The following is a 288,358-nucleotide window of genomic DNA, read 5'->3' as shown; positions in this document are numbered from 1 at the left end:
AGCAAAGTTTTCCAGAGTCTATGGATAGAGCATCAAATGTGAGGTAGTTTACACTTGGATCTTGGATAAAGTTTGAGAAGGGCTAGTAGCTAAGGCTTGGGAAATAAGGAGATTGCTTGGTGGGTTTGCAAGTACCCGTTGGATCTTCTTTAGATGTTTCTACTAGAGTGTGGATCTAGACTAGCTAGTTTTTGGGTTGGATCTTGAGGGATTTTGTATAACTATTATTACAATTTCTATTGTATTTGGTCATAATTGGGAAAACCTTACAGACTAGCACATTGCATGTAAATAGTTATTATATGAATAAAGAGTTGCATTTGGTATCAGATTATGTATCTTGTGCTTTGTTTTTGCTATGTGGTTATTTGTTGGTGGCTAGGACATCTCCTTTGGAGATTCTCCTACCTTGCATGACATCAAGTAGTATCACACTAAAAGCTATTCTTGAGGGTGTTTGACCAAGCATCGAAGTAGAGGCAGTTTACACAAGGACCTTGGGAGGACATGCAGATGGATCTATGGTTACAAAGATGGAAGGTTGATCTTGTTTTGAAAGATTGATTTGTGGGTGATTTTTTGCAGAGGGTTTGTGAAGATCTTGAAAGATGGCTCCAAGAGGATTAGACCCTAGGATGATTATGAATCTTTGTGATATAGTGCAGAGGAGGATTAATGAGACAATAGCTCAGGTGGATGTTGTTGTGGATGTTTCTTTTTCTAAAAGAGTTGAGAAATAGAAGAAGGAATTTCTATGCTATTGTAGTTGAAGTCTACCAATCCATAAGAGAGTTTTCTAGCTAGTTAGAAGACTTGTTCAAGAGAGAAGATGGCATAGCAAGGTCGAGGTGGAATAGGTTGGTTTTGTTGATCAATTTTTGGAGTCTGATACAGAACCTGCAAAGCAACTAGAGGTTGTTGCTAAGGATATTCCTAACCTTGTTGATGCTAGGATGGAGATTGGTTTTCATGATCAGTTGGTTGAGTTTGAGATTGTAGAGAACTCAATTGTGGATGATCCAATTTTTTTTGATGGTGACTTGTATGTTGTAGAGAATCTTTTTGTGAGCAATAAGATGGCTAGTGTTGTGAGTTTGGAATGTGTTGATGGAGATCTACATATTGCTACTGATATGGAGTTTGTTGGTGCTGGTGTGGATTCACTAGTTGTTGATGTGGATGAGGGTTTGTTGATGAAGCATTATGTTCAGTTTGTTCTTGGGAGTGAGCATGTTGATTGGATGGTTGAGATTCTAGTGTTTGACAGATGGATGCAGATGCAGATGATGTGTAGATTGGTTTTCTTGTCCCTAATGAAGTGGAAACCTTTGGTGAAGATGAAGATGGTTGTAGATCTTTCTTTTGGCATCAAAGTGTGGGGCACACTTTTCTATGTACTTGAGGAGTCTAATGCAGAAGCATCTTGTGTTAGAAATAATAATAAATAGAAAAAATAGGGAAAAAAAGGAGAAAAGAGGAATTTCTATTTTCAAGGTGCATAGGTGACGTAAATAGAAAAATAAATAAAAATGATTTTCATTCCATTTATCGAGGTGTGTAGGTAGAATTCTACAAGTTTGTGGAAATTTTCTTAAATTATACATTCAATATTTGTTGGGCCACATGGTGGTGCTTAGTTGTATTTGGGTCAGAATTAAATATTTGTTGAAGGTAGTTGCATTTACCTTTTATCCCACATTAGTTTTGTTTGTAACATCTTGGGTGGTAAGTGCCTATTTAAGCAAGGCATATGAGCATTTTTAATTAAGCTTCAAGGGTGTGATCTCTTCTTAGTAGAAGCTTGGAGATGGAGTAGCTAAGTGAGCAAAGTTTTCTAGAGTCTATGGATAGAGCACTAAATGTGAGACAGTTTACACTTAGAACTTGGATAAAGTTTGAGAAGGGCTAGTAGTTGAGGCTTGGGAAACAAGGAGATTTCTTGGTGGGCTTACGAGTACCAGTTAGATCTTCTTTGGAGGTTTCTACCAAAGTGTGGATCTAGACTAGCTGGTGTTTGGGTTGGATCTTAAGGGATCTTGCAGAACTAGTTATTTTATCAATAAAGAGTTTCCTTTGGTATCACATTGTGTATCTTGTGTTGTATTTTCATTGTGTGGTTATTTGTTGGGGGCTAGGACATCTCTTTTGGGGATTCTCTTGCCTTGCATGTCATCATACCTTTACCTCTGTAGTAAATTTTCCCATATCTAATTCAATTTTGTATAATAGATCAATCATGTCATGGATAGTAGTGACATCTATTTCATTATCACAATATGCAACAAATCTTGGATTCTTTTGATGTTTAGGATCAACTCTAAAGTTTTTAATATGAGCACACCCAAAGCAAGTAAACTACAAAGATAAAGTGTCTCTATCAAATAGTTATCCTTTCTCTTGATATTCTTTGACCTTTCTGCATCCTCAGTCGCTATGTCTAGATGGAAAGGCTTTGATCCTAGCTACAACCTCCCAGATAACAATATTAGTATCAATGTCTAGCCAGGTGGTATCTCGAATTGTATTCAGTTCATCTAAACAATTTTTCCATTTTTTTAATCTATTATTGTCTTTACTTCTAGAGTAACTTTTCCCATATCTGATTCAATTTTGTATAACAAGTTAATCATGTCATACGTATTTGTGACATATGTTTCATTATTGAAATATGCAACAAACCTTGGATGCTTTAGAATGTCATTAAAAGAAGAATAACACTCATACCATTCCCTTATATTTCCATTCTCATTAATGATACTTGGTACAAAATTGGGAGTCCCTATGGCAATTTTCTTCATTTTATTTTGGATTAATTGCAATTTCCTTGAGAAAAAAACCATTCAATTATTTTACTTTATTAATTAGATTTCTAACATGGATAATTACTCCCTCCCTTAGGTAATTCCTTATTTTGTGTTAGCAGTAGTACAAGACAATAAAATAATTGTGTATAAGGACCTGATGTTGCAAATAAAGTGGACAATAAAGATAATGCCTCTATGCATTGAAATTTAGCTCCTTGCAAAGCAATATAACTACTATGTACATTATGTGAGGAGTATTTCAGGGCACCTATTTTGTGCATCAACAGGTTGCTATTGTCTTGATTTCTACTTCCTTTGCACAATCCAACTCATCAATGTCCATTTGTTGGCTCTCTCTCACATATATGGCACCAAATTATATTTGGGCTTCCTAGTCCTTGACCTCTGTGATAGGCCTTGTCACATTTCTCAAATTTCCTACTTTGTCCTTGAGGCTAGCCACTCTCTTCTCTAGCACATAGGTCCTTTTGAGATATTCTTCATACTTTCTTCTAGCATCAATGGATATGATGTATGTTTGGTACAACTACTCTTCAAGCATATCCATTTTTCTCTTCCCCATCAATGATTTTGTGTTTATCAAATTGTGTATCTCATCGCTAGAGATAGTAGTGACATTCCAAAATATCGCATTTCCTTGGGGTGATTCCCTTATTTCCATAAGAGATAGTTTATTAAATTCAAGAGTTATGTTTCACACTACCATTATTTTGTTGTATATATTAAAACCTAACCCCGACAGATCACCAACAATATTTGTCTCCTCAAATGAGATTAATTTATCTTTCCTCATGATCTAGTTGAGCATGAATGATGAGATAAGCTTCCATCCTACAAAGAGTAGCATTCAACGTCTCAGCACTAGCTCTCTAGCCTCATCAATAGTGAGTGTTTTATTATTAGGGTCATATTCCTACAATCTCTACACTGATTCAATAGTTTCAGGTGAATAATCTAGTTGTAGTTGTAGTGTAAGTTAATTATGTTTGAGTTTAAATAGGAATGCCTTGAACTCCTTTGAATGTATGAAGTCATCATCCTTCATAAATTCCTAGGCTTGGATTATTCTTTCATCCAAAATTGTATTTTTAGTTCAGTTTTATTAGGGATTCATTCATGTTTTCTAGTTTGTTTGATCAAAAACTTGTGTTTCATGGTAACAAAACATTGTGCCCTCTAAGCAATATTTGCAATACCTTTTCTCTAGCCTTGTCAGGTATCTCTATCAATTTCTATGTTTTTATTCCTAGAGCCAATGAAGAGATTTTAGGTTGATCATCCTCAATCTCTATCTCAATCACATCCTTGTGTTGAGGGGATTGGGGCTCTACTCTATCCCTTATTTCTACAGGCACCTAGGACATTATTTCATCAAAATTATCTAGGCACTTATTGTACCTATCCAAATGTCTTTCTTTATGGTAGAAACCATTAAGAGATGGATCTACTACCTTCATAGCCTCTTCTACCCTCATTATTTCTCTCCATATAATTGTTTTATTTCTACAATCTTCTATCTCAAGATAGTTCATTATCACATCCTCCTCCTAGCAAGGTTTTCTACTAGGGAGAGTATACTTTATCATTTGCTCGAGGGCATGCCTTACCAAGTCATTTGGGTCATATTTTCTAGCAAGAGCTGATGGCAACATGAACTCACTTATACATGCATTTATCTTTTTTGTTGCATCTTTCCCTATTACAAAATCCTAAATTTTTACATTACTTGGGACAAAAGAGCCTTTCTTAATTGCAAGGCCTAGATACTCCTTGCTTGTCATGATCAATTTCCAAAAGAACTCTAATTGTCCCAATCTTTCTAGGATATACATATGAAATACATGAGGGTGTTAGGGGCATCCATAAACCCTTATTATTGAAAAATTATCAAAAGGAAAAAGACTAGCCCAATCATGGCTTAGTCTCTGATGAGGCATATTAATGTCTTAATTTTGATATAGTTTTCATAGTTTGGACTTACTCTTTGTGCTTTATCAAAAAAATTTACAAAACATTTGTGTAAATATCTTGTGAAATTATGCTAGAGACATCTAGAACTTACTAAACCTATGGGTAGTGTATATGACATACTTTGTTTAATATTATACATAGAATGTAGTATTTTATATAAATATCTTAAGCTGTGTTCTAATATCTAAATAAGAGTAGAAGTGTTATCTTGCATATATGTTCCAGATGTTTCTAACTTTCAAGAAAATGAAGAGCAATGCAAAGGGTGGTGATTATTGCATAAAAGGAAGAGGGTGATGGAGATCGATCATGGCAAGGGAAAGCATAGTTTAGTTCCTATGGATCAGCCGCACCTACAGAGGAGTTATTGTTCCAGGAAATCTAGGAGACACAACTTGCTATATATCCTATAAGTTGTTATTCTATTGCTCAGTAATGAATGTACTAAGTCATGGTTGATCTTCCACCTTCTTTTCTGGTGATGTTTGTTCAAGTCTTTTATGTCATGTTTTTAATAAGAATCTAATCCTCTATATAATGGATTTGGATCATCTTAATAAACTATTGAGAATATAGACAATGCTGATTTAAAATTTAGAAGTTACTCTTTTTCTATTATTCATGAATTATTCAATTGATATAATCAAAGAAGGATTTTAATGAAAGACTAATTTTGGAATACTTGTTGTGTTTATAGTTATTTGAAACCAACCAAGGGGGCCCACTTGGGAGGTGGAATATATTTAGATAGAGTAGATTCATTCCTTGCAATTTTCTATTTTCAATATAGATTTAATGTATTAGTCCTAAAACATTGTTACTGTGAAAGTTCCTGCAACACTTGCAAAAAATGATCATGGTGGATGTTTTGAGTTGTTAACTAGTTTAGGTTCATTTTCCAAAGCTTTCTATAGTTATCTATTGTTAGCCCAAGTGTGTTTGCTATTTTGTAACATTAGTATAGATTCTTTTCATGCATTTTACTTTCCTACTGCATAGATGTTAAGACTCTTAAAGGAACTTAGTGCACATATTGTGCTGGCCCATTTCAAGTCCTACATCCTTGGATTGACAATTCAACTATATTTCATGATGGAATAGGTAGTCTTTAGAATAGATATAGTATCCTTGAGGGAAAATGGTGTGATTATCTTCATCTATTATGAAACTGTACATTTTTGGCTTCATTTCTAGGGATGGTGTCAAAATAGGAACCTTCATGAGTCTTTTATTTTCATATTAGTTTGTTAGCTAAGAACTGCAAAGTTGTGGGCTTGATTAACAAGTCACCAATTTAATTGCATGCATCAAAGATGAAGACAAGGAGATGAATAAGGTAGATTTCTTCCATAGGGGTCTATTAATTTGAATGAATAAATTGAAGAAGAAGTTGAGTTTCCTTTTGAGGACGTAAGCCCTGATTTTCCTACAAGATCTTCCTCTAGAGCAGAAACCTTGGACACAAGTGGTCTTCAACCTTTTGCTAAAATTTTGACCAACTTTCTTGATGTTTCTGGTCCAAATCCACCTATTGTTAACAATCTTGTAGCCAATGCTCCTTTTCAAAAGAAATCACATAATCAAATACCTTCAATAATGGCACAAGCTACTTTTCCATTTCCTCTCTTGAGCCTCGTAACCAATGCTAATCTCAAAAATATACTTGCAACTACTCTTCCAAATTTGTATAGCCTTGTAACTAAGGATCCTAATACTTTCTTGTTTGAGTTTGGCATACTCTATTATAGCTTTGAATATAACACTAATGCCCATAAGCTCAAGTTGTTTCTAGAAACACCAAAAGAATCAGTCTTATGATGGTTCATGGGCTTAGGAACCAAAGCAACAAGTACTTGGGATGAACTGTAAAATCTCTTCCTAGAGAAATACAAAGAGTATTGCAAGGGGAATGATCCAAGAGGAGATGATATATTTAGAATATCACAAAAGGAGGATGAAACATTAGAAGACTATGTTTCACATTTCTTGTATACACTATAGAAAAACCCCCAACATGTACTGGTAGAGGATTCATAGAAACTAGTCTTCTTGAGAGGGGTAAATGATAATTATCTGGAGGCACTAGACCTAATGGCCAATTTTTATGTATATCAATCCTCTAGGGATGACCTTAAGAAAATTTGTCTTAACTACTCAATTTCAACTATGAAGAAAGGCAAAGGACACTAGTCTACAGTCGCCAAAGGGATCAGTTAGGGTATTTCAAAGCTCAAGATATCTAATCTACTTTTAGATTTCAAGCAAGACATTATAAATGATGTTGCTACACATCTTGACATAATGACTACAAAGAAGAGGCATGCAGAGGCTGAGGTATAGTTAGCTAAGTACTGTCCACACTGTCAGAAGTAGAAGAAAGATTGCCAATGCAAATTGGCTGCTAGTGTGGAGAACCAACATCTTCTTACTGAGTACCTCAAGATAGAAGGAGAGGATGAGCAATTATTCTTTGTTGCTCAATTCCAACCATGGACCCCACATCAAGGTATGCCTTTAAGACCCTTTACAAAATTCAAATCCATATGGTAATCAATGGAAAAGCTATAGTGTCCAAGGTCCTCCATAATATAGTCAACCTAATTAGAATAGTGCTTAGCAAAATAATCCAAAACAACCTTAATGGCCTCAGTATTCCCAACTTTTTTGGAAAAACTAGAAAAACAACCAGTGACCTAACTAGCAAAATAACCAATGGCAGAATCAATAGAACTAATGGCAACCACCCCAAGGGAATTGGTAGTCTACAAACCAATGGAGAGGACCTCAGCAATGGCCTAACCAAAATCTTGGTAACCCACAACTACTACCTCTAGCCCAACAACCTACACTAATGCCACCACTCACAAGTTTTGGACCTCAAAAGTAGACTCAATTTCCTACACAACCTTAGTCAAATCCAAATAACCAATAGAGACAAAAACCCATGTATTCTACCGATGCTTAGCAATATTCTGCTTATGCTCTAAATGTTGTAGATATACATTTGAGATCTGGTACAACCCTACCAATGCCTAAACTACCTCTCATAATTGAAATACTAGATACTTCTACAACATTAGTACTAGCAACTTATTTGCCACAAATGGTTGACCCAACCAATGTAACTAGCTTAGCTCAAACTCAAACAGAAATTGAACCTTCATTTCCACAAAAACTCATACAAAGTAAACTTGCACAAATAGAGGAACAATCCTTTGACATCATTAATCAACTAAAGAATATGTATGTCTAGATTCCTTTGTTCCAAGCTATTAAAGATGTTCCTATTCATGGAAAAGCTATTAGAGAAGCTTGTTTGAAAAAGGCTAGGAGAAAGAAAAAGGACCCAATCAAAATCCATGTTGTAGGACAATTGGCTAATATTATGTTAGGAAAATTGGTTATTCCTAAATATTCTAATCTAGTAAGTCTAATTGTGAATGTGATTATAAATGGTCAGTCTATTAAAAATGCCTTGATTGATCTTGGTGCTGCTATAAATATTATGACCAAGGATACTATGAAAATGATGTATATAGAAGGATTAATAGCCACCCCAAAAATTTTGCAACTTGTAGATAGTTCTACTATCACTCCTAATGGGATGATAGAAGACATAGTAGTAACTCTAGACTCTCTAGAGTACCCTGTAGATTTCATGATTCTATCCCCAAAAATTAACTTAGTTGGTTACCCTGTCATTTTAGGATGACCATGGTTAGCTGCAACTGATGCAAATATAAGTTATAGGTCAAGGAGGATGACCATATTAGATGGACAAGCAACAAAGAAATTTGTCTTGTATCCTCCAACACAACTCTAACTAGATTTAAGTACACCTATATTATCAAGTTTAGGGGATGGAGAGGAAGAGTTAAACTCTATAGCACAACTTATGATGTTACATAGATAGTCTTTTCTAAAGTTTCAGGAGGAGGATTCAATAATTTAGAGTATTCTTAATAATACTTGTGTGGTAGAAAAGGATGTATCTGATAGTTCTGTGTTGGAACTAACTACATATGAGGAATGCAACAAGAATTGTTTTCTGCCCAAGGAGCTAGACATTATCCATCAGCTTTTACCATGCAAACTAGATGCAATTTCAATCTCTAAAGCTACTATGGTGGAACTCATAACTACTATTGAGTTGTCAAAAGGTCATAATCTCCATGTCAATAACAAACTGCCTCCCAAAAAGATGAAATAGTTAATAGAGCTTCTTCAAAAACATGAAAAGGCTTTTGCATGGGACTATGGGGATATGAAAGGGTTAAGTCCTACATTCTGCACTTATAGAATATATATCAATGAAGGGTGCCTACCACTTCATCAACCCTAGAGGAGGATTAATCCAGCACTCAAAGAAATAGTTAAAACTAAACTACAAAAGTTGCTTGATGCTAGTTTTATATATCCTATATCTGATAGTAGATGGGTCTCACCTCTAGTTATAGTACCTAAAAAGGGAGGGAAATGGTAGATTTGTGTAGATTACAAAGAATTAAATAAGGAAACCAAGAAGGATCACTTTCCTTTACCCTTTATTGATCAAGTTCTGGACACTCTAGTTGGTAAGAAATATTTTTCTTTTCTTGATGGGTATAGTGGTTATAATCATATAAGTATAGCTCTAGAAGATTAGGATAAAACTACATTTATATGCCCATGGGGTATGTTTGCATATTTTGTCTTGCCATTTGGCCTATGTAATGCTCCAATGACATTTCAAAGAGCTATAATCAACATTTTTGTTGATATATCACATGACTGAATGGAAATATACATGGATGATTTCACAGCATTTGGAGCCACCTTTGAGGAAGCCTTGATGAATCTTGAAAAGGTTCTTGTATGATACAAAGAACATAATCTATCACTCAATAGTGAGAAATGTTTCATGCTCATGTAGGAAGGAGTGATGCTTGGTCATTTTATATCAGTTGCAAGGATACAAGTGGACCTAACTAAGATAAAGGTAATTCTAACATTGCCCATACCTACAAAACCAAAGGATGTAAGATCTTTTTAAGGTCATGGTAGCTATTATAGGGGTTTTATAAAATATTTCAATAAAATAGATAGTCCTTTGTATACATTGTTGACTAAAGAACTTGAATTCATTTGGACACCCATATGTAATGAAGTCTTCTTGCAGCTTAAAAAACTCCTCACCATAACACTAGTTCTGAAGGGATTCCATTTCATATCCATATTGATGCATCAGACTATGTTGTAGGTGTTGTATTAGGATAGAAGCTTGCTAACCTTGAAAATGCAATCTACTATATTAGTAAAAGCCTTGATGGTACTAAACTAAACTACATAGTAGCTAAGAAAGAAATTTTAGCGGTAGTTTATGCATTGCAAAAATTTAGACATTATGTAACTAGACATCCTATTTTTGTTCATACTGACCACTCAGTTATAAAGTACTTCATGAACAAACCTGCTGACACTGGTAGATTAGCAAGATGGCTCTTATTGTTGTAGGAGTTTCATATTACCATTGTTGATAAGCTAGGAAAGTCCAACATAGTTGTTGACTATTTGTCCAGACTACACATTGCTAATGAAGATCTAACTCCAATTAAAGATACCTTTCCAGATGAGCATTTGTTCCACATATATAGCAACTCATACACCATGGTATGAAAACATAGAAAACTATCTTGTTGCAAATAGAATGCCCCCACACTTCTCTCACAAAGATAGGAGGAAGCTAGTAGAGAATAATTTTCATTATTCATTAATAGATAACAATCTCTTCTATATTGGACTAGATCAGATCATGAGGACATGTGTCAGGGAGGATGCGATATATGACATACTACATGCTTGTCATGACAAACCATGTGGAGGCCATTTTGCAAGAAAAAGAACAACATTAAAGGTACTTACAACTGGATATTATTGGCCAACATTACATAAGGATGCAAAAAATTATGCAACCAAGTGTGACAAATGCTAGAGGATGGGCCGACCAACCAAGTTGGATGAGATGTCACTCAATCTACAGATTGTTGTAACACCCTTTGACAAGCAAGGTATGGATTTCATAGGTCCAATTGACCCACCATAAAATGGAAAATCCTACATCTTAGTATGCACAAATTATTTAAGAAAATTAGTGGAAGTCAAGGAAATGAAAAATGCAAGAGATGAGTAAGTAGCTAAATTCTTATATGAGGAAATATTCACATGTTGCGGAGTTCCCAGAGAACTTGTCATAGATCAAGGTGCCTAGTTTACATCAAACTTGATCACTAAACTTATGAAAGAATACAAAATAAGACACTAAAAATCCATTCCTTATCATCCTCAGGAAAATGGGCATGCAGAGATCACCAATAGAGAAATTGAGGCCATTTTAACCAAGATAGTGCAAATACATAGGAAGGATTGGAATTGAAGGTTAACTAAAGTTGTCTAGGCATACCAAAATACATGGAAGACAACAACTAGATTCACTCCATTTAAACTTGTGTATGGAAAAGTAGCAATTTTTCCTATTGAATTTGAACATAAAACACTGTATACTACTTTGAAATTGAACATCAATCTTCCTGCAGCACAAGAAGAGAGACTTCTCCACTTGAATTCACTGGATGAAATTAGAAAGCTTTGGAAAGAACAAAGATCATATAGTAGTAGTGAAAGAAGTGGCATGATGCACATATTAGTAATAAACAATTCCAAGTGGGAGATTGGACTCTCCTATATGATTCTTATTTCAAGGAGAATCTAGGAAAGTTGCAGACTTGGTGGCTAGGGCCTTATGAAATTCAGTATGTATTCAACAATGGAGCATTCCAACTAACAACCATTGATCCTGTCTAGTTCAAATTGCTTGCAAATGGCCATAGGTTGCACCTTTATCATAAACCACATACCAAAGATGAGTTCCTATAGCACTTCCAACTAAACAATTTACCAGCTCCTATGGACACAGTTCCTACAACAGAGGGTGTAAACCTTCTTCCTATAGTTGTACCATGAAAAACCTTCAACGAGAACTCATAATAAAACCTCATTTAATCTGAGGTCCATTCTTACATTCATTTTTCATTTTCTTCATATCAACTCATCTCATTTATTTATCCATCATCTACCACATGTCACCCACAAATTCTATTTTATTGCTTTCAATATTACCATCAGCACCTTTTTTGTGGTCACCAAACTTTGCCACCTCATCAATTTTCATGCAAAAGTACACTCTATAATTTTTAGGTACAAGACTTTTACTCTTTATTCATTTTTAGTGCATAGGTTTTGGTATTTATATATAATACTACATTAAATGTATTGTATAATGCAATGCCCCGCCCGGAGATCCTTGGAAACAAGGATTCAAATCAAGCCAAGATATTTTTTTTTACAAGTATGAATGCACATGACAACATCATACAGGGATCACAACGATCGCAATGGAAGACTTCAACACAATCCCGGCAACCAACAAATCTCTGAACGCCACTACCCAACTGACACACACAAACAAAAGCCAACAACCACCACAACAAGATGAGGGCACAAGAAAAGACCACTCATCAAAAAAACACCAAGCTAGGGTAAAATGCAGAATCTCAAAATTTGGCTAAGCCTGAAATCTTGAAGCCCTGAAAATTGGCTAAGTCTGGATTTCTGAAGCCCTAAAATTTCCTAGAATCCATAACTTATCTCTAAGAGGTCTGAAACCTATCTCAAATGATTTTAAACCCCTAGGAAATCTATTTTGAACCACGAAGGTGTAAAAACCAAAAGGGTGTCCAAAACCAACTTCCGAACTTTCATCCGACAAGCCTAGATAGCCCCTATTTCTCGCGTGAGAAAGAAAACTGGTCTCGAGTTTCGTGCGATATCTTTCACCGCTTCACGCGAGAAAGTGTGCACTTCGCACGAGGACTACTGAGCTTCATGCAAGGATTCCTATGCGCCGTGCGAAGATTTGCATTCTCACGCGGGAAGTGTATTCTTTCGCACGAGGAAGAAATAGTCTCGCGCAAGGAAGAAACAGTCTCACGCGAGGAAGAAACAGTCTCGCGTGAGGAAAATACAATCTCGCGCAAGGAAACAAATCAGCGCGACACAAAACACAATAAAAAAGCTAAACAAATAAGGAAACCTCCACACCGGGGAGTACCGGATCCACGTAAATCAAGGAATGAACACTCGAGAGCACTAACAGCAAGGAAAGAGGAACATCTAACCATCTAAAACATAAAAGAAAAGCACATACTGAAATAAACATCGCAATGAATAAAATACATTTCAGAACTAAACAACCAAATAAATGCGCGATTCCTCCCAACCATCAATAGCATCATAAGATCATCGTGGGTCCTAGCCATCCCCCACACGTAACATCCCAAGCCACCGACCAGATCATCAGTACTGTTGAAATAGGGATGTCACTACTAAAACATGCAACAATATAAGCATAAGGAAATCTAACATGCTATTAGTAAAGCATAAGATAATCCTACAGTAGATAACATCTCCTATTACATGCTAAACAACAATAAGCAATAGATGTACTACTAAATCAAATAACATCATCTAATCATATGCTAAACATCATGATAAGGGAATGCGTCAAGTAAAATAACATCATCTAAACATGATATCCAAGCATTCCAATGAAAGCATAAATCACAAGAAAGCATACTCCAGAACTCGAAGTACCAAGTGAAAACATTCAGCAACGGTCACACTAGGATAAGAGACCATCTCTGTATACCAGTCCCTAGCAGTGGTGAAGGTAGCTACGCCTCCCAACCACGTGGCACCCGTAGGTCCACACCCGCCGTGCTGATGGAGATAATGATCTAACCACAAGCACACAAAAGCACAACAACCAAGGCTAACACTCACGCTAGACAGTATGATGGCTGAACCAAGAACCTAAGACAATGCAAGGAGTACAGGTCCTAGTCAGACACTCAAAAGGCTACTAAGTAGGGGCTGACATCATGGAGAGTCGCTTGGCATCGAAAAGCCCAAGCTTGGATCATGCATTTCAACTCCTCAACGGAGGCCCCCACACACACATTTTATTATCTTAAGTTTTATTATCAGTCACACATTTTCTTTAATTATCACTTATTTAAAACTTCCTCTGCCAACCCTATGGGACTAAGGTCACCAGGCTGCAAGATAGAAGCCCCCTCCATATGCTACCCTACCCTACCCATGCTCATCCTACGACAAGTGCCCGTGGGCATGCATACTCCCATCCCAACCCCAATGATCATAACTTCCGGCAAATCCATGGAAGATCGGGCCTCGCAAGTCACCCAACAAATGTACGCGTACGTACTCGTGTGTGGCGCACCACCATCACGAAGATCATAACACAAGGACAGGAATGAGAACACAATGCAAAGAGAACACCCAACTGAAAGCAACACGAGAAGGATGGATTCTACACGAATCCCAAAGCCAATAAAACCATACATCATGAAATCACTCAACCGGCCTCAATTCGAGAGTATTTATTCTACACGAATCCCAATAATGTAACAAGACCAAACATCGTGAACTCACTCAACCGGCCTCAATTCGAGAGTATGAATTCTACATGAATCCTAGCATTCACGAAACAAAAGCAAAGGTCCAAAAGAAACCATAATAGGTAACAAATCACTCAACCGAACACAAAGTCGGGAGTATGGGTGCAACACGCATCCCAATGCAACATAAAAGTGCAATAGTGGTCTGACTGATATCCAAATGGATCATCCAGTTCCACGAACCACAATGTGCCAAGAAAACTCGAGAAAACAGGGTGGCACGCAAAATGAGGTGAAAACCCCAAAAAATTGGAAAATTAAAAAATTAAAACCCATTTGGCCTTTGGGTTCAAAAACCCCAAAAATCCAAAAATAAATGGAATCGAACACCATATGCAAAAATGGCCAGCATAACGGTGCAAAACTCCAAACCCTCTTCCCAAAAAATAGGGAAATGTTCATACCCGCCCAACCGGGTAGAACTAACATACAGAAATGGAGGGGAACACTAGTTCTCAGCCTCCAAACAAATGGCTACCAAAAATAGAAGCTGAAACAAAGCAAAAACAATAAAACGGGAAAGCCCTACCTCACAGCCAAAAGGGCAAAACAGGAATCTAAACCATAAAATAAATATCCTATAGAAGTAGCTAAAAATTGCGGCAATCCAAGGTTTCCCCGAGCTGGATCCAACGAGCCCAACCTCGCGACGATCCCACGCCCGTAGCTCCCACAAAGAACAAAATAGTAAATCCTCATGAAGAGGATTTTTGGTTTTACTCTCCAACTTTCCAATTTGAAAGTGAGAAGTGAGGAATTAAATTCCTTTTTGGATATTTATTCACTTTTCGAGTGAATAATCGATTAGGGAAAATAACCAGCCAACCTAGTTAAATCCCGAATCGACCTAAACAAAAATAGGCTATTTCTATAAATAGGAATTCATCTATGGAAAAGCTGCTAGAAATATAAAATAAATCAATTAAAAAGCCCAAAAACTCAAAAACACATAAATCTCCTGAACAACTTTCGCGACAAAGTGAAACTCTAAATGCACAGACACGCTTACTGGTCTAATCACATAATGCAAATGAGTTCGGATTTAATAATCACCGAAAGGTTTAAATTAAACATTTAATTAAGGATACGTTGACCATACAAAGGCGACATTGGTAAAATATGAACGGCTGAATCACTAACTCCAAGTGCCACTGCCAGGGATATAATCCTGCACACTAAACAACACGATCAAGTGCAATTGCATATAATACCATAGCTGAAGCAATAAATGCATTAAATCACCTAATTTAACCATTTATTTAATTATATTAAAATAATCTATTTACATCACTCACGTTCGCAAAAGGCATAGCAACGCAGGAATGAAGTAAATAACCATAGCATTAAATCCATCACATAACAAAATCAGAGGTATGTCCAAATACCAGATAACCAGATAACATTGTAAAACACACTGTCATCTCAAAATGGCATCATCGTGCAATATGATTAACTGAACAGCATAGTAGTCTAAAATCTATGATACTAGAATCAAAGAGTAACATTTGACCCTCAGGTCCTCTCAAATGTAAACATCACATGAGTAACAAATATCTCTCTAATCATAAATATAACAAGGTAAATGCCTGCAACAAATAACCAAATAATCCAACAAGAACAATCCATTCTAATTACTTAAGTATTTAATAATGATTGATTACTTTGCATTAAAAAGGCATTTAAAACACATAAGCAAACACAGTCATAAACATGACTAACCATTGCTACAGGAACCCAGTCCAGTGTAGCATGGTAATAGTACACAGTGCAATCTCTGCACACATCTCAGGGTAATCACGGAACAACCTCATGATACCACATCAATCCTGGTAACCACTGGCACAAATCTCAGGGAATTAAAAATCACATCATAATCTCAAAGATCAGTCAAAAGCATAATCAAAGCAACTGATACAGAAACATAAATCTGAACAACTCGATGGTGTAGACCACTCAGGGTCACAATCATGATCCATCACAACAAAAGATCATCAAGGTTGCATCCATTAGGATGACTTACAAAATTCAAATGGGAGAGGCACTACATATAATCCTTAAGCTAGTTTCTCATTCCTATGCCAAAAATTTTAAGTGTGGACACTTGTCAAAATTTAGTGGGGGGCCAAGAAAGTATATTAATTTTCAAATGTCATCTCCACATCACCTTAGTCATGTCCATGTTATAGGTTGTAGTTTGGTGGCAATCTGATTTTAATTTTAAAATCTTTTTTTATTTGCCATACCTTTTCATTGTGATTTTGGGAAAGATCTCTTGTGTTTGACATGATTGAAAAGGACTATGATTTATTATGAGAACACTTCTAGTTAAACCTTGATGTCCTTGATAATTAATTGCATCATTGAATTACATGCCAAACATAATAGAGTCTTGTTAAGAGAATGTGGTATCAACATTTCTCAAAAAGATCAATTTGAAATTTTGAGAAGAAGGTATTTGTTGAAGTGTTAAAGGGGTAAAACTTATCAAGGTGGTGAGAATAGAGAAATTTGAGGCTAGGAATTTTGAAGACGGGAGGATAGTTTCTAATACATGAGTTGGTTGTTCATAGTATTCTGCTTGCAGACGTGGAAGTAGCATGACAATTTAATACCTATGGATGGCTTGGCTACTTCCTACAGTTAACTTAGGTCAATGAAGAAGTAGAAATGGAGTTTACAAGGATATTCGATGAAGCAAAAGCCACTATAGGGCGTTTAATAGTAATTTCTATTGAGGAGTGGATAGAAGAAGTCACAAGACTACCAGCTAATGGGGAGCATTATCTAAATAAACATGATGCTAGGTCATTGCAAGAGTAGTTCTCTCGGTTGGGTGACCCTTTACTAGAAATTACAAAGCAAGGGTGTAAAAGACTATTTCTCCTAGTTCCATATTTAGAATTGGCAATCCATATCATTAGGTATGTTACCTATGAAGGTAGGTTTTCAAACTTGCATGCTCACCATTTTAAGTTACTCAGTTGTGTAAGACATAACATTCAAGTTAATGTCCCCAATTTCCTTTATAATATGTTGTACATTAGCACTAAAGAAACTCAAAAAGGAAATGCAAATTCTATTTTGTATCATGCCCTCATCAAAATTTTACTTGAAACATCTCGTAGGGATTCCTCCCTTGTATCATGGGTAGAATTTGTTGAATTTAAAACCTTGCAGCCTCAAGCCAACCCTATTCTGCAAAATTTAGGTAATGAGGAAGAAATTGTAGAGACTAGTCAGGATCCAGTTGAAATAGAAAAAGAACTAGCATTACCCTCTCCTAATAAACCTATTGAGCCTATTTTAGAGGGTGATATACCTAGCTCTTTTAAAGATAAAGGCAAGCATAAGGTTGGTAAAGAGAGACCTAATATTGAAAAGGAAGCCCAAAACCCTTCTATTAAAGTGAAAAAGAGAAAAAGGTTTGTTCTTGCAACAACCACTCCTACAACATCTACCCTAGTAGCACCTAAACCAAAGTAGACCCGAAAAATAGTAGAAGTCAAAGAGGTTCCTATGCATTGAAGCCTTTGTATGTGAGGTCAAGTATTCCCAGTTTCTACTAAAAACCTAAATGCTTCAATTTCAAAGTCTCATATAGAATTAGTGGTTGAGAATATTCCAGATGACTCCCCTATATGGTTGGAACCCCAAAATGTGGAAACAAATGAAAATGATCAACCTACTTTTCCACCAGTCCATGTATATTCTAATGTTTCTATCATGCCTTATAGATCCTCCTAGTATACCCATTACTTGTAGCAATTTGCTAAGGAACAAAAGAAGAAATCTATGGCTCAAGAATTCACTTCATCTACAATTTTATCTATATTATTTTGTCTGTACAATCACTTCATTTTTCAAAAGGCCTTGTGGATGCAAGAAAGAGACCAAATGCAGAAAGTAATATTTGACAAAGATGAGGAAATTGAGTCACTGAAAGAGCGACTTGAGAAATAGAAATAATGAATGAATAAGGCTTTAAATTTAGCTAACCAGGTAATGGCATGTAGGCCACCACCAAGGGTGTATTCTATTTTTTTGTAGGAGCAATTTATGCTATTTCAATTGATGATGACAATAAGGGATGTTGATTGTGAATTTAAAAATGCTCAAGATTTCTACAATGTGTATTAGAATTTGCCTTCATGGAAAAAGAATTTGTTGTGTGAAATTTATTTACATAATTTCACATGAGATGGAATGAAATCCTCTGCTTACATAGGGGATGTTCATCTCAGAGCTTTAATGTCCTAGATGCACAACAAGACAAATTATGATAAGAAATTAAATGCATATAGAGATCATGAGAAATCTTAACCATTGCCACTGTGGGCTAAATCATGCAAGCCTAATGAATATCTAAGAGATTGGTTCAGACTAACCTATGGGAGACCAAAACTAGAGATCGAGGAGAAAGTGTTTGCAGAAAGAGGAAAGGTTTATAGAGATTACCAGACACTTCCAAACTTTACATAGAAAAGAGCTATTGCAGGGCTTAGGAACCAATGAAACTAACTACCAGAAGCTTTCAAAAAGGTAGAACCACATAGCCTTGTCAATTATGAAGCAATTATTAATAGGGTGGCCAAGTATATACAACTATGAAGACAAATAAAAAAGGAACTATGGATGTCATTGACTTTTTAGCCTCCTACCCTTCTTTGGCCTCTTTATGGTAGTGATGCTACCAGACCAGATCCATTGGTTGAGAAACACATGGGTGAACATTGGAAGTGCACCAAAGGATTCTTCTACACTTTTAGAAGTGGGAAGGAAGGGAAAACTATAGTGGGAGAATTCAGAGCTATGGAAAGGAAGTATAATGCTTGAGAACAAGCATTTGAATAGTGGGGGTTAGATGATGAGACGTATTAATGTCTTAATTTTGATATAGTTTTCATAGTTTGGACTTACTCTTTTTGCTTTGTCAAAAAAATTTTCAAAACATTTGTGTAAATATCTTGTGAACTTATGCCAAAGATAGCTAGAACTTACTAAACCAAGGGGTAGTGTGTATGACATACTTTGCTTAATATGATACATAAAATGTAGTATTTCATATAAATATCTTAAGCTATGTTCTAATATCTAAATAAGAGTATGAGTGTTATCTTGCATATATGTTTTGGATGTTTCTAACTTTTTGGAAAATGAAGAGTGATGCAAAGGGTGGTGATTACTACATTAAAGGAAGAGGATGATGGAGACTGATCATGGCAAGGGAAAGTGCAGTTTAGTTCCTATGGATCAGCCATGCCTATAGAGGAATTATTGTTCTAGAAAATCTAGGAGACACAACTTGCTATATTTCCTGCAAGTTGTTACTCTATTGCTTGGTAATAAATGTACTATGTCATGGTTGATCTTTCGCCTTCTTTTCTGGCAATATTTGTTCAAGACTTTTATGTCATGTTTTTAATAAGTATCCAATCCTCTATATAATGGATTTTGATTGTCCTAGTAAGCTAATGAGAATATAGAAAATGTTGGTTTAAAATTTAGAACTTACTCTTTTTATATTCTTCATGAATTATTCAGTTGATGGAATCAAAGAAGGATTTTAATGAAAGAGTGATTTTGGAATACTTGTTGTGTTTGTAGTTATTCGAAACCAACCAAGGGGGCCCACTTGGGAGGTTGAATAGATTTAGGTAGAGTATATTCATTCCTTTCAATTTCCTATTTTCAAGATAGATTTACTATATTAGTCCTACAACATTGTTATTGTGAAAGTTCCTACAACACTTGCAAAAAATGATCATGGTGGATGTTTTGAGTTGTTAACTAGTTTAGGTTCATTTTCCAAAGCTTTCTAAAGTTATATATTGTTAGCCCAAGTGTGTTTACTATTTTGTAAAAATAGTATAGATTCTTTCCATGCATTTTACTTTCATGTATCATAGGTGTTAAGACTCTTAAAGGAACTTAGTGCACATACTATGCTGACCCATTTCAAGTCCTACATCCCTAGGTTGAAAATTCAAGTGTATTTCATGATGGAATTGGTAGTCTTCAGAATAGATACAATATCCTTGAGAGATAATGGTGTGATTATCTTCATCTATTATTAAATTGTATAGTCTCCTGTCCCCATATGGACAGGCAAAAGGTCTTATCAACATTTTTACCCCATAGGAACTCTCTTAGTTATGTCTACTAGCATATTTAAAATAGAAAAAAAAATCAATGTACAAGACAATGGAATTAGAGTAAGGGTAAAACCTCTGCTAGAATTGACTCCACAATGGCATAGGAAACTTCTCTCCATTCTCCTTAGTTGTTTCAATGAAGTCCAGAGTGTTGTGCCCTATGTTATTATATAGGATAATGTGCATCAATAGTGTATAATGGTAGAGCTTGAAGTTCCCCATATCTCCTTTCTAGGCACCCACAATTTCATTGTGCATCACATTAATTATGTGTTTCACAAAGTCATATCTAGCATTGTGGTGTGAATCTTAAATATCTAGAGTCATGATATAGATGTATCTGAGAGAATTCATGGTTCCATTTGATCCAATTACTTTGTCAACCCTAAATATAGTATACTGGAAGTATTTGTAGAAAAATTCTAGAGGCATAAAATCTCCTACCTTCTTTGGTAGCTCATCCTTTTCCTTCTTGGCAATAGGGATGTGTCTTTTCATGACTCTCCCACTAAAGAAACTCTTTTGATTTTTTAAGGTTTCATTCATCTTTTCTTGCTTAATAGGCCTTGTCATTAACCCTCCTAGATCAAAGACATCAATGAAGGTTTTCCTATCCAATTTTCAAAGGATAATCATATCCTTCCTATGGATTCCTTTGTGGTAGGATTATATGATTTTCTCAATGTTGTCACTAGGTCTACATCAACTATGACCTCTAGCATGATTCGTTTTGCCAAATTCCTTATCCAAGGGTTGCATATTGGTGGCTTCTCAAATATTTTATTGTAGAAATAAAAAAATAGCTCATTCCCATTTATGTCAGGTATAGTAGCATCCCTATAGAATTTTTATGTTTCTTTGAAAATATGAGAGTTCATGGTTTGGGCATGGGATGAACCTAGAATAAAGTACACCCATTCTTCAGCATACAAGTTGGCTAGCTTAGGTTTATATTTCTTAGCACTTTGTGAAGCTTCTTCTACATCAACTTGATCAATTATCTTTTATTCTTCTTGTTCCATTGCTCTAAAATCAGCTTCTCAAACAATCTTTGAAACTGTAAGCTCTGAAAACTTTGAAAAGTCTTTGCACTCAATCTCTTATGTCTAAATTTTGTGAATGTTGTAATTAGAAATCCATTACATCAACTCTTTAATAGAAATTTGAGAGATAGAACAACTTTTATGGTATCTTTATGTTAGCATGCATGAGAATTCTCAAAATCTCCAAATGTATCAAAATCTACTTCTACTACCAACCTTTCAAAATCTTTCCTTGCACCTTTTGACAATACATCTCGCTTTAGTCATCATGAGATTTTTGATAGTCACTTTTATATTAATAGCCCATGTTGTGACCCTACAACCACTACAAGCTTATTAGTTTATTTGTAGCTTTATAAGGCTCTTTTATCATTTGCAACCTTTTCTTGCAACTATGCAACTATAGTTGACCACCACTTTGCAGTCTATCTTTCTATTTAACCTTTCAAGCCTATGACCTAGAGACCACTATTTCTAAGCCCTTATCGCTCCTTCATGGACTAGTTGATGCTTGAAACACTTAAATGCATGACTGAGAACCTTCACAAACTTTAGATTCTTCTACATTGTGTCACATGGTCATGCTTTAATTTTAGCTTTAGCACTTCTTTCTTGCGACCATGAGACACTTCTTAAAAATGAGTAGCTGCAGTGTTGCCACCTTCATTCCTTTTAAAGATTTTATCTACATGACTGCACAATCATATAATTTCTTATGATCTTAGTTATTTCACTTAGTCACAACTCACATTCTTCATATTCTTTCTAATTGCACAACCATGCGAACAAATGTTTTCTTCACTTTTTATAACTGCATCGCTCGATCATAGCTATTATTTCTTGTTACTACTTAAGCTTTGCAACCACATGACTTAAACAATATTAAACAAGATCTTAACCTTCTCTCCCAATCATGACTTATTTATTTTTCATCTTTTCAATCTCATGACTATGCAAACAAAGGTTTTGACCATCTGCTCTAATAATTTTTCCCTTTCACAGTCACCTTTGAATTATTTTCTTTTTATGTTCTAAATCTACGATCACAGATGGTCACTGAGTCACTTTACTATAATAATCCATTGATTTTTAAGTAGTGATATAATGAATAGCATTCTCCTAATCCTGGTTGCACTATAAAATCACTATTATAATATGTGATCCTTTTCAAATGTATCCATGTGTCAAAATCTCTTAAGTGCCAAAAAGGGTTATGACCATGTTGTCATAGTTGTTTGTGTAGTCATTGCTTGAACTTGTAACATTTATTTTAACTGTATGACCACATGACTATTGCTTCCTTAACCAATTCACCCATTCATTGTATAAACTACCCTTATTGAAGTAACCATTGTGACCAAGTGATCAAAGGGATTTTAGTTGGTTTGCATAGTCATACCATAAAATGCTAAGAGCTGAAGACATGTTATGACCATGCAATTACCTTGCTCACATGGTTGTACCTTAAGAATTTTCAAAGGTTCTTTTTGAAAGTGTGAAAATAATTCAAAATAAGGGGAGGGGATTTTTATTTAAAACAAGGGTGTGGATTATGAACTACGGTTTTTCTAGGGAAACTTTGCTCATGAGAATCTAAAAACCCTAACTACTTAGGAAAATAACTAGATTTTTACAATAAATTTTCAAGATTTTAGGCTAGGTGAAAAATATAGGCCAATAGTAGGTACTCATCTAAGTAGGTTTTGAAATTCATTTATAAACATCATGTGTGCTGGTCTAATTTTGACTCACTATGCAAGAATGGCTTCCCCATGAGTTCGTACCATGAGTTCTTCATGGTTTAAAAAAAAATGGGAGAGGATCCACCATACATAATGTAAATAGCTTTTGGGGCCCTGGGAAGTTGGCTAAGTTGTTCAAAAGTGATGCCTTAGGAAAGTTTGTTATACTTGGTTAGGAATTCATAGTATTGGAAGAAAGCTTCTAGGGTTTGAATGTGTTGGATACTTCAAGCCAAGTGTTGAAGAATAAGGAGGGGTGAGTAGTGTCTACATCTGCCAAATAAAAATGCTTCATGACAAGTTTTGTAGAGGGAGAGATCATGCCCTAGTCAAAACTATCATCCTTATTATGAAACCCTCAAATATAGGCATAAAAGCTTATTTTGGTGTACAGACAACTTGGAGCCCTGAGACCCACAAAACCTTTGAGGTTTTCCAAAAGGGTACTCAAATATAAAGTTTTTTCCCACCTTATGCAAAAAAAATTAAGGGTACTCTAATGGAATTGATGTCTAGAAGTCTAAGGGAAGTATGACATCACTTGTAAGAACCCCTCACTCTACATGGTTGAGGAAAAATTTGGTCAAGAAACACTAAGAAAGAAGGTCAACAAGTGAGCTTAAAGAGGTACTTGGCTAAAGAAGGAACTATAACCATTGATGTAACTAGGTTGTGGGTAGTTAGAGGATAGGATAGAGATCCTCTAGGGATTAGGGCATTTAGGGAGCCCTTATAGGATTGGAGAAAGCTTGAGAAAGTCCTTGAGAAGGTAAGGACTAAAGGAGTAAAATAACCTAACATTACATCATAGCACAAAAAAATTCACTCTTCTAAAGTTAGCTCTACTAGGAGATAACCTTATTAAAGGTTACATATAAATTGTTAATGTGACCATGTTAGAGAATTTCCTCCTTATCACTCCTTATTCTTGACTAAAGAGTGGCCTAATTTAAAGGACTTACAAACACCACTAATTGATGTTGCCATATAACATTTCATAAAATTGTTAGGTCCATTTTTTTGCTACAATGGTTAAAATGTAATAGTAGAAATGATCAATTAAGAATAGAAACTAATTTTTCTTGTTTAGATATATGTTCCTCTCTCTTTCTCTATCAGATCTCTCTCTTGGATATCCTTTCACCCTATACTTTTGACTTTGATGATTAAAACCTTCTCTTTCTCCTTCAAGTGCTCAATTCTTTTGGCTCAATAGTATTCTTTCAATTTATTCAACCTCGCATTCACAACAACTTAACACTTTAGCAATATGATCTACTTTCAAATAAAAAACCAACAACATCAACCAACAGCCTAAAACTATCTTTATTTGTTCCTTAAATAGTCATCTTAAAGCTTCTAGATCCTTCCATCTTTTTTCACTTAATCATAGTCATCGATCTTAGGTTCATACTAAATTTCTAGATTTGAAACTTTACACAATGAATCTAAACACTTAGAAAATATAACTTTCATAGAAATTTGTGCACGTCCTTATCCTTCTACAGTATCCATCACCATGTTCTTCTTGAATTATCTCAATTGTTGATCTTGTAACAAACTTCAACTCATGCCTTATACCATCTCAAACTTTCCAAATTTTCATCAAAAGTCAGCCTCAAGTTCCAATTCTCCAAAAAAATTTATCCAAGTGTTACTTGGTAAACATAACATTTACTTAGGTAATAAAGAACTCATTTATTGCTAACTTTCTTGAGTAACACTATGCTTATTTTTCTTTGCTAATTGCTTCAGCAATAATATAGTTACTCAGTGAATAAATTATCCCTATCCAACTCATTTAAATACCCATTAAATATCATACCTACCAATTCTTTCTTCATCATACTTTCTTTAAATCCTCTTCATCAATCAAATGATATGGTACTCTATTGAGGTTTCATAATGCCTAGCCAAATATGACTTTGACATAAATAAAAATATAACAACTGATATGACTCTTTTCTATACATTCATAGAATTATCAGTTGGGACTGAAAATTTCCCACTATTAATTACATTATTAGTCGAGGCTAACACTTGGTTCCTAGACCTAAGGATAAGAATATTATTGGAGCCAAATGAGTATTCAAAAATAAGATGAATGATTGACGTAAATTTGCAAGGAAAAAACAAGATCAGTATGTAAAGGTTATTCCCAATAGGAAGGAATTGATTTTGAAGAAACATTTGCAATTGTTACTAGAATAGAAGTAGTGAGAATGTTTTTGGAAAATGCACCTAACAAAATTTTATAGTTTATCAAATGGATGTCAAAATAGCTTTTCTAAATGGTGAGCTAGAAGAAGAGGTATACATTGAGGAACTTGGTGGTTTTCATTTGATAGATAAAGAACATATGGTTTGTAGATTAAATAAAGTATTGCATTATTTGGAACAAGCACCTAGATCCTTGTATGTGAGATTGGATAAGTATTTGATAAGTTTGGGATTTGTTAAAGGTAATGTTTATAGTAACTTATATTTTAAAAATATTGACAATGGCTTACTTATTGTTGAGGTATTTGTGGATGATGTAATTTTTTGGAGAAACTGAAGAAGCAAGGCATTTGCAGGAGAAATGAAGAAAGAATGTGAGATGAGTATAATTGGTGAGATGAAGTATTCTTTTGGATTGGGGATTATTTAGAAAAAAAAATGGCATTTTCATATCATGAGATAAGCATCTTAAAGACTTGTTGAACAATTTTTGTTTGGAAAGTTGTAATCCTATTGGAACACCTATGGTAACTTGACATAAGTTATCTAGTAAATATGAAACCCCCACTATTGAGAAAAAAAAGTGTAGAACTATGATTGGTGGATTGTAACATTTGACACACACTAGTACTAATATAGCTAATGCAGTTGGAATTGTAGCAAGATATTTGAATCAGCTAATGCAATAGTGAAGAGAATTTTAACATATTTGAAGGGTACACATGATTATAGACTATGCTATGACAGATCAAATGACTCTAATTTATGTGCATACATTGATGTAGATTGGGTAGGAAATATAGATGAAAGAGAAAGTATTAGTAGTGGAGAATTTTTCTTGGGAGGAAGATTGGTTTCTTAGATAAGCAAGAAACAAGATTGTGATTCATAGAGTACAACATAAGATGAGTATATAACATTAAAAAAATAGTTGCAATTATATTATATGGATGAAATTTTTTTTAAAAGACATTTTGATTGACTTTACAAAGCATGTTATCTTATATTGTGATAACAAAAGTATAGTGAGTATGTCAAAGAATCCAATTTTTCATTCAAAGACAAATCAAATATCTATTAAGTATCACTTTTTGAGAGAGAAAGTAGTAGAGAAAGAGATCAAATTGGAGTATATTAGCACAAAGGAGAAGATAGTAGGAATATTTTAAAAACCTTTTTTGAAGGACACATTTGAGTACTTCTGAGTTATGCTTGGGGTTATCCCCCAACCTACTTTTGAGTAGTTGATATAGAGATTGGATTAGTCTAGTAGTAGCAGAGAACTATTTCTTTTATCTAGAATAGATGCTTGATGCTTTGTCTATGTAGGAGTATTTATGTTTGAGCTTAGTCATAAAGGACTCTTGGTAAATTGTATTTAATTGTGTTTTTGAACACTTGAACTTATTGTAGATCTTATTTTAGAGGATTGACATAATGATACCTTTATCATTGACATCAATGGGGGAGAGATAACACATGAAAAAGATCCTTTTATATGAATATTTTGAGATATCTTATGGGGGAGAGTAATACATGAAATATCTTTTGATATGAATTTTTGGAGAATAACACATGAAATATCCTTGTTTATTGATTGATGTCAATGGGAGAAGAAGATTTAGTGGAACTTATCCTTTGGGAGAGAGATATTCCTAAAAGAGATATTTGATTGATGAAAAGGCTTTGGAAAGATGATAATGTATGGGGTAGATTAAAACCTTTCTTGTGCATGAGTGTTACAATATAGTTGAGATTTGTGATCATCATAAATGGGGGAGCAGTTGCAATGGAGACATTTGGTATTCAAGGAGCTTATATTTTTTTCATCTATGTTTCCATAAATTCAAAAGAGGGAGATTATTAGCATGAATATTCATGGTAGTCCTATGGGGGAGTATCCTAGTAGTGTTGGAGACATGATTCAAAGGTTGTGTGTTGCATCCATGACAGAGTTTTTCATTGATGTCAACATACTAGTTATTTTGTAAAGATTGGTAGAGGAACACATAGAGTTTGGCTTTGCATGGTTCACAGATTGAAGATTAGCTTATGAAAACTTGGGAGAATATTATATAAAATATCTACATGCTAAATTCAAGACTACATATGGAAATATGAAGACTAGAAAGAGTTATGATGGTTTTGGTGCTGGCATCTTTTAGACAAAATTTGTGGAAAGTGAATATTGTTGTTTGGGTTGTATCTCCTAATAGAGATAGAATATGGTCAAGATAAATTGGACATATATGGAAGAAATGTTGAAGATTATGTGTTTAATCATGCACATTTAGATTATCAATGAGTGAAGAGTTATGAAGACTGTGACTCGATAGATTGCTTGTAATAATAAAATGATGTAATATTGTAATGTAACATTTAATTGTATATCTTAAGTTTCTCCTCTATTATTATTATAAATTGGGAAAGAAAGGATGACTTGATAAATTATTCTAGGACTTGGTATAAAGGAAAGGTGTTTTCCTTGGATGTGAAGTGTGGTATGTGATCATTTTGATGAGGAAAAAACCCAAGGAAAAATGAACACAACAAGAAAAGGAGAATTTTATTATCAAATATGATAAGCTATTACATTCAATACAATGGAAATAGACTCAACTACATGACCTATAGGCTTACAATGCTATCAAATTCTGTAGAAAAACCCTTCTCATGGTACATTCTCCCAAACTTTGCAAAAACTACCTTTACAATGCAAGAAATGACCCTTAGTAACCTAAATTAGGTTTAGGGTTAGGAATACATTTTAGAATATTCCATTTGTATCCACCACCAAAGAATAAGGTTCTAGAAGACATGTTAGAATTAGATGCAAAATTAGAAGAATCTAAAAATGGTAGTCCAACTTCCAGGAGGCATAACTTTTGATTTGAGACTTTGATTGACGAATTGTTTACATTTTCAAAAAGCTCTCCAAGCACTCTATAGACCTATAGACTAGCTTTTCTCATCCCCCATTTATTGGGCTTGTACAATGATTTTTAGTGCCTCAAATATGACTTTGAAGTGATCTTAGGGGGTCTCCAAGCAACTTAAACCTACAATAACTTTCAAACTATAAAGCCTTCCAATCTGATTCTTTTTTAGGAATGCTTTAAATTAAAAGTAAAATAATTCCTCCAACTTACACCCTATAAATCATCATAATTATGGTTCAATTAAAAAATAACCTATTTTCTACACTCGCACATATCCTGAGGTGCTCAAAAACACTAACCCAAAAAACTAATAGTGGAACTATGATCATTGGAATCTTTATTTGGCCCAAATGGGTATCCAAAAATACAAACACATTAAACAAAAACTAAAACTAAGCATATTTTTGGGTTATATAGGATTTCCCTTACACCACTAGATGCTCTTGCATCACATTTCTATTTGATATATTGTGTGAACTTACATGTGAATATCTTTTGGGTCAAAGAAGTGGTTGGTGCAGTTGAGGTATATAGAGATTACAATGAACTATATTTTGCAAATAAGTTGGATAGTATTTATGGATAATTGTATTATTTAGTGAGGATAGTACTAAAGATATTTGGACAGTGGGTCCTTCTATCTTCCTATCAACTCCTAACAAGGTTTGCATAAATCATAATAGGGTTAGAATCTCTTAATAGGAATTTAAACTCTCCTAATAGGGACTAATGTATACTGAATGTACTTCATTGAATCCTAATAGGGTCCATCCTTTCATAAGGAGCTTTTATATTAGTACATAATTTTGCAAGTGTCATTCCCACCAAGGTTTTCCTTCTGATCAAAGGTCTCCCTAGTTAAAAGATATGATATTATTTTTTATGATTTATCTTTATATGGTTATTTTATTCATTATTTACCTATTTTAGAATTAATAATGATATTGAGAGTTGCTTCAATTACATAATTAATTCACACCCCCTCTCAATTATCTTGGTAGACTTTACCTTCTAACAAGATTAAGAGTAGACCTGAGAAAAAGGAAAGCTATAGGTATCAAAAGGAACTGAAAGAAACCTTAGAGGATGCTAATGAGATTACAAAAGATCTATAAGATAGACTAAAGACCTCATTTTCTTAAAGGAAGGAATTTTTAGAACAACTAAAGATAAGTCTAGATAATATTGAAAAACTATTTGAAAGAAGAATCAACTTTATAGAAGTTGATGTTGATAATGCAAATATTTTAAGCAAGATCAATGCACTACTAAAAGAAATAACCAAGATGAAGAGAGAACAAGAAATCCAATATCTAAGCATAACAAAAGTGCATGAGAAGATGAGAACTACTAAAAGTGCTAAAGAAACCCTTGATTTTGGAAGGAAGAATACCAAAGAAACAATCATGAACAAAGACTTGATCCTACAAAGAAAACAATAGGAGATTCATGCACATATTGAATAGCTAAGAGGGATAGGTGACACAAGCCTATAGTTGGGAGTAGAAAATGAAATATTAAAGAAATAAAATAAACAATTGAAGAACAAAAGTGGAGAAGGAACTCAATGAGAGACTTACAACATTTGAGAAAATTAGATAGAATATTGATAGAAAATTAAAAGGTAAAAGGAAACCTAGTGACATAGTTCGACCAAGATATACTAGTAATAACAAAATTGAAAATGCAAAATCATCAAAATATGGAATCAAGGAATAGACATATATTCTTAAATAATCTAACATCATGCAAGGTAAGAAGCCATACGATCCTACCTATTATAATTATGGAAAATTTGGTCATACTAAAAAATGTTTGTAGAAGATGACACATGAATATTCCAAGAGGTGTATATTTTAATGGTGATTATTACAATTGTATTAAGTATGGTCATAAAGCCTATGCATGTAGATCAAGGCTAATCAATAGGTAATAAAAGAAGATTTTTGGTGGTTAGTGTTACAAGTGTAATTATTTGTTAGAAATATAAGTGGAGTAACTGAGAGGGAAGGGGTGAATTAGTTACTACAAAAACAAATCCAAGATCCCTTAAGATGTTAATACAATTAAGAAACCAAACTTTGCTAAGACTGAAATACTGTTGTAAATCGATTAGCACAAGAACACTCGGTTAACACTAAGAATTATTGTCACTCAGAAAACATTGAAATAATCTCTTCTTAAGATGTTTAATTTTGTCATGCCCAAAATATAGGGCAAAAACACACTAATTTTTTTTTTAAATTTAAAGAGATAAAAGGATTAAATGTAATACATAAGTATTCAAACAGAATTACTTAACTTCCTCACGCTCATGTATAATTACGAAAACTTAAGCACAACTCAAATGCAAATTTTTCTTAACATATTTGAACTTGAAATTTTCATAATTGAAAACTGCCATTTTATCTACTTTTCAATACACATATGCAAGGTCTGAATAACATAAGATACAATGCAAGAAAGTTTCTCAATCTTTTCTCTTTTATTAATCAACTTGGTTCAAGGCTCTATCGGGAAAGGACCAGTAAGAAAACCTAACATCCTTGCCACTTCAACAAGAGTTTAAATACATTTTTACATCGTATTGCAATACCAATTTGAATTCTCTTCTCAGTCCTTAATAAGGTATCATTTTCAATATATTCAATACATCATGGTGATCATGGAGAAAAAATCAAGCATGCATTCCCATCCTGATTTGCACAATTGGTTCAACATTGAACCAGACTAGGGAGAAGGTGGATTTTCCCAATAGGAGATATTGACCAAAATACCATAACATAGCCCTTTCAAGGCTAAAATCTTAAGAAATTTTGTTCTTCCACAAATGCCTTTTTGAGGCCAAGAATACAAGGATTTTCATTCCTTCACTTCTTCAAATTTCACAATTTCAAAACATGGTATGTGATGACAAGTAGGGGCCCATAACACTCTACCCTCTTTCCCTCTTATCATCATGAGAAGAGACTCTACACGATCAGGGTCCAACTAAAGCCCTTCCCCCATACATGGCCACTTCTTCCCTATCCAAGGGTGAGTAATGCCAAAACAACCCACAAAATCTCTTTAAAAATCAAACAAAAACATGAAGGAAAACCATTCAAGAATTCATGATTCAAACCCTCCCAACATACATACAAGCATACCAATGAACAACACAATAATGTAAGCATGAACCAAGCATGAACGACATGAGCAACATGAACACAGTGAACAAAGGAGATGAAGAACTCCTACCTTCACAAAAAAAGTTATGGTAAAATGAACAAGTTGAGAAGATATTTTCCTTCCTTTTCCTTCAATCTTCCAACTTTTCTCTAAAACTAGAGATTGGGTAACCACCCAAAAACCTCTCAACAATGCCCCTAAAATAAGATCCAAACTCAACCACTTGCAACATGCAATAACTCCCCCACTTGAATTAGGTTTCTAGAAACTTCTAACTCAACCTCACCACTAAAGAAAACTTTAGGGTAGAGTTTATCTTGTCAAACTCATGATGGAATTTCAATTTTCGCAATAAAGAAAAAATCAGATATTTGGGGAACCATAAAAGTCAACAAAAGGGGCTAAGGGGGTGGAAAATGTCCCCAATCCATACCCATACCCCTTAGGTACTTAGATTTCATTTTTTTAGGCTTTTAGGATTAATTAGAGACCTATCAAAAGCTAGGAATATTTAGGACTTACTAACAACCCTCAAAATGCAGATTCACTAATCAAGATTAGGGTAACTAACCTTGATTACTCACTGATTAGTAAAAAAGCCACTAACCTAGTCTGACTTAGGTCCATAGGTTACATAGTTAACCCTAACTAACATGCTAGAATGCATAAACAATTTACGAGTGTCAAGTGACACTATAAGAACACGGTTACAAAACATTAACATTTACTAACTATAGAATGATACATTCATTCAAACCACAACACAAATAAAATATGAACAATGGGGTTATCATATTTCATTAGATTGAACCCTAGCTTCCATAATTGGTACATAGGGTTCAATTTCATTTCTCCATTAGATTCTTCGACTAATCAATATCCTACACACTCATTGCACACATCAGTAGCTCAAGAAAATCACATACATATATATATATTCATAATTTATCTGCATGGTTACATAAATCAAAACATGAATTTTTCATATAATTTACCATTTAATTCATTTCTACTCACATCTAGTCATTAGTAAACACATAATCAATATAAATTATTCCTTAATTTAGATTAAGCACTAGCACAATCATCATTAGGCATGCATATACCTCATAACATCACCAATAGGGCATACGGTACCATCTGAATTGCATATAACTTAATCATCATGGTATCAAAATCTACATCCTCATTATCAGGTGAAAACACTTTGTACCATCATTAGTAAAAATTAAATTTTTAAACAATCGAGGTGATATAGTAGTTCTTGAATCACTAAGCATCTAAAACATGAATGAATCAACTAATCTTAGTTTCTTTTAGGACATTCACAACATAACACTTTACTTCATTTCGGATACAATCTCCTATAACAGTTTTAATAGAGGATTCATATTTGATAAGTACATACGAGGAGGGTCCTTACATCCTTGAAAAACCTTAATTAACTTGGTTGTAGAATCATAAATAAAATAACATGAACACGAGAGACACTAGGATTTAATGTGGAAACCCAATTTGGGAAAAACTGCCAATTGCAACTAGTTACTATTTTTCACTCTTTTGAAGTGAGCCCTATTAGGTGTTGAGAATAGATTGAGGGAGATTGTTGAGAACAAATTGATATTAAGTATGATCAATATATATGTTTCAATCATTATTTTTTCACTGATGTCAAACCTGCTATTTGTTGGTAAGACAACTGCTTATATGATTTAAGTACTATCACTTATTTGATTAATGAAAAGGATTTGTTCAAAAGATGTAACAATAGAACCTAGAGGAAAGGTTGAGTTATGATATGTAAATGAGTATAAGAATCAATTAAGATAGTGATAAAATTATGTATCAATAATCTACTTAAGGTTACAAAGGCTGGTTACACTAAGCAAGTATAGAAGAACAAGTTAAATAAAGTTTGTCTATGAAGCTTGACTGAGTGGATAATAGGTGTCGAGCAAAGTCAGCGCATGCTAAGAAAAAAATTAGTTGGAGCCAAGTAAATGTTTATTCTAGTGTATGCCAAGAAAAATAGTGGATGTCAAGTAAAGTTTAGTTGATGTCGAACACCAATAAACTTTAGTTCGTGCTGAGTGATTCTACAGAGGATGTTGAGTAATGCAGCGTGTGTCAAACATCAGATACAAATTAATGCCAAATGAATACATTATTTGAAAGATAAGAATGATAAGAATGATGAGCTAGTGGCACAGGAATTCAAGCTAAACCTTTTTTAGGCTAATTCAAAGAGAATTCAAGGAGAATTTTCTATAAGAGATATGGAATGAGGGGTAGATTCACTGTATCCTACCTAATTGGTTTGAACCCTAAATTGGATGATGGAGAATGAATGGAAAAAGATCTTAATTTCCTATTTATAGGAATGGATATTTATAAGAAAAGGTTGTTAATGGTGAGAATCTAAGGCAGACAAGAAGTCAAGAGCATTGCTTCATCAAGTGATGACCTATGAGAAGAGTCTGCATTGGCATGTTAAGCAAGAAGGCTTATGGGTATGAATTCTTGAAGGGTGAACAAGCTATCAGAGCTGAAATGTATGAAGGCCAAGAAAAATGGAGTACTAAAACAAAGATATGTAATTTGTAAATAAAGTTGTAAGTTGTTATCATATCAAGCCTTACTGTTACTCTCTAATAATTGTATCAATTTAGGGTAAATCCTTTGGATTAAGGTTGACCTAATAGTCATTTGTAAATCCTTTAATCGGGTGACATTCCAAGTGAATGGTCTAAAGTCCTCTAATAAGGCTCACTCCTAACAGGGTGATTGAAATCCTTTAACAGGGTCACATTTAACAGTGTATATTGTAACCTTTAATAGGGTTGGCCTTTCGCAGGGCATCACTTCAAAAGAGTGAAAAGGGTAGCATGTTACTGATGATTTTTCCCAAATTTGATTTCCACATAAATCATTATGTCAAATGTGTTTCTAAATCTATTATGTTTCATGTTTACATTTGTGCAAATTGATTTGACAGTAACCTACAAGTTTTAAGTGATTGCATAATTTTGTGGATGCATGCATGATGATAAATGTTTTATGGGTTCACTAAGCTATGAAATTTTTTATTTATACATCTAGACCTTGGATAATTGATTCCCCCCCCTACCAACCCTCTCAGTTATTCTAAAGTATTCCAACATTAGGAGCCAACCCTATTAAAGGTTACACAACACACTATTAGGTGTGACTCTGTTAAAGGATTTAGTTCACCCCATTAGGAGTGGCCTTGTTAGAGGTCTTTAGATAGTTCAATGTAGAAATGTCACTTTGTTAGTTGATTTGAAAAATAAATTTTAAGCTAACTATGTTAAGATATTTGATTCACTGCTACAATTATTAGAGAGTAACAATGAAATGACTTGATTGTTGATGCAACTGTATTTTCTGATTTTAGATCTCTATTCTAGCTTGAATACTTGATCCTTATTGATTAGAATGTTATTTGCAGCTCAAAAAATTCCTAATTCACTTCCTTTATTTATATTTTCAAGTCCATACTTCTTCTTCTCTTCCATAATTCAATCCTCAACTTGACCTTATACTTATATGTTTTACCTTGTTAAGTCAACTTGAATACAATTTCAAATAAATGAAATTCATCTCATGAATTAGCTAGAACTAACCAAAAAAAATGATACAGAAAAATCCTTCATTAGTCAACCCAACTTGGTCAACATTAAGTCATAAACAATTTTCCTTTAGAGTTCCTTTGGCAACTAAGTGAGCTTGGTTAACACTGGTTCCATGTCAACTTTTCTTTGGATATCGAGTGAACTCAATAGACACTTTCTTCTTGCAAACTCCCTTTGGTAGTCAAGTGAGCTTTGTTAACACTCACTTTGAACTTGGTTAACATTGAGATGCTCATCATATATTGCAACATCCTTTAACTCCCAAGTGAGCTCAACATACACTAATTTCTTGATATATACTTGACATTTGTGTAACATCAAAGATAACATACAATTAGATGATTGTATCCAACAATCTCCTTCTTTGGCATTGATGGAAACACAACATGTCATGATACATAGAGATTTCAAAGAAAAATAGAAGTAAGGATAATATCCTTAGTTTCATTCCAAGTCTCATCCATGAGAACTCCCTCTATCTGTGTGAACTCCCTCTGTCATCAATCTTTGATTGTAATTATTGCAATATCAAAATCTCCCTCTTTGACATTTCTGACATATATAAAAATTTCTCTGATATATGACAAAAAACTCTCCCTATCAAACATTTTGTCTGAATAAAATTTCTTTGATGTATGAAAATAAACTTCTCCGTCTTTGGCATCTTATTCCAAAGACAACAATCAATGTAGTTTCCATGTACCTTGATGTATAGATTTATATGCAGTCTTCTTTGACAATACTGCATCAACTTGTTTGATCTTCAACATGCTTGGTTGATGCATCACTAAAATCTAATTAGTGAGATTTATATAGGGGAATAACCCATAACTTACCTCTTAGATACAAAAATGCATCCTTAGGCAATGTCTTGGTGAATATTTCTACAAGTTGTTCTTTTGTATTCACATATTCCAACCTTACCTCTTTTTCTTGCACCAATTCTCTCAAGAAATGATATTTTATTGCAATGTGATTGGTCTTGGTATGCATCACTGGATTCTTTGATATATTGATTGCACTGGTGTTATCATAGAAGATAAAAACTAGGTCCTTGATTACCTCCTTCATACTTGACAATAGTTTCTTGAACCACATAATGTTGGAATAATTGACTACTTTAGCAACATATTTTGCTTCTATTTTAGACTAAGAGATATAGTTTTCCTTCTTTCTTTTCCAAGATACTAGCCTTTTTCCAAGAAAAGGTGCTCCACCACTAGTGCTCTTTCTTTCATCAATACTTCCTACCTAATCTGCATCAGTGAATGCCTTCAAATTAAAGTTTCCTCATTTCTTATACCACAAACCATATTCTTCAATATCTTTTAGATACCTCATGATTCTTTTGATTTCCATCATATGATTTTCTTTAGGATTGGTAGAGAATCTAGCCACCACACCAATTTCTAGTGTTATATAAAGTATTGTGTGTACCACATACTAAATTTTTCCAATCATTTATCTATATGTATTCTTATCTACCTCCTTGAAATCATCATCTTTAGAAATCTTATGTCCAACAGACATAGGTATTCAACTGGTCTAGAATCCTTCATTCCAAATTTCTTCAGTATCTCCTTGATGTATTTTGATTGAGAAATATAGATACCATCCTTTATATGTTGAACTTGTAAGACAACAAATAATTTTATCTCTCCACATGTTTACATTTCAAATTCCTTACTCATTTCCATAGAAAAATATTTGCACAAATCATTTCTAGTAAACAATGTATCATCCACAAATATTTATGCCAATGCAATCTTCTTATCTAGTCCTTCTTTGATGAATAAACTATTGTTAGCATTAGTTCTTTGAAAACCAATCTTTATGAGATAATTATGTAACCTTTCATACTAGGCTCTAGGGGCTTAGTTGAGAGCATACAAATCTTTGTGTAGTCTGTGAACCATGTCCCTTTTGCTAGGATCAATAAAATCTTCTGGTTGCTCTATGTAGACTTCATCTTCTAAGATTCCATTCAAGAATTTTGATTTCACATCCATTTGATATACTTTGAATCCTTTGTGTTGCATATGCAAGGAGTGTTCTAACACATTTAAGTCTAATAATAGGAGAAAAAGTTTCTCCATAGTCAATACCTTCCTCTTGAGCATAACCCTTGCAAACTAATATTGCCTTATTTCTTGAAACTTCTCCATTCTCATTCAACTTATTTCTAAATACCCATTTTGTGCCAATTACATTATTGTCCTTGGGTCTAGGAACACGAGTCCAAGTTTTATTCCTTTCTATCTCATCAATCTCTTCATTCATTGCCTATATCCAACTTTCATTTTCTAATGCATCTTTGAAAGTTCTAGGTTCAAATTCAATAAGAAAACATGTACCTTTTAATTTTTTCCTTTTCATTGTACCATCTAACTAATCTCCAATGATTTTATTGAGTGCATGATTCCTTCTAACATATCTAGCAAGTCCAGGCTCCTTCTTTCTGAATTCACTAGGTTCACCATGATCTTCTAATTTATGCTTGGGTCCCACTATTTGTGACTTGGACATAAAGTTGAAGAAGGCAGAACCAAAATTCCCTCAACAAGGAAACCTTACAAATAGGTGAACTATGTGAGGAAAGGAGTTATCAAACCTCTTACACATTTCAAATGTGGAAAATGAGGACATGTATCATTGAAATGTAACTTTGAGAAACATTGGAGGAAATCCTAAACCTTGGAAAATATTAGGATTTCCATGTTATATCTTTTGGAAGTATGGACATGTGACATAGAATTACACATATCGGTTCTCTACCAATAAGGAAAATTAAGGAAAAGGAATTGCAAATCATGAACAAAGTAGAGAAGAGATGAAGAAAATTTGGATAAAGAAGGATAAAGTTGTAACTTCAATGAACAACCCTTTATCATCAGGCATGGGGGATTTATCTACCAACTTAGGGACTTAAAATTTTATTGAATTATGAATCAATTTCTTAGATTTTTTGATCCACAAATATCTATTAACATAATCAAATGCATTGGTGACAAAAGTCAAGGAAAATATAAATTGAGATAAATTTAGTTACTTTGGAAGTTATAGATTGAAAGAACTGTGTATTTATACTATCAAAAAGAAGGATATTATTAGTAACTAAATATTTATTGAAAATGGAAACTACTATCTATAAAAGGCATTAAATGCAAAATAGTTATTGAACAATTTTTGGCTATTATATAGGGATATACATTTCATTATTGCTACATTACTTCAAAGGTTATTGTGTGAACAAAGACTGAGTGAAAACCACTGTCTAGTGAGAAAATCATTATACAAAGAAGATTTAGAAGAACACTAGATTGATTAGGTTACAAAGCCCTAGTTGTATGAAGAAAGGGAAGTTTTGGAAAATTGAAGAAGTGTGGAAAGTTTGTGAACAAAAGTCAAGGAATTATCATTTTTTCGTGTATGAATGTACTATTGTTAATTGAGAAGTCATATAAACTCAAACATGGATGCCAATAGGACTCATTGAAAGTAGTAGAAATAGAAAAAGATGGATCCTTCTATTCAATCCCATCAAGAGACATGTTGGTAGAAGATGTGAGAACTTTTATTCACTACAAATTGATTGAGCTTGGAAATGAAAATTATAATGAAGTTTACCAAAATGTGTGATGAGAATGAGAAATTGAAAAAAAAAAAATTGATATTTGGAGACAAAAGGATTTATGCACATTGTGAAACTGCCAAAGATATTTGATGAAGAATGGATCAGAATTGTGCAAGTTATTAGAAATTATATAATAGACTAATAAGACTAAATTCTATATTAGAAATTGAGGATCTGACAAAATCCAAACAAGTTCATCAAGCAATGACTATACATAGTAATCTAGATCAAGAGGTAAACTTTTCTTTAATGATTATTGGGTATTTATCAATCAAGTAATCCAAATAGCATAGAAGGAGGAGCATTATAGGTTGGATATGAAATTTTTGCTCTAGGAAAGATATATATTTTAGAAAATATGGTAAAGAATCAACTCTAGGTGAATCTAAGGAGAATAAAGTCTAGCAAAAAGCAAGAGATGAAGTTCATATCACTATTGGTATGTATCTTTTTCTATGTACAAAATTAATTTCTTGGTATTGTTGAAGTAATATATAAATTAGATAGACAAATGATATATTAGATTAATGAGTACATAAGTCGATTAGAAGGAAATTTTAATTTAGTTATGTTGAAATATTTCAAAGAATTTCAAGAGGCGATGCATATGAGATATAAAATTCCAACCCATATTGTGGAAAAACACTAGGATGATATATGTTTCTTAGTTGATACAAGTTCATGCACAGTCAAATGTGTAGATTCAAGGACATTGAGGATACCACCTTTAGGATATGAGAAAAATGAAGATGAGTTAATTACTATTATTGAACGATTGCTAAGTCTACCAAATTATATAGAAGCAAAAAAAATTGGAGCCTATGAATAATTTAAAAAAGGATAAAAAAAGAATTAAAGAAAATAAAAAATGAGAAGAGTAAAAGTAATTCAATTGAAAACATAGCTACATGAGGGGTGAAAGCACAAACTTTTGTCACCATTTGTGATATTTGGTGGGGTTAAGGCCGAAATAGTTTTGGCCATAATAGTTACGACTGGACATGTTATGACTGTACATACATGGCAAGTTTCACCGTCGACGTGGCATGCAGGGTTATGGCCAAAACACTTCTGGCCAAAGGGTTCTGGCCGTAACCCCCATGTATCAAATGACTCAAAATATAATAAAAAAATAGCCAAAAAGTGGTTGACAACAATTTTATAAGCTTGGGGGTTTCAACCGTAACCCTTTTAGCCGAAACAGTTATGGTCGAAATAGTTTTGGCTGAAACTACATATGTGGCATCCTAGGTGGTAGCCACACAAGCAAAAATAAGAACTTTTTCAAACTTCTCACTTTGAAGGCCAATTTGACTTACTAAATTGAAGTTTTTTTAAAAACTAAACACATAGTTTTGTAGGTCTCAGAGTCAAGATTATGATCATATATATATATATATATATATATATATATATATATATATATATATATATATATATATATATATATATATATATATATATATATATATATATATATATATATAGATTATAAATAATATGTTATAATTTGAAAATATTACAAGTAGGTATTTTAAGATTCAGGAAGATGTCTATTCAAAAATAAGAAAAAAATCGTAAATTATGTTCAAAAATTATTATTTTTTAATGTTGCACTAGAGGAGAGAGTCTTCTTCAAGAATATGTATTTTTTTTTTAAAAATATGTAGATTTGATGGAAAAAGTTTGACGGGAGAAAAAAATTTGTCAATTTCTGATAACTTTGACTTTGACTAGTTATAACTTGAAAAATATTAGCCAAATTTCAATTTTTCTTTTTTGGTGCACTAGATATACATGTTTACTCTAACATATTCCAAAATTAGACCAAAATATGAACATTTACATATATTTGTTTGATGGGGAAAAAACTCTATATTTTCATCATTTTAAAAAAATTAAAAAATAGACTTTAAAAATTTAAAAAAAGATAAAAATATCACTCAATTTTTTTAAACAAAATTACAAACATAAACTTCATCTAAGTTTACACATTTCATTAGTTTACATCATCTTCAAATTCTAAGCACAAATTCCACTTTTATGTCATTAAAGTTGAAGACTTTAAATTTTGATATCACTTTCCTTTATAAAAGGTGACATAGGTTTGGGCTTTTACCTTAATAGGCTAGTAGAAAACCAAGGAGACAAAAGTCAACTATAATCCCTGAGACATATGCTAAGATAAAAGACAAGAAGGCTAAAATACATGCTACTGATAAGGAAGTTGAAGAGGAAACACTTGCAAAAAGAACATGATCTAAAATTGCTTATCTAAACCTAGAAGAGAAACCAAAATCCAAATAATAGAATCAACCATTACATTAAATATGAAGAATAAAATTGAATTTTTAATAGAACAAGTAATTGTTAGAATTCCCAAGATAGCTACCGACACAACACAAGCACTAAGGTAATATGGAAGTATCAGAGACATATATGAAATCAAGTATAGAAGATGGTTAGATGAAGAAAATAATAATTGAAGATTCAATAGTATTTCATTTTCACAAATTTGGAAGATTCCCTAGTTAAGTCAAACATAATACTCATAAGGAATTATTTCATAGAACCATGGTAAGATAGGAAGTAGTTGTTGTATAAGAGAAAGAAAATAGAGAAAGAACATTAGTTATTAATAGGTCAGAATTGAGCATTGAAGAGATTGATGCAATAATGGAGATATATAATAACAAATTTTCCATGAAAATTATAACCAGAAAAATGTTAGTGCAACTAAACCAATAAGTTGAAGATGAAGCTATACAAACTTGGAAATGGATTCTCAATATTTGAATGCCACTAGAACTAGAGAGTGATGAATCGTTACAAGTGGGAGATATATATGAAATGAGTAATATGATTACAGACATGTCAAGACACAATGTAAGAGATCAGATACACATTGATCTTACATTGGAAGAAGATGGAGATTCTAGAGAATCATATATGCCGATTAAGAAAGATACCATCCAAGTTGAATAATAACAACAAGAAATTAATCCTATTGAGATGCAAGATGGTGATGTTGATCTAATGAAGTAATCAAATGATGAGGAAACTAAACAAGAAAACCAGAAAATCATAGAACAATGAACATGTACAAGAATAGGAACATAAGGCACAAGTTCTTGGTACAATACCTAAAGTTGATATTACAAATATGGAAAGAAACTATACATAGAAAAATAAGGAACTAGTGGATGAAACAAAAGAAGTAGAAATTCCTAGAACTTTACAAGTTATGACTGTGATGTGGAGCCTAATCAGACTTAGAGGTTTATTCGGTGTGGTTTCCCCCCAAATTATTTCTACAAGGATTTGGGGATAGCACCCCTTGTGGGGTCCTAGGGTAGTGCCCTTGAAGCTAAAAATGACTCTACTATTGTAAAAGGCATCAACTATTATTTTTCTATTGGACGAATTATTCTAGCCCTAATTTTGTAAGAAGAAAAAACTTGTATAAAATGACTTAGGGTTAGGGATTTCATAATGTATGATGATATTGTAGCTTCTTGCAGTGGTGTTGAGTTGTAAGGGATTCTGGATTTTAATCATTGGATAATAATAATATTGGACTTGTTGTTGGTAGATGTAGTCCAGGGAATGGGTAAACCACATTAAATTCTTGTGTCTTGTAATTATGTCCCCATTTAGATATTTCCTTAAAAATTTCCCTAAATCTTTGACATAGGGTTTAGTTTGTATTGGGTATCCTTGTTTTTATAAAAATATTGGATAGGAAGAATATAGATTTTTGAATATGATTGATCAGATGCCTAAAAGAGAGCATAATTCCACTTATATATATGTCCTTATGAAAAAATAAGATAAGAAACGACTCTCCAAAATAATATTAAATACTAACATATTGAATTATATATTATATTAATGATATAATGTATCATCCAATTATATTAGTATTATTATATAATATGAATAATGGATCTTATATTATATATTTATTTAAATATTATTTTTAATTTGTACTCTATCATTATTACCATTATGAAATAGTATCAGATTATTATAATCTTATATATTAAGATATAATACTAAGTATTATTTTAGTTCATTGATATGTAATATTATATCAATTTAATATGTTATGTTAATAATATAATTAATTTAATTATATTATAAATTACTAATTAACTTATCATAATTTATTGTTTCGATATAGGGACATCATCCCCCCCTCTCAAATTTTGTTTGTTTTCAAGAAAAGACAATTTATAAAGCTATCTACATGTAATGTTAATATCCATAAAAATATGATGTAAGAAAACATAAGCATATATTGAGTATACATATTGATGCATAAATACATGAAGTAGACACATGAATGCATGAAGACATGAAGCATACACAATGTAGACAAATGAAGACATGATGTAAATACATAATACACACATTATCCAATTCCTTGATTAAGCCTTGTAATTTTGCAACTTTTAGGGCTAGAGCAAGGAATTACAAAATTTACTTCCTTATTGTACTTGATTGTGAACTTGTAACCACAAAATCATTAGTACACATTCATTTATAAAATTCAAAGAAAGGTGTATCATGATAAGCACAAACAAATTTGGAAATTGATGTAAATTTCCAATTTCCAAAATTTTTATGTCTGCGTGAACATATCTATAATGTTCACATGAACATCCCCCGAATATAGGTTTGCACGAACATACCTTAATAGAAATGGGTATGTTTGCATGAACATAAGCATTAAAAAGGTTTGTGTGAACGTTTTAAATTTAGATTTTTTATTTTAATTCACTGTTTTCTGTTTTCACTTTCATTTTTATGGCGTGGTAAGAATGTTTTGGACACTGGAGCGAATGTGTTGGAGTGCTAAGCGAGCTATGTCTTTTTCTTCTAGCTTTTTGTCATTGTGCTATTTCAGGTATGTTTATATGTGATTATTTGAATTTTTTTTTATATTTTTAAGTTTTCAAAGAATATTTTAATGTTAATTTGATCATTTTCATGCTTATTAATGTTACTTAATTATATTAATTTTTTGTTTATAATTTTTTTATTGGTTAATTATATATTAGTGTTATTAGAAAAATATTAGAAAATATTAAAAAAATGTTAATATAGAATATTAGAAAAATATTAGTATAACATTACGAAACAGATTTAGAAAAATATTACTATTATTAGAAAAATATTAGAAAAAACATTAGAAAATGTAAGAAAACAATTACAAAATATTAGAAAATATTTTTAAAATATTTTTTTTTTAGGCAAAAAGTGGCAAGCCACTATAATATTTTATTAAAACTGATTCAAAAAGGTCAACTAGGAAAGAATCAGTGAAGAAAACCTAGCTTCATCTCTTATATATATAGATTTTACATAATTTCATGGAACTATTGACAAAGTATAATTACAAAAGGGTGAAACAACTACCACCTGATGATATACTTATTAGTGAATAAAGACTGATGGTCATCATTTTTCAACAAAAAAACCCAATAACAACTGATCCCCCAAAAAGACAAAACCAGGCCTGGAGTCATTCTTCCATATCATCATTGCCATGGAGGGGTTTGTTGTCACATACATAAGAATCATGAACACTATCTAGGTTGGTGACAGAGAAATTCCATTCCTCACCATATTCACATGCACGCAGGTCCCCAACCAGAACATACCCCCACCGAAAAGATAGGTGGCCAGCCCAAACCAGCATGAGACATTGAGAGTGAAGGGATAGTAGGTGCAAAAATAGATTTCCATTCATTCCAATCTTTAGTTTGAGGATTCACATTACCAATGCAAGGTCCCTAAGGATGAATCAAGTTCAAAACCTATTGTAGGTCAACAAGAGCATATCCAACTTTCTTGACACATTCTTCAAACTAAAACCCCAAAGACCAAGAGGTAGCATGCTGAGTATTTTTCATGTGGATAGAGCTGTGGTTAGGAATCTTGTGACATAGCCTGCACCCTAACACAAATAAACCAATTAGTGGACTACTTAGTTGTGGAAGCTTTTGATGCATAAACCTAGTACAAGGTATTGAAGCCATTATATCTTCAAGGAGAAGAGAAGATATGAAATATGAAATAATAGAGTGGGTGTTGTTTACTAAGGTCACCCTGAGTTTCCCCCTAGTCCACCAAAATAGAAATTTTTACCCCAATCACTATTATAGGTACTACGAATGTTATAACAGTTAGTGTGTTCTGCTAAAGTTGACATGGCATCAACAAATCTCAAGCTATTATCAGCATCCACAAGCTCTATATTCTGAAAGTAACTTGCTCTACCAAATCCTTCATCTGCAAAATGAACACTTCCCATTTGAGTGGAGGTATGCTTTCCTCTTGGCTCTAAATTGACCACCTCACCCTCTCATTCCACCATGTTTGCATGGTCTGCAAGATGACTGAAAAGTTCAAAAGGCCAATACCCCACCAATGTGTTGTCCACAAACTCCATCCACCAATTCCCTTGTTTAGGATCCTTCGAGATGAGCATGGTGATATCATATTGAATGCCAGAGAATTTCAAAACAGGTGATACAGTGGCACCAATTGTAATCTTGTTGTTGGTTTTCACAAAGCCAGAATATTGCGGCCAGTTTCCTTGTATGAGTTAGTCATCCAATAAGTGAATAATCTAGGCCTATTGTCACCATATAGTTTGGGATTGACCTACCAACCTGCTTCAATGCTGTTGAGATCCCAAACATCAAATGATCTAGAGAGAACCCAAATCTAAGATAAGCTAAACTTGCCCATAGTTTCAATCTTTGGCAACCGCATATTTATAGTGGCCTTTGCACCATAGTATTCTTCTCCTTGCACATAGGCTATTGCATGCTCATGCCCATTTCCATTGATAATATCTGGCTTTTGAGAAAATCTCTTAGACATGTGTGATTTTCTTCCATATTTCTAAGGTGATTCACCTCTCATCAAATCTTCCTTAGTTGTTCTTCTCACTAGAATTATTCCTTCTAGACAATATCCACTGAGTTGCCATGTCTGGGCAGTGTGTATACTACTAAAACTTGTTCCATTGACCCTTCCAAGAAACCTAGAAGGCCTCTTTGGCAGATCCTTGATCTTATGGTCCTTAAGTAGTGGGTGGTCAAATGTGGGTTGTTTGTGAAGGTGAATGCAGTCTATGGTATCTCCATCTAGACTTTGTATGTTTTTTATGGCAGGTTTGTTTATTTTTCTCAAATGCTTCTGAATCACATAAAGTTTCCTGCTTCTCCTTGACCATGGATGAGTAAATTTATATCTCCCCATCCCAGATGAATTAATATTGAGCTCAGTGGATACTTCCTTTCCATCAACAACAAACAATGCAACAAATACCAAAATGAGAAGACAGACCTTCCAAGCACATGATCTCTCTGTGGGCAGTCTTATCAAGCTTGATTAAACTTTTAAGAGTATCATACTTTTCAATTATGGGTATCAGATGAAATGATGAGTAGAACAATCCATCACAACCCATGTTTGAAAGGGAGTCAGCAACTTGATTTCCCTCCCTTAATGTATGTGATATGAAAACATCTTGAAAAATGTCCAAGAGCCTCCAGATTTGGATGAGGATGTATTTTAACTTCCAAGAATAAATTTTCCTATGAATACAAGCATTTATAATTATAGAAGAGTCACCTTCAATATACAGAGCCTAGGCTTCTGTAATATTATTTGTATTGATAGGAAAAGGGGAAGTTGTAAGTGCCACAACTTCATCATTAGAGTCTCTAATGCATGCACCCAGACTTGAATTTCTAGGATTGCCTCTTGATGCCCCATCAAAATTCAATTTCCAATATCCCACATCCAGGAGTCTCCAAATTACATTTCTTCGAGTTAGGGAGAAGAAGTTGTGTTATTGATTTTCCAACCATTTGGAATAAATAACAATTTCTATTTCTAAATCACTTGAGAGTCCCAAGAGGAAACAACAGGGTTAAATTTTGAGTTTCTCAAACTTGTGTTTGTCACCTCTAATATAGATCTTTCAATTCTTTCTAGAACTCTTTCTAAGGAATGAGATTCTTTTATGAAAATATGCTTAATATTCTATTCCCACCATATAGCCTAGACAACCAATGCTGGAATACATTTCCATGGATTTGGAAATAAAGAGTTTGAGTAAAGAACTAGCCAAGCTTGAACGAGATCCCAAAGATTATTTTGAAGTGGAGTAGTATAATTTAATTTTTTCAAAATGAAGCTCCAAAAAAGATAAGAAAATGGGCATGAGACAAAGAGATGATCCAACAATTCTTCACACTCATTACATAAAACATAGTTAAAAGATGGGGCAATATGCAATCTATTCAATCTATCACTAGTCAAGATCCTATGTTTTAATGCAAGCCAAGAAAAGTAGCTCGCCTCTAGAAGCACAATATGGTTCCAACAAAATGTATATACTCTACTAACAACTTTATTTGATACATTTTGCTGCAAGATCTTATAACCTTCCTTTATTGAATAATGGCCATCCTTAGTTGGAGCCCAAATGATCCTATCATTAGATCTAGAGATGAATACTTTTCTAGAAGATAATATGCCTTTGAATCAGTTAATCTCCTGAGATATCAAAGGCAGTAGATTCGGGTTCTTCCAAAACACTTACCCAAAAAATTCACAAACATTATCAATAAACTAATCTAGTTGAGTACCCCAATGAAGTTCAGAAACCTCAATAATGTTAGTAGATATCAAAAAATATACAATACCTATTCCAAAAGTCTAATTACTTTTTTGGGCAGTGAGCTTTTCTTGTAATTGGAAATGCATGTTTGGACAGTGAACTCATCTTGCATCTACTATACCACAACTCCTAACAAGGTTGGAATCTCCTAACAGGGATTCAAAGTCTCCTAATATGAACTCCTTATGCTAAATTTGATCATTGAATCCTGATTGGGTCCATCCTCTAACAAGGAACTTATATATCAGTATATTATCTAGTGGGTATCATCCCCACTATGGGTTCCCTAGTTAACAAAATATGGTGTTATAAATTATCTTTGTGCATTGTTACTATTAATTTTCAACATTAATTTATTGATTTGTTATGCATAGTTTAAAGTAAGTAATAATATCTAGTTGGTGACTAAATTTTGTAGATTACTAGTTCACCCCCCTAGTAATCCCTATTTCTAACAATTAGTATTAGAGCACAATTACTTTGAAGAAGCTTAACAAATTATGTAAGATCCCTATGGATATGGAATAGTTGACGAAGAACCTTGAAGAATCTCTTGAAAAAATTGATCTCCTTAATGAAGAAAGAGATAAGCTAAAGGACAGATATGAAGACTCCAAAGTATGCATTGGCCAATTGAAAGAAAAGATTGAACATCTCAAATCTAAGTCTGAATCTACTAAATCTAGAACTAGTGATGACGATTATTCAAAGTTGAAAATAGAGTACAAGATCTTGAAGCATGAATTTATGATGAAAAATCTAAAATTGAATTTGAGAAATGATCCTAGAAAAATTTAATCTGACTTGAAGACTAAAAATGAAAATCTAGAAGCAAGTTTGGCGAAGAAAACATCTGAGTTTAAAACATTGAAAGAAGATCATGAAGAACTCCATAAGTATTATTGGTGTAAATAAGTATTTATTTATTAAACTTTACTTAAGTTTACTTAGGTCAATGCATTATTTTATTATTTATTAGGTGAGACACTTAGGAGTTTGTGTACTTTTATGAGTTTTCATGTTGACAACATAGAAATAAGGAACTCTAATTTAGCACATGGTGTCTACAACATAAATTTGTGTGCTACACCTTTGTAGGTTTATCATCTTATCATTACACTTACTCCTATGCTTGATGGAGGGTAATCCATTCTTGGTGGACATGTGCTTGGTTATAAGACATTAGTGTACTAACTCTTAAGAATTCTAGAATCATTCTAGAGGCCTTTATATTCAGGCACTCCATGTGTGTATGACATAACAACACAGAACAAAAAATTGAATGACAATAAATAAATTTTGGATATTCTTATTATGATCATACCTTGTTGGTCTACTGTTGTTCTTATGCTTGAGTTTCTTGATCTTGGGTAATTTTTTCCTAAAGAAAATTCTTATTTGTTATCATAGTTATACCAAATGCTTACATGGTATCAGAGCTAAGAGAAATTCTCTTCACATAGCCATTCGAGACCGATCTTGCTTCACCTCTTAGAAGACACCTTGACCTAGATTTAGAATATTTATAGCTATTGGGAGCATCTAGAGTTAAAGTGGAGCTCACCATTATGTCTAGAGTGTTGATTCACTAAATTTTGACTATAAATTTGCCTATATTGGGCCATAGTCAATTCTAAAGAAATTTTTTTTTGCAGACTAGAACCTGAAGGCTCAATTTGCAAATTTGGTATGATCATTTCAGATATTTGAATTTAATTTTAGATCTGCATATTTTATTATTTTAGTCTTTGCAATTTCTCTACATTATTTTTTGGATCTACATTATTTTCTGAATTTTTTTGGCCATCAGGCCTGTAGAGGAGAGATTTCTTGTAGAACAAGATTGGAACATGTTGGTGTTAATCAAATATTGGCATCATATTTAGAAGGTCAAAAAATGCCCAAATTGACTTTTGTTTCACCAAAATTGGACATCTAAGGTGAAAACTAAAGTCATTTGATTTTTGGAGGTGCAATGACAGTGATTCAGGAAAAATAATTATAGAGGTGATTTTCAAACAGCAATATCTTCCTCATATGAACTCCTTTTTGTGAGCATTTTTTTTTTTGGAGTAGAATTTCATAATGTACACATTGGTGCAAGATGTTTGAGCTCTGTATTGCTGAATTTTTCTGCAACTCGCAAATCCCATTTTTTGCAACTTCAAATGCTTAGTACGGGCTCATCTAGACACATTTTCAAGTTCCATTTTTTTGAAAGTTCTTAATTTTTCATCTACTTTCTAGATCTGCAATCAAATTATAGGGTTGTATGGATAGAAATATCACTTTCAGACTTAGGGCCTTTTTTGCATTGTATTACTTTGATTATCTTTCAAAATTGTTGTACATCTAAGTTACAATGCATAGTGCCAGATCTGAAGCTCAAAAGGCAGTTGTAAACAAAAAAATTAGAAGTCCACCTTGTATGTTTGCCTATTGCACAAGCACTATTTATAAAGTGCCCAAATCATACATTGTGGGGGGGGTGTTGATTGATTTTTTTGCATTTGTTGGGTTCATTAATTGATCTCATGGATTCTTGTCATACATGTTAGTTTGGTGTTAGGCCAAAGTTGACAACATGGAACTATCATAGATGAAGTGCATTGATACTTGATCATCTAAGAGAACATCAAGAAGTCCTTCCTTATCTCTATTTGAAGATGTTGCCACCAAATCCTAATTGGACATATATTACTAAACTTCTTTGCTTTCTATATAATAGTATGAGTAAGGAATGTCTTGCTCCTCTTAGAATGCCAAGTTTTCCTCATGATATTTGGATGGTTCTTTGGGAAGCATATGGAGATCCAATAGTTCCTTCATTTCTAGAGGACATTCTATCACTAATCACTCCAGTCATGGTCCCTACAACTCTAGTTGAGATCTCACCTCCTAATGCTCCTATTGCTACTATTGATCTAGTTCCAGCCCTAGATGCTTTTGATTTAGTGTAGCAGGAAACACTATGCCTTCTTACCTTAGCTTCATGGGATGAATTCCTTCCAAATATTGCAAGTTTTTTTTGTGGAGTCCCACATTGAAGATGTCAGAGACATCATTGATGATATTTGTCTTCTCTTTGTTGAGGCAAATACTTCAACCATTGCCACAATGATAGGTTCATCACAATAGGGTACACCTTGTTTTCCAGTTCCAACATTAGTGGATGAATTCTTGACAAATATTTCAAGTTTGTTTGTGGAGTCACACATAGCACATTTGGGAGAAATCTTTTATGATCTACATCTTCTCTTTGATGAAGAAGAATCTTCTTCAATTGTCACAAGGGCTCACTGTGACCCTCTTGTCCATTCTCTACATGATTAGTCTTCATAGGTTGATATAATTGTGGATTCTTATGTACAATAGTTGTAGGAGGTCTCTTTCTTATTTGAGGAGATATTTTATTCTTTGGGACATGTTCTACATTCATCCTTGCTAGATCTGCACTCATTCTTTTTAGTAGTATTGGAAGGAGCAACCATCAACATCAAAACAGGGACAATTGAGTAGGTTTTAGAGATATCATTCATCATTAGGATTCTTTCTACACAAAGGGGAAGCATCTCACCTATACCTCTACCATTGTTTCTTTCAAAGGGGAGAAAAATTATTCAACAATCATAGATCAACTTCTACATTGGAGAAGCTATCACTGATCAACACTCTACATTTGGGGGGGCCTACCTTGTCTTCTTCTTCTTCTCTTTTATGGTGGAGGGGTTTTCCTGTTATGGGGTTTTTTACTTCTCATACTTCTCTTTTGTATATACTTGATGTAGGTCATAATGTGGGGGTCTTGATTACTCCATCCATCCATACATCTTGTTTTTTATCTCTTTTTTTGGGGGAAGGTTTTTCCCATGAGGTTTTTCCTCTTTCTCTACTTCATGAGAGATTGCATTGCACTTTGTACATAGACACCTAACATGGCCTAGTAGTCCTGATCCATCTTGCATTTTCATCCTAGCTTTCATAACCTTAAGTGCATTCCCCTAAGTTGCACTTAAGGGGGGTATTGGTGTAAATAAGTATTTAATTATTACACTTTACTGAAGTTTACTTAGGTCAATGTATTATTTTATTATTTATTAAGTGAGACACTTAGGAGTTTGTATATTTTTATGAGTTGTCATGTTGACAACATAGAAGTAAGCAACTCTAATTCAGTACATGGTGTCTGCAACACTGGAGTTTGCATAACTAATTGAGTTGTCATGTAGACAACACGGTTATTCATACTCCTATTTTAGCACATGGTGTCTACAACATAATTTTGCATACTACACCTTTTAGGCTTATCCTCTCATCATCGCACATACTCATGTGCTTAATGGAGGATAATCTACCCCTAGTGGACATGTGCTCGATTGTAAGACTTACCAGTGTGCTAACTCCTAGGCATTCTAGAAGCATTATAGAGGCCTTTATATTTAGGCACTCCTAGTGTGTATGACATGAAAACATAGAACAAAAAATTGAATGACAATAAATCAATTTTGGATATTGTTAGTCTGATCATACCTTGTTGGTCTACTATTATGCTTGTGCTTGAGTTCCTTGATCTTGGGTGATTTTTCCCTAAGATAAATTCTTATTTGGTATCTGTATGTGTGGAATGTGGCCTTTGTTTAACACACACACTTCAACATGGTATTTATATGCAGATTCATCCTGAAATGAACATGAGATTGTTCACCCAAGAGGGGTCCTACAAGATGACCTATTGCCTTCTATCTAGGTGAATTTTACCTAGTTATGCTCTTAGATTTGAGGTATAGGCAATCAGACCATGCTAGAATGAAGGTTTTTGAAATGATTAATCCTATATGAGTGCAATTATTATAAATTTTATGCAAACATTTATCTAAATAATAAAATGAATTAAACTATATGTAATGCATTATTTAATCTAAATGAATACTAAGATGTTTAAGCAAAAGCACATATAAAAACTATGAAAGTGGGTATGCAATCTGATAGCAATTCAATAGCATAAAGATTCAACCTTTGTAATGAGGAATTATGAGTCCCTTAAATAGAATTCTTGGAATCCATCAACGATTGAGATCAACTTAGATTGACGGTCAAGATTGAAGCAAATATTCAGTTAAAGATGGAAACTTCCTAATGTAGGTGAAGTGAACTATTTCAAATCTAAGTGTGATGAGTAGTTAATTGAACATCTCAAAAGTGTGAGAGTGAGTTAACTAGATTGATTCTATTTTGAGAAGTAGTTCACTCAAAGTTTCCATTTAGAACCGAAGAGAAGATTTTGAAGATATTATTTTATTTAATAAAGTGAGATATGATCTCTGTTAGAAGTAGTAATCTTTCCTTGGTTGTATTTATTTATTAAATGGGATAAACCAAGGTATCCCTTACGTATTTTATCCTTTAGTACACATGTGAAGGACATATTATTTTCTTGTCCTCTAGTCCACATGTGAGGATAACTCTTTTTTGTAATTCCTTTATTAAGGAAAGTAGTTTATTCCTCCTTAAGAGGATATTGACACTTTTCACACACTTATTATGAATGGTGGCATTCATAGAAATGGGAGTTACACATGCAACTCCTTTCTCATCTCTATAAAAGAGATGCCTCTCTCATTCTTCTACAACTACTTCTTCTACACATAACTTTGATGTTATTGTATTGAGCTATTTTGCTCCAACTCTCTCTCTCTCTCTCTCTCTCTCTCTCTTCTCTAGGCATTTTCCTTCATTCGTAATACTCACAAGGGGTTTTCTTTGCTTTCTCCTTATAAATCCTTGTCTCCATTGTTGAACCTTTTTGGTGTATGCTCTTGGATTTTTCTTATCTCATGGTAACCGTGTTTCATACTTAACTTACTTGGATTTTTTTTGTTCCTTGCTCTATCTTTTCATTTTTTCCTTGGGATTATGAGCTATTATAAACTATTGTCTTCAACATTTATCTTGTTCTATTGATTGGCACATAAGTGCAGTTTATGGTTTTCTAGCATCATTATATTACCATATTGGCACTTTATGGTTTATACCATTTATTCTTGGAGTTTCCCTCCAATTTTAGTTAATTTGATCCATCTTGAAGGAATTTTACTCTTATTTGAAGGAAATATATTGTTAATACTCATACTTCTCACCTTTTATATCTTTGAAAATATGCCATATAATGTTATGTATACTTCATTGCTTAATCATGAGTCATGTAGGTTATGGATTGATCACCCATTAACTTGTAGTAAAATGACTTATTAGTGGACTATCTATATCCATGTGATTGAAGCATTTTTGATGTTGGATTCATTAGCTAGCCTTTTCTATGGTCCTTTCTTGAAAGTTTTGATAACATATTTGTTCTTTGCAGGATATGATTTATCTTGATTTCTTTGCGGTACCAAGTTACACTTATACTTACTCTATGAGAGTTTACTTATACATAAAAAGTTTCTAACTTGAATATAAGATGAAATTATCCTTGTCAATAGTTGCCTTTTTTCTTGTTTCTATGTTTCAGGTAACCCATCAAGGCACATACAAGACATCATTATTTTTTGTACAGATCCTATGCCACATGAATCCACTTGAAGATGTAACACACTTGAAGGACTATCCACTTCTCTTGGCTCTCCAATGATGTACCCACAATAATAAGAGACCTCCTGCACAATGAAGATATTTTAAAAAAAATCAAGTTGTAATATTGTAAATTGGGTTTGACACCCTTTGATAAAATCTCCCCAAGTAAAGATTAAAGGGGGATGTTAGAAGTAGTAATCTTTCCTTGGTTGTATTTATTTATTAAATGGGATAAACCAAGGTATCCCTTATCTATTTTATCCTTTAGTACACATGTGAAGGACATATTATTTTCTTTTCCTCTAGTCCACATGTGAGGATAACTCTTTTTTGTAATTCCTTTATTAAGGAAAATAGTTTATTCCTCCTTAAGAGGATATTGACACTTTGCATACACTTATTATGAATGGTGGCATTCATAGAAATGGGAGTTATGCATGCAAATCCTTTCTCATCTCTATAAAAGAGATGCCTCTCTTATTCTTCTACAACTACTTCTTCTACACATCACTTTGATGTTATTGTATTGAGCTATTTTTCTCCAACACACACTCTCTCTCTCTTCTCTAGACATTTGCCTTCATTCATAATACTCACAAGGGGTTTTCTTTGCTTTCCCCTTATAAATCCTTGTCTCCATTGTTGAACCTTTTTGGTGTATGCTCTTGGATTTTTCTTATCTCATGGTAACTTTGTTTCACACTTAACTTACTTGGATTTTTTTTCGTTCCTTGCTCTATCTTTTCATTTCTTACAATCTCATAAATGCATTTTCTATTTAATTGAATAATCATATTCAATTAATTAAAATAAGCATAATTATTAAATTAAATAAATTTAATCCCTTAGTACATTAGCCTTAGGTGATATTTTAATTTAATTAAAGTATAAATACATTAAATTAAATTAAATCTTAATCAATAGGTTTAATGTGACTAATATGAGTCAATACTTAGGAATTAAATAGATGTCCTAAATAATGCAGATTTAGGATTTTTTGCATTTGACACTTAAGTCAATTAGTGACAATTACAATGAGAATTTTCTAATGAGATAGGTCTTCAAGGTTGATTAGAAATAGACTAAAATTGGTGATCATGGAAATTAGCCAATTTTGGGGTATTACATGTTGCCCCTCTTTGAATGAATGTGCGAGAAGCAAGCTCAATTCAAAGAAAAATAGAAAGCATGATGTGAAGATGAGATTGGTTTTGAAGTTGATGATACGAAAACCAATTAATAACCTTTTAAGGACTATCTCTAGAATGAAGATTAATCCTAAGGAATCCAAGTAGAGCACCTAGATACCCAAAATCATAAGCATTCTAAAGGTTTCCATCAGAACAAAGTTTAACCTTTAAGGATCCAGACAAAATGTCTAGATACCTGAGATCAATAGAATTTAAAAGATTGTCTCCAGAATGGAGCTTAATCTTTAAGGATCCAGATAGAACACCTGGATACCTAAAATTGATAGCATTTAAAAGATTGTCTTCAGAATGGAGCTTAATCTTTAAGGATCCAAATAGAACACCTGGATACTTGAAATTGATAACATTTAAAAGATTGTCTCTAGAATGAAGCTTAACCTTTAAGGATCTAGATAGAACACCTAGATATTTGAAATTGATAGCATTTAAAAGATTATCTCTAGAACAGAGCTTAATCTTTAAGGATCCAGATAGAACACCGAGATACCTGAGAGTGATAGCATTTAAAAGATTAGCTCCAGAATGGAGCTTAATCTTTAAGGATCCAGATAGAACACCTAGATACTTGAGATTGATAGCATTTAAAAGATTATCTCTAGAATATAGCTTAATTTTTAAGGATCTAGATAGAACACCTAGATACCTAAGATTGATAAAATTTAAAATATTATCTCCAGAATGGAGATTAATCTTTAAGGATCTAGATAGAACACCTAGATACCTAAAATTGATGGCATTTAAAAGATTATCTCCTGAATAGAGCTTAATCTTTAAGGATCCAGATAGAACACCTGGATACTTGAGATTGATAGCATTTAAAAGGTTATCTCCATAACATATCTTAATCTTTAAGGATCTAGATGACTTGGATACTTGAAATTGATAGCATTTAAAAGATTATCTCCAGAGTGGAGCTTAATCTTTAAGGATCCAGATAGAACACCTGGTTTTTTGAAATTGATAGCATTTGAACAGATTGTCTCTAGAATAGAGCGTAATCTTTAAGAATATAGATAGAACACCTAGATACCTGAGATTGATAAGAGATCAAGATCGAATTATGAGTCATAGAATCATCCCTAAAAAGAGGCTTGATCCTCAGGAGTCGAAGTTTAGATTGTCCATATACCTATAATCAACTGATAACAAGATGAAATAGATGAAAAAGATGCTAGAAAGAGGGAAACAAGATGCCCCTAGTGGTGAGATACCCCAAATGATGAGGACATAAGATGGGAGTGAGATGCCCCGAGCAATAAGGATTCAATGATGTAATCATCCTGCCCACTTGGGAGCAAAATCAAAAGATGACAAACCAAAAATATGACACAAAGCAATATGTTGAGAGATACAAAAGAAATCCAAGATTCAACATAATTTAGAAGAGATAAAAATTATCAAAAGAAAATTTGGAGTCGATTCGACATGATTTTGAGGTCCAGAAGACCAAGTTTGACCAAAAGTTGACTAGATTTGACCATAGTTGACTTTTTCCAAAATAATTTTTTAAAACAAAAATAATTTTGAGTTGAGAGGATTCCAAGAATTAGAAAGTATCAAAAAAAAAATTTGACTGCACAAGCATTGGACCGCGTCAATCCCAAAAAAATTTAAACACATTTTTGGGCTACTTAGGTGTGTCAAATTTTGAATTCAATCCCAAAGAAAAATGAGTTCAGAGCAGCTAAAGTAGCCAAGAGGGTGATTAATTGATCATTTGTGCAATCGTGGAGAATCCTACTATGTTTGAAGAGATCCACAATCCCCCATCATGAAGGATGGGAACAAAGTTGCAATTGAATCATGTTCTTATGCAAGTGAAGTATGCAATGCAAGACTATGTTAAATGCAACCCTAGGTTTGATTACCAAGCCTCGACCATTTATCATCACTGAGCATAGGAAAAAAGTCCAAATGTCATACAATTCCCACTAACATTGCAATCATGAGAATATGAATAGGACATATGTTATAAGTTTGTCAGGATTAAATGTAAGCATTCGAGGCACAAGAAGCCAAAATGACTAGAACATTTGTCCCTTTTAATGTAGCAAGTTAACATAAGCATCAAAACATGAATGTTAGGATGAATAGAATGTTGCTTGCATGGTAGACACACCAAACACATGAGAGATCCATCTTATGCTAAGTATTTAGTAAGTATGTTGTCTGCAATGACCCTTGCATTTGTAACCTAAGACAGAAGTGTGCTAGGTATACTCGCAATGACCCATACGTTCACTTAACAAGATGAGTATATGTATGTACTATAGCATGAAGAATTCAATCTAATGAACAAGGAGAAGAACCAACATTATTGACATATTCGTATAAAAGGAGTTGAGGTACACCCAATCATCCAATAAAAGATGGAGGCTCTTATAGTGGACACCCCTCTTATAGGAATATGTCAACTAATTGGAACTTAAACTATAAATAGAAATCAAAGAAAAGATCATGATCTTAGTTAGTACTTCTCTAGTTAGAAATGACATCATCAAGTTTCTCAAGGAGACATGATAAAGAAAAAACAAAGCAAACAAAGAAAATGCTCAGCATATCCAAACAAGTATGTCATTTTGAGTTCAATGTTTGTCATGAGATTGATGTCAAGTGTTAGTGTCCAAAACATGTTTGAAATAAATCTCCTCAATAGGGTGACGATAGTAGGCGGATGCAGTTAGAACGATTGGTGACTAAAGTCAAAGAGGAATCTTCAAGGTGAAGAACATAAGAGGATTGAATGACAATAGACAAACGCATCCAGGATGACTGGTGACTGATGCAAGAGAGATCTTCCATAAAGGAATCTGGAGACATGACCCAAGCAATAGAAGGCAGACATAATTGAAACAATTGGTGACTATTGCAAAAGAGAATCTATGAGGAGAATCTTGAAGAGAGTGACACTTAGCGACAGTAGGTAGACATAGCTAGAATGACTAGTGACTATTGTGAAAGAGATTCTATGAGGAGAATCTTGAAAAGTGTGACACTAAGAATAGTAGGAAAACATAGCCAAAACAATTGGTGACTATCGTGAAAGAAATTCTATGAGGAGAATCTCAAAAAGTGTGACACAAGTGACAGTAGGTAGACACATCCAGAATGATTGCTGACTGTTGCAAAAGAGATTCTATGAGGAGAATCTAAAAAAAGAGTGACATTAAAGGGGAATACCCCCAAGCTATGACAAGACTCAATCCATGAATACATGAGTAGAAAGTGGGAAAAGCAGTAAAGCAATTATACAGATGGGATGGCTAGAGTAGTACTAGGATGGGTGACCTCCTGGGAAGTCCCAGTGCTTTACCCCTATGAGCATCACCTAGATCCAATGAGTGCTAAGTGTTCCATTTATTCTCATGAGAGATGGATTCATGTTGAATCACTACTCATGAAACATGGGTCAATGAGTTTGACTCAAAAATCACACAGTTGAATCCTGATAGCAATATCACAATTTGACTTGCTATGGAAAATTATCTCCTACTTATCAATTAATGAGCTTAAGGGGCTTTCTAATGAATGGTTCATAAGGTACAACACTTGGCGAAGGTTTTTCAAATGGGGTTGCAAGCTTTGGGTTTAACTATGGAGGAAACTCTGTAGTTAAGCGTGCTCAGGCTAGAGTAGTACTAGGATGGGTGGCCTCCTGGGAAGTCCCGGTGCTTCACCCTTGTGAGCATCACCTAGATCCAATGAGTGCTAAGTGTTCCATTTATTCTCATGAGAGATGGATTCATGTTGAATCACTACTCATGAAACATGGGTCAATGAGTTTGACTCAAAAATCACACAGTTAAATCCTGATAGCAATATCACAATTATAGAGAAGCTAGAAGATGCACTTCAAGATGGAGCATTGGGAACAAGAGGTGCCTATTTGCTAGGTTTTCAACTTCTTGGTAGAGCCTTCATTTTTTTGCTACCATGATGCCTATTTTTAGGTTTTCACCAATGGCACTTTTTTTGTTTTCTCAATTTTTTTGGTGTTACCAAGGCTCCTATTGCTAGGTTTTCACTAGGGTAACAATTTTTCAGGACTTTTTCTGATTTTTATATCTTTTTTAGGATATTTTCAAATTTGTAGAACTTTTTCAGACTTGTGCAATGGGGAAGTATCATAGCTACATCAAATCCTTACAAGTACAATACTATTGTGAAAGGTGAATTAACACACCGTAAGCAACAACTTGAGAAGCTTTACTCTAGTAGAGAAAAGCTTGATGATTCAATGTCAATATAGAGGCCTACTTATGATTAGACTAGTCTTCATTATCTAATTAACATGTCTCTGAAGAAACTTGAGACTAGATCAGATTGGAAAGAAAAAGAAAAATCTAATGATAAGATTGAATCCAATCAATCTTTTGATAAACCTAAGGAAGTTGAAATCTTAGATGAACCAAAGCAAGTGGAATTTCCTAAGGGAACTAGGTATGAATTTAGAGGTAAGTGTTTCTTATGTAATGAAATAGGTCATATGAAAAGAGATTATACTAATAAGTCATGTAATCATGTTAAAGACTTTTATTGTTATAATTGTCATGGTATGGATCATAATGCAATTGATTGTAGGAAACCTAAGTGTGATAATAGTAGAATGTCTAGAAATACTAACCCTATAGATAGAATATCAAATGAAAAGGCATCAAGAGAAGGAAGATCTTATGAAGATATAAGACAAATTGTGTGACACAAGAGTAACAACTTAGGACACATTGCTCGGAATTGTCATGCACTTGATGCTTAGTACAATCCTAGAAGCAGAGTGTCTATATGTCAATTATGCAACAACTTTAGGCACACAACAAGGTACTGTAGAATGGAAAGAAACTTTAGAGATAGAAGGAATAATGAAAGAAACATTAGGAATAGAAGGAATGATGGAAATAATAGAAGGAACTAGGAAAGGAACTTTGAAACTAATAGAAACAATGAGGAACAAAGAAAAATTGTTAGTGAAATTTGAGAAGAACTTAATGAAGCATTTGTGAAAGGAGTAGATATCTCAAAAGAAAAGCAAGATGATGATGAGATAGGCAGATTGAAGTCAGTTGTTGAGTTTGATTAAATTAAGTTAAATTATTCTTATTCACAATATTAGTATTTGAGAACTTCATTTAGAGATCAAATTAGAAGTAGCGAAGTTGGAAAAAGGTGTATCTAGTTAAGTTTAGATGGTACCTAAGATCACTTGTAATTTGGAGCTCATCTAAACAAGTTATGAAGGAATTCACAGTTATTGGCATTACAGTAAAGGCTAATTCTGTAGCAGAAGATGGAAAGTATGTTTTTGTAGAGAATTTGGTGACATGAAGTCTTGTAGAGGTTTGTCATGATGAAAGGAGGCTATGGTAAACCTCGGGTGACATCTAAAGATCAGATAGATGATCTTGAGTAGTTATTTAATTATAGAACATAATTGACAACTTTGTTTTGAATGCAAAGTACACAATTAATGCAAGTTCAAGTTGATGGAATAAATAGAGTAAAAAATTGATTTTTAATTATTGCGAACACATTCAAAGCAAAGAGCACTCAAAAGCAACTTGTTAGAGAAATTTTGAAGTAAACCCTATTTTTGGAAAGAGGTATTTTACCATTTTTTGAAATTTTTTTTGGTAAAGAGTTCATAATTGATAGAATCATGGATATGTCAGTAGTGTACATTGTTAAGAATGAAAATAGACCTAAGTTAAAGATTGTTTTTGTAAAACCTATTGAAGGAAATCATAACTCAGCATTGTCTATCACTCCAAACAATGTAGTATATCTTGAAGATGTAGGAAGTTATTTGAATAGTAAGTTTGAATTGATTGGTGGTGAATTCATGAATAAAGATATGGAATTAGTTTTCAATCATGAAATGACTACAATGCCTTGATTTGAACATCTAAGGGTATTAGACATTTTTAAATATCACTTCTACTATGAGTTAGACACAAATGAGTGGACAAAAATCATATTAAGTAGGATACATGATGGTAAATTATGGATGTAAGACAATGTAGTTGATGTTTCTACCAACCTTATTAATGAGGTAACTAGTCTTAGTAAACAAGGTAGTGTACCTATAGGTGAGAATTTGGTCAAGAAGAAAGTTGAAAGTTATCCTAAATTAGTGTATAATGGAAAGGCTATGGTGATCAACACCACAAGCAAGACGATGTAAGATTTTTAAGTAGAATTATTGCTTATTCTATTTTTGCAAGTTCTAAGATTGATGAACTTTTAGCAAGATTCATTTATGTAACATATAAGATATGTGTAGAGAAAGAACAAGTGAATCTTAGTGAGATACTAAGAATGCAACTCTTAAGGAACCTAGAAAAGATCAAGAGGACAAAGAATGGTGTGTTTGGATTCTAGTCATTGATCAACCACATATTCTTTCATGTACTTAAAAAATTTCCCTATATATCACTCGCAAACATCATGAGTAGTGATAGATGCACAATGGAGAAGATTATAGAGGTATATAGAAGACATCCTGCAGATAAGATATTAGATAGTGGCAACCTACTAATGAAGACTTTTTAAAATGAAATGAAGAGGAGATTTAGAATTGCACCTACAATTGTGGATAGATTTAAGGAAGACATTTGTAGTTTGGTTGATATAGATCATACTTATATTCAAGTAGTGGAACCTTAGGAAAAATTTCTTGATCCCTTGAGCTATGAATTAAATGATGATATAGCATTTGGTTGTATTGATTTTTTGCTAAATTTAGGTAGAGACAAAGAAGAGTATAGATTTGGCACATATGATGAGATCACATAGCCAATAGATCAATCAACCTTGGAGAAGGCATCACACAAGAAGGTAGAGTCTATAATGAAGAAGGCACTATCAAAGGCTAGAATGACCTAGAGTGAATCTGAGGCTATAAGAAAAATAATGGAGCAAGGAATACTAAACATTCAACCTTTGTTAGTATCAATTGCTGAGACATCTTCAGAATAGAGCATTCTATATGTAGTAGTGTCTGATGTTTAGCCTAGTTAGCCAAAGAGAAAGTCTGAAAGATTGATGGAAGTAGTTTTTACTAAGACAAAGAAATTCAAACAATAGGCCACTAGACTAGGAAAGAGATAGAAAACATTATTGATAATTGATTCCAGTGATGAAGAAGACGAGGAACATGAGACCAAACAAGCATAAAAAGTGACTCCATCTAAACAAGAAACAAACAAAGCTTAGTAAACTTGGAAGCCAAAGATAGAAAAGATCAATAAAACTATTGCTAATGAAATTAATTTTGTTCATGTTGGGGTTTGAAAACTACTGAACAACAAAATGATCAATACCAAAATGATAACACTCATATAACCTAAGGATCACCCAATTCTTATTATCAATTATATAAGTAAACTATTTGGACCCAACTTCAACAAAACCAAAGGATGGTTTCCTACTCTTTTGGCTCTACTAAACCAAGGTGGGTATACCTAAGGATGATTTTAATGCAAACTACTATGTAGAGATTTTTTTAGTTTCATTCTGATTCTCATCTATCATCTACTAACACATGAGCAGTTTACTTCACTTATTTTAATGTTCTCAGACTTGTATGCATCCCTTATCAGCAGATCTGGTTATCATTCTCCTTGAATTTACAAATATTCTTGATAATAACAGCTATCTAAGACTCAAAGAATAGATATAAATGAATATTGACTAGAATTTATAACTTTGAACAAAATTGAATGAAAAATGATTTTGATTTTTAAAATTGTTTTGATATGCCGGAGCAAAATTTATCCTTGTTCATTTCTGAGTTATATGACCAGTGCCTTATCCATTGGACAAAAAATTGACTATTGGTGGGACATCTAATTCAAATAACTTGTAAATGAATTAATTAGTTGCGATCACCCATTTCCATTCTTATGAGATATCCTTTCTATAAACTCAAAAACCCTACTGACTCATTGAAGCATTTATATAATTCCTTGAATTAAAAGCAACTGTGATATCAGTATACAACCCATCCAAATTGCATTTAGCCAAATTAAAACTTATTTAAAATGACTTCAAAGTAGACAAACCCATAAAAAGGAGACAAAAATTGATGACACAAATATACTGTAAATACCCCTTTGTATTATCCTTTCAGATGGCTAATACAATGACCAATAGAAACCAATTGAAAACCCAAAAAATTGCCTTTTTTGTCATTTCAGTATGTTATCAGAGAGTATAATTGGAGGTAAACTCAAAACACTTGCATACTATTGGACCAATTGACTATACTTTTCTTAAGAAACATAAAAATTCTACCAGTTTTAGACCCTCACAATGCCTTGAAAACTCATTTATATAGCATGAGTTGCAACAAGCAAAGGGAAATTGTGATTTGACAAGTGTCCAAGAAACAAAATATCATGCAAAAGACAAAAACGGTCACAACATAATGCCAGGCACATCAAATATTCTTTAGGTAGGCCCATTCCTATTATTGCTATAAATCATCAACTTTTGATTTGTCTCTCATACATGGCTACCAAGTTAGCCAATGAAGGGTTATCTTGTGATGCCTCCAAATCGGTTTTCTCCTATGGGTTCTCGCTACTTTCACCTTGAGTAGGCACTATTACTTTTTCACTTTCTTCTTTCTTCAATTCTAGTGCTGATGTGTCAATGATCGACACGTCACCTTCTTGTTCCTTATCATCATTGGAACAACCTTCTTCTAATTGCTTGTCCAAAGGAATATCTGCCATCCAGGTGTTAAACTATATATCATCCGACCAGCTAAACTACAGATATCATCTTGTTTCTTTAATATATAATCAGCCTACTCTTCAAAACCAACAAATTTGATTCAAAGAATCAAAAAATAATTAGACTTTAACCAATTCCTTTGTCGTCGTGGCCCACCAGGCATACCCCTTTTCATTGATAACTTTATTTATCCTTATGCAGAAAAGGTCATCCAGTTCTTTACTCCATTCATCCTTATTTTTCAATTTATTCTTTCTATCTAAGGCACAAGGAAAGAGATCAATTTTTTTATTCTTGTACTTATTCAAATAAGAAACAACTTCCGATTGCAGAGCAACTCTCCTATTATCAAAATCTGACAGGTCATTAGTAATATCATACAATTTTTCAATATGGTCATGGGAAGACTTTATAACTGAATAACATAAAAGGGTATTTTCTTTTTCCCTTTTTCCCCACTTACTAACAATAGGCTTGAGGGTTTCATCATGGGTTTTCAGTTCCCCCAATATACTTATTACTCTTGCCAACTGATCAAAGAATAAGGGCCATTCAATTTTATCTACTAAATACATTAGAGCCTTTCTAAGCTTCTCCTCATACTGTGTATTTAACTCTACATGTAAGGCCCATAGTTTTCTTTTCTCTTCTTCAAAATCTTCAACTGTGTAATATTATGGCCTTTGAGGTGTGTCTGGTATTTCTACAAGGGGGGTGGATTTAGAAGGTTCCACTGGAGGATGGGGGTATGTTATTCTTGGCCTTGTGGATTTCCCCCTTACATTGTTTTCAAGTTCAATTCTCCTTTTTACCTCCTTATTATAGGCCTCAAGAATTGTTTCATATTTATTTTGTAACTCAAACATAACCTATTCCTCCTTCTTAGCAATGGCCAAAAGAAACTTGGAAGAATCCACATTCCAATATGTTGCCTACACATGTGAGGTATCAACAACCCTTCTGACAAGTATATTTCCCATCAACCCAAACTCATCTGGTTGCAATGATGTGGCTCTAAATCCTTTTCTCAATGACCAACTGATTGGTGCAGCCTGATATTCAATGAATGTAGTGCCTTGGAAGTCTCTTTTATTTTGATCTTGCAACTCAAATTTATTAGAAATAGAATTGAAAATCAATGCATCTACAATATCCCAATTGGGAAATAATAAAATGTTAGATGCCTTTATCATTTCCCCCCCCCTCCTTAGGGCTTATATTTTGTAATTCTTTCATCATCTCTTCTTTATTTTGGTTCTGCATGGAAGTTTCATCCATTTCTGGATGCTTTGTTTTCATATTTTTACATTTCTCCTAAAAAATGTTCATGTTTTCCCTCCATGCAAACTACTGAAAAGCCCTAAATTTCACAAAACTGTCATTAGCCAAAAATTGATGACTTGCCTATTCTAATATAGGGTCCAATTCCCTGCCTCTATAATTAGCTATTGTTAGATCCAAACTTGGAATGGGAGGTTTTGGAGGGTTACCCTCATCTAATTCTACTTGAGTAATAAAAATGCCTCCCAGTGATCTCATCTATTCAATTTGCTCACCAGTGAGTTGTTCTTCTCCAATCCTCAAACGGGATTGAGTGGGTGAATATTCCTCAACTTGAGGCCTTTCTTCTATTATTACCTTCTCCCTCTTAGGATAGGCTCATCAGGTCTCTCCTCTTGGGCTATGCTAGTGGATCCTATTATTTACTTTCCCTTATCTACAAGAGCCCTTTTATTCTAAATTATAGTATACCCAGGCTTCTTTTGTACAATTATTTGACCAGCTCCTATATTTGGAGTGAAAGCCAACCTCCTCGTGACTTCTCTAGTCTTATCAGGATAGGAATCAATAAAAAATTGTTTCTTCTCATTTATAACTTCCCTTATTTCAATGAAGTTATTCATGAGCTTACTTATTTTGTTAGCCTCTGTATTAGCATTATCTAAAGGATTATATTTCTGATCAAAATAATGAATGAATTCTAGGACCCGAGAGTAAACTCTCCATTTTTCCTTTTTAGTTTCCTGCTACTGTAATGAGAATTCATTCCTTATAATGCCCTCTAGATAATAAGAATCATGCTTGACCTATCCCTTGACTTAATTCTATGCCTCAATGTCTGATTGAAAAATCCCTCAAAATTACGAAAATGGGGATGAGAGACAGCCATCATATACTGCTCCAAAATTTTATGCAAAAGGAGCCAACTTCCTTTGGTAATCACAAACTAATGGGCCACTGTGTAGGTAGGGAAAATTGACCCTAATTTCCTTTTCAACAAAAAAATTTCTTCTACTCCCCCAAATTACCACAAAACTTCAGCCATTCCTACCTTCAAAGGTACTTGGTAAGGCAAGACATGAGGACTCCCTTTAAATCCATAGATTCTAAAAATAATAGAAATAGAGTAAGGGATGATATCTCCCCAATTATGTGAAACTTTCAAATTATGGGGGTTATCCATAGGCCTAATCAGACTCATTAGTACCTTAGGGATTTTGGGATTGTCACTCAATATGAGGCATCTCAATTTAGAAGCAAAATACCTATCAAAACTGACAAAACTGGCATTACTTGCATCTCAAGTCATATCTGTGCTCCACAACTAGATTGACAGTGTTTCCCCATTCTCTTCTCTATTCAATTCCATCTCATTACCAAAATATGTCACTCCTTTGAACATAAACATATGCATTAATGGAGAGTAGTGGCCAAAAGTTTTCTGCACCTTGCCCTTCACAATCCCAACTAAACCAATGTGAATTTCTTCAGCCAAAAAGGAAGCAAGGTCAAAAATAACATCTACATCGAAAGAAACAATTTGAACCATCATGTACATGAAGCCAATGGGCATGAACTCCTGCTCATCTTCACCAAAAACTTGGCACAAGGTCATGTATATCTCTACAGCCCGAGAAGTGAAAAGACACTTCTTAAAAGGCTCTTTAGAGGCCGTAGTAATTACTAGAAAAGTTCCTATTGTACCAATATGTGCCCTCAATGCACCTCCCCTAATTACATCCTTCTTTTCTTTGTATTTATTCTCTAATTCTGGTAGATTGATTTGCACCTGGTAATCTAACAATGGTTCGAGGTGAAAAACCTCTCTAATTTCATTAGGACTAATTGAGATTAGAGGCACACCATCCTTTCTTCTTAAAACCCTAATGGCTTGGTCATAAATCTTAGCAATGGCTTCAAGCAAATCATAATCCATAAAAATACTCAGAACTACTAACTTACCCAAATCAAAATTCCAGATATTAGCATGCGAGTCAAACAACTTCCTTTCTGAAAACCACTTTTTAATCAAAAAAAGACCAGTTTGAGTAGTTGTTGCATCCCTAACCCAATTCCCCTTGTCATATGAGCCATCACCAATTTTAAGCCTAGGTTTTAAAGAGATTAACCTTTTAACTTGTGCAGGCTCTATAGTGGATTCTGGGAGTAATTCTAATAAATCATCATGGAAATTCCTATCCATGTAATTAATTTGCCCAGAAAATACTTTCATAGAAGGAATCTTGATAGTATTCAAAGAATTGGAATGCCACAAAAGTTGTACTATGAGTACTTACTTGACTTGCTAAAAGTTTTCTTCTCTGAACTTCTGTAATTGATCTCAAACAATGGAGGAATAGCTTCACATCTTTACCAGGCTTAACACAACACAATCAATAGGCTCTTGTACTTAGGAAACTTGCAATCTTTGTTTGCGTGGGACTAGAATTACTGAAAATCTCCTATGTTATACTCTATTTCTCCCACACATAAAGATTTCATTCATCATAAATGTCTAAAATAGAAAAACAAAGTAACATTGATCTTTCTTTTAAATTTGCACTGTTGATCCTTGAAAAATCCTACAATCTAGGAATGAAAACTAGGCTGACTCAATGTTCTTCTTAGCATGTTGGTAGTCAAACCAATAAACTACCTCCATCTATACCTTTTCTTCAAGGCTAGTATTTCAAATTGTGCCCACGGATGACCAAGGACACATGTCGTCAACTCACTAACTTGCTATGCATAACTCTCGAGCACCTTTCCATAGTGAGCTAGCAATAACCACTAATTTTGCTTTGATCATGTGGAAAATATTTGAAATGACTTTTAAGAAAATAATGGTGGGTCCCTTGCTCACTAACTCGCCATACATAATCTTTGCACATCTTTCCATAGAGAGTTGACAAGCATCATTGATGCATACTTGATCTTGTGAATAACACATTATTGCAACAGTGGTGGGTCCCAACTCACTAACTCTCTATTCATAACTTTTGAGCACTTTTCCATAGCAAGCTAACGATGGTCATTGATCTTGGTTTGATCTAATGATCAGAATTCTTTGCAAGTTTTATACATGGGGCGTGGGTCCAAGATATTGTTGTCACTGAGCTGGCTCAACACGCTGGCACACATATATATTTTCTAGTCTCTTAATGACATCACATCCTTTTGGTCTTGCCATGTTCATGAATTTTAGGTGGGTCGCTACATTGCTACTATCAAAAATACCAACAATCTGGCTAGCAATATAGCAAGTTTTAGTAACCATTTAAAAACAATGCCCAGAAAAAGGAACTACGAATGACATAACTTGTAGAGAAATAAAAGTGAAAGTTGCACCATATCTTCCTCAAGATCCTCAAAATCACTTCTTACTTCAAAAGAATGCCATCTTTTGCAAAATTTGGGCATTCACTATATTGCCACCGGCAAGTTGCATGGATTTTTTGGTAGCGACTTGGTGAATTGCTAGATAAATTTGAACTCTGGTGACACCACTTGCAAGTTTTTTCCATGTGCATTTCTTCTTGAAGTTGATAGGCCTGGGGCATAGAACGTGGTCATAACATCTTTACGTTAACACATTTCACGGGCTTGGATTTCACTTTTTAGTATCACAAATAATTCTTCGATGATCACTACCTCACTACGTGTAACATGTGAGCATCTTGCCATAGCGAATATACGACAACCGTAGATTCAAAATAGATCCAACGGTAGAATTGAAACCACTTTTCAAAAATACTCAACAACAATGCCCAAGTAGGTAGAAAAAGGATATTTGTTCCTTGTTGTTTGTCTTTTAAAATTTTCATGCCAGGATAAAACTTAAAAGGCCAAACCTAGGGTTTTTCACAGATTTTTAAAGGTACCAAAAAATACTAAACCTAAACCTAAAAACCTATGACTTAACAAAAAAACTTCTCATCTAATTTTTTTTACCATGATTCTAAGAAAATTTTATATATAAAAAATCAGACCAATAGTGGCTCTGTCTGGGGATGATAGACTATCTGAGTCTATACAAGAATTCAGAATCTATGGAGGAGTAGACCACATACTTGATGCAAAAATGACGACTTGTTTAGAGAGCATAGAGCACACATAGGAACAAAGAAACCAGACTATATAGAGACTAATTATAGGGATTTATAGAATATATAGAAAATATAGGAAAAACCAAGAACCCTAAAATTTATTGTTCATGGAAAATAGATACTTCAAGAAAAGTACCTCTTCAAGAATTGTCCATGAATTGGAAATTCAAGAATACCTCCAATTAGATCCTTCAAAAAATGTGAATCTTCTCCATTTCTATCACAAATGTTATATGGGCCAAGCCAGATTGGGTCAAATTTACCATGCTTTCCTTTATCTTCCAATCTAGCATTCCAAATCAATACCATGTCTCCTATTTCAAACTTTCTCTCAATGGCCTTTTTATCATATAAGTGCTTCATCTATGATTGGAGCTTAGCATTCTGAACAGAGGAATCTCTTCTTGTCTCTTCTAACTATTTAATGTCATCCATTCTAAGTTGCATCTCATCAATGATATCATCTTCATATAGCTAAATGAATTTATACATCTCCCTTAGATTATTCTGGGGAAGTCTAGCCTGTATACCATAAACCAAGTCAAATGGGGCACAACCAATATCCCTTTTTATAGTAACCTTGTCAGCCCACAGGGCTAATGGCAATTTTGAATCCCATGCCTTCTTGTTTTCCCCCAAAATCCTCTTGATAATCTTTAGTATACTCTTATTGCTAGATTCTGCCTAACCATTCCCTTAAGGATGATAAGGTGAAGATGTATATGTTGTAATGCCATATTTTTTGCAAAACTCTTTATATTCATTAGATCTGAAATGCATGGCATTATCAGTTATTATTTTTTGTGGGCAACCAAATCTAGTTATAATATTGTTTAAGATGAAATTCATCATCACTTTTCTCATAGCATTCCTAGTAGGGATAGTTTCAACCCATTTAGTGAAGTAATTAGTTGCCAATAGAATCCAAGAATGTCCACCACTAGATTTGTTTGAGATTTCACCTATGAAATCAATTCCCCACTGTTGAAATAGTGCCTGTACTTCCATAGGTCTTAATGGTAAATTCCCAAAAAATTTCAACTTTCCACTGAATCTTTGACAAGTGTCACAGGTCTTAACCAATTCATGAGCATTCTTGAAAAGTGTTGGCCACCAAAAAATAGATCTAAGGACTTTGTGGGTTGTGGTTTTAGCCATGTAATGACCTCCACACACACCTTCATGCATATCTTTCAAAATTCTTGTAGCCTCAATTTCATCTACACATTTCAAAAGTACTCCTTCCATGTCTCTCCACCATAACTATCCTTGCACTATAATATACCTTATAGCCTACAACTTCAAAGCTCTTTTTTGATTGTCTATTAACTCTAGTGGGGACTTCATATTCTACAAATAATAAATCACATCCTTGTACCAATCAGAATTGTCCATATAATAGAGGTCTTCTCTGCAATTATCATCTAATTGATTAATGTGATTTGCCTCTAGATTTTCTTCTGTCATCAACTTGGCCAAACCTTGACCTCTGACCAATTTAGTAATCTGGATGTCAATGTTGAATTCTTGTATTCTATTGATCCACCTACACCTCTTGCCAGATACCTCTTGTTGTGAGAAAATTTCTTTCACAGCAGTAGTAGAGACAAAAGGAATAATTGTAGCCCCCATTAAATAAAATCTGAAAGCCTTCACTCCTTTGACCAATGCATATGCCTATTTTTCATTAATATCATACTTTAGCTCAGCTGCTTGCAATGACGTGCTAAAGAATGCAATTGGTTGTTCATAACCTTCTTCATTTTTCTATAACAGTACTGCAACAAAAATGCAAAATGAGGCAAAAGAAAATATATGCATTGGTTTGTCATAATTAGGAGCTCTGAGAACAGGGGCATCTTTAATAGCTTGCTTATTTTTTTGAAATGCAATATTGGCTTCACCATCCCATTTTATCTCAGATCCTTTCTTTAGCATTTTTGATATGGGCCTACTAATCTCTGCAAAATTTGTCACAAATCTCCTGAGAAAATTTATCTATCCAAAAAATGACTGGATGCCTTTGACACTCTTGGGTTTCTGAATCTTATCTATTGCTTCTACCCTTTTAATGTTAATCCTTACTCCATGCTTGCCAACCAGATGTCCTAAAAATTTTCCTTTAGTGACACCAAAGTTACATTTCCTTAGATTTAAAGATACTCCATATTTAAGGGCTCTGATAAATACCTTTTCTAGGTGCATGCAATGATCATTTTCATCCTTGGAATAAGCAGTAAAGTCATCCTGATACACAACCAAAAATTTGTCAATAATATCAGCAAAAGCCACATCCATGGCCCTTTGGAAAGTAGCTCCAGCATTAGTAAGCCCAAAAGGTATCCTAACATAAACATATGTACCCCATGGAGTGGTGAAAGTAGTTTTAAATTGTTTTGATTCTTTGACAACCACTTGATTATATCTTGAAAATCCATCCATCATGGACATCAATTCTAAACCAGTGACCCTTTTCAACATGGCTTCCACATTGGGTAAACCATAATTATCTTTTAATGAAGATATGTTGAGATTCTTGAAATCAACACACAACCTTATATCTCCATTTTTCTTTTTCATTGGTACTAGATTGGATACCCAAGAAGAATGTCTAATAGGCTTTATAGTCCTAGCATCTCTTAACTTGATCAACTCTTCTTGCATTTTGGGAGCCAAGGTTGGATTTATTGGCCTTTTTTTGTTTGAAAGGCTTAGCATTTAGTTTCAAAGGGATTTCATGTTGAAATAGATCTTCCCTATAGGCCTTTAGATCATCATATGACCATGCAAATACATGTCTATATTTCCTTAGTAGATCTATCAAACCCTGTCTTATCTTAGGAGAGAAATTTTTTACCAATATACACCTTCTTAGGGGTTTCTTTAGTTCCCAAATTTATCTCCTCCAAATCCTTAGCATTATATTCACTAGTATCCATTTGAGATCTATCATGATTTTCAAAAATAGTTTCCAAGACAACTAAACCTTTTGGTATTTTATTTGTTTTCAATTGTACAACCTCTTGTCCAAAAACAATATCTTTTCCATCTATGTTTTCTACATATGTTGCACAATCAATTTCTTGCCCTAATAACATACATTCACAATTCAAAAACCTTAAAATATCTTTATCATCCTCAAATACTTGCCAATTTTGGACATTTTTAGGAAAAAAAGGCCTGATCTGAGTTTCAATTTTAGACATACCAGCAAATGTAATATCATCATGTTTTATTGCTATATTTGCCAGCAAATCAGCCATCTTATTGTTAGATCTATCCTTCCAAATTATCCCAAATGCATAAAAGCACTCAATCATCTCCCATACTACATTTCTATACTATTTAAACCTTTTATTCTTTGACACATAAACATTTCTCACCTGGGATACGATTAACTTAGAGTCCCCTATCACATGTAAACACTTTATCCCATGCTTATGAGCTAGTCTAAGTCCTAACAACAAAGCCTCATATTCTACTATCTTATTAGTATAGGGTAAATTCAATGTGAAAGAAAATTTGTAAGTTACCCCAGTAGGAGAAATTAATAAAATACCTGCACCTGCTCCATTTTTGCAATAAACATTGTCAAAGAACATGGACCATAAGTCACCTTTATCTGACTTTGTATCAATTTCCATTTCTATCTAAGTTTTTTTCTTTCTCTTTTTCAAGGTTAGGATCTCAGCTCTAAATGCATTGACATCTGTATCCACAAAATTCATCATATCATCCTCAACTTCCTCTACTATCATATATATGCTTTTTGGTTCTCTATTGATCTTTACAAAATTTCCATCAATATTAAAAGTAACAAATGATAAGTCATATTGTAAACTTCCTCCCACGGCAGCACTTAATTTTCTAGATAATAACATGCCATATTGAGGTGGTACATCAACAACCAATATGCTCATAGTGAGTTCCTTATTGGGACAAGTTGTAAATCTATAGGGTAGAGCACTAATAGTGCCTATGACTATAACTTCCCTCTTATCCATGGCACAACATCTTCCTTGAGTAGTGTCAAACTTCAAACCCAATTCTTTCATTATCTCAAAAGGCATAACAGTACTAGAAGCACTAGAATCAATCATACAATTCTTTAATGTCTTACCATTCACTATGATGCTTAAGAAAAATGGTTCAACATTTCCAAAACATTCATTGACAGAGTTGTCCAAAAACATCTAAGGAATCTGAGATACAACCACTTCAGTATCGTGTTCCTTCATCTTTTCCTTTTTCACTTTTTTGGGAACATGATTTCCATTACATTCTTGACTTACCTTTACATCAGTATTCCCCAACCATGCTATGTCTTTATCTTGGTGCTCTAGGATTCTCAATAACTCAGACAGAGGAACCTTGATATTAATCTAAGATAGAAGAACAAACATATCAATAGAAGAATTAGAAACATTATTATTATTCACATTCCCTTTCTCATTATGCTTACTCAAAGTGTTCAAGGAATTATGATGAATCTTGTCTTGCTTAGTGACATTCTCTGATATCTTCCCATCTCTTTTCTTGGAGATATTATTTGAGCACTCTATATTCTCAAGGTTGCCCCCTTTCCTTGATTCCCATTTTTTAATTGCAAATTTACCCTTCATAGTAGGGGACTCTTTAGGTTTTACAATTTCCCCTTTCTTATGGTCGGTCCCCTTTATCAAAATACTAGCTACCTTATTCCCCTCATTTCCTTGAACCATACTTCTAGTTTGAACCTAAGCCACCTTATTAGTAGTGATTTGGTCAATTTCTTCTCTAGAGGGTTTTCTTAGGGTCACTTCTTCTATTGAACCTACCATGTTACACACATTATCCTCAACATCACTTTCATCAAAAAATACTTATTGTTAATTGACACTATGAAAACATCTCTGATCATTTATATCTCTATCACAACCTTCATTGTTAGAAAAATGTGAATCAAACATGTCACATCCTACATCATCATTGGTTTCCTCCCGTTCTTGAAATTTTTCCACTACATTATAATTTCCAAAAAAATGACAAAGCTACTACACAATATTCAGGGGCATGAGGTAATTGACAAGCAGAACACCATGTAGGTTCAGCAGTGTATTCAGGATCATCTACCAAATTTATAGAGTTTTTGGATAAAGGATCAGGGGTCACTTTGTTATTTCTTGGGGGAAGGAACATTAGGCTAACCATCCTTACAAGTAGTGCTATAAGGGAAATTCTGCAATCTATTTTGTCTACTGAAATTTGATTGGTAAGGGGCCCTATTTTTATTGGGGTTCCTATCATTCTTTACTTGAGGGAGATTCAAACCTTTTATAGCATTTAGAATTTGACTCATTTCACTAGGCTCTTGCTTTTTTCCTCCTATAACTTTATGTTCTTCCCTTTCATTTCCTTATTCCCAAATAACCTAAGATCATCTCTTTTTCTTTCTAACCTCTTTGAAATCCTTAAGTTATTTTCTATATTAATAGCAATTTTGAAAGCATCTCTTAAAGACCTAGGCTCCTTATCCCTAAGCTAGTATGCCATTTTACCATCAAAATAATTTAGATAAGTAATAAAACATAACTTTTCATCAATCCACAAGGCTTGCATTAGCTTGTAGATCCTTTTCTGGAATCTAGTGTTGAATTCAGTAATAGATTCATTAGGTAACCTCTTAATATTATTGAATTCACTCAAAATATAACTCTGATTTTTCTTGTCACCATATTACTCTTTGAAACAATACTCAATATCCTTCCAATCAACAATAGATAATTTAGGGAGTCTCTTGAACCATTATCTAGCATCTTCAGTTAGTGACTAAACAAACAACTTCATAATGACATCTTCAGCTTCAACCTCATAATCACTCGTCATATCAAGAAAACTCCTCAAATGGTCCTCACAAGAGATAGCATTATTTCCATTAAATTTAGGCAATATTTTCCTCATTTCTTGTGGTATGGGGTTAGGAAAACCAAGGATCCCATCAAAACATATTTTCCTATAACCTTCTAAGTGGACAGGTCTCCTTTGTACATCAATCTTAAGTTGAGTAGCACTATCTTTCTTATTATTATTCATAGTCTTACTAGTGCTAGCGTCACCAATAGATTTGTTGAGATCTACCTTTAGTGAAGATGAAGATAAGAAAGAAGGAGGTACGTTAGTAGTTTTTTGGTTTGCATCATTAGATTCATCATTATCTTTAGGCAAAGCTATAGACTGCTTCTTAGTATTTTCCAGGAATTTGATCTTATTGTTCATTTCAGCTATAGCAGCCTCATTTTCTGCAATCTCCAATCTCTTGGCTAAAGCATCCCTTTCTTTCCTTCTCTTTTCCAATTCAATATCAAAGAGTGACATAGAATCATGGATCTGAACGATCTTTACTGGCTCATTGATCTTAATACCAATCTCCTTTTGTTTTCCTTTGTCCTTAGCCCCTACAATAGGTTCCACATTCTTTACTCTATTGTTATCAACTTCTAGAGTAGTATAGTTCTTAACTTGTTGTATCACAGGACCCTCTAGATTCATTTTTTGAGTCTTCAACAACTTCTTCTCTTGCCTCCTAAGTTGTTCAACTTGTCCCATAATCTCAGGCTACCATGCACTAGCTGCTATCTCATTTTTCTTCTTTAGAGTAGCAATTCACCTTAGTAATTCTTGTTTTTCTTCATAGTTCTTGGTAATCACTTCTTCCCTTTCCTTTTGAAATCTCCTATTTATAGCTTCTTGTTTAGCAAGTTGTGCTTTCAAATTTTCATTCTCATCAAGATCAGGGATAGTAAACTTAGACCCAGATGTTTTCTCATCATTAAAACTTTTAGGTTCTAGGTGTCTAGGTCTAACATTCTCAGGGGAATAATTTGACATGAAAGGGTTTGTACTATGCTGGAAAAGATTGTTACTATTCCTACCTTATAGACTAAAAACATGTGGTTGCACAATCTTCTCCTAGCATATCATCTCAGGGGTATTATAGAAATCATCATCAGACAAAACTGAATGAGATCTCGAACCTTTGGAGAAAGGCACTATTTCAAGAGTAGAATGTTGAGCACTATCTTTATCTACTACTTGCTCCTATGAATATCTTCCTTTCTACATTTGGTTTCCCTTCATAGCCCAATTCTATCTTCCTCTAGGAGGGACATCAGTTTGTAATTTGATGGCCAGGTTTTTCCTCACATTTTCCCATGTATTTATTTTATTCTCCATAATTTGGGACAACAATTTTCTTAATCTTGACATTGGTTAAAACCTTTTGAGTCACCACCCACTATATTAGAATGGAAAAAGAACTAAGTAAATGATAAATCCTTTAGTGAAAATCTTGGGGAAAATGTACACACTTCCAAATCCACAGGAAACTTTAGCATAAAAATTTGCAACTCTACCCAAGGGGACACAGATCTCTAATAATTCATTTTTTATGACAATACTAGGTATACTTCCCCAACAGAGTCACCATTTTTTTGGGGTTTGAAAACTATTGAACAACAAAATGTTCAATACCAAAATGATAACACTCATATAACCTAAGGATCACCCAATTCCTATTATCAATTATATAAGTAAACCATTTGGACCCAACTTCAACAAAACCAAAGGATGGTTTCCTACTCTTTTGGCTCTGCTAAACCAAGGTGGGTATACCTAAGGATGATTTTAATGCAAACTATTGTGTAGAGATTTTTTTAGTTTCATTATGATTCTCCTGTATCATCTACTAACACATGAGCAGTTTACTTCACTTCTTTTAATGTTCTCAGACTTGTATGCATCCCTTATCAGCAGATCTGGTCATCATTCTCCTTGAATTTACAAATATTCCTGATAATAGTAGCTATCTAAGACTCAAAGAATAGATATAAAAGAGTATTGACTAGCATTTATAATTTTGAACAAAATTGAATGAAAAATGATTTTGATTTTTAAAATTGTTTTGATATGCAGGAGCAAAATTTATCCTTGTTCGTTTCTGAGTTATATGACCAATGCCTTATCCATTGGGCAGAAAATTGACTACTAGTGGGAGATCTAATTCAAATAACTTGTAAATGAATTAATCAGTTGCAATCACCCATTTCCATTCTTATGAGATATCCTTTCTATAAATTCAAAAACCCTATTGACTCATTGAAACATTTATATAATTCTCCTTGAATTAAAAGCAACTGTGATATCAATATACAACCCATCCAGATTGCATTCAGCCAAATTAGACCTTATTTAAAATGACTTCAAAGTAGACAAACCCATAAAAAGGAGATAGAAATTGATGACACAAATATACTGTAAAAACCCCTTTGTATTATCCTTTCAGATGACTAATACAATGACCAATAGAAACCAATTGAAAACCCAAAAAATTACCTTCTATGTCATTTTAGTATGTTATCAAAGAGTACAATTGGAGGTAAAATCAAAACACCTGCATACTATTGGACTGAATGAATGTACTTTTCTTGAGAAACATAAAAAATCTACTAGTTTCAGACCCTCACAATGCCTTGAAAACTCATTTATATAGCATGAGCTACAAAAAGCAAAGGGCAATTGTGATTTGACAAGTGTCCAAGAAACAAAACACCATGCAAAAGACAAAAATAGTCACAATAGAATGCCAGGCGCATCAAATATTCTCTAAGTAGGCCCGTTCCTATTACTACTATAAATCATCAACTTTTGATTTGTCTCTCACTATTTCGGATCTTCAGAATACGTGGCGACCAAGCTAGCCAATGAAGGGTTATCTTGTGATGCCTCCAAATTGGTTTTCTACTGCGAGTTTTCACTGCTTTCACCTTGAGCAAGCACTATTACTTTTTCACTTTCTTCTTTCTTCAATTCTGGTGTTGATGTGTCAATGACTGGTACCTCACCTTTTTGTTCCTTATCATCATCTGAACTACCTTCTTCTAACTGCTTGTCCGAAGGAATATCTGCCATCCAGGTGTTAAACTATATATCATCTGACTAGTTGAACTACAAGATATCATCTTGTTTCTTTAACCAATAATTGGACTTTAACCAATTCCTCTGTCATTGTGGCCCACCAGGCATACTCCTTTTCATTGATAACTTTATTTATCCTTATGCAGAAAAGGTCATCCAGTTCTTTACTCCATTGATCCTTATTTTTCAATTTATTCTTTCTATCCAAGGCACAAGGAAATAGATCAATTTTTTTATTCTTGTACTTATTCAAATAAGAAACAACTTTCAATTGCAGAGCAACTCTCCTGTTATCAAAATCTGACAGGTCATTAGTAATATCATACAATTTTTCAATATGGTCATGGGAAGACCTTATAACTAAATAACATAAAAGGGTATTTTCTTTTTCCCTTTTTCTCCACTTACTAACAATAGGCTTGAGGGTTTCATCATGGGTTTTCAGTTCCCCCAATATACTTATTACTCTTGCCAACTGATCAAAGAATAAGGGCCATTCAATTTTATCTACTAAATACATTAGAGCCTTTCTAAGCTTCTCCTCATACTGTGTATTTAACTCTACATGTAAGGCCCATAGTTTTCTTTTCTCTGCTTCAAAATCCTGAACTGTGTAATATTATGGCATTTGAGGTGTGTCTAGTATTTCTACAAGGGGGGTGGATTTAAAACGTTCCACTGGAGGATGGGGGTATGTTATTCTTTGCCTTGTGGACTTCCCCATTACCTTGTTTTCAAGTTCAATTCTCCTTTTTAGCTTCTTATTATAGGCCTCAATAATTGTTTCATATCTATTCTATAACTCAAACATAACTGATGCATGATGTCTGATGCAGGAGCATCTTACATGAGAAAATTAAATTATTAGAAAAAAAAGAGGAAAAAAAAAAAAAAAAAAAAAAAATTCTAGAGGAGAGAGAAAGTGACGAAAATTAGAGGAGAAATAATAAAAAATAAAAAGGAGAAAAGAAAGGAAAAGGAGATTTCTATTTTCGAGTCGCATAGGTGGCGTAAAAAGAAAAATAGTAAAAATGGTTGTCATTCCATTAATCAAGGTGTATAGGTGGCAATTTAGAAGTTTGTGGAAAGATCCTTAAATCATGTATTTAATATTTGTTGGGTACTTAGTTGTATTTGGGTGGGAAATTAATATTTATTTAAAGGTAGTTGTATTTACCTTTTATCCCACATTGGTTGTGTTTGTAATGTCTTGGGTTAGAAGTGCCTATTTAAGAAAGGCCTATTATCATTTGTAATCAAGTTCAAGAAGGTTCAAGAAATGGAAGCTCTTCTAATGGAAGTTGGAGAAATAGAAGCTCTTCAAGACAAGCTTTTCAAGTGTAAGCTCTTGTAGTGAATTTTCAAGTATTAATGGATGCTTTATGAAGCATTTTTTTTATCATCTCTCTATCTCCATCTTGTTGCATTTTTGGTTGTGAGTTGGTATGGGTGGTGCGTACCGTCATCAGTGGTATCAGAGCGAGAGTTCCTGAGCATGCGGACAGATCGCCGAATGTGAGGCAGTTTGCACCAGGACCTTGAGTTGGTTGAAGTTTGTCAAGAAGTTCTTGATTGTGTAGATAGATCGCCGACTGTGAGGCAGTTTGCACAAGGTTCTTGTGTTGCATGAGATTTGTCTTCTAAAGACTTGATTATGGAGAAGAGAAAGAAGAAGATGACTTTTGTGATTGGATGGATTCTAAGGATTCCTCGACTTGAGAAATTTAGAGCAAGAAATCAACAATCATTGCTATTTGATTTGTAGAAGCAAGTGAATGAATTAGAAGCTGAGTTGCGAAAACGAAGAGCATGTCACCAGAAAAGAGATGTTGATAATTCCTTGGATGTGGAAAAGAAAGATGATCCAGTAGAAGAGCAAGAGGATGTGATATTATTTGCAAACTTAAAGTTGAAGAAGATGAAAGAGAAGAGGAAGAACATCAAGATGACAAGATTTATGAACCTGAAGTAGATCAAGATGATTTTAAGATTGCAGCAATGGAGGAAACATATAGTGCCTTCGTTGGAGATCAAGCAAGTGGAGTAGTTGCATGCATTGTTGACGACATAAAAGAGGCAAGCAAAGATGAAGATGTCAAACAGGTAAATTCTTATGAATCATGGGATGTTGCCTTTGATATGAGTTTAAAAGATATTGATGATGGTTTGCATGAGGATCTTGTTAGTCATGTGTGGTATGCAAAGGAAGATTGGTATGGTGTTGCTGGGTTTATTACAGGTGTGATTAATTCAACAAGATTGGATGAGGATGAGAGTTATACTTGGATAGAGTTCATTGCGAAGGAGTATTTTCAGCAGCAAACAGTTGTTCCGACTAGGTGTTGGAAAAGAAGAAAGAAGGAAATATTTCAGCATCGGATACTTGTTCCAGCTATGTGTTGGAGGAAAAGGAAAAAAAATCTGTCAACAGTGGCTACTTCATTTTGTGAATCCATATTCACAAAATTTTTCCTACCATGGGAGTCGGATGCAGGAGCATCATGCATCAGCAAAAAAAAATGTGGAAGATTTGCATGTTGGTTTCCTTGTCCTGTTGAGGTGGAAGCTTGTGGTGAACATAAAGATGGTTGTATATCTTTCTTTTGGCATTAAAGTGTGGGACACACTTTTCTATCTACCGAGGGAGTCTGATGCAGGAGCATCTTACATGAGAAAATTAAATTATTAGAAAAAAAAAAGAGAGGAAAAAAAAAAAAGGAAAAAAAATTTAAAAAAAAAAAAAAAAAAAAAAAAAATTCTGGAGGAGAGAGAAAGTGACGAAAATTAGAGGAGAAATAATAAAAAATAAAAAGGAGAAAAGAAAGGAAAAGGAGATTTCTATTTTCGAGGCGCATAGGTGGCGTAAAAAGAAAAATAGTAAAAATGGTTGTCATTCCATTAATCAAGGTGTATAGGTGGCAATTTAGAAGTTTGTGGAAAGATCCTTAAATCATGTATTTAATATTTGTTGGGTACTTAGTTGTATTTGGGTGGGAATTTAATATTTATTTAAAGGTAGTTGTATTTACCTTTTATCCCACATTGGTTGTGTTTGTAATGTCTTGGGTTAGAAGTGCCTATTTAAGAAAGGCCTATTATCATTTGTAATCAAGTTCAAGAAGGTTCAAGAAATGGAAGCTCTTCTAATGGAAGTTGGAGAAATAGAAGCTCTTCAAGACAAGCTTTTCAAGTGTAAGCTCTTGTAGTGAATTTTCAAGTATTAATGGATGCTTTATGAAGCATTTTTTTTGTCATCTCTCTATCTCCATCTTGTTGCATTTTTGGTTGTGAGTTGGTATGGGTGGTGCGTACCGTCATCAATAACCTATTCCTCCTTCTTAGCAGTTGCCAAAAGAAACTTGGAAGAATCCAGATTCCAATATGCTACCTGCACATGTGAGGTATCAACAACCCTTCTTACAAGTATATTTCCCATCAACACAAACTCATCTGGTTTTGATGATGTGGCTCTAGATCCTTTTCTCAATTACCAACTGACCAATGTAGCCTGATCTTCAATGAATGTAGTGCCTTGGAAGTCTCTTTTATTTGGGTCTTACAACTACAATTTATTAGAAACAAAATTGAAAATCAATGCATCTGCAATATCCCAATTGGGGAATAATAAAATGTTAGATGCCTTTATCATTTTTCTCCCCTCCTCAGGGCTTATATTCTACAATTCTTTCATCATTTCTTCTTTAGTTTTGTTCTACATGGAAGTTTCATCCATTTTTGGATGCTCTGTTTTCATCTTTTTACATTTCTCTTCAAAAATATTCATGTGTGCCCTCCATGCAAATTGCTGAAAAGCCCTAGATTTAACAAAATTGTCATCATTCAAAAATTGATGACTTTCCTATTCTAATATAGGGTCATATTCCCTGCCTCTATAATTAGCTATTGTTAGATCCAAACTTGGGAGGGGAGGTTCTGGAGGGTTACCCTCATCTAATTCTGCATGAGTAATAAAAATGCCTCCTTGTGATCCCATCTATTCAATCTGCTCACCAGTGAGCTATTCTTCTCCAATCCTCAAAGGGGATTGAGTGGGTGAATATTCATCAACTTGAGGCCTTTCTTCTGTTATTACATTCTGCCTCTTGGGACTAGGCTCATCAAGTCTCTCCTTTTGGGCTATGCTAGTGGATCCTATTATTTACTTGCCCTTATCTACAGGAGCCCTTTTATTCTGAATTATAGTATACCTGGGCTTCTTTTGTACAATTATTTGACCAGCTCCTATATTTGGAGTGAAAGCTAACCTCCTCATGACTTCTTTGGTCTTATTAGGATAGGAATCAATAAAAAATTGTTTCTTCTCATTTATAACTTCCATTATTTCAAGGAAGTTATTCATGAGCTTAATTATTTTGTTAGCCTCTATATTAGCATTATCTAAAGGATTATATTTCTACTCAAAACAATGAATGAATTCTAGGACCTGGGAGTAAACTCTATATTTATCCTTTTTAGTTTCCTACTCTTGCAATGAGAATTCATTCCTTATAATTTTCTCTGGATAATAAGAATCATGCTTGACCTATCCTAGCTTAATTCTATGCCTCAATGCCTAATTGAAAAATCCCTGAGAATCACAAAAACAGGGATGAGAGACAACTTTTATATACTACTCCAAAATTTTATGCAAAAAGAGCCAACCTCCTTTGGTAATCACAAACTAATGGGCCACTATGCAGGTAGGGAAAATTGACCCTAATTTCCTTTTCAACAAAAAAATTTCTTCTACTCCCCCAAATTGCCACAAAACTTTAGCCATTCCTACCTTCAAAGGTACTTGGTAAGGCAAGACATGAGGACTCCCTTTTAAACCATAGAATCTAAAAATAGTAGAAACAGACTAAGGGATGATATCTCCCCAATTATGTGAAACTTTTAAATTATTGGGGTTATCTATAGGCTTGATGAGACTCATTAGTACCTTAGGGATTCTGGGATTGTCACTCAATATGAGGCATCTCAATTTAGAAGAAAAATACCTATCAAATTTGACAAAATTGGCATTACTTGCATCCCAAGTCATATATACACTCCACAACTAGACTGGTAGTGTTTCCCCATTCTCTTCTCTGTTTAATTCCATCTCATTACCAAAATATGTCACTTCTTTGAACAAAAACATATGCATTAATAGAGAGTAGTGGCCAAAAGTTTTCTGCACCTTGCCTTTCACAATCCCAACTAAACCAATGTAAATTTATTCAGCCAAAAAGGAAGCAATGTCAAAAATAACATCTACACCAAAAGAAGAAATTTGAACTATCATGTACTTGAAACCAATGGGCATGAACTCCTGCTCATCTTCACCAAAAACTCGGTACAAGGTCTTGTATATCTCTATAGCCTGGAAAGTGAAAAGACTCTTCTTAAAAGGCTCTTTAGAGGCTGCAGTAATTACTGGAAAAGTTCCTATTGTAACAATATGTTCCTTTAGTGCACCCCCCCTAATTACATCCTTCTTTGCTTTGTATTCATTCTCTAATTCTCACAGATTGATTTGCACATGGTAATCTGACAATTGTTCTAGCTGAAAAACCTCTCTAATTTCTTCAAGACTAATTGAGATTAGAGGCACACCATCCTTTCTTCTTACAACCCTAATGGCTTGGTCATAATTCTTGGAAATGGGTTCAAGAAAATCATAATCCATAAAAATACTCAGAACTACTAACTTACCCAAATCAAAATTTTGGACATTAGCATGCGGGGCAAACAACTTCCTTTTTGAAAACCACTTTTTAAACAAAATAAGACCAGTTTGAGTAGTTGTTGCATCCCTAACCCAATTCCTCTTGTCATATAAGCCATCAAAAATTTTAAGCCTATGGTTTAAGGAGGTTAACCTTTTAACTTGTGTAGGCTTTGTAGTGGATTCTGGGAGTAATTCTAATAAATCATCGTGGAAATTCCTATCCATATAAATAATTTTCCTAGAAAATGCTTTCTTAGGAGGCATCTTGATAGTATTGAAAGAACTGGAATGCCATAGAAGTTGTGCTATGAATACTTACTTGACTTGTTGAACGTGTTCTTCTCTAAACTTTTGTAATTGATCTTGAATAATGGAGGAATAGCTTCATGTCTTTACCAGGCTTAACACAACACAATCAATAGGCTCTTGTTCTCAGAAAACTTGCAATCTTTGTTTGCATGAGATTGGAATTACTAAAAATCTCCTATGTTATACTCTATTTCTCCCACATGTGAAGCTTTCATTCATCATAAATGCACAGAATAGAAAAATAGAGTAACATCAAGCTTTCTTTTAAATTTGAGCCATTGATCCTTGAAAAATCCTATGATCCAGGAATGAAAACTAGGCTGAGTCAATGTTCTTCTTAGCACACTAGCAGTCAAACCAATAAACTGCTTCCATCTGTACCTTTCCTTCAAGGTTGGCATTTCAAATTGGGCCCACAAATGACCAAGGACACATGTTGTCAACTCACTAACTCGCTATGCATAACTCTCGAGCACCTTTCCATAGCAAGCTAGCAATAACCACTAAATTTGCTTTGATTGTGTGGCAGATATTTGAAACAACTTTTAAGAAAACAATTGTGGGTCCCTTGCTTGCTAACTTTCCATACATAATCTTCGCACATCTTTCCATAGTGAGTTGACGAGCATCGTTGATCCATACTTGATCTTGTGGATAACACATTACTACAATAGTGGTGGGCCCCAACTCACTAACTCACTATTCATAACTTTCAAGGACTTTTCCATAGCGAGCTAGCGATGGCCATTGATCCTAGTTTGATCTAATGATCATAATTCTTCACAAGTTTTATACATAGGGCGTGGGTCCAGGATGCTATTGTCGCTAAGCTAGCTCAACACGCTAGCACACATATATATTTTCTAATCTCTTAATGACATCACATGTTTTTTGTCTTGCCACATTCGTGACTTTCAGGCGGGTCACTACATCGCTACTAGCAAAAATACCAACAATCCGATGAGTGATATAGTGAGTTCTGGAAACCATTTTAAAATGATGCCCAAAAAAAGGAACTACGAATGACATAACCTACAAAGAAATAAAAGCAAAACCTGCACCATATCTCCCTTGAGATCCTCAAAATCACTTCTTACTTCAAAAGAATGTCATCTTTTGTAAAATTTGAGCACTCACTATATCGCCACCAGCAAGTTGCATGAATTTTTTGATAGTGACTTGGAAAATTGCTAGATAAATTTGAACTCCGATGACACCACTTGTAGGTTTTTTCCACATGCATTTCTTCTTGAAGCTGACAGGCCTAGGGCATAGCACGTGGTCATAATGTAGTTATGTTAACACATTTTACGGCTCTGGATTTCACTTTTCAGTATCATGGATAATTCTTTGATGATCGCTACCTCGCTATGCATAACATGTGAGCATCTTGCCATATCGAATATATGATAACCGTAGATTCAAAATAGATCGAATGGTAGGATTAAAACCCCTTTTCAAAAGACTCAACAATGATGCCCAAGCAGGCAGGAAAAGGATATTCGCTCCTTGTTGTTTGTTTTTTTAAAATTTTGCGCCAAGATAAAACTTAAAAGGCCAAACCTAGGGTTTTTCACATATTTTTAAAGGTATCAAAAAATACTAAACCAAAACCTAAAACCCTGTGACTTAATAGAAAAACTTCTCATTTGATTTTTTTTACCATGATTCTAAGAAAATTTGATATTTAAGAAATCAGACCAACAGTTCATATGAACCAGTTTCATGATTTGTATAATAGTTTTGAGAAAGATTAGATTGATATATATACTATGAGATATATCATAGAAAAAATCCTAAAACTAAAGGATCTTAAGAGCATAATAAACTAGAAAGTCTATGAGAGACTCATTTAGAAGAAGGTTCCTACAAAAAAAGAAGATCTAGAACTTTAGAATTCCATGCTCAAAATTGTTTTTAAGACTGATGATGAAGAATAAATTAAAAGACTGTTAAATAACCTCACACCATACTTGACGAATAAGTTGAGACCATTTATATTCATGGTTGGTGAAAAGGATAAGCTAAGAAGTGAGATTGTAGTAGCAATCAATCAAATGATGTTAGAGTCAAAGACAACATCTCCTCCAGCTCCTAGAACCTTAGAAGTATCAATGAGTAGTGACACCATGCAAATTGATCAAACCAATGTTACCATTAACATTGAAGATACCAATCCATTACATGTTTCCAAACTTAATGAGTTGGAGATTGAGGATATTGAGGATAAGTTGAGATAGATTGAAGAAGAGAAAAGGTTACTTGAAGAAGAAAAGGAGAAATTAGAGGAAGCTAAGAAGAAATTGCTTGAGGAAGAAAAGAAAAGAAAGGAAGAGGAAGAAAAGAGAAGAATTATAGAAGAAGAGATGAAAAAGAAAACTAAGGAAGATGAAAGGAAGAGATTAGAAGAAAAGAGAGAAACAGACAAAAAGGTAAAGAAAGAAGAAGAAGAGAAGAGAACAAAAAAAGTAGCAAAGGAAAAAAGGGTGGATGATACTAAACCATCTAGTTCATCCACTCTACTCTATCTTGCCAATTTAGCTACTAATGATGATGATCAAATAGATCTGATCTCATCCCTATTCAAACTTATAAAGAAGAACAAGAGAGTGAAAATTTTATAGAAAACTTTAATGGAAGTGACTGATAGACTGAGTAGTAACTTGGCAGTACAGTACACTAAACTAGATCCTAAGCAAAGAGCACAAGTTGTTCTAAAATTGTTTGATTAAAAGTTTACTAATTTGTTGAATGTTGCAGAGGAAAAGGCTTAGATTTCCCATGATGCTAACTTATTTGTATATTAAGTGTACCTTATCATACAAACTAACTAAAGACATTGATAGTCAAATATAAGTAAATATGAGTGAGCTAGAAGCTCTATCTAGCCAAATCCAATACCCATCTTGCCAAGTAGATGATTTTGAAAGACAAATGTCTAGTATTCATAGTGACATCAAAAGACTAGAACTTTGGAAGGAACAAATCTTCAAAAAGATATCATTTTTTAAGGAATATATTGCTCTGAAATTATCTTTTGCCGAGAAATAGATAGAGGAATGTGTCAAGGCCAAAGACACATATTCCAATTTTTTATCTTTAGATCTTAATGTAGTTGAGATTGCATCATATGCTTTATGTACAATTCTCACCTCAGTTGAGTCCACCAAGGAGACATTGACTAAGGGTATGGTTAGTCTGAAGGCTAATTTTGATGATTGCATGAAGATCATATCAGCATAAGGAAGGATAGCATTTTTGGATATTTTTTGGCATTTTGACCTTTTTCATTGATGTTAAAAGGGGAGAAATACATAGAAAAATTGTAAATCAAGTTTGGAAGATAAAAGTGTAAAGTATATTATAAGGGGGAGCATATGTAAAAACTTAACAACATAATAGATTAGATGTAGTTTGTTTTTGTCACTCAGCCAATTTTCCCTATTTTTTTGCCATCAATTCCAAAGGTGGAGATTTTTGAAAATTGGCTAATAGTGATATGTAATTGTTGTCATTTATGGCAACACATGATGTAGATGTTCATAGGAAACCTTAGAAATAAAGATACTTAGTTCTTGGTAATCAGGAAATTGTATAAGTATAAAATTTGGTTTACATCGGTGTATTGTTTTGTTTATAACCTATTATTGATGTCATATTATGACTAGCAAAGTTACATGGAGATAGTAAACATGTTGAAAATGATGTGCATAACCTTGGAAGCCAATATGAAATTTACAAAAAAGATATATTCTTGTTTTGATGGAACACGATAGTGGAATTGAAGGAAATAATTATTTTATTTACAAGATAATTACGTGTCCAATTAGGGCCAACATCCTAGATGTTTAATCTAAGATTGGAAAAGTGGTTTGAGGTCTTAGCCAACCTAGCAACACTTTGTGAAGAGGCATGGTATTTATTCAAAGGGCATTTTGTGATAAGAAAAGAGGAAAGTGAAAGTACAAGTGCTATATGTGAACCTTTGTGAAAGTAATATATGCAAAGTTTTATATGAGCCATTTGATGATTCAAGATCAAGCTAAGGATCAAAGATCAATCAAGGAAGAAGATATAATAACTATTCTAAAAGCTTTATTACTCTTTTGTGTAGTGAGCTCTTCTTATAATTGGAAATGCATGTTTGGGTAGTCGACTCATCTTGCATCTACTATACCACAACACCTAAGAGGGTTGGAATCTCCTAATTGGGATTCAAAGTCTCCTAACATGGACTTATTATACTAATTTTTTTCATTGATTCCTAATAGGGTCCATCCTCTAACAAGGAACTTATATATCATTATATTATCTAGTGGGTATCATCCCCATCAGGGTTTTCCCTTGGCCAGGGTTTCCCTAGTTAACAAAATATGGTGTTATGAGTTATATTTGTGCATTTTTACTATTACTATTCAGCATTACTTTAATAATTTTTTATGCATTGATTTAAAGGAATAATATCTAGTTGGTGACTAAAGTTTTTAGATTACTTATTCACCCCCCCTAGTAATCCCTATTTCTGACAAGAAGTTCATGGAGGGTGACCTGGTCCTATTATGGGATAGAAGGCATGAGCCCAAAGGTATGCATCACAAGTTTGAATCCTCTAGAAGGGCCCTTTCAAGATCATGCAAGAAAAATAGAACAACTTTTTCATTATGGAGTATCCTTCTAGAGAGATTCTATCATTTTCTTACAATGTCAAGGATCTAAAGTTGTATCAAATTCATAATTGAGAGTAGGTAACCCCTACAATTAATGTTAGTCTAGGTATGTTGTTTTATGTCTTTCCTTGCTTTGTTTTCCTACTTTCCTAGATTAGTTTTCCTTTTTTTTGCATGCTTATTTGAATTTCCCATGGAAGTTTTCCATTCTAGCTAAGTGAAACCAAAGATTTTGGGTCCCTTATAAGACATTTTGCAATGCCTAAGTCACTAGTCAAAGCTAGTTGTTGCCAATTTTTAGTCTTACCCTTAATGCTTGAGGTATTTTGGTATGAAAGTGAGTATGATGTCTAAGTGTTCATAGGTAACTTACTTCTCATCTTTCCTAAAGTACTCTACTTTCCTTTTTTGTTAATTCCCCTTTCATTATCTTTACCCATCACCTAAGAAGGTTTCTTATTTTTCTAGTGAATGTGGGGTATAGGTGATCTAAGCATGATTGGAATGTGTTCTAGTGTCCTCATGATGATAAGTAATATTTTTTGCACCTCATTATCTATTCTATTGCCCTAATATTCTATGTCCCACAAATTCTCAACTTTTGAGCTGATTTTCCCCTTGAGCAAACTACATCAAGTGTGAATATAAAGGATGAAGCCATGATAGTGATTAGCAAGAAGAAAATATGATTGTTTCATGTTGGAAAGGCCATCTATGCTATGGAAAAAAAGGAGAATCAATCCCATTCAAATTGTGGAGATTAGATCAAGAAATATGGAGGAACACATGTCTATTGGTTTTCTACTGTATACTCATGGAAGTGAAGTTGTTTTCTTATGCTTCTAATATTGTATAAACTTGAGCCAAATCTCAGTCCCAATGACTAAATTGTTAGAACATGATGTTGAAAGAACCATTAAAGGCTCATAACTGGTAAGATATGATCGATATCTAGCTTTAAGGCCATTAGATTGAGATAAAATAATAAAGTGTTGTTTATTGTGCTACAGTTTGGGAAATGTTGCAAAGAAAGGAGTTTTCTGTCCCAAGGTAGTAAAGAAGGCCACTTCTTTGAAGGACTTGAAAATATAAGTACAAGTTACCCTAAAATGTGAATAACCTTAAGAAACTCTCAAAATAAACTTTCAAAGAACTTAGAGTTGGAGATATGACCTTGATATAATATAAATGTAGTGTTAAAGTCCTTAGGCAAAAAGTGAAAGAACATAGTGCACAAACTAGCAGAAGGATTACTCCTTGTGCTACGATTTCAAATAGAAGGAAAGGGGGTTGATGAAAAAGCTAAGTGTCTCTCTCTCCCCTACATGTGTTAGTATTATTAAGCATATCTACAAACTATATTCTAAAGAAAAGTAAGGCACTTTCCATAAAGCTAAGGCATTTGTGTTATTAAGTGATTCTTAGTCATATCACTTTACTTTATGTAAAGTAAGAGAGCTTTCAAGAACTTAATGTTTTATATAAAAATGAATGAAAATTTTAAATAACCATTACTAATGGAATTAAATACAAATCCTATCATTATAATTGTCGGCTAAATTTAATTTCATTCATGGGGCACCAACTTTCTAATTCCTAAAGCTATTTGATCAAAATTGCATACACTTGGTTTCTTCAAGTATATTTAAATGACTACTTATCGAGAATTACATCCTATGTAGTCATAGAAAATTAAAATTAGAGCTATTGGTTATGATAAGTTAAATGGCCTAGAGAGTGAATTAAAATATCTTATAGACACATCCTTCAAATTCTATAATTTGGATGATCTTCATAGAAGACTTAATTCTCAACCCATTCACCCAATCACTCAAAAACTTAAAGAGAATGCATGTACCTATGGTAGTCCATGTACCTAAGCTCATAAGGGAATGCATTGAAAGATACAACCTAGAAACAAAGTAGATTTTGTTTCCTAACCATTCTATTCTCATATCAATCAACAAGGCACTGAGGCAGTCCACATTTGGCATTTCCATGAAGGAGAAATATTCTTATTTTGATTTTAGCTCCTCTACATCCATGTTCAATGAGAAGAAGACCCTCAGATAGGAAGACATGTAGAGAACCTGATCCCAGACTATTGGCTCAAAGAAGAAGAAAATACTAAAGACTTTTTTTGTCACAAATCTAAAATGAGAGATTGTGGATATCCTTGCACTCCTCCTTAGACTAAAAGGAAAAGAGGAAATTTTGGAGTTCATCAAGCACCATTAATTCCTAGTACAAGAAATATGTGCTGAGGATATACAAATTGACTAGGCACAGGTAATTTGTGATGGCATTGCCTCATGGTTGAATTTAGATAGATGATTCAAGAAATTTTTCATGTCCTCTTACGTGATATATGATTTCAAAACTCACCACTTGTGGTCTAGTATCCCTAACATCCCCAAATTATGATGAGCATACCAAATTTTATGAATTTTACCATCATCTACAACTACAAAGAATCTATGAGGAGTACATAGTTGTCAATGATGCCTTTATAATGAGGCTATATTGAGAATTGCAAAGATGCCCTAAAAGGAGATTCTCACTAGAGGAAATTTTAGCCATAAGCCAATTTAGATGCTCATTCATTTGGTTTATGATTTTCTCTTATTTTTTAATATGAGTCTACGATGGATTTCCTAAGAGGTTGCCAAGATATCTGGAGGACAAGGTGGTTCTAGTTAAACTATGTTAGAAGATCCTTGAAGTGAAAACCCTATGTTCTAATGTGAAGAAGATGGTCAAGATCCCATTCCCTAGAGTGGTTGGACCATATTCATGTGCCTCTAGATTAGATGCTCACAATTTCATAAGAAGCTTTGAGAGAAAAATTAATTTTTTAGACTATGAGGTGCTCAGGCCTCAATATGATCTAGTTAACTTTGCAAGGGATCATTTGAAGTTGGGATATGCCTATAGACATGTTCTAGATATTGAAGACTTTTGGTCTAGGTGTCTCAATGACTAGAAAATTTAGGAGAGATTTTGGTCATGGTTAACCATTGATGAAATCAAATTATATAACAATTCCATTGATGTTTCTCACCTTTAAGATGATGGATCCTATATGCACCCCAAATCTTACAAGAAGATCAAAAGCACCCCAATTTTGTCTACCCCACCAACAAATACAATCATTGACTTTATGGAGGTTCTTATGTATGGGATAATTAAGTGAATAGACAAATGGGTGGAGTGGACCTGAGCGAGGAAAAAGAGGAATTGCAGTATTGGTTCTGTGGGTGGAGTATCAACTAGAGCCACCCAGTCAACTATAGTAGCAACCACCACAACTACTAATATAGGAAAATGGGTGAATAAATAGGGCCAAAGACTCACCCAGCTATCCAAACCACCCTACAAGATTTAACATAACAGAAGAAAACATAAGGAACAACAACCAAAGGAGGAAGAAGAATGAAATACTTTTATTGATTCTTCAAATATTAAACATACATGCCAAGTTGTAAGGCCTTCCAGGTTATGGCCAATTACAAATACATTCACATTCAAAGATCCAACTACAAAATTGCACTTTCATTTCTTCTCTCCAATCTACCCCAAAAATTTTCCTAATTCTAAGCCTAAACACTCTATATACTTTCCAAAATGGATTATAGATTATTCTAGATAATTACATAAGAGGAGGGCTGACCCAACAATGGTTTGGGAACATCCCAAGAAAAGATCTTAACATAAATGTCACAATAAATATAAATCTTGCAAGTCAGCTCGGAGAAATCATGTCCAAATACTGACACTGGACATACACTAGATAACTCAGCACATGAAGAGTCACTTGGCATACACTAGATAACTCAGCACATGAAGAGTCACTCAACATACACTAGATAACTTGGCACATGAAGAGTCACTTGGCATACACTAGGTAACATGGCACATGAAGGAATTGCTACAATAACTTGATACATGAAGGAATTGCTACAATAACTCGACACATGAAGGAACTACTAGGCACATGAAGGAACTAAACTACTAGGCACCAACTTATAGAATGAACAAAAATAAGTAGGATAACAAGGAAACCCAAGATGCTCCTACATCAACTACTCATCAACATTTGTAGGGCCATCATAATCCATTAGCTAGGGTGGAGACTAGCCTCCAAACAAGAACATTGCTACGCCCTTAATATTATTGTATATAGGGTTATGAATAGTCAACTTGTGGATATCTTAATCCTTAATTAAGTCATGTTATCATTATTATATTATAATTTAGGTAGATAGGTAAGCCTAGGTGTCATGAAGGGTTGTGTCTATTCAACCTAAGTATAATTAGGTATATATAAGAGCTTGTGAGTCTTATTTCATCATCATATTGTGAAGTGTGTTCTCATTGGAGATATTTGGAGGTTTCACCCTTGAAGTGGCCTATTAATCTCAAATATTATCAAGTATTTATATAATATTTCATATTATTTCTTCTATTGTGCAGGTTATTTCATTACAAGTGGTATCAGAGCATGATCTTGACACCATAGAGGCAAGATTTTTTCTCAACATTGTGGCAATTTTGGGAAGAGCATAACTTTTAGGTTTTAGAAATTTTTTCAAATATTTTTAAAGGGTTTTTGAAGAACATATTAAAGAAGCTATAGTTTAAAATATAGAGGAGTTGGAGAAAATTCAAGAAAACTATTATAGAATTACTCTTTCTACACAGTTTTTTTTTAGATATTCATATCTATCACATCCTACCAAATTAGAGTATAACTTGTATTGGGTTTTTCAATACATAGTAGAGGATCCTAAATTAAAATCTTGGAGAAATTGAAAAACAAAAATAAGCAAGATATTGTAAAATTAGGAAAATTCCCTCTCAAGGCAGAAAATTTGCTAATTTTTTTTAGGGGACTTTTTCTAAGAAATGATTTCTTGGCCCAAGTAATTTATAGTAAAAAAAAAAAATCAGAGAATTTACATTTCATTTGTCTGATTTATTTTTTAAAAAATGGTTTCCATCATGATAGAGCCTCCAACAATAGGTAAAAATAATTCTACCACACTAAGGAAATCCTTTGATCAAGATTGGGAAGTAGCAGAGGATAGTAAGCCCAATGAGGAACTTAGTAAGTTCAAGAAAGAGGTTAAGAAGGATATGCATGACTTAAGAGGAGATATACCAAATATACAAAGCATGTTAAGCACATATATGAATGAAACAAGGAAGGAACTCTCAAGAAATCAAGGGGAAACCTTCAAGTCAACTAATAATGACACAAATTCTATTAATCCTATGGGATCTAGGAATTTTTTCCCAAATGTGGATATGTGCAAATTTGATGGCAAGGATCCTCTAAATGGATAAATCAAATGGAGAATTTTTTTGAAATACATCAAATCCCATATGCACAAAAGGTTCTGATGGCTTCCTTATATCTAGAATTAGATCAATTCATTTTCTATCATTGGCTTTGTACTCATAGGAGGAAAAAGGGTCTCACTATATCATGGTCAATTTTTATAGAAGAACTCCAAGCACAATATAGCAATAGTGTGATAGAAAAATTCTTTAGCCAACTTGCTAAGCTTCAACAAATAGGATCAGTCAAGGATTATATTCAAAAATTCCAAAATCTATCCTTAAGAGTGGATACAATTATAGAGGATAAATTGAATGATTTATTCTTGGGTGGTCTAAAGGATCACATTCAACATGAGGCACACATGTTTTGTCCCAGTTTAGTAAATGAGTCTTTTATATTGGCATGCAAGGTAGAGGAGAATTTTTTGATTTCTAGAAAGTAGGGGGCTAATGTGACAAGAAACAAAGTATATTCAACACCTTATCTTCCTCAACCTACTAGGTTGACTCCACAACAAATTGAGGAAAAAAGAGAAAAATGGTTGTGTTTCAATTATGATAGCAAATATAGTCGAGGACATAAATGTAGTGAAAATAAAATGTTCTATATTGAAGGTCCAAGTGAGGAAGAAGAGGATGAGCCAATATCAAAGGAGGATAAGGAGTCAGGTGAGGAATCATACAATTCTCAACCAATCATTTCTTGTCATGCACTTTTAGCTTTTAGTGCACCATAAACTTTCAAGGTAGTGGGTTTCTTAAAGAAGCAGAAAGTAATAGTTTTGATTGACTCAGGTAGTACTCATAATTTCATCAAAAAAAAGTTGGCAACTCTTCTTAATTGTTTTATATATCTAGCCCCAGAGTTTCAAGTTTTTATTATAGATGGGGGCATAGTTAGTTGTTTATGGAAGTGTCATAGCATCAAATTATCCATGGGAGATTATCAACTTGATACCTGAATGTATGCGATATTCATGGGTGTAGCAAATATTGTTTTGGGAGTACAATGGCTTACTACATTGGGAACAATTGAGATGAACTTCCAAGAACTATTCATGAAATTTTAGTCAAAAGGAAAGGTAGTGGAGCTAAGGGGATTGAAGGAAAAATCCCCATAGATGGTAAGCTCTCATCAAATGAAAAAACTTTTTAATAAAGGTGTGGATGGATTTGTGGCCCAACTATGTTCATTAGAAGTCTCTCAATCTAATGCTCTTACTCATCTAGATTTACAAGTAATAATTGATTGTCACTTAGTGATTCTTGGAGATATGCCTAAAGGAATTCCTCCTAAGAGAGATTATGACCATGCCATACAACTAGTTCTATGGAGTCAGCCACCAAACATTAGGCCTTATAGATACCCACACATACCAAAAAGTGAGATAGAAAAAATTGTTGAGGAAATGCTAGAGGTAGGAATTATAAGGCATAGCCAAATTGCTTACTCCTCACCTATTGTGTTGGTGTGTAAAAAGGATGAAACTTAGTGCATGTGTCCAATTATAGAGTGCTCAACAAGTACACCATTAAAGATAAGTTTCCTATTCTAGTCATTGATGATATTAGAGATGAATTAAATGGAGCTATGTTCTTTACCAAGTTAGATCTTAGATCTAGTTATCAACAAATTTGGATTAAGGAGGAAGATATTTGTAAGATAGCATTTCAAACTCATGAATGTCATTATGAATTTTTGGTGATGTAATTCAGTCTAACCAATGCACCATTGACATTCCAAAGTTTGATAAATTCGATTTTTAAGAAGTTCTTGAGAAAGTTTGTGTTAGTGTTTTTTGGTGATATATTAATTTATAGCAAGACTTGGAAGAACATTTGCAGCATGTAGATCAAGCATTACAATTACTTGAAGATTATCAACTCTATGTTAAGCCATCCAAGTGTGTTTTTGGTCTTAAGGAGGTGGAGCATTTGAGACACATAGTTTCAAATGGAATAAAGGTGGACCGTAACAAAATTAAAGCTATCATGGAATGGCCTTTTCCAAAATCTATTAAGTTGAGGGGTTTCTTGGGATTCATAGGATACTATAGAAGATTTTTGAAGAATTATGGTTGTATAGTAGTACCCCTTACAAATCTATTAAAGAAGCATTATTTTTATTGGAATGAATATGCTAATGTATCATTTGAGCAATTGAAGAAGGCTATGTGTACAACTCCAGTGCTTGCCACTCTAGACTTCACCAAGGAATTCATTTTAGAATGTGATGCTTTTGGAAATGGGATAGGAGTAGTTCTCATGCAAGAAGGTTGACCAATTTCTTTTGAGAGTCATCAATTAAAAGGTAAAAATCAACTCAAACCTATTTACAAGAAAGAAATGTTAGCAATCCTTCATGCAATTAAAAAATGGAGGCCTTATTTAATGGGTCGACACTTCAATGTTAAGACAGATCATGATAACCTAAAATAATGTTTGGAACAAAGACTATCATCAAAAGAGAAACAAAAAATGGGTCACTAAGATGTTGGGATATGACTTTGAAATTGTATACAAGAAATGGAAGGAAAGTATTGTGGTCGATGCACTTTCTAGGAAGAATGAAAAAGATGAAGCCTCATTGTGTGCCTTTTCAATATTACAAGAAAATTGGATGGTAGAAGCCAAAGAAGAGTGGAAAAATGATGTTGCAACAAGTAAACTCATCCAGAAAATAAAAAGTGACCCTAGTAGTTCAGATAAGTTTTGTTTAAAGGGAGATATTCTTTGGTATCAAGAATTCTTGTATCTTTACAAGAATATCACTCTTAAACACAAGATTCTCAAAGAACTACATGAGTCCCCAATTGGTGGTCATTTAGGATTTTTGAAGACATATCATAGGGTCAAACAAGATTTTTTTTGGGAAGGGCTAAAAGGTGATGTTCAAAAGTTTGTGGTTGAATGTTTGGTTTGTCAAAGAAATAAGGGGGAAAAAATTAAAACAATAGGTCTCTTGTAGCCTTTATCTATTCCTAGCCAATGTTACGAAGAGGTATTTGTGGACTTCATCACAGGGCTCCCCAAATCTTAAGGTCATAATGTCATCATGGTAGTAGTTGATCACCTCACTAAATATGCACATTTTATTGCATTACCACATCCTTTTACAACAAGTATAGTGGTGAAAGTTTTCTTGGAGAATATCCAAAAGCTACATGGTATACCTAAGGTTATTGCTAGTGATTGTGACCCTATCTTTACTAGTCACTTTTGGAAATATTTCTTCCCATGTTTGGGTATTCAATTGGCTCATAGTTCTTCATTCAATTTGCAATTAGATGGGAAAAATGAGGTGGTTAATAAATGTTTGGAAGGATATCTATATTGTTTCACTTCAAAAAAACAATCTCAATGGGTAGATTGGCTACCTCTTGCAGAATGGTGGTACAATACTTCTTTTCATAACTCATAAAAAATGTCTCCATTTTTGGCACTTTGGGTATCATCCTCCTTCCATCACAAAATCATTGAAGGTGTCACCAAGAGTTCAAGCTATAGAGGATCACTTGCTTCATCAACAACAAGTACTTTTAGGACTCAAGGAGAATTTAGCTATTACACAAAATTGAATGAAACAATAAGTGGACCAACATAGTAGTGAAAGAAATTTTGAAGTTGGGGACTAGGTCTTCTTGAGATTGCAACCTTATAAACAAATCTCAATGAAGAAACAAAAAAATAATAATAAGTTCTCTTCAAGATATTATGGACCATATAAAATCATGCAAAAGATTGGTAGTGTTGCCTACAAGCTTGAGTTGCCACCAAAAACAAAGATACATCCAATTTTTCATGTTTCTTGTTTGAAGAAAGTAATTGGGTAGAAGATTCCTACTCAAATAGTACTACCAAAACTTGATGAAGAAGGAGGAATAATTTTGAAACCAGAGTGCATTCTTCAAACACACACGAAGAAGCTAAGGAACAAAATCCAGACTCAATATATCATCCATTAGAAGAATTTACTAGTTGCAGAGGCCACATGGGAGGATGAGGAGTTCATTCAAAAGAATCTACACTTGGCTAGCACTAAGGACAATTCTTATTTCAAGAAAGGGGGCATGCTATGCCCTTAATATTATTGTATATAGGATTATGAATAGTCAACTTGTGGCTATCTATATCCTTAATTAAGTGATGTTATCATTATTATATTATAATTTGGGTAGGTAGGTTGGCCTAGGTGTTATGAAGGGTTGTGTCTATTCAACCTAAGAATAATTAGGTATATATAGGAGGTTGTGGGTCTTATTTCATCATCATATTGTGAAATGTGTTCTCATTGGAGATATTTGGAGGTTGTCCCCTCAAAGTGCCCTATTACTCTTAGCTATTATCAAGTATTTATATAATATTTCATATTATTTTCTCTATTGTGAAGGTTTTTTCATTACAAACATGGCACTCACTCCTAGTTGATGAGTTGGTTCTCTTCAAAATACTAGGAAAGTCAAGTAGAATGAAGATGATAAGGATAAGGGAAAGGAACAAGAAAAATTAGTGGCCAAGCCATCTTTCATTGTTCAAGTCATCAATTTGGATGGCAATACTAACCCCAGTGATGGCTAGGAATAGGATGCATCTCAACAAGGGGATACCTTAGCCCTTTTATTTCTCAGAGAAAGCCAACTCCATTACTCTCAAGGAATTTTTTGATCTCATTGCATTTCAATCTTCAATCAATATCCTCTCTACAAAGTCATGGCTTGAGGAGATCATTGATAGGAAGAAGAGGAGATATGAGAATGAAACCCCATAAAATGACTTGATCACACAAGTCACCTCATCTTAGCCATCCAAGAAGATAAAGAAACAAAAGATGATTTGGTGCACTGACCATGGATTGAACAATTGGCCATATGAAAGTTGACATTGCTGAGCAACAAAAAGAAGGAAGATTTCATGACCTCTCAAAGGATGATTTATAGATCAAAAAAATGGACCTTGGCATCCTAGTTCATGACTCCATGGTGAAAATTTGGAAGTCTACTATGAGAGAATTGAGGATAGGTTAGAAGATCTTAGAGAAAAGAAGGATATATTGAAGGACTCAAATAGAGAGTTAGTGGAATGAATAAGGTCTACGCTTGGAAGCACTTCTTTGAGTCAATTTGATCCAAATATAGAAGAGAACAAGAACATACTCCTAAAGATACACCAAGAAAGACAATTGGGGTAGGTAGGTTGAGCATTGGTAGATCAGATGAAGGGCCAAGGTCCCTACTGGTTGAAAAATTGGGAAGCCTAGTATTGGATGCTCAGAAGCTTAGGGAAGTGGCTTCAAATCACCAAAAAACCATACAATTTAAGGTAGTAGACAAAATGATAGAGAAATTGGCCCTCATACAAGAAGTAATAGACATGAAGAAAAATATGGCCATTGTGCACAAGATTCTAAAGACTAACAAGGAGTCATTGTTTCACTAGAAACAATCCTTGGAGTTTGTTACAGAAAGCTCCATGAGATCTACAAATAAGCTCAAGGATGTGCATGACCTGGTGTAAAAGGTCATTGAAAATTTATTTCATTATTTGGAGACCTTGTATGTAGAGTCCTTTGCATCCACTAATGAAAAGCTTGTGGACATTGAGATAATGAAATTAAAGTTCTTGTCATTTGTCAATGAAGTCATTGACCCACTCAACTTCCAAGTGTCCAAGATCTAGAAACACTCATTAGTAGACACAATAATAAGGAGAGAAATAGATAAGTTCTAGTCAAGAGTGGCTAGAATAGATGAATTGATAGAGATTCATGATTACTAGATGGCTTGAGCAAATAATTTCATCATTCCAAATGTTGAAGAGCTAGACAAAGTAACTAAATCCATGAAAGCTTATAGAGCCAAATTAGTTAATTCTATAAAGACATGATGATTCTAATGCTTTTATAGAAATTTTCCATTCTTCTTCTTCTCTTTCCTAATTTTAGCCTTTCTTCATATTTTGTTAGTTTTTGTAATAGGCAATGATTCAATCTTATCCTATTCTTAGTCTTTCTATTGAGAGATACTCTGTGAATCAATCATCCATATGACTAGCCATTTTGAGAAGGCCTATAAATGTAACCTTTTATGAAGTTCATAAGATTGAGAAATTTAATTTGGGAAAACCCTATAGCTGGGACTACTATGTGTGACTCTGAGTTCATTTTAAGTTTTTTTATTCATTAAGTTTTAGTTGAAGTATAGTGTATGGAATGAATGTGCTCATGTTGAGAGTTGAATGAATGTGAATAAGCTTGGTTTTATTTTCTTCATTCAATAGATTGTTGTATATGCATAAATGTGGGCTAAGACTTCACACACACTTCAACATGGTCCTTACCTATGGATTCATCTTGGAATGAACATAGGATAGTTCATTCAAAAGGTTTGATAGTGTGACCAGTTGCCTTCTATCTAGAAGGATTTTGCCTATTTATACTCTCAAAGTTGAGATGTAGGCAACCAGACCTTTCTAGAATGAAGGATTTAAATGAAACTATATGATTATGAAAATTAATCTATATGTTATGCAAGCATTAATCTAAGAAGTAATAAAAGAAATTAAGCTACATGTATGCATTGTTTAATCTAAATGATACTAAGATATTAAGAAAAAACACATATAAAGCTATGAAAGTGGGTATTCAATCTGACAGCAATTCAATAGCACAAAAATTCAACCTCCATAATGAGGGATTGAGAGCCCCTTAAATAGAATCCAAAAGTGAATCAACGGTCAGGATCAACCTTGATGAACGGTTATGATTAGATAGAAGATCCAGTTAAGATTGAAACTTCCTTGTGTAGCTGAAGTGAACTATTTCAAATCTGAGTGTGATGAGTAGTTAACTGAACTTGTCATAAGTGTGAGAGCAAGTTAACTAGATTGATTCCATTTTCGAGAAGTAGTTCACTCAGATTTTCCTCTTAGAATTGAAGAGAGGATTTTGAAGATATTATTTAATTTAATAGGTGAGATATGACCTCACAAATACCTTTTTTATTTAATTGAATAATCTAATTCAATTAATTAAAGTAGGCATAATATTAAATTTAATATTTTAATTCCCTAGTACATTAGCCTTTAGAATATAATTTAATTTAATTTAAAGTATAACTTTAAATTAAATTAAATCTTAATCAATAGGTTTAATGCAGCTAATATGAGTCAATACTTTAGGAATTAAATAAATAGCTTAATTAATGTAGATTAGAGTTTTTTGCATTTGACAATTAAGTCAAGTAGTGAAAATCAGAACTAGAATTGCCTAATGAAACAGGACTTTAGAGTTGACTAAAATAGACCAAAATTGGTTGAGATGGTAATGAGCCAATTTTGGGGTATTACATTTCCCCCCTCTTTGAATGAATGTGTGAGTAGCATGTTCAATTCAAAGAAAATTAGAAAACATGATGTGAATATCAATAAGTAAGATTGGTTCCAAAGTTGATGTCACAGAGACCAATTGATAAGCTTTTAAGGACCATATCCGGAACAGAGCTTAATACCAAGGAATCCAAGTAGAACACCTAGATCTACCTAAATTGATAAGAATTTTAAAGGTTTTCTTCAATATGAAGTTTAACCTTTAAGGATCCAAATAGAGCATCTAGATACCCAAGATTGATAGCATTTAAAATATTATCTCCAAAATAGAGCTTAACCTTTAAGGATCTAGATAGAACATCTAGATACCTGAGATTTGATAAGCATTTAAAAGATCATCTCTAGAATGGAGCTTAACCTTTAAGGATCTAGATAGAACATCTAGATACCCAAGATTGATAGCATTTAAAAGATTATATCTAGAATGGAGCTTAATCTTTAAGGATCCAGATATAACACGTAGATACCTGTGATAAGCATTTAAAAGACTATCTCCAAAATGGAGCTTAATCTTTAAGGATCCAAATAGAATATCTAGATACCTAAGATTTGATAAGCATTTAAAAGATCATCTCTAGAATGGATCTTAACCTTTAAGGATCTAGATAGAACATATCGATACCTAAGATTGATAGCATTTAAAAGATCATCTCTAGAATGAAGCTTAACCTTTAAGGATCCAAATAGAACATCTAGATACTCGAGATTGATAGCATTTAAAATATTATCTCTAGAATGAAGCGTAATATTTAAGGATCTAGATAGAACACCTAGATACCTGTGATAAGCATTTAAAAGACTATCTATAGAATGGAGCTTAATCTTTAAGGATCTAGATAGATAGAACACCTAGATACATGTGATAAGCATTTAAAAGACTATCTCCAGATGGAGCTTAATCTTTAAGGATCCAGATAGAACATCTAGATACTTGAGATTTGATAAAAGATACAAAGATCAAATTATGAGTCATAGAATCATCCCTAGAATGAGGCTTGATCCTTAGGAGTCAAGGTTTAGATTATCTCGATACCTGTCCATAGAACTCTGATGAGAATTGTTATAAAGTGTGATCAACTAATGACAAGATGAAATAGATGAAAAAAGATGTCAGATAGAGGGAAACAAAATGCTCCTAGTGATGAGATGCCCCAAGTGATGAGGACATAAGATGGGAACAAGGTGCCGCGACCAATGAAGATTCTGATTGAATTGAAATTTAGATTCAATGATGTAATCATTTTTCCCCCTCAGGAGTGAAATCGAAAGATGACACACTAGAAATATGATGTAGAGTAGTATAGAGAGAGATAGAAGAAATTGAAGAATCAGTAGAATATAGAAGATATCAAAATGATCAGAAGAAAATTCAGAGTCAATTCAACATGATTTTGAGGTCCAAAAGACCAAGTTTGACCAAAAGTTGACCAGAACTAACAATAGTTGACTTAAGTTGACTTTTTCCAAAATAAATTTGGAAAGCATGAAGAATTTTGAGTTGAAAAGATTTCAAGAATGATCAAATATCAAAAAAATTTGGACTGCACAAGTGTTTGATCGCATCGGTCCCAACATTTTAAAATGCATTTTTGAGCCACTTAAGTGTGTCAAATTTCAAATTTAATCCTAAAAATGGATTCAGAATGGTCAAATTAGCCAGGGGTGATTTTCACGCAAATCACAACACTGTGAAAAATTAGGTCAAACCCTATATAAGGGCCCAAGGGGTCATTTTCAAATCATTTGAACCTTTTGTCTTTAGTGAATAGGAGCTCTAAGAGGAAGATGGAAGTTAATGTGAGATTTCACCATTTTGAGTGCTCTCGATAATACAGCCGACTGACGAACTATGGACCCCTAGTGAGTGGTTGATAACCTTACTTTGTTCTTTCATTTTTATGCATTTTGAGGTCATGTATTGCATTTTTAGCATGTTTTAGGAGGTCAACAATTAGTTTTCATGTGAGACTATCCTTTCTAGCATGAAGTCAATCTCTTCTTATGTGAAGATTCATCAATCTGGTGTTTCTTCATGTGCGTCAATAGAAATTCTCACATGGGAGATACCCACTTCTCGCATAAGAAGCATGGGAATTTGGGTGAATTTCTCTTAGGTTATCATCACCTTTCATGTGAGAACATCTTTCTTCGCATGAGGACTTGATTTCTCACATAAAGATGCATAATCTCGTGCAAAGAAATGAATTCTCATGCAAGGAAATGAATCTTTGTGTGAAAATTTGGTACAACATGTAAATAAAAACTTGCATTTTTTATGTTTTAGCTTCAATTTTTCATTCATTTTGTCATTGTTTTGACTTTCAGAGTGAGTAATGACTATTTGCACATTGCTTTTGTTTGTGTGTGCATGAGGTATTTAGTGATGTCACATTTAGATCGCATTATCCACTATATGGAGCTCTATTGTGGAGCCTTGATGTAGTAGACATGGCCCATATTGATAGATTGGGTCTCACTTCTGTATGCTAGATCCCAGCAGTGTTGGTGAATGACGGCTTATTGATAACTTTGGTGGAGCATTTCCATTCAAAGATTAACACCTTCCACCTACCCCAGGGCGAGATGATCCTCACCCCTGAGGACATCTACAAGATTCTACGAATTCCCTTCCATGGGCCAAGAGTGGTCTATGACACACTGCCCTAGGTAGGTATAGAAGCATTGTGTGCCATCTTCCAGAGATAGCTAGCGATTGGGCAAGTAATCACATGGGATGAGCTCATTCATACATATGACCAGACACATAGGTTGACCTCAGTGTTGGGTATTTTTATCAGTTGCTTCCTAGTACTAGATAGAGGATAGCATGGGTTAGAGTAAAAATGGGGAGTCATGCTGTAGCAGATGCTTGATTATCCTAAGTGGTTTAGATGGGGCCAGTGCATGTTGGCTCATATGTTCTATGAGATGCATGAGATAGTGTATCATGAGTAGAACAACATGGCTACCAGAGTTTATGTTTTGCAGATCTGGGCATGGGAGCACCTGCCTATTACATAACCCATTTTTGAGGATGCCCATGATCCCATAGAGCCATTCATATGCAGATATAGGGGGTAGATTACCTAGGCTGGCCTGGGTAAGATGGATCATTGGAGGGCTTGTCTCAATGACCTAGTCTCCATTATATGGTGGCCCTGGTGAGAGATAAAGGATTGGGACAATGCTCCTAGGGAGCTAGGTTGGATGTTCTGCTCATGGAAACTGGTGTGCAAGACCACATAGATCATTGAGTGGTTTGCTATCATGCAGGTGTGGAGGTAGGAGGCCACAAGATGTCTCCTAGGAGTATTGTGCCTATATGAGGGTATCTTGGGACCTAATGCGAGGATGGCCAGTGAGATTAGATGTTGGGAGACCTATGATTAATGTGTGCAACCTAGTTGTAGCATAGTGGGGTTACCTTACAAAGGTATCAAATGTAGGGATGACACTGGCATATTAGGCATATCTCATTAGTCACCCCTTCCCACACTTCATAGATCCCCTAGGGGGAGCATCATAGGTTCCCCAACAAGTGTCAATATAGTAGCAATACTAGCAACAACCACAGGGTCCATTGCCATAGGTGAGACAGAGGGTGAGATAGGTACAAATCCCCCCACATCAAATGGGGTTAGATCTAGGTGTTGGTGGTAGTGGCAGAGAGAAAAGTTAGTGATAGATGCTAAGGGTGGAGGAGTAGGCACCCATAGAGTAGACACTTGAGATGCTCAATGAGGAGATGTAGGAGGAACTTGCCATAAGACCTCAAGATGCCTGGCGATGAAAAAGAGACTAGATCTGCTAGGCCTCTTGACAGATTGGAGAGCTGCAGATATAAGTAGTTATCAGGGATGCATAGATCTCTGAGTGAGATCAAGAGATTCAGATGTTAAGGGATTGAGTACAAGATACCAAGTAGAGGGTAGAGGTGTTGCAAGATGAAGTCTAATTACAGATGGCCTGAGAAACCTACTATTTTGTAGCATACTTGACAGTAGTTCTTGATGAGGCTTAGCAGGTGCCTCATTTCTCATAGTATGCATGGGACTCCGAAGCTGTACGCTCACCGACAAGACTAGACATGCCACCTCATCCTCCTCCTCCTCCACTAGGAGGTGATGGTGTAGGTAAAAGCTAGTCACATGATATGCTTAGCACTAATTTTGATTCTGGCTATGTATCGATTGGTGTGCCAGCACCATTTTGTATGTTTTTTTATTGATAGTGCTCAAGTAGTGCTTTTTTTTTTTTGTACTAACACATATTTGGAGATATATATGAGATTTTGAGCCAAGTGGCATTGTGTTCATGTCATTGTCATTGTCTATTTTTGTGTTTACTTTGATGCACATGAGATGTTTATATGATGATTATGAGGTGCAAATGTGATGTTTGATGTGATGTGATTTGGTTATGTAATATCAATGACATGAGTATATGGATGTTATACATATGGAAGTGAATTGACATCTCATGAAGTGTTGTATGTTTTTACTTGATAGCGATACGTATCCCCTCAAGGAGCACATGAATATGAACCAAAGAACCAAATGCTTGTGTAGCCATGAAAAATCCTAATAAATTTGAAGAAATCTATAATCCCCCATCATAAAGGATGGAAATAGAGTTGCAATTGAATCACGTGCTTATGCAAGTGAAGTATGCAATGCAAGACTATGGTAAATGCAACCCTAGGTCTGGTTACCAAGCCTCAAATTTTTTTCATCACTGAGTATAGGAAAAAATCCCATATGTCATATAATTCCCACTAAAATGGAAATCATGGAAACATGAATAGGACATATGTTATAAGTTTGTCAGGATTAAATGTAAGCATCTGAGGTAGAAGAAGCCAGAATGACTAGAACATTTGTCCCTTTTATTGTAGCAAGTTAACATAACCATTAGAGCATAAACACTAGGATGACCAAAATGTTACTTGCATGGCAGACACACCAAACAAACAAGATATCCTTCTTATGCTAAGTATTAAGTAAGTATTTTTTCTGCAATGACCCTTACATTCATAACCTAAGACAAAAATGTGCTAGGTATACTTGTAGTGACCCATACATTTACTTAGTAGGATAAGTATTAGTATTTACTGTAGCACGAAGAGTTCACTCTAATAGAAAAGGAGAAGAACCAATGTTATTGATGTATTTGTATAAAAAGAGTTGAGGTACACCTAGCCATCCGATGCATGATGGAGGCTCTTATAGTGGACATCCCTCTTACAGAAATAATTCAATTGATTGGAACTAAATCGATGTAGATAGAAAGCAAAGAAAAGATCATGCCCCCAATCATTACTTCTCTAGTCAAAAATGACATCATCAAGTTTCTCGAGGAGACATGATAAAGAAAAAAAAAAACAAACAAAGAAAATACTCAGCCTATCCAAACAAGTATGTCATTTTAGGTTTAATGTCTTTGGGATTGATGTCACTTTAGGTTTAATGTCTTTGGGATTAATGTCAAGTTTTAGTGTCCAAAAAATGTTTGAAAGAAATCTCTTTAGTAGGGTGACAACAATAGGAAAATTCAGTCAGAATGACTGGTGACTGAGGTCAAAGAGGAATCATCAAAGTGAAGAACCTAAAGAGGAATGAGTGATAGTAGACAAACATAGCCAGAATAGTTGGTGACTGACACAAGAGAGATCTTCCATAAAGGAATCTTGAAACATGACCAAGCAACAGTAGGTAGACATAGCTGAAATAATTGGTGATTGTTGCAAAAGAGATTCTATGAGGAGAATCTTGACAAAGAGTGACACTAGCAATAGTAGGAAGATGCAGTGAAGACCACTGGTGATTTTCATGCAAGAGATTTTGTGAGGAGAATCTCGAACAAGAGTGACACTAGCGACAGTAGACAGATTTAGTGAGGACTACTAGTGACTATCGCACAAGAGATTCTATGAGGAGAATCTAGAACAAGAGTGACACTAGCGATAGTAGTAGACACAATGAGGACCACTAGTGAGTATTGTACAAGAGATTCTATGGGAAGAATATCAAACAAGAGTGACACTAAAGGGGAATGCCCCTGAGCTATGACAAGACTCAATCCATGGATACATGAGTAGAAAGTGGGAAAAGTAGGAAAGAAACTATACAAGAAGCCAAAATATGTGCTACAAGATGGAACATTGGGAAAAAGAGGCACCTATTTACCAAGTTTTCACCTTCTTGGCAGAGCTTTCATTTTTTTGCTACCATGATGCCTGTTTCCAGGTTTTCACCAATAACACTTTTCTTGTTTTTCAATTATTTTGTATTTTCTCTTTTTTATTTTTTTTTGTATTTTTTAGAATTTTTCAATTTTTTTGGTGTTACCAAGGTGCCTATTGTTGGGTTTTCACTAGGGTAACAATTTTTTTCAAGACTTTTTCTTATTTTTTAGGATTTTTTTAGGAAATATAGATATGTACAAAGAGTTGTTGAGATCAGATCAATTGTAAAATTGCTTTAGGTGGAGAGTGTTGACAAGTTCTTTGAGCACTTCTCCCTTGGCTGTGGAAAGCTAGTAAGCACCTGATCCATATACTGCAATGATGATGTAAGGACCAAGCCAGTTTGGTTCAAACTTCCCTTTTTGGACTCATTGTTGTTGATTCTTAGGGTTCTCTCTCAAGACAAGATCACCCAAATGGAAGTCATGTGGCCTACCTTTCTAATTGTAGCTTCTTGACATTCATTTTTTATAAGCTCACAGATGATCACACACCACTTGTCGATGTTCATCAACTAACACTAGCTCTTGAATCTTCATTAGTAATAAGGTCTTTCATAGAGATTCTCAAGGTAGGAACCTTGAGCTCTATTGGAAGCACAACATCTTCTCCATAAACCAAAGAAAAGGGTGTTGTACTCATTGGAGTCTTGATGCTTGTCCTATACACCCACAAGATTGGATAAATCTAGAGGTACCAATCCCTCCTAGATTTGTAGACTATGTGATGGATAATCTTGCGAATTGCCCTATTGGATGCCTCAGCCTAGCCATTACCCTTGGGGTAATAGATGGAAGACCAATGTTGTGTGATTTTGAATCGTTTGCATAGTTCTTTGAGGTCTTTATTTTTGAACTGTCCTCCATTGTCAATAATGATTGAGGATGGTACACCATACCTACAGATGATGTAGTTTGTGATAAAGAGAGCTATAGTTTTTCCATTGGCGACCGCAAGAGGTCCTACCTTTACCCACTTTGTGAAGTAGTCTATAGCTATGATGGTGAACTTATGTCCCTTAGAAGAGGTTGGGTGAATCTAACCCACCAAGTCGAAGGCCCATTGTTGAAATGGCCATGTTGTAGTAGAAGGAATTAGCTCCCTAGCTAGAGCATGGGTCAAATTCCCATGGAGTTGACACTTCTTGCAAAACCTAGCATACTTGATAGCTTCTTTCTCTATTTTAGGCCAACAGTAACCAGCTCTAATAAGTTTGTGAGCTATTGTCAAGCCATTTGAGTGGGATTTGCAAATGCCCTCATGAATGTCAATTAATGCATGTTTGGACTCTTTAGGTTCTCAACACCTAAGGAGTGTTCCATCGAGACCTCTCCTATATAGGTCATTAGTAATAATGACATACCACAAAGCATTATGGATAAGGTAACGTTTCTCATTTTGGGTCAGACCTTTTGGAATGGTTTGATTATAGAGATAGGAATATATGTGATGGTAGTGGGATGAGTCTTGTCCTACAATAGAATACATCATCCTAGAATTAGGGGTGTCATAGGTTGGGTAGTGTAACACTTCCACCAAGAACTCATGTTAAAGATCATTTTTAGGCATCTATAGCAAGAAGGCCAAAGTAGAGATAGCATCAGCCACTTTATTATTTCCTCGAGAAATCTACTGGAAGGTGATGTGTGCAAAATACTTCTTCAAGTCATCAACCATGCATTTGTAAGGAACTAATTTCTCATCCTTTTTTTGATATACATCATTAACCTAGTTGATTACAAGTTGAGAGTCTCCAAAGATCTCTAACTGATCCACTCTCCATTCAACTACAATTTTCATGCCATTGATCAAAGCCTCATACTCAACAATGTTATTTGTACAAGGGAACAAAATCTTGTATGCTTTGGGAAATGAATATCTCTGTGGTGTTATGAAGAGTAATCCAGCACCAGATCCCTATTGTGTGAAGGATCCATTGAAGAACATGACCCATGTTTGGTGTGTGAGTGTCAGAATGGACTCATTAGGGAAATTAATTTTTATTAGTAGGAGACTCTACATAGGTGCATCTGTTAGCTAATCTACAATTGCTTATCCCTTGATGGATTTTTGTTCAACATACTAGATGTCAAATTCACTGAGTATCATGACCCATTTAGCTAGTCTTCCTATGAGAGTTTCCTTACTAAGAAATCATTTTGGTGGATCTATTTTAGCCATGAGCCACATAGTGTGGGCAAGCATGTAGTGTCTCAACTTCTAGGAAGCAAAGAAAACTGCCAAGCAAGCTTTCTCAATGATGCTATAGTTTCACTCATAAGAGATTAGTGTGTGACTCAAGTAGTAAATAGATCTCTCCTTGTTATCATTGTCCTCTTGAGCTAGTATAATTCCTAGAGATGTTTTAGTTGCTGAAATGTACAAAACCAAAGGCTTTCCATAGATAGGAAGCATCAATATTGGTGGATTGGCAAGATATTATTTGATCTATGTTAAGCTTTTCTCACAATCTTAACTCCAGTTAAATTTCACACCCTTATGCAAAGTTTTTGTGAAGGGTTGTGATCTATCTGCCAATTGTGAGATGAACCTACAAATAGATTGGAGTTTTCCTTGTAGACCTCTCATCTAGCTAATATTTTGAGGTGGAGGCATATCCATAATTGCTTGAAATTTCTCTAGATCCACCTCAATTCCTTTTGTAGACATGATGTATCCCAAAAATTTTCCTAATGTGACACCAAATGCGCATTTCTTAGGATTGAGCCAAAGATTGAATTTTTCCATGTGATCTAGGATGGGTCCTAAATCTTGCAAATGAGTATTGCATTTTGTGATTTTGACCAAGGTATCATCCACATAGTCCTCCATGGTCTTATGCATCATGTCATGGAAGATTGTAGTTACTACTCTCTAATAGGTCACACCAGTATTTTTAAAGCCGAATGACATTACATTCTAACAAAAGGTTCCCCATGCACATGTAAAAGTAGTCTTCTCCTATTCTTCTGGTGCAATTTTTATCTGATTGTAACTAGAGAAAACATCCATTAGTGAGTACATCTCATAGCCTATCATCATGTCCACTATCATATCAATGTTGGGAAGTGGAAAATTGTCTTTAGGAAATGCCAAGTTGAGATCATGGAAGTTAGTACAAACTCTGATAGATTTATCATGCTTAGAGATTGGAACAATGTTGTATATCCATTCAGCATAATTAATTATATGGATGAATCCTACTTTCAAAATTTTCTCCCATTCTAATTTGATGAGCAATGCAACACAAGGATGCATTTTATGAAGTTTCTATTTAATTAGTTTGATGCCTGGTGCAATGTACAAGTGATGCATGATAAGATCAGGATCTAGTCCTGGCATATTAGAATATGTCCAAGAAAAATTTATCTTCTTTACTCAAAAAAAGGCAATGAACTCTTCCTTGTCTTCAGGAGATAGTGACTATGCTAAATGTATCATATGAGGATGTTCTTCTGTAGCCAGGTTGATTGGCTATGTTGGCTCTATCAACACTGATGATCTCTCTTCAAAGTGACTTGTAAGTGCATCAAATATCTCATTCACGAGTGCCTAGAGAGGTTTTCACCCTTGGATATGTCTTTTGTTTTTACTTTTTTGGGTTTTGACAATGCCACAATGTGGTTTTAACCATCAAACCTTTTGCATTGTTATTTTTAATTGTATGACTAGGATATTTGATGTTAGCTTTGGTCATGTTGACACTCTATTAACTAGTGGAAAATGTTATAGGTTTGACAATGTTTAGGTAGCAGGCAAGAGCATAGTAATTTTGGAATGTGGGGACTTCACTAGATGCATTAGGGTTCAAATCTATAAGCTTAGGATGTGTGAGTGAAAGAGTAGTGATGGGTTCAATTGTGTTCACCGTATTGTCATTAAGTGCTTGGACCAGTAATTTGAGATCTATGGCAACTTCATCCACAAGTGAATTTGAATGCCTTTGAGTACTAATGTTAGCAATTGATGACTCTAGGAAACTAGTTGGATCAGACCCATTTGACCTAACCCTAGATGTTTCACCTACTTCAATTTGGTTTTCATAGACATGAACTTGGTCAATGTCTTTATTAGTAGTTGCTTCTAAAAGGGAGTCAAACTCATATTCCTTAGAATTAGTGCTACATGGCAAGAGACTATAGAACTCCCCAACACTGATAGGGACATACTCACCTTCATCATCTAGGTTCTTACATAGGTACTCAATATGCAATGACTGACTAGACTCTCCCTTTTCTAAATGAGCTTTGGGTTGATCACTATTGTCCTTAAAAGAATCACTAGTATCATCCATAATACTAACACGTGGCATAAAGTCATCTAGTTTGACAAAGAATTTAGAAAGATCATGAGGAATAGGATAAGGATAGGGATCCTCATCACCAAATTGTCCTCTTGAGTATCTGACTAAGCTTGTGACTTGTTTCTAGATGAATTCTCAGGTTCTGGTATGAATTTGTTAGCTCCCAAATAGAAGGGAACCTTCCTAAAGCCTAGGCCAATTGTATCATTGTTTCTTCAAGCTATTTCCTTGATGGGATCAATTAGGCTGTTATTATTGCACCCAATAGAGCTAGTTCCCTTGTAGCCAAAACACTTCATGAGCCTAAGACTAGGCCCATATTTCTCAGGAGTGATTTCTCAAGCTTGCTTTGTTAAGTCTACTGGAATCTCTTCTTTGTAAAGCCATGTAGAAATGTCTTTGTTTTCACTTTCATCCTCTAGGGGAATTGAAGCCTTGACAAAAGTGCCATTGTACTTGGTTTGAGGCATCAAGACAAACAGTTTCTTTGCCTCTAAGGGTCTCCCATAATGACAAGGAGACTTTGTAAGAGATGTTAATGACAACACTAGTTCAATACAATACTCTCCCATGCTAGTTTCTTTTAGTTTGAATGAATCCTTAATTTGTTTCAACTTATTGTCATGATAATCAGTGGATTCCCAATTAGTAGGGACAAAAGTTTCAGCAACTTTGAGCATATTGCAAGTATAGCTAGTAGTGGCAGGAATAGTAACTTTGGAGCCATGAAACAAGAATTTGATGCATTGATGATATGTGGATGGTACAATGTGCATCTCATGTATCCATGGCCATCGTAGAAAAATGTTATAAGCCAAAGAAATGTCAAGCACTTGATAGGTGACATCCCTTTTTACAAGACCAACACAAATGGGTAAGACCACAAGACCTAGAGACTTTTGTTCAACTTTTTCATACACTTTGATAGTGATCTTGCATTGAGGATCAATAGAGTCCTTAGAGAATTCAATTCTCTGAGCAAAGCAATAGAGACAATGTTTAGGCCAACACCGTTATCAATGAGTACCTGACAAACACGTGTCTGATGTATCATGACCTCAATGTGTAGAGGTTGATTGTGTGGGTGACTTAATGAGTTATCATCCTCTTTAGAGAAGGACATAAAATAAGGTGAGGTCAGGTGACCTACCATGGATTGAAATCACTCACGATCAAGATCTTGAGGAATGTTTTCCTCTATGAGAGCTTTGTCAAGTATTTTCCTATGAGAAAGCAAGATTTTAAGTAGCTCAAAGATGGAGATTTGAGCATTAGTTCCTTTCAATTGATGAAGAACACTATAGCTAGTTTTTGTTAAGTTCATTATGAGTTTTTCACCTTTTCTAGAAGGACCAACAAGGGCTTTGTCTTTATGTTGTTTAGGATCAGGAGCAAAAGGTGTAGGGCCTTTGAGTGCCAACTTGGCATGAGAGAAGGTAACAACATTAACATAGTGTTGCAAAGATGTGTTATCTATTGTGTAGGAAGTAGGGCCCCTCAAGGCCCCTCAGGACAAATGGTGTCTTGGGTTTATCGTTATCTTGTTTGCCCTTAATGATAATGATGTTGCAGTATTCAAAATCCATAGGTTTAACCATGTTGATCACATTTTCATCATTGGAGTATGCATAGCTGACCTTATTATTGGGTTTTAGTTTTGAACTTTCTCTTTTTTCATAAGCTAGGAAAGGTTCTTTGAAGGCCTTATGATCCAAGTTCTTATTATGTCGATCTACCACAAGTTCACTAGAATCAATCATGTCCTAGACTTTGTGGTGCAAGTTTATGTAGTTGCTAGTTTTGTGCCCCTTATTTTGGTGATACTCATAGAATGAGGTTTCATTCCACCATGGTGGGCATGGTTGTGGATCATAGGGGCAAGGGTTTTCTAGTGGTGAAATAAGTTGTGCTATAGAAATGTTTTGTAAACTACATCCAAAGGTTCACCCAGGGGTGTATACTCTCACTTAGGACATGTGGCCCATGAATTTCTTAGTTTATTCTTGGACATCTTGTTGTTAGGAGGAGGCTTCTTAGCAGTTGTGGCCACATTGAGACCATCTGTGAGATTAAATGTTACCTGAGCAAGTTTGGGAGTGACATTTTCAACAACCCCATCATGTACAATTTCTCAGTTATTACCGACATATTTGGTTTTGTCCTTGTTTGAGGTAGAACCTTGTTTTGTGTCCTTCTAAAGAGTGACTTCACCCTTCTTGACCATAAATTCCTCTATGTGGATAGCTTGTTTGATCATGTCTTCAAAGGTACATGGACCTTGAATTTGGACTCTATACCCAAAATTAGGTAGGAGAATATCAGTGAAGATGTCAAGCTTTTATATTTCTAGAATCTTGTGTGAATATTTAGTGTATAGTTGTCGCCACCTCTAGAGGAATGTGAGGAAGGGCTCCCTAATTTTTTTCTTAAGATTACATAGATCTCAAATATTGATAGGGTGTTGAATGTTATGAGAATACTACTAGACAAACAAGTTGGAAATTTTGTTAAATGTCTTGATACGAGATGCAAGTGTGAAAACCACTCCAAAGTCTGACCACCTAGACTTATCGGGAATAAACACATGAGATATGTCTAGTTATGCATAAATTCAATAGATAATGCCCTAAATTCCTGCAAATGATCTTGGGGATTAGTGATTCCAAAGTATTTGTCATACTTAGATAGTTCTACTCCTCTTGGGAAAGGAGGCATGTCTATGCTCTTGTCAAATGAAAATGGACAAAGAGTGTCTAAGGTGTATGTTTTAGCAGGTTTATCCTTTTCTTGCTCAATCTGAGCTAGTTGATCTACCATAATTTTCAATTTGTGTTTCTTCTTTAGGCATGATGATGGTTTTCACATTGAAATGAGAGGGTATCGTAGCTCCCTCTTTGCCAAGTTGGAGAAAGTACTTTTCTTTCTCTTTGTTGAGTAAAATTCCCATGAACTTTTGAAAGTTTTTTTATCTTTGACATTTTTCTATATGTTTAGGAAGTATTTCCACCTCTTTATATTCCTCATCAGTGTCATAGTCTTTCTCTTTGTCATTCCTAGGTGGTTCTTGATGTCTGTTGTGACTACCATGTTCAGGTTGGTGATCCGTCATTGTAGGAATGTGTTCAGTTTCAGTATGTTGTGATTCAAAAAGTCCTTGAAAAGGAAGTCTAACATTTCATTTGGAGATATAGGACCTCTAATAGTCTTAGGATCATCTTGATACAAAGGGTTCCTAGTTTGTCATAAGTTTATGGAAAATGTTCACTGGACTCAAAGTGACCTAATGGGTGGGGGAGATCATGAAGATGCCTCACTAGATGAACTGGATGTAGACCATGTAACAAAAGGGAGGTGAATTCTATCATGATTATGACCCCTAGCATGACCTTGCCTAAGTCTAAGAGGATAAAACACATTTCCACTCCTTGTTGCAACAATCATAAACAAGGACAAGAAGCAAGAACCTAGACAAGGACTACACTAGAACTTAGTCTCAATAGGACAAGATAAGAGTGTTGTATACTAAGGCACAAATAGTCTGATTTGAAGGCTAGGAAAACCAAAGATTATGACTATCATAACATGGAGGATGAGAAGCACGAAAGAATGAGAATCAAGACAACTAAAGGATGAGACTAGTCAAAGTACAGATCACAAATATTCAGCTAAGCTAAATGTTTCTATTTGGGGACTATTTATAGATAAAGAAGGGACAACTTGATTTAGAAAGAAGACATGGTATAGAGTGTAGATAGCTCTTAACAGGCCAAAATGATAGTTTAGACTCAAAGTTTCATGTGAGAATCCTCTAGGGGTGGAGTGAGAAAGTTAATAGGACCATGTGAAGACTCAGAACTGTAGGAAAATTTCATGTGAGGATGTGCTCCAGGCCACGCGAGAAATTGCACAAGGTAAATAGAAAAACAAGTATATAGCTACAAGATCTTGCATGGAGACTTGCAACTGTTCACGTGAGAACTTGTATAGAGCTACATGAGAAAATGACAGAACAAAAGGACTTCGCACAGACTTGCACGACTATACACAAAAATTAGGATGAAATTGACAACAATGTTAGATTTTGAAGAGATTTCTTGACTATTCAAATAGATTGGATAGACTAATTAGAATGATTTGTTGGATAGATAGCAAGGTTAACTTTGAAAATTGTTGGACAGTGTTTAAGTTTCAACCAAGGAAAAGTGTTTTTAAACAAGACATTAGGAAGCAAGCGGTAGTTGAAAACAATCCAACCAAGGACAAAGAAACTCGGAGGGACAGGGGAGTCTTGACCTTTTATTTGTTTTAAACAAGTTTGGACTATTTATGACTCAATAAAAAACATGCTTTATCCCTAGAAATAGAAAATGGTAGAGAAGGAAAAACCTTTTTCCCAGATGTTATGTGCATGTGTGTACCTCACATAGCCATGTCACCCCCTAGAGGGTGCTTGTATTTTTAGTATAGTCAAAGGACTCAATAGTATATGCTAAATGAGTACCCTTGTGGTAGGGGACAAGTGTGTATACCACTTTCAAATGTCTAGTAGCATGCCTATAGTGAGTTCTATAGGAGAGATTATTCCCCCTCCTTGCACAAAGATTATGCCTCCTTTTGGAGGTGAACCAGGTAGCTTCTAACTAAGAGGTTTTTACTTGGCTTCCATTTGAATTAATACCTAGTGGCTCTACAAGTAGAGTTGAGACTAGTAGCCCACACCAACATCTAAGAGTGCACACACTTACTTAGCAAGAGTGGGGTTAGCACCGACCAGTGCAACAGAAAAAGCTTCCCCTTGATAAGCGATATCAAGAATCAAGGGAAAGAAATTAATCCAACTTTGGAGTCTTTCACTCTACAAAGCATATTGATTATAGTGAGTTGGAATCTATGGCAAAAGGAGTGTGCTCACTTGGGTCATTCCTAAAGGTTGGATCACTCTAGTAGGTCCTCTAAAGGATTGACTTGGACTGGTGGTTCAAATGCAAGGGTCAAAGTTTCTAATTTCCCTCAAGGGGAAAGAGAATACTCCTCTACCTTACTTTCTCACCCAAACACATAGAATAGGTTAATTACCATCTTAGCTTAATCAATCTAGACTTATTTTTCCTAAAGATTTTGATTCCCTTGAAAGAAAACCATCATCTCATCATAGAAAAGAATTAGCACTAGAGAACCACTAAGTTGCTTACCTTCTTTGGAAAGCCATCTTTCAGAAGCATTTAGGTTTTTGATTCACCCTTGGTCATGACCTCCAAGTGGTGAAGAGCATAATTCCCTATTCTTCTATCTTGCACCCTAGGAAGTTCAAAAGCCCTAATTAGACTATGTTTTGAAAGCAAGAAAGAAAATAAATTATTTTGTGGGTTTTAAGATCTGATCTTTGATAATAGTGTCTTTGACAATCATCCTACAACAAATAGTTAGTTCATGGTTGAATGGTTTATGTAAAGGAGTCTTCATCAAACATCTTGCAAACAACCATTAAGCTACAGTAAACTAGAAAAATAGAACAATAATGCTTCAAAGGAAAACACATTAGTAAAAGATAACAAAAAGCATGCTGAAAATAACAAATTGAACCTTTTTTTTTTAGAATTTCACTCAAAATCTTGTGCAGGACCTCGTGAGATCTTTCATCGACCTGTGCGAGAAAATGAGGTGCCACATAAAGACTTGCACAATGGGGCACTTTTTTGTGCGAGAAAGTGTATAGATTTGGGTGATACCTTCAAATATTCATGCGAGAATGAAATTTTTCACACGAGAATTCAAAAAATTCTATGGAATAGTACATACAAAGTGATAAAAAATGATAGAAATTAATGCAAATGAGGCCAAAAAAATATTTCTTGAGCCCCATGGTGGGTGCCAGAAATGTATATGCGTAAATGTAGGCTCAGACTTCACACACACACTTCAATGTGGTCCTTACCTGCGGATTCATCCTCGAATGAACATAGGATAGTTCATCCAAGAGGTCTAATAGTGGAACCCATTGCCTTCTATCTAGAAGGATTTTGCTTGTTTATGCTCTCAGAGTTGAGATGTAGGCAACTAGACCTTTCTAGAATGAAGGATTTAAATGCAACTATATGATTATGCAAATTAATCTATATGTTATGCAAGCATTAATCTAAGAAGTAATAAAATAAATTAAGCTACATGTATGCATTGTTTAATCTAAATGATACTAAGATATTAAGCAAAAGCACATATAAAGCTATGAAAGTGTGTGTTTAATCTGACAACAATTCAATAGCACAAAAATTCAACCTCCATAATGAGGGATTGAGAGCCCCTTAAATAGAATTTAGAAGTGAATCAACAATTAGGATCAACCTTGATGAACGGTTATGATTAGATAGAAGATTTAGTTAAGATGGAAACTTCCTTGTGCAGGTGAAGTGAACTATTTCAAATCTAAGTGTGATGAGTAGTTAACTAAACTTGTCACAAGTGTGAGAGCAAGTTAACTAGATTGATTCCATTTTTGAGAAGTAGTTCATTTAGAGTTTCCTCTTAGACTGAAGAGAGGATTTTGAAGATATTATTTAATTTAGTAGGAGAGATATGACCTCACAAATACCTTTTTCATTTAATTGAATAATCTAATTCAATTAATTAAAGTAGGCATAATATTAAATTAAATATTTTAATTCCCTAGTACATTAGCCTTTAGAATATAATTTAATTTAATTTAAAGTATAAATTTAAATTAAATTAAATCTAAATCAATAGTTTCAATGCAACTAATACGAGTCAATACTTTAGGATTTAAATAAATAGCCTGATTAATGTAGATTAGGATTTTCTACATTTGACAATTAAGTCAAGTAGCAAAAATCAGAACTAGAATTGCCTAATGAATTAGGACTTTAAGGTTGACCAAAATAGACCAGAATTGGTTGAGATGGCAATGAGCCAATTTTGAGGTATTACAATTGTATGTTTTACTTTCTTTAGTATAAGAACCTCGTCTATTCTCTATGATGTATGTTGTGGTCTATGTGTTTAGTACAATGTGTGCATAAGGAAGCTAGAAATCAATGTGTGGAGTAGCTAAGAGATAAACAATATGGGTATTGTCAAAACATCAGCTAACTATGCAATCCAAGAATTACTTATTTCACCAGCTCTTCCTTTCTTCCTATTGTCATAAATAGTTATGCATGTTTTCATTCCTTTCATCTAGGTTAGAATAGATTACATTTTTGTGAGTTAGTTCCCCCTTCAATTTCCTAAGTTGTTTGAAGTGTTAAGAAACTTGGTTATTTCCTATTCTACTCTCTAGTTAAGAGCATACCCCAAAAACCTGTAAAAAATTCATTGCATATCTTGCATTCATAAGGGAGTTGTACCTTTCAATTTAGGGGTGTTTGATAGATTACCACACCGACCCATTCTATTGTTAACTTCTTTGTTTTCCATAAGCCATTGGGTAGTCAAAGAGTTAAGGTATAAACCAAAATATCAAGGAAGACAAAATTGTTAACCAACACTGTAATAGTCGCATAATACCTAATATTCTAAAATATTCATGATAGCTATAATACTCACCATTGATTTTATTTATTTATAAAAAATTAATATACATTATTACAATGCTTATTTAGTAAAAGATATTCAAATAAATGTCATTTTTCTTTAAATTGCTAAAATGTTTACAACCATGTTTCATGTTATTATAGAAGCCTCGTAGCTTAATGATGTGATTTTTATGGTGTGATGCTTCACATGTTTTGTTCCTTCCATCATTGTTTTGAGAGAGTATTTTGGGTCAACATTTTTATTTTCTACATGTTTCATTAATTATGTGGACCTAATTGATGTAATTAATAATGATTAGATCTTTTGTTTAGTTGTATGTGTTGGATAATTGGTGATGTATGGTGTGTCATGTAAGTTTAGAAGTCATCAAGTGTAGATAATAAATAACTAAGTTTATGACATTTTAGAGGATTTTTTTTTCTTACGGCTCAACAAACATATAGCTTTGTAAAAAAATAATATTATATCACATACTAAAAAGTGATCTTTATTCTACAATTCTGTAGTGCTTGCCCCTAGTCTACATTTTTTTTTCTAGTTACATTCCTGATATCATTGCCAAACTCTTTTAGGCCAAGTTTTATGTTTGATAATTAGTAGCATTATCTTGAGATTATCAGATGTTGTTTTACACTCAGTTTATTATATGATGAGATTACTTGGTACTCTATATTTCAGGCATGTATGATGATTATTCAATGTTTTCAGTTATCGATGATGATTAGTTAGATGGTTTATTATCACATGTGCTTTCTTATGGATACTTACCCCATACTGCATGTGTATGGTGTGCGTGTTTGTTTTCTTTATGTATGGTTTTTCTGATGTGGTTAAGGAAGGGAGTCGTAGTCACCTGCTAGTCAGGATCTACACGATGCACCACTTCCTGTCATTGTCTGTTTAGCTTAGAATATTGTATTTGTACATGCGTGGATTTTATGCAAGTTGCAAGTATCGGGTATCGACTTCCCTGAATCGCCAGGATGAGCGTACCCTATCACATTATCTCGATGGTAAGAGAGGGGAGATAAACTCTTAAGTCCAAATCCTAAACCCTTTAGTCAATTGTCCTAATTGATAATTAGGACAAGTATCTGAGTTAATTACCCTCCGAATGCATCAAATGATGTAATTTCATGATTATAACCCTTTTTGTTTGATTTAGTATGTGTTTTTCTATGATGGGTTTTCGTATGTCGCTTTATGAGTTCTTGATGTATTTTCTATTAATTAAGTCTAATTAAAAAGATTAATTAATGATTTAATTTAATGGAAAATTATTATGACATTTTCATATTTAATTAATTGAGAAATTAATTAAATAAAAGAATTAAAATTGGAGATAAAAGTTTAAAGATAAATTTAGAACGTGATAATATTTATTTAATTTAATAATAATATATTTAGAGTTCATTTTTTAAAAATAAATGCTAAATAGTATTGTTATTTAAATTAATTAAATATTTTATCAATTAAGTTTCTTAAATAAATTAAAAGTTGAAAGATATTAAATTAATAAAGTTCTAGATCGCATGATGCGAGCACGAGTTGAAAATAAAAGAAATTAATTAAAAAGATAAAATAAGTGAAAATAATAATGTTATTTTAATTTCATAAAGCACACATGAGATTAAAGTAATAAATTAAATTAAAATAGAAGTCAAGTGGAATATTAAATAAAGTTATTTAATAATTCAACTTAATGTGCATGAAAAGATGAATGCAAAATAAAAGAAAAGATAATAAAAGTTAATTTTGAGTTAACTCAGTTAAGCAAAGAGTCTTCTCGAGTGAACGCATAATTAGTGCCCCAATTTGAGGAGAAAACTTCTTATCACAACTTTGGGGTTCATTTTTTGGGGGAGACGAATTTGGATGGAAATTTTTGGGGAGACAACTTTTGGAAGCGAATTTCAGAAGGCTAATTCCAAGAAAGATTTTCGGAAGAAGGTTATTGAAGAGGAGCAAATTCTCTTACAATTCCTGGGGATTGCATAATAGCATCAGGATCAGGTAGGGTCTTGTGTTTTGATCATCGATTAAATACACAATTATCCTTTCCTATCTTCTTCGTGCCTATGGATTGTATAACTAAATTCTCTGTGATGAAAGCTTAAATATTTTGATATTGTAAATTATTAAATGCTTGTCAATATATTCGACATACGTAAAAATTAGAAGAGTGATCAAGAATTCTTATTTGATAGATTAAAGAAATCTGAATTTAATCGAGGAAGGGTTAAATTTTAAACTTATAAATGAAAATTGTAGATTGAAATTTGAATGGTTAACATTATTTTCTCTATCAGAATATATTTTTGAATGTTTATAAAATATAGATATATATATAATTATATATATATATATATATATATATATATAAATAAACATATATTATTAAAATCTAATTTAAGTGAGAATTGTTTTTTGATAAACAAAACAATTTTTTATAAAAAGGCGATTTTAAAATTTAGTTTAAAAGCTTTTTTTTTTAAACAAAATAATATATATAAAAAAACTTTATATTGTAAGTATGGGGGGGGGGAGGGATTTACCTCGTACCCCACCCCCTGTCGCTGTCTGCGACCAGTACTCTGCGTCGCAGGTACTACGACAGTAGGGTACTTTGTACCCGACTGCCGTAGGCCCTGCAAAAGCAGGTACTGCAGCATCAGAGGCCAACAACCTTTTTAAAAAGGCTTTCCTTTTTATTATTATTTCAATTTCTTTTTACGTGCATCATAAATCATTTTCATTTTATGGTTTTTTTAAATAATATTAAATTAATAATATTAATTATTAATAATTTTATTAATAAATTATATTATTATTAAATCAAATTTTATTATTAAGTTATATTATTAATTAATAATTAAATAAATTATTAATTCATGAATAATAGTTAAATAAATTATTAGTTAATTTAATTATATTTGATTTAATTAAAGATTAATCCTAAACTATTTTAGGATAGTAAATTTAATAATAAGGGTAACCTTATATGTATTTTTGGAGCCAATAAATTAATGGGTTGAATTGTAAATTAAGTAGAGAATCTCATGCACTTGGAATGTACTTTGAAATGCAAACTGAACTTTACTGCTAACCCTATTATGTATTTTGAAAATCAACCCAAACTATGAACTGCATTGTTTTGTTTATGTTATCTATGTTTTGGAGTTGATTAGATGTTGACCAGTCTTAGGATGTTACCAGAGGTTCAGGGGTTGTGCGATTGTGATGTTATGGTGAGTTGTTCTCAATCTTTATACCTGACCTTGGTAATGTGATGCTATGCTCTATTATGGATGTTTTTACTGGTTGTTATTGCTTTCCAATTTCCTTGTGTGAAGCTGAGGTGTTTTTAAGTGAACTATTCTTGGTGATGTCACGTTGTGACATGTTTTGACTTGACCATTTTGGAGTCTTCGATTAGTATTGTGATCTATTATTGGGATACTTGTTGGTTTCTCGTTGGAGAACCATTGGATATTGTGACTTATTATTGATGCCTTCAGTTGTTGATAGAGAACTGTTGTGATCATTATGATTATCATTTGATGTTTTCCAGTCGCTTATATAGGGCTGAGGTGATATTTGTGATTTGTGATTTCATGAGCCTAGGGTAGGTTATCTATGTGTAGTTTCGAGAAGTGGCTTGTGATGGGGGCCGGGGCCCTAAGTGGCTGCCAAGGTAACTCATTGTAAGTTGTTTTAATAAGTGAAAACATCTCACCTAAATACTAACTTAAATGAATCTAATAAGATAACTGTATGTTCTCTCCCATGCCTTGAGTGCTAGTATAGACTAGGATGGGGTAGAGAGAATGCTTGGTTGCGACCTTGCATTCCGTAGTATGCCTCGTCAGTACGAGAGGATACTAGTGGCTGTAGGATCACAAGGGACCTGAGATTCCTAAGGGATTACTCAGGTAACTTCTGACGTGACTTTTGCAATGACACTTTCCAGCTTGCATGGTAAGTTTCCTACGTGTCTTTGTGTGCCTCTGGGTTTAGATGTCAATTTATTTTTTTAGGAACCTTTGAGTTAGCATACTTATAGGATTTCCTAGACTTAAAGAGTATTTATGTTACATTTTTTGTTTCCATTGGGACTTGAGACTATCTCCTCAACGCGGTGGGAGTGGACCATTTAGGTTCCACGTGGTCGGGTGGTAGTGCTTTTTACTCTTACCATTGAGATCCGTCAGAGACACCATGGCTGGAGTATTATTGTTGGCATATACCTTCATTTTGTTCATGGATCATTATGATAGATGGTTATATTATATGTTGGATGTAGTATCATTTTATGATGTATGCATATCTCTTGATGTATGGATTTATTATATATGATGAATGATTTATTGCATGTGTATCATGGATCCGAAGAGGATGATGTATATTTATCTTGTTTCTGTATATTCTTTTAAGCCTTTCATACCCTGTGACATGTATAGTGGATGAATGAGCATTCCAAATTAATTTTCCAAGAGGCATTCAGAATAGTTGTATATTTTACGAACATTGGACTTTTCATTATTCTTTCATATGGATGTATTAAATGATGAACTTGGTTTTAGATTAGATTTTACATGTGATTCAACGTCATGGGATCTTTAAGGAATGCAACCTGTTATGTATGTTATTGCTTCCGCTACTTTGTGTTTGATGTTTATGTTATACTTTCTTTATAAAAAAAAAATGCTATCAAACTTAGTCAAACTTTAGGTTATTTCTTTTGGATCCCTTGGCGGGGTGTTACACATTCCATTATTTTTTTCCCTAAGGTTTTGCACCTTATCATGAAAGACATTTCAAATTAATGAGATCCTTATTAGTGAGTTTAAATGTTAGGAGCATTGAGCTTCCTTAACCTTGATCCTAAGACTATTGTAAGAAATTTTCACATAATGAGATAGTTTCACCATGGTTTTCCCCACATTGGATGTACCATGTGAAGACGTTAATTATTTTATGTATTGCATGTTATGTTTATGTTATTTAGTGTTGCAAATTAATGGTTAAAGACTAATTAATTTTTTTTATATGTTTCAATACTTCTCTCTCTCATCATTTAGACCCTACACATGATAAATTTCTTATCAATTCTATTTGCATAAGACGTAACTTAATTGCCAATGGATAAGGTCTTGATTTCTCTATCATAATTTTATTGTATCAAATCAATCAATATGACTCTCTCTCTCTCTCTCTCTCTCACACACACACACACATGCAATCTTCTTGTAGGTAGACTAAGGATTCATTTTATGCAATAAGCCTCTTTTAGTATTAGTACAAAACTCAAATTCATTTACAATAACACATACAAATATACATACACACACACATATATATGTAAATATATATATATATATATATATATATATATATATATATATATATATATATATATATATATATATATATATATATATATATATATATATAGAGAGAGAGAGAGAGAGAGAGAGAGAGAGAGAGAGATTCCTATTAACTTCTAGTGTGTATGTGTTATTGTAATTGAATTAACATTGAAAATATGTACATAGAAGTGATTTTAAAAAAACTCAACAACTAACTTAAAATAATTATCACATCATCCTTGAGTTGAGTTTCATGAACATTCATTTCAAAACATGCACTACAATACATTTTCATACTTTAGCACTGCCTCTTTATATATTGCCAATACTCTATCTTCCTAGGACAAACAACCATAACTAACATGTTTAAGACTTCAAGGGATTGTAATTAAAGTTTAAAAATTCTTCCATGCTACTTTTCATGAAAATCTAATTGTGGGAGGTTGCGCCATGGATTAAACATTGTTGTTGAAGCCCTGGCTAGAATTTATAATTATCAACACAAGGATTATATTATCTCGAAATATAATTAGAGTAATTGAAAAAAGGAAGGTAATTTCCAAGTGTTTACAAATCATCACATCGACATAAAATTTATACCAAATCAAGTTCCCATTTGTAACACATAAAAAACATAAGAGAAAGTTTCAAAAACTAATCACTTTCTTCTTTTTCCTCCAAAATGTGTTCTCCTCAACCAAAGAAATAATTTATGTTAATTTTCCTCAATTTTTAACCACCTTTAATTTTAAACTATCAAATACACTAATCATTGTATGGTGTTCTCCTCAACTTTGAGTTGTGTCAAACATACTGATCATTGTAGATCATTCTCCTAATCATTGTTCCAATGACAATCTAAATGTTTTTGATGTGTATGTTGATTTGGAATCATAATGGAGTTGATGGTATCATATGGTTGTCTGAAAAACACCATACTAATTCCTTTTTGATGAATTATCTGTAATGGTGTGACCAATTTCTAAATTTATATAGTATATATTTATATGTGATTACATGATGTAGAATTTCACAAATATTCTATGAAATATGTTGAAATAATGAAGAAAAAATTGTAGATAAAAACATAAACAAAGATCTTTTAAATAAAATCTGTTAATCATTCATTATGCTTGTAAGATTTGCATGATAATGCATTCTTTATACAAAATAATACCATCAATTGCAATAGAAAACTATGGTGAAGACATAAACTAATCTTAAGTTTCACTTGCAGTTAACAAGCAATTAGCAAAGGAGTGTTAACATCATAATGTTTTTGACACTTGAGTGCCAACGCACTTAATCATATTCCACATTGGATGCCGAGTACATCATGCATGTCGAGTGATCTTCATGTACCGAGTAGTTTTTAGATGCCGAGTGAAGATCAGATATCGAGTAGTTTTTAGATGCCAAGTGAAGATTAGCTACCGAGTGAAAATTAGATACCGAGTAAAGATCAGTTATCGAGTGAAGTATAAGTGTCGAGCAATACAAGGTGTTGAGTGTTAACAAGTGTTGAGTGTTAATAAGTGCCGAGTGTTAACAAGTGCTGAGTAACATAAGGTGCCGAGTAATACAATTTTGTTAAGGTGTCGAGCTATCTAGGAAACAACATGTGACGAGCATCAACAATAATTCAGGAGCCAAGTAACTCAGTATATTAGCATAAGAGTTTGTAATTGCACAAACTATGATGCAAACAATTTTCACAGTTGACATAAGGTAAATCTCAAAGGATCTAATGATGAGATCAAATATTTTATTTTCCCTATGCAATTTGCATGTAGCCAATAAGAAAAATGCTAAAGGCATGCAACCAATCAGCAAAAGATAAGTATTGAGCAAAAAATGAAGATTGAATATGGATCATAGATCCATACCTAACCCTAAATCTTTAAATGTCTTTATAAGGAAGATGAAACTTCATTGTAAAAGTGTAAGAGACGAGAGGTGTGAGAAGATATACAAGGGTTCGCAAGGAATTCTATTTTCAGAAGTGAGGATTATCAGATCACAAAAGGATCCAAATCAAAGAAAGCAAAATAAGTGCCTGCAATCAGCAATCAAGGATTGTAATCAATCAGGTTTATTGTACCTAATACTCTCTAGCAATTGTATTAGAATGAAAAATCCTATGGTGATAGGTTAGCTTAACATCTATTTTGATAAATCCTTTAACTAGGTGATGAAATCCTTTAACAGGGTAACACTTCATGTTAAGTGTTTGAAAGCCTCTAACCAGGTCACTATTGACACAGTGTAAAGCCTTTAACAGGGTAGGCCTTTAACAGGGCAAACCATCAGAAGTGGTTGAACAATATTGCTGCAGTAATTTTTGTGGGTATCATCCCCACCCCAGTTTTACCTTCTTATTCTTGGAGGGTTTTTGGGTTACCAAATTCCAGTGTTAAGTGTTATTGATGCATGTGTTTTGTTACATGTTTATGCATGCAACTTATTTTTCAGTTAAAATTTTTATTGGTTTAAGTATGAATCACCCCCCCCCCCCCCCCCCCCCCTCATAAGTACTCTTTCCATATTTGAATATTCCAACAATTGGTATCAGAGCATAATCAAGGTTCTCTTAAGGAAAAGCCTAACAGCTTGGAGGAAAAGATCTAAAGATGGAAGCTTTCAAACTTGGAAAGATCATTGAAAATCAGGTGATAGATGTGCAACTTGCTTTGCATAGTTTGGAGGAATTCAGAAACAAGTTGAGAAACACATTAAAAAAAAGGAAGGATCTAGCCATAGCTGAAAATGATATACACTACAAGGAGATTGATACCACCAACATATTTTCCAGTGGAGACACTAAAGAGTTTGATGCAGCAATAGCAGAACTGATGGAGAAAAACAAAATTCAAGCAGAGGAGATAAGATCTCTCAAGATGGAACATGAATCACAAGCCATAATGATATGTGAAATTACTGAACACAAGAAAAGAGCAGTTGAAGATAAAGTGATGTTGGAAAATGATAAAAGAAATCTTGCAAACAGACTTGAAGAAAAATGTACTGAACTGACAAGGATCTCAAACATGTAGATGGATACACTTGCCCAAATGATGAACCTTCATCATGAACTCAATGTAAAAGATATTGAGATCTCTACCTTGAAGATGCAGAATGAACAAATGCAGAATGAATTGAATAGAGAAAAAGAGGTAGTAGAGAATCTCAATAAATCAAGTGAAGCCATCAAGTATTTTGAATAGTTGCTGAAATCACCAAAATCTTCCCATGATACATCAGGACTAGGATACAATAGCACTGGAGTTGGGGAATCATCAAAGAGTGCTAAACAAAGAAGTGATAAAGGTAAGAATTCAAAACCCACTTGTCATTTCTATAATAAGAAGGGACATACAGCTAATGTGTGCAGGAGAAGAAGATTCAATCAATCAAACATACCCAAAAGTTTCTGTCACAAGTGCAACATGCAAGGACATATGACACAAAATTGTAGATCCAATGTCACAAGGACTCAAAAATTTGATGGACATTGTTATAATTGCAAAAAGTATGGACATAAGGCATTTGAATGCAGATCAAAACCTATGTGGACATCAAATCAACCAGCAAAAACAGAAGGAAATGGAAGTCATTATCATTAGGACTACAACACTAGGTATAGTTGTCACTATTGTCAAGAATATGGACATATACCACAGAATTGTATAAGAACACATTTCAAAGGAAACTACAAAAGATGGTTGAATCAAACTACATGTTTCTGTTGTTTGAAAACTGGTCATATCAGCAGAAACTATCCTACAAAATCAAAGGCACCCAAGATTGAAGATAACAAAGGAAAACAAAATATTGACATTGAAAAGATAAGAGGGAAAATGAATAAGACTTGGAAAAAGAAGGAAGAGTGCAACACATCAAGTGGAGGGATCACTTCACCCAATAGGTCAAGTGATCATACTTCATCAAACTAAGCACAAAAAAAAAGTACACAAGACTGATATACAAGGCTATATCATACATCAGTCCCAAGAAAAAAAAAGCTAAGCAAAGTATAAATATACATGAAACAAGATGTCAAGATAAAAACTAAATGTTGATGCCAAATTGCCTTTGAATTCCAAGTTAAAATAGATGCCGAGCTCCCAACAGAGACCGAGCTAATAACTGATGCCGAGTTGGATAACTCCAATGGAAGCCAAGTAAAAGAGAAATGATGGAAGCCGAGTGAGGTCAAAATTTCTTTAGAAGCCGAGTTGGTAGTTGAGTATTCAATGCGATGAAATTATGGTATATTATCATGATTTCAATCAGTTTTTTGCATTGCGATCAAGAAGCAAAGGAGAAGAAAGAGGGATGAGCGACTTCATAGCAAGAATCCAATATTTCAAGCAGATTGCAACCTCATTCAACACATTTTTCAGAAATCTAAAGGTATTTTCATTCGTGTCGAGCTACGTAGTTTTATACCCATTTGTTGTATAAACCCTAGTTCGCAAAAAATGGTGTCAAGTTTAAAGAAAGTTGGGGAGAAAGAGTCTTTTGAAGTCCAGTTAGTTTCAAATGAAGTGAAGCAACTTGATTTCTGCCCTATTCTCGAAGTTGCTTACAAAAATGACCCAGCCGGAGCTCTCTCCCACATTCCCCCAAAAGTTGTAATGGTTCAAGATGTGAGGAAATGTTATAATTGCAAAATAGGAGCTCTAGGAGACATGGAAATTAGACAAGCTTATGATAAACTATGTGTAGATGGAGTATTGAAAGAAAAATTTAAAATTGTTGAAAGAAAGGGTTTGACCCGAGTTTTTAGTTTTCCCACTGTATTCAAAATTGAATGGATTAGACTTGTATTGAGCAGAATCCATGGTGGAAACTTGTGGTTAGAAGGTATGCCCATCAAATTGATAAAGGAAATTATACATAGAGTAACAGGGTACCCAACCCTAGATCGGTACAAAACCCTAAGAAGTGAATCAAAGGAGGTCATTGAAAGGAATACTAGTGCACAATGGAATAAAAGAGGAATGACAATTCATACTATAAAGGATCCTCTAGTTGAGTTTGCTATTAGAGTCATTGCCCATAAATTCTATCAATCTAGTAGACTCAACAGTGTACCATGCATTGTAGTAGATGTAGGTTACAAATTTGTGAAAAAGGATCATACTTATGATCTTGCAGAACTGCAACTGCAACAGATAAATGAAAACCTAGCTGCCATAAGAAGAACAAAGGGCACACAATGCAAATTTGGAGCAATCTTAGTTTGCATATTTTTTTATGTACAGAATGAATTTCCTTCTTTTGGTAAAGTAGCATGGAGGAATGACAAAACCATCATTGCACAAATTAATGAATATATAGAGCAAATGGGAGAAAATTTTGATACTTTGATGACAAGCTATTTTGAGGATTTCAAGAAATCCATGAAGCAAAGGTCAAGGATACCAGCTTCATTAGTAGAAAATCATACTAATGATATATGTTTCTTAGTTGACATAGATTTTACTTACATTCAAGTAGTAATACCAAGAGTAAGATGGCTAAGGCCATTTGGATACGAAATCAATATTGATGAGGCATCAACAACAATAACTGCATTATTGGTAGAGGAAGCAGATAAAAATGCACCACATTTTGGCACTTATGATGTGGTAAGATCAAAAATAAACATGGAATTAAAAACTGCTTCTACATTGAAGAAGAAAGGTAAATTAATCAAGAAGATCAAGGAGAAGTTTGGCAAAGAAATTGAGGCTGAGGCAGAAGAAGAAGAAGATGATAGTGAGGATGAAGATGAGTAGGATCAAGGGCCAACGGAACTAACTCAAGGTCTTAGAGAAGACAAGGAGGAAGGGGCAAAGGAAGAAGAAGCCAAGGAAGCACCAACTGAAGCCAAGCCAAAGAAGAGAAAGGCAACAGAACAGCCTTCAACCAAGCCCAAAACGAAGAAAGCTTCCACTCCATCACCTCAAAAGCCAGCAACACGAGCATCAACAAGAGCCTCTACTCAAAAGGCTAAAGAGGAAGTTACCAAGAAGAAACAAGTCATGGAATCATAGGAAGAGCTGAGGAAAAGAAGAAGGTATGTGGCTCAACCTAACACTGATGACGAAGAGAAAACAGAATAGGTAAGCAATTCATCAGTTGATACCTTATGTAAAAAGATTGCAAATGGTGACTTGGATAATTTAAATAAAGTTGATTTTAGTAAATTTAATAAAGAAACAAGTCACGGAATCATAGGAAGAGCTGAGGAAAAGAAGAAGGTATGTGGCTCAACCTAACACTGATGACGAAGAGAAAACAGAATAGGTAAGCAATTCATCAGTTGATACCTTATGTAAAAAGATTGCAAATGGTGACTTGGATAATTTAAATAAAGTTGATTTTAGTAAATTTAATAAAGAAGAACAAAATAAAATAGAAGAAGCAGTGTATGGAATGATGGCACAGTTCAAGTACACCCCACTTGAACTAGATGGTCAATTGCCAAAGGAGCTGTCAAAAATTGTAGAAGACAAATGGCATTTTTGCTTAAAAATGGAGAAGGAGATGAGGGAATCAACCCTAGCCAGTGTATTTCTAGATTTTACTAGAGAACAAGTCAGCAAAGCAGTCAAAAGGCATAATAACAGGATTACACCAAAATATAGGGCATTCTTTATACTTCAAAATAGAATGGAAGAGATTGTTCAAAGAACAATGAAATCATGGAAGAATTTGTTAAAAAAGATTGAAGATTTTCTTGAGGAAGAATACAAGGAAGAAGCAGCTATACAAATAGAGGAGAGGAGAAAAAGGAAAGAAGAAGAAGAAAAGAAAAGAGAAGAAGAAAAGAAAGATGGAAAGGAGGAAGAAACACAAAAACAGGATATAATGGTAATAGCTGAGCTAGAGAAGCAACCAGAACAGAGTGTCCAAGACACACAATTTCGACCCCCTAGCCCTCCACAAGCATCCATCCCACTTGTAGATACTATAACAATTACTGATGTTCTTGATACTTCTGGTCAGAATATCAATCCACTAACTACAAAAGATCTGAAAAGAATTCTTGATCAATCAACACAACAAGCAATATTATGTACAGATCCAGTTTTGGTCAGTATAGATGAGTTACAGAAACTAGTAGAAAGTACAGTTAAAGATAAGGTGAATACACAAGAACCACCTTCTATCATAACTACTAGTAGTCAATTTGAAATACCAACAAGTATAATTGGTGCTGCAAGACAAAAGCAAAGTGCAGCTATAGAACAAGGAAAAGAACAATCAGGACAAACTATTACATCTAATCCTACAGCACAAATACAAGGTGCACTTCCATAAATAACAATAATTGATCATGGTAGATAGAAGGAGGAGGAAATATTAAAAATCCCTAAAGAACAGGAGGCAATTCAAACATTAATAAATTTGCCTACCTTGAGAACTCCTTCACACCAGCCATTACAAATTTTAGTACCATCATCTAGTATTGCCAGAGTTGCAAGGGTACTTCACTATGGAGACCCTGAATTAGATGAAGAGATAGTCATACTGAGCTATGACTCAAAATAAATAACCATTGATCAAATCAATGAGGTGCAAGATGCACTAAATAGAAGGAAAAGACAGGAAATACTCAGGAAAGAGTATAAAAATAAGCAAACACTTTATGAGATCAAGGACATCTTTATGGATGCCTTCAGTTTGCAATCACCAGATGAGTCAAAGCATATCACAGAGTAACTAATAGATATTGTTGACCAGGTGAAAAATGAAGACCTAGAAACCAATGCAAAACTTATGGAATGGTCAGAAAGAAAATTTCAAGGGAAAGTGAATGAGAAAATATCAAGACAAATCGCACTTTCACAAGTAGAATTAGCAAAGCTTATTGATAAGGTGAAGAAGGTACTTGAGAATATATTCTCACTGTATAAAAAGTTGTGTGATTTTTCATACTTCACACAAGCCAAAAGATACTGAGCTTGGAAAGAAATTTAAACATTTCAAGCATGCAACAAGAAACAAGCCAAAAGATACTGAGCTTGGAAAGAAATTTAAACATTTCAAGCATGCAACTACCAAGTGATCCAGCTCAAAGTGAGAAGCATTTTGCTCAATCGCTTCACACTCACAAAGAAATAGCTGTCTTAACAACAGATGAGGCTAATATTAAGGCCAAAGTAATACAGCTCCAGTCCTCCATTACCCCACATTTAGAGATATTCCATAAAGAGCAAGTATATGCTGAAAATGTACTCAAGAAAGATCCAAATCTTTCTACATTAGATGGACTTATTCAACTTGCTGCCGAGACTACTATCTAGCATAAGTCATTAGAAATCACTTTGAACAATTGGGATGCAGCTCTCAGAATGATTATGGAGGTAAATAGAACATTTTTTGCTAAATATGGTCTTAACCCTTAAACCCTCTTTGACATAAGTGTCAAAAAGGGGGAGATATAGATTAATAAGGGGAGATATAGATTGTAAAGGGGGAGATACAGATTAATAAGGGGAGAACAGATACAAAGGAGGAGCATTGATATATAGATAAGGAACAATCACCTTAGGGGGAGTTACAAAATTTTTGAGGTATATATGAGGCATATATTGTAAGTCACAAATTTTGATCAAAGTTTTCAATATGTACATACCAATTAGATTAGTAAATGTACTTATAAGGTTAGTTAAGTGTTTTTGTCACTCATGTCAAAGGGGGAGATTGTTAACATCATAATGTTTTTGACACTTGAGTGCCAACACACTTAATCATATTCCACATTGGATGCCGAGTACATCATGCATGCCGAGTGATCTTCATTTACCAAGTAGTTTTCAGATGTCAAGTGAAGATCAGATGCCGAGTGAAGATCAGCTGTCGAGTGAAAATCAGATACCGAGTAAAGATCAGTTACCGAGTGAAGTATAAGTGCTGAGCAATACAAGGTGCCGAGTGTTAACAAGTGCCGAGTGTTAATAAGTGCTGAGTGTTAACAAGTGTCGAGTAACATAAGGTGCCAAGTAATACAATTTTGTTAAGGTGCCAAGCATCAACAATAATTTAGGAGCCAAGTAACTTAGTATATCAGCATAAGAGTTTGTAATAGCACAAACTATGATGCAAATAGTTTTCACAGCCAACATAAGGTAAATCTCGAAGGATTTAATGATGAGATTGAATATTTTATTTTCCCTATGCAATTTTCATGCAGCCAATAAGAAAAATTCTAAAGGCATGCAACCAATCAGCAAAAGATAAGTATTGAGTAGAAAATGAAGATTGAATATGGATTGTAGATCCATACCTAATCCTAAATCTTTAAATGTCTTTATAAGGAAGATGAAACTTCATTGTAAAAGTGCAAGAGACGAGAGGTGTGAGAAGACATACAAGGGTTTGCAAGGAATTCTATTTTCAGAAGTGAGGATTATCAGATCACAAAAGGATCCAGATCAAAGAAAGCAGAACAAGTGCCTGTAATCAACAATCAAGGATTGTAATCAGTTAGGTTTATTGTACCTAATACTCTCTAGCAATTGTATTAGAATGAAAAATCCTATGGTGATAGGTTAGCTTAACATCTATTTCGATAAATCCTTTAACTTCTTTCCATATTTGAATATTCCAACAAGGAGACTATGATGACTATTCAAATTGAAGCATGAAATGCTGATTAGAAAATAATGCACTCAGTGAATGACTAAGTTAGAATAAAACACTAAAACCTCTTTAATTATATGTAGAAAATAAAAAAATTAACTAGAGAAAAGAGGAGAGAGGGAAGACCCAATTGGAACAAAACCTCCACTCAAAATAGATGCTATTAAAGAAATAAAATTATCATGCTACAAATTTTCCACCCTAAGATCTTTGAGAAAGTGAAATGGAAGAAAATATGGATCCCTCCATAATGTTTAGTCAATGGTATATGCTTAAAATTGTGTGCAAAAGGCAGTCTATGAACTTTTAACAAAATTCTTCCCTTTAAGAATCAACAAAAATCTATGTTGTTGATTCATCTAGGATAGGAAAGGATATGGATATGGATTCAAACAGGTTCTAGATACTTCTGAAAGCTAACCAAAGGCTTTTGGATGTGTTTGGAATCCAAATACTAGCTTCCACACAGATCTGAAAGCCTATGGTTGGGTTATAGACAACCTTTGCAAGGCTTTCAAATGCATCCAGGAGTACCTATGGGCCCAGTGGCCACAAACAATTAAAAACCCAAAAAAAACTTTAGTCGCCCAATATGCATGTTCTTTAATTGAATTTTTTAGGTGTTTTCTTCCTATGAAACCCTAAAATTACATAAAGGTGAATACTAAAGCATTCACAACTCATTTTGGAACTATGCTTGCACCTACCAACTTCTCATTGGGTGTCTAGTTTGCATTTCCATTGTGAAGGGAAGTTTAGCATTTTCAAAGAGGATCAATTGAAGGGCATGATATAGATTTCTCAAAGGAGTTTAAATCATTCAAGGTAAGTCATAATTCCCATTCTTTATTATTTTGATGATTTTCTTGAGTTTTTGATGAACTTTCCAAGTTTTTGAAGAAAATCTTCAAGCTTTTTATTTCCATTTTTTTAAAGAAATAAAGAAGCAAGTTTTTTTAATCTATTTTAGTAGTTTTTTCACTTTTTTTTAGTTGTATGCATGATGTTCATTTTTTTTAGGACCTAATTAAAATTTATTTATTTTCTTATGGAATAGGCTACAAAAAACTAGGCAAGATGGATAATGGCAGTGGTAGTGCTAGTCAAATTCTAGTGGAGAGCCAAGGAGGGCAAGGGACTAACAATTTAAAAACTAATATAGGTTCTCCTTTGTGTAGATATACAACAAGAATATCAAAAGTTACAAGAGGTGGACCATACTATTGGAAGTTCAATTATTTTCAAAGTAACAAAGGAAAATCTTTCAATATCTCATATTCTTAGGTGAAGTTTTGTTTTATGAGCCCTATTGGCAAAGGATTTAGAATGTGCAAAGGTAAAAATGGTACTAGGATGCCTAATGTAGAAATACTTTAATTTGTAAGATAATAAAAAGTATTGTTAAATAGATCAAAAAAATATTTTATCAAGGTCCATCCTCAAAGAGAAATATGCATGCACCCACTAAACCAATTGTACCCTCCCAACACACATTATAGCAAGCACCTATTTTGAGAAAGGATAAGGAAGAAGTTGGTATTTTTAACCCACAAAAAAGGCCCATTTCATTCCAAATTTTAAATAGAGGAAATAGATTTTTTAGATGAAGCTATTGCATGTTTCCTCTATGTAAGTGGGCATCCTTTCAACTTGGTGAGATCACCATATTGGAAGGAAATGGTGGAAACAATGAAAGAATCACCAACTAACTACACAAGCCCGAGGTATGAATCAAAGGTGTGCATGACTTTATTGCAAGAAGAGAAGACACATATAGAGAAATACCTTCAACCAAGCAAAAAATATTGGAAAAATTTAGGCATAACTACTATTCCAAATGGTTGAAAGGATACAAGAAATTGGCCATTGACTAATATGATTGCAGTATTCCCTAAAGGGGCAATATTTTTCAAGCTATTTATTGTGAGGTGAAAGTGAAGGATTCTTAATTCATTTCTAGAATTATCATCAAGGCCATTGAGATGTTGGCAGTGAGAATGTGGTATAGGTAGTCACAGACAATGCCAAAAATTGTAGGGGTACAGGTCCTTTGGCTAAGAGTTAGTGACCATATTATTTGGACCCCATGCATAGTTCACTCTCTTAACTTGATCATGCAAAATATTGGCACTCAAATAGATTGGTTGAATAAAATATCCCTAGAGTAGGAGCAGATGCAAATGTTTGTGAGAAACCACCACATGTAACAATCCATTCTTATAACATACTCCTAATTAGAGATGCTAAAGGTAAATTAATTATTTAAATTTACTAAATTTCATAGATTTTTAATTTAATTATAATTTATAATTTATAATTTAATTTTCAATTTAAATATTATTAATGTGCTTAGGTTTTTTAAGACTTATTTTGCATCTCATACAATTATTATGAGATGGCTCCTCAAGATATAAGATGCATGGAGCCAAATGGTCATCCATAATCAATGGGGTATTTGAAAGGCCTTAAATTTAAAAAGAGCACGAAGGGTCAGGGATTTGGTCTTGAATGAGAGTTGGTGAGATCTTGTGGCATAGGTATTGGATTTCACCAAATTTGTCATGATTGTGCTCTACATTTTTATATAGATACACCTTGCTTGGGGGATGTGTATGATGGCATGGACACAATGGTTGAGAAGGAAAAGAATTATATACAAGCACATGAGAGTGACCCGACAAAAAGAGAAGCCTTATGCAATCAAGTGAAATCAATCATCCACCATTGCTAGAATAATATTTGACTACCCCATTGTACTCATTGAATATACCTTATCTCCTAGGTACTATAATGAGTAGGTATTTCATATGCAAGGTAGAGTTGTACCATTTTCATATGAGGAGGTTGTTGAGGGCTACCAAAAATATGTTACAAGAATCTTCCCATTGGAAAAAATGAATGAAAAATTGAGGATAGAATTTGGGATGTTTTCTTTCGAATTAAAGCATTCTCCATTTTTACTAAAGGACCAAAATAGAATGGGAGCTATCACATGGTGGTACATGTATAGTAAACCTTTCAAGAATCTTCAACTTCTTTCAATCAATGTCCTATCACAAGTAAGCTTTTTGTTTTGTTTTGTTTATGTTTACACTTACATTTTAAAATTTAGTATTTCGAAAATTGTTTAAAACTAATTTTTCATTTATATGTTTTGTGACACACTATCTAGGTTGCTAATTATTCTATTTCTAAAAAAAATTGGAGTGCATACTCCTTTATCCATTTAGTGAAGTGCAACTAGTTGGGCTTCAAGAAAGTTGAGGATTTGTCATTTGTCCACACCAACTTGCATCATTTGTCATGTAAGAATAATCATTACAAGGAAGGGATAACAAAGATTATGGATGTAACACTTGAGTATGTAGATTTGGATACAACAATTCATGATCTTACTACATTGAAGATGGTGATGATGATAGCATGGCATGTAGTGCATCTAGCATAAGTGGAACCATGTTTGGTTCAAATGATCATTCAGATGTTGGAGATGATAATGAAAATATGGATTTTCTTGTGAATCCTTATGATTCATTTGAAATATAATGCATATTAGTTGAATCCTCTCACATCTACATCAAAAAAATCCCCACAAGTATCTACTTTTGAAATCCACTCAAAAATTTGTATACAAAAACTTAGAACAAAATTGAAGATGTATGAATAAACTCTCCCTAGTCCTAAAAGGAATATGTAAGAAGAAAACTCCAGATGTATGATGCCTCTAAACACTGCTGTATTGTCTATATGTAGATCTTGAAATAGCTAGAGTCTTCTAGAACTAATGGAGAATATTATCAAAAGACATATATATCATCTCAAAAGGAAAATAGATCCCAAAATGTTGTGCAAATGTATCCAAATTCATATCAACTATGAAGAATGACCGTGTAGACAAGAAAAAAGAGGGTTAGAATGTACTTTCAAGATAACTGAAGAAGAATCACTTTCATCAAAGAGAAAATGAATGCAATTAATACTCTCATCTAGATCCAAAATGAGGGATTATACAAACAAAAATGATATGCCTAATAGAAATAAACCCCAATGAGCTGAATTTGGAAGATACAAATTATCCTATTGCAAAGAATGATTATAATATTTTAATGAAGCAAATCTAACCTCTAAAGAAAAATTAAGAACACTAGGGTTATCAATAAATTGATCATCCACACAAGATGAGGCAATTAAAATCTTAGTATCACCCATAGAAGCTTGGTTATCTAAGGAAGCATTACTTTCAAATGAAGAATCAATGTCTCCACACAATTGTTGGATGCTTTTCCAAGCAATGATAGGGCACTTTGTGTCCTCTATATGTTATAAAATATCCTCACAAATAGTAAGACATATTTTTCCATAGACAATATCATTACTATTCAATGATAGCAAAATAGATCCTACTCAAGGTAGTGATTCTCTATCCCCTCTTTCCAAGACAAAATTTTATAAGGTTATCTTGACAATAGAAGGACAAAAATAAATACTAGACCTCATTGATCTTCCCCAAAAATATAACTTTATTTCAGTTCATGATTACAACATGAAACACACTAGCAACCCCCAATCTAGTGAAAAACATTACTCTAAATAAGATTGGATATGCAATACTTACAAATAAAGTTAATTCTTCTTCTTCTAGCTCCCATAGGCTCTAATATCATGTAGAATTTAAGAGATATATTATGAAATATGTTGAAGGTCTTTACTAAATGAACAAAGAAAAAAATTGCAAATAATAACATAACAAATATCTATTGAATGAAATCTATTATTCATTCAATGTTCTTGTACAATTTTTATGATAATGCATTCCTCATACAAAATAATACCACTTTTTGCAAGAGAAAACTATGATGAAGACATAAACTAAGCCTACGTCTCACTTGAACTTAATGAGGAATTAGAAAAGGAGACGATAGTGACTATTCAAATTGAAGCATCAAATGGTGATTACAAAATCAAGCACTTGGTAAAAGACTGAATTAGAATTAAACACTAACACACGACACTAATATGACATGTCATAGAGATGAATATCATTTGAGATACTTCATATATTCAATCAAATCTTTATTTTTGATAGAGGTAGGTCTAAGATGTAGTTCCTTGTTGATTGTCACTAGGTACTATTAATGTGCTTTTAATTGTGTCTAGTGATTGTCCTTTGGGTTGATTGTATCATAGGCCAACACCCTCATGTTTCTAATTTTATCAAATACAGATATTGAAGATTGGTTCTTAGACTAAAAGTATTAAATAATCAAAATTGACTTAATTTAAACTTGATTTTTTACTTAGTGTGTCATGTTTAAGAAAAATCTAGTATTATAATACCCTACACAATAAATATTCTATATAATGAATACTATACATAATGATATGAATATGCATTGGTTGATCAATGGGTATGGAGAATAATGAAGTTGCAAGAGTTCCAAATAGAATCGATCACCACTAGTATCACTAATTTTAAAGATGTTGATTTTTAGTATGTCGTGACTACAGGTGAATAGTATCACAAACTTACAATGATATTATGAAATGTATGGCTGCTTATAGTTTCATGATGTTTCCCAAAGCATATAAACCACAATATTTAATGGAATGTCAAGGCATTTATATATTTTATAGATGTTAATAAATGGAAACTGCTATATCACCTCATTATTGCAGTCTCCACTTGATATGATATGGGGTTAGAATGTGATCATCTCCACTACCACCTCTAATGATCCCATGATTATGTTATCACATTGGTCTATAAGTGATATGATCTTCAAGGACATCATGAATAGTGATAAGTATATTGTATTATTCAAGGATGATATTAATTTTGTTGAAATCTGTTGGTTTCCCCTTGAGCCAACTACCCACCTACATATCTAACACATTAAAATTGGTAGGTGGGTTCAAATCTAGAAAAGGGAGGGAAAGTTTTGAGATAAGTCAAAATGAAAATATGTTCATTATATCAATAGTAGCAAGGAGAACAATAGAGTAGAATCAAGAAGGATAGAGAATATTAGAGTAGAGAAGATTGCATTCAAAGAACATAAGGAAGAGGAAGAGGATTAGAGTTGTAGTAGCACAAGATTCATTCTTTTGTTCTCTGTAAGTTCATTTTTTTTCCCTATTAAGCAGTGATTACTCTAGGTGTTAGTGTATGTAGCCTTGTAGTGTTGTAAGTTTTTATTGCAAATAGAAGTTGTAGGTTAAAGTTTTTTATTCTAGTTGAAGCCATATGCTCCCAGATTTATAATAGTTGAATTGGTTTATGAATAGAAAGAAAGCAACCAAGTATATTAGTAGATCTAGTTATTTGGGCTATTAATGTCTCTATTTCTATCTATTCCATATTAGGTTTAGTATCTATGCAACTCTCTATTATTATCTCTATGTTTTAATGGTGGAAAAGACTAGACAGTAAGTCTATTTCTAATTCACTCAATTCCCTTGTTAACTAACCTCTCCTTGTGTTAACATGGTATTATATGTTTGTGTTTTGTCTATTCAGTTATAGCTAAGACCATTGAGTCCCTTCCATATGCTTACTGAGATCAATTGGTTTGTGCTCTTACCAAACTCACTTAGTCCTTTCCTAGCCGAGTAGACCAAGCTCACTCGGTTCCTGTGTTAATTGAGTTTACTTTTTATAGTGTTGATTGAGTTTATTTTATGATCTCTTTCCTTTGGTGACTGAGCAACTTAGGTTTTTTGTTAAGTAACTCATCATTTTCTATCACTTGGCTACTTAAGGTGTCAAGCAACTCAAAACTCATTGTGTTTCTTGTTTGGTGAGTGAAATTTGTTGTGAATTTTTCCATAGATTTTTCTAATGTTGAAGATGGGTGCCAATCCAAGTATGAAATGTTATTACTAAATAATTCAAACTATAGGCAAAGAAAAATAACACATTTACTTCAATTGAGAAACTCTATGTGCTACATTATAGCATTGTACATGCATGCTTCTTTTTTAAGTTAATAACTTTGTGATCTTTCTAAGCCCCCTAAACTTGTTAGTTCATCATGATTGAGTTCCTTAATATTTTGAATATTTAAGGTACTTTTGCCTTCAAATTGGAGGGGGTTTTCCCCTTATATCCTTAGGTACAAAGTTGGGATATATTTCAAATAGGAAGAGTCTATGTAGGTTGTGATCATTTTTTATTTGTTTGTGCTCTTTCTGAGGGCCCTCTAAACTTGTTGGTTCATCATAATTAATGAGTTCTTTAATAATTTGGAATATTAAAAAATATGTTTTTTTCAAATTAGAGGAGGCTTTCCCCTAATATCCTTAGGGACTAAGTTGAGATACCTCTCAAAGAGGAAGATTCTATATAGATTGTCATTAATGTTTTTGAAGAGGGTAAATTAAAATTCATATAGTGTTTGACAAACCATCAAAGGATACCTTGGAAAAGGAAATCAAAAGACTAATGTTAGTTCTTAGATCTTTAGAGGGGGTCATATCATCATAAAAATTCCTTGTAGTATATATTTCTTAAAGAGATAAATATGAGATGAAATTTTTTATAAATGATTTTTTTTTATATGAGATAAATTTGAGGTGCAAGCCCTTTTTATTGCACCCTTCTCTTTGAGGAAGAAGTCTGAGACCCGCAAGTACTTATTAATGCATTCTTCTCTATGAAGGATAATTTTGAGGTGTAAGTCCTTGTTAATCCATTATGCTCTATGTGGGAGGAGTTTGAGGTGCAAGCCCTTGTTAATTCATCTCTCTCTATGTGAGAGAGGTTTTAGGTAAATTCCCTTGATCCACCCTCTAGAAGCAAGTCCATAGATTTCACATGAGAGACTCCATGACTTAGAACTTGTGTCTACTCACCCTCTAGGAGTACTCATGGTGAGTCATTTTTTGATTTCCACACATGGGAGTAGCCATGGTAGATGTCATGTGAGAAAATCCATGAAATTATACTTGTGGTCATTCACCCTTTGGGACTAGCCTTGGTAGATTTTACTATAAAACATAGATATTGATAAGGATTCCTCCCTAACTAACAGGGAGTGTTAATATTAATTGTATCTATGGTTAGATTCCTTTAGGGTCATAGAGAGGATTATATTTGTAATAATACATATATATTATTGTGATAATATATTTATATGAGCTAATTTATTAATTAGCCCATTAATTAATTTAAATATTGCTTAAGAAAGCCAACTTAGAAGAGTTGTAGCACTTGGTGAAGGGGTGTTAGTGATAGGTATAAAGGAAGAATAATTTTTCCTCTCTTATCATCTAATATACATGTAATCCTACAATATATTGAATTAGAAAAAGAGAAGTGCTTGGGGGAGACAATTATGCATTTTCTATGGTTGGGAGGAAAAATTATTTCTAGTGGTTTAGTTAAACATCATCTTTCAAAACTATAGTTATGGTTTATACTTGTCAACAAAAAAACTACAATATCTTCCACAAACATAATGAAATCTAATAAGACCAATTGAAAAACTAATCTAATTCACAACTCTAACTTCTCCAATCATGTACAGAGCATCACAGATGAATTTCTTAATAGGCCAATCATATTATATGTTCTTTAAGACTTGTGAGAACAAAACCATGTAAAATAAAACTATCTTTTCATCCATATAATTTTTAGATTTGTATCATTCCATACAAGAACATTATTGTTGAAAATCCTAGGTATGGTTTATACTTTTAAATGCAAAAATTACAATATCTTCCTCAAAACATAATGAAATATAGTGAGACTGATTGAAAAAGCAAGATAACTCACAACTCTAACCTATTCAATTGTGTGAAAATCATCACATGGAAGATTGTGTTATCAGACCATTCAAAAAGTTGTTTCTTTAAGACTGATGAGAACAAAAAACATGTAACATAAAACTATTTTTTCATTTATATGAGTTTTAGATCTATATCATTCCATAGAAGGTAATACCAATTAAAATTTGGACAATTATACATAAGAAAATACAAGTAAAATGTGCACATATAAGTTTTTTCCATTCAATCCTTATGCAACCTTTATTTTTCATGCATATATATCTTTTTAAATCATTTTCTAGCCTTTGATGCAACTACAACTATTTTAAAAGTTTGCAACTTATTTTTTCTTATCATGACATCATCTTTATAGTACCAAAATTTTGTTAGAAATTAAAGTCCACCAATATAAATAAGAGGGGGGAGGGAGGGTAAGTCAGCTATAAAACTATTATAACAAATCTTAACCTTATTAATACTTAACCATATGAATAATATAGTTAGTAACCACAATAAGATACTCATACACAATAACACCAGATATATTAACCAGGGAAACCCTTGATGAGAGGGAAAACCCCAATGGGGATGGTATCCATAAAATGATGTACTATTATAAATGTTCCTTGTTAAAGGTTGGGTCTTATTAGGAGTCAATGAAATAAATTCAATACATATCAGTCCCTGTTAGGAGACTTTGAATCCTTGTTAGGAGATTCAAACCATGTTAGGAGTTGTGCCAACCTTGTTAGGAGTTGTAGAAGATAGATGGACCTACTATCGAAATAGCTTCAAGGGAAAGACCACCAAACTCAGTGTCCAACTAGTCTTTATATTATTCCTTGTAGAGTAATAGAAATGAATTATACTAAAAATTCCTCTCTCTTCTTAGTTGGATTTTTTTTTCTAATCTTGTCACCAAGTCACCAACTTTTCATCCAATAATCCCTTCGATCTCTTACTCGCATTTACCAAATTCTCTACTCTAGCTCTCTTGATCTCAATCATTTACAATTACATTCACTTAAAAAAATTAAAATGTCCTTCCTTTATACCATATCCTTACAATAATTCCTTGAGTTAATTGTGTGGCTTTCCCAATTAATTATAATAGGACCTCATTAAGATATTACACCTTTTTACAATTACAAGTCACCATTGGCTCACAGTCTTCATAACTTCTCACACATGTGACATCTATCCTTGCACACTTATTTACATCATCATTATGTTGTCTCATACCACTTTCCAACTTCACACATCAAGATTCTATCTCTATTAGGAGATATAATCTAATCATCAGAAACTACTTTTTAAGAACTTTGTTTGTATACTACTTTAAGTAAATCAAACATATCTTCTATATGTATTTGTATTTTTATTTTTCTTTCATCCATGACATTAGAACTTAGTGTAAAATTATTTTCCAAATATGCTTGACCTGATCTTCCATACAATGTCAGTATGGCCTCATTCTTTTTCTGCTACTCTATCAATCTTCACAGAAATACTATTATATTGACATCAATGACAAACATAGTCATCAATACATTTCAATCATACTAACAATCTCCCACATATTCTAGTAATACCTAGGATACTCCCCTAAAGGAATACCATCAACATTCATGCTAACAATCTCCCCTTTAGCACTGATGGAAACATAGATGAAAAACATCTAAGTTCCATGAATACCAAAATAATACTCTATTTTGACTACTATTGTCATTCTTTTATTTTCAAATCCTCTTCATGAATCAAGTCTAAAACATACTGGAACACTACTATATCTACATCTTTCTCTTTAGGATTGAAATTAGTTGTTCACATTCTAATTCTTAGGAACAACTCTCAACTTCTTCCTCATTCAATGTATCTCGATCTGATTGACATTCAGCTTCTCACCCATTCATAGGAGGTATCAATCTCTCCATCATAAATCAATCTCTCCAATTTTTTGCATGCATGCTCTATTGACAATTGGTTAATGAAGATATGTAATTTTTTAAATTTATGGCAAAACATGATATACATGCTCATAGGAAACCTTGGAAACCAAGATACTAAGTTTTTGGTAATAAAAAAATGTCTAAGTATGAATTTGGTATACAACAGTGTATTGTTTTGTTTATAACTTATTGTTGATGTCATAATATGACTAGTGAAGTTAGATGGAGATTTTATACATGTTGATGATGATGTGTATAATCTTGGAAGTCATTATGGATTGTATGGAAGAGAGATATCCATGTTTTAATGAAATAGGATAGCAGAACTAAAGGATTATTTTTTTTACAAAATAATTACTTTTCCAATTAGGGCTGACATCCTAGATGTTTATTCTAAGTTGGAAAAGTGTATTGTGGTCTTAGCTAACCTAGCAGCAATTTTTTTAGAGGCATGGTATTTATGCAAATGATATTTTTCAATGAAAGATGAAATTGTTATGTTGAAAAATTATATGCAAAATTTTGTGAAAGCAATATATGTGAAGTTTGTTAAGCTATTTTGTGATCGAAGATCAAACTGAAAAGGAATCTATAATTTGAAAGTCTAATTACTTGTTTGGGCAGTGAGATCTTGGTGTGATTGTAAGTGTATGTTTGGGCAGTGGGCTCATCTTGAATCTATTTTACTATAACTCTAACAAGGACTCTCTTTACTGAATTCTCTCATTGACTCCTAATAGGGTCCATCCTCTAACAAGGAACTTATATATCATTATATTATCTAGTGGATATCATCCCCTCTAGGGTTTTCCCTTGGCCAGGGTTTCCTTAGTTAAAAAAATATGGTTTTATGAGTTATCTTTGTGCATGGTTACTATTATTGTTCAGTGTTACTTTATTACTTTTTTATGTATGGTTTAAAGTAAGAAATAATATCCAATTGGAAACTAAACTTTCTAGATTACTAATTCACCCCCCTCTTAGTAATGCCTATTTATAAGAATTGGTATTAGAGCTTAGTTACTTTGAAGAGGAACTTGAACAAATTGATCTCCTTACTGAAGAAAGAGATAAGCTAAAAGATAGATATGAAGACTCCAAAGTATATATTGGACAATTGAAGGAAAAAATTGAACATATGAAATCCAAGCTTGAATCTATTGAATCTGAAACTAGTGATGATGATCATTTGAAGCTGAAGATAGAATACAAGATTTTGAAGCATGAATTGAAAATTACAAATCTTAAATTGACTTTGAGAAATGATCCTAGTAAAGTTGAGTCTAATTTGAAGACTAAACTACAGATTTCAGAGCAAGTCTAGCAAAGAAGACATCTAAATTTGAAACATTTAAAGAAGATCATGAAGAACTTCATAAATACAATACTATTGTGAAAGTTAAATTAAATTAGCGCAACCATCAACTTGAGAATATTTATTCTAGAAGAGAAAAGCTTGATGATTTAATGTCAATATAGAGACCTACTTATGATAAGACTAGTCTTGGTTATCTATTTAACATGTCTACAAAGAAACTTGAAATTATATTAGATCCAAAAGAAAAGGGTAAACCTAATGATAAGATTGAATCTAGTCAATCTTCTAATAAACCTAAAGAAGTTAGACAAAACAAGGAAGTTGAAATATTGGATGAACCAAAGCAAGTGGAATCTCCTAAGGAAACTAGGTATGAATTTAAAGGTAAGTTGTTTTTCATGTAATGAAATAGGTCATATCAAATGAGATTGTATGAACAAGTCATTTAATCATGTTAAGGATTTTTATTGTCATAATTTTCATGGTATGGGTCATAAAAAAATTGATTGTAGGAAATCTAAATATGATAGAAGAAATAATAGAATGTCTATAAATACTAACCCTATAGATAGAAGAAGATTTAATGAAAGAATATTGAGAGAAGGAAGACCTTATGAAGATAGAAGATAGATCATGTGTGTTAAATGTAACAACTTTGGACACATAGTTTAGAATTGTCATGCACTTCATGATCAATATAATCCTAGAAGTAGAACACTAGTATGTCAGTTATGTAACAACTTTGGACATACAACAAAGTATTGCAGAATGGATAGAAACTTAGGAGATAGAAGGAAAAATGGAAGAAACTTTGGAAGTAGAAGGAATGATGGAAGAAACATTAAAAATGTTAGAAGGAACCATGAAAGGAACTTTGGAACTAACAAAGACGATGAGGAAAAAAGGAATATAGTCAGTGAACTTTGTAAATAATTCAATGAGGCATTTGTAAAAGGATTGGAGATAAATGATAAGTTAGATGATGAGATATGAAGATGAAAGTGAGTTATCAATTTTGATTTAATTAAGTTGAATTATGCTTGTTCATAGCACTAGAATTTGAAAACTTAATTTAGAGATTGAATTAGAGGTTACAAAGTTGGGAAAAAGGTGTATCAAGATAATTTTAGATGATACCTAAGCTCTCTTGTAATTTGGAGCTTATCTAAACAAGTTACAAAGGAATTAAAAGTTACTGGTATTACAAAGAAAGTTAGTTCTATAGAAGAAGATGAAAACTATGTTTTTACAAAGAATTTCATAAAGTGAAGTTTCTTTTAACATTGTCATCATGAAAGGAGGCTATAGTAAACCTTGGGTGGCATATAAAGATTGGATAGATGATCTTGAGTAGATATTTGATTACAGAATGTAATTAACAACTTTTTCATGATTAAAAAGTATGCAATTAATGCAAGTTCAAGTTGATGGAATAAATAGAGTAGAACTTGATTTTCACTTCATTGTGAATACATCTAAAGTAGAAAGCACTCAAAAGTGACTTGTCAAGGAAATTTTAAAGAAAACCCTATTTTTGAAAAGAGGTATTTTATCATTTTTCCACAAAATTTATTTGATAAAAGATCATATTCGATAGAATCATGGATATGTCAGTAGTGCACAATTTTCAGAATGAGGATGGACCTAAGTTGAAAGTTATTTCAATGAAACCTGTAGAAGGAAACTCTAACTTAGCATTATCCATTACTCCAAACAATGTAGTATATTTAGAAGATATAGGAAGTTATCTTAGTAGTAAATTTGAATCTATTGGGAGTGAATACATGATCAAGGACATGGAATTAGTTTTCAATCATGATATGACTATGAAACCTAGATTTGAACACTTAAAGGAACTATACATGTTCAAATATCATTTCTACCATGAATTAGACACAGATGAGTGGAAAAAAATCATATTATGTAGAATACATGATGGAAAACTATTGTTACAAGATAGTGTAGTTGATATTTCTATTGACCTTATTCATGAGGTAATTAGTCTTAGTAAACAAGGCAGTATACCTATAGGTGAGAAAATGGTTAAGAAGAAAGTTGAAAGTTATACCAAAGTAGTGCACAATGGAAAGGCCATGGTGATCAACACTATTAAACAAGATGATGTAAGATTCCTGAGTAGAATTATTGCCTAATCTACATGTGCAAGTTCAAAGATTGATGAATTATCAGCTGAATTCATCTATGCAGCCTATAAGATATATATTGAGAAGGAAAAGGTAAACCTTAGTGAAATTTTGAGAATACAACTACTTGAGAACCTAGAAAATATCAAGAGGACTAAGAATGGTGTGTTTAGGTTTCAATAAGTAATCAATCACATATTCTTTCATGTGCTTAAAAGATTTCTATATTTATTAGTCATAGAGATAATTAGCAGTGATAGATGTACAATGGAAAATATCACAAAAGTATGCACAAGACATCCTACAAATAAGATATTGGATAGTGAAAACCTAATAATGAAGACATTTTAGAATGAAATGAGACAAAAATTTAGAATTGTAGTTGCAGTTATAGATAGATTTAACGAAGACATTTGTGTTATGGTTGACACTGATTTTACCTATATACAAGTGTTGCCCCACTTTTCACCCTATGACCATTTTGAAAAAGTGTAAATTTGGTGTCTTAGTTAAGTCTAGGTATGTCTAGGTCTAGTTTTAATTTCCCTTAGGTGAAAAGAGTCTCCATCAAATTTTCCATCTTTCCCTTCTCCCACATTTCATGGCTGGGTGGTTTCCCTTGATGTTGTGAGTTTATGGGTAGCTTAGTACCTAATTCGATGGAGGTTCTTACAACATGAAAAATTTGTTCACAAAGCTAGGCTTGTTCATGGCTTATCATTTTTTTCAATGAAAGAAGGAAGCTTGAGGAAAATTGAGCATTGCCTTCTCCTTGGTAGGTTTTCAACCCATGAAGGAAATTTTCTATGAAGCTCAATAGATGATGCTTATGGGCCTATCTAAGAAGATAATGAGCTATTTTATGGAAAATCCTTATTTTCTTACAATATTCTACCTTCAAAAGCATTCTAGATTTATCACAACACTCAGAATCATCTTAAGCGAAAAACTCAAAAATGACTTCTCCTCAACGGCCTTTTGACCCATGAAGTCTATTTTCTACCAAAGGAAATTGTAAAGGAAAGAAACAAGGAAGTGAGACCCTTTTTTACTTTCATAGTCCTTTTAAGATTTTTCAAACCCAAAAGAAGTAATAACTTAAAGTTTAAAGTTTAAAGGAAAGTTTGGGAAAAAAAATGGAAATCATCTTCTCCTCGGTGGGTTTTTAACCCATGAGGATAATTTTATGTATTCAAGAGAAAATCAACTTTGTAAGTGGATTGGGCCCACAAATTACACATACATTTCCTTGTGGGTTACTTTGTTCCTAATTCTCTAAAACTTAGTGGGAAACAAAAAAGTAAGTATGAAAGAAAGGAAAGTTACCATTGGACCAATGAAAATAGTGAAAAGACACCAAAATATCCATTAGAGCTCCCATATTTACTATTTCAATAGATTTATCCTTTAATTCATTCATGTGGTGCAAATCTTGAAGATCAATTGATGAATTGAGACTCCTGTATAGATGGAAACATAACAATTATTCAAACTACCACTTTTTTCTTAACTTGTCATTCTCTTAAATTGCACAACACTTTCAAATAGTCTGTATTTGTGAATTAAATATCTCATTCTTCATCTAGATTTGAAATTGTAATTTACCTCATTCTTAGATAGAATGGCAACCAAATTTGTGGGGTTCGATGGGCTAAATGGAATCAAGTCCAAATTGCAAAATTTCACGAATACTTGAGTCTATTTTTATGACATACAAGATTTCCAAAGGAGGATGAAGTCAGAGCTGATTCATCCCATAACTAAGAAGCTTTGAGGAAGTAGACTAGTAGAGGTAGCTAGTTTCCTAGTGGTAGTCCAAGCTCTCAAATTGATTCTTGGTAGCAGTCCAAGCTCTAGAATTGATTTATGAATGCATAAATCACTACAATCCAAATACCAAATAGATTGTGTTACCTGATCATACAATATTAATTTCCATTGATAGACAAACTATGGTGAATTGCTTCTAGGTTCTAGAATGAGAATATTTTTTGGACTTGACAGTAGGAGGAGCAATCTCTAAGTTCTCCACAAAGAAGATGGTGTGGAGGAAGGAAATTATGCAATCATGGTTTCAAAAGTTGTGAAGCACCAAGAATAAGGTCCCTAAAACACTATTTCATACTAACCTCAAACATGAGATTATAGACATTTTGGTTCTCGTACATAGATTGAAAGGTGAGGTAGAGGCTCTAAATTTTGTTGAACAATATTTATTTCTAGTACAAGTTATTTGTTAAGATATAAAATATATTGATTGGGCCCATGAGGTAAGTAAAAACATTTCCAGAGCTCTCAGCACCAAAATGTTCTACAACACCTTCTATATGTCTTCCTTTTTAATTTACATGCTAGTATCTCTACAGTTAAGGCCAAGCCTTCCACAAATAAATTTTTTTCTTGATGATGTGAAGTGCTATGAGTTCTATCCATGTTTGCAATTTCAAAATAGTTATGCAGAGTATATCAAAGTTAATGATGCATTTACAATTAGAATTTATAGAGAACTCCAAGGATGCCTAGAGAGGAGATCTAGTCTAGAGGTAATGGTGGTTATTAGTCAATTTGAAAGCTATTTTATCTAGTTCTCATCTTTCTCATATTTATGTCTTGTAGCTTTCAATGGATTCCAACTGAAGTTGCCCAGCTATCCGAGTGACATGATCATTTTGATAGAAATTATAAGGTAGGTGATCCAGGTCAATGTGCTAAGTGGAAGCTTGAACAAGAAGGATACGAGTTCCCTATGAAAGTAGGATCTTATAGTTGTGAGTCCTACTCTAATGCAAAGAATATGCTTCAAATGTTTGAGATGAAATACATTGGAGATGTATGAGGTCTTGAGACTTATGTTTATCTGAATGGATATGCTAGGGAGGTGTTGTAGATTGGAAGTGTGATCAAACACATTAACACTATTGAAGACTATTGGGTAGATTGTAAAGATGAGTTTGAAAGTAGAGATTATGCTTTCACCAAGCTCATATTGGAGAAAATAAAAACATATAATATCAATCTTAATGTTGAAGCATTGGAGGATGATGGGAAAAAAATGTATAGTAATACATATTTGACTAAGTTAAGGAACACTCCTACCAATTTGGAGCCCTATGAGGATTCTGAGGAGGATTTATACATTATGATAGCCCAAATCATCAAAAGAACTGGGAAGTGGGTTGAATGGAAAACCACAAGAAGTCAGAGTAAAGGCACAGCCACTCAAGCTTCTCCAACAGTTGTAACTCCCTCTTCCTCCCAGAGTGCTACACCTGGCGTAGCACCAACTATCACTCAAGGTCCAGCTCAACCTTCAGGAGGAGGTGATCAACCTCTAAACAAGAGCATTACCATAGCTAAGACTTGTCATGATGGGTCCCTCCTAGTTATTGGAACCCAAACTGATGCTTAAGAGAAGAAGACATAGGAACCAAAGGATAGTGTTGTTACACCAGTTCCCTCTCCTCATGTTACACCAATTCCCTCTCCTCATGTTAGCCTAGTTTCCTCTCCCCATCATAGCCTAGTTATGCCAACAAGTGCTACACTTCAGTAACCAAGTGGCTCCCCAATATAGATAGCAGATTTGGGAGATGGAAAGAGTAATAGTTGTGAATCTACTAAATTTGATGAGGCAACGAAGAAGACCTCAGAGGTGGAGAAAGGCCAAAGATCTTCCAAGCTCATTTCTTAGGCCCTAAAGAATCCCTTCTCTTCAACTAGAGTGACCTTCACTCTAGTTAAGAATAAGATGTTTAGCATAGAATCACTTGGAATGGTGTGAAAAGTGATAGGCATTGATTCTTGGTTAGAGGATACTTTGGGGAGGAAGAGAAAAAGGAAAGATGAAAGTGCCCCTGCCAAGGATACCATATCCCTTGCAATTCATTCTAGGTCTGCATTAACCAAGATAAAGAAGTAGAAAACTTTGTCTATACTTGTGCAAGATCTAGAAATAGGGCACCTAACAATGGAGATAGGAAAGCCCAATAAAGAAGGAAGAATTGAAGATATGACTCCTAACAATTTTACTATGCACTCAGTGGACCTTGGAGAAGCCAGACATGACACTAAGGTTGGCTTGTGGAAATCAACCAACAAGTAATTGCGGGGCAATTGGAAAGCCTAAAATTGTCAAAAGTTAGGATGAAGGCTAAGATAGAAGGGTTGAACATATTCATTAGACAATTGGTTACTCCATTGGCAACTATTTTCATCAGTAACAAGAAATCCTATTGCTGTTAAAGTTCAAGCTCTTATTTCTCAACTCTAAGAAGATAGACACTTTGGCCAAATTGGTAAAGACTGGATAGAAAAGCTCAAAGTAGAGGGAGTCACTATTGTAGAACAAATTGGCAATGTTATCTTAAGATTAGAGACAACGAAGGATAATATTTTAGCAAATAGTAGTACCCTGGCTAGAGAAAGAATGAAGTGTGATGATTGTATCTCTCTTTTGAAGATGATCATTGAAATGAAGGTAAAGGAAGCTATTGAAGCAAAAATCTTGCCAAAAGGAGATGAAACTCTATTTGAATGGCTTTAGAGCATGTAGTTCAAGATAGAAATGATCCTATTAGTAGAAAAAGAACTTAATGAAATAGAGGATAAACTAAAGAAAACCCAAGACAAAGGATTCAAACTCATGAAGGGACTATATACAAATTCATAGACTAGCAGCCAAGGGAAAGTACTTATTGGGATAAATTTCATGAAGGATAATTTCTCCAAATTCTTAGATAGTCTGATTGATGTGTCTTCCAATGATCAAAATAGAGTTGCAGAGCTCAAAAAAATTAGTGGATGCATACATGTGGCTACGAAGGAATTGCCAAATTAATTGAATTTTGTGAAGTAGTTAACTAGGGAGCATTCTAAGTGGCTCTTGAGATACACCAATATACATGTGTCTAAGCATGAAGAGCTAATCCCAATCATAGTTATTGCTAAGGCCTATAGAAAAAAAGTAGAAAAGGGGAAGAAGATGAAGTGATTCACATTCTGCCCTGTTTTCACTTTCTTATGTAATTATTGCAATACAACAAACTAGTTTCTTGCCATTTGTCAGTCTTTGAGGAGATGAACCAATTGAACTTCTATTGTAATGGTCATCTCAAAATCCTATATGTATGAAATTGAAAGATTAATAAAGGGTCAGTGAATTTTTGCTGTGAAGTACTTGATGTTGCAGAGTCAATTGAATGGTATTTTGTATCAACTATTTTTAGTTCCATTCCTATTAATTGTAGTTATATGTTTCCTCTTTAATCTGGATTGAAGCAAGAAAAGAACAGAGTTTCATTCCCATGTTTCAAGGAAGTGAATAGATGTGATAAGTAATGTCATTGCATGTTCAAAGAGGAATCCTTTAAAAATTTCCCCCTTTAGCTAACTTCTTCTTCTCTATAGTTTAGATTCGAATTGGTTCAATTCAGTATTAGTTGTTATGCTATTCAGCTTTGTGAGTTCATAAGATGTGTCAATTCATAAACTTAATTGATTCTTCAAAAGTCTTTTTCTTCCTGAGTTAGATCATGTTTAGGTTTGGCTTGGCTTTACCTCTTAGATGTTCTTAGGTCAAGAACACACCCCATATTAGTTTATAAATAAAACATAATTCACTACAAATCTACCATAGGGAGCTGTACCTACTAATTTAGAGAAAAGCCAATCTATCCATAAGTGGCTTTTCAACTATTTGTAATCAAATATTGTTTATAATTTGGGCATTCAAGGGTTATAATTAGAAAAAAGAACAAATCTATTTACCAACAAATTTTTGGCAACTTTGCTGGGGAGTCAAATAGTCACTTGATTAATAAGCAATATCATGAGGAAAAATTGTACTACCTTATGAGAACATTTTTCCAGTGCACCAACCTAACATTGGTTTTCAAGATGACCAAGAAGACATAATTTCATCCCTTAATACATTCATTTGGAGACATAGGAGGAACACTAAACATTACAAGAATGCTAGCCAAGTATTGGAAGAAGAAGAAACAAGAGCTGAGGCTTTAGAAAGAATTGTTCAAAGGAGGGACATCTAAAGAGCAGAAATATAATTGAGACAATAGGCTCAAAGAAAAAACTAACCTAGCATGCTAGAAGAAACAAGGTTCCTCATAAGTACCAAGGAACAGGGTGGGATAGACCCTATTTTTGATAAACTTACAAAACTTTGCTTTCCCATTCTAGACATTCCGAAATAGAAAGGTGAAAAAAAAAGCTAAAGTATACCACCTTCCCTTGTTAGGAATCAAAGTGCTTCACATCCTACATGCTAGGTATTGGCCCTACATAGAATCACTGCTCCCCAAGTTGTCAATTTCCCACCATATCTTGCTAGAACAATTATGGCTACTCCATGGGCTACAACAAAAGGACCATTAGCACTAACATCTTATCATCCACTCCCAGCCTATTCGAGGAAGAATTTCCCTAAATTTTTAGGTGATGGGAAGGTTACTAGAGATGAACACATTAAGGCCTTCTTTGTAACTACTCACCTTTTAGGAGTTGGACATGAGGATGTTGCTGTAAGATCATTTGTGGAAACCTTGATAGAAAGTGCAGCAAACTAGTTCTATCATCTAGATGAAGGCTCAATCACTGATTGGGATACAATGAGAATGGCCTTTGAGACAAGATTTAAGATTGCAGAAGATGAACATGCCTTATTAATGTAGTTGAATTCTATTAAAAAGAAATACACCATGAGTATGAGAGATTTTATTGCTAAGTTCAATACGATTATTAGTAGAATTCCAACTGCTAATAGACCCATAGCCAGGAATCTAAAAACCTTCTTCATAAGTGTGATGCCCCCAGATGTCAATTATGACTTGAGAAGAGCACATCCCATGGATTTAGTAGATGCACAAAAGAAGGTAATTAAATTTGAAGATGATTTGATTTATGTTAGAAAATGGAAGTGAGAACTTAAAACTAAAGGAAGTTCCAATAATACCACATCATTTGATGAAATGATTCAGAAATTGTCAAATGAATTGACATCAATAAAAAGGAAATTACCCAGATTCAATAATTCCTATTAGAAGAATTATCAAATTTTGCTAGCAAGGAACAATGATGGAAAATATTTTTAGCTCACTGGCTCACAACCCAAGTTGCAAATTGAAGTAGCACCAAAGAAAGGAAATATGTGTGTCTTTCATTTGACAATAGATCATGATAGTGAAAACTGTCTGGAAACTGCTCGTATGATGCAGTTATTGTCCACCAATAAACTGAACACTACAACTCGTTCAAAATTAGATTCATACTCAAATGGTGACTTTGGAAATTTATTTTTGGAATATGAGTCAGATTTTGAACCAAAGGGTGAATGCTACACAACTATTGATGGAACTTTATACACTATATTGACTTGAGGTCAAAGGCAAAAAGAATAAATCCTCTAGTCATGCTCATAAGAATGATCCCAATCCTTCAGCAAGTAATGTTCATGTTGATCAAGGAGTATACACACCTCAAATAGGTAAGGATAAAATTCCTTTTCATTTCATTCAATTCTATGAAAATCAAAAATTTAGATTTTCCCTATAGATTATTTGAAGTCTCACCCCTCTGAGTTGAAAAGACTGATAGATCGATGTAAAGGGAATACTTCAAATTAAAATAACAATGTGATCGCTGAAGAAGAGGATGAAACCTTTACATATAACTTGTTTAATCAAGAGGATTCTACTATTCTAGCAACCTCTCTTGGGCAAGAACCCAACCCATTCTATATTTTGCTATATATAAATGGATGTAAATTAAGCAATTGTATAATAAGTCTAGGTGCATTAGACAATGTTATGCCTTATTCTACAGCTAAGGCCCTAGGTCTCAACCTCACCAAGGTACATGGAAGATGTTATTCTATGGATGTTAAATAGGTTCCTTTGCTCAGATAAATTAAAGATGCTCAAGTAATCTTAGGTTCTCATCCAGAAAAGAAACTCTTATTGACCATTCTAGTGGAAGATATTCCAGCAAGCTATGGGCTTCTCTTAACTAGGATTTTTTTTTAAGACCTAGGAGGAGAAATAAAACTAGATCGCTCTCAAGTGGTCATACCCATAGGGAATAAGAAAGTTAAATTAGAACCTGAAGAAAAGGAAAAATTTACTATCTTAAAATCAAATGATCCTAAAGCTTAGATCCTTTACTAAGAGCTAAAGTTTGATAATTACATGTTACTTACTTAAAAAAAATTGAATGAGCAAGAAGTTGAAGGTTAAAAAATGAGAGCCATAAGTGAAGAACAAGAGTCATTATCTTTATGAACATTGGAGCTTGATGGAAGTTGTTCCTTGTCAAGATCTGGTGTAGGTGTAGTATTAATACCCCCTAAAGGAGAACCTGAACCATGGCTTTCAAACTGGAGTTTGGGAATACAAATAACACTATAGAGTATGAAGCTCTACTCCTAGGGATAGTGGCAGTGAAAGAAAAAGGAATAAAGATCCTAAAAGCTCAAGGTGATGTAGAGCTCATTGTAAGAAAAATTAAAGGGCAATACTTCGTGAAGAATCACAAGTTGAAAAATTATAGAAATAGAGTTTGGGATGAAATAAAAGGCCTAGATGCTTTTTCTATTAAAGCAGTGCCAAGGGAGATGAACACCAAAGCTGATTCCTTAGCAATTTCTACTTCTCTACTATTACCACATCTAGAATTCAAGGATAAGAAATACCAGATTGAAATTGTGTATCGAGCCTCTATTCAAAATAATATAGAATCCTGGAAAGTCTTTGAAGATGACAAGAGCTTGCAAGTGTTCCTAGAAAATGACAAATCTAGTTTTAAACATGAATTCAATGATGATAATCATGAAAACTCTAATGTCAAGAGGAAACAAAATCAAAATGATGAAGTTCAATTGTGAGGTAATATTGTTCCTCCATACTTTGTGGCTTTGGAAAAATTACTTAATAGACATGGTGCCTACATAAAGAAAAAGAAGGCTGAAAAGGGACCTACCACTAGCGAATACAAAGGAATAAATATTGGAGATGTTCATGATCCCAAAATGATTAATATTGGGAAATGTTGCTCACCTCAAGAGAAAGAAGCTACAAAATGACTCTTCATAGAATATTAGGATGTTTTTGCCTAGAGTTATGAAGATTTGAAAAGCTATCGAGGTGGGAAGATAAAACATTAGATCCCCCTCAAATTTGATGCAGTCCCTTTTTGGCAAAAACAAAGGAATTATAATCCTAAGGTGGCAGATGCCATAGTTCGAGAAGTGGATAAAATGTTGAAACCAATAATCATCTATCCCATCCATCATTCCACCTAGGTAGCTAATATAATACCAGTCAAAAAAAAGAATAGAGAAATAAGGATTTGCATTGATTTTTGTAATTTGAACCAAGCATCTTTAATGATAATTTTTCTCCCCAATATAGATTACTTACTAAAAACTGTGGCTGGATCTGAATTGATGTTCATTCTTGATAGGTTCTTAGGTTACAATTAAGTTGAAGTGGAAGAGAAGGACCAGTATAAGACAACATTTACAACTCCCTGGGTACATTTTCATATCACAAAATGCCCTTTGGGCTCATCAATGCTAGCACCACATTTCAAAGATGTATGAGTAAAATGTTTGTTGATCTAAAGGATCAAATTATAGTTATATACCTAGATGATTTCACCATATTTTCAAAAAAGAGAAAATATCACATAGAAGATTTAAGAAAAGTATTACAAAGGTGACAAGAACATGGAATCTCACTTAATCGCAAAAAATCTATTTTTTATGTGATAGAGGGGAAGCTCCTTGGCCATATAGTTTCTTAAGAAGGCATTAGTATTGATCCTGAATGAGTTGAAGCCATTTGAAGATTGGGCTTGCCATCAAATAAAGTAGGAGTTAAATCATTCTTCAAGCAGGTGAATTTCCTCATGAGGTTTGTACTAGATTTTGCAGAAACCACAAAGTGTATTGTGGACATTATGAAAGGAAATTCAAATTTCAAATGGAATGAAGTAGGAAAATAGGCCTTTCAAAATATAAAAATTTCTATTGCTAATGCTCCAGTATTATGTCACCCTAATTATGAGCAAGATTTCATCATCTACTGTTATGCTTCTGAACACACTTTATTGGCAATACTTATGCAAGAAAATAATGAAGGGATACAAACCCCAATAGCTTTCATGAGTAGACCCCTCAAAAATCATGAATTTAAATACTCACAAATTGAGAAACATGCTTTTGTAGTGGTCAAAGCATTTAAATTTTTTTGATTTTATATCTTCCATTCACATTCTATTGTTTATGTCTTGGATGCAGTAGTAAAAAGTGTGTTAACATAACAGGATGTAGGGTTAATGTTAGAGGAACATGGATAGAAAAGACACAATAGTATGATATATAAATTAAACCTACCAAGCTAGTAAGGGGAAATGCCTTGTGCAAGGTGATTGCAGAAAAAAAAGTCGCCAAAGAAAAAAAAGATTTAGGAGAAAAACAACTAGTTTTGGTTGTAGATCTTTATGATCCATTGTTTGAGAACATTACTTATTTTCTAACATATGGAGAATGTCCATAAGGCCTAACTACAAGAAAAATGAGGTATCTTAAATTGAAAGAAACTAAGTATGTAATTTGGGATGGAAATTTGTTTTAAAAAGCCATAGATGGTACTTTCCTTAGATGTGTGGACAAACAACAGCAGGGAAAGTTATTGAAAACATTTCATGATGAAGCCTATGAGGGAATTTTTCTTCCTCAGTCATGGCTTTCAAAATATAAAGAAAGTGGTATTACTATAGGAGTTGATGAAATCCAACTCCACAACTCACCAAGATCACCTACATGCAAATAACCTATCGAAGGGAAACCAAGAAGGAAGAGGTAGAGCTTGAAAAAACCCTAAATAGACATGAGAGAGAAAATATTGCAACACAAAGAAAATGTATTTACAATGAGAATGGAATGAGAATACAATGAGAGAGCTCAAATATAAAGGCCTCATGGAAGCTTGTAGAATAAGCTGGAAAGAGGTAGAAGATAAGGTTGACAACCAAGCATCCACAAAAAGGTGGAACATGCTAGAAGGGAACAAACTCTCATGTTGTCAACAACTCATCACTACATGCATTAAATACTAAATATTAAATAAATGCATTAACCTAAGTAAGCTTAAGTAAATAGAATAAATAATTAATAATTAATTAATTATTTAATCTAACACCCCCCCCCCCTTAAGTGCAACTTAGGGGAATGCCTTAAGCTCACAAAATTAAGATAAAATGCAAAATGGGTACTGGTAACGAGGCCATGTTAGGTACCCATGTACAATGTAAAGAGATGCAACCTCTGAAAATGGAGAAATAGAGAAAACCACATGGGAAAAACCCTCCCCCAAAAAGAGGTAAGAACCTAGTGAAGAACTAAAGAAGCCTCCAACTAGGGGAATGTCCCCTAAAATAGGAACAAAGAGTGATCATGAAGAGCATCAATGAAGCATGAAGAAGCCAAAAAAAAATTTATAAGAAAGAAACTGCTGATCTAAAGAACTTCCATGGAAGAAGAAGGCATGAACCGAGCATGTCTATATGGTAGATGATCTATCTCACCGAAATGCATAGGTAGCCAACCACTATAATTGCCTCGTATATAGGATCAACCATTGAATACATAGTTCACACTACCGAACCATCAAACCAAGGATGCATTAGAACAATAGGATAACCCCCCCTTAATGCAAATGGGGTGAGATGATAGGCAACTAGGAAGGTGGGCCAAAATCCTCTGCAGACAGAATCAAGAATGATGAGAGTGGAAGAGGTAAAAACACCTATAAAGACACGGTCACACCAATGTTACATGGGAAAACAAAAGGAAGAAGGCGTAAAATAAAAAATAATTATCCCCCCCCATGGTTCTTTATAAAAATAGTGTAAGTACAACTATCTCAAAAATAACATTCATGAACCTGAAATGCAAAAGTGGCACTTTATCTCACTGTGTATATAAAAGTGCTTACAAATGATGTCTACAATGATCAAAAAAGGAAAAAAACTAACACAAAAGATAGTACAACACAAAACAAAAGAGACCATGCTAGAAAAACAATCCTCGGACCTAAAACACCCAAGATATCCACCATAGAGAAAAAATGCCAAAAACATGATAGAAAGAGCATGGAACAAAATCTAAGGAAAAAGACCACATTTCTGAAAAGGTGACCAAACTAGCTTTCCAAAAATATAACATTTTTGAAAAATTGACATGGGATGCAAAAGATATGCATGACAGAGTCAAAAATAGAACTTTGGACTTCAACTGAAAAATGGACAACAAAACTACATCAAAACCTAAAAAATACCTACACCAATGTCTTCATCTTGGAACCAACTTTCTGGCACTTCTTTCAGATCAGAAAAATACCTTCGTATGCTCAAGTTATGGCCAAAAAAGAAGGTAGGTCCAAAATGACCCTAAAGAAGAGGTAGAAAGGTTTGTTGATGTAGTGATGATGTCAAAAAATCACACCATTAAAATTGATGGCTTGGCAGCCATCAAGGAAAAAAAAGAGGTCTTATGGTGGCCACATGGCAGTACCACATGGACACTACATGGCAAGTGCAGATGATGTGGCAGGGTCCATGTGGCACCCCTACCACATGTCAAGTGCTAACTATTGCTGATTGTGCAAAAAATCTAACTCGATGCTAACTGTACCACCCAGAAGTAGGGACACATGTTAAACTTAGAATTGCTGACAGTGCAGGAAAATATGACTAGGCACTGTCGCTAATGTGGCTGTAGAACTAATCCACATGTCATTGATAATGAAGAAGCCTAGTACAAGTGGTGTTGACTATGACAAAAGTGGCACAAAGGGGATAAATGTCAGTAGAGAAGCACTACAAGGAGGCGCAACCTAGAGATAGGAGGAGGTGGCTCCACAAGAGGCACAGCCAAAAATTGAGCCACTATGACGGAGCGGACTAGGATGGCACTACTAGCTATAGCTGCTATGGGTTGAGTGTAGGTGGCATGGTGGTAGCCTCATAGTGGTGTGGTGGTGGACCACCTTTTAAATTTTAAATTTTTTTGGCTCTACACGTCTGTACAATCCATATGGAAAGCCCTCCAAGTAAAATTTTTTTGCCTCTCAGAGTCCTGTCTCCAAAATTGACAAATTTTATATGGATCTTGACTACAAAGTGCCTTTTGAATCCAATGGTAGTGTTTTTTTGGGCCCAAAGTTCTTTGTAAAAATGTTCTTCCCTCAGATTGAAGAAAAATGCACAAACAAACTAGAGTTTGTGTCTCTGAATTGTGGGTTTGAAAATTCCTCCAATAAGAAGCATCAAGGAGGCTCTGATACCATGTAGGAGTTGATGAAATCTAACTCCATAGCTCACCAAGATCACTTGCATGCAAATAACTTGTTGAAGGGAAACCAAGAAGGAAGAGGTGGAGCTTGGAAAAACCCTAAATAGACATGAGAGAGAAAATATTGCAACACAAAGAAAATGTATTTACAATGAAAATGAAATGAGAATACATTGAGAGAGCCTGAACATAAAGGCCTCATGGATGCTTGTAGAACAAGCTAGAAAGAGGAAGAAGATAAGGTTGACAACCAAGCATCCACAAAAAAGGTGGAACATGCTAGAAGGGAACAAACTCCCATGTTCTCAACAACTCATCACTACATGCATTAAATACTAAATATTAAATAAATGCATTAACCTAAGTAAGCTTAAGTAAATAGAATAAATAATTAATAATTAATTAATTATTTACTCTAACAATTACTAGCCTAGAATGTTCAAGGATGCCTATTCTTGGGTAGCAAAATGCGAGAAATGCAATATGTTTGTTGGATGTCCTCAATTAGCCGCTCTTCTATTAAGAGCTATCATCATCAAGGGACCTTTTCAACTATGGGGTCTTGATTTCATTAGTTTGATTAATCCAACATCTAATGTTGGTCACCAATATGTGATAACTATGACCAATTACTTCACTAAGTGGGGGGAAGCCAAAGAAACTAAGAAAACTACTTATGAAGTAGTATGCAAATTCATTAAGGAAAACATACCGGTTAGGTTTGGTGTTCCCATCAAACTAGTGATGGACAACACAATCTATTTCTCTTCAATTGATATTGCCAATTTTTGCTTTGAGTATGGAATCATAGTCAATCATTCATCTGATTATTTCCCATAAGGAAATGGTTAAGCCAAGTCCAGTAACAAGAATTTGATAAATATTGTCAAAAAATTGGTAGCAAATAATCAAAAGACTTGACACAAGAGAATTCATGAGGTACTATGGGTAGATAGAGTAACACCCATGAGGGAAATCAACCTATCACCTTTGAAATAGGCTATGAGAAAACTTAGAATAGTGATTGAAGATGATATCTATAAAGATGGTTTGGAAAAGAGGATTTTGTACTTAAGCAGGCTTGAAGAGGAAAGAGAAGAAATCATGGATCACATTACACAACATCAAATGTGAGTAAAGAATATGTTTGATAAGAAGGAAAGACCACAAAAATTTATGGTAGAAGACAATGTGTTACTCTGGGATAAGCAAAGTACTCCAAAGGGTATGCATAAAAAGTTTGACACCTTGTGGAAATGTCCATTCATAATTCATCAAGTGTTCGAGAATAATTCTTTCAAATTGGCTTATCAAGATAGTGAAGTGCTACCTCTGACTTATAATGGTCAGGATCTGAAGCTTTATCAAATTTCAAACTGAGAATAGGTAACCCTTGTATTGTATTATAGTTACATTTAGTTCCTTTCTATGTTTTCCTAGTTAGTTTTCCTCCCTTGCCTTTGCTTTCTTGTTTTAGTTTTTTTTTGTTACCAACTTTTACTTTTGCAAAACCAAAGATTTTGAGTTCCTTGCTTAGATATAGTCTACTTGAGTCCCTAGTCAAAGCTAGTTGTTACCCCACTTTTTAGCCTATGACCATTTTGCAAAAGTGTAAATTTGGTGTCTTAGTTAAGTCTAGGTATGTTTGGGTCTAGTTTTAATTTCCCTTAGGTGAAAAGAGTCTCCATCGAATTTTCCATCTTTCCCTTCTCCCACATTTCATGGTTGAGTGGTTTCCCTTGATGTTGTGAGTTTATGGGTAGCTTAATACCTAATTCAATGGAGGTTCTTACAACACACAAAATTTGTTCACAAAGCTAGGCTTGTTCATGACTTATCATGTTTTTTAATGAAAGAAGGAAGCTTGCAATAAATCGAGCATCACCTTCTCCTCGGTGGGTTTTCAACCCATGAAGTCAATTTTTTGTGAAGATCAATAGATGATGCTTATGGGCCTATATAAGAAGATAATGAGCTATTTTATGGAAAATACTTATTTTCATTACAATATTCTAGATTTAGAATAATTCTAGATTTATCACAACACTCAGAATCATCTTAAGTGAAAAACTCAAAAATGACTTCTCCTCGACAGACTTTTGACCCATGAAGTCCATTTTTTGCCAAAGGCAATTGTAAAGGAAAGAAACAAGGAAGTGGACCCATTTTTGACTTTTTTAGTCTTTATTTTCCAAACCCAAAGGAAATATTAACTTAAAGGATAAAGTTTAAAGGAAAGTCTGGGCAAAAAAATGGAAATTGTCTTCTCCTCGGCAGATTTTCAACCCACGAGGATGATTTTCTGCATTCAAGAGAAAATCAATAGTGTAAGCAAATTGGGCTCATGAATTACACACAAAACATCTTAAGATGATAATGGAAATAATCTAACCATTGTGGGAAAGGTATTCTGAACATAATCTAATTGGGTAGACTTTTCCTTGTGGGGTACTTTATTCCTATTTCTCTGAAACTTAGTGGGAAACAAAAAGTAAGTATGAAACAAAGAAAAGTTACCATTGGTCCAATGGAAATAGTAAAAAGACACCAAAATATCTGTTAGAGCTCCCATATTTACTATTTTAATGAATTTATCCTTTAATTCATTCATGTGGTGTGAATCTTGAAGATCAACAAATTAATTGAAACTCATATATAGATGGAAACGTAACAATTATTCAAACTACCATTTTTTTCTTGAACTATCATTCTATTAAATTGCACATTGCTTTCAAATAGTTTGTATTTTTGAATTCAATATCCTATTCTTCATCTAGATTCAAGATTACAATTTACTTCATTTTCAGATAGAATGGCAACTAGATTTGCTGGGTTCGATGGCCTAAATGGAATCAATTCCATATTGTAGAGAAAAGACATTATTGACAATTTTTAAGTCTAGAGATGAAGAACAAGAAGTTAAGAAAGCAAAGAAGATAACAACTTCTAAGCAATTAGTAGGAAAATCTCAACAACCCTGGAAGACAAAGATAGAAAAGATAAACTTAGGTATTTCTATTGAGGGTAATGTTTTTTAGATGAAAAACTTCCATGATTTCTATAATAATTTTGAGAATATTAGATTGATATCTCTATGATGAGATACATTATAGCTAACAATTTAAAATTGAAAGATATTGAGGGCATAGTAAACTAGAAATTCTATGATAGACTTGTTGAGAAGAAGGCACTAGCAAGAGAAAAAGATTTAGAACTTTAGAAGTCTATGCTAAGAACTATTTGCAAGACTGATGACAAAGAAGAAATTAAGATATTATTGAATAATCTTGCACCTTATCTGAGAAATAAAGTGAGACCATTTTTCCTTATGGTGGGTGACAAAGATAAGTTAAGAAGTGAGACTGTAACAACAATAAATTAGATGTTGATAGATTCTAAGGTACCATCTTCACCTACGCCCAGAACCTCGGAAGTATCAATAAACGATGACACTATGAAAATAGATCAGACCAATGTTACCATTAACATTGATGATACTAATTCATTTGAAGGTTCCAAATAGAATAACCCTAATACTTAGGATATTGAAGACAAACTAAGGAAAATTTAAGAGGAGAAGGGATTACTAGAAGAAGAGAAGAGAAAAGTAAAAAAGACCAAGAAGAAACTACTTGAGGATGAGATGGAAATATTGGAAGAGAAGGAAAAGAAAAGAGTAGCAGAAGAAGAAATGAGAAGGAAAATAGAAGAAGATGAGAAGAAGAGATTGGAACATGAAGAGAAGAGAGAAAATGGAAAGAAGGAAAGAGAAAAGAAAGAAGATGAAGAGAGAAGAGTCAAAGAAGTAGCCAAGAAGCAAAGGGAGGATGACACTAAACCTTCTAGTTCATCTACTCCACTTTCACTTGCCAGCCTAACAATTGATGATGATGATCAAACTAACTTGATCTCATCCCTGTCATAACTCATTTAGAAGAATAGAATAGTTAAGAGCCTATAGAAAACCCTAATAAAGGTTACTGATAAACTACATTGTACTTTGGTAGTGTAGTACATAGAGGCAAATCTAGAATAGAGCACACAGGTAGTGCTAAATTCATTTGATGAAGAATTTACTAATTTGTTGAGTGTTGCAAAAGAAAAGGCACAAATTTGACATGATGCTAACTTATTTAGCACCATTCATCAAAATATTAAGAATGATTTGATAAGTCTTGATACTTGTATCAAGGAACTTTGAAAGTGTCAACAAGATGGTAAGATATTGTACATTAAGTTTACTCTATCATATAACCTAACCAAAGATATTGACAGTCAGATTGGAGGAAAGAATAGTGAGCTAGAAGCTCTATATAGCTAGATACAACATCCATCTTGCAAGATTGATGATTTTGAAGGACAAGTGGCCAGTATTCACAATGATAATAAGAAATTGGAACTTTGAAGGGAATAGATTTTGAAGAGAGTATTGGATTTCAAAGAGTCTATTGCTCTGAAAGTATCTTTGTTGAAAAATAGTTGGAGGAATGTGTCAAGGCCAAGGACACTTAATCTAACTTTTGTATTCAGACCTTAATGTAGTTGAGATTGCATCATATGCCTTATGTGCAATTGTCACCTTTACTAAATCTACCAAGGAGACATGGACTAAAGGTATGTATAGTCTTAAGGAAAATTTTGATGATTGCATGAAGATTCTATCATATTAAGATAGAAGGACAACATTTTTTTATAGCAAATGGACAATTTTTGACATTTTGACCTTTGTCATTGATGTCAAAGGGGAAGAGATACAATGGAAAATTAAAAATCAAGTAAAGAGGAAAAAATAATATTGTAAAGTATATTTTAAGGGGGTGCTTATGTAAGATGGACAAATTGCAATAAATGAAATGTGAATGTGTTGTTTATTTTAAGTTTTTGATACTTAGCCAATTTTCCCTATTTTGTTGCCATCAATGAAAAGAGGGAGATTGTTGACAATTAGCTAATGGAGATATATAATTTTTATCATTTATGGAAATAGATGATGTACATGCTCACAGGAAACCTCAAAAATAAACATACTTAGCTTTTGGTAATCAAAAAATTGTCCAAGTATGAATTTGGTATGGAATAGTGTATTGTTTTGTTTATAACTAGTTGCTACTATCATTTTATGACTAGCAAAGTTAGATGAAGATTGTATACATGTTGATGATGATGTGTATAATGTTGAAAGCTAGTACAAAATGTACAGAAAAGAGATATTCATATTTTAATGAAATAGGATAACAAATTTGAAGGAAAGAATTATTTTGTTTACAAAATAATTACTTGTCCAATTAGGGCCGACATCCTAGATGTTTACTCTAAGTTGGAAAAGTGTCTTGTGGTCTTATTTGACCTAGCAAAAAAAATTTTAATGGCATGGTATTTATTCAAAGGAAAATTTTCAATGAAAGATGTAGTTGTTATGTTGAGCAATTGTATGCACACTTTTGTGAAAGAAATATACGTGAAGTTTGTGAAGCTATTTTTCAAACTAAGAAATAATCTATATTCTAGAAGTTTGATTACTTATTTGGGTAGTGAGATCTTCTTGTAATTGAAAGTACATGTTTGGGTAGTGGGCTCATCTTGCATCTTCTATAGTACAACTCCTAATAGGCTTGGAATCTCCTAACATGGATTCAAAGTCTCTTAATAGTGACTCTCTATACTAAATTTTATCATCAAATTCTATTAGGGTCCATCCTTTAACAAGGAACTTGTATATTAGTATATTATCTAGTCAGTATCATCCCCACCAGGGTTTTCCCATGGCTAGGGTTTCTCTAGTTAACAAAATATGGTGTTAGGAGTTATCTTTGTGCATGGTTACTATTACTATTTAGCATTACTTTATTACTTTGTTATGTATGGTTTAAAGAAAGAAATAATATCCACTTGGCAACTAAATTTGCGGATTACTGATTCACCCCCACCCTCTCCTTAGTAATCCCTATTTCTAACATACTCCCCCCATTGTGCTAAGGAGATGTGGATATATTTTTCATGCATTCTCTCCCCCATTAACAACAATGAAAATGAATTAATTTTCTCAATCATCTTCCCCAAGTCTTCAAAAAGCTCGAGTGTCCAAAGGCATTATTCTAGACAAGCTATCAAGAGTCCTTGATGACTCTGCTCATCATAGATACTTTCCCATACAAGAAGCATTAGCTTTCAGTCCAATGCTCCAAACCAATGGATTGATGCAATTTCTACATCATCTACTTAGAGGTAGGTAGGGGCATAACCCCAAGCATGCCATGCAAATGCTCAAATGTATCCTTAGGTAGAGGTTTAGTGAAAATATCTACAATGTACTCCTTAGTACTAAAATATTCCCATCTATTTTCTATCTCTGGAACTTTCTCTCTCAAAACATGATACCTCACGAATATATGTTTAGGCTTAGAATGTAATACATGATTCTTAAACATACTTATTGTACTTTTTTTGTCACAATGTATGACAAGAGGCTCTAAAAATTCTATTCAAATGTCCTTAAACATTTTCTTCATCCACATTATCTAATTAAATTTTTTTGCTACTACTACATACTTTACTTCAATTGTACTTTGTGAAATACAATCATGTTTCTTTCTTATCCAAGAAACCAATCTTCCTCCAAGGAAAAATGCTCCACCATGGGTTCTTTTTCTGTAATCCAAACTGCCTTCCTAGTATGCATCATTATAGGAACATAAAGTGAAATCACTTGATTTGTCATACCATAAACCATACTCAAGTGTTCCCTTCAAATATCTGAATATTCTCTTTAATGTTGCATAATGATACTCCTTAGGATCAACTTGAAATTTAGCTACAATCCCAACTAAATTTTCTATATATGGTCTAGTATGATTCAAATATTGAAAACCTCCAATTATTGATATATACTTCTTTTGCTAAACTATAGGTGTCTCATCTTTGCTAGATAACTTGTGACTAGTTATCATAGGTGTACCATCAGGTTTACGGTTTTCCAAACCAAATCTTTTGAATAGGTCTTTCAAGTACTCAACTTGTGATATGAAAATACCATTACTATTTTTCACAATTTATAAGCCCAAAATAAAATTCATTTCACCAATCATACTCATTTCAAACTCATTCTTCATTTCTTTAGCAAATTGATCACTTGCTTCATCATTTCCTCCAAAGATAATTTCATCAACAAATATTGCAATTATCAACAAACCATTCTAAATTTATTTCAAATACAAGTTAGCATCTTTCATACCTTTATAAAATCCTAATTTTGCCAAATATATGTCCAACCTTGCATACCAAGTTCTAGGTGTATGTTTTAGACCATATAGTGCTTTCTTTAATATGCATACCATGTCTTTTTCTTTAGTCAAAGGAAATCCTTCAAGCTTCTCAATCTAACCTTTTTCTTCAAGTTCATCATTCAGAAAGGTTGATTTGACATCCATCTGATACACTTTGAACTTCTTATTTTTTGCATAAGCCAAAAACATTATTAATACTTTCGTTCTTGCTACAAGCGTATATATTTCTTCATAATCAATTCCTTCCTTCTATTAAAAATCTTTGCATACCAATCTAGCTTTTTTCTCGACAACTTCACCTTGTTTATTCATCTTGTTTCTAAATAATTATTTTGTTCCTCTAACATTTATGTGTTTAGACCTAGGAACCAATTCCCATGTGTCATTCTTTATAATCTAATCTAGTTCTTCTTTCATTTCTTGAATCTATTGATCATCTTTACATGCTTCATCAACACTCTTTAGTTCTACATGAGAAATTAAACACAATTCCTCATGTACTTAGTTTCTTGTCATTGCTCTTTTCTTCCGATAATATACTTTGTGGGGTGGTTCTTTTCCAAGTTTCTATTAGGTGTAGGGGTTTTTATCTCAAATCTGTTAGGATAAACCACAGACAGAAATAAAAACTACATGCAAATATAACCAATAACAAAAAATAATAGAACACACAGAAATGAACACAAGGCACCAAGATTTAATGTGGTTCACCCAATCCCTGGGCTACGTCCACCAAACAGCAAGTCCGATCTTATTACAATCCAGTGATTACAACTTGATTACAATCCGTAATCCCTTACAGCTCAATACCGCCACAAGAACCAATTTCGTATCACCACACATAAAAAATACCCAACCCTAAGCCCTTTTTATACAAGTATTAAACCGCTTTAGGGTTATAACATGTCGGCCATAATATGTTGGCTACCATGTCGGCTACCATGTCGGCTACTTCCAAAAAAAAATTTACCCCACTATTTATGAAGTATGTATAGTACTTTCCTGATCAGTCACCACAAACTAACAATCTCCCACTTGGGGACTGATCAAGCTCCACACTAAACAACAATCTCCCACTTGGAGACTGATCCTGTAGCAATACAACTACCACATGGGGCTCCCACTGGATCAAACCACCCTGGACTCTGCTGTTCTTTTATTCACATTTAGTCTAAAAGACCAACTGAAGCTGAAGAGGAGTTCAGCTTCTCCCTTGTGACAACCTTTGTCAACATATCTGCTAGATTTTCATTGGTATGTACCTTCTCTAGCTTTAACTGTCCATCCTCCAAAACTGACCGAATGAAATGGTACCGCAACTGTATGTGTTTGGTCTTAGAATGCAGAGCTGAATTCTTAGCAAGATGAATGGCACTCTGACTATCTGTGAACAAATAATTATCCTTCTAAGGATGTCCCAATTCTTCCAAGAAGAACTGAAGCCATATCATCTCTTTGGCTGCCTCTGTAGCAGCAACATACTCTGCCTCTGTAGTGGAGAGAGCATTAATCTTCTATAGCCTAGAAACCCAGCTCACAGCTGCCCCACCAATAGTAAAGACATAACCTGTAGTACTCTGCCTGGTATCAATATCCCCAGCCAAATCTGTGTCAACATAGCCCTTTAAATCAATAGTAGAGCCCCCAAAGTGTAAACACTTATTGGATGTTCCTCTCAAATATCTGAGAATCCACTTGACAGCATTCCAATGCTCAAAACCTGGATGACTCATATACCTGCTAACGACTCCCACTGCATGTGCAATATCTGGCCTAGTGCATACCATAGCATACATCAAACTTCCTACAGCTGAAGCATAGGGTACCTTGGACATCTTATCCTCCTCTTCCTATGTCTTGGGACACATCTCCTTAGTCAATTTCAAATGACCAGGTAAAGGTGTGCTGACAGCTTTAGCATTCTCCATAGAGAAACGTTGCAACACCTTCTCAACATAATCAGCTTGAGATAGCGTCAATGTTCTGTTCTTCCTATCTCTGCAAATCTTCATACCAAGGGTTTGTTTTGCTGCCCCCAAATCCTTCATAGCAAATGCATGTGCTAACTGGCATTTTAGCCCCTTAATATGATGCATGTTAGACCCAGCTATAAGCATATCATCAACATATAGACATAAAATAATGTAGCTATCATCATCCAACCTCTTAAAATAAACACATTAATCTGAATGACACCTGTTATATCCATGCTCATGCATAAAACTATCAAATTTCAGATACCATTGCCGAGGTGCTTGCTTCAGGCCATATAAACTTTTCTTCAATTTGCACACTAAGTTCTCCTTACCTTTGACCTCAAAACCCTGTGGCTGAGCCATATATATTTCTTCATACAAATCACCATGAAGAAAGGTTGTTTTAACATCCATCTGCTCTAAATGCAAATCTTCAATAGCCACAAGACTTAAAACAGTACGAATAGAAGTCATTTTAACAACAGGAGAAAATATCTCATCAAAATCAATTCCCTTTTTCTGTGAAAATCCTTTTACAACTAACCTGGCCTTAAATCTTTTCTTACCTCCTTCCTCTTCTTTCAACCTGTAAACCCATTTATTCTGTAAAGCCTTTTTACCTGCAGGCAACTTGCACAAATCCCATGTCTTATTTTTCAGCAAAGAGTCCATTTCATCTTTCATTGCAGACTCCCACTGAATCTTAGTATCCACCTACACAGCTTCATCATAACTTTCAGGTTCACTAGCATCAGTAAGTAAAATAGAATACAAAGAGGGAGAAAACCTTTGTGGAGGTCTAATTGGCCTTGTTGACCATCTAACATTCACTGGTGTGTGTGGTATTTGTTGTTGCAGTTGTTGCACATCATGAGGAATGGCTGGAACATTAGCTTTTGGAGTATCATCCAACACTACATAATCATCTTCTTTCTTCTCATGTTGTTGCAACAGATCTTTGTACAACACTTTTTCATTGAATATGACATCCCGGCTTCTTATAATTTTATGATTTTCAAAATCCCAAAGCCTATAGCCAAATTCATTAATGCACACATTTCTTTGATTTCGCTTCTAGCTTGGTTCTATTTTCAGAGTCTATATGAGCAAAAGCTTCACAACCGAAGGTCTTGAGAAAAGAATAACTCACCTTCTTACCAGTCCATGCTTCCTCTGGAATACCACAGGCCAAAGGAGTAGAGGGACCTCTATTAATCAAATATACTGCAGTATTGATAGCCTCCGCCCACATGTGTAAGGGCAACCCAGCATGCAACCTCATGCTCCTTGCGCGCTCCATTATAGTCCTGTTCATGCGTTCAGCCACTCGATTTTCCTGTGGAGTCCTTGGAATAGTTTTTTGTCTACGAATACCATTAGTGGAGCAATAATCTTCAAATTCATGACTGCAATACTCACCACCATTATCAGATCTGAGACATTTTAATTTCTTACTAGTCTCATTTTCAACCAAGCATTTCCATTTCTTAAAAGTTTGAAATACATCAGATTTTTGTCTAAGGAAATAAACCCATACTTTTCTAGTTGCGTCATCAATAAATGTAACATAATAATGAGAGCCACCAAGGGAAGATACCTGAGCCGGTCCCCATACATCTGTATGCACAAGCTCTAATTTCTCCTTTTTGTTTTCCTTCCATGTCTTTACAAAACTCACTCTCTTTTGTTTTCCATACACACAACTTTCACAAAAATCCATATTCACACATTTTAGACCTGGTAAAACTTTCCTTGAATGAAGTACTTTCATACCTTTCTCACTCATGTGCCCAAGTCTATTGTGCCATAGCGCTGTATCAGAATCTACAGCAGCTATTTGTTCTCCCTGCTCAACTGCAGTAATTGTTCCTGAATATTCATTTTTCTCTGAAACAATCAAAGTAGAAGGAACAATATGACCTGTACAAAGATATAAGGTGCCTACTTTCACACCTTTTGCTAATACAAGGGAACCTTTTGAAACCTTCCAATTTTGATCATTAAAAGTAATTACACAACCCTCATCACCGAGTTTCCCTACTGAAATTAAATTCCTACTCAGCTTTGGAACATATCTTACCTCATGTAGTAGCCAATGATTCCCATTCTGCAACTTAATCTTAATTTTTCCCTTTCCAACAATCTGACAGGGTTCATTATCCCCCAAATAAACAAGCCCAAAATCCCCTTGGACATAATCAATGAAATAACCTCTATGAGGTGTAGCATGAAAAGAAGCACCAGAATCTAAAACCCATGAATCATCAACACTCTCTAAAGACAGAAGCAAAGCATCCTCTTCAGATTTATTACTTACCACATTTGCCTCTTTGTCTCCATCTGATTTATCTCCTTCATTTTTCTTTCGAGTCCAGCAATCTTTCTTTTTGTGCCCTGGTTTTCCACAGTACCAGCAATCATTTGGTCCTCTCGATTGAGACCTCCTCCCCTTTGACTTTCCTCTTGATTTCCCATGATTTCCAGAGTTACTTCCTCTTTCAGTCGTTCTGCCCCTGCTTTGTGCATTTAAAGCACTTCCTAATGTAGATCCACCTGAGGATTTTCTACGAGTTTCCTCACTTAAAATAACACCGATCACATCATCATATTTTAGGGTACTTGATCCAGGAATAGAATTACTCACCGCCATTACCAAGCCATTCCAACTTTCAGGCAAAGAACACAAAATCAAGAGAGCCCTAATTTCTTCATCAAAATTGATACCCACAGAAGATAATTGACTAGTAATAGTATTAAACTCATTTAAATGATCTGCAACTGATCCACCTTCTGCCATTTTCATATTAAATAAACACTTCATGAGAAATACCTTATTTGAAGCGGAGGGCTTTTCATACAATGTCGCTAGGGTTTTCATCAAATCTTCTGTCGTCTTTGCTTTTGTAATATTAAATGCCACCGATGGTGTCAAGCATAACCGAATGCTTCCGAGTGCCTTTCTGTCCAAAAGATCCCATTCAGCCTCTAACATAGTTCCCTAATTCTTGGCTTTTCCTTCCAACGGCTTCCATAAATCCTTCTGATATAAATAGTCTTCCATTTGCATCTTCCATAACTGGAAGTTCTGCCCATTAAACCTATCAACCCTCAGCTTACCATCATCTGCCATTGCTCCCACTCAACTATGAGACTCCCACTTAACCGTGAGACTTTCCTGTAGAGGATAACTGAGAAACAACTAGGCTTTGATACCACTTGTTAGGATAAACCACGGACAAAAATAAAAACTACATGAAAATATAACCAATAACAAAAAATAATAGAACACACAGAAATGAACACAAGGCACCAAGATTTAACGTGGTTCACCCAATCCCTGGGCTACGTCCACCAAACAGCAAGTCCGATCTTATTACAATCCAGTGATTACAACCTGATTACAATCCGTAATCCCTTACGGCTCAATACCGCTGCAAGAACCAATTTCGTATCACCACACATAAAAAATACCCAACCCTAAGCCCTTTTTATACAAGTATTAAACCCCACTATTTATGAAGTATGTACAGTACTTTCCTGATCAGTCACCACAAACTAACAAAATCTTATTTCCTTTATTGGTTCAACTCTCTATTGTCCTCTTTGCTCAATAATTTGTACATCATTCTACAAGTCACTCTTAGTCTTAAAGAAAAATTTTGCATTTTCTTTGATAGTTCTAAAATTTTCTTCTTCCTCATTAGAATTATAATCAATCATTCTTTCTTTAACTCCAAAATTTTCATCTATCTTCACATTTTCACATTCAACAATTGTCTTTGTTCTATGATTAAAACATCTATAAGTTTATTTTTTTCAATGAATAACCAAGGAACATATCTTTATCGCTTCTTGGATCAAACTTACCAATGTCATTATATCTCTTAATATAACACTTGCTACCTCTAGGACTAGAAAATGGGCTAATGTCTAGCATATTATGAGAAAATCACTAACTCACTAAACATATATTAACACCCTCTAGTCTACCATGAAAGCCAAATAAACAAAAAGGAAGCAACACAAGGTTAGAAACCACCTCTTTCATTTGTAGCTCCCATGTCCTTCTTTCTTCTCCATATAATGTAGCTCCAAATTTCCTATGATGCACACATTTAGGAAGAAAAAGCCTATGGTAATGATGATGCTATGAGAATACTAGAAGATGTGATTTTAGTGTGAGAGCAAGAGTGAAAATCTAAGAAAACTAAGGACCCAAAATGAGAGGAAGAATGCTCATTTCACAATCAACACAAAAGATGAGAGCATTGGATTTTTCACCTTAGATATGTGACTTGGAAAGAGATTCCTTAGGGATCCATGATGCAAATGAAACAAGATGCCAAATGTAGGATTGTATGATGCTTGGAAGTCAAACTTGGCTAAAGAGGGAAGAGAACCTATGATTCATCATATGACACCTCAAACCCACTTAAAGCCAATAATCTATGACAATGGAAGCCAAATGTAGATGTGTGTAAGAGAATAAGAATATATGGAGTATGACATATCTTATCCAAGTGTCAATGGAGAATCTATGAGGTGTCACACCCATGTGTCATGATGATGTCAATATTATGTGGAATATTTGAATTAAAAATCCATTATTCCACACAAATAGAAATTAGTGAAAATGGAATTAATGGAGGAAGATGTGACTTAGGAAATTGAGAATTTCCATGGTTCATGAATAATGGATCAATTAATTAATAAAATTAATTAATTGAGGAAGTTAGTTAAGAAGAATAATTAGTGAAATGACATAGGATTAAATTATGGGTTGTTTAATCCTATAGAGAAATTTAGTAGATGATTGACCACTTTGATTAAATAAGTGTGACACTATCCTTTGATGAAATGTAATGATAATGTAGATTGACTAAAGATGATGATAGATAGACCAAAGCCATGGTCAAATTGATCAATCGATTGAAATGATAACATGCCAAGGACACATGACATGATTTAAAGATATGTAACATTTAACTAACATTGCAAAATGCTACAGGATTGATATTGGTTGATAGGGTTGATCATAATAACATTTATAGACACTATCAATGTTATTAAATGGTTGAAAATGCTATGATATGACACTGAGAGACTTGATAATGTCAAAGATCAAATGATGTGAATGATAGTTTGACCTAGCACTAAGAGCCATGATAGTACTAAGGTTAGATTGATAAGATTTGATAGATTGATAGGTTTCCAAGGCACTAAAAGCCACAAAAATGCCTAGGATTGGGCAAGTGATGATTGATTTGGGATGTTTGACACATTCTAGGTTGATTAAGACTAATTTCGGGTGATTCCAAGTTTATTTGGGGTGATTTCAAGTTGTTTTGAAATGGTTTTGAGTTGATTTGAAATGGTTTCAAAATGACATTAAATTGATGTAAAAGAGGATATAAATGATGAAAAACACTATTGAGATATGATCAAGTTGGCCTTAAAGATCAAAATTAGTGGAATGAGAAAATGGGATGAATTAGTATGAAGAAGTGATGAAACCATAGATGTGAACCATTTTTGAGCATTTACATTTTCCCCCTCTTTGATACAATGTGATTTAGAGCGTTGTGTCAAAGAATGTTGATGAAAAAGCCATAAAAGCATGTCCCAATAATGGTGGTATATATTTATGCCCCATCATGAAACTTGCCAACATAGGCATATGATAGGTTGATTTCATCAAGAATGAGAAAACAAATCCATAACAACTGATGGATAAAAAATTGGAGCTAAAACGTGAAAGTTATGGGCTCCAGAGTGCAAAAAGGCATTGCAACCAACACAAAAGGGCCTCTTACACATCCATCTAGGCAGAAACACACTATAAAAAGGCTTGGAGAGGGTTTTGAAAGTCATTTTCACCTTCACTTTTGGGAGAAAAGAGCTTTGGAGTGAGGAGAATCCATAGTGAACAAGTGTGAACCTTCCAACAACAGGTAGATACAGGACCTCCTGTGAGTACATTGAGTTTTTCTTTGTGATTTTTATGCTTTTCCATGCTTTTTCCTATTTTTTCCTACTTTTGAGGCACCTAGGAGTTAGTCAGGGTCAAGTAGGATCAAATGGGGGTCCTGAGGATCAAATGGGGGTCCCGAGGCCACGTTAGGGCATCCAAACATCCAAACTACACCCTAAATGCATCCAACTATGTAGTGGGCACACTTGGCATGCCCAAGTGTGCACTGAGCACACTTGGTATGACCAAGTGTGCCATGGGCATAGGTGGGAGCCCCAACTATGCCCTAGGATGCTCTCGGGTTTGAACGAGATCCACATGAGCCTAGATTGACCCAAAACTTGGGGTGGACTAGCATAACCCTAGGGGGATGTTAGAAACATGTTAAGATGTAGTCAAAGGTGGTCAAAATGGTCAAACTTAGGGTAGATGTAGGTCAAACTCAGGTAAATACTAATAGAGAACAATGCAAAGGGGCCGAAAGGGTGCAAACAGACTCAAAATGACCCAAAACTTGGAGCACATGTTCAAAACCATAGGAAGAGTTGAAAACATAGTTTAACTAAGGTTAGGATGGTAAGAAAAAGTCAAATCTAGTCAAACTTAGCTTAGATGGAGGAGAAAGGTTGAAGAATGAATAGGAATAGGGTCAAAATGATGCAAATGAGCTCGAAATGACTTGAAACTTGGTAAACATGTTCAAAAACCTAGAAAGAGTTTAAAACATAAGTCAACTTAGTCAAAAATATGTAGAAAAAGTCAAACTTAGTCAAATTAGAGTAAAAATAGGTCAAACTTGGGTCAAAAGTAGGATAAACTAGATACAAAACCATAGAAGGTTGACATAGGCTATATGATTATGTAGGAGGAACTTCCCCTATTATGGATGAGGGGACATAGGCCACAGAGTCTTGTGTTACATCACCAAATGATAGCTTGGGAGTGGGGGATCCTGGCTAGTCTTGGTTTATATCATATTACATTTATGCTAGAGGTGAGGGGCAACAGAGCCCTATTGATAGCATTAACTGAGAGATGGAACTCAAAGACAAATTTGTTTTGTCTACTGATAGGAGAGGCTATAGTGACCCTTGAGGATGTATGGTACATCTTGAGGATACTGATTCATGGGGAGTTAGCAGTGTGTGACCTAGCGACTAGATGAGTAGCATTACAATAATTATTTGGATGTGGAGATGCAGAGCTGGGCATCTATAATTATGAGATTGGATAGGACCTATTAGTGGCACACCATGAGTGGTTGATAGCGGTGATTTTATGGGTGATCGATGGGCTATTTATACTAGATAGGTGGGGACATGGATTTCCCATTGGATGGGACCAAGTTTTAGAGTGGATGGTGATGGAGAGGACTATGTTTGCCTAGGGCTCATGCATGTTAGGGATGTTATATTACTATCTACGTGAGGTAGCCTACAGAGGTGGTTTGCCATTTAGTATTAGGGGTACATTGCTATAGATCTAGGCTTATGAGCACATTTTTGTATTTCAGCCTCTTGTTGAGAGGAGTTAGTAGAGGACATGTTGTATGCATACAATTATAGAGGCATACTAGCATGACAACCACTAGGATATATGAAGTACTTTCGACATCAACTAGACACTATGACATAGTTCATCTAGAGACCTTACAAGGATTTCCCCATATGGGATGATGATGATATTCACCTACCATATTGTAGGTAGGACCACTATCTTATATGGTAGATAGTGATTGGGCACTTGGTGATAAAGATGTACCTACCAGAGTGGGTATGCAGATAGTTTGGTGAGATATAGGATGTACTGACTAGTCTAGCATTATTTTCCCACTCTAGAGCAGAGGTCCAAGAGTGGGGAGCACCTATCAGGACCTAGGTGGCTTATGCATAGGTAGAGGAGCTACAACCGAGGATATCGGGGGTAGCAAAAAATGTAGTGGAAGCAGGTGTGATGGTAGCATATGACAGATGGTTTGCACATCATCGGTTAAGGCCCTTAATAGATCCAAAAGTACCAATACCATGAGCAAGGTCTTAGGCAGAGTAGGATGAGGAGAATGAGAAGGAGGAGGAGGATGGGGGAGAGGATGAGGAGGGGGGAGATGAGGGGGATGATGAGGAGGGGGGAGATGAGGGTGATGATGAGGAGGAGGGAGATGAGGATGATGATGGGGAGGAGGGAGATGAGCATGATGTAGGGGATGATGATGAGGATATTGAGGGAGAGGATGAGGAAGATGATGAGGAGGATGCTAAGAGAGAGGATGATGGAGATGATGATGAGAAGGGTGGAGATAGTGGGGGTGGGGATGGTGTTGGAGGTGGTGATAAGGGAGAGGATGGGGATGACTATTGGGAGGACAGGGATGATGCTAGTGAGGGAGCTGATGAGGATGATATAGTTGTAGATGCAGTTGTGATGGATGTGAAGGGGGACCCAGTGGACTACACTAATAGGACACTAGTACCAGTACAAGAAGGGCCTACTTAGTTAGAGCTGATGGAGGCGATTAGAGGTTCATGGAGTTAGTTGGATTGGGTCATAGTAGAGAGGGACATGGTAATAGGAGAGAGGGATTAGGCTCTAGCAGAGAGGGATGTTGTAGTGCACAGGGTAGAGATGGTAGTGCAGGAGTCTTAGGAGTTCATTAACAACATCAAAGATGTGAACTTTCAAGAGATGGCAATGATGATGAGTAGGGCACACATGAAGACACAATACTATAGGGATTAGTATGAGAGAGTGGTGCCACCAAGGTAGAGAATAGAGAGCTTTTATGCATCGAGATCTCACTCCCATTAGACAAACAGGACATAGAGTAGTGTAGGAGTGATGGGGCCTATGAGGCCACCATAGACAGTAGAGAGATCATCGTTAAGGCCAAACAAAGGCCATGAGGCTAGGGAAAACACAAGGTGACACTGACATGCTCTTGTATAGAGGGGCTTCTCTATTTTTCTTTTTTCTTTTCTATTATGCTCTTTCATGGTTCACGCCTATGGGCAATTAGTATTGATGTAAACCATGATCACATACTCTAATACTTTTTGAGACACTTATGAGATGCAACTATGTTATGATGACTATATGAGATGGTTTATGCATATGTTTTATATGGATGCATTTATGCTTTTTTATGTGGGCTTTTTATATGATGACATCATGCATTGGTTTATCACATGCTATGATTAGGAAATGCCATCTTTATTTTTGCCACATGTTTTTCTTATGAATGAATGTTTACTAAAATGTAAATGATATGAAATGAATGCAAATGATATGTAAAATGATATAAAATGAATGTAAATGACATGTAAAATGAATGCAAATGAAATGTGAAGATAATATAAATACCATGTTTATGTAGACATGTATTTCTTTGGATCATTTTGAAATTTTGGCATGTGTAGTAATGCAAGACAAAAATGATTTTGATGTATCAAACTACGAGACCAACCCGGTGGATGAAGAAGACATCGAAGATGGAGGTGATGAGATGAGCAATTGTTAGTATGATAAGAGAAATTTTGCTTTTGTAAAGTGCACTATATGTCAAATGGAGCTTTATTTTGATATAGAAAATAGAATGCCATGTATCATGGCATAAAGGGCCAAAGTGCAAATGCAAATCTTTTGCATAAACAAGCATGATGCAGACAAAAAATGACCCTATCCTTCCTAAGGCATTTATACATGCCCTAGACTCTCAAAGGTACATTTTAATAGATAGAAAATAAAATATGACTATGAACCATCCCAACCAACCTCATAGATCAGTTTATATCATTGAGTGGCATAGGAACATGATCGAAGAAAAAACAAAGAAAAAATAAATCACTCACTAAACAACATGAGCCAACAACTATTCTTATCCATTATTACTTGCTTTTTAGTGTTGTAAGTCTTCAAATAGTGTTTGATAGGTTGATCATGTGATAGGTCTAATTGTTGATTTAGTTGATAGGTTCATAGTGTCATGTTGGATTGATTTTTGGTTCACATTGTTCAGATAGTGTGATTATCATGGAAGTACAATACTTTGAATTTCAGTCTCTAAAGTGCACATGTACACACAAAAGGGATTGATTATGTACAAGGTTTGTTACAAATTTATGATGGGTCTTTTTGATTTTGAGGGTTTTTAAGGATATTTGATGTTTTTGTTTGACTAGTTTCTTTAGGACATTTTACGATTTTTAGGGTTTACTTAGGAAATTTTATGATTTTTATGGATTTTTTCAGGACATTTTATGATTTTTAGTTTTTTTTAGGACATTTTATGGTTTTTAGAATTTTTTTTAGGATCATATTTGAATTTTTAGGATTTTTTAAGGATCTTTTTTGAATTTTTAGGATTTTTTTAAGGATCGTATTTGAATTTTTAAGATTTTTTTAGGATCGTAAAAGCATATACAAGTGTTAGCTCCAATCCGTTATGTGATAGGTCCAATGGATAAAAAGTTCTTAGGTATATGCCCCCAATTCAAGTTCAAACTCATGGACCATGCAGGTAATATGCCCCTGGACAAGACACAAACTATGTACAAAGGTAAATGATATACTATGTATAGACTAGTGATGCATTAGGTAAGATAACAATGGATATTAACCAGTTTGTGAGCCATGATCAAGAGTAGGGATGTCTTGTAATACGAATGATATGATTAGGGAATGACAAAAGAGGAAACTAGACGGAATCCTGATAAATGGAGGAGCAACAACTGATTACACATGGTGCCTATTTGGTAGGTTTTCACCATGGTACTTACCGAAAGTGCCTATTTGCTAGGTTTTCATTTTTGGATGGAATTTTTCTCTTGACTCAAATTTTTGTGCCAAGATGCCTGTTTGCTAGGTTTTCATCAAGGCATCCATTTTTTCATGACTTTTTTCACCTTTTTTTATTTTTTCTCTTCATGAATTTTTTCTATTTTTCTAATATTTTTCAAGAATTTTTTCTTTTTATTTTTATTTTTTTAGGACTTTTAGATAGGATCAAGTGTAGTACTTGCAAAGGTGCATGTTGTTAATAGACATGGGTAGCAATTCACCCTCTAGAGTTGCAAGCTGATATAATTTGGACCAAAATGATGTAGTAATGACTTAAGGTCCTTCCCAATTCAGTTCAAAATTGTCTTTCTTTTCTCTATGCTACCGAGTCTTGTAGTTCATCTTTAGGACTAGATCACTGATCTCAAAATGATGACCTCATAATTTCGTGTTATAGATCTATTTGAGTCAATTTTGGTAAGCTTGGAGATGTGTCAAGGTAGCTCGTCTCTATTCATCAAGCATTTCTAGGTCATGGAGTCTAGATATGCAGTAGTTTTCATCATCAACAACATCTTGTAGGGACACTCTCAATGATGGAATTTCAACTTCAATGGGAAGTATGGCCTCAGTGCCATAGACAAGAGAGTATGGTGTTGCACCAATGGGAGCACACACACTTTTTTGGTAGGCCCAAAGAGCTGGATTTAATTGTAGGTGCCAGTCTTGACCAGAATCATTGAGAGTCTTTTGGAGAATCTTAACAATGGTCTTATTAGAGGCTTCCACTTGGCCATTGCCTTGTGGATGGTAGATACTATAATATCCATGGTATATTTTGTCCTTCTTGAAAATATTGTCCATATCTTTTTTTTGAAATGAACTACCATGGTCAGTAATAATAGCCAAGGGGACTCCATATTGAAATATGATGTAGTTTAGAATAAACCTTGAAATCTGCTTTCTAGTGGTGAAAGTCAAAGGGACAGCTTCAACCCACTTGGTAATGAACTTATGACTATCAAAGGAAGGAGGAGAAATAGCTCGAATAATATCAAATGCTCATTGTGAAAAGGGCCATGATGATATGACTAGCTACAATTCTTGTGTTGGTGCATGGATCAAATTGCTATGTATTTGACACTTTTGACATGTTTTTGTCAAAATCATGGGCATCTTGTTCCATGGTTTGCCAATAACATCTAGATCTGATAAGTTTTTTGGCTAGACTTAGACCATTGAAATGACCTCCACATATACCTTCATGAACCTCATGTAAGGTAGTTTCAGCTTCTTGCAAGTCAAGGCATCTAGGAAGGGTTTGGTCAAAGGATCTCTTGTAAAGGGTGTCACTGATGATGAGGTATCTAGTGGCTTGATGGATAAAGGCTCAACATTCATTTTTGGATAAGATGGGTGGAAGGATTAGGGCATATAGGTAATCATAAATGTCTTAATACTAGGGAGAATTAGGACCAACAAGTTTGCACACAAACTCAGATTGAGGGAGCTCGAATGCTGGAATCAAAAGTTACTCAACAAGGAATTCAAAATGTTCCACATTTTGAGGCATATCAATCATAGAAGTGATGGTAGCCATAGCATCAACTTGCTTGTTGTGTATTCTTGGTAGCTGATAGAAAGAGATAGTGACAAATTTAGATTTAAGGAAATTTTGCCATTTGTTTGTACAACATTAACTTATCATCTTTGGTTTCATAGTCATAATTGACTTGGTAGATGACCAACTAGGAATCACCAAAAACTTGTAAATGTTGAATGTTCCATTGGATAGCTATCTTGAGTATTTTGATCATTGCCTCATATTCTGCTATGTTGTTTGTATAATGGAATTCTATCCTATATGACTTGGGGATTATGTCTCCTTGGGGAGTGATAAACATAATGCCAGCTCTTGAACCATTTCTTATATGTGATCCATCAAAGTAAAGCTTTCATTCATTAGCTATATCCATGTTAAATATGGCTTCATCTAACAAGTCTATCAATATGGGATGATCATCATTCATAGGTGCTTCTGCTAACTAATCTGGTATCACTTGCCCTTTGATTTCCTTTTTGTCTACATATTCTATGTGAAATTCACTAAGGATCATGACCCATTTGGCTAAGCATCCTATGAGAGTGGCCCTACTAAGGAGATACTTTAGTGGGTCAATCTTAGAAAGAAGCATTGTTTTCTAATGGAGCATGTAATGTCTTAGCTTTTGGGCTACAAAGACAACAACAAGGAAAGCTCATTCAATGAGTGAATAATTTAGTTCATAGACCACAAGTGTTCTACTGATGTAATATATAGCTCAGTCTCTTTCTTGTTCATCATTTTGTGCTAAGAGAGCTCCCAACACTTTATCTATACCTGATATGTATAGAATGAATGGTTTTCCTGGAATAGGAGCCATTAAAACTAGTGGATGTAGAAGATACTCTTTGAGCTATTGGAAGGATTCTTGACACTACTTGTTTCATTGAAAGGATACTCCCTTACGTAATAGGTGTTGAAAGAAGGGACACTTATCTGCTAGTTGTGCAATGAATCTATGGATAGACAACAATCTTCCTTGTAGTCCTCTTAAGGTTTTTAGAGTTGTTGGAGGAGGCATGTAGAGTATTGCTTTTACTTTCTCATAATCCTCTTCAATGCCTCATTGAGAAACAGTGTATCCTAGGAGCTTTCCAAAAACAACCTCGAATACACACTTCTTGGGATTTAGATGGAGCTTATAGCTTTCCATTCTATTGAATATCTAATCTAGAATGCCCAAATGATTTCCTTTTATAGGTTTTGCAAAGTAAGTCATCAAAAAAGTCTTCCATGAGGATGTGCATGAAATCATGGAAGATGATAGTCATTGCTCTTTGATATGTTGCCCAAGAATTTTTAAAACTGAATGGCATAACATCCCAGTAGTATGTTCCCTAACGGCATGTAAAATTTGTTTTGTGTTGATCTTCAAGAGCTATTATTATCTTTTTATAGCCAAAAAATCAATCCATTAGTGATAACATCTCATAGCTAGTTGTCATGTCTACAATGATATCTATATTTGGTAAAGGAAAATCATCCTTGGGACATGCCTTGTTAAGATCATAGAAGTCTGTGCATATGTGGATGCCCCTAGAGTATTTTCTTACTAGTACTATATTAGATATATATTTAACATAATCAATGGGTCTTATGAAGCCTATTGGAGCTCAAAATTGTAGCCATGATTTTGAGCACCATTGAGAAATTTGAGCCCTATAAAAGCTTTTTGATGAGACTATACCTGGTTGTACTTTTGATCCCATGAGGTGTTTAATGTTTCTAACACCATCCATTCAACCTGTCCACATGTTTCATGAAGTTAAATTGTAATTCTGAGTCATTCTATGAAGTCTCGTTTTGAGGAAATTTCAAATCTGCATTTTTACCCGTGTCAAACAATGATAAGAGGCCTTGTTTGCAAGTGAATATCTCACACCCAAAACATTTTCATGACTTTCTTCTTTGGGAGTATTTATCTTCCATACCTAAGAGCCTATGTTTCAAATTTCAAGTCATTTTGAGTCCATTTGACTTAGTTTTGAATCCCTCAAAGTTGGTCATTTAATGTTGTCATACTGATGCACATTGCACATAATTCTGGGAAGCCCTGTTTGACGTGCTATAAATTTTGACCAGTTCACCAAAATGCCAAATTTCCTTTTGTGTTGCATTGTTGATGTTAGAGAGTTGTTATGTTTCAAGTTTTAGCTCATGACAGATTCGTTTGATCAATTTGCAAATGCGATTCCAAACGTGATTTCTATCTTTTACTGGTGTCAACATTTGTAGATTTGTCAGGATCCCTGTTCATGATGTTATAATTCAAAATTTGTGATAAATGAGATTGAATGGATTATACCACTATGTTGTACGCTGAAAATACTTTAAGTGTGCCAATTTGCAAGTCATGACGAATCCATTTGCACATTTTTCCAGGTCAATTCCATTTGCAAAAATCATTTTCTATTAGTGTTTCCAGTCTGCAAATTCTAAGTAGCCCACTTTCACCGCTCACCAAATGTGTCATTTTATTCATCAAGAATCCAAATCATAGATCCATACTCTCCTTGTGAAAAAGAACCAATCTCCCAAGTTTCGTTATCCCATGTGCTTATTTGCCCAATTTTTAAAGCCAAATCTAAACCCAAATTAGTGTTTTCTGACATGATTATGTGCAAGTGATTCTGAAAGGTCAAATTTGACAATTAATATCTTTTGACTCTAAATTTTTCATGAGATGAGATTCAATAGGGTAAAAGTGTGTGGAAAAAAGAGTCAGTGTGGTAGTTTTTAGAGTCTGATCAGGTGTTTGGGTTAGTTTTTAAGGCCAACCAAAGGACCTCCTAACGCAAAATTGACAGTTTGTAGAAAGATGTAAAATGAGCTTCAAATTTGCTTTCAATGGATGAATTTTTTTCAAATCAGTGTTAGAGGGTGAATGAGTTATTTTTGCAGCTCATTCATTTGGAAACAAATGTTTTTTCAGCTGGAACCACTTTGGGGCCCGAATAATTTTTGACAGATTGATAAGATGAAGAGTAAAATGATTAATAGTGAATTCTGAGGAATAATGAGTGGATCAAGAGCTAGATATGCAGATGAAAGACACCATGGTTGACGCAAAGGATGAACTTTGGTACTCAATGAGTCAAGGCTCATGTGTTTCACTATTATATCTGTCGAGCATGACTTGTTTTTGTGGATCATAAGGAAACACCATGGCCAGTTTTTTTATAGGGCATGAACTCATGTATTCAGGTATAAAGGAGGGATTGATACAAAAATATTGGCACCAATTTTTTTTATAGCTATTGAAATTCTTCTTCCCAAGTGCCAGGTGGATTTGGCACTATGAAGTGATTGTACTTCACAATTTTGAAAGAACATGTGTTTTATATAGTTTTTAATTGCAATGCTTTTCCTAGCTAAGACCTAGATCATGACTAATGCAAATGAATACATGTGAAGGAGCATTTAGAAGACATATCTATGCCTTTCCCAAGACAGATCACCCATAAAGTAGAGCAACAAATACAAAAGATTGTGGATGAAATAAAGGATGGCAGTAATAATAATATACACTAGACAAACTACAGTACCCTACCAAATGTATATTTCAATGCTGGGCTTATAGACAAATTAAAATATACTTTGAAAGAGATGGATAAAATAGGGTGAATTATTTCCTTTCCTCTATGCCTCTCTTCAAGAGGGAAAGTTTTCCTCGTGCCAATGCACCAGAAGATATTAAACCCAATGATTTGGTATTTCAAATATGTTTTATTAAGGAAATTTTCAAAGACTATCAAGAATATTTGGAATGTATAAGCCTTTACTACCAGAGAGTATGGGTGTGCAGAGTTACTAAAAATACAATTTTAACTTATGAGAAGGCTCTTGTCTCAAAATGTTGTGCAATAAAGAAGGTTCAGCAGTTTCCAAAGTATTTGATTGAATTGGTTTTGTGAAAACATTCAGTTCACAACCCAAGATTGAAAGAGCTCATTAATATAGTCCCTTGCAAAATTTTGAAGGTGATCCAGGAGAATTATGAAAGCAAAGGTACATTTTAAGTATGAATTTGGTTGGCTTGACAAAAATAAACAACTAACTAGTGCAAAGGCATTGGTTCAAAAGAAGCCTCTTGTTACACAAGATATCTTGAAGTCATTTATGAGAGAATCAACGAGCTATAGTAGTCCACCTTGTTGGATTGTTCATGGTGAACTAGTAAAGAAGTATATGCTTCCCACTGATATCCCAGAGGATCTGAAGAATAGAATTGTTAAAAAGGGGACACCCACATCATTAGGGTGGAAGATGCCAAGCCAGAAGATTAAAATGAATCATTTGAAGATGCATCTAAAAAGGAATAGAGAAAGACTGAAAATCCAACTTCCCCAGCTTCAAAATAGAGGTAGCAGTTAACCAATTTGATGTCAACTTAGTACCAGTAAGGAATGCCCAACGTTGTTTAGTAAAACCCATTTCAAATGTAGCAGAACAAAGCCGCAGGGGAGCAATAGATATGCATATGAAATAGGAAGGCAATCCAAACAAAAGGCACCATTGTAAAGGGAAAAGTGGCATGAATAGGGGAGTTCAATGAAGAGTAGAATTCACAGGGTGTAAATGAAATAAGTGAATTCCCACCATTCTAGTCCAAACTCGTGAAGCATTTGGTGCTCCAACCATTTTTTACTATATTAATATTGGTTTGAACCACACATTGATAGGAGGTCAATCCGAGTATGAAAAGCACCCCACCTGAAGAGAAAGATCCCCAGTTGAGAAGGGTAGAGTTGCCAATCACATGGACAAGAAATCACTAGGGAAATTTTTCTACCAAAGCAACCTTTAACGTATAGAATTTGAGGTATCTGGGAAATCAATGAACAAAGGAACCCACATCAAATTGAACATAAGCACCATTCAGAGGAAGGGGAAGAATGCACACTAGCTGCAGTGAGAAAGCCGTGAAGCACTAATTTTCCCACCTTGATAAAATGAGGAAATATTTTTGTGTTTAAATACAAAAATAAATACCTTACATAGTGTACTGAAGAGAAGGCTTTTGGAAAGGCTATTGCATGTGCGGGGGTTCCACTGATGATGCTAGCTAGCAAGTCGCCCAAAAAAAATTTAGACGAACCAACGAGTGTGCTGAGGTGGCAAGTTTAGACCAAGTGTTTACGATGTTGCCACATGGTGAGATCATGTGGTGCGCACATGCTTGCAATAACAAGTTGCTTGCCAGTTAAAGATTGTGGGAAAGTGGGATTAGGACATGTGGCGTAGGTCCCATTTGGACAATGACATGGTGACCCTGTCAGCAAGTGACAAGGCAAATGGGTGATGAATGATATGGTGATAAGTGGCAGACGACCTTCTAGTTGGGCATGAATTCTGAGGAACTAATGTGGTGTAGTCTGCCACATGTCGCAAAGACACATTCTCGCATACGACGTGGTAGTTGCTGACTATGCATGTAGGAATACAAGATGATGGCGTGACATCTGATGAGCAGTGGTCGGCCAATCAGAGGTTGCCATATGGCAGAAAGGCTTGGTCAAACTAGTTTGACTCTAAATTTAAGGGGGTAAGGAAAAAATAATTAAGTTTTAAAATGTTATTTTTAAATTGTTTTATCAAAAGTGGGTATACATGTCAGATTTTTTGAAATTCAAAAAGATCATTTTCCAAAGTTTAAGCTTAGGGAACTTTTAAATTTTTGAAATTTAAATTACAAGGATGCAGACCTGAATTTTTATAGCAAATGAGTGATTTTCAAACTATGATTCCAAGGGTTTTTGGTACTCAAAACATAGACTCCAATATACTGTTGGAATCAAAAAAAGATGAGATATCCATTTTTGGAGCTTATTTTTGCACAAAATGCCATTGGTTCATGCTATAGAAGGTTTTATCTTAGAGATTGAATGGCATGTTTTATCAGGTGTTTTGACTCATAAATTACAGAATTTAGTGGAAAAAAACCTAAAACACATTTAGTGACCTTTCTATCTGATTATTTTAATATTTGTGGTGTTTTGGCTAAAAAAATTTGATCAATTGACATATATTCGGGTTCAGTTATCTGATATTTTGGCAAACAAAAGGATTTCATCATTTAGCTAAGATGTTTAGAAGTTTCTTACAAAATAATGATGAAATCAAATCAGATTAGATGGAAGAGAGAGGTTAGAGAGAGTCTTTTCAGTTGCAGGAGATGAAATTCTAAGTGGACAGGTGGTAATTACATAACAGATCTGGGAATTCATTTTCTTCTCCTATATCTTTATGTCTTTCATTATTTGTAAGGGTTCCAGTCTTTGGAGAAAAACCAGTCACTACTGGGATACCAGGTTTTGGATCCAGTTTTGATGTGTTACCATACTGTGATACCATATATTTTTCAGCAGAGTTCTCTTGTATGAACTATATTAGGAAGGATAATATAGATAGTTCAAATCTATTAGGTGTTTTTGTTTTTGAATTTCATGTATTTGAATGTATAATTTCAAGGAAATGAATAGAAGTGAGCCATAATTTCTTTAGTTTCATTCTAATTCTCATCTCCTATCTCAGTAATTTGCAGTCTTATATGGTCTAGGAACAAAGAGTTTAGACCCATTTGCATCCCATTAATGTTGTATGTCATATATGTTTTGCTATTGGAACAAAGGGTCAAGTAAATGTTTGATGTGTTTGATAGGGTTGCTAGTTATTTTGAGAAGGATGTTTCATAAGAATGAGGTTTTAATGAACATTGATGTCTGAATCGCAAAGTGATAGGATGGATCTGATATCTTGGCATATGAAATATGTCTTGGATATCACAAATGTATGTATTCAATTCATGGAATTGCCCAATGTATTAGGCACTAATCATTTGTAGGATCAATTCGTTGTTATTGCTGCATGTTGGAGGGTTTTCTGAATTCAACATTATTAATCAAATGTTCTTTCCCTTTCATGTTGAAGGACCTAAATGTTTAACCCTCACTCATCTTATGAGATTCATAGCTTTGTATTTAGCTACTATAGATCTGTGTCATTAGGAGAAATAAGTGTAAAATCTATAGTAAATAGATTGAGGGATATTTTTTGCACTAGTATGGTATCATTTGAATCTGAGGTCTACCCGCCTAGGTTTAGCAGAGCCTAAAGTAGAAGAAGGGTCAAGCCTTATAGTTGGCCCTATGTCTAAAATGATATGTTGAGAATTGGAGTTAGCTACCCCTAGATATGTCATATTCTCATGGGGATAATTGAAAACCCTCCAACATTTTCAAACACCAACAAAATGGTGACTCTACTAGGGAGTTTCATACAGAAAGAACCAATATCTCTGGGATGAAATATATTGGATATAGCAAATATATAGCAAGAAGTGTTCCTTACTTTCCTTGCTGAAGTTTCATGTCCCCTAGTGTTCTTATTCATTGACAATAGAAGTTTGACTGAATTGAATAATTGGTTGTATCAAAGTCATTTGTCATTTTGATATGTTGCTATCAGAATTCAAAATTAGTGTCAAGTTCTTTCACTTTGTCAAGAGTGTTAAATCCCATGTTGTTGAATAAGGTTTCAGATACCTGTTGTAATTTATGAACCAGCTTGTTTTGATTTGCAAGTTGGTAAATCTTTTCTCACTAAGTGAGTGGTAACTTAAAGTCAAATCTCTATACGAGTGCTTCAAAAATGTGAAGGTAGTTTGAAGGGAACAACAGTGAGAAAGAAAATTTGAAGAATTCATTTCAAGTTCTTGACAGTGGGTGAAAGAATTAGATGAGATGCAGTGCAAGTGTTCATAAATCTGGATAAGATTAAATTTGAAGAATTCATTTCAAGTTCTTGACAGTGGGTGAAAGAATTAGATGAGATGCAGTGCAAGTGTTCATAAATCTAGATAAGATTTGAATCTGTTGTTATTTACAGAATTGAAGTAGTTGTAGGCATCTCTATTGAAAGGTATTTACATTCTCATGTGATTTTATTTACATGATAGTAAGCTTTGCAAAAGATTCTCCACCAAATGGTTTTCAGCATTAAATAGGAGAATGGTTTAGTACAGTTCAACATACTTTGTGAGTGGTAGATTCAACCAAAGTGTTTCATATTTTGAAGTATGTTTGAAGTTGAAAGTGGTAGAAGATTTTCAGATCTATTGCAAGTTATAAATACTGATAGTGTTTTATGATGAATGAGTCTTAAGTTTGAAGAATGTTGAGTTTCATTTCATCTAGTATGTTTCCTGTTAGCGAAAGTTTTAGATCTATTTCTGCCAAGCAGTATATGCCATTCAATTTTAATGGTATTCATGGTTTCCCGAATACTATGCCTTATAACCTTAGAAATTATTTACCTAAGTTTAGTGGGAACCATGAAAATTCAGCCAGTCATCATGTTCAGTTGTTTAGTGACTTGGTTGGTGATTTTGAAATTACTCATGAAGATGTTTAGATGAAGTTGTTTGTTTAGACTTTAGAAGGAGATGCTAGGGATTGGTTTTTCTTTCTGCTGGCATGCTCAATTTCATCTTGGGATGAATTAATTTCAGCCTTCATGACACAGTTCAGGGAAAGAGTAAGAATTTCTAATTATTTTGATAAGTTTTTGAATATCCAAGTCAGGAATAGTGAGTTAGTTCATGATTTCAATATCAAATTTGCAAAAGTGTTGAATGACATTCCTGAAAGCTATAAGCCAAATGATCAAGTGTATTTAGTGGTTTATCTCAGTGCATTTGATAAGAAGATGAGCTATCTATTGAGAGATAAGGAACCTAAGACTTTGCATCAAGCATTCATGATGGAAATAGAGATTGAAAACAATATAAAATATGGCTTAATCTGAAGTCACTTCTCTAGAAATGTTTGCCAGCAAGATGAGGTGCAAAGGACAAATCAATGTCATATAGAATGTTCAATTTCAGATCAGCAAATAAGTACCCCTACTGTTGCAAAAAAGCTTGTTGAATTTTCAGAATTTAAAACATGTGTAGATGAGGTTTCTTTGTTGCAAAGAAAAAATGATTCCATTCTTGCTGAATTGAATGCACATGTTTATGGTATTACAATAGTAGATGATAGAATTGATTCACTTGATGAGTTATGCATGCAAGATATAAGTTTAGTCATTCATTCTCCCATTGATGATTTGCATTATGTTGAAAACATAAAAAATTAGGAAGAGAAAAGGTATTCATCTCAATATGAGGATGAAGAGGCTGGAACTGATGCATCAAGTGACAATAGTGAATTTGCTGATCTACTGTATTGTGAAGAAGCATCACATGAAGACAATGATGAGAATTGTTGTTCGAGTCAAGAAGAGGACAATGCTAGTATATTTTCATTTTCATGTGAATTAGATGCAAATTGGGAAGAAGAAAGCAATGACGGAAGTTGTAACTCTTATGCTAGTAAAGGTATGAGTTCTTTTCTTAAATCTAAAAATGAATTTCCAATTCAGAATTGTGCAAATTAGTTTGAGGTTGAAAGTTATGAAGAAGAGTTGTGTACACAATATGAGGATAAAAGGATTATTTATAACAATGAATTGATTAGTTGTGTCGATGAATGTCTTGAGGATACATGTAGTGATAATCAGCAAATAGATGATTCTAAGGCTAATGCTTATGCACCTATTGGTAAAATAAATGATAATTTGTTTGCAAGACATTTGAATCACCTTGATGGAGACTATGCAAATAATATTGATTCATACTTTGCATGCTTTGTTGATGGAGTTAATGGTTTGTCTTCAGGTGATGATTCTGATTTTTCTTCACATGCTGAAAGTTTCCGTGAAGATGAAATGGGTAGTGAATTTAAAGTGTATACTAATGATTTGTATGATAAAGATTGTGATGATGATCAGCCCATTTTTTGTGAAGATTTTCAAAAAGGATCATTACATGGAATTGTCACCCCACTGTTTGAAGAACACGTGGAAGTTTCAGATTTAGTTGAGAATGAGTTTAATGAGGATACCTTGCCTTACTGCTGTAAGATGTCAGATTTTTCTTCTTTCAAGTATGATAGTGATTATGATGATGATGTTGCATCTCATAATATGGATGACAGGGTGCTTGATGAAGGTTTTATTGAAAATCAGCATGCATTTTGTAATGAATTATATGATGAATATTCTAATGTGATGACTAATCTGTTTGCTGATTTTGAAGAACCATTTGAATATTATGGATTAGTTTTATACTATGATGTTGATGACATGTGTGAGTACCAGTCAAATTGTTCATTTGAGTATCCTCCAGTTATGCATAAGGAAACACATTTTTAAGGTATGAGTGATCCTTTTCCCCATGTTGAATATGATGCTTTCATATTCAAGATTGAAAGCATGCATGATTCATTTGTTAGAGAAGGTTTTTAGTTTTAGTTTGATATTTTTGAGCATGCTGATCAAAACTTTCATACTGAGCAAATTGTAGAAAATGAAGCCAGTTTTTGTGTGACTATGAAAGTAATGGCAATGATTTTGTTTTGCCAAGTGATTCATTTCAAGATGTGTATCTGATTGGTGAAATTGATATGAGAAGTAATTTTAGTTTACCTCATGAGGAAAGGAATGAAAATTAGGTTTATGATAGAGGTAAACAATTTCGTTAAAGTTTGGTGGCCCGGGGTCATCGTGTGTATATAGTAGTTGTAGTTGTTTCCCTATTTTCAATAAAGCTATTCAAGAGGAAGTTTTTGTTGTCAGGTGTGTGGTTTTCTTCTCCTAGAGATTTGAAATCTTGCCATGCCCACAAGGAACAAGCATCCCTAGACAGAGCCACTATTGGTGCTCAAAATTGCAGCCATGATTTTGAGCACCATTGAGAAATTTGAGCCCTATAAAAGCTTTTTGATGAGACTGTACCCGGCTATACTTTTGATCCTTGTAAGGTGTTTAATGTTTCTAACACCATCCATTTAGCCTGTTCACATGTTTCATGAAGTTAAATTGTGATTCTGAGTCATTCTGTGAAGTCTCATTTTGAGCAAATTTCAAATCTGCATTTTCACCTAAGTGTCAAACAATGACAAGAGGCCTTGTTTGCAAGTGAATATCTCGCACCCAGAAATGTGTCATGATGTGCTACTTTGGGAGTATTTGGTGTCCACACTTGAGAGCCTATGTTTTAGATTTTGATTTGTTTTGAGTCTGTTTGACTAGGTTTTGAATCCCTCAAAGTTGGTCATTTAATGTTGTCATGTTGATGCACATTGCGCATAATTCTGGGAAGCCCTGTTTGACATGCTATAAGTTTTGACCAATTGAAGGAAATGCTAAATTTCCTTTTGCGTTCCATTTTAGACGTCAAAGAATTGTTATGTTTCAAGTTTCAGCTCATGACAGATCTGTTTGATCAATTTGCAAACGCGATTCCAAACGTGATTTCTATCTTTTTACTGGTGTCACCATTTGCAAATTTGTCAGGACCCCTGTTCGTGATGTTATAAATCAAAATCTATGATAGATGAGATTAAATGGATTGTACCATTGTGTTGCACTCTAAAAATACTTTAAGTGTGCCAGTTTTTAATTCATGAAGAATCCATTTGCACATTTTTCCAGGTTAATTCCATTTGCAAAAATCACTTTTCTATCAGTGTTTCTAGTCTGTAAATTCTGAATATCCCACTTTGACTGCTCACCAAATGCATCTTATTATTCATCATGAACCCAAATTGTAGATCCATACTCTCCTTGTGACATAGAACCAATGTCCCAAGTTTTTTTATCCCATGTGCTCATTTGCCTAGTTTTTAAAGCCAAATCTGAACCTAGTTTAGTGTTTTCTAACATGTTTATGTGCAGGTGATTCTGAAAGGTCAAAATTGACAGTTAATATCTTTTGACCCTGTATTTTTCATGAGACAAGATTCGACAGGGTAAAAGTGTGTGGAACAAAGAGTTAGTATGCTAGTTTTTAGAGCCTGATCAGGTGTTTGGGTCAGTTTTTAAGGCCAGCCAAAGGACCTCCTAACACAAAATTGACAGTTTGTAGAAAGATGTAAAATGTGCTTCAAATTCATTTTCAGTGGTAGACTTTGTTTCAAATTAGTGCCAAAGGGTGAATGAGTCAGTTTTGCAGTTCAGTTGTCTGGAAATGATTTTTTTTTTACCTGGACCCACTTTGGGGCCTGACTAATTTTTGACAAATTGATAAGATGAAGAGTAAAATGCTTAATAATGAATTCTAAGGAATAATGAATGGATCAAGAGCTAGATATGCAGATGAAAGACACCATGGTTAGCACAAAGGATGAACTTTGGTACTTAGTGAGTCAAGGTTGATGTATTTCACTATTATATCTGTTGAGCATGACTTTTTTGTGGATCATAAGGAAACACCATGGCCAATTTTTTTATAGGGCATGAACTCATGTATTCAGGTATAAAGGACGGATTGATACAAAAATATAGGTACCAATTTTGTTATAGCTACTGAACTTCTTCTTCCCAAGTACCAAGTGGATTTGGCACTATGGAGTGATTGTACTTCACAATTTTGCAAGAACATGTGTTCTATATAGTTTTTAATTGCAATGCTTTTCCTAGCTAAGACCTGACTCATGACTAATGCAAATGAATACATGTGAAGGAGCATTTAGAAGACATATATATGCCTTTCCTAGGACAGAGCATCCATAAAGTAGAGCAACAAATACAAAAGATTGTGGATGAAATAAAGGATGGTAGTAACAATAATATACATTGGAAAAACTACAGTACCCTACCAAATGTATATTTCAATGTTGGGCTTATAGAAAAATTAAAATCTACTTTGAAAGAGATGGATAAAATAGGGTGAATTGTTTCCTTTCCTCTATGCCTCTCTTCAAGAGGGAAAGTTTTCCTCTTGCCAGTGCACCAAAAGATATTAAACCCAATGATTTGGTATTTCAAATATGTTTTACTAAGAAAATTTTCAAAGATTATCAAGAATATTTGGAATGGATAAGCCTTTACTACCAAAGAGTATGGGTGTGCAAAGTTACTAAAAAGACTATTTTAACTTATGAGGAGGCTCTTGTCTCAAAATGATGTGCAATAGATAAGGTTCAACAATTTCCAAAGGATTTGATTGAATTGGTTTTGCTAAAACATTCAGTTCAGAACCCAAGATTGAAAGAGCTCATTACTATAGTCCCTTGCAAAATTTTGGAGGTCATCTAGGAGAATTATGAAAGCAAGGGTACATTTGAAGTATGAAGTTGGTTGGCATGACAAAAATAAAAAACTAACTGGTGCAAAGGCGTTGGTTCAAAAGAAGCCTCTTGTTACACAAGATATCTTGAAGTCGTTTATCAGAGAATCAATGAGCTACAGTAGCCCACCTTGTTGGATAGTTCATGATGAACTGGCAAAGAAGTATATGCTTCCCACTGATATCCCAAAGGATCTGAAGAATAGAATTGTTAAATAGGGGACACCCATTTCATTAGGGTGGAAGATGCCAGGCCAGAAGATTAAAATGAATCATTTGAAGATGCATTTAAAAAGGAATAGAGAAAGACTAAAAATTTGACTTCCTTAGCTTCAAAATAGATGTAGCAATTAACCTATTTGATGTCAACTTAGCACCAGTAAGGAATGCCTGATGTTTCTTAGTAAAACCCATCTCAAATACAACAAAACAAAGCCACAGGGGAGCACTAGATATGCATATGAAACAGGAATGTAGTCTAGTCAAAAGGCGCAATTGTAAAGGGAAAAGTGGCATGAATAGGGGAGTTGAATGAAGAGTAGAAGCCACAAAGTGTAAATGAAATAAGAAAATTCCCACCATTCTAGTCCAAACTTGTGAAGCATTTGGTGCTCAAGCTATTTTTCACTGTATTAATATTGGTTTGAACCACGCTTTGATAGGAGGTCAATCCAAGTATGAAAAGCACCCCACGTGAAGAGAAAGATCCACAGTTGAGAAGGGCAGAGTTTGCAATCATGTGGACAAGAAATCATTTGGGAAGTGTTTCTACCAAAGTAGCCTTTAATGCATAGAATTTGAGGGATCCAGGCAATCAATGAACAAAGGAACCCACATCAAATTGAACATAAGCACCATTCAAAAGAAGGGGAAGAATGCACACTAGCTGTAGTGAGAAAGTTGTTAAGCACCAATTATCCCACATTGATAAAATGAGGAAATATTTTTGTGTTTAAATACAAAAACAAACACCTTACATAGAGTACTAAAGAGAAGGCTTTTGGAAAGGTTGTTGCATGCGTGGGGGTCCCACTGATGATGCCAGTTGGCGGGTCGCCCAAAATTTTTTTAGACGAACCAATGAGTGTGCTGAGGAGGCGAGTTCAAACCAAGTGCTTAAGATGTTGCCACATGGCGAGATCGTGCAGTGCACGCATGCTCGCAATAACAAGTTGCTTGCTAGTTAAAGATTGTGGGAAAGTAGGATTAGGACATGTGGCATAGGTCCCATTTGGACAATGACGTGGTGACCCTGTCAGTAGGTGATGGGGCAGATGGGTGGCGAATGATATGGTGAAAAGTGGTAGACAACCTTCCAACTGGGCATGGATTCTTAGGAACACATGTGGTGCAGTGTGCCACATGTCGCAAAGGCGCATTCCTTCATGTGATGTGGCAGTTACTAACTATGTGTGCAAGAATATGAGATGCTGACATGTGTCAGTGGGTCCCATAAATGATGGTGTGGCATCTGGTGAGTAGTGGTCAGCCAATTAGAGGCTACCATATGGCAGAAAGGCTTGGTCAAACTAGTTTGACCCCAAATTTAAGGGGAGAAGGAAAAAATAATTAAGTTTTAAAATGTTATTTTTAAATTATTTTTTCAAAAGTGGGTATACACTTCAAATTTTTTTAAATTCAAAAAGATCATTTTCCAATGTTTAAGCTTAGGGCAATTTTAAATTTTTGAAATTTAAAGTATCAAGGATGTAGACCTGAGTTTTTATAATAGAGGAGTGATTTTCAAACTATGATTCTAGGGGTTTTCGGTACCCAAAACATAGACTCCAATATACCGTTGGAATTCAAAAAAGATGACCTATCCATTTTTGGAGCTTGTTTATGCATAGAGTTCCACTAGTTCATGCTATAGAAGGTTTTATCTCAGAGATTGAATGACATGTTTTATCAAGTGTTTTGACTCACCAGCTGCAGAATTTAGTGGAAAAACACCTAAAACACATTCAGTGACCTTTCTATCTTATTATTTTAATATTTGTGGTGTTTTGGCTAAAAAAAAATTGATCAATTGGCATATATCTGAGTTCAGTTATCTGATATTTTGGCAAACAAAAGGATTTCATCATTTAGCTGAGATGTTTAGAAGTTTGTTACAGAATAATGATGAAATCAAATCAGATCAGATGGAAGAGAGAGGTTAGAGAGAGTCTTTTCAGCTGTAGGAGATGAAATTCTAAGTGGATAGGTGGCAGTTGCATAACAGATCTGGGAATTCATTTTCTTCTCCTATATCTTTTTGTCTTTCATTATTTCTAAGGGTTCCAATCTTTGGAGAAAAACCAGTCACTACTGGGATACTAGGTTTTGGATCTAGTTTTGATGTGTTCCCATACTGTGATACCATATATTTTTTAGCAGAATTTTCGTTTATGAATAGCATTAGGGAGGATAATACAGATAGTTCAGATCTGTTAGGTGTTTTTGTTTTTGAATTTCATGCATTTGAATGTATAATTTCAAGGAAATGAATACAAGTGAGCTAGAATTTCTTTAGTTTCATTCTGATTCTCGTCTCCTATCTCAATAATTTGCAGTTCTAGGAACAAAGAGCTAAGACCCATTTGCATCCCGTTAATGTTGTATGTCATATGTGTTTTGTTGTTGGAACAAAGGGACAAGTAAATGTTTAATGTGTTTGATAGGGTTGCTAGTTATTTTGAGAAGGATGTTTCATAAGAATGAGGTCTTAATGAACACCGATGTCTGAATCACAAAGTGATAGGATGGATCTGATATCTTGGTGTATGAAATATGTCCTGGATATCACAAATGTATGTATTCAGTTCATGAAATTGCCTAATGAATTAGGCACTGATCATTTTTAGGATCAATTTTTTGTTATTGTTGCATGTTGGAGGGTTTGCTAAATTCAAAATTATTAATCAAATGTTCTTTCCCTTTCATGTTGAAGGACCTAAATGTTTAACTCTCACTCATCTTATGAGATTCATAGCTTTGCATTTAGCTACTGTAGTTCTATGCCATTTCATGAGTCATTAGGAGAAATAAGGGTAAAATCTACAGTAGATAGATTCAGGGATATGTTCTGCACTAGTACGGTATCATTTGAATCTAAGGTTTACCTACCTAGGTTTACCAGAGCTTGAAGTAGAAGAAGGGTCAAGCCTTATAGTTGGCCCTATGTGTGAAATGATATGTTGAGAATTAGAGTTAGCTGCCCCTAGATATGTCATATTCTGATGGGGATAATTGAAAACCCTCCAGCATTTTCAAACACCAACAAAATGGCAATTCTGCTGGGGAGTTGCATACAGAAAGAACCAATATCTTTGGGATGAAATAGATTGGATATAGAAAATACATAGCAAGAGGTATTCCTTACTTTCCTTGCTGAAGTTTCATCTCCCCTAGTGTTATTATTCATTGACAGTAGAAGTTTGACTAAATTGAATAATTGGTTGTATCAAAGTAATTTGGCATTTTGATATGTTTCTATAAGAATTCAAAATTAGTGTCAAGTTCTTTCACTTTGTCAAGAGTGTTAAATCCCATGTTGTTGAATAAGGTTTCAAATACCTATTGTAATTTTTGAACTAGCTTGTTTAGTTTTCCAAGTTGGTAAATCGTTTCTCACTAAGTGAGTGGCAACTTAAAGTCAAATCTCTGTACCAGTGCTTCAAAAATGTGAAGGTAGTTTGAAGGGAACAAGAGTGGGAAAGCAGATTTGAAGAATTCATTTCAAGTTCTTGACAGTGGGTGAAAGAATTAGATGAGATGCAGTGAAAGTGTTAATAAACCTAGATAAGATTTGAATCTGTTGTTATTTGCAGCATTGAAGTAGTTGTAGGCATCTTTATTGAAAGGTATTTACATTCTCATGTGATTTTATTTACATGATAGTAAGCTTTGCAAAAGATTCTCTGCCAAATGGTTTTCAGCATTAAATAAGAGAATGGTTTAGTATAGTTCAACATACTTTGTGAGTGGTAGATTCAACCAAAGTGTTTTGTATTTTGAAGTATGTTTGAAGTTGAAAGTGGTAGAAGATTTTTAGATCTGTTGCAAGTTATAAATATTGATAGTGTTTTATGATGAATGAGTCTTAAATTTGAAGAATGTTGAGTTTCATTTCATCTAGTATGTTGCCTATTAGTGAAAGTTTTAGATCTGTTTCTGTTAAGCAGTATATGCCATTAGATTTTAATGATATTCATGGTTTCCCAAATACTATGCCTTATAACCTCAAAAATTATTTACCTAAGTTTAGTGGGAACCATGAAAATTTAGTCAATCATCATATTCAATTTTTTTGTAACTTGGTTCGTCATTTTGAAATTACTCATGAAAATGTTCGGATGAAGTTGTTTGTTCAGACTTTAGAAGGAGATGCTAGGGATTGGTTTTTCTTTCTAATGGCATGCTCAATTTCATCTTGGGATGAATTAATTTCAGCCTTCATGACACAGTTGAGGGAAAGAGTAAGCATCTCTGATTATTTTGATAAGTTTTTGAATATCCAAGTTAGGAATAGTGAGTTAGTTTTTGAATTCAATATCAGATTTGCAAAATTGTTGAATGACATTCCTAAAAGCTATAAGCTGGATGATCAAGTGTGTTTAGTGGTTTATCTTGGTGCATTTGATAAGAAGATGAGCTATCTATTGAGAGATAAGGAACCTAAGGCTTTGCATCAAGCATTCATGACGGCAATAGAGATTGAAAACAATATAAAATATGGCTTAATCCGAAGTCACTTCTCTAGAAATGTTTTCCACAGAGATGAGGTGCAAAGGACAAATCAATGTCATATAGAATGTTCAATTTCAAATCAGCAAATAATTACCCCTATTTTTGCAAAAAATCTTGTTGAATTTTCAGAATTAAAAACATGTGTAGATGAGTTTTCTTTGTTGCAAAGAAGAAATGATTCCACTCTTTCTGAATTGAATGCACATGTTTATGGTATTACAATAGTAGATGATAGAATTGATTCACTTGATGAGTTATGCATGCAAGATATAAGTTCATTCAGTCATTCTCCCATTGATGATTTGCATTATGTTGAAAACATAACAAATTAGGAAGAGGAAAGGTATTCATCTCAATATGACGATGAAGAGGCTCAAACTGATGTGTCAAGTGACAATAGTGAATTTGCTGATCTAGTGTATTATGAAGAAGCATCATGTGAAGACAATGATGAGAATTGTTGTTCGAGTCAAGAAGAGGATAGTGCTAGTATATTTTCATCTTCATGTGAATCAAATTCAAATTGAGAAGAAGAAATAAATGACAGAAGTTGTAACTCTTATGCTAGTAAAGGTATGAGTTCTTTTGTTAAATCTGAAAATGAATTTCTAGTTCAAAATTGTGCAAATTAGTTTGAGGTTGAAAGTTATGAAGAAGAGTTGTCTACACAATATGAGGATAAAAGGATTATTTATAATGAAGAATTTATTAGTTGTGTCGATGAATGTCTTGAGGATCAATATGCCAATGCTCTCTCTGGTCACTCGATCAAGTCAGAGTCTCGATGCTCTATTCTTACTCCACTAGGCTTCTTCGTATGATTTCACTTATGATCAACTCCCTCTCATGCATGTGCATTTGATCTCTAACTTGTAACTCCTTATAAAGAAATTCTGTTCTTGATTTCTTGCTCAAATCTCCCTCTCCAACTTTAGGGTTTCAATGGATTAGGTAGGATACAATGTATTTGTCCCATTTCTTGTTTCTATTTAGAAACTTCATAATAAATCCATTAGCATTCACCAAAAACATTTTTCATAGTTTTTTATGACACCAGCTCATCATTCTTATCTTCTATCTAGTTCAAAAAATTCTAGATAACTACTATGTTAGCTCAAATCTAACAAATCTTTGACTTTTCAAAATAATGTAGCAACTCGACACTATTGGTTTACTAATGCTCAACACCTTCTATGTTACTCAGCTTCTTAATGTTATTTACTAGTGCTTGGCACCTGTATCTTGCTCGACACCTGTATCTTGCTTGGCACTTGTATCTTGCTCGACACCTAATCTTCACTCGGCACCTGACTAGAGCTTAGTTAATCCTTACATCTCTGATATGTCTTAGTGTGTCCATCCTCTATGTCTTAGAGTATGTCATCAATACACTCTTTCATCAATGGCTTAGCCGATCCTTCTACTTCATTACAACATCATAACTTTATCCTTTCTCTAGGTACTCTAGTTACATCTTATTGATTGCCACCTCCTTGTTAATCAACCAATTGATAGTATTTGGATCACTAAAGCAATTTTCATTCTTGCAAGTAGCAACTTTGACATCAATGAAAAAATAATGATTGAAACATTGTTTACCAATTTCATTTCTCTTCATTCATGATCTTTTCAATCATTTCCAACAATCTCCCTCTTTGGCATTAATTGCAAACCAAACTGATCAAATGATTAAGCTTATCAACTTAGTTATCACCAAAATTTGAATCCTTTGTTTTGCTTCTCCTTATGGGCTGCTGCATCCTTACTCTATATTCATGATCCTTCATATATATCTCCATATATATCTCCCTCTTACTTTGTATTGATCCATATATATCTCCCTTTTACTCGGTATTGATCAGTTTCTCCTATATCTCCCTCTTTGACATAAATGCCAAAGATGTAGCATCTTTAACATGCTAATAGAGACTTTGCATCTTCATGTTTTTCTCCCTCTATCACCATGCTTGTGACTGATCTAGAGTTTCTGCTCCTGTTGTCATCCTCTACATCACACTTTTGATATTTCAATGATCTACTAATGTTGATACAGGGCAGCTTCTATGTTGCTTTAGATTGCTTGAGTTAGGGGCATTACCCCCAACTTTCCTCTAAGATATTCATAAGCATCCTTGGGCAATGTTTTGGTGAAGATATCTGCAATTTGTTCTTTTGTATGAATGTATTCCATCTTCACTTGTTTGTCTTCCACCAATTCTCTGACATAGTGATACTTGATTGCAATATGCTTGGTTTTTGCATGCATTATTGGATTCTTGGATATGTTTATAGCACTTGTATTATCACAATACAGTATCACAGGTTTGGTTACCTCTTCTTTCATTCCTTTCAATAGATGTTTGAGACACATAATGTTTGTGCAATTGACTACTGTTGCCACATATTCTGCTTCTCCAGTGGACTAAGATGTGCATGTTTGTTTCTTGCTAGTCCAAGTAACTAGTCTTTTACCTAAGAATAATGCTCCTCCACTTGTGCTTTTCTTGTCATCAATATTGCCTTCCCAATCTGCATCTGTGTATGCATTGAGCTCAAACTTCTCATTCTTTTTGTAATATAGGTCAAAATCATCAATTCCTTTAAGATACCTCATTATCCTTTTTACTGCCATGAGATGATTTTCTCTAGGATTGGCAGAGAATCTAGCCACTATTCCAACAGCTAGTGCTATGTCTAGTCTACTATGTACAATATATTATAGTTTTCCAATTATGGATCTGTACATTGTTTGATTGACTTCAGCTGATTCATCATTTTTAGATAGCTTATGTCCTGTTGCCATTGCTGTGCTAATTGGTTTGGAGTCTTCCAGTCCAAACTTCTTGAGTATCTCCTTGATGTAGTTTGATTGTGTCTCAAATATACCATGTTTTAGTTGATGCACCTGCAATCCTACAAAGAACTTGATTTCTCCAAACATAGACATTTCAAACTCATGTTTCATTTTGTCAGCAAAACTTTTGCATAGTACTTCCTTTCCTCCAAAAACTATATCATCCATGAATATTTCAGATACAAGAATATCCTTACCTTTTTTTGATTTGATGTACATGTTACTATTATCATCAATTCTTTCAAATCCTATTTGCACCATATACTTGTGAAGTATCTTATACCAAGCTCTAGGGGCTTGCTTCAATCCATATAGAGCCTTATGCAGTTTACATACGTTATTTTTGTTCTTTTCATCAACAAAACCTTCTAGTTTCTCTATGTAGACTTCCTCTTCAAGTATACCATTTAGAAATGTGGACTTTATATCCATCTGATAGAATTTAAATCCTTTGAAGGCTACATACGCTAGTAAGGTCCTTACTCCTTCCATTCTAGCAACTAGAGAAAAAGTTTCTCCATAATCTAGTCCTTCTTCTTGTGCATATCCTTTGTGTTGGGACTAAAAATTGCATGGTCAATTTTGAGAACCATTGAAAAAATCAAGCCCTGAAATGCTTTTAAATGAGATTCTACCTGGTTGTCAGTCTGAGGCCTAATAGGTGTTTAATGTTTCTAACACCTTTCATTTAGTGAATCTATGTGTTCTATGAAGTTAAAATGACATTTGAAACCATTCTGCGAAGTCCCATTTTGAGCTAGTGTCAAAATTTGCAATTCTGCCCAAGTGTCAAATAGCGATCAGAGGCCCAGTTTACATCTGAATATCTTTTACCCAGGACTGTTTCATGACTAGTCACTTTGGGGATGTTTAGTGTCCATAATAGAGAACCTATGTTTCAATTTTCAAGTCATTTCAAATCCGTTTGACTAGGTTTTGAACCCTTCAAAGTTGGTCACTTACTATTTTGTACATTTGTGTAGTTGTTCACAATTCTAGAAAGCCTTGTTCGACCAATCATATCTTTGACCCAGTTGACCCAAATGAAAAATTCTTTTTTCATTGTGTTCTAGGGGTAAGACACTTCATATGTTCCAATTTTGAGATCATGTCGAATCCATTTGATCAGTTTGCTAACATGATCAAAAACCCAATTTGCATTGTTTTGTTACGGCTAAGGTATCCAGATTGATCCGTACCCCTGTTCAGCATGTCATAATTTTGATCCTGTGATTGGCTAGCCTAAATGGATTGTACCATTGTGTTGTGTCCTAGGAATCCTTGAATTATGCCAGTTCTTAAGTCATGATGAATCCATTTGCATACTTTCTTATGTTCGTACATTTGCCAAAAATCACTTTTTGACACATTTGCCAGTTAAAATTTCCAAGTGCGTGTTTTCGGAAATTCGCCAAATGTGCCCTGTGATTCGTCAAGAGCCAAAACTATAGAATTCCATTCTCCTCATAGCAAAGAACCTATATCCCAGTTTTCAGAAGCCCAAGTGATCAATAACCCCAATTTATAATAGCGAACCCGAGCCCAGTTTATGTTTTTTAACATTGTTTGCCTGCAGAGTAATTGAAGTATGGATGTTCGGCAATTAAAATCTTTTTACTGGAAAATCATCATGGGCTAAGAATTTGCAGTATGATAGAGTGTGCAGGATTGAACACTCATGCCGATTTTTATGGCCTGGTTATTTGATTGTATTAGTTTTTAAGGCCAGCCGGTGAGCCTCCAGACACAAATCCACAATTTCCACAATTGATTAAAAGAAGTTGGGTAGAATGGAACAAAACATATTGAAAGGTTTTAGAAGAAGGCAAGTGTTGATTAAGCCCAGTATCGTTTGCTCTTTTTTACCAAATGAAAATGGAAGGCACAGGTTATCAAAGCAAGGGAGATTTTACTTTTAATTGTTTTAGAAGTCTACCGACATTATAAAGGAAATGAGGCATCCATATAATTATAAAAAAGGAGCCGGCCAAGAATAAATTGGCATAAGGAAAAGAAAAGCTGCTATCGTTGGGGAGAATCCATGCCAAGTAAAAGGAGCAGCCGACCACCATTTGAGAAATTAGCATCAAAGAATGGTAAAGGCTCACCACATGTTTTTTTTTTACATAGTCTACGGAAACCTCTGTGAAGATGAAAATGAAAAGGGGTAGCCCATGAATAGAAGAACAAATGCTGAAGCAAAAGCACCAAAATATAGAAAGAGCTACCCATTTTAAAAGGAGTGGCATTGAAAGGAGCAGCCACACCGAGGTAAGCCATGGCTGAATTAAAAGGAGACATCCATAAATAAACAAAATGCAGCCAGAGGAAGGAGCAGTCCACATTTTTAATAAAATGTACAGATTTGCTAGTGAAACAAAGCTCAAGGAAGCATGTATCCATGTTTTTGAAGCCCATGGCTTCCTCCAGCAACAGTATCACATTTTTTAGAAGGGGGGAGCTTCATTTTAAGTGACCATATGCATAAGAAACGACCATCACTATGAAAAGTCTGCTGGTTCATGGAAAAAAATGACCAATAGGCAGGGATATTTACATTAAAATGAAACTCCATTGTGGAATTATCAATCACAAGGTTAGAGCTCCATGTAAGAATGAGCAACTCATGCCAAAGGAGCTGGAACAGCTCACACATATGCAACAGAAGAAATCAGCATTTACAGGATAGAGGGAAGTGTAAAACGAATTATCCCACATGACTTGTACAAGGGAAGTTTTTGTTTTTTAAATACTTTTGCACTCAAACATGTAGTGTCAACAACACAAAGGCTTTTGAAAGTTGTGTGATGTGTGGTGGATTTCGTGGGTCTCAGTCGGCTAGAAGGAATGAAGTAAATTTTGAAAGAAAATGCATGCCCAAATGATGATGTCAGCAGCTTATAGGCGGTTGAAAAAGTCAAAAATCTGGCAGGTCGCTATGTCGCTTGCCAGAAAATCTTGGAAAATTCGGCAAGCGACATAGCGAGGTCGCCGGAAAATTCTAAAAATTTGGCAAGATTCAAAATGCAACGTGGGTCCCGGCTGGAGATAACAACCAATCAGAAAGTGACACATGGCATTGGTCAAACCTAGAGTTGACTCGAATTTGGAAGGGCTAGGAAAAATAAAATGATTTTAAAATTTTCATTTTAAAATTATTTTGCCAAGAAACTGACATGCAGGGGACTGTTTTTCAAACGAAGATTTCAGGCGTTTCTCAGAGGCTAGATATGCCTTATCATATACCGTTGGAATCATGAGAATCCAAAATTTCCATTTCTGGAGTCAGCTTTTGCACAGGTATCAATCAGTTTGCGCTACACGAGGTTTTCTATCAGGTACCTAAAGTGCAACCATATTCATACCAGGAAGTTCAGATTTGTTTTTTTTTGTCAAGATAATGACCTGGATATCAGTAGAAGGCAATGGAAATGCAGTTAGGGTCGAATTTGTTCTGATTTACTCAGTAAAAACTCATTTTCACTGGCTTTTTCATGGGGCAATCAGATATTTTGGCAAGTAAAGGGTTTTCATCATTAGGCAAGGATATTTTGCAAGTTTGTTACAGATTAATGATGAAACAAAATCAGATTAGAAGGGATGAAAGAAGAAAGAGGTTTTCTAGTTACAAAGGATTGGATTTCAAGTGGACACCTGGCAATTGCATATCAGATCCGAGAATTCATTTCTTGCTATATCTTTCTTTCTTTTTTCATTTGTAAGGGTTCTAGTCTTTGGAGAAAAACTAGTCACTACTGAGATACCAAATTTTGGATCCAGTTTTGATATGTTTCCATACTGTGATACCACATATTTCTTCAGCAATTTTTCTCATGTGAATAGCAGTAGAAATAAGAATACAGATAGTCTGATCTGTTAGGTAGCTTTGCATTTAAATTTCATGCATCTTATAATAATTTATTTCAAGGAAATGAATGATAAGGCAGCAGCAAGTCAATCTTCATTTTGATATCTTGTCTCTCATTCATGTTGTTTGTGATCTTTTGTGTTTTATAAACAAAGAATATGAAACTCAGTTGCAACTTATTGGTTGTATATGTTGATTTATTTTGCTTATGACTCAAAGAGTTATGTAAATGCTTGATTCCTCATCATAGGATTGCAAATTTCATGAAGGGATAAGTCGAGTATGAGGTTCAGAAGGATGCAGATGTCTAGTTCACAAAGTGGTTAGATAGATCAGGAGGTCCTGATGTATGGCACATATCAATGATTTTTAGGGATGTGTGTTAGGTTTTTGTATGAATTTCCCAATAGATAAGGCACTGATCACTTATAGGATCACCTGTTATACTGCTGCATATTTGAGGTTTTGCTGAGATCAACATCAATAATCAAACGCTTTTCCCCTTTCATGTTGAAGAGCTATAATAGAATGCCCTCACTCAGCTCATGAGATTCCTAGATCTGCATATAGCTACTATAGATGGATGTCATTTCATGAGTTATCAGGAGAAATAAGGGTTTTATCTGCTTCATATTAGATTCAGTGTATGCTTTGACAACTGGTACCATATAAAGAATCTATAGATCCACCCGCCTAGGTTTTGCAGAGCCTGAAGTGCAGAAGGAGTATAGCCTTATCGTTGGCCTGCTGTCTGAATGGATGTGTTGATAATGGGAGTTAGCTGCCCCTAGATGCATCTTGTTCTCATCAGGGTAATTGGAAATGGGTAACATTTTCAAACACCAACACTTTGTAGACTAATCTTGCCTTGTTTCTTGTGATTTAACCATTCTCGTCTAACTTGTTTCTGGACACCCACTTGGTTCCAATCACATTCTTATCAGCTGATCTTTAGACTAAGGTCCATGTCTTGTTCTTCTCAATTTGTTCTATTTCTTCTTTCATAGCATTATACCAGTCATCATTTGTTATGGCTTCACTTACTATTTTTTGTTCCATTTTGCTAAGCAGACATGTTTCATTTCTGAATCTATTCCTTGTCATTGGTCCTGCCTCTTTGTTTCCAATAATTTGATCTGTAGGATGATGTTTTTTCACATACTTTGCCAATATAGGTTCTTTCCTTTTTTGCATGTTGTCTCTTTCAAAATCTATATCCTCATACATATTTTCATCAAGTATTTGTTCATTTTCTTCTTGTTGGCTGTTCTCAAAATCTAAATGAACATTTTTTGTATTCTGCAGCTCAGCTTCTGAATGTGTCTTTTGTTCAGCATTCACTATATGTGACTCTATAGATACTGGATTCTATTGTTGATTATCATTCTTAGTTGCAACTTCACCATTATTAGGTATACCTTCATAAAAGTATACAAAGGTCTTGTATTCTTTTTCTTTCTTGGTGTTCTCAACACTTTGAGCTTCTATAAGCTCATCAAATTTCACATTTGTGTTTTCTACTACTTTGTTAGTGTTACCATTCAAGCACTTATAAGCTTTGCTTCTAGTAGAATAACCAAGAAATGTGCCTTCCTCACTCTTTGCATCAAACTTTCCATTCCTAGACTCTTTATATATATAGCATTTACATCCAAATATTTTGAAATGTTTTACATTAAGAGAATTCCCATACCATAATTCAAAAGGTGTTGCATTTGTACCTTTCTTGACTTGAACTCTATTGAGTGTGTAGATTGCAGTACTTACAGCTTCTCTCTAGTACTTGAATGTAAAAATTTTCTCCATCATTAAGGTTCTGGCACAGTCAATAAGTGATCTATTCCTTCTCTTTGCTATACCATTCTAAGGTGAAGTTCTGGTTGCTGATGTCTGCCTTTTAATTCCTCTTTCATTGCAGAACTCTTCAAATTCTCTTGATGTGAATTCACCTCCTCTATCAAATCTGAGACATTTTAGGTTCTTTCTAGTTTCTTTTTCAACTCTGGTGAAGTACCATTTGAACATTTGGAATGCATCTAATTTTTGTTTCAAAAACATGACTGTCATCATTCTTGAATAGTCATCTACAAATAGCATTATGTATCTGTCACCTTTGTAGCTTTGTACTTCAATAGGACCACACAAGTTAGTATGAACTAGCTCTAATACTTCTTTAAAAGTATAAACCTTGCTTTTGAAAGTTGACTTGGTCATCTTTCCCAGTTGGAATTGTTTGCACATGATGTTATCAGGCTTCTTCAACTTTGGTAGACCTCTAACTTTCTTCATTTTGCTGATGCATATCAAATTATCAAAATTTACATGGCATAGCCTCTTGTGCCATAACGATACATCATTAGTTTGAACAATAAGACAAGATGCATCTTCCATGTCTAGGTAAAACAAATTACTCTTAGTTTGATCACCTTTTCCTAATAGACTTCCTTGAGAATCATAAATCTTAGCAACTCCTTTTTCAAATTCAACCTTACACCCTATGTTGCCTAACTTTGAGACACTTAACAAGTTGTAATTCAATTCTTCAACATAGTATGCATTATCACATGATATCTTTTTAGTAACCTTGATACTACCTTTCCCTTTTATTTGGCATGGTGCATTGTTACCAAATCTAACACTATTTCCTTCATATCGAATAAAGGTAATGAACTTACTTTTGTCTCCAGTCATGTGATGAGAGCATCTACTATCTATGATCCATCTATCATTCTTGTTCATGCAGGTTACTATGGTAGTTGCTTCATCTTCATCTAATTCATCTTTCATAGCCACATAAACTACTTCATCATCATTCTCGTCAGAGTCTTCTTCAACAATATAGCATCTTTTTCCTTTACCTTTGTAGTTCTTGTTTTCCTCTTTCTTGTTCTTGAAATTTCCTCCATCCTTGTAATTTTTCTTTTGTGTGCATTTGGCTGCAATGTGACCAACTTCATTACAATTGAAACAAATGATTGGTAGCTTACCTTTGAATTTGCCTCTACCTCTGTGAAATCTTCTTGCTAGTAATGCCTCCAATTGGTCCACATCATCTTCATCAGTGCTGCTATCACTAGATACATACTTTCCTTTTCCATTCTTTTTCTTTGTTTGAACCTCCTCATTGTCATTCATTTTTGTCTTAGCTTTGAATGCAGATTCAAAAATTTTTGGCTTGTATTTGTCAAAGTTGGATAGCTCAAAGGTAGTGAGTCTTCCAATTATTCCTTCAAATGTCACTGTGTTGCCTAGTACACACCTTAGCTCTTGGATGGTTGATACTCTTATAGCATAGATGGGAAGCAATGTTCTCAAGTATTTGCTACATACTATTTCTTCTGCTAACTATCCTCCTAGGCTTCTTATGGCATTGACTACTTCCTTCATTCTTGCACCATATTGAGCAGCATTCTCTCCTTCTTCCATTTTCATATCATCAAATTTTCCTCTTAGGCTTTCTCTCTTGGCTCTCTTGACATTATCATCTCCTCTATAGATTCTTGATAATGTATTCCACATTTGATGTGAAATATCACATCCTTTGATGTCATCATACTTGGCATAGCTTAATGCTGAAGCAATATCTAACATTGCTTGATTGTGCTCCTTCTTCTTGCTCATGTCATTTGCAGTGAGGGGTCTTGCAGGGTCTACATGATCAATTGTGATTGAGGTCTGTGCATAGTTGCCTATTGATTTGAGATGTAGCTTCATGAGACTTTGCCATGCAACAAAGTTTTCTTTGTTTAGCTTGTGAACTTCTCTCTTGGACATCCTAATCTTCCTTCTGCTAGTACCTTGTGTATATGTGAAAATGCGGCCTATGCTAACACACATACTTCAACACGGTCATTGCATGCAGATTCATCTCAAAATGAACATTGGATTGTTCATCTAAAAATTGACCTGCAAAGTGACCTGTTGCCTTCTATCTAAAAGAATTTTGCCTGTTAATATCCTCAGAATCAAGGTGCAGGCAACTAGACCCTCTAAGAATGAAGGATTTGACAATGAAATTAAGCTAAGAATGAGTATTCAAATTAATCTAGAATGAAAGATGCAATGTAATCTAAGAACAAATAAAGCAAACTAGATTAAGCATATGCATGATTAAACTAAGAATGAGAATGTATGCAAGAAATGTAAGCAAACGTGAGTATGAATTCCAACAGCAATTCGATGCAAATTCTCCAAAATTCATCCTCTTAAATGAAGAGATGAGGGTATCTTAAATAGACTCTCCTAGAATCCATCAATGGTTGAGATCGATTCAGATCAATGGTTAGGATTGAAGATGAGGTTCAGTCATAAAGGGAGATTCCTAAATTAAAGGGAGTTAATAGACTTAATTTAAGTAAAATAAGGAGTTAACTATTTTAATTTGAGTAGAAAAAGGAGTTAACTCATTTAACTCATTTTTGATCAATAGTGAACTAGAAATTTCCCTTTTTGAACTGAAGAGAGATTTTGTTGAGATATTTAATTTAATAAAATGAGATATGCTCTCATAATTACTTTTTTCTATTTAATTAAATAATCTTTAATTAATTAGAGACACTTCTGTTTAATTAAATAACTTCATTTAATTAATTAGGAATGGCTTCCCATTTAATTAAATAATTACATTTAATTAATTAAGATAGGTGTATTTATTAAATTAAATAAATTTAATTCCATAGTACATTAGCCATTATAATTTAATTTAATTAAAGTATAAATACTTAATAATTAAATTAAATATTAATCAATAGGTTTAATGTGACTAATATGAGTAAATACTATAGGAATTAAATAATAAGCATGATGAATGTAGATTTAGGTTATCTGCATCTGACAATTAAGTCAAGTAGCAAATAGCAGAATGAGAATTGCCTATTAGAATAGGACTTTGAAATTATCAGAAATAGGCCAGAATTGGTATAATGGCAATGAGCCAATTTTGGGGTATTACATTTTTCCCCTCTTTGAATGAATGTGCGAGCAGCACGTTAAATTCAAAAAAAATTAGAAAGCATGATGCAAAGATGAGATTGGTTTTGAAGTTGATGACATGGAGACCAATCGATAAGTTTTTAAGGACCATCTCTAGAACAGAGCTTAATCCTAAGGGATCCAAGTAGAACACTTAGATACCTAATAGTGATAGCATTTAAAAGACTACCTGCAGAATGAAGCGTAATCTTTAAGGATCCAAACAGAACGTCTAGATACCTAAAATTGATAGCAGTTTGAAGATTATTTCCAGAATAGAGCGTAATCTTCAAGGATCCAGATAGAACACCTAGATACTCGAGAATAATAGCATTGAGAAGATTATCTCCAGAATAGAGCGTAATCTTCAAGGATCTAGATAGAACACCTAGATACCTGAGAATAATAGCATTTAGAAGACTATCTCCAGAATAGAGCATAATCTTCAAGGATCCAGATAGAACACCTAGATACCCAAAATTGATAAAAGAAAGATAACAAGGTTCAATCATGAGTCATAGAATCATCCTTAGAATGAGGCTTGATCCTCAGGAGAAGGGGTTTAGACTGTCCCAATACCTATCTATCGAACTCTAAGAAGAGTTGTTATAAGATTGATCAGTTGATGAAAAGATAGGATAGATAGCAAAGATGCCAAATAGAAAGGAACAAGATGCCCCGAGTGATTAGATGCCCAAAGTGATAGATGGAAAAGATGCCAGATAAGAGGGAACAAGATACCCCGAGCATGAATTATTCAATGATGTAATCATCTTGCACCCTCGGTAGCAAAATCGAAAGATGACACACCAGAAATATGATTTGAAGCAGTATATCATGTCAGTAGAATCTAGAAGAGATCATAATGATCTAAAGATTGGGTTGATTTGAAATGATTGCGAAGTCAAAAAAAAATTGAGTTTGACCAAAAGTTGACCAGATTCAACCACAGTTGATTTAAGTTGACTATTTTTAAAATATGGAGAATGTAAAGTTGAAAAGATTCCAAGAATCATAAAGTATCAGAAAGATTTGGGCTGCACAAGCATTCGATCACGTCGGTCCCCAAAATTTTAAAATGCATTTTAAGGCTCTTAGGTGTGTGAGATTTCAAATTTGATCCTGAAAATGGATCCAGAACGGTCCAATTAGCTAGGGGTTAGATTTTTGTGCAAATCCAAGCACTTTGAAAAATTTGGTCAACACCTATATAACAGCTCGAAGGGTCATTTTCAATTCATTTTTGCTTTTGTCTTGTAGTGATTTTGAGCTCTGATAGAGACATGGCAGTGAACATGAGATATCATTGTTTTAAGCACTCAAGATGACACAGCCAGCTAGCAGACTATGGACCACCAGTGAGTCATCGATTTCCCATCTTTGTACTTTCATTTTCATGCATTTCGAGTTCATTTATGCATGTTTTTAGCATGTTTTAGGTTTGTGAAATCTTTCTTCATGCGAGACCGATCTCTTCTCATGCAAAGATATTATTTCTTTGCACGAAGAAACAGGATGCGCTATTTCTTCGCACGAGGCCAGAGGATCTTCGCGCGAGGCAATTTTGGTTTCGCGCGAAAGTGGAGATTCTTCGCACGAGGCAATTTGAGTTTCACGCGAGAACTTCTTTTCTCGCACGAGAAGATCTATCTTCACGCGAGGAGATCTTTTTTTGCACAAAGGCTGGATTCTTCGTGCGAAGAAAGAACTATTTCACATGAAACTGTATGTCTTCGCGCGAGATTTCATGAATCTCGCGTGAAATCCCGTGATAGTTTTGTGATTTCGCACTTTGAAATTGTACTTCATTTCATTTTGATGCGTCATTTTGACTTGATACTAATCATTTGTTTGTTGTTTTTTTGTTGTGTGTGCAGGAGGTCTTTGAAGACGTGTCATTCAAATCTCATTATTCGTTGTATGGAGAGTTATTGCGGAGTTTGGATGATGTAGATCGGGCACACATTGCCCGATTGGGTTTGTCTTCACTATGCCGGATTCTAGCTGTGATGGTGAATCATGGCCTTCTCACTTCATTGGTAGAGCATTTCCATTTGGAGACCAACACATTTCATTTTTTGATGGGTGAGATGACGATTACCCTAGAGGATATTTGGAGGATACTAAGGATCCCATTTCACGGTGCTCGAGTCATCTATGATATAGTGCCTCGATTAGGGACAGAGGCACTTTCCATTGTCTTCGGGAGAGAGCTACCGAGAGGCAGAGCCATCAATTGGGATGAGCTGATGCATACCTATGGACCTACACATAGGTTGGCATCCATGCTAGGTATTTTCTTGAGCTGCTTCTTATGTCCTGACAGGGGACAACATGGATTGGAGTGTGGATGGGGTGTCATGCTCCGTAGGATGGTTGAGGCACCTGAGATCTTTGGGTGGGGTTAGTGCATGTTGGCCCATCTTTTTCACGAGATGCATGAGGTTGTCTTCCACAAGAAGAAGACCATGGTAGTGGGTGTTTATGTTCTATAGATCTGGGCCTGGGAGCATCTCCTTGTATGTGGGCCAATTTTTGAGGATTCTTGGGAGCCCATGGAGCCCTACATTTGCAGATATCAAGGGCATATTACCCAGGCCCACCTGGGTAAGACTGAGCACTAGAAAACTCATCTTGATGACCTGGTGTCTATTATATGGTGACCCTGGAGAGAGATAGAGGACTGGGATGATGCCCCAAGAGAGTTACCCTGGATGTTTAGTTCTCAACTGTTGGCTGGCAGGATGACATCAGTCATAGAGAGATTCATCATCTCACGAGTGTGGCGGCAGTATGGCCGACCATAGAATATTTTAGCTGAGTACTATGCCTATGCCAAGGTGCAAAAGGATATAGAGCAGAGATGGCCTCCACGGATGGATCCAGGATGATCCATGATAGATATCCGTAACCTAGTTGCAGTTCAGTGGGACTACTTGCCAAAGGTAGTAGATGCCAGGATGACGCCTGCATAGCAGGAATTTTTGATGAGCCATCCATTCCCATGCTTCACGGATCCACTAGGGATGGCAAGGCAAGTACAGGGGTAAGGACAGGTGCCCCAGCAGCAGCAGGCATAGCCACAGGTGCCACCACAGGTCTAGCATCGGGTACAGCAAATACCTATTCCTCCACGTGAGATGAGATCAGACCTAGGTGCTGGGGGTAGTGGGGCAGGACATAGTCGACGAAGGAGGTAGAGGATAGAGGAGCAGGCCCCTCAGTAGGAGGTCCCACAGTAGTAGGTGCCTCCATAGCCATAGGTACCTCCACTAGAGATGGTTGATGAGGATATGCCAGATCAGCCCGCAAGTGGGGTATAGGATGCAGTACGGCGGTACTAAGAGCGAGTTCGTGCGGCCTCCCGATAGTTGGGAGAGTTGCAAATTGCATTGGTAGTCAGGGATGCACAGCTTGTAGAGCGGCAGTGAGAGATAGATCATCAGAGAGAGCGTGCAGAGATTGCAGGGCAGAGGCTAGAGCTGGCACAGGATGAGGTCCACTTCCAGTCTGCTTGGGCTACATATTATTATGCTGCATACACCAATGTTGTGCCAAATGAGACATTATAGGTGCAACGATTTTTGCAGTATGCATGAGAGTCTGGAGGTGCACGACCTCCTGTCAGGCCGGATATGCCACCACTGCCTCCACCACCTGCTACCCCTGCTCCTCCTAGAGGTGAGAGTTCAGGATAGAGTTAGACACTCTATGCCTAATTTTTTATTTTGATCTCTGGCTATGTATCGATTGGTGTGCCAACACCACATGTATCATTCATTTTTTTTGATCGATTGCGTTCGAGTAGTGCTCATTTTTTTACTAACCCATTCTTTGATATATATATATATATATATATATATATATATATATATATATATATATATATGAGATTTTGAGCCAAGTATTCCTGTGTACATGTCATTGTCTATTTTTGTTTTTCTTTGATGTACATGAGATGTATGTTGTATTTAGATAGAACGCATATGTATGAACTGACATTTGACGTAGTGTTGAATGTGTTTTGTTTGACAGTCATAGGTATTCCATTGAGGAGTGAGAATCGATGAACTAAATGCTTGTGCAGCTGTGGAAGAATCTGATGCATGTGGAGTATGAACAAGATTACCATCGAATCACGTGCTAATGCAAATGAAGTATGCAAGACTATGTTAAATGCAACCCTAGGTCTGGTTACCAAGCCTCGATGATTTATCATCATTGGATATAAAATAAAGTTCGTATGTTATACAATTTCCACTAACATTGCAATCATGAAAATATGAATATAACATACATTATTGGGATGTCAGGATTAAATGTAAGCATTCGAGGCACAAGAAGCCAGAATGACTAGAACATTTGTCCCTTTTAATGTAACAAGTTAACATAAGCATCAAAGCATAAATGCTAGGATGACCTGAATGTTGCTTGCATGACAGACACACCAAACACATGGGAGATTCCTCTTATGCTAAGTATTCAGTATTCATTCTGTCCGCAATGACCTTTGTGTTCGTAACCTGAGATAGAAGTGTACTAGATATACTCGTAGTGACCCATACATTCACTTAATAGGATGAGTATCAGTATGCACTATAGCATGAAGAGTTCACTCCAACAAATAAGGAGAAGAACCAATGTCATTGACGTATCTGTATAAAAAGGAGTCAAGGTACACATGGCCATCCAATACAAGATGGAGGTTCTTATAGTGGACACCCCTCTTATAGGAATAGATCAACTTATTAGAACTAAACTGCAAACAAAAAGCAAAGAAAAATATCATGCCCCCAGTCATTACTTCTCTAGTCGAAGATGACATCATTGAGTTGCTCGAGGAGATATGATAAAGCAAAACAAAGCAAACAAAGAAAATGCTCAGCATATCCAAACAAGTATATCATTGAGTTTAATATTTTTAGGATTGATGTCAAGTGTCAATGTCCAAAATATGTAAGAAAGAAATCTCTTCAGTAGGGTGACAACAGTAGGCAGACGCAGTCAAAATGACTGGTGACTGAGGTTAAAGAGGAATCTTCACAATGAAGAACCTAAGAAGGACTAAGCGACAGTAGACAGACACAGCCAAGATGATTGGTGACTGACGCAAAAGAGATCTTCCATAAAGGAATCTTGAGACATGACCCGAGCAACGGTAGGCAGACACAGCTGAAACAATTGGTGACCATTGCAAAAGAGATTTTATGAGGAGAATCTCAAAAAGAGTGACACTGGTGATAGTATGTAGACGCAGTCAGAATGACTAGTGACTATTGCGTAGGAGATTCTATGAGGAGAATCTTGAAAAGAGTGACACTGGTGACAATAGGCAAATGCAGTCAAAATGATTGGTGACTGTCGCATAGGAGATTCTATGAGGAGAATCTTGAAAAGAGTGACACTGGCGACAGTAGGTAGACACAGTTAGAATGACTGGTGACTGTCACATAGGAGATTTTATGAGGAGAATCTCGAAAAGAGTGACACTGGCTACAGTAGGCAGACACAGTCAGAACGACTGGTGACTATCGCGTAGGAGATTCTATGAGGAGAATCTCAAAAAGAGTAACACTGGCGATAGTAGGCAGATGCAGTCAGAATGACTAGTGACTATCATGTAGGAGATTCTATGAGGAGAATCTCGAAAAGAGTGACACTAAGGGGGGAATTCTCCCGAGCTATGACAAGACTCAATCCATGGATACATGAGTAGGAAAAGCAGGAAAGAGAAAGCATGAAAGTGACTAACAAGAGGCGCATGTTTACCAGGTTTTTACCTTCTTGGCAGGATTTTCCTTTTTTTGCTACCATGATGCCTATTTCTAGGTTTTCATCAATGGCACTTTTTGTTTTTTTTTTTTTTTTTTTTTGGTAGTTTTGAGATTTTTTTCAATTTTTTTGGTATTACAAAGGCACCTATTGCTAGGTTTTTACCAGGGTAATAAATTTTTTAGGTCTTTTTCTAATTTTTAGGATTTTTTTCAAGACATTTAGATATGTACAAAGAGCTTGCTGAGATTGAATCAACTGTAAAACTGCTTCAGGTGGAGAGTGTTCATAGGCTCTATAAGTACTTCTCCTTCGATTGTGGAAAGTTGATAGGTGCCAGATCCATATACTACAGTAATGATATAAGTACCTAGCCAGTTTGGTTCAAACTTTCCCTTTTGCATTCATTTTTGTTGATTCTTAGGATTCTCTCTCAGGACGAGATCGCCCAGCTGGAAGTCACCTGGCCTAATTCTCCTATTGTAACTTCGTGCCATTCTTTGTTGATATGCTCGTAGATGATCATAGGCCACATGTTGTCGTTCATCCAGCAACACAAGCTCTTGAAGCTGGGCTATCCTATAGTCATCATATGTGATAAGACCTTTCATAGAGATTCTCAAGGTAGGAATATCGACCTCTATTGGAAGCACAACATCCACCCCATATACCAACGCAAAAGGAGTCATGCCCGTTGGAGTTCTAATGCTTGTTCTATATGCCCACAGGGATGGATTGATTTGGAGATGCCAGTCTCTCCCTAACTTACTGACTGTGCGATGAAGAATTTTGAGGATCACCTTATTGGATCCCTTAGCTCTGCCATTACCCTAGGGGTAATAAATGGAAGACCAATGTTGTGTAATTTTGAATTTCTTGCACAGTTCCTTAAGGTCTTTATATTTGAACTGTCCTCCATTATCAGTAATGATTGAGGATGATATAACATATCTACAGATGATGTAGTTTGTGATAAAAAGCACTATGGTTTTGCCATTAGCAATCGTGAGAGGGACTGCCTCTACCCATTTCATGAAATAATCTGTAGCGGTGATAATGAAATTATGTCCATTAGAAGAGGTTGGGTGAATCTGTCCCACCAAGTCAAAGGCCCATTATTGAAATGGCCATGTTGTAGTAGAGGGAATCAACTCTCTAGCTAGAGCATGAATGAGATTCCTGTGTAGCTGACACTGTCTATAGGACCTAGCATATTTAATTACTTATTGCTCCATTTTAGGCCAGTAGTAACTAGCACGAAGGAGTTTGCGAGCTAGTGTTAGGCCATTGGAATGAGATCCAAAAATGCCTTCTTGAATGTCAATTAGTGCACGTTTCGACTCGTCGGGTTCTAAACACCTAAGGAGTGTTCCATTGAGACCTCTCCTATATAGATCGTCAGCAATAATGACATAATGTGAAGCGTTACAAATTAGGTAACATTTCTCATTTCGGGTCAGACCTTCTGAAATGGTTTGATTATGAAAGTAGGAATAGATGTGATGGTAGCGGGATGATTCTTGTCCTATAATAGAACAGATCATCTTGGAATCAGGTGTGTCATAGGCTGGGTAGTGTAACGCTTCCACCAAGAACTCGTGTCGTAGATCATTTTTTGGCATTTGTAGAAGGGAGGCTAGAGTGGCCATGGCATCAACCACTTTATTATCGGCATGTGGAACCTGTTGGAAGGTGATGTGTGCAAAATATTTCGTCAAGTCATCAACCATGCATTTGTAAGGAATCAATTTTTCATCCTTTTTTTGATACACATCATTTACTTGGTTGATGACAAGCTGAGAGTCACCAAAGATATCCAACTGATCTACTCTCTATTCAGCTGCAATTTTCATACCATTGATCAAAGCTTCATATTTAGCAATGTTATTTGTACAAGGAAACAAAATCTTGTACGCTTTGGGCAATGAGTATCTTTGTGGTGTGATGAAAAGTAATCCAGCACCCGATCCTTGTTGTGTGTAGGATCCATCGAAGAACATAACCCATGTATGGTGAGTGAGTGTTAGAATTGACTCATCTGGAAAATCAATGTTTATTTGTAGAAGACTCTGCATGGGTGCCTCGGCCAACTGATTTGCAATTGCCTATCCCTTTATGGCTTTGCGTTCAACATATTGGATGTCAAACTCACTTAGTATCATGACCCATTTAGCCAATCTTCTTGTGAGAGTTGCCTTACTGAGCAAGTACTTTAATGGATCTATTTTAGCCACAAGCCATGTAGTGTGGGCAAGCATGTAGTGTTTCAAATTTTGGGAAGTAAAGACAACTACCAAGAAAGCTTTCTCAATAATATTGTAGTTTTTCTCATAAGAGACCAATGTTTGGCTTAAGTAATAAATAGCTCTTTCTTTGTTGTCATTGTCTTCCTGAGCCAACAGGATTCCCAAAGATGTTTCAGTGGCTGAAATGTATAAAAGCAAAGGCTTCCCATGCATAGGAGGCATCAGGATTGGTGGATTGACAAGATATTGTTTAATCTATGTTAAGCTTTGCTCACAATCCTGGCTCCAATTGAATTTCACACCCTTATGTAAGGTCTTTGTGAAGGGTTGTGATTTATCCGCCAATTGTGAAATAAACCTGCGAATAGATTGAAGCCTTCCCTGTAGTCCTCTCATCTAATTGATGTTTTGAGGTGGTGGCATGTCCATTATTACTTGTACTTTTTTTGGATCTACTTCAATTCCTTTTGCAGAAACAATATATCCTAACAGTTTTCCTGATGTGACACCAAATGTGCACTTCTTAGGATTGAGCCAAAGACTAAACTTTTCCATACGATCTAGGATTGGTCCCAAATCGTGTAAATGAGTATTGCATTTAGCACTTTTAACCAAGGTATCATCAACATAGTCCTCCATAGTTCTATGCATCATGTCATGGAAAATTGTAGTAACAACCCGCTAATATGTAGCTCTAGCATTCTTTAAACCAAATGGCATCACATTCCAACAAAAGGTTCCCCATGCACATGTGAAAGCTATTTTCTCTTGATCTTCTGGCACAATTTTTATCTGATTGTATCCAAAAAAACCATCCATAAGTGAGTACATCTCATAGCCAGCCGTCATGTCCATGATCATATCAATATTAGGGAGTGGAAAGTCATCTTTAAGAAATGCCAAGTTAAGATCACAAAATTCTATACAAACTCTGGTAGACTTATCATGCTTGGACATAGGGACAATATTGGATATCCATTCAGCATAATCAATTGCACGAATGAAACCAGCCTTCAGAAGTTTCTCCAATTCGGCTTTGACTAGTAATGCAACATGAGGATGCATTTTTTGAATCTTCTATTTAACTGGTTTTATGCCTGGTGTTATGGACAAGTGATGCATAATAAGATCAGGATCCAATCCTGGCATGTCAGAATATGTCCAGGCAAAATTTATTTTCTTTCCCTTGAAAAAGGCAATGAATTGTTCCTTATCATCAAGTGACAATGACTGTGCCAAATGTATCACATGAGGATGTTCTTTTGTGCCCAGGTTAATTGGTTGTGTCGGCTCTATTAACACTGATGATCTTTCTTGAAAGTGACTGGGAAGGACATCAAATATCTCATCCATGGGCACCTTAGAGAGGTTTTCACCCTTGGATACATCTTTTGTTTTTACTTTTTTTGGATCTGACACTGCCACAATGTGGTTTTCACCATCGGACCTCTTGCATTTTTTCCTTTTAATTATGTGAGTGAGATATTTGATGTCGGCCTCAGTCATGTTGATGCTCTTCTCATTGGTGGAAGATGTTACAGGTTCGATAGTGTTTAAGTAACAGGCAAGAGCATAGTCATTCTGGAATGTGGGGACTTCATTAGATGCATTGGGGTTCCAGTCTATAAGCTCAAGATGTGCGAGTGAGAGAGTAGTGGCTGGTTCAATTGCATTCATAGTATAGTCATTAAATGCATGGACCAGCAATTCAAGACCTACGGCGACCTCACCCATAGGTGTATTCAAACATCTCAGAGTACGAACGTTAGTAATTGATGACTCTAGGACACTAGTTGGATCAGACCCCTGTGACCTATCCCTAGACGTTTCACTCACTTCGATTTGATTTTCATAGACATGCACTTGGTCAATGTCTTTATCAGTAGTCGCTTCTAAAAGATTGTCAAATTCATATTCATGAGAATCGGTGCTACATGGTGAGAGACTATAGAGCTCCCCAACAGTGATAGGGACATACTCTCCTTCAGCCTTTGGATTCTTACACAAATACTCAATATGGCATGACTGACTAGATTCTCCCTTTTCTGAATGATATTTGAGTTGCTCAGCATTGTCCTTAGAAGAATCACTAGTATCATCCATAGTGCTAACACGTGGCACAAAGTCATCTGGCTCAGCAAAGAATTTAGCAAGGTCATAAGGAATAGGATGAGGGTAAGAATCCTCATCATCAAATTCCTCCTCTCGAGTATCTAACTCAGATTGTGACTCATTTTTAGATGAACTCTCAGGTACAAGTATGAATTTATTGGATCCCAAATGGAAAGGGACCTTCTTGAACCCTAGGCCAGTTGTGTCACTGTTGCTTCGAGCTGTTGCTTTGATAAGATCTATTAAACCATTGTTATTGCACCCAATAGGGCCGGTTCCCTTGTAGCCAAAATGCTTCATAAGCTTAAGACCAGGTCCATACTTCTTAGGAGTGATTTCTCAAGCTTGTTTTGTTAGGTCTACTAGAGACTCTTATTTGTAAAGCCATGTAGCAATGGCTCTATTTTTGCTTTCATCTTCTAAGGGAACTATAGCTTTGACAAAAGAGCCATTAAACTTGGTCTAAGGTGTCAACATGAATGGCTTCTTTGCTACTGAGGGTCTCCCAAAATGTCGAGGGGACTCTGGAATAGATGTTAATGATAGCACTAGTTCCATGTGGTACTCTCCCATACCAGTTTCTTTCAATTTAAATGATTGCTCAATTTGTTTCAGCTTATTGTTATGACAATTAGTAGACTCATGGTTAGCAGGGATGAAAGAATTAGCAACTTTGAGCATATTGCAAGTGTAGCTAGTAGTAGCAGGAATAGTAACTTTGGAGCCATGAAATGGGAATTTAAAGCATTGGTGGTATGTGGATGGCACAGCGCGCATCTCATGTATCCATGGCTGTCCCAATAGAATGTTGTAGGCTAAGGGAATGTCAAGTACCTGACAGGTGACATCCCTTTCGACAGGACCGACGCGAATTGGTAAAGTCACAAGACCTAGTGACTTTCATTCTACTTCATCGTACGCTTTAATAGTGATCTTTCATTGAGGATCAAGAAAGTCCTCAGAATAATCCAATTGTCTAAGTAGAGCCATAGAAACAATATTTAGGCCAGCACCATTGTCAATGAGTACCTGACGAACACGTGTTTGGTGGATCATAACCTCAATGTGTAGAGGTTGATTGTGTGGGTGATTCAGTGAGTTGTCATCCTCCTTGGAGAAGGTCATAAGATGAGGTGAGGTCAAGTGACCTACTATGGATTGAAATCGCTCAAGATCAAGATCTTGAGGAACGTTTGCCTCAGTGAGGGCTTTGTCCAGAATTTTCCTATGAGTAGGCAAGATTTTAAGCAGCTCAAATATGGAAATGTGAGCATTGGTTCATTTCAATTGATCTAGAACACTATAACTAGTTGCATTCAAGTTCGTTGTGTGTTTTGCACCTTTACTGAATGGACCAGCAAGGGCTTTGTCCTTGTGTTGTTCAAGATTTGAAGTAGGAGGTGTAGGGCCTTTAAGCACCAATTTTGCATGAGAGCGAGTAATAGCATTAGCACAATGCTGTGAAGATGCATTATCCATGTTATTGGAAGTAGGGCCTCTCAAGACAAATGGTGTCTTGGGTTTATCGTTATCTTGCTTCCTCTTTATAGTAATAACATCACAGTATTCAGAATCTATAGGTTCAACCATGTGAATGACATTGTCATCATTGGAATACGTATAGTTGACCTTATTGTAGGGTTCTGGTTTTGAAGTTTCTCCTTTTTCATAGGCTAGGAAAGGTTCTTTGAATGCCTTGTGGTTCGAGTTTTTGTTATTTCCATCTACCACAAGTTCACCAGCATCAATCATGTCCTGGACTTTATGACGTAAGTTTATATAGTTGTTGGTTTTATGTCCCTTGTTTTGGTGATACTCACAAAATGAGGTCTCATTCCACCATGGTGGATGTGGTTGTGGATCATAGGGACAAGGGTTATCCATTGGTGAGATAAGCTTGTGTTGTAGCAATGTTTTGTAAACCACATCCAAAGGTTCTCCTAAAGGCGTATACTCTCACTTGGGTCGTGCTACCCATGAGTTTCTCGATTTGTTCACAAACACCTTACTATCAGGAGGAGGCTTCTCAGCACTTTTGGCCGCTTTGAAGCAGTCTGTGAGATTAAATGTTGCTTTAGCAGGTTTTGGTGTGACATTATCAACAACCCCATCATGTACAATTTCTCGATTCTTGTTGATATGTTTGGTTTTATCCCTGTTGGAAGTGGAACCTTGTTTTGAGTCTCTCTAAAGAGTGAGCTCACCTTTCTTGACCATAAATTCTTCGATATGGATAGCCTATGTAATCATGTCTTCAAAGGTACGTGGACCTTGTAGTTGGACTCTATACCTGAAATCAGGTAAGAGGTTATCAGTGAAAATGTCGAGCTTCTCCATTTCTGGGATTTTACGAGAGTACTTAGTATAAAGTTGTCTTCACCATTGGAGGAAAGTGAGAAAAGGCTCACCAATCTTCTATTTAAGGTTGCATAGATCTCAAATATTTATAGGATGTTGAATGCTATGAGAATATTGCTGAACAAATGAATTAGCAATTTCGTCAAATGTCTTGATACCAGGAGGTAAATGTGAGAACCACTCCAAAGCTTGACCACCTAGACTTCTATGGAATAAATGCATGAGGTACATTTGATTGTGTATAAACTCCATAGACAAAGCACCAAATTCTCACAAGTGATCTTGGGGATCAATAGTACCAAAGTACTTGTCATATTTGGATAGTTCTATGCCTCTTGGGAAAAGCAGCATGTTTATACTTTTGTCAAATGGAAATGAACAAAGAGTGTCCAATGTGTATGTCTTTTTGGGTTTCTCTTTCTCATGCATCATTTGAGCCAATTGGTCTTGCATAATTTTTAGTTGTTTTTGGAGCTTAGTGGTCTCATTTTCTTCTTCACATGTGATAATGGTCTCCACATCAAAATGTGTGGGTAGTTTAGCTCCCTCTTGGGTGAGTTTGAGAAAGTACTTTTCTTTCTCTTCATTGATTAGGATTCCCATGACCTTCTGAAATTTTTTTTCTCTTCGACATCTTGCTATGTGTTCAGGAAGGATTTCCACCTCTTCTTTTTCTTCATTTGTGTCATTTTCTTTCTCTTTCTCCTTGACATCCCTAGGTTGTTCTTGATATCGACTATGACTACCCTGTTCAGGTTCACGATTAGTCATTATAGGAACTTGTTCAATTTTCGTACGTTGTGTTTCAAAAGGGTCTATGGAGAAAGGATCATACATTGTGTTTGAGAATGTAAGACTCCTACCTGTCTCAGTATCCTTTTGGTAAAAAGGATTCCTAATTTGTTGCAAATTGGAAAAAATTTGTTGAACTTGAGATGACCTTGCAGGTGAGGAAGACCGTGAAGATGCCTCACTAGCCAAACTGGATATAGATTGCATAGCGAAAGGTAAGCTACCTTTGCCATGATTACGACCCCTAGCACGACCATGTCTAATGTTATCAGGATAAAACATGTTTTCACTTTTGGTTGTGACAATCATAGGCAAGGACAAGAAGCTAGAACCTAGACAAGGACTATACTAAAACTAAGTCTCAAAAAGGACAAGATAGTAGCAAGAATGATGTTCACTAAGGCACAAATGGTCTAATTTAAAGGCTAGAATAGCCAGAGATTATGACCACTGCAGCACAAAGTATGACAAGCATTAAGACGAGGACCAAGATTATGTATGAGATGAGACTAGTCAAGATATAAGACACAAGTTTCAGTTAAGCGAAGTGTCACTATTCCAGGACTGTTTGCAAATAGAGAGTGATAAACAGATGCAGAAAAGGACAGCGTGCAGGCCATAGATAGCTAGAACAGACCCAGATTGTAAATGTTGATACAAAGTCTCATGCGAAAAACCTTTACGGACCGTGCGAAGAAGTTTTACAGCCCGCGCGAAGATGTTTCTGTCTCACGTGAAGATCAGTAATAGTTTTTAATTTCACATGAGAATGTTTCTAGATCACACGAAGATGTGCAATAGAACTTTAATTTTGTGCGAGGACAATATGGCTTCACCTGAGAGCCAAATGATTTCGCACGAGAGCCAAATGATTTCACACGAGACCAAAATGATTTTGCGTGAAAGGACAGAACAATTTCACAATAGCGACTGATTTTGACAAAAAAAAATTATTGTTCCAATAACCAGGCAGATAAACAGGCACATAGAACAGCAAGCAAGTGATTTCAAGCATGTCTGAAAACAATGAGCAAGGGAAAAAGCAACCTTGTGAATGAACAATCAAGTGACTTAGTTTGTGCTAATCCTTAAGAGAGCTATTTGTGTACATTTTCAAAGAGTTTTGCAATCATTGCACACATTCCTAGAAAATAAAACTTGGCTTCTCTAAGGTATTTAGTAATGGTTTGACTCTGCAACTTTTATGACTCACAGGGGTGACCTCCAATCCCGACGCACTGAGGTTTTGACATAGTCTGAGAACTTAATCTTCAAGAGCTGCTAGGGAGATCTGACAACCCACAATGAACCACACCCGTGGAGATTTCTTCCACAAGGACATTTATATAGCAGTTGTCACTACCATGGTGAAAATGGCTATTATTTCTTGAGGTTTTGTCATCACAATTTTCCCTGTAGAGGGATTGTCTACTACGGTTAACCCTCTCTAAAGGTGACTGACTCACAATAGTATACCACAAGGGGACTTAGCTTCCAGATTCAAGGTTTTGACACTTTTTCACCTTTAGCCCAATCAAAATAGACAAATTAATTTGACACGCTAAACTAAGATTATCTCTTAAAGATCTATGATATCATCTCCCCATGATCTATCAACCTCTTCGGAGAAAGGATGCCTTAATCAACAAGTCAAAGATTCATCTATCTATGAGATGCTCAAAGTATCCTCCCCACCCATAAGGAATCTGTCTTAGAGAGGAGTTTCACTAGGAACCCACTCCCTCAAGATCCACGAATAGTGTTCATGGAGGCTTAATTACTATGTGTGTACAGATGTTAATTCATAAAAACAAATCTATCTAAAAGTAATCAAAAAAAGCACAAGGTGGTACACTTAACGCTTTAACTAATGTGAGGTGAGTCCAAAGATGTGGAACATTTAACCCCTCACACAAGCAAAAATGAGTCCACAACTCAGAAATTAGTGAGTTCTAAAAAGCACAAAAGGGTTGCCTTGTGGAGCCTTTAATGCTTATGTCCTGTAGGCCCCTCCCCTATTTAACGTGGTGCTGAGCTTGCAACCACAGGGTGGAATGAGGGGCTGGCAGATTAGCGAGTCCAATAACCCAAGATAGCTAATCAGATCTATCACTAAAGACTAAGCCTGCTAAATGAATACTAACAGAGATCACACCCTAGTATCAATTTATGCATGTGTTGTAAAATGAAAATACAGAAGGAAACACACAAGCTCAACATGAAAGATGTTTGTTTTAGATCCAAATGAAGTGTTATCAGCTGAAGAAGATTACCTGGTGATCCTTGCAACGTGTTTAGTAGATTTTTACCTATTTCTGGCAATTTTAGCATGCTTTTCCATTGTCCCACAAATTGCTGCTATGCTGTTCAAAAAAATCAAAAAACACAGAAACACTAGAAACCACAAACAGTCAGCAGAAAAATTAGAAAACACGCAAATCAATGCAAAAAAATTTTCCTCTGTCAGCAGAGTTTCGCCCAAAATTCCTGATAGTCCGCGCGAAGAAGTTTTATGGCCTGTGCGAAATCAAATTTGGCTCGCACAAAATCAAACTTGGCTCGCGCAAAATAAAATTCGGCTCGCACGAAATCAAACTCGGCTTGCGCAAAATTAAAATCAGCTTGTGTGAAGCAACAGGTCTTGCTTGAAGTTTCATGCACCAAAGAACTTTCTCGCACAATGCGAAAAGAATCTTCACGAGAAGATTCTAGATCCTTGCGCGAAAATGAATAGTTTCGTGTGAAGATTCTCGAATCTGTACAGAACAGTACGGACAGAGAACAAAAAAAAGATTTAAAAAATACAGAAAAAGGCCAGAAAATTTGATTTTCGAGCCCCACGGTGGGCGCCATAAATGTATATGTGAAAATGCGGCCTATGCTAACACACACACTTCAACATGGTCATTGCATGTAGATTCATCTCAGAATAAACATTGGATTGTTCATCCAAAAATTGACCTACAAAGTGACCTGTTGCCTTCTATCTAAAGGGATTTTGCCTATTAATATCCTCAGAATCAAGGTGCAAGCAACCAGACCCTCTAAGAATGAAGGATTTAACAATGAAATTAAGCTAAGAATCAGTATACAGATTAATCTAGAATGAAAGATGCAATGTAATCGAAGAACAAATAAAGAAAACTAAATTAAGCATATGCATGATTAAACTAAAATGAGATTAAACTAAGAATGAGAATGTATGCAAGAAATGTAAGCAAACGTGAGTATGGATTCCAGTAGCAATTCGATGCAAATTCTCCAAAATTCATCCTCTTAAATGAAGAGATGAGGGTCTCTTAAATAGACTCTCTTGGAATCCATCAATGGTTGAGATCGATTCAGATCAATGGTTAGGATTGAAGATGAGGTTCAGTCATAAAGGGAGATTCCTAAATTAAAGGGAGTTAACAGACTTAATTTGAGTAAAATAAGGAGTTGACTGTTTTAATTTGAGTAGAAAAAGGAGTTAACTCATTTAACTCATTTTTTATCAATAGTGAACTAGAAATTTCCCTTTTTGAACTGAAGAGAGATTTTGTTGAGATATTTAATTTAATAAAATGAGAGACACTTTTGTTTAATTAAATAACGTCATTTAATTAATTAGGAATGGCTTCCCATTTAATTAAATAACTTTGTTTAATTATTTAGAAGTAAGTACTCCATTTAATTAAATAATTATATTTAATTAATTAAGATAGGCATATTTATTAAATTAAATAAATTTAATTCCATAGTACATTAGCCATTATAATTTAATTTAATTAAAGTATAAATACTTAATAATTAAATTAAATATTAATCAATAGGTTTAATGTGACTAATATGAGTAAATACTATAGGAATTAAATAATAAGCATGATGAATGTAGATTTAGGTTATCTGCATCTAACAATTAAGTCAAGTAGCGAATAGCAGAATGAGAATTGCCTATTAGAATAGGACTTTGAAATTATCAGAAATAGACCAGAATTGGTATAATGGCAATGAGCCAATTTTGGGGTATTACACCTTGAAACAAATCAGAAATGTGCTCTGATACCAATTGAACATAAAAAAATAAACATGCATCACACCATTATATTAGGATTTGATAACCCAGAAACCCTCCAGGAATAAGAAGGTAAAACTGGAGTGGGGATGATACCCACAAAATAACTGTGTAATTGCTTTCAACCACTTTTGATGGTCTACCATGTTAAAGGCTACAACACATTGTTAAATGTGACCTTGTTAAAGGATTTAAGAACATTCAACTTGGAATGTCACCCTATTAAAGGATTTACATAGAGCTGTTAGACTCACCCAAGTCCATGGGATTTTCAGTCACCTTCTCAAAAGAATCTTTCATCCCTCTCTAAGGATCTCCTATCCTCCTCCTAAGGATCTCTTATCCTTCTCCTGAGGATCTCTTTATCCTTCTCCTGGGGATCTTCTATCCTTTTCTTGAGGCTTATCCACCTAGCTGTTAAGCTAACCTAGCAATGTATGATTTCAATATCTAATACAATGGTAAGAAAGTATTAGCAGGGTTTTTACTTGATTATAGATTGCAACTTCACCCTTGCAGATTTCAGATCGCTCTTCAGTCCTTTTCTTTTCTTGGCTTTCCTCCCTAGTAGTGCTGACAACTTGTTCACCCTTCAAGATCTATCTCCTTGAGTTCTTCCACTCGATATGCCAATGCTCTCTCTGGTCACTCAATCAATTTAGAGTCTTGATGCTTTGTTCTTACTCCTCTAGGCTTCTACGCATGATTACACTTATGACCAACTCCCTCTCATGCATGTGCATTTGATCTATGACCTGTAACTCCTTATAAAGAAGTTTTGTTCTTGATTTCCCACTCAAATATCCCTCTCCAACTTTAGGGTTTCAATGGATTAGGTAGGATACAATTTATTTGTCCCATATCTTATTTCTATCTAGAAACTTCATGATAAATCCATTAGCATTTGCCAAAAATGTTTTTCATAGTGTTTTGTGATACTAGCTCATCATTCTTATCTTCTATCTGGTTCACAAAATTCTAGATAACTACTATGTTGGCTCAGATCTAGAAAATCTTCAACTTTTCAAAATAATGCAACAACTTGGCATGATTAATTTACTAATGCTCAACACCTTTTATGTTACTCAGCTTCTTAATGTTATTTACTAGTGCTTGGCGCCTATATCTTGCTCGGCACCTGATCTTCACTCAACACCTAAAGGCTGCTTGGCACCTGACTAGAACTTAGTTAATCCTTACATCTTTGATATGTCTTAGTGTGTCCATCCTTTGTGTCTTAGAGTATGTCATCAATACACTATTTCATCAATGGCTTAGCTGATCCTTATACTTCATTACAACATCATAACTTCAACCTTTCTCTAGGTACTCTAGTTACATCTTATTGATTGCCACCTCCTTGTTAATCAACCAATTGATAATATTTGGATCACTAAAGCAATTTTCATCCTTGCAAGTAGCAAGTTTGACATCAATGACAAAACAATTATTGAAACATTCTTTACCAATTCCATTTCTCTTCATTCATGATCTTTTCAATTATTTCCAACATTCTCTCCAACTAATTCTCTAATCAATAACATTTTCACAACCTCCATAGTAATCATGAATGCTCTTTATACTTATCATTCATCTCTCCTACATCTCATCTTCCTTTACATGTCTTACAAATTATTAAGGGTTTTTCTTTTTAAGTAAACACAAGTTGGCTAGGATTATGTTAGAATCAACAACTTAGGTTGATCCATTTTTCCATTTAGAACATCCTTAATTTCATTGGTTACATGTATTACATAGAGATTCATAATATACATTTATATACATCTTCTAGAATTGTAAAACAATCATTAAGTCTACCCAAAAATGATTTACATAGAAGTTTGTGCATTTACAAATCCAAAATTGTTCTTGGCAATTGAAGTCTCTGATGCTTAGCATCCACTATATCTTTAATGTTGTTACTCATCTTCTAAATGACTCAGCACTAACTCTCTTCTCGACACATACTAGTGCTCAACACTGACTATGTATATTACTCAATGTGTACTGTCTAGCAACTGATGCTTGACATGCCTTGATCACTTAGCTTTCACTAATTGCTAGAATTCCTCTAATATATTGTCTTATATTATAATTCTACTAAATAATGATTAAGTTTTTTGTTACAACCTTGTTAAAAATGATCTGAGATTAACAATCTCCCCCTTTGACATGAGTGGCAAAAATAGGTTGTCATGCATATACAATCCTTATTATGAGCATAACTCAGAAAATAAATATGTGAGTCGATGCTCATAAAAAATTTCAAAACTTCCATTTTTTTGCAAAATGGATGACAAAAACTACAATACCTCATTCCTCCATTACTCCATTACTCCCCCTGCGTAAATGTTTCTTTTTTGTATTTGAATCTGATACTCTTTTTGAGCAAGGATAACTTTGGTGGGTAATATTCACTCATTGAGAACCTCATATTTGGCTTATTTTTCTACACTTTTGGGGTGTCCATGTCACCAACACTTTACTGATATTAGGTCCCACACTTAGGCTAATCACTAATAATAATACAAAAGTATTTATATTTTAGTGATGACTTCACCAATAGAATCTAATTTTTCTACGTAATGAATTAAATATTTTCACCTACAATTTTCAAGGCTTGTCTTATTTGATGGTCATATTCACCAATATTTGGTAAAAAGCTAAAGTTACACCACAGATGAAATATGTAGATTTGGCATGTGTCTCTATTCTGAAGACTTTTCATGAATCTTTTTATCCTTTCTCACTTTTTTGCGAAATAGATTTGATTGGGGACAAGTGTATTTACTTTGAGAACTTTCTTTAAAACTTAGTATCCTTTTAAAAGTATGGCTTGAAATAGGATTTAGGCCATTGATTTAGGATCATCTAATAGTTAAAAATAGTAGGTGTGCTTCCCCCAAACAACCATTCAATAATTTAGAGGGAAACTGTATTGATAAAAGTGGGATAAATTTAACCTTAAAATTTGATAATTAATTAGGCTATATAATAATAATAAAATTATTATTTCTATGTATGTGTAGTTTTTTCCATGATTTTCATCAACAATGAAAGACTTGCCAGGATTTTATAGAATTTTCATATGATTGAAAAAAATCACCAAAAATTTTTCTTTTTTAAATGTACTTAAAAATAAAAATTCACTAATAGAAATTATTATTTTTCTCTTGAACTAATGTTTGAAATTCACCAAAATTTTATACTTTTTTCTAAAGGGGGTTTCTTAAAATTATCCCCATTTCTCAGTATATTTGTTGTACCCTATTTTTGCATATTTCTCACCTTTACTTCATTATATCCCCTTTCTATGCTATATCCCCCTTATAATCATTATCCCCCTTTCTTGACACTTATGTCATGGCGGTACATTGATAGTGTGTTTATCCAAAAATTATTTATGGATCTCTATTATGATTTTGAATGTTGCATCCTAATTTTTGCACGCTACCTCTAGAAAATTGATACTAAATATCTAGCTTGGAAGGAAGGTGAACTAAGTCATCATGAGTGGAAAGATGAGAATCTTTCTTCATCAATGTTTCAACATAGGCTAGTTCTTTGTGCAATACTTCCTTGTGTGAGGTCAACATATATTGGATGTTGATCAAAGTAGCTCAAACATTTGCATCTTGTGCTTTTAGCTTGACAAGCCTACCTAGAGTAGTGAGCAGTCTCATAAAATGTGATTGACATTGGCCATGAGATAGTTTTAAGGTATTACCTATACTCTTTAGATCTCCCTCCATTTGATCAGCATGCCTTTTAATCTCATGTGTGAAAAGATTCACATTATACAACTTGGTGTAAAGAGAGAAAATGTTCTCCAACACCTCCTTTACACTCTCCATGTTGGTTGCTAAATCAACCTTTCATAGTGAAAGGGCACTAGATATCTTTTCAAGTACCTTAGTGTGAAATTTTCTTTTGGACCATTCTAATAGTTTAGTATTTTCATCTAGGTCTTCATCACTAATCTTATCAATAATATGTACCAGTTTCTCAATTATTGGTTTATCTTCATTTGAAGCTAGAATACTTAAAGCGTGAAGAAATATGTCTTTGATGTCATGAAGCACTAGCTTCTACTTATGCTCCCTTCTTAGAAACTCTTGTTATTTCTTCCTATGTAGATATTCCTATAGAATTCTCATCTTATCAATAGTGATTGTGTTAAGATAAAACTTGGTTGGTTCAATCACCTCATCTAGGCTCACATCTCCATAATATATTTCTTATTAACTCCTTAATTGCTCTATATTAGGCCTTGATATCTACAATGGTGTGGCATGAGTGCTTGGCCTTTGAAGAACTTGACTACTGGCAACAATCATAGAAACTAATAAGGTAACCAGAGTCTAGATAGAAATTTGTTCCTCTAGAGTAGTAGTTGCCTTAAATTCTTTAGACCTATCAACTTGTCTCACTTCATGTTGAGCTTTACCTTTAATTTATGGAGTAGGTATAGGAATAGATTGTTGACCTAATTTGATGTTTGTTCCATCTTTCTCAATTTCAAATAAGGATTTCTTAGTTGAAATGAGTGGCACTAGAGACAATGCTACTGGTTTTTTAGTAATAACACTTATTTATTGAGTGCTCATACTTTGATCTTCTATCTCTTTAACCTCTATAGTTGTAGGGGGTACACTGTGTCATTTTGTTTCTCCCTGTTGTTGCCACTTCTACCTTTTCAATTTCATCTATTCTTACCATTATAGGATTTGAGCATAAATTTTTTTCCATAGTGGAATCCTTTAGTATCTTTTTCAATTCATCATTAGTCAAAGGATTGACATTTTGAGAATAATTTTCAAGAACATCCTTGATCTATATTGAATCTTGTTGACTCAGTTGGTCTACATGTGGAAGAATGTCATTCAAAACTTGTACATCTTGTACATTTTGTTTCTCTTTCTTCTCTTCTTCATTTGTAGCCTCTTTTTTGGTGTTACTTCCTTAGTGTCTCACACACTACCATCCTTTACTGATACCTCTTGTATTTTTTCTATTGTCACTTGCTCAACTTGCTTAGGTTCTTGCAATTCTTGCTCACCTTTGTCTTTTATTGTAGAAGTGGATGACCCATAGATTACTTTCTAGATTTGTGTACTCTTGGTCACCACATCCTCAATATTCTTGTTCAATGTATGGAAAGCTATATATTTTGGGGAAAATTTTGACTTGTGCTTTTCCATAGCATTAGTAATCTTCCTCTTATTAAATGGTAGCATTACTTGGGCTAGAGTGGATTCCCTACTTTGTCTCTTTGTTTATAAATTGTATTTCTATTTCTACTCAACTCAGTCATATAGACTCTTAGGTAGGAAGTTATTAATCTTAATAGGAGTTGATTTAAATGTAGCTAGCATTACATATATGTGTTCTTCAACAATTTTTTGTTCAACTTTTCCTAACTCATCTAAATCTATGTGTGCAAAACTAGATAAATCTACATTTGATTTTATATTGTCACACAAATTAACTAAGTCAAAGGAGGGATTGTGGCTTACCACCTTGAATTGACTTATGTCATCAAATTTAGTTTTCTCCTCATCTAGCTCGGCCATTGGAGTGTTTTTTCTCCTCATATATGTCTTCTTAGTTGGTTGGCTTGGCTCTGATGAGGCAATAGTCCTCTTTCCTTTAGTTTTCTCAACAACCTTGACTTTTTTGGTGGCTTCCCTTGTGCTAGACCTAGTATTAGGTATTGTTGGCTTCTATTGTGAAATTTTCCCAAGCTTCTTATTGAGTTTCTCTACTTTAGGCTCCTTAGCCTTTCTCTTCTTCTTCTTAGTAGGCTTCGGTGCTTCCTCAGCTTCTTCTCCCTCAACATCTTCTTCATGTACTTCCTTATCTTCTCCTTTTCCTTGAGTGAGTGCCAAAGGGCTTGTACTTGTTCATCATCTTCTTCTTCTTCTCCCTTTTTTCCAAATCTCTTCTTCATCTTCTTCAAGAATTTATTCTTCTTCCTTACCACAAAAGCTATGTTCAATTCAATTGTAATTGTGGACTTGGCTTCCTCATAGTTTCCAAATGAGGTGGCACCTTTATCTATTTCTTTTTCCATATTGATCTCATATGGAAAGGGCCCAAGCCATCTAACCCTAGGAATAGCTACCTACACATATATATAATCTACATCCACTAAAAAGTAAAATCATTGAAATGTTTCTCCACTAGTAATACAGGAATCCTTATTCTTTGTTTCATGGATTTTTTTAAATCCTCAAAATAACTAGTCATCACTGACTCAAAGTTATCTCCTAGTTACTCTATGAATTTTGCAATCTAAACTATAATAGACCTATTGGTCTTCCAAGAAAATTTGATGTAGGAGCATCCTGGGTTTCCTTATAATCCTATACTTTTATTCTTTCTATTAGTAGCTACCGAGTTTTAGTTATTTCCGAGCACCATTTTCTGTTGGTGTTGAGTTCCTAGTGGATGTTGACCATTTGGTGGATGCTGATTTCATAATTTCTACCAAGTGATCTTTGGTTGTCAAGTGATCCTTTAGTTGCTCAGTGATCCTTTTGTTGCTGCGTTCATGTGTTTTCTAAGTGGTCTTCAATTTTTGAATGATGCTTTAGTTGCAAAGTTTGTGTGGTTTTTGAGTGTTCATTTGGATGCCGAGGGTAGCAAGTATTGTTGGCTTCTATTGTGAAATTTTCACAAGCTTCTTATTGGGTTTCTCTACTTTAGGATACCTAGCCTTTCTCTTCTTCTTTTCAGTAGGCTTGGGTGCTTCCTTAGCTTCTTCTCCATCAATATCTTCTTCATTTACTTCCTCATCTTCTCCTTTTCCTTGAGTGAGTACCTAAGGGGCTTGGACTTGTTCATCATCATCTTTTTCTTCTCCCCCTTCACTAAATCTCTCCTTCAACTTATTCACAAATTTATTCTTCTTCCTTAATGGAGAAGCTATCTTCAAGTCAATTTTAATTTTGGACTTGGCTTCCTCATAGTTTCCAAATGAGGTGGCACTTTTATCTATTTCTTCTTCCATATTGATCTCATATGGCAAGGGCCCAAGCCATTTAACCCTAGGAATAGCTACCTACATATATGTATAATCTACATCCACTAAGAAGTAAACATCATTGTAATGTTTCTCCACTAGTGACAAAGGAATCCTTAGTCTCTATTTCATGGATTTTTTAAAATCCTCAAAATAACTAGTCATCACTGACTCAAAGTTATCTCCTAGTTTCTCTATGAATTTTGCAATCTAAACTATAATATACCTATTGGTCTTCCAAGAAAATTTGATGCAGGAGCATCCTGGGTTTCCTTATAATCCTATACTTTTTTTCTTTCTATCAATTGCTACCGATTTTTAGTTATTGTTGAGCACCATTTTTTGTTGGTGTTAAGTTCTTAGTGGATGTTGAACATTTGGTGGATGCCGAGTTCATAGTTGTTACCGAGTGATCTTTCATTGCCAAGTGATCCTTTGGTTGCTAAGTAATCCTTTGGTTGTTGAGTTCATGTGATTGTCAAGTGGTCTTCAATTGCCGAGTGATCCTTTGGTTGTTGAGTTTTTGTGGTTGTCAAATGTTCATTTGGATGCCAAGTGCCAGTGTTTCATGGAGCCTTCATTTGTCAAGTTGTCTATGTCTAGTTCCAGTTTGGGCCAACCTTGCATGTATTTAATTTCAATATAGGTAGTTAATATCTGATGTGAGCTAACTTGTGGCTATGCATGCACTTAATATAAGATTTAATTTTGTGATAGGCTGACCTGTGGCCATAAAAGTATTTAGGGAGGTCTAGGATTGAGTTTTAGGTCAAAAGGAGAGGGTGAGAATAGGGTTATGCATCTGGAAGGTAAAATTGAAGTTGGTTCATGAATTTAAAAGTTGTACTTTATTTGGTTGTAACCCAGAAGGCCTTACAACTAGACATGTATGTTGGTCATTTGAAGAATAAATGAAAGTGTTTGCTCTTCCTTTATTGGTTGTTGATTTTGTGTGTTATATTTCTGATGTGTTAACTCTTATAGGGTGGTTTGCATAGCTAGGTGTGCCTTTGGCCCTAGTTATTTGATTCTCCCTACATGAAGTGGTATTATATTTTTAGGTTTGTCCTTGTGGTGACTAGATCATGTAGAACCATAAGTGAATTTGGTTGTGGGGTTGTGAATTTGTAGATTTGACCTATAACTTGTAGAGGGTTATGATCTTGTAGGAACCTAATTTGTAATGATGGTTCATGGTACAGGAAATATCGATAATGCAATATTGGACACATTGAGATAGATTGTAGCCAAATTAGACGTTGTGGAGACAACCCAGAGGAGAGGAGCACATCTTGATGATGTAACTGATGATGAAGAAGTACCACCAAACCCTAATTTAGAACTTGAAGAAGATCAAGATGAAGCAAGGTTTTTGAGATTATTGTATAGAGAAAATTCAAAACCTAATGCAGAAGTTGTTCCTAATGATGGGAAATTGGATACTAATATTGTGTTAGATTAGATCTCTAAAATGGAGAAGTTCTTTGAGTATGAAAACACTCTTGATAATAGGAACGTGAAGATTATAGCTACAAGGTTGAAAGGACATGCCTCACTATGGTGGGAGAATTTCTAAATTGATAGACAAAGGAGAGGAAAGGAAAAGATCCAAACTTGGGTGAAGATGGTGAACAAAGTAAAAAAAAATTCCTTCCTATTGATTATCAAGTTAGCTTGTTGAGAAAGATGCAGAATTTGAGACAAAAGGACATGACTGTGAATGAGTATACTGAGGAATTCTATAGATTGGACATCAGATCTAGACATGTAGATGATGATGTTGAGAAAATTGCAAGATACATAAATGGATTGCGATCTGGAATTCAAGATGAAATAAGTTTTGTAAAATTGGAAAGTGTGAAAGAAGCATACCAATATACCTTGAAGGCTAAGGAGATCTTGATAAAGAAGCATGAACAAAGACAAAGAGGTAGAGGTGGTAGATTCTAGAGAGGTAGAGGTAGATCTTATGGAGAAAGTGGTAGATCTAAAAATTTTGTGCAAGATAAGGGCAAATCTAAATGGAAGAATAATGATAAATAAAAGATTGAGTAGAAAGGTGGTAGTTCTTATAGAGGAGGTACTAGTTCTTACCAAAGAGGAGGTAATTCTTATTCTAGAGGCAATTTTCATGGTAATTATTTTAGATGTGATAAAGAGGGACACAGATCTTTTGAATGTAGATCTTCTAAAAGTAGGCAAGGTAATAGAAATATTGTGATTCAAGGAGATGATGAGGGTTCACCAAGTGGACTTGAGGCTAGAGAAAATTTGATGGTGAGAATAACCTTATGTAATAAGAGAAGTGTTGAGGAACCTACTTTAAGAAGAAGTCTTTTCAAACCAAATGTAAGATGGTTGGAAAATGTTGTAAAGTAATAATTGACAGTGGAAGTTCTACCAATTTGGCATCAAAAGAGTTGATTAAAAAGTTATAGTTGCAAAGGTTAAAGCATCCCAAACCCTATCATGTTTCATGGATCAAAGATGAGCATAAAATATTGGTAAGTGAATAATGTATTATGAAGTTTAAGATTGGACATTACTTTGATGAAGTTTTGTGTGATTTTATGCTTATGGTTTTTTGTCATATTTTGTTGTGGTACACTCTTTGGGTGAATAGGAAGAAACAAATATTGTTGCCTTTGATTGAAAGTCTGGATGAGGTCAATTGTACTACTATAAAAGTCTACATGGTTAATGGGAAACAATTTGAAAAGAAAATGAAAAAGTATCAATTTTTTTTTCTATAAGTCCAAGGAGAGTGAATTGTGTCAATAGCAATCAAGTACCATAAAATAGTGTTAACCAAGTGCCAGTCAATGGTTACTAAGTGAAAAATGATAGTGATGATCGAGTACTAGAAGAAATTGTAGAGTTGCTAAATGAATACAAAGAGACTGTTGTAGAGGATATTCTTGATGGTTTACTACTAGTAAGAAGTATAAGTCATTGTATGGATCTGATTCTTGGAGCTAGTTTTCTAAACAAAGCACCATATACATTGACACCTACATAGAATGAAGAACTTAATAGACAAGTGCATGAGTTTTTGGAGAAAGATTTGATTATAGAAAGCTTAAGTCCATGTTTTGTACCTATTGTTTTAGAACATAAAAATAATGGAGAATGGAGAATGTGTACTAATTCTAGAGCTATTAACAAGATCATAATGAAATATAGGTTTCTTATGATGAGGATGGATAAAATAATAGATTGTTTGAATGGAGCAAAGTATTTTACCAAAATTGATATGAAGAGTGGCTAGCATCATATCAGAATCATAGAAGGTGACGAATGGAAGTCTGCTTTCAAGAAAAAATATGGTTTGTATGAATGGTTGGCTATGCCTTTTGGTTTGACTAATACACCTAGTACTTTCATGAGGTTGATGAATGAAGTTCTAAAAAAATTATTGGGTAAGTTTGTGATTTTTTATTTGGATGACATTTTGATATTCAGTAAGACTAAGGAAGAACATCTTGAGCATATTAGATAGGTATTATAGAGATTGAAATAGAAGTTGATGATTAATTTGAAGAAGTGTTCTTTTATGCAAGAGGAGATTTTGTATTTGGGATTTTGGATTTCAACTGATGGATTTAAGATGGATTCTAAGAAGGTAAAATTTATTCTAGAATGGTCAACACCTTAGAATGTGGCTTATATAAGATCATTTCATGGTTTGGCTAGTTTTTACAGAAAGTTTATAAAGAATTTTATTTTTATTTGTAATGCTATAATTGAGACAATGAGGGGAGACAAAAAGGAATTCAAGTGGACACATGGAGCTGATAAGAGTTTTGAGACTTTGAAACAAAAGGATGTTGAGTTTCCTATATTGGCTTTTCCTAATTTCAATAAGGTATTTCAAGTTGAATGTGATGCAAGTTGTAGTGCAATAGGAGTTGTACTGAGTCAAGAAGGTAAACCTATTACTTTCTTTAGTAAAAAGTTGAATAATGCTGAAAGGAAGTATTTTGTGTATTATCAAGAGTTTTATGCTATTGTTCAAGCCTTGAAGAAGTGGATACATTATTTGATTCCTAAGGAGTTTTTGTTGTATAGTAATCATAAATCTTTATAGTACTTGGGAAGTCAACATAAATTAAATCAAAGACATTTGCAGTGGGTTGAGTATTTGCAAAATTTTACATTTGTGATCAAGCGTAAGAGTGGAGTTACTAATAGAGTTGTTGATGCATTAAGCAGAAGACATTCCTTATTTACTAAAATGAAGGTTGAAGTTTTTGGTTTTGATAAAATGAAAGAGTTGTATGATACTAACCTTGACTATTATGAGGTGTGGAGAGAGTGCAGAGCACCAAATTTAACAGATCACATAAACAAGTATGATGAGTATTTCATTCAAGGTATTTTGTTTAAAGGTATTCATTTGTGTATTCCTAGAATTTCTATCAGAGTTAATTTGATTAAGGAAAAGCATAGTGGTGGATTGGCTAGACATTTTGGAATTGATAAAATTTGTTGAAGGAGAAGTATTATTGGCCACAAATGTATAAGAATGTTTAGAAATTTGTAAAGAGTTGTGGAGTTTTTCAAGTTGCAAAAGGAGTAAGTCAAAATACTGGTTTGTATACACCTATTGTTGTTCCTAAGAGACCTTGGACTAATATCAATGTGGATTTTGTTCTTGGATTACCTAAGATAGTGAAGGGGTATGATTCTATGTTTTTTGTTGTGGATAGATTTTCTAAAATGGCTTATTTCATACCATATAAGAAGACATCAGATGCTGAGTATGATGTTGAAATTTTTTTCAAAGAGATTGTAAGATTGCATGGATTACCAAGAAGTATGATTTTTGATAGAGATAGAAAGTTTGTTGGTTATTTTTGGAAAAGTTTGTGGAAGAAGATGGGTATTGAGTTGAGGTTTAGTTCTACATTCCATTTCTAGATAGATGGACAAATAGAGATTGTGAATAGAATCTTAGGTAATTTGTTGAGATTTTTAGTTGGAGATAAGCAAAGTAATTAGGAGATGGTATTGGAACAAGCTGAGTTTGCATATAATAATTCTATGAGTAGGAGTATAGGGAAACACCCTTTGAGATTGTTATAGGAATGTCACCTAGAGGAGTATTAGATTTGATGGATGTTGTTGGTGAAGAGAAGATAAGTATTGTAGGGGAAGAATTTTTTGATTTCATGGAGTCTTTACATAAGGAATTAAAATTGAGGTTGGAACAAAGTAATCAAAAGTATAAAGAGAATGTTGATAAGTCTAGAAGACATCATGATTTTCAAGTTGGTGATGAGGTGATGGTTCATTTGAAGAAAGGAAGATTTCCTATTGAAATATATAGTAAGATGAAGATGAAGAAGTTTGGACCTTGTAAGATCTTGAAGAAGTTTGACAATGGCAATGCTTATGAAGTTGAGTTACCTAATGACATGGATATATCTCCTATATTCAATGTTGTTAATTTATATAAGTATCATGAGTCAAATTATGAATTTTTTGTGTCAGAAGATTATCTAAAGAAGCAAATTGAAGAAGTTGAATAGATATTGGATCAGAGAGTTGGTAAGAGCACAATAGGAAAAGATTATTATGAGTATCTAGTGAAGTGGAAGAATAAACCAATTGAAGATGCTACATGGATTTCTCAATCTGAGTTGAATTTAGCTTAGGTTGTGACACTTGCATGATTCAAGAGAATCATTTCTTCCAATCTTAGTTGTCTAATGTAGGAGCATCCTAGGTTTCCTTATAATCCTGCACTTTTATTCTTTCTTTTAGTTGCTATAGATTTTTAGTTATTGCTGAGCACCAATTTCTATTAGTGCAAAGTTCCCAGTGGATATCAAACATTTGGTGGATGCCAAGTTCATAGTTTCTACCAAGTGATCATTGATTTTTGAGTAATCCTTTGGTTGCCAAGTGATCCTTTGGTTGTTGAATGCATGTGATTGTTGAGTGGTCTTTTTTTGTTGAGTAATCCTTTGGTTGCCAAGTTCATGTGGATTTTGAGTGTTCATTTAGATGTTGAGTGCTAGTGCTTCATTAAGCCTTCATTTGTCAAGTTTTCTATGACTGGTTCTGGTTTGGGATGACCTTTCATATATTTAATTTCAATATAGGTAGTTAATATCTAATGTGAGCCGACTTGTGGCTACACATGCATTTAATGTAAGATTTAAGTTTGTGATAGGCTGACCTATGGCTGTACAAGTATTTAACGAGTTCTAGGATTGAGTTTTAGGTAAACAGGAGAGAATGAGAATAAGGGTTATGCATCTATAAGGTGAAACTAAAGTTGGTTCATGAATCTAAAAGTTGTATTTTATTTGGCCGTAACCTAGGAGGCCTTGTAGTTGGGCATGTATGCTGATCATTTGAAGAATTAATGAGAGCATTTTCTCTTCCTCCTTTGGTTGTTGATTCTATGTGTTAAATGTATGTTGTGTTAACTCTTGGAGGGTGGTTTGGATTGCTGGGTGTGCCTTTGGCCCTACTTGTTTGATTCTCCCTGCATCAAAATTTTCCAAATGTGGGAAATGTGTTCTATACATAAAAGAGTATACAAACTAGTAAAGAACCAAATTTACAAGATTCACTCTTTGTTTTCCTTATGGAATCCAAGTTTTTAGATAGTTTTTGAAGTTACAACTGAAGAAGGTCATAGGTGGGGTCTCTCTTCACTATTTTGTATCCCAAATCTACTGCCATGCAAGATACACTATTCTCTCTACTAGATTGAAAGAACTTGTGAGCTATAAGTCTCACTACAAAAGAAATTAGTGGGTCTAAGATATAATCTATAGACATTCCCCTCTTGTTTCATACTACACCTATGTTCTTTTAAAGTATCTCCTTTGAATCACTTCACATGCTCTTGGGTGTATCTATGGTAGGATACCCTATCACTTGGTTGATGATACTTTTAGTGATCTTAATTGGTCAATTTTTCAACCATATGAATTTCTCATGTATTCTAATGAGCACAATCTTGATCCATTTGGCTTGAATACATTAGGGAAATTCAAGGCATAGGTCAACCCTTTCCTTTCTACAATTTTGTTCTCTTCCCTTAATATTCCATCATTACAAAGTTGATTGTACAAATCCCTTATCTCCGTGTCTCCAATACTTCAAACTTTTCATCTATAAAAACACTTAACATCCTAAATCATAAGAACCTTTGGTGGTATCATCAATAGCACACCAAACGGGTCTCCTTTATTAGAAATTTCAAGTATTTATCAGAAGGGTGGTTGACTTACATCATTACTAATTAATTTCACATTAAACACTTCCTTATCTTCCTTCCTAACACTTTCACAAGAGGTCACTGCCATATTTGATACTTAGCATTCATGAAAATTCAAATAGAAAAACTCAACACTAGTAAAATATCTTTTCAATTTGATGAATATGTTGAGTTTTAGTGGAATTCAGTTCACAAACACAAGAATATCCTATTGCAATTTTCATTCATTCTCTTTATTCTCTCTTTAATTCACTAGTGAATGCAGTTGAGTTGAGAAATGACTATATAACCCTTAAAATTCTACAATAAATTCTTAATGCTTACACAAATATAAGCTCAGTCATCATAGGGTTTCCAACTCACTTAACTTACATATGTTTCCACTATAGTCAATTCACATATAAAAACTTGGCCAATAATACCATACTTTCATTACTCAACAACAACTAAAATTCCATTTACGCTCAATGGTAACTATGAAACCTTTCATGCTTGGAAATAGTATGAAAACTAACAAAACTATATATTTCTTCTAGGTTCTAATCAATACTTTTTATCTTAGTTCATGCATATATAATCTTTTTTAGAACTTTTATTCTTTGAACTGATGTAAAATATACCATTGAAATATCAGTCCCACACATACCCTTTTTTTTCCTAGTTGGGGGTAATGTGATCACTTGATCCATTGGATGAAGTGACCTCATCTAAATTTGTTGTTCTAAAATCTTCCTTCTTATTCCATGTCTTGTTCATCTACACTTTGACCTTCTTAGAAATAGATAATAGTGAGAGGTGGGGTGAATCAGTATTCTACAAACTTTTTCCCACAACTAAATATTGTTAATTACTTTATAACTTGCATATGAAAGTAAAACAATAATGTTGAACATTAAATATAACCTTACACAAAGAGAACTCATAACACCATTTTTTTTTTACTAGGAAAATCTTGACCAAGGGAAAAATCTGATGGGGATGATACCTACTAGATGGTTCACTAAACAATAGGATCTTGTTAAGGATATTGACCCTATTAGGAATATATGAAGTGCATATAGTATCTCAAGTCATTTTTAGAAGCCTCAACCCTATTAGGAGTTGCTTCATTCCTGTTAGGAGTTGGTAGATCAAATACAATGTATGCAAGAAGAGCCCATTTCCCTAACATGCAATTATACATTTCAGTTCTTCACAAGAATAGATATACATATAATACATTATGTCTATTGTATTTCACACTTACTATGGTCATACATCAAATTTAGTTCAAATATCATCTCATTGACTTCACATCAATTAAAAATACTACATATACCATACATATGTCACACACTTATCTTTGCAAGATAAGATCTTTCCTTATACCTCTCATATTCATAATTCACTGCTTAGTCATCCTTCATGCTTTCACATGCTTGGCATAATATAAAATAGCTTATGGAATAATTGATGATGGGCCACACCACCCGTACCAACTCACAACCAAAAATGCAATAATATGGAGACAAGAGAGAGATGACAAAAATGCTTCATAAAGCATCATCCATTAATACTTGAAATTCACTACAAGAGCTTACACTTGAAGAGCTTGCACTTGAAGAGCTTACAACTCAAGAACTTCTATTTCTCCAACTTCCATTAGAAGAGCTTTCATTTCTTCAACTTGATTACAAATGATAATAGGCCTTTCTTAAATAGGCTCTTCTAACCCAAGACATTACAAACACAAGCAATGTGGGATAAAAGGTAAATACAACTAGCTTTAAATAAATATTAAATTCCCACCCAAATACAACTAAGCACCCAAAAAATATTAAATGCATGATTTAAGGAACTTTCCACAAACTTCTAAGATGCCACCTACACACCTCGATTAATGGAATGACAACTATTTTTATTATTTTCTATTTATGCCACCCATGCACCTCGAAAATAGAAATCTCCTTTTCCTTCTTTTCTCCTTTTTATTTTTTTATTATTTCTCCTCTAATTTTCGTCACTTTCTCTCTCCTCCACAATATTTTTTTTTTATTTTTTTTTATTTTTTTTTTAAATTTTTTTTTCCCTCTCTCTTTTTTTTTTTTTTTAATAATTTAATTTTCTCATGTAAGATGCTCCTGCATCAGACTCCCTTGGTAGATAGAAAAGTGTGTCCCACACTTTAACGCCAAAAGAAAGATATACAACCATCTTCATCTTCACCACAAGCTTCCACCTCAACAGGACAAGAAAACCAACATGCAAATCTTCTACCTTTTTTTTTGCTGATGCATGATGCTCCTGCATCCGACTCCCATGGTAGGAAAAATTTTGTGAATATAAATTCACAAAATGAAGTAGCCATTGTTGGCATAATTTTTTTTTCCTCTTCCTCCAACACATGGCTGGAACAAGTATCCGTTGCCGATATATTTCCTTCTTTCTTCTTTTCCAACACCTAGTCGGAACAACTGTTTGCTGCTGAAAATACTCCTTCGCAATGAACTCTATCCAAGTATAACTCTCATCCTCATCCAATCTTGTTGAATTAATCACACCTGTAATAAACCCAGCAACACCATACCAATCTTCCTTTGCATACCACACATGACTAACAAGATCCTCATGCAAACCATCATCAATATCTTTTAAACTCATATCAAAGACAACATCCCATGATTCATAAAAATTTACCTGTTTGACATCTTCATTTTTGCTTGCCTCTTTTATGTCGTCAACAATGCATGTAACTACTCCACCTGCTTGATCTCCAACGAAGGCACTATATTCTTCCTCCATTGTTGCAATCTTCAAATCATCTTGCTCTATTTCAGGTTCATAAATCTTGCCATCTTCATGCTCTTCCTCTTGTCTTTCATCTTCTTCAACTTTACGTTCACAAATGATTTCCTCTTCATCCACTTGCTCTTCCACTGGATCATCTTTCTTTTCCACATCCAAGGAATTATCAACATCTCTTTTCTGGTGACATGCTCTTTGTTTCCGCAACTCAGCTTCTAATTCATTCACTTGCTTCTGCAAATCAACTAGCAATGATTGTTGATTTTTTGCTCTAAATTTCTCAAGTCGAGGAATCCTCAGAATCCATCCAATCACAAAAGTCATCTTCTTCTTTCTCTTCTCCATAATCAAGTCTTTAGAAGACAAATCTCATGCAACACAAGAACCTTGTGCAAACTGCCTCACAGTCGGCGATCTGTCTACACAATCAAAAAAAATTCTTGACAAACTTCACCCAACTCAAGGTCCTGGTGCAAACTACCTCACGTTCGGCGATCTGTCCGCACGCTCAGGAACTCCTGCTCTGATACCACTGATGACGGGCCACACCACCCGTACCAACTCACAACCAAAAATGCAATAATATGGAGACAAGAGAGAGATGACAAAAATGCTTCATAAAGCATCATCCATTAATACTTGAAATTCACTACAAGAGCATCATGCATCAATAATATATTCATAGTTAGCTCATCATGACTTATTAATTATGTTGTCACCAAAATAATCCCTCAAGTTGTACAATCCAATTCTCTATTATGCATTGTTAAATACTCATATTGGTATTTCAACATATCTCATGTCACATTTTCTATACACACCTACACACTAGTAGATGTCATCATGACACTTCATAGAAATTTCCTCAACTGTGCATAATATAACTCTCAATGAGTCATCTATACACATCACATCTACTCTTTGTGCTATTGCAAACTGTCTAACACTTAGGCAATTTTCTATCTCTAAATGCATAAATGAAATGTTTAATACATGTTGCCATAAATGGCAACTAACAAGACATCTATCTGACCATATTCTCAACAATCTCCCTCTTTTGCATTGATGGCAACATTTGGAAAAATTGGCTAAGTCTCAAAATGATGTCACACATAACCAAACACAAATAAAAGTAACTAAACAAAATTACCTTCAAAACATAACAATTTTATTCATGTTTTGATGGATCATTAGATTCCTTATCACTCCTTTCCATTTATACCTAAGTACATAAGTGTACTCCCCCTTACATATACAATACATGCAATTTTCCTTCTACATATTACTCCCCCTTTGACATCAATGGAAAAGTTGTCAAAAACTATAGCCAAAACAGGGTGACCTATTGCTGATCAACTTGTTATCCTAGAAAAACAATCTGCATAAGCAAGTTTGAGCCTATTCATTTATTTCTTCTAGTTTTCTTTTACAAAATAAAAAATATTGATTAGTGCACATAGTGCATAGGATGCCACTTCAACTAGACTCAAGTCAGTATATGCAAACTTGTCATAGGAAGTCTTTGTAGCAAGATATTCATCCAGTTGCCTCTACAAAGTACTTATCTTAGGTGAAATAATTTCTCTAAGAATAGAGAATCTCTTTGCTACCTTTTCCTTTTCAAATTCCAAGCCTCTAATCACACTATGGATCTTATCCACTTCTATTCCACACTCTTCAATGCTAGTCTTTGGGAGGTATAATTTCACAATGAGTGATTCAAGTTCACTCATCTTACCCATAATTTGACTCTCAAAGTCAATTAGGTATTTGCATGACAATGTGCACTCTCCATACAATTTCTTCCCTTCATCAATGTGTCTTCTGAGTTTTTTGATGCTTTCATCAAGTGCTTTCAAGTCATTTCTCACATTATTGCATACAGTGTCAAATAGTGATGCATCATGCTTCACCTGTGCTTGTGTTGAAGCTACTTCTACTAAAGTTGTGAAATATTCATCAAATATCTTTACCAACTTCTTGTCCTTTACCTATAAGTCTAGATTATCAATAGTTTTTTGACTATCTTTTCCATTCTATCCAAGACTTTAGTGAGTGTCTTCTCCAAAGACTTTCTTGATTTATTCTTTTCAAAAAACTTACTTAGTGAGCTCATTAATCATTTTTATCATCATCATCATTTGAAGGCATCGATACTACTATTATCACTGCAACTGGAGTTGTAAACACCTAAATTTGTTTACACTGCTTTGGTAATCTAATTTAGCCATCTCTAAAGGCATCATTAATTAAATTCTTATTTAATTAATCCTTTGCCATCCCTAGTTGATTAATTTAATTAATCATCTATAGTCCTAATTGATAAATCAAATAATCTATTATTTATCAATTAAATCTTTTTCTCCTATCTAATTCCAAAAATCCCCATTTATTAAATAAATCTATTTGATAAATTAAATCCTCAAATTCAAAAACCCCTAACCTATCTCTAATCCTCCATTTAGCCTAATCCACCCCATTCACCCATACTAACCAAGCTTAGCCACTAACTCACCCACCCTCATTAATGCCATCCACTTACACATCTCTATTATCCCTAATCTAATCCTAAACCCAAGCCTAATCCACCCCCTAATGTTGTCACGTTCTTTAAACAAGTTTAAGACTTTCCTAATCCAAACCAAAGTCTCCCCTCAAAAATCCCAACCACTAAGTCATGAGTGCTCTTACAAAACATAAAAGACTCTTACAAGCCCACTCATGACTCTTACACCCATCTTCCACACTCTTCCCTCTTCCACACTCATTCCTCTTACATCCCTCTTACATACTCAAACCCACTCATCATGCCTTTAACCAACCCTTTACCCTACCCTCTCACACTCATCTTCCTTGTGACAAGTGTCACCTTCCCATTGGTTCTAAACAAGCACAATCCATGTGCTCTCCTTTGAGTGCATCCTAGCCCTCCTTAAGCCTATCTCCATCCTTGCATCTAAGACCTCCATCCCTCTACCCCTTAGCCTATAAATTGAATCCCATCCCAAGCCATTTCATCAACAATCTTTGAGCTAAAGTTACCATGCCCTTTTGAGAGCCAAAAGCCATACCCATACCCTTATAATGCCAAATTGAGAGCTCACAAAGCTACCAATTTGCCATTACCCATCTCCATTGAAGCAGCTTTTGAGCATCTTGAGCATACATCCACAGCAAAAGGACAGATCTACAGAATCAAGAAAGCATGGAGTGTTTTCTCTTGTGAGGTTTGCACTTCTTGTTTGCTTTCTTTGTCTAAGCATATATGTGAATTTAGTTTTTGGTTTGTGAATGTTTACTTTATTTGTTAATGTTCTTTGCATACAAAATTCTTTTTCTACATTTTGGCACGCCCGATGGGACCCCACTGTGGGTCATTTAATCATCTATTTTCATCTATATGTCATTTTTTTTAACCATCTAATGTTTGTTGTTGTTTTAGTGTGTTGTGAGGGTGTTTTGCTTGTTTTTGCTTGTTTTTGCAGGTTAAATAACGCACTTAGGAAGAAGAAATACCATCTAAAAAAAAAAATTTGCGTTTTTCAACTTTTTGGGCGCAGTTTTGGCGTCTGCAACCTATTCTGTCTGCGAAAATCCGCGTCTGCACAAATCGACGTCTGCAAAAATCTGCGTTTGCACAAATCGACGTCTGCAAAAATCTGCATCTGCACAAATCGACGTCTCTGCCACCGCCAATCCAAATCGTCGTCTGCGAAAATTCGCATCTGCGCAAATCGGCATCTCTGCTTGTCACCTATTTTCTATGTCGCAAAATCTGTTCTGTCGTCTTCGAATACTAGCGTATCTTTATTTCTGTTCTGTCGTCTTCGAATACTAGCATATCCGTAGGATTTAGACCATTTAAAGCATTTTTACGCGTGGAAAAAATAGCAAAAAAAGTTTTTAAAAAAAATTTCCCATAGTTAAGCTCTCGTTTTTGAAGATTTTGGCTAACTAACTAAATTGCTTTTTTTTTTTGTCTCATTGCAGGTTGGAGCACATATGGAACTACTAACCATGTTTCTTGCAGGTTTTCATGTTGCTAAAAAATAAACTTGAATGCTTAACCATTTTTCTTTGAATGCATGTTGCTAAAAAATGAACTTGAATGGTTAAACACATTTTCCATTGAATGAATGTTGCTCAAAACACACTCTTGAATGCCATGGATTAAAATCAACTTTCCTTGGAATGCATGCTTAAAACAAAAAATCCAATCTTGAATGCCAAGGATCAATTAACCATTGCAATATCAAACACTTCATTTGGAGCTTCTAAAATTGAACAAAACAAATCTCTTTTTCACATGCAATCTAGGTAAAGTTTGATTTTTGGACATTTAAGAAACTTTGTTAAGTTAAAATACAAATTTACAAAAATCAATTTGAGTAGTTCTTTGGACTCACCTCTTTTCTAATCACCCATCAAATATTAACCATTGGTTGCAATCTCAGCGCCATTTATGGGGATGGGTCTACTTGAAAAAGGTGTTAAATGTTCCACAATTTAACTCACTCACTTGGTCTTTGAACGTTTTCTTTAACTTTATCAAAATTCTTAAATGGTCAAAACTCTAGATTAAATCGATCACACTTCAAGTTTGGGCACTAAAATTGAACAAGAACTGACGTGGAGAGCCTTCGGGTGCGCGCTTGAAATCGAATCTCACACACTTTTGTTTTGGGCTTAAAACAAACTCACACTCAATCTTGAATGCCTTAAAGAAAATTAATCGATACTTGACGTGGAGGGCCTCCGGGCGTGCAAGTTTGCTTTTGTTGACCCTAACTCTTCTTATTGTTTGCATTCTTCGATCGATTTACTTTTGTTGGGGCTTCAAGTTGGAATTGAACATTGTCTCTTAAACATGAGTGCTTGCAAAGTCTAGATTAGCACACATAAGAGTCAGTTGGTAAAAGAACAAGCGTGTTTTTTAGCCCAAGGTCATCCAAGTCTTCTCTCCCCTTGTCGTCTTTCGAGGCCATCTTGGGTGCATAAGATTAGGATCCAAAACCTTGTTTCTTTTTAGGAGGCCTGCTTGGAGATTTCATCACCCCTTGGATGACCTCAACTCTAGTGTTCCGGCGAAGTATAAGAATCGGGAGGTGAATCGAAAGACACCTCTCTTGGGATCAAGATTTTGTCATTCGGGCTAAGCCTCAAGGAACTTTATACCCTTGAGAAGTGAAAGAGGAGAAGTGGGTTACCACTCCTCTTAGATGTGTGACATCCTTTTGGTCTCATCTACGAATTTGGGCCTCACGTACCTTGTGTATATCGAGGACTCCCTAGCTAAACCAACTGTCAGCCTTGCAGAAAACCATCTAGGATGTTAATGTGTTTGGAGTGACTGATCAAAACATTTGTAGAACATACACACTCCTTGGCACAAGTATCACATTCTGAGAACCACAAACTTCTATCTGGGTGTTCCTATCTATTGCTTGTTTTTATTTATTGAATGAATGTTTGCCAAACTTGGTCAATCCTAGCTTAGGGCACACTTAGTGTAGTCACTGCCTATTTTGGAAGTTGAACAAGTTGAAGCAAAACAACTGAGATTTTTCCCAAAGCCAAGAAAATTCAGGAATTTATGTCGGAACAACCCAAACCCAAACAGAAGTTTCACAAGGTCAAACTCAAGCCATCTCTAGCATACCAAGAACTTTCAGCCAAGAGAAAACAAATAACACCAAGCCCACGAATTGCCAAACTCCACAAAGTAGAGGACAAAGCTACCGACGAAGCACTTCAAGAGGCCTAGTTAGAGCGCACCATCAAATTTAGCCAACATCCAGGAGTTAATCCTGCTTATGCCTTACCAACTAGGCATGATTTCTATGATTAGACACCCTTGTTTCTCCACATCTTCTTGGATAAGATTCACTTTAGAGTCATCTTTGTAGAAAAGCCAGCCATCTTAGGTTATCCCCTTAAGCATTATTAGCTCATCCATCTCATTTAGAATCATACCATCTAGCCAGTAATCAAAAATCTGCACATCTAAGCTTTCAAAATTGTTGTCACCTTGCTAAATGTTTGCCATTCCTAAAATCTTCCAAATCCACCAAGGTTATCCCTTTGACAGAGCTTTGTCTAGGGTAATCTATCTTTGTCACTTGTTATCCCTCATCACCTTGAGCTAAAGGTTGGGATCCACAAGTGGTCAATCTTGTGTTCTTCCTAAAGGATCATCAGTCTATCCTTAAGTTGACACAATCACCACCAAGCTTGCACATAGGAAAGCAAACCTTTTGTGCTTTGACAACATATCTTTGAAGTTAGAATCCCCAACCCAATCCTCCTTAGGTTTTTTCATATAGCTTTGCCTCAACCTAGGAAATCATTTGCATAAAAAATCCTTCCCCCTTTTGCATCCATCAGCATTATTGCATCTCATCCCTAGGAGCATTTTTCATGCCACCTGTCACTCGCTTAGCCAAAAAGAAAGAAACAATGGAGCCCTATCATTTGGATCGAATAGCCTCACCCCCCTTGAGCACTCAACCATCCTTCAGCCCAGAGCAAGCTATGCCATCACCTACTGACATTGAAGCTTTCATGAACCAACCAGGAAATGCAGTATTGGTAAATGCCATTATAGACAAAAACAAAGAGACAATCATGGCTAATTTTCGAAGGGACAATGTAGGAACCTTTGACTTTGGAAGACCCCCTCCATTATCAGATCCATCTCACCCATTGTTTGGGCAGCTACCACCACCCATAGGCTCTTATGATCCAAATTATCCTCAATATATTCCAAAAGAAGAGCCTCCAGCCAATCCATATGACCCAACAGACCCAAACATACCATCATCCACCCAAGTTGAAATCTCCATGCCGCAAGCCAACCCAGCCACCACCACTCCATCCTTGGTTCATACCTCTCCGCTCCAAACCCCCTTTACTCAAAACACCTCACCGTTCACCCCCTTCACTATTACTGCTGCTCCCACACCTAGCCTTCCAAATCCACCCATCTCCCAAATTAGTGCTAGCATCTTTGGCCAACCTCAGCAATATACAACAGGGATGCCACCCATGGGGCCAAGTAATCAACCTTTCATCGCCCCCAGCTTGTTCACCATAGCCCAAAGTACAATCCCATCATTTCCATTAAGTCTTGGGAGCTCAATACCACCAGCCACAAATCTACAAGCTACTACCTTCACTCCACAAAGCTATCAAAACCCACAAGCTATTGTCAATTTTCTACCAAGCTCCCAAGTGACCCCAGCTCCCACCACCACTCTACCAAGCTTCCAAATCCAGCCACAAAGCTATCAAACCCCATCAGTTCCCTTCCCAAACTTTCAATTCCCACCACCTCCACCACCAACTAGTCCATTACCTCCAATTACCAACTACTTTTCAATGCCACTTCTAGGAGGTAATCCACCACCCCATCCAACCACCAATTATTTGCAGATACCATCCCAAATGGGGGCACAACCCACATATATTGGTCAAACCCCACAAGCCCCCCGATACTTTCCTCAAGCCTCACAACCATCTTGTACCTTACCTCCACAAAGCAATCCATTTATCCCACAACCAGCTTATGTTCCTCAATCCCAACCTCAAATCCCATATCAACAACAAGCCTTGCAGCACATGCAGCAATATGCGCCACCTCCCCCTCAACAACCTGTCATCCACCATGCAGCTGCCCAAACAATGTACAATCCCTATCAGCAAATCCCTCATAACCATCCATATTCAATGGCCCCATCCAGCACATACCTACCTCAAGGCACTCCTACATTGGGGGCACCCCAGCCATCACCTATCAATTCAGAATGGGAGCAAATGAAGACAACTCTGAAAGCCATCCAAGAAGGGAATGATCCAAAGACATTCAAGTTTGAGAATGTGTGTCCTTACCCATTTGACAGAGCCATTACCATGACACCATTTCCCAAACACTTTGAGGTACCTAAATTTGACAAATTCAGAGGAAAAGGAGACCCTGTCACACATATCAAAGAATTTTACATGCACTGCCAGGACGTGGCATACAATGATGTCTTCCTCTTGCGCCTTTTTCCCAAAAGCTTGGCTAGACCAGCTCTTGAATGGTTTTATAGAATCCCCTATGGCACAATTAAAAACTTTGCTGAATTATCTAAGGCATTTGTAGCCCAATATGTCCATCTTGTTGAAACAGAGCTATCAATATATGATCTTGTCCACACCAAGCAAAAAGGTGGAGAAAGCCTTGCCGAATACCTGCAAAGATGGCAAACCCTTACCACCCGCATATCCTGCACCTTGCCAGAATGCCATGTGGTGAAAATTTTTATTGATAATGCACATCCCAGCTTGGCTCACCACATGACCATGAACTGTTTGCAGACCTATAAGGATATCAAAGAGAAAGGAATGATCCTTGAGCAAGGACTCATCAAAGATGGTGTGGTAAAAATTTACAAAGAGGCCAACCAAAATCAATCACATTCCAATGACAGGTCTAGGTATTGGAACAAAAACAAGCATGTTGCAATAGATGGGGTTACTGACACCAGACATGTGAATATTGTTGGTCCTTCTCAAAACCAGTCTAACCCACCATATCAAACAAACAAACAACAAGCTATCAATTACCAACAATGAAATAACCAAAGCTATCAAAACCACAATACAAGACCCAACTTTCAAGGGTCTAATAATCAAGCTAATGCCATCAATGTAGCTGTAGGGCAAAAGCTCAGATTCCAACCTACACCTAGAAACTATACACCCCTTGGTGAGCCATTGGATGTTATTTTTGAGAAATTGGCTAAGGAAAACCTCATCAAATTTCCTCCTACCCAGTAAATTGATCCAATCCAATCCAAAGCTACATGGTACAAGGACAATGAGTATTGCAAGTTCCATAGGGTAAACGGTCACACCACCCTCAGATGCATGAAACTGAAAGACTATGTGCAGGACCTCATTGATCGGAAGGAAATCACTGTTGGTGCCCAAACCTCTCCCAATGTAGGCTTACAGATTTATCAAAATGCTTTTCCTCCACACAACAACCAAAATCATGGAAAAGCACCTATCCAAAACAACACCAACAACCACCAGCCAAACCAACAGCATGGGAAGAACAATGACCACACTTCATCCTATATAGACTATGGTAGCCTTATAGGTTGTATATCTGAGAAAGAGCCTTTTGTCAATGTTATCAATATCTGAGGACCAGACAATGAGTGTGCGGTCACCACTTGAAGAGCGAGATTTAACATCGCAAGCCCACTAGTTTCATCAGCACCATCAGCTCCATCAAAAAGCTGGTACAATATCTTGGAACACCTTGGGAACATGCCAGCCCAAATATCCATTTTAGACCTTCTCCGCACTAGTCCTGTGTACAAAGACATCCTTGACAGTGCTCTCATAGAATCTTGTGTCCCTTCTGATATCAATGCTACTAATTTTTGTAATCTTGTTGGACACCTTTCATCCTCATGTGCCCTATCTTTTAAACCCACTGACATACCCGCAGTTGAGCCAGATCACACCCTTTCGCTTTGCATAGCCATCATGGTATCCAATTTTGCCGTGAAAAGAGTAATGATAGATAATGGATCAGCCTTGAACATTTGCACCCTAAAATTCATAAAACAAGCTGGGTATACTGAGGCAGATATGATCAGTGAGGTTATCACCATCAAAGCTTATGACAACTTGGAAAGGACCACAGAAGGGACTATTTTGCTACCAATCAAGGTTGGGTTGGTCATTCAAGAGATAGTTTTCCATGTTATTGATCTAAACCTACCATTTAACATCCTCCTCGATCGCCCATGGATTCATGCTATGAAGGCCGTTCCATCCACCTACCATCAGTGCATCAAATTTCCGCATCAGGGCACTGAGGTAACCATCCATGCCAATCCAGAACCCTTTGCTTACTGCAATGCGATTGAAGCTTCATATACAAACCATTTCCCTAGAATAGACATCGGCACAACCATCGCCAGCTCATCCCACACTTGTAATGACGCAGAAACCATCCTTGCCTCCACCCTATCTACTGTAAAGATCAACAATAAAGGTTGTGGAGAATATAGTCTATCAGATGCATTTGTTGTCGGAGCAATCCCACTTGATCCACATACCCATGGATGGCCAACATATCACAAAACTAAGGAGATTCCACCTCCTCGATACAAATAGTTTGGCCCAACCACCTTTGTGTCCTCATAAACCCCTCTTCATGAGGAGCTCACTCCAGATATCAACAATTGGTTACATAATGATGCACCTCCAAGAAATCAAGCACACCTTGATCACTTCAGCCAGAAGTATCCCCAACAACATAAGCTCATCACTAAAAAATGGAACTATCAAGGAGGTGGACTAGGACCAGAAGAAAGGGGCATGCAATGTCCCATCGAAGCACATAATTGGGAAATGAAGTCAGGTCTTGGCTTTGGAATACCCACAACTGGGGGCACCAACGAGAACGGTCACACTTTTTTGAACATCCACCGTGACCTTGTTGAAATTGAAGACATTCCTGAGGAAGTTGAAAAGAGAGCCTACGACGATACCCCAGACCAAATCTTCCTAGGAGACTCTGTTCTCTGAGAACTATCCATCCATCTCATTGACCTACCACTTGCTCATCCACAACTCATAGATTGGGACCAACCAAGTGTCATACATATTGATGAGTTCGCATCAGAGGAAGTGCTTCTAAGATTCATGGGAGCCGAAACTCCTCATAAGAAGACAAAGCCAGATTCTACCTACATCTACAAGCTAGATCCCAAGGGGTATTTTGGAGAAAATCCCCAACCTAGTTTTGATACACCCAAAACTGGAACTAAGGTAAATCTGGGACTAGCTAAGGCAGCGAAGAGAAACCCTCAGCAAGAAAATCCAGAGCCACAAGTAGAACATGAGGATTTAGTATTGCTTCCTCAAGATAATCGACCAGAGGTGTCTTCTATTCTAATAGAGGATACTAGAGAAGTAAACATTGGTTCTTCAAAGATCCCTAGAATTGTTCACATTGTTGCATCCCTATCACAAGACCAAGCTGACCTCCTCTTTGAGGTTTTACGAGAGAACATTGGCCGATTTGCATGGTCATATCAGGACATGCCAGGACTTGATCCAAAGCTTGTAGTTCATCATCTTGCAGTCGATCCAAAGATCAAGCCCGTAAGACAAAAGCTTAGAAAAATGCACCCCAAGGTGGCCTTACTAGTCAAAGCTGAACTAGAAAGAATGTTAGCTGCTAAGGTTATCCGACCTATCAACTACTCAGAATGGATCTCCAACATGGTCCCTGTCACTAAGCCTTCCGATGACATCAAAATCTGCACTGATTTTAGAGATCTTAACAAAGCTTGTCCAAAGGATGATTTTCCCTTGCCCAACATAGATATGATTGTAGATCTTACAGCTGGACATGAAATTTTGTCCCTTATGGATGGATTTTCCGGGTATAATCAGATCAAGATTGTAGAAGAGGACCAGCATAAGACAGCATTCACTACCCCTTGGGGAACCTTTTGCTACACCATGATGCCTTTTGGCCTAAAGAATGCTGGGGCTACCTATCAAAGAGCTATGATAGCCATTTTCCATGATCTTATCCATAGCATTTTGGAGGATTATGTGGACGATATCCTAGTCAAATCTCACACCTTCATGGATCATCTTGCTGACCTAGAGAAAGTCTTTGATAGGTTGGCCCAATATCATCTCATGCTAAATCCCAAGAAGTGTGTCTTTGGGGTCACATCTGGCAAGCTTCTAGGCTTCATAGTTTCTAAACGAGGTATAGAGATCGACCCCAAAAAGGTCAAGGCTATCTTAAACATGCCTCCTCCCCAAACACTGCGACAGCTTCGCTCTCTTCAGGGAAAACTTCAATCTGTCCGGCGCTTCATCTCCCAACTTGCAAATAAGTGTACACCATTTTCACACTTGCTAAAGAAGAATGAGAACTTCAAGTGGGATCTTTTATGTCAGCGCAGCTTCGATCAGCTCAAGTAGTATCTCACCAATCCCCCTGTCTTGGTTCCACCAGTTCCTAGTCATCCCTTGATCTTGTATATATCAGCAACACCTACTACTCTAGGGGCACTTCTAGCACAACATGATGATTATAGCAGAGAGAGAGCCATCTACTATATTAGTAGAACCCTAGTTGGTTATGAACTCAATTACACTCCTATGGAAAAAGCTTGTTTGGGAGTTGTTTTCTCAACTCAAAAGCTTCACCACTACATGCTAAGTCATACCATCCAACTAGTCTCCAAGATTGACCCTCTCAAGTATATGCTCTCTAGAACAGCACTTACAGGCCGTTTGGCCAAATGGGTTATGCTACTAAGTGAGTTTGACATCCAGTATGTGGACAGAAAGGCAATCAAAGGGCAAGCTATAGCAGATCACCTAGTTGATGCACCTCTAGTAGATGCATATCCTTTGCTCATAGAATTTCTAGATGAGCATATCTGCCTAATTGAAGAACAGCCCCCATGGAAGCTTTATTTTGATGGCTCATACACCTCTCATGGATCAGGGGCAGGAATATTATTAGTTACACCTCAAGGAGATTACATTCCAAAAGCCTTCAAGCTACAATTCCCTAGCACCAACAATATAGCAGAATATGAAGCTCTTGTAGTAGGATTAAAGATAGCTGCAGAATGGAATATCACTGAGTTACAAGTCTTTGGTGATTCACAACTCATCATCAAACAAGTCTTAAATGAATATCAAACCAAAGATGAAAAGCTATTACCCTACAAAGAGCTAATTGATCAGATGACCCAACATTTTACAAAGCTTCAGTTTACACAAGTGCCACGAATGCAAAATAAAGCAGCAGATGCCATGGCCACTATCGGCTCGCTCTTGGAAATCCCCCAAGACACTATGCAGTATGAATTTTTAGTTGAGAAGCTCCTCACACCTGCTTATGTGAATGAGGATTCAAACCATGTTTGTATCTTGGTTGGTCCCCAATCCCCTTGGTACCATGAAATTCACGCTTACCTTAACGATGGTATCATATCCCCTCACCTCACACGCACCCAACACCAGAACCTTATTCGAAAATCATCTCGCTATGTTATCATAGCCAATACCCTATATCGTCGGGGTTATCACGATACTCTCTCTCGATGTTTAGATGAAAATGAGGCCACGATGGCATTAAAAGAAGTACATTCTGGACTTTGTGATGCCCACACGAGTGGTATTGTCCTAGCATGAAAAATCCTTAGAGCAGGCTACTATTGGCCTACCATTGAAGAAGACTCTTGTGACTTTGTTAGAAAGTGTCTCCCATGTCAGCAGCATGCAAATCTTGTGCATGCTCCAGCACAGGATCTACAACCTATTGCACCACCTTGGCCTTTTGCTTGTTGGGGCCTTGATCTAGTTGGAACTATCACACCTCTCTCATCTGATGGACATAAATGGATAATAATAGCTACAGACTATTTCACTAAGTGGGTGGAAGCAGTCCCCCTAGTCTCAGCTACAGGAGTTCAAGTCTCCAAGTTCATCTTGTACCACATTGTTTGCTGCTTCGGCATCCCATCCACCATCTTCACTGACCACGAAGGTAACTTTGAAAATCTCAACATGGAAGAATTATGCACTTCCCTCCGCATCCATCACCGCTTTTCTAGCCCATATTTCCCACAAGATAACAGCTAGGCAGAGGCAACTAATAAAACCCTCCTCAAAATCCTAAAGAAAGTTATCAATGATTCCGGCCGTGATTGGCACCTTCAAATAAATCCAACTCTATGGGCCTATCGAACTTCCTTCCGTACATCCATAGGCACAACTCCATACTCCCTAGTCTATGGTGCCAAAGCGGTATTACCTATAGAAGTTGAACTTCCCTCACTTAGCATATCTTTGCGAGGGAAAATCTCAGATGAAGAATACAGAGTAGCTCGATTCACCTAGCTAGATCTCTTAGACGAGAAGAGACAACAAGCCTATGACCATCTCATAGTCTATCAAACTCATCTCAAAAGGAATTTCAACAAGAAGGTGCTCCCATGACACTTTCAGCCAGGTGACATGGTCCTCAAAGAAAATATGAAAGTCCAAGAAGATCGAGAAAAGAAAGGCAAGTTTGAACCTACATGGCTTGGTCCCTATGTGGTTACTGCCTCCTTTGGCTCTGGAGCCTATCAATTATCTACACCAGAAGGAGAACTCTTGAATGATCCCACTAACATCATTCATCTCAAGAAGTTCTATGCTTGAAGATCCTTGGTATACCTAGCTTTTGAAAAATACAAAAAAAAAAAAAATAGTAAAGAGAAATAAGCGTCCAATGGTGAAAACTTGGCAATTCAAGCGCCTTGGATAGGTACCTTGGTGAAAACCTGGTAATTTAGGTGCCTTGTGTGCTAAAGACTAATCCATTATCTATCACCATCCTATCCCTCATCCATCCACCCACCATCCCATAAAACACCTACTTGTTCCCTTGGTGTTCCAATCAAATATCCAAAATCTGATGGAGCTTGTCAATACCTCCTGTACAGCTTGTAAATCTTGTATGAAATCTTGTACTATACCTTGTAAATCTTGTACCATACCTTGTATATATTTGAATCTTATCCAAAGCTTGTACCATATTCCAGCTTGTAAATAATCTTGTATCCTAGTCTGTATCCTATCACATGCACACACAGAATCCCATTTTCCTTAAGCTTTTCAAAAACCATCTACCTATCCACCTATCAACTATTATAGACATCCCATCCTTCACAAACATTTCCATCTCACAAAAAACAAAAACATGAACAAACTTGTACATTTGTAACATATCTTGGTCTATCAGCTTGTACATCCTCTTTAGCTTAGTATCATTGTATCTATCCGGTTTTCGTGTTAGTTCATCCTTGGTCAACATCTTGCACACATCGCACACTTTGGTTAGATATTCCAATGCATCCTTTAGCTAGATCTCCTATCACCAAAGTGTTATCCTTCTTAGTTCATCTTGCCAGACGCATCACTCATCTAGATCCATTAGCTTAGGTGCTCTCTGATAGATCCTTGTAGGATATAGCTTTCCTCATGTCTGATCTTGGTCCGTTAATACCTCATCCTACCCATCTCATTGAAAAACAGTTCTCTTTTGGATTTTCGCTTTCTTTTGATTTGGGATCTTCCCTTTTTGGTCTTGAAATATCTTTTCCAAGCAATCTCCTTGTTCCCTCCTCAAGGTTGCCACGATCTTCCATATCATGGTATGCTGCGAATGGGGCAATTAGAGCATAAGGTCTTGATCAGGTCTTTTGCTTGTTTTCTTTTTCTGCTTGTGGGTTACCTAGTGTCATTTCCACGCTGCTTCCTCTGGGATTCATGTGTGATACTGGAGAAATCCTTGTGTGTTTGTTTTGAGTCAGTTTGTCAGTCCTCTAGATGGTTGGTAAAAAGGCCTTGTGTTCTTGGTAACCTTGGCAATTAACCAATAGTCCTATAGCAAATCTAGTGCTCAACTACATGGTGGTACTTCTCTTTGAAGTATCCCCCCGCTCAAAAAGCTTCAATGGATTCCCTTCATCTCCATTATCCCCCATCCATATCCTACATCTGTCACTCCTACCCCAGCTTATGCATCAGTATCTCTTTGAATCACTCCTCACGCTTAGCTTTAGGGATCCACAATCCTAGTCTTAGGGATCCACCAATCAAATCAATCCACCAAGCCTCATCTTTCGAGATCCACAATCCTAGTCCTAGGGATCTCCGAAACCCATCTTCCACCAGTCTGACTCTTTGAAATCCTATTGCATCAGCTTTATCATTCTATCATCCATCTCCCTACCATGGATTCCTTTTATAGCGCTCTACTCCTTCATCCTCCACCTTCCCTAAAGTCTTAAGCTTGCTTCCTCTTCTACATCTGATTCTCCTTTATCATTCTCCCATAGTGAGAGTTTGAGCTAATTCAGCCCCTTCTCTTCGCCAACCTGCGTCTCAGCTCATCTCAATTTCTTGTACTTTTCAAGAAGTCGTCGAGCCTCATTTCTCTCCCCGCCGCCTTCTTGAGGGGGCATCATCTAAGTCTAGTCTCTCCTCTTCTTATCCGAGACTGGGGCAACCTTGTTGCTAAAACATCTCCCTCATGTCATCTTCATTCAAACTTCTTTGAAATAGTGTTGTTTCAACACTATGTCAAAGAGGGACAAAATGTAAACACCTAAATTTGATTACACTGCTTTGGTAATCTAATTTAGCCATCTCTAAAGGCATCATTAATTAAATTCTTATTTAATTAATCCTTTTCCATCCCTAGTTGATTAATTTAATTAATCATCTATAGTCCTAATTGATAAATCAAATAATCTATTATTTATCAATTAAATCCTTTTCTCCTATCTAATTCCAAAAATCCCCATTTATTAAATAAATCTATTTGATAAATTAAATCCTCAAATTCAAAAACCCCTAACCTATCTCTAATCCTCCATTTAGCCTAATCCACCCCATCCACCCATACTAACCAAGCTTAGCCACTAACTCACCCACCCTCATTAATGCCATCCACTTGCACATCTCTAACATCCCTAATCTAATCCTAAACCCAAGCCTAATCCACCCCCTAATGTTGTCACATTCCTTAAACAAGTTTAAGACTTTCCTAATCCAAACCAAAGTCTCCCCTCAAAAAGCCCAACCACTAAGTCATGAGTGCTCTTACAAAACATAAAAGACTCTTACAAGCCCACTCATGACTCTTACACCCATCTTCCACACTCTTCCCTCTTCCACACTCATTCCTCTTACATCCCTCTTACATACTCAACCCCACTCATCATGCCTTTAACCAACCCTTTACCCTACCCTCTCACACTCATCCTCCTTGTGACAAGTGTCACCTTCTCATTGGTGCTAAACAAGCACAATCCATGTTCTCTCCTTTGAGTTCATCCTAGCCCTCCTTAAGCCTTCATCCATCCTTGCATCTAAGCCCTCCATCCCTCTACCCCTTAGCCTATAAATTGAATCCCATCCCAAGCCATTTCATCAACAATCTTTGAGCTAAAGTTACCATGCCCTTTTGAGAGCCAAAATGAAATGTCCCTTTTTTGATTTTGTATGATATTTCCAACCTTTAATCAGATCTTTAAGATTAAGCAACTAAGATCACAAAGATCCACCAAATTTCTCAAGAAACCCCAAATCGGGTATGCCAGAAATTGTGCCAAAAGCTTCACAGCTTCACCTATTATTAATAAATCTGAAAGTGGACATTTTTATAGAAATTTCAGCAGCATAACAGACTACAAAATGACATTTCTAGATCTGTATATCCTTTACACAACAGTTCTCAAATGTAGGACAAAAACTATGCTCATCGGGCTCCCGAAATTAACACAAAAATGCCCGAAAACACCACAAAAACACTAATAATCTATCTCAAAAGTTTAATCATGTCCCAATACATATATTCAGCTCTATTTTAACACCTTAAAGTCTGAAATACAGCAGAAACCCAAACTAATATGAAATACTCAACTGAAAATACCAAACTCATACAAAAAACACACCCGAAAACCCACAAATCTGCACTGTTTAGCACAAAGGCAAACTCTTTATGAGCATGCACATAGAATGGCTTCAAAATCCCATCCTTAGCCTTCTTGGAAACTTGCAAACTCCCATTCTTGGGTCTCCCTGGAAACTTGCAAACTCTCGTTCTTAGGTCTCCTTCTCCATAGGTTTGGCAGCCTCTGAAGAATAACAAAGAATGAGCAAAAATCAAGTTCTGGTCTGTGCCCAAAATGCCTCCAAACCCCTTAAAAGAGGGCATAACTGTAACTCATGTCCAAGACAGGTTAATGAAACATATTTTAATAATAATTTTCATTTATTAGTCCAACGGTTTCCAAAGATTAACCCCCTTTTTCCGAAACTTCACTTTCTTGGGCCTGCCTGCCTTAGCAAAGATTATTATTTTTTTAATTATTTGAAAAGGGGACATGACAAGTCCTCCCCTCCCAAACATTTCTTTTTCTCAAGCAATGGTTGAACAATAAATCAATCAATCCACCTAGATCCCAAATGTAGTCATGAACTATACTACTACCAATTAACACAGGCTCCTGCAATATCCTCTACAATATGACCAAGAGGAATCCATAATCAAACTGACAATTATAGCTCAACCAAACTCTGAAATCACCACTACCACAATCAAAAAACCATGAGGCACAAACTCTTAGAACATCAGAACCCAAGCAAAGTGGACAAATCAAACTACCAACACAGTAAATACCATCAACGCATCCCACTGGCCTATACGAAATGCACAATCCAACTCTGCAACAATGGTGAATGCTCTCGAATGAAACTATACCAAGTATGGGGAATCCACACACTGTACAACTCTTGCAGTCAACACAAATTTGCAAATCACCGGCCACTATCTCATAACCATAACTACCATGCACCCCTGATGGTGAAAAGCCATCACAAGATAAATAGCAAGAATTGGAACCCAAACCAAATTTTCCTACCATCAACTCCTCAACACAAGGATCAAATGCTAACTGATGTACATACCTTGCAATATAATGTTGATAAAAAAAACCAACCTTAGTCAACAACTCACCATGAATAAGTGATACAACCCACTGTGACTGATCACCAGCTAAGTCAGGAGATGTCATAGCCAAAGGAGTAGAATCAATAACAACACCCGCTGAAGCATCACTCTGAAACTCCTGCTCTAAGTCATGTATTATCAAGCTATCAACTGTAGAACCTATTGCCATGTCATGCCCATCACAACTCTCATCTTGAGGCATCAAATTGTCCCATAATTGATGATAAGCACTAGGAACCAAAGTACATCTCTGTATCATTATCTCATCAACATGGTCATCAAAGGTAAATTGATGAGCATACCTCACAGTGTAATGCCGATAGAATGCACCAATCTCAGTCAGTGGCTTAGACTCTAATCTAGATGAAACTAACTGCAATTGATCATTAACCATGTTGGAACTAACTACTACCTCTGAAGATATCACCAAGGGAGTAGTGTTACTAGTAGGAACCATGCCAACTGCCGACTCGCCAACATCACACATGATCTTTGATACATCTCTAGTCTATGTGCCATCAATACTAGAGGCCACCACCATGTTAGGCATACAAAAATCTACTACAAAACCCAACTCAACTGAACCTAACTCTAGTGGGAATGAACCTGATATTCCAATGTTAGTATCAAGAATGGATGCATCCCCATCTCCACTGTCTTTGACAATCTCGGCCATGGACATCCTCGGATCACCAAACACCATAGCTTGTGACTGTATAGAATCAGGTGAAGACTGTAGTCGCTCTAACTCCATGGTCATCTTAGCCAAATGAAACTGTGACTCCTTGAAATCCAACTGTGTACTCTCAAGAATCTCATAAGTCACCTCAAGCTGCTCAGTAAGCTCACTCACCTCATCTTCCTTGGCCAACAATGCATCATATGCTATACTGCCCCACTTCATAAGATAATCTCTGTTAGTTATCAACTGCATATAATCCTGTCTCAGAATCTGGATAGCCTCCCATAAAGAGTGGAACTCTGTCAAGGAAAGATAACTGCCTCCTGGCTCATCACTAGTAGGAGAACCCCATCCATAAACTGCTAACAACTGATGAGAAGCATCGAAATGCTGGCAAGTGATAGCAATGTCTTGGTCAGTAACTCTCAACTGATTAGACACATGATGGCACTGGCTTGACTGTCTCCTACAAACCTCCTCTGATGCACTGTCTAAAGGAGTATCCTCAAAGTTACTAGTCTCTAGAGTATTACCATCCATATCCTGTGAATCAAATCTAAAACACATATCAACATACAGAGTATCAAAAACATTAGCATTGCTGTCCAACTCCTCTATACCCAAGGAAACTAAGTCTTCAAAATTGCCCACTGCATCCTCTTAGATGTCATCAATGCCAATATGATCCTGGGACTCATCTATACACACTGCCAAATATGAAATATCATCAACACATTCAAGCAAGTATGATCGACTGGATATATGAACAAAGCCCAACATTGGTGTATAAAAACTAATACCAACATTGGACAAGCTGCTAGCACAAGAAAAGACAACACCGTGCAATCTGCTAATCAAATCCATGATAGCACCCAAACAAACACTGCTACCAAAAAGTGTTAAAGATCTCCTATCAACTGAATCCCAAATGCCAATATAACAATCTTGAGTCCATATCTGTAAACTAGAATCAGCTGGTAACTCAAGCAAAATCCTCACTTGAGTAATATGACCAATACCAACTAACTCCACATACCTATCATGATGAGATAATGAAGTCAAAATACTATCTTCACTCGCCTTCAGCTGGCGGGATAAATCATGTGAAGTACTACCTACCTCAACCTCATGTGATGAAGCATCTAACTGTGCCTGGTACTCTTTCTCAGCAAAGTCATGAATGCTCAATGTTTGCTCATCTCTACCAGGTATCTCACCATCCTGCACAACAACATCCTCATAATCATCATCTAAACCCACTACACTGTAGTCACTGCCTGTTGTAACTATACCATCCTGAATACTTGTGGCATCACCCTTTGACAACCTGTAAACAATTGTCTCAATTTTAGTATCAAGTTGACCGTTACTATCAATCTGTGTAATATCCTTTCCCACCACCTCCTATGGTAGAGTAGAATCTGAGACCTCTACCTAGCTATCAGCTAGTTTCTCAAACTCCTCATCCAAGTTCTTGGGAATTGTGTCATCTGTCCTGTGAGAAAATCTACCAAATAGAAATCCAGTCAACTTATCCACCTTAGCTGGGTCAGATAACATGTCATTCATTATACGGTGGTGCTCAACCAACTGTTTAGACATGTCATGGCTTATTTTCATAAGTTTATCTCGAATGTCTAAATAACCATCCTTTCTACTATTTTGACTCTGGCTATCAATTGTCCAAGATCGTTTCCTCTGAGACTCTGTACTATACCTGTCCATTCTGGATAAAGTAGAGTGTAACCCCAATAGGATATAACTTCTTCAAACACCAAGAACTAACATGAAAATGATTAGAAGTAGCATGCAACCATAGATTTGGACATGCAACTGATTAGAAGCAACATGCAACCACCAAATTATGACATGCAAGATCTGGGTAGTTGTCAAAACTGACATGCAAGATCTGGGTAGTTGTCAAAACTGACATGCAAACTTCTACAACCACCAAATTCACCAAGAACTAACATGCAAATGATTAGAAGTAGCATAAAATCATAGATTTTGACATGCAACTAATTAGAAGCAACATGCAACCACCAAATTATGGCATGCAAGATCTGGGTAGTTGTCAAAACTGACATGCAAGATCTGGGTACTTGTCAAAACTGAAATGCAAACTTCTACAACCACCAAATTCACCAAGAACTAACATGAAAATGATTAGAAGTAGCATGCAACCATAAATTTTTACATGCAGCTGATTAGAAGCAACATCCAATCATAAATTATGACATGCAAGATTTGAGTAGTTCTCAAAACTGAAATGCAAGATCTGGGTAGTTGTCAAAACTGACCTGCAAACTTCTACAAACCCTCAGGTTGGCAAGATCATGGCTCTGATACCACTGAAATGTCCCTTTTCTGATTTTGTATGATATTTCCAAACTTTAATTAGATCTTTAAGATCAAACAACTAATATCAAAAAGATCCACCAAATTTTTCAAGAAACCCCAAATCGGGTATGCCAGAAATTGTGCCAAAAGCTTCACAGCTTCACCTATTATTAATAAATCTGAAAGTGGACATTTTTATAGAAATTTCAGCAGCATAACAGACTAAAAAATGACATTTCTAGATCCGTATATCCTTTACATAACAGTTCTCAAATGTAGGACAAAAACTATGCTCATCAGGCTCCCGAAATTAACACAAAAATGCTCGAAAACACCACAAAAACACTAATAATCTATCTTAGAAGTTTAATCACGTCCCAATACATATATTCAGCTCTATTTTAACACCTTAAAGTCTGAAATACAGAAGCAACCCAAACTGATATGAAATACTCAACTGAAAACACCAAACTCATACAAAAAACACACCCGAAAACCCACAAATCTGCACTGTTCAGCACAAAGGCAAACTCTGTATGAGCATGCACATAGAATGGCTTCAAACTCCCATCCTTAGCCTTCTTGGAAACCTGCAAACTCCCATTCTTGGGTCTCCCTGGAAACCTGCAAACTCCCGTTCTTGGGTCTCCTTCTCCACAGGTTTGGCAGCCTCTGAAGAATAACAAAGAATGAGCAAAAATCAAGTTCTGGTCTGTGCCCAAAATGCCTCCAAACCCCTTAAAAGAGGGCATAACTGTAACTCACATCCAAGATAGGTTAATGAAACATATTTTAATAATAATTTTCATTTATTAGTCCAACGGTTTCCAAAGATTAACCCCCTTTTTCCGAAACTTCACTTTCTTGGGCCTACCTGCCTTAGCAAAGATTTTTTTTTTTTAATTATTTGAAAAGGGGACATGACACAAAAGCCATACTCATACCCTTATAATTCCAAATTGAGAGCTCACAAAGCTACCAATTTTCCATTACCCATCTCCATTGAAGCAGCTTTTGAGCATCTTGAGCATACATCCACAGCAAAAGGACACATCTACAGAATCAAGAAAGCATGGAGTGTTTTCTCTTGTGAGGTTTGCACTTCTTGTTTTCTTTCATTGTTTAAGCATATATGTGAATTTAGTTTTTGGTTTGTGAATGTTTACTTTATTTGTTAATGTTCTTTGCATACAAAATTCTTGTTCTACAGGAGTTACCATAGGAATAGGTGTAACTTCTTTCAATTCTACCTTCTTCTTCTCTTCTTGAACTTTCTTCTTCTCTTCTCCCAATCTTTCTACTTCTATCCTTTTCTTTTCCTCTTCTCCCTTTTTCTTGTCTTCTTCTTCTTTCCTTTTCATCTCCTTCTCTTCCTTTTCTTCTCTTCCTCTATCTTCTTTCTCTTCTCTTCTTTGAGACTCTTTACCTTTGTTATCCTCTCTATTTATTTATTCTTCTTTTCTTTTTCTTTTTCATTAGAGCTAGAGTACGTTGTTATATTTTTTATATTGCCAATAATATTTTCTCCATATCCTACAAAAGGATTCTCCTTTGCATCTACAGTTATGTGCATACTATCCACTTGCATGGATTTAGTAATCATAACAATATGTGGTAGTGAGAGTTATTAGTGTTGCTCTTCTACTTCTCCCTGATCACTAGATGTTGTGTGTCCTTCTACATACACTGGGATATAAGGCTTTGACTATGCACTCACCTTAGGCACTGAGGCCATAAATTATACAATTTCCTCCTTTGTCTCCTTCCTGGCATCCTCATAATTGTTGTTAGAATATATAGTCCACTGATATAACTAGGGGGGGTGAATAAATTATACAACTACCTTTATCAACATTAACCTTAAACAAAATTAACCATGCAAGTAGTATACATTGAAACCACAACAAGATACTCATACACAATTAACACCAGATATGTTAACTAGGGAAACCCTTGATCAGAGGGAAAACCCTAGTAGGGATGGTACCTACAAGATGATGTACTAATATAAATAATCCTTGTTAGAGGATAGACCCTATTAGGAGTCTATCACAACACTTGGTACATATGAGTCCCTATTAGGAGACTTTGAATGCCTGTTAGGAGATTCCAAACCTATTAGTAGTTGTGCCAACCTTTTTAGGAGTTATGGAAGATAGTTCAACCCACTTCCCAAATAGCTTCAAGGTTAAGATCAAAGAACCCACTATCCAAATAATCTATGCATTATTCCTTGCACAATAATAGAACTAAAATGTATTTCCTTCCCCTATCTTTATCTTGTCAACTGGACTTATGCTCCTTCAAATCTTGTAACAAGATCTTGTACTACACATCCAATAATCCCATGGATCACTCATATGCATTCAATAAGGATTTTTATCCTTCTTGAGTTGCACACTAATACTTCTCATTCCACTTGATCCTCTCAATCCAAGTCTCTTTAAAAATAAGGAAATCAACTTTCCTTTATATCATTTCTTCATAATAATTCCTTGATTTGGCCTTAAGGTTTTCTCAATTAATTAAAATAACATAATTACTTAATTCATAATTAGAACAACAATATCGGTTGACAGTCTATACAAAACTTTACACATGTGAAATTATGTCTTGTGCAAACACTGGCATCACCATACAATTTTCCACTATCACTATTTTTTTTGCATCACCTTTATTATATCTCAAATGAAAGATAGTGATAAATCATCAAAACTCTATTTTCCAATGCTTTGTTCTACACTGCTTCAAGTAAAATAAGTGTAACTTTTGTAGAACATTGAATCAAACTTAGTCCTTTGAACTATGTCATAAGGACAACCTCAACAACATGTCCTCCACTATACATCATCTTGTAGCAACTAGAAAATGGGTTAAATGCATAACATACTATGAGAAATCACAAAAACTCAATCAACATATGTTAGCACCCACTAGTCTACAATGAAAGCCAAACTAATAAAGAAAGAAATAAAAACCCCCTCTTTCATTTGTAGCTCCCATGTCCTTCTTTCTTCTCCAAATGATGTAGCTCCAAAGTTTCCTATAGTGCACACAATATTGCAGCAAAATTCTATGATGTGGATAATGCCATGAGAATACTTGAAGTTGTGATTTAAGCTTGAGAGAAGATGGTGTGAAAATGCAAAGAAGCTAAGGATCTAAGGACTTCCCAAGACTTAGGGAATTAAGAAGGGAAATGAGAGAAAGAGTGTCCATTTTATAATCAACACTCAAGGTGAGAGCATTGGATTTTTCACCCATAGATATGTGATGTGGCAAGAGATTCCTTTGAGAATCCATCATCCAGATGACAAAATATGCCAATTGTAAGATTCTATGACGCATGGAAGTCAAACTTGGCTAAACGTGGAAGAGACTCTATGATGCGTCATAAGACACCTCAACCCACTTAAAGCCAAGAATCTATGACAAATAAGCCAAATAAGGACATACATAAGGAATAAGAATATTTGATTATGAAAAATCTTATCCAAGTGTCAAAGGAAAATCCATGAGGTATCATATCCAAGTGTCATGATGATGCAATATTTTATGGAATATCCAAATTAAAAATCCTTGTATTCCACAAAATAAGAATTAGTAGAAAATAGAACATAGGAAATTTTAAATTTCCATGGTTTGCAGATAATGAATCAATTAATTAATAAAATTAATTAATTGAGGATGATAATTAAAAAGAATAATTAGAAAGAATAATAGGATTAAATTATGGGTTATTTAATCCTATAGAGAAAATTAGTAAATGATTGGCCAAAATGATTAAATAAATGCGACAATATCCTTTGATGAAAATGTAATGATAATGGATATCGCATAAGATGATGACAAGTAGACCAAAGCCATGGTTAGATTGATTGAATAAAGTTGAAATTGATAACATGCCAAGGACACATGACATGAATTGGTTGATATGTAACATTTAACCGACATTGTAAATGCTACAGGATTGAAATTGATTGAAAAGGTTTGATCATAATAACATCGACGAACACTATCAATATTATTAAAATGGTTGATGATGCCATGATCTGACATTGAAAGCCTCAACAATGTCAAAGATTAAATGACATGAATGATAGTTTGACCTAGCACTGAGAGCCATGATAGTACTAAGGTTTGATTGATAAGCTTGATAGGTTGATAGGTTTCCAAGGCATTGAAAGCCACAACAATACCTAGGAATTGATAAGTGATGATTGATTTTGGATGTTTGATATGTTTCAGGTTCATTCGGATTGATTTTGAGTGATTCTAAGTTGATTTGGGGTGATTTTGAGTTGATATGAAATGGTTTTGAGTTGATTTGATATGATTTCAAAATGACATGAAATTGATGTGCAAGAGGATACAAATGATAAAGTATGATCAATTTGGCCAAAAGATCGAAGTTAGTAGAATGAGAACATGGGACAAATTAGTATGAAGAAGTGATGAAACTGTAGATGCAAACCATTTTTGAGCATCTACATTTTTCCCCTCTTTGATACAATGTGATTTAGAGTGTTGTGTCAAAGAATGCTAATGATAAAGCCACAACATGCCCCAGTAGGGATGATATATATGGGTGCCCCCTTGACAAATTGACTAAGATAAGCATATAATAAGTCAATTTTTCAACAAGAAGAAGACAAAATCATAGCAATTGATGGATCGCAAATCAGAGCTAAGATGTGAAAGTTATGAGGTCTAGAGTGTAGAACAGGGTCAATCAGGAGCCTGAGAGTAATTGCATGGGTTACCACTCAAGAAAAATACAAAATGATGAAAATGATAGCTCATTTTCTAAACAATGAAGATATTAATCCAACAAAACTAACAGATTGCAAATCCAAGTTAAAACGCAAAAGTTATGGGCTCCAGAGTGCAACATAGGGGCCCCAGGAGTAGTTATGGGCATCCTAGTGTCCCAACTATGCCCAAAACTCAACCAAGTGCATCAATGATGCAATTGGTAAGCCCAAGTGCACCATAATAGTATCAAGTGAGTCAATTACACTCTTGGGAAACCCAAGTGGACTCAAAAAGTGCAAGATGTGCCCAAAAAGGCTCCGGGGGCCAAAATCAACATGACCGAGGGAAACTAGGAGCCCAAGAGTAATTTCAAGGATGAACACTCAATATGGTGACCAAATAATGAAAATTATAGCTCATTATGTTCAAAAGAAAGATATGAGTCCAACGCAACTTACAGTTTGTAAATCAAAGTTGAAATGCAAAAGTTATGGCCTCCGAAGTGCAACATAGAGGCTCTGAGAGCAGTTCTAGGTACCCTAGGTCCCCAAGTACATCAATGACGTAGTTGGTATGACCAAGTGCATCAATGATGTAGTTGGGAAGCCCAAATACACTCTGAAAGTGTAGATTGCACCCTAAAAGGCTCCAAGGGCCAAAAACAGCTCGATTGGACTCATAATGCCCCAAAACTTTGCGTGCATGCCCAAAATGATGGAAATATGTCATAACATGAGTGAAATCATAAAAAAGGGTCAAATTTGGTCAAAGATGATGAGAAAAATTTCAAACTAAGGTTGAACCAAGTGGAAATCCATAGAAAGTTGATTGATAGCATAGGATGATGCAGGAATGCAGGAATGCAAGATGAAGATGATTTGGTGAATCAGAAGACATGATCATGGTGATGGAGAATGAGATGAAAAAGAAATATGAGATGAGGAGATGTTAGTATGATGGAAATAATATTTCTTGTAGAAAGTGCACTATATGTCAAATGGAGCTTTATTTTGATACGGCAAATGGAACACAATGCATCATGGCATAAAGGGCCAGAGCGCAAGCCTTTTGCGTAAACAAGCATGATGCAGACAAAAAATGACCTTGTCCTTCCTAAGGCATATGTACATGCCCTAGACTCTCAAAGGTACATTGTAATAGATAGAAATAGAAAAATATGATCATGAACCATCCCAGCCACTCTTATAGATCAATTTATATCATCGAGTAGCATAGGAACATGATCGATGAAAATGAAGTAAAAATAAATCACTCACTAAACAATGTGAGACAATAGCTATTCTTTTCCATTGTTACTTTCTTTTGAGTGCTTTTAGGTGTTTAGATGGTGTTTGATATATTGATAATGTGATATTCTAGTTGTGGATTTAGTTGATAGGTTCATAGTGATATGTTGGATTGATTGTTGGTTCACGTTGTCCAGATAGTGTGATTGTCTTGAAAGTGTAGTGCTTTGAATTTCAGTCCGCAAAGTGCAAGTGTTTACACAAAAGGGATGGTTATCCACAATGAATATGTACAAGGTTTATTGCAAATATTTGATGGGTTTTGTGATTTTTAGGGGTTTTTGAGGATATTTGATTTTTAGTGATTTATTTAGGACATTTTATGATTTTTAGTGATTTTTTCAAGATCATATTTGAATGTTTAGGATTTTTTTTAAGACATTATGTGATTTTTAGTGATTTTTTCAGGGTCGTATTTGAATGTTTAAGAATTTTTCAAGACATTATGTATTTTTAGTGATTTTTTCAAGATCTTATTTGAATTTTTAAGATTTTTTCAGGATCATAAAAGCATATACATGTGTTAGCTCCAATTTTTTAGGCGATAGGTCCAATGGACAAAAATTCCATAGGGATATGCCCCTAGTTCAAATTCAAATTCATGCACCATGTAGGTAATATGCACCTAGACAAGACACAAACTATGTACAAAGGCCAATGATAGAGTGTGTGCAGATTGGTGATGCTTAGTCAAGGTAAAAAAGGACATTAACTAGTTCGTGAGCCATGGTCAAGGAGCCAAGGATGTCTTGCAATAGGAAGAATATGATCAAGGAATGACAGAGGGGGAAAAGACTAGATGGAATCCCAATAGATGGAGGAGCAATAATGATTACACATGGCACCTATTTGCCAGGTATTCACCATGGTACTTTCCTAAAGCTCTTGTTTGCCAATTTTTCACTTTTGGACGAAATTTTTCTCAACTTAAATTTTCATGGTAAGATGCCTGTTTGCCAGGTTTTCATCAAGGCATCCATTTTTTCATGACTTTTTTCACTTTTTTCTTTTCTTCTTTTTAGGACTTTTTGCTATTTTTTGATATTTTTTCAGGACTTTTAGATGGAATCAAGAATGTCATTTTAAAATGCTAAGAAGATATCTGTTGTTGGTGTTGCTAGCTGATGAGCTCTGGATCCATGACTGACCATAACTACGTAGGATTTGTTCTAAGTCTATAGCTAAAATCAAACCACTGGAAAAGCCTCGAGATATACCATTGTGTACCATATGTAAGACAATGTCTGTCTCTTGCGAATCAAGGCATCTAAGGATAATTGAGTCAATAGAAATATCATGTGGAATGTCAATGATGATGACATACACAAAGGCTTATTGGAGAAGGATTTGATCTTGGGTGTTGGGAAAATTAGGTAGCTAGATTTGGGGATTAAAAAATGGATATAAGGGAGGGTTGGGAGGGTTGAGACCAATGACCTTCCATATGAATGTTGATCGAGAGAGCTTCAAAAGAATTTGTGGCATGTTGAACACTAGAACACTGATATTCATGGCATCATCTTTTCCATTTTGTATCCTTGGGAGCTTCTTAGCTTTTGATTTTTTATAGTCTAATGGTATCTTTTAGTTTTCACCAAGAGACCTATGCTTGCTATCTTTTTCCCTTTTTTCTTTGTAACTAGAAGGTGGAGTTGGCTCCCTAAAATATACCAATATGTTCTCTTTAGAAGGAATTGCTCCTTTATGATTGTCAATCATAATGCCTTCATAGATTTCAAAGTCTGTTATGAAAGCATCATCATTGTCGAATTGATCAAAAATTGGTGGTCCACGTTGGTCCCAATCCAATAGTAATGGATAACTTAAGGGGATGTCATCATCAGTATTGAATTGGCTTTGGTTGAAGGTATGGATATGGGCATTAGATTTTTTTGTATCATTAGGGTCATGCTCAGAACCTGGAGGACTATTGGTTTTAGTTGGGATATCCTCAGATGCCATTTCATCATTAAAAACATCCATAGTACTAGGAGGACCTATTCGTAATGATTTAAATCCAAGCCCCAAACTAGGAGGATTTCCTTCTATAGTGATAGGTTCAATGATTCCTTGTTTTTGAGATCCAAGATCGCTATAGCCATCATAGCCTTGTTTCTACATGATAGTAGACCCAAGTCCATACTTGCTAGAAGATATCAAAGTGGGTTCTCATTCTGCTTTTTCTTTCTCAATACATACGGACGTATTCTTATTGATAGATGTGGCATTTTGTGTATTGATTGGAGAAAGTGGTGACTCCCTAATGTGGGATACATGAGACAAAAAGTATTCTCCACACCCATTGTCTTCAATCTTCATCTTTTCCTTAGCCTTACTGAGGAGTATATTAGCATCCACATACTTAGAGGAATTTGTGGGTTGAGCTTCATTGTTTGTTGGGATTTGGTATGCAGTAGCATCTCTTAGATTAGCACAAAACTGGAAAGGATCTAGATTGTCAGGGATGGTAACCTCCATGTTATTATAGGAAAACTTGAGACATTGATGATATGTAGAGGGTACTACTTTCATAGCATGAAGCCAAGGGCATCCCAGTATCATGTTGTAGTTCATTTCTATATCTAAGACATGGAATAATGTGTCTTCAGTAGCTAGACCAACTCTAATAGGTAATGTGATGACACCCCTAGAGAAGCGTTCACCATCATCATAAGCTTTTATTATGATTCTTCGAGAGGGATCCACATCATCTTCAGAATAACCAAAACTGTTGACAACCTTAAGAGTAAAGATGTTCAGTCCTACTCCTCCATCTATTAAGACATGTCTGACTTTGGCATTATGGATGAAGACTTCAAGATGAAGGGGATCATTATGGTTGGGTTTGTCTTTAGGAATATCTCGAGGGGAAAAAGTGATATGTTGTGACACGGATAGGTTCCCAACTATGGCTTGGAACTGGGAAACATCAATGTTATATGGGACTATTGACTCTTTAAGGGCTTGATCCAAGATCTTTTGGTGTTGGGGGGATGCACGTAGTAGGTCCAAAATGGATATTTGCATAGGGGTTTTGCCAAGTTGTTCAACAAGGCTATAATTAGACAAAGTAGGGGCAACAAGTCTACCAGGGGGTGTAGGTCTAGTAGAAGTAGTAGGTCTAGATGGAGCTTTAGGTAGGGTGATCTTGGCATGATGTGTAGTGGCAGCACAATGAGGGTCTTTAGCTTTCAATGTGAATGTGGATATGTAGGAATCAGACTCATTGAAATAGTTGACAGTGTAGTCATATCCCATGCATGTGTAATTCACATTAGCTTGTGAGTTTGAGTTTGAACTGGAGGGTTTCTCTTTGTCATGATTACCCAAAGGATCTTTAAATATAGTGTGGTTAGAGTTGCATGCTAACAGTGATGGGTCAACCATGATTACACCATCATCAATAAGGTCTTGTATTGCATGTTTCAATTGGAAGCATGATGAAGTCTTATGTCCTTTGGTGCGATGATAATCACAATACTTTTTGTCATCTCACCAATTGGCTTTAGTCAGTGGTTCATCTTTGATTGGGGGTAATTGTAGGAAGTTATTACTCAGTAATTGTTACAATGTAGTCTCAAGAGGTATCCCCAATGGTGTGAATTTTTTTTCCTTGGTTCTAGGATGTCTTTTGTCTTATGTGGAAGTCTCAATTTTCTATTGTTGAGGTGTTGTTTGATTAGGAGTTTGTGAATTTGTGGGGTTTGCACCTTTCAAAGTCAATTGAGGTTGTGTTTTGTTAATTGTTCAAGCATCCACAATGCCATCATTAGTCATGTTCTTGTTTTTGGAAAAAAAATTTGGCTTGTCATTAGACGAGTTGGTATTGGTGTTGTCCTTGTTTGTCTTGAGGATTCCCTTACGGATAAGAGCATCTTCAATACTAGCCCCTTTTTTCATTAGTTTAGAAATGGTGCTTGGGATCTTGATGTTGAGTTCATACATTAAGTCTAGGACTAAGTTTTCAATGCACAAGTTAACTTGTTGTTCTTCAGGAATGTCTAGTGAGCATTGACTGACTAAGCTTCTCCAACGAAGTAAGAATGTGATGAATGGCTCTCCTACCTTTTGTTTAGTTGAGCACAAATTGGAAAGTGTCACCTCATTTGTAATGTTAAAGGCAAAGTGGGAGATGAACTTGTGTATGAGTTCCAACCAAGATTTGATATTACCAAGCAGTTTGGAGTACCATTCAAGTGCGGGCCCACCTAGAGAATGAGGGAACAATCTCATGAGGTAAGTGGGCTCATCACTGAGTTTGGTACATTAAGCACAAAATTCTTAGATGTGATCAACCAGGTTGCCTTTTCCTTAGTATTTTTCAAACCTTGGAGCTTCAAAGTGTTTTGGGAATGGAGGCATATACTGACTTTTATTGAATGGGTTAGGACGTAGGTCCGTTTTTGTATATAGAGCCTATGTCTTTTGGACTCCCAATGCCTAGACTTGTTTGGAAAGTTGTTTGAATTGTTTTAATAGTTCTTCATTGAGGTTTCACATGATGGTCTTTCCTTCAAGTCTTTTGTGTCTGTGAGTAGACTGTTTGCTATGGTGGGATTATGTCTACTCAGTTCTAACATTTCTATGTCTGATGAGTCTAGTGAAGTGTCACTAGTTGGTGGAGGTATGTTGGCACCTTGAAGATAGAAGGGTCCTTGTTGTTGGGGTACTTTTTGTGGCATTTGATGTGACACTTGGTGTGGTATTGACTATGATTCTTGTACCATGTGTTGTTGTTGTGCCATGTGTGGCAGTTACTATTGGGATACCTTTGTTGGTTGTATGTGAGACCATGTATATGAGTTTTTTTGTAGAGGTATTTGTTGAGGTTTTTGTGGCACATGTTGTTGTTGTAATAAATGTTGTTGGTATGAAATTTGTTGCTCAAGGCATCTTCAATATTCCATTTGTTGTTTGAGTTGTTCTTGTTATTTAGCAAACATGGTTTGTTGTTGTTGGAATTTTTGTTGATACATTGCATGGAAGTCAAGTGGGTTTATGTTGGACCACGTATTAGTGATGTTGGATGTTTGCACAACTTGAGGTTGTTGTTGTTGTGGTTGATGTTGTTGCTGATATGTTGGATGTGTGTTGGAGACATTAGGTCCTTGGACTATCATAGGTTGATGATGTTGGGGTAGTTGGTTATGTCCCTGAGAAGTGATTGTCATGTTGGTATTTTTGTTTTGGCTCCTTTGTGTTTTGGAGGTTTCTACTTGGGACATGATATTGACTTGACAATGAGGTTCATTCCTTTTGGGAATTGGTGTAATGTCAATAATACTTTAGGTGTAATGTTAATAATGTCAATAATGTATGGCATCCCTAGAGCACAAGTCCCTTTAGGTGCATCTTGTTGTTGCATCATGTGACTAAAATCAAGTCTCAATGTCCTTTTGGGGTGTTTAGGAATTGGTGGTATTTCATCGAACAAGGGATTAACATTGATGTGTTCAAATGTACTTTAGAGGATTTTAATTGTTGGTTCTTGATGGGTCCTTATAGGTGCCATTATTGCATTTAAAAACTCCAAAAGTTTTTTTCCCTTATCTAAGTCCAAATTGATCATGGGTTGTAGGTTTTCAATGGTTGTGTTGGTTTGATGTTTGGACTTAGGTCCTTCCATATTTGGGTTGAATTAGACAATTTCTTGGGCTGCCAAAAGTTTGAAGTTTTTATGAAAGTTTTTGTCTTGACATGCCCTAGCCATTTCTTCATTAGTGATGCCATAATCAGTGTCAGAGTCATCATTGAGGTTTACAATACCTTTTTTTATGTTTGATGTGTTAGGTTGGCTGAATTCGAAGGAATGTGTTTGTTCATCCTCAGGTGTGGTTGGTACACTTCCACCTCCTGGTGATATTGGTACAAATATAGGTTCAAAGTCAGGACTCCACTAAACCATCCCATATGTGGGGGAAGTGTTTGGAGGAAATCTCACAGTAGGTGCATTTTTTAAAGTTTTTTGTGTCATAGCTTGATTATGAGGATCTTGTGAATACATGTTCAATGGGTCTGCTAGTAAAGGTTGTGATGCCTTGATTTGTTCTTCGTCAATGGTTTGTTGGGTTCTCTTGCTTTTCTTCTATCTTGGACAAGGTTTTGGTTGTGTTTGTGCCTCAGAAAACAAAGGTTCATAGATTTCCTCTAGTCTCTAAGCTAATTGTGTCCTAGTAAGTGCTGGCATGATACCTAAGAATACAAATGCAATGGGGAGAAACCTAAATGGACTTTTCTACCTCTCAAGTGCAAAAGAGGTAAAAACTTGATAATTAAGATGTGGGTATGAAAGATATGAGTGTTTTTGGGATTTTTAGGTGTTTAGGAATGTTATGAAATGTGATGAAATGCTAAATGAATTAGGGTTTTGACATGCAAAGTGAAAATTTCCTAGGGATGTTATGCAAATGTAAATTCAAGGTGATGTTTTGAGGTATGCAAAATGAAGGTTAGGGTTATGTTTTGGAATTGGTAATGACACTAAAGGTAGGTGTATGCAAGGTTGAATATGCAAGGGGTCATGTTCAAGGGATGATAATGATGTTTGGGACATGCAAAATGAGGGTAAATGCTCAAGAAGGCAATTTGGTTGATGGACAATTTGATAGGGTTTGGTAATGAAAATGATGCTAGGATTTTGATCAATGCAAGATGAAGGGGATATACCACTAGGGTAAGTCAAAATGATGTTTAGGAATATGATTATGCTAATGATAGAGGTGTATGCAAGATTTTGAACTTAGGTAAAACCTTTAGAAAGTATTTTTCCTAGGAGCTTAACCTTGTGATAAAGGACTTTGGATCTTGACCAAAAAGTGATAAAAGATGAAAAGATTAAATTGATAAAAGATGAAAAGGTCAAATCTATCAAGACATAGACAGATTTTGACCAAATAAAATGATAAGAAAAGATAAAAATACTAGTCAAGATCCATTATCCATCAACACTAGGAGATACTCTAAGACTCGTACTTTGTCTAGATTTTTGACTAAATTCAAAGGTTTTGGGGTTTCAAAATGATGTTTTGGGGACTCAAAATGGTGATTATGTTGAGAATATGTGTGATATGGACAATTTCTATGATGTAAAAGTGGATTTTGGGTGCAAGATGCAATTTTGGTTCAAGTGCAGAATGGGGAGGTGTAGAGGCTCCTAGATGCAATTGTGGGGTCCTAAAGTGCAATTCAAAGGCCCAAAATGGTCATGCAAGTACCCAAGTGCACCCTAATAGTGAAAAGTGCACCTAATAGTACCAATTGATTCATTGATGTAGTTTAGGCCAATTTGGGCATAGTTGGTAGTTTCTGGGTATAGTTGGTAAGCTAGGAAGAATGTTTGCTAATTCTGAAAGGTATGGTTGCCAAACTTATATGCCAGGAAGCTAAGATTTTGGGGTTGATGTTAGGATGGGTTGGGAGATGAAAAAAAGAGGTTAAAACCTATGGAATGATGTCTTAAGTGAAGTTACTAAAGACTAGGTGGTGTAGAATGCAGATCTGGGCAAGCTGGTGCAAGGGGAGCTAACCAAGTACCTAAAGACATAGTTGAATCCCCAAAATGCTATCTAGAATCCAAAACTTGGTTTGAGTACCACCAAGTGAACCTATAAAATTCCAACTACATCAATGATGGAGTTGGTAGTTTCAGGGTGCACTTGGTAAACTAGGCTGAAACTAAGGCAATTTTGGGAGCTATGATTTCCAGATTGATATCACAGAGAGGTAAACAGTAGGGGACAATGTCGAGACTAGTATGAAAGATAAAAATGATGTTTAGGACACCTAGAATTATGGATAAAGTGGTCAAGATGATTAATAGGTATGCAAAGATGCAAGGTGGTGAATGCAAAGTGCTGATTTTGAGATGGGAATGCAAAAACTAAGGGAGATAAACTAAACTTAAATGAATGCAATATGAAAGGTAATGGATACTAAATGAGGACTAAAAGGTTCAATATGAAGTCTATATGATGTAAAAATGAGGCATATACTAGGGTGAATGCAAGTGAAGTCTATGCAAGTGTGAGATCTACATTTTGCCAAGCATGTTTAAGAGCACAAGTCACCATGTTTTCCAAGGTTTGAGTGTGTTGAACCAAAGTTTGCGAAGTTTGGCCAAGTCTGAAATTTTTTGGCAATGTGTGACTTTTTGACAAGTTTCAAGGTGTAAATTCAAATGTTGGCTTTTATCTTGATTGTGTTTTACACACACACAAGAAACATTAAGACAAGAATAGTTGTTGTTAAAAGTTAACAAACACACCACAACCTAGGCTTTTAGGACTATATCCACTGAATTCCTACTTGAACTAAAGTTTAGCCATGCTTATCTAGAGTGGAAAACCTAGGATCTTGGCACCATAGGCTCCCCCTTATAGTGCTCTCACTTCTTGGGGCTACCAAGATCCGCTTCCCAAGGGGCATGACTTCCCAAGGGACTGTTGCCTCTGCTAAGGACTGCAAAAATGTAGGATGTCTTCATGGGCATGGGCGACCCCTTGAGCCAATGGATAGAAAGTATTTTGGCCATAAAAACATGGCTTTTAGTAAGGGCATTCCGTTCAGCAAGTGAATGATAAACTTTTGCAGAAGGTCTCCCAGCCCCAAGAACCGGGGTTTGACACATCACAAGGGTACTAGAGGAGAGCTATCACGCAACAATACCACCAACATGGCTTTCACCATAATAAAATTTTATATAGTAGCTACAAAATTGACCTAGATTTTGGCTCATTACTGCTCTAAGGTCATCCCCTGACATACCCAATATCAAGTATCTTGGTCCAAGCTAGGCCTCCTATAGAAGTTACACGGATTTCTCTTACACCCAAGATCCACAAATGGCGAGGGGAGAGGATACATCCAATGCAACTCCTAGGGATTTAACACTATATACATGCTAGGGAAAAAAGAAAAAGGTTCATTTTAAGTACCAAACAAAATGTTATCTAATCTAAGAAATCCACACACATGGTTTTGACAAGCACACAAAGTCTTCGACAACATCCTGCAAAGCACACATTAGTAGTTTCTTATGATCATGTCTTCATCCCATGATTGCCACATGCTGGAAGTAGACCATTAGTAACACAAAAATCATCTAATCTAAGTTCTAGAAGGAAATGGAAACCTTATGTGCAGATTCTGATTGATGTATGTGCTCATTGTGAACTAGGTGTGCTCTGACAGAGCAGGTGGCACCCCAGAAGGCCAAAATGGCTTAGAACACTCCCAAATGCACCAAAATAGTGAAAACTACATCAATGAAATAGTTGGGGCCCATTTGGGTGCAGTTGGTAGTTTCTGGGCGAAGTTGGGAGGTCAAGTGCAAACTGTGGGGAAATAGTGCCTAATGAAGACCCAAAAACTAAAAAAAATTTGACACCTATACTACCAAGTGCGCCCAAATAGTACCAAATGTGTCAATGACATAGTTGGTAGTTTTATGATGTAGTTGGTAAGTCAGAAATAGTAGAAAGGGGATTTGGTGGCTTCCAGGCTCCAAAAACTACTCCTAGGAGTCCCAAGTGTGCCCTGACAGAGCAGAGTGCACCCTAGGATAGCAAGCTAACATAATGCATGAAACAAGAGCATATAAGCATTTTACTGGACCCCCTAATTAATGTAGGTGTGAAAAAGTAGATCAGATAGTTTTTATACCCTTACAAGTGAGCTCCTTCCTTGAACCTACAAGCACAAAACAAGAAAACCCAAGTTAGATGTGCATGTTGACGTCAGGTTCACCAAATGTAGCAACTAGAAAATGGGTTAAATGCATAAAATACTATGAGAAATCAGAAAAACTCAATCAACATACATTATCACCCACTAATCTACCATGAAATCCAAACTAATAAAGATAGCAATAAAAACCCCCTCTTTCGTTTGTAGCTCCCATGTCCTTCTTTCTTCTCCAAATGATGTAGCTCCAAAGTTGCCTATAGTGCACACAAAATTGAAGCAAAATTCTATGATGTGGATAATGCCATTAGAATACTTGAAGTTTTGATTTAAGCTTGAGAGAAGATGGTGTGTAAATGCAAAGAAGCTAAGGATCTAAGGACTTCCTAGGACTTAAGGAATTAAGAAGGGAAATGAGAGAAAGAGTGTCCATTTTATAATCAACACTCAAGGTGAGAGAATTGGATTTTTCACCCATAGATATGTGATGTGGCAAGAGATTCCTTTGAGAATCCATCATCCAGATGACAAAATATGCCAATTGTAAGATTCTATGATGCATGGAAGTCAAACTTGGCTAAACGTGGAAGAGAATCTATGACGCATTATAAGACACCTCAACCCACTTAAAGCCAAGAATCTATGACAAATAAGACAAATAAGGACATACATAAGGAATAAGAATATTTGATTATGACAACTCTTATCCAAGTGTCAAAGGAGAATCCACGAGGTGTCATATCCAAGTGTCATGATGATGCAATAATTTATGGAATATCTAAATTAAAAATCCTTTTATTCCACAAAATAAGAATTAGTAGAAAATGGAATTAATGATGGAAAATGGAACTTAGGAAATTGTAAATTTCCATGGTTTGTAGATAATGAATCAATTAATTAATAAAATTAAATAATTGAGGATGATAATTAGGAAGAATAATTAGAAAGAATAATAGGATTAAATTATGGATTATTTAATCCTATAGAGAAAATTAGTAAATGATTGGCCAAAAATGATTAAATAAGTGCGACAGCATCCTTTGATGAAAATGTAATGATAATGGATATCACATAAGATGATCACAAGTAGACCAAAGCCATGGTTAGATTGATTGATTGAAGTTGAAATTGATAACATGCCAAGGACACATGACATGAATTGGTTGATATGTAACATTTAACTTACATTGTAAATGCTACAAGATTGAAATTGATTGAAAAGGTTTGATCATAATAACATTAATGAACACCATCAATATTATTAAAATGGTTGATGATGCCATGATCTAAAATTGAAAGCCTCAACAATGTCAAAGATTGAATGACATGAATGATAGTTTGACTTAGCACTGAGAGCCACGATAGTACTAAGGTTAGATTGATAAGCTTGATATGTTGATAGGTTTCCAAGGCACTAAAAGCCACAACAATACCTAGGAATTGATAAGTGATGATTGATTTGGGATGTTTGATATTTTTCAAGTTGATTAGGATTGATTCTGAGTGATACTGAGTTGATTTGGGATGTTTGATATGTTTTAGTTTGATTAGGATTGATTTCGAGTGATTTTGAGTTGATTTGGGGTGATTTTTAGTTGATATGAAATGTTTTCGAGTTGATTTGATATGATTTCAAAATGACATGAAATTGATGTGCAAGAGGATACAAATGATAAAGTATGATCAATTTGGCCAAAAGATCAAAGTTAGTAGAATGAGAAAATGGGACAAATTAGTATGAAGAAGTGATGAAACTATAGATGTGAACCATTTTTGAGTGTCTACACATCTAAAACTTCATAAAAAACTATGCTTACTAAGATTACTTACTACTATTCTCCTAGTCTTAATAGAATTACTACTATGTTGACATCAATGAAAAACACAGTAATGAATGCAACATATCAATACTCTTTAATGCTTAGGATACTCTCCCAATGTAGTATCATCAACATTGATGCTAACAATATTCCTCTTTGGCATTGATGGAAACATAGTTGAAAAACATCTAAGTTCCAAGAATACCAAACTATACTCTACTTCTATCTTCTTGTCAAATCCTCTTCATTAATCTAAGATCTTCTAAAACATTGTATTGTTCTCCTTCTTCTTTAGGATTGATAGCAGTTTTTTATAGTAAACAACTTACAATAATTTTTGGCTACATTTGTGCACTTACACATCCTTCTACACACTTACATGAATCTTTCTAAATCTCCTTAAAGAGATAACTCTCCTCCAATTTTCATTTCAATAGGTGAATCTCTTCTTACTGCTTATATACATTCTTTCAAAATGTTTTTCATGTACATCAATGTCAAAGGTGTCAATCACAATACCAATTATTAATTAGTTGCTCAAATCATCAACCACCTCAAGTGTTGTTGGTGAAACGATTTTTCTTTAAATAAAAATAAATGAGAAAAAACTTCTATGCCCAAGTCCACCAAAAAAATACAATTTTCCAATAGTTAAGGAATTTCAACTTCTTCAATTCCTCTTTGAATTTTGGTAAGGTTCAACTTCCTTAATATATCTTCAATCAAAACTTCCTTTCAAATGAGAATTACTTTTAATCTAAAAGTACTAAGACTTCCCATCTATTCTTAGTTAGGGAGATAATATGATAAAAAGCAATTAAATAAACATGAATATATACAAATGAGAGAACACACAATTTCTCTATCAATCATTTCTGGAAAGACATTCAAAAATTAATATTCATCTAACATGAAAAGAATTATCCAACATCAAAGGAAATTTAGAAATCCAATATTGAATCAATACTAAACCAATAATGAGTAAATTCAAAGCATAACATCTTTGAACATTCAGCCATTTCCTTGCAAAAAGAATA

General features: G+C 35.0%; 1 pseudogene; it reads right to left on the bottom strand.

The window, feature by feature from the left end:
• Positions 1–45,034: 45,034 nt before the first annotated feature.
• Positions 45,035–216,753, bottom strand: LOC149540904 (protein neprosin-like; annotated as a pseudogene).
• Positions 216,754–288,358: the final 71,605 nt, after the last annotated feature.

Source organism: Cupressus sempervirens, chromosome 9, assembly GCF_028749045.1.
Source record: "Cupressus sempervirens isolate cs-2001-9-10 chromosome 9, ASM2874904v1, whole genome shotgun sequence".
Classification (NCBI taxonomy): Eukaryota; Viridiplantae; Streptophyta; class Pinopsida; order Cupressales; family Cupressaceae; genus Cupressus; species Cupressus sempervirens.
This window is presented reverse-complemented; position numbering and strand designations above follow the sequence as displayed.